The sequence below is a fragment of the Astatotilapia calliptera genome, chromosome 11 (genome assembly GCF_900246225.1).
Source record: "Astatotilapia calliptera chromosome 11, fAstCal1.2, whole genome shotgun sequence".
Lineage (NCBI taxonomy): Eukaryota > Metazoa > Chordata > Actinopteri > Cichliformes > Cichlidae > Astatotilapia > Astatotilapia calliptera.
The window spans coordinates 35,344,605-35,597,560 of NC_039312.1; the positions used below are offsets into that span (position 1 = coordinate 35,344,605).

Genomic DNA, 252,956 nt, shown 5'->3' on the forward strand with positions numbered 1-252,956 from the left:
ACTGCAGTGCCTGAAATGAAACTTCCTCTAATGTCCACTTTAGGCTCTAAAATTGAGTGTGTCCCTACAGATGTTTACAGCCTGCTGATGCTTGAACGTTGTGGCACGCTGTTTTTGATCTTTGGTGCACAAATCTTCCAATCAGGACATGAGCTGCTCTGCAAACTTGTGACTTCCTGTTCTTCCACTCTTCCAGCCTCCAAACGTGGACCTCATTGGTCTTTAAAACAGCTGTGCATCTGTGGTGTAGTCTGTTCGTCGAGACATAGTGCAGCATGTCTATGGAAGGCCAGCAGAACGGCGGTTTCTAATGCTGGCCTGCTGGGTGTTGGGCCTGAGCTGCTTCCTGTGTGTGAATCAATAATGCATTTGAAATGGGAGCAAACACACGTGAATATACAATGCAGGGCATGCACACAAATGCTGCTCTGCTGTTAGCATAGAAATATAGTCCCACGTTTGTTCAGACACATTTTATTTTAAAAACCCCATAGTGAGAACATCCTGCTAGGCTTTCAGGTCGGAGTCAGGATGGAGAGCCCGTTGTTCCTCCGGCTCATTCTAAATGGAGTGGGTGGGGTAGGAGGAGACCCAGGGCAGGAAGTCCTCGCCACTGAAATTTCCGCTCCAGCAGCTGATTAACATGTTAAATATTGAGCTGAATATTTTTCATGTTCTTTAAAAGTCTGTGTTTTATTAAAGATGAGTTTGGGACTGATATTGGAGAGTCGGCTCGAGCGGCTCGTGCGATAACAGCTGTCGGCGTTTTTACTGCCAGGGCACTTTGTTCTCAGACTTTAAAGACTGACTGAGGGGCTCAGAGTTTGCTGCATCACTTCAGCTTAGTTTGAAGGACCATGAATCATTTGGTAAATTGAAGGATGTATTTGAGCCTTTTTTCTCAGTTTGGTCCAAGGACTCGATGAACACAGAGCGTCAGTGTTTGATGAAGGTCAGTGAAGTTAAGCTATGCTCACCCTCCAACGCTGGGGAAGTGCTTTCTTTTTAGCATGTGTACCCTTCAGTATGTTACTGTTACGCCTCTGTCTGGGTGTACAGGAACGTAGCATGAGTTAAAAGAAGAGTGACCCCGCCCTGGTCCCCAAAAACATACCACAGCCGATTTGTCCGGCAGCCTCGCCTCTGTCAGTGCGCCCCAGGGTGGCTGTGGCTGCAATGTAGCTGCCATCACCAGTGTGTGAATGTGTGTGTGAATGGGTGGATGACTGGATGTAGTGTGAAGCGCTTTGGGGTCCTTAGGGACTAGTAAAGCGCTATATAAATACAGGCCACTTATCATTTATATGTGAAAGTGGTTTATTGTGCCTAAACTGAAGCGTGACTCCGGGGTGAACAAAGGCCAAAATAACAAACAATAATAATAATAATAATAAACTTTATTTATAAAGCACACTTAAAAACCAAGGGTATGCCAAGGTGCTTAACAAGTAAAATAGAGTATAGGAGGAGGATAATAGAAATAGGACCAAAGCAAGTACTAAATATGCAAACAGATAACTGTCACTAATACATAGGAAAGCAACAGGTACAGAGCAAACAAGAATTTAAATGAGCATAAAAGTGCATGATATAAAATCATAAAAGAAATATTAACTAGAGGGAAAGGCAAGATTGAATAAGTGGGTTTTTAATCGTGATTAAACCAGCTCAATCAGTCAAGGTTTGCTACCTAAACCCTACGTGACACAAAGAACAAACAAAAGACAAATGCTACCCCTGACTGAATAAACAGGAGGAAATAATACAGCTCACCCTTCGGCTTCAGTGACCATTTACACGTGACTCTAAACTACACACTATATACAGAAGCTCAGCAATCCTCAGGAGCACACACGCGAGTAACGCAGGGTTTGGAGGCCAAGGATGTGTCTGCTGCTGTCAGTTGCTGCCCCGGGACAGCTGCTGGTGACAGATTTTCAAAGCAACCACATGATCAGGGGACCAATCAGCAGCCGTCAGCTTCTCCAATCAGGGACCTGCAGAGACTCTTAAAGACACAGACAGGCAGAACAAAAACAGCCACCAAGACACATGATGGCCATTATGGCCAGGGCCGTAACAGTTACACACATATAAATGAAGGTTTCCTCTGCAGGGCACACCACAGAATTCCAACTTAAAGCTTCCAGGTTTGTCTGGCATGGACTAAACACGCCGCTGACAGCGTTCTTTATCCGTCTGCTCGGTGAACTGGACCTCTCAGCTGGGTCTGTGCTGCTGGGGCCGTTTGGAGCCTTTAAAATCAGTGAAACCTCTGCGTCAGACTTTAGGCACAGCGTAAACAACGGTTCCAGAAACAAAATCTCTCCTTTATCCTTTTTAGTCATACTGTTCTTATGTTACAGGATGTCCATGTGTGGGTCTCATAAAACAGAAACATCTATTTGATGGGTGGATGTGAACGTGTCCCTAAGGCTCACAAAGGTCGCCTGGTGGATGTTACATAGAGATAATTGACCTGAATTTGTGTCACGTAATTTGATTTAGTGCCGAGTCGGTGAAATTATTTGTACTTTAGTGGAAAATTGACTCCATGCTGCGTCTCAGTTCTCCAGTAGACTCTGGATTGCCTCCCTCTGCCTGAGCATGGCAGACTGCATTATCAATATTGCTCATCAGTTTGATTCCTTATCGATTTTCATCAGGTTTCCACTGAAACCACCACTAAGCAGCATAATACAGACATCACATTCATGCACATCAGTTTTATGCTGTGGGTCAAATATTTGCGCGTGTTGGAGTTGTTTCCCCTCTTGGTTGCGATCAGTGTTGCAGTCGTCCCTCGTCGTGTACGCTACCTCATTACTCCCGTGACCACGAACAGGAAGCCTCATCATGTTGTTTGCATACTAAACTTAAATCTTTTTTTTTAGATTGCCAAACTAACAAGTAAATGCTAAATGGACTGACTCTGTTCTACTCTGAGCGCTTCACACAACCTTTACTTTCACGCATTTGCACAAACACTTTCTTCTACGCTGCTTCACACACATTCACACTCTGATGGATGCATCGCAGTAGGATACTTGGCATGCAGACTGGGATCAAATCACCAACCTTCGGTTTAGCAGCCGACCTGCTCCACCACCTGACCTACAGCCACCCAACAAGTCCCACCCCCAAAAAAATCAGCCCTCAAATATCGAAGTATGTCACAGATTTCAGACATTTGCGTCTTTTCACTGGACCAACGTGCTTGTCTTGAAATGTTTCTAAATGTTTAAACTTTATAAATCCAAAATCACAAACTGTAAATACTCAAACCATGAAAATGCTAAAAATGCTGGAGACATTTTGAGATCTCGACCAGATAAAAACCTGGCACCGAAAGGAATGAAATTTGCGTTTGGTTGATTATTTCTTTGTTGTGCTTCTTGGCAGTAAGTCTTATACCTTTGCCATTTGCCCTTAAATGGTTTCATATTTTTCAGGAAAATGCATTTGTGGGTTGGTTGAACTTGTTAAATCTTCTTTGCTGATGCCAAACAGCTTGTTCTCTGGATTACTGCAGGTCCTTACCTTACAATATAAGCGCCTTGCCTTCAAAATCCTGCTCCTCACATACAACGTCTTAAATAATCAGGCCCCATCTTATCTTAATGACCTTGTAGTACCATATCACCCTATTAGAGCACTTTGCTCTCGCTCTGCAGGCCTACTTGTTGTTCCTAGAGTATTTAAAAGTAGAATGGGAGGCAGAGCCTTCAGTTTTCAGGCCCCTCTTCTGTGGAACCAGCTTCCAGTTTGGATTCAGGAGACAGACACTATCTCTACTTTCAAGATTAGGCTTCAAACTTTCCTTTTTGCTAAAGCATATAGTTAGGGCTGGACCAGGTGACCCTGAATCCTCCCTTAGTTATGCTGCAATAGACGTAGACTGCCGGGGGATTCCCATGATGCACTGAGTTTTTCCTTTCCAGTCACCTTTCTCACTCACTATGTGTTAACAGACCTCTCTGCATTGAATCATATCTGTTATTAACCTCTGTCTCTCTTCCACAGCATGTCTTTATCCTGTCTTCCTTCTCTCACCCCAACCAATCACAGCAGATGGCCCCGCCCCTCCCTGAGCCTGATTCTGCTGGAGGTTTCTTCCTGTTAAAAGGGAGTTTTTCCTTCCCACTGTCGCCAAAGTGCTGCTCATAGGGGGTCATATGATTGTTGGGTTTTTCTCTGTATCTATAAAGCACCTTGAGGTGACTTTTGTTGTGGTTTGGCGCTATATAAATAAAATTGAATTGAATTGAATTGAATTGAATTGAATTGAATTGAATTGAATTGAATTGAATTGAATTGAATTGAATTCAATTGAGCCAAACGTTGTTGTGACGGCGCTGTAGACACTGAATTGAATGAGTTCAGATTCTGTGTATGGAAGCTGGATGTTAAATGCTGATTGCTGCAGAATGCTTCCTCCAATGATGACGAGTTTTTCCATTGAGATGCCGCCCCGCACCATCACACTGCCTCCACCCATAATGGTGCAGCAAACACACTAACAGTGCTCTCTGGGCCTTCTCCAAAATTTGACCTTCTGTAGAGAGAATGTGAACTCACTGCTGAACGTAACCTGAACATAAGAACACCTGGGGCACCAGCAGCTGTTTGGCATTGGCACCGTGCTGCTCCACCCACAAATGTGGAACCAGCAGAAATAAACGGTGTAAGATTTATTGCTACAAAGCACAACAAAGAAATAATCAGCTAAACACAAATGTTCTTGTTTTTTCTTAAGCCTCGTGCTCACTAACCTCACAGCATTAATAAATAACCGAGCAGTGACCTTTCACTCATGAAGTCATTATCTTTGATTATTAATGGGTGATTATTTTGGTGACACTGTTATTTATGCACAGCTGGAGGCTAATCGACACGCGTCTGATCTGTGTGTTTTTCTTCTTGTATTACTGATGTTCATCAGATGTCGTTTGTATTGAGAATCTTTAACTCGGGCATGTGTTCCTGTTTAACCTTCTCTCTTTCTGCATCCAAGAAATTATTCAACTCTCTAACTTCTGTTGGAGCTCAGCAGGAAATTAAAGCGACATCATGTCATCGGAACTTTTTTCCTGTTTGCATTCAAACTTTGTGTTGTTGGGTCTGTGGGGAGGAAGGTCTCTGTTACGGCTCTGTGGAGCTCAGCAGGCAGAGAGAAGCTCCAGCCCTGCCAGAGGTTGGGGGTTTAAATCCCACTGGGAGCTGGCGTGGTGTGGAGGCTCAGCTGAACAGCAGATGTTTCTGGTTTTTCCACAGAAAATCTTCCCCGAGCAGAGCAGCATCCAGGAGTTTAAGCTGCACAAACGGCAAACGAGCTGCACGGAACAAAAACCATTTTATGGATGACAGGAATGAGTCTGTATTTTTATTCATTACATGCAGTTTAAACACGAGTGTGTACGCTGCACTCGCCCAGCAGCCTCTACCCTCTGCTCTCAGTAGTTGGATTGGTATCAGTGCCAGGAGGCTCATGTGTTATGTTGCCCCAGTTTAACCCACGTCTGAACCTCAAAATGCATTCTGACAAAATAAGGATTAGAGTTCAGAGGCTGAAACTCTCAGCAAAGGACTCAGTAGCATTGAATGGACAGACATGACGTTCCAGCACGCTGACGGTATCTCTGAAAATCATTTTTGGTGATTTCTAGTTAAAAGAAAGTGTTTAAAAATCGAAAAGAAAAATCCACCCACTTCTGTTGTTACAGTCTGAACTTACTAGAAACAGTAATGGCCGGTAATTGGAGGTTTCAGTGTTGACATTTTTACATAAAACCATGTCCAGGTTCATTAGTGTGAACTACAGCTGCTCGTGTTAATGTTGGTCAACCTGATAACCACGAAAATGGAGCCAAAGTAATACAAAGACTGAAAATTCATCCATCATTATCCATCCATCCATCCATCCATCCATCCATCCATCCATCCATCCATCCATCCATCCATCCATCCATGCATCCATCCATCCATCCATCCATCCATCCATCCATCCATCATTATCCATCCATCCATCCATCCATCCATCCATCCATCCATCCATCCATCCATCCATCCATCCATCCATCCATGCTGTCCCTTAGTCAGGCCTGGGTTGTAGGCCCACAGTCAGCTCACAGAGATATTGAGGTCAGCTCATAGTCAGATGTTTAGATGAGATTAAAGTCACGCTGACCGTGGGTCCGCTGCATGGCTGATGTTCTGTGTGATAATCTAACAGGGTTTGTTTGGAGCGTCAGCCGAAACAAAGAGGCTGAGCTTTGATAAAAAGCTCATCGCTCTGAGCCTGGAAACCTGCGGAGCGACACACACCTGCAGCGTGTTAACTTCCCTCAGCAGGAAGCTTCATCACGCTGGCAGAAATCACATCAGCCTGCTCCTGCTTCATGTTTGCTGCAAACAAAAGAAAAACAGCAGTTCAAACAGGGACCGCCAAACTTCTCATTGAATTATGAGTTCCCTCAGGGCTGTAATCACATCTAACTTTTATCCATTCATTTGTGTGACGCAGTTGGTTCTGCAGTTGTATTTCTATTAACTACCAGCACTGTGAAGTAATTTTAATACATGGGAAAGTTGTGGCCTGCTAGGCTGAGGTGCTGCTTTCTATTTTTAATAAATGAGCCCTGGGGGTGGGCTCTAATTATCGGGAGATTGCACTGCTCAGCCTCACAGGGAGCGCTAATAGCAGGGTGCTGGATTCAGTGTGGATTCTCTGCAATCTTCAGCCTCGTGAGGACGTGGAGCGAGCTTATTGTACGCTCGCTCCACCCTGCAGAGGTCTGGGGCCGGGCGGGGTAAAGACCCACTGGATCAATTTGTACTTTCACAAGAACGCCAGTTTTACTGACTACTCTGCATCTGACACAGCAAAGCGTTTCTTCACTAACAGCCAACCAGGTAACCTGCACAGCCACACAGACGTGCTGCTGTTTCAGTCAGCGGAGCTCAAGTTGGACAGCAAACATCAGCCGTACGTTTCAGCCACGAACAGGCTCCGAGACAGCAGCAGTCTGTGACACTGTTTGCTGACATGACCTGCGCTGTTTCATTTTCTGTGCCCTGGTTTGTGTTTCCAAACCCGTCACTGCAGATGCTTCCTCTCCCTCGCTCTTTGTATAGAAGTGTCTGAGATGACTGATGTTATGAAACAGGCTACGTCAATGAACACTGAATACAATTAGTTTCATTTTTTTATTCCAGCGAAAATGAAACAGCGGCAATAAAACATGTTTAATATAGTTTATTTGTGAGCGACACCAGAAAATCTGTAAATTTCACTGTAAATGAGCCAAAATAATAAAAAGTTGTTATGATGAATCATCAGTGTTCTGACTAAAGTTAAATAATGTTAGCTGAAGGTTCAAAGTCATGATTTTTGTTTGTTTGTTGCAAATATTTCATACAAATTCTACTTTGAAGTGAATTTAAAGATCATTTTACTGCATTTAGCTTTCCTTTGAAAAACTTTCCTTGTGAGGTACCAATAATGTCTTTATGAGCAATAACAAAATAACAGTCATCGTGAAGGTGAAGCGTGAGGAGTCTCTTCTCTCTTTGCAGACGATCGGCTTCTTTTGGTCTCCAGTTCACAACAAGCACATGTGCATTTCTCAGGAGCTGTACAAAAATCAGCCTCTTCAGCAGTCACTTTGACCTGCATCCTGTTGCATGTTCAATGAACCTTCATGAAGATTTAGGCAGGAAAATGAGCAGTAAGCTAACCTTTTGTTCCTTAGAAAGTCCTCAGACAAACACCTTTTAACGGGGTCAAAGGTTCAGGTGTGGATTTACAGGGGACAAGGATGGTTTGTAAAAATCATCCGGTGTTTCTCCACTGTCTTTCCTCCCCAGTTTGGCCTCAAGCCCCAAAGGTCATACTGTACACCTGAACCTTAGTAGACTTCATGAGTTTCTGTGAGTCTGTGGGTGTGATATCTGTGTACAAGCTATTGAAATTCTTCCAGTGTTTTCAGTATTTTGATTTCCAGTGGTATCCACTGTATCTGGTCATTCATACCAGTGTCGACTGTTTCTTTTTTGAGCCCTGTCTCATCGGGGAAATCAGCGCACTGTTGCCACAACCTGACTCTAAAGAAGGTCTAAAGCAGGGGTGTCCAACTCCAGGCCTCGAGGGCTGGTTGTCCTGCAGGCTTTAGATCTCACTCTGGGTCAGCACACCTGAATCAATGATTAGTTCATTACCAGCCTCTGGAGAACTGAGGAGGTCATTTAGCCATTTGAATCAGCTGTGTTGGATCAAGGACACATCTAAAAACCTGCAGGACACCGGCCCTCAAGGCTTGACGCCTGTGGTCTAAAGGATGGAAACACAAATTGAGTTGCCATTGGATGATATACTGATAAGATATAACTTCTCCAGAGAGTTTCTGTGAGAGACGAGCAGGCTGCCAGAGCATCCTGCTTCCTGAGTCTCTGCAGCTCTTCTTCATCAAACGGGATCTGGTCCACCTGAAGACCCCGATCATCTCTTGTGTTCTGAGTCCCTGTGACACCTTCGCCCTCTTACTTCTGTCAGCGGCCCTTTGTCTGCTAAGAAACCTCCAAACCCAGACCCAGATACAGGGACCTGCTGCAGGTGAGTGACTTCACCATCGCAGTGCTAACTTAAAGGCTTCCTGTGTGAAGAGCTTGCATGCTGGCAGGATTCTTGCCTGCACACAGGTGCCTCTGATGCAGAAGTGTCCACCTTTGCTGGTGGACAGGATGTGAACTGGTCACAAACTAGACCAGTGGTTCTTAACCTTGTTGTAGGTACCGAACCCCACCAGTTTCATATGTGCATTCACTGAAGCCCTCTTTAGTGAAAAATAAAATATGATTTTTTTCAAATTCAAGACATAGATATGTTTTTTACTGGTGCACAAAATGAGCCGTGCATGTCACAGCGGAGGCTCTGCCGAACCCCTGAGACCGACTCACCGAACCCCTAGGGTTGAACTAGACCCTTCAATCCGTCCGTGGATGAATACATTTGCATGCACGTGTTTGGGGCTGCAGCGTTCAGATAAGGCTTTTTATTCCTCCTCTCCACCTCGGCCACAGACAGCGTGTTTATCAAAATATGCTTACAGCTGTCCTGAATATCACAACATTTCCTTTTTTCCCAGAAAAACTCTTGACTTTGCAAAAATGTCCACACAAAACCATTACCGACCCCTCAAAGCATTTTTCACTACAAGCCACATTCACACACGCTGCCTCAGTAATGTTGGCCAGCGACACTCCCCGTTTGCCTGCAGTCTTAACAAAAGTCCCCCCCAGATGCTCGGGGGGGGGGGATGCTTTTTAGGTAATTTATGCAGCTTTGATTTCAGTGCAGTGTTCACAGCAGTGTGTTGTTGGGCTGCTTTCTCTCCTCTGCTGTATGAGCTGAGACAGCACAGAAGAGGAGATTGTGTTGACGACAACTCGTTAGCCACCTGTAACCAGGGTAAAACTGAAGATACACAACAAGTGTTTATTCATCGAAAACCTCAGATGCTGCAATTAAACACTTGTAAGTCTGACAGCTGTGAAACAAGCGCTCACAAGGCCATCAGCAGCTCTCCTGGTGATTTACAGCAACAGCAAGTTCATTTCAAAGAAGCAGCCGGAGTAACGACCATTAAAGAACTGTCTGATTTTAATAAGTGAGAAAAGCTGCAGTTAGTGAAAACAGCAGCGCAGACTAGCTGCTCCTCCTGCTTCTCTCAGGTTGCTTTGAGCTCCTGTCAGCAGGTAATCGGCTGTTTTCTTGATGACGTCGACAGCAGCTGCCAGGCTGCCTGACAACACTCATGTTTCTTTCCTCCACAGTCACAGAGCTGGCTGCAGACGCAGGAGACCAACTGCTCTGACTGATGTTTTTCTTTGAGATTCAGCATCTTTATTCAATTTCCTTCTTAAACACCTCAATTACTTACTTTTCCAAACAAAGCAAAAATAAAGAAAGACTTAAAAAAGAAAAAAAATAAGGATAAAACTGCAGTTCCTGTGACGTCCACCAGGAGCTCCAGCAGTGACTCATTCTCCAAACACTCCGATGTCGAAATGTTCAACAGCGGCCATATTTCATGGCTGCCCAGCTTCACTTCAATTAGCCGTTAACTTGTACTTGGATTATCTGACAGATGTGGATTAACTTTACTGTCAAGTCTGTTATTCAGCAGTAATTAGCAGGTATGCTGTTCACCTGCATCCACAGAACTTTCTAAAACCAACAGGAGAGGAATCAAACCTTTTGCATTCAAGCATCAGAACAAAATACAAACCCAATGATTTATTGATGTCTCCAAATTCTTCATTTCCTCTCACATTCTTGGCTGCTCTTATGAAGAAGCAGCAGGAGGATTCATGTCTGAGCTGAAGCTTCAGGGCACAAACTGATGGCCAACGTTACGCTGGACGTTACGGGAAGAGGAAGTCCTGTTCATACAGGATTAAAGCTGCAGGGGGAGGCGGAAGGTAACATGTCACCCAGCTCGTCTGTAATTTACCTCATGAATCCAAGCTTCTTTACCTCGGGTGAAATGAGAAGAATATTTAGCGAGATAAATGTCTCCACAGGAGGGCAGCACCAGGCTGAAGGTGGGGTAGAAATGCAGCACGAGGTGAATTAGTTAGACATCTTTGTATTTCTCAATCATAACTCAGTCAAATCAGGGCAGGAATTAAGTATTTATATTCAGTGTGGCTTCCACCTCCTGAGGAGATGATTATCTCTGATGCACGTCCACACCAAAGCTCCAGAAATCAGAGAGCCGCTGAACAGGAACCCATCAGATATGAACTTATCGTCATGGCTCCAGGGTGATGGGGGACATTTTCAGCCAAACCAACACTTTCTGTTCCCTCTTAATGTGGAAACATGTAAAGGTGGATTCAAATCTTAATTATATGTCGACATATGCGTTCGATCACAGAGACTGTTTTCCTGCAGCATCCAGTAGCGCTTCCAAAAACCGTGTCTCCAGCTGACAGAGGCTCCAAATCCTAAAGCAGGAATGATTTGATAGACCAAAACACAAACCTGTGTGCCTAATATTGTGTCTGTGTCCTGGAGTCTGTGAGGTGGAGCCTCCAGAAAATTCCAGCAATGCTCAGTGAATTGAGATCTAGGAAATCTGGAGGCACCACCCTGAGGTCTTTGTCATGTTTCTCACAGTATTCCTGAACGCTGGGGGGGAGGGAGCGTTGTCCTGCTGAACCAGGGAATACCTCTGCCATGGAGTGTCCAGTCTTTTCATCCAGAGCATCACGCTGCCTACCCTGACCTGCCTTCCTCTAACAGAGCCGAGGAGGCATCACATACCTGACTATACACAGAGTGATGGAGAAAAGACTTGTTTGGACCACTCGTGCTGAAGCTGGCACACCAGGAGCACCGCACACACCTGCTGTTTGCAGTGACACAATCATGACGCTATCACACTGATGCACTTTCAAACATATCCAAGCTGTCGGTTTTAGTCACTGCACCTGAAGGTGGTTGTGAAGTCAGGGCTGATGAGAAGAAGCAACTCTTCATACTGTGTCAGTCTGAATCATACTGGGACAAACCCACCGTGATGCTGGTGTTGGGCTTCACATTTTGAAGCCTCGTCGTTTTTGGCTGTAACCACAGATTGACCGTGTCTGTCTGTTCCTCTGTGTTACCCTGCGACAGGTCCGCTGCCAGGTTAATTAGCTTAGCTGAAGCTAAACAGAAAGATAGCAGCTGTAGCTGCCTGTCAGTGGTCACATCCAGAACTTAAATGAATGTTCTCGAGCACCTTGACTGAATTAGAGTTGTTACAAAGGGAGGAATGACTGGAAAAGGCCGCTGGAGCTTCTGGTAAAATAATAATTCATTAAAAATAATCAATTTAATATCCAGGGAACAGGAAGTAGAGCTGATCCATCAGTACCTACAAATTTTTCGGAGTAATGTAACTTGATGTCCTCTGCAGAGAAATGTTTCAGACCCTGAGCTCTGGCTCGAGGGACCTCGAGGGCAGAAGGAGTAATCACAGAGCTCTGTTCTTCTTCTAAACACCTCCTCTTCCTCCTTGTTTTACGAGGAGCTCCGAGGAAGCCGACAGCCTTTAATTCCCACGCAGAGCAGCTGTTGTGTGTTTGTGGAGAAAGACGTTGTTGCCATGGTGACAAGACAACTCAATCCAAGTGGGATTTTTCATTTCATTAACTCCACCTATGTGACCATCAACCATCCACCTACCAGCTGGATCCAATCAGAGTAGAGAGGCGGGGTTTCATGCAGAGGGGTGGAGCCATGATCGTGTTTAGTCAGATAAGTTGAATGGAAGCAAACAGAATAATGATATTTATTATTTTTGTTTGCTGTCTTTCCTTTTTTTAAACCCAACATCTGTCATTTCATATCCAGCTGTTCGTATTTTGAGCTGCAGGCCTGCAGCTGCTCCGCTAGCTCCGTGTTTGGTCTCACCTGCTCCTGACAGGTATGTTACTCCCAAGCCAAAGTTCACTTTGAGCTGATAAACTACAGGAGACGGAAAAAACAATTTCAAATACGACGTGGAGTCTCCAGACAGGATTTGAATTTAGAGGAGGAGGAGCAGCGAGTTCAGGGAAAAGCAGCAGTTTATCGCTGCTGCTGGGGAGGGGCTGAAAAATGACTCACATGCACTGTGGATTAGATAAAAATCGACCCCTTCACAGATCTACAAATCCTGCAAGAATGAGGCTTAACGTGTGAAGTATGGTGATAACAAGCTGCAGGGAGCAGCGCCCTCCTCCAGGATTACAGCAGAGAGCAGACAAAGCAGTGAGCTGATGAGCAAGAGTTCACTTCAGCTTGTTTTCTCTGTGCTGAACTTTTCCTGCTGTGCAACAAATGAGAGAAAACACGGGATGAAGTCCGTACCAGAGCTCGTCATGCTGCAGGGAGGTGTTCGTGCTCTCTGCACAGCAGCTGCACAGCCTGCACGTTAAACTCTGCTTTTAACTGTTTGAAAGGAAGGAATCCACCTCATCCTCACACTAAGTTTCCACTGTGAACACGCCCTCGCTCTTTCTTTTACCTTTTTCAAATGTTTCTTGCCATCTTAAATGTTCGGTTGTTTTTGTTTAACTGGGCGTTTCTTACAATCTGCACGAACAAAAGCAGATCTGCTTCGTATCGCGCTCTGATCCACGCAGCGACGCTTGCAGCTTCGGGGATGATGTTTCGTCTGCGATAATTGGATTATTCTAAATTAAACTTTCACAGGCGCTTGTGGAGAGATGGAGCTTAAATCTTAGCTGATAACCCAAAACAGTTTTTTAATAGATAAAATTTGAAAAAAGAAACTCAGCAGAGGAAAAGTGTGCAGACAGCTGGAGCCAAAGTTACGTTGGCCTGTAGAAGACTGAAGAGAGGAGAAGAACTAAGCCGATGCTGAAAGGCAGCAGGTTGATTTAGCTGAACGAGCCTCTGATGAGTTCATTTTAATTCTAATGCTATAATAAAACCATCAATATACATTATTTTACTGAAGCCAGTTTCCTGCCCAAAGAAGATCTGCAGGTTAAGAGCTGAGCTGCCTGAGGGAGCAGATCGTTTCTGCTTTTGTGTTTTTATGAGCCTTTAATGAGGAAGTAATGAAATGCAGAACCAATTATCTCGATGCCCCCCCCTCAGTAACGCTGGAAACACGCAGACAGTAAGACAGATTAAAGACGGGACATTAAATTCACTTTACATTGGTGAAGATGACACACCGTCATTTATTTTTCTAGTGATTATTGTTACGCTTTCATCAAGCAGCAGAATCTTCCTCACGAGTCACATTTATTATTTCATGAATCTGCAGCAGCGAATATGTTTTAAAGGAAACACCACCACCCGCATCCATGACAACTAATATCTGTTTTCCCCCAAAATATATATCAACCATAATCTCAGCTGGTATAAAAGAGCTCCTTGCTCTGGTTTACAACAGAACAACAGTCCGCACCGACTCAAAGGTCGAGTCGAGCGGCTGACTCGAGGGTCAATGGCGTCTTTTTCCTGATCGGACAATCAGAAGGAAAGATTACGTTTTAGAGCAGAGATGTGTCCTTGATCCAGCACAGCTGATTTAAAGGCTAAATGACCTCCTCAACATGTGTTGAAGTTCTCCTGCTAATGAACTAATCATGTGATCCAGGTGTGTTGACCAGGGTGAGATCTCAAACCTGCAGGAGACCCTCGAGGCCTGCAGTCCCCCACCTGTGTTGCAGAATAAATCCACACCCGCAGGACGTGAACCTTGGACCTGCAGTGCCCGAGTCTAAACTTTGCATCTTTACTTTATCCCAGCGTCTGACGTGCACATCGACTGCTTCATGTAAAAATGTGAAAAACTATTTTCATGGAGACAAACCAGAAAAAAACTAAGAAATCCTAAATATTCCTAAATCAGTTCAGCTAAAACAGGAACAAGTCTGCTGCCTTGCTCAAAGGAAGTTGGTAACATCTGTGCTTCATTATTGTCCTCCAGTACAAAAGGTTCTGGATCAGATCCTCAAACTAACAGGAGGTGGAGGACTCGCTGTCTCCGCTGCTGGAGTTCTCAGACTGGCTGCGGTTGATGGGCGGGGCTCCGAGGGGCCTCTGGCCCTGCTGGGTCTCCTGGTTTAAAGACAAACAACACAAAAGAGGAAAGTAAGACACACCTAAAGACTTTCAGTCAATCTGGACCTCGACTCGTACGGTTTCAGGATCTGGAGCTTCTGTTTTGACTGAAGACTCGCCTCCAACGTTTCCATCATAGTTCCAACTGAAGAAAACAAGATGATCACGAAACACGATTGGAACAGGACAAAAGCTGTGATGAAATGTTTCAGCAATTTTCTTTGTTTACGTCAATAAACCAAAACCGTTAGTAAACCACGTGGATCAACTAGTCACTGAACGGTAATCTTATGATTTTATTAGAATAATGTTGCAGCTTACAGACGACGAAGAGACTAAATCAACATTAACACTGAACACTACAGTTACCTGTTCTTCATCCCGTACTTCACAATATCAGTATCACAAATTTAAACGTGTCCTGGTTACCTGATGTAACTCCATAACTCCACCCCCTAGTACGCTTCACCAGTGGCTGTGAGGGGTGTTCACCTGTGGTAGTCATGACAATAACCTGACCAATCCCTCACTGCGGCTCAGAGTCTGCAGCACTTTGTGACGGTGAGGCGTGTGGAGGATTGTAGAAGCTCTGCTGTCAGTCTTTAATAAGAGATTTCATAACTGCATGTGTCATTTTTTCCCTCACATGAAATATTTGAACGACAAGTCCTGACAACAGGTACCTGCAGACCCCGCCCTGCATGTCACCTGGAAGCCAAACACCTACTAAGTTTCTTCATGGTGGGTTTTTCCTTTAATTTGAAACGTTTCTATACGTGAGCATTTTTAATGAACCCTGGTCGGTGCTTTTAATCCAGTCTGAAGCATTTCTCCACCTGGTGCTATTAAAAGCAGCGCAGTGACCCTTTCATGCTGCTCCTGCTGGATCCAGTGACTGACAGCAGATTACCGTGATGGGATCCTGGCGTCCTTCCTCACTTCCTGCCTCTCTGTCTGCAGGAGCAGCTCAGGCTCCATCAACAGAAGCACAGCAGAGTGTGGAGGTGATCTAATGGGATTATAATGGCAGGATATCTGCTGCTGCCAGAATCTAGACACACGTGTCTATACTGCCTCACACACAGAAAATGACCAGGCTGAAAACTTTCATAAAAGCAAAGGTGCGACGCCTCAGTCACAGGTAGTCGTTTCAAGTCTCTTTGAAGATTAACGAGCTCAGCGTCTTAACGAGGCTCTTGATTGCCAGGAAGTCTGAGCTGTAACGAGCTCTGAATGCTGACGAGCTGACGCCCTCACAGAGATCATTAAACCGAAAGCGGCCGTGCGTCATGTCCGGACCGGTCCGCGCTACACCAGCTGATATTTGAACACTTTTATTGTTCACATCTCTGGATTTCTTTCACTTCCTTCCTGCTTTCGCGTCTCCTTCACATTTCATAATCAGAAACGATTTGCCTTCAGGGGCTCCGTTTAACAAATATCACGTGCACTGCTTTCAGCTATTATTTTTATTTAAGCACTTTGCAGAGTATCCATCAGATCCTTTTAATGTCTGACTTTCAGCTTCACCTTCCTTTCTGTATCTGTTATCGATGTTGGCAGTCTCCTCCTTTCCCTTCACGCTGAATCGGACGTGTTAAACAAAAGCAAACCTGCTGCTGCTTTAGTTTTCCAGCCAGCACAGATAGACTCTGAGCTGCTGTTCAACAGCTAATGACTGGACAGTAAATCAGGATAATGGGCTCTGGGCTGCTCCGGGCCTTTCGTCCGTTCACTGGATGCTAAATATCCGGGGATTTAATGGCTGTTTATCTCTGCTGATGCTGCATTCTGTTACTTTGCTTCCCTAAAGGGAATAATTAGTCTGGTTAAGCAGGGACCTGACAGGCAGGACGGGGAAACACGCTGAACTCTTTGTACAACTAATGCTGAAGCCACAGTTTTAATGGAAACACCAAAGGAACAGCAAACAGTGATGAAGCACTCGGTGTTTGCCTGTGTTTGTTGTCTCCTGCTTCACAGACAAATCAGAGTCATTAGAATATATTAATTTGACATTTGCTCAGTTATTAAAAAAGTCTGTGTGTTCTGACCCTTAGTTCTGGTTCTAAACGCTTCACTTTGGAATACGAGTGCTTACAGCAACCTGCTGCAGGAACATAGAGTCTTCACAATGACCTTTTTTTCTTTATTTAAGGGCAGACTGCATGGACACAGGAGGTGTGGCATCAGGAGGTGTGGCCTCAGGAGGTGTGGCCTCAGGAGGTGTGGTCTCAGGAGGTGTGGTCTCAGGAGGTGTGGTCTCAGAGGTTTGGCTTCAGGTGGTGTGGCCCCATAGGGGGTGTGGTCTCAGAGGTGTGGCCTCGAGAGGTGTGGCCTCGGGAGGTGTGGCTTCAGGAGGTGTGGCCACGGGGCTGAAAACACCTGAATTCAAAGATAATGAGCTGTGGCCCAAAACGTTTGTCTGTGTAGAGTTTAAGCTCACTGGGTCTGGAGTGTTTTTGTTCTTTGATTCTGATCATTCTGTTATTTTATGGTTTTTCATGGTTTAGTTTGTATTTCTGCTCCTTTACTGTTCTTGTGCCTCCCTTGTGTTACGTCTAGTCGTCCTTGTCTCCATGTTGGTGTATTTCCTGTTCTACTTTGCCGTGTCCTGTGTTAGTCTTTACAGTGTTGCTCTCCCTCCCGTCTCGTCATGTCCGATTAGTTTCGGCTGCGTTCCCCTCCTGTTTCCTGTTTCTGTGTATTTCCCTCTGGATTACTTCTGCTTCGTATCCAAAATAACTTTATTGCCTTTGCTTCTCTTATTGCCCGAAAAAGAATTTTGTTGTCGTGGAAATCATGTCAGCCAGCATTAAAGTCTGGTTACACGACATCCTAGGACTCCTAAAACTGGAGAAGATAAATTCTCCCTCAGAGGCTCATCTGATAGATTTGTTACTCACTGGAAACCATTACTTAAATACTTACCGTAGCTTCCAGCACAAGAAATCTCTTTGTAGTCCATCATACGCCCGTGCACAAACGCTCCAGCTGCTTCCAGCAGTGGCTGTTCCACCTTGTAAGATTACTTCATTTAGGATACTCCAGCATTATCGATTTACTTTGACTGAGGAGCAAATGTCATTAATATCGATATTAATTAGAGTTAATTAATGTTGATTAATGTCAATATGAATTCACAGGAATGAGCCCTTTATTGTTGGTCTTCATTATTTGTTTTGATGTATGGGTTAATGTCACGGCTAGACGGTCCTCACCGGTAGCCTTGCCAATTTTTGTTGTGTTAGTGTGTACTTTGTGGTGTTCTCCTCTCCATCCTGTGCATGTGTGTTTGTATGCTGGAACATGTACTTCTGGAAGCCGTGGCACGGAATGGCAGCTGACCCGGGGGGAGGATCCTGAGCTGGAATCGTCGCACCTGTGCGTAATCGCTTCGCCGGCTGCTACTAATCCGAAGCAGACCTATTTAACGGTGCAGTCGAGTCACAACCAACGCTGGAACGTCGAGCTAAACCGGGTAGCGTAGTCGTGATTAGCATACCTGTTTGTGAAGGAGAGAGAACGTTTTCGTCACCATACGCGTGTTTTTCTCATCTGCCTCCAGGATCCAGGGATCGGAGGAGGAGCGGGCACAAGTCACTGCACTGTCACCACGGGGAGAAGCCACCGTGTCACTGCACTGCCCTTTTTGGATTACAGACTCAAACTGTTGCCTTATTTTTTCACTGTGAATAAATTCACTGTCACTCTGCAAGGAGTCTCGCACCTGAGTCCTTTAACCCAATTCACCGTGACAGTTAATCCATCTTTCTGTAACATAGTCACCTTCAAATTATTGGGGGGTATTCATGCCATCTATGTTATTCATGTTTACTGGATGTTATAAAGAAAGAAGAGACGATCATTTCTGTCTGTACCTTTGTGCTTAGTGTCTGCATTTGATAATAAAACGAACACAACAGCAGTTTAAATATCAGTGCGTCGAATTCAGACGTCACAACATTTAAACCGAGTTTCATTTGCATCTAAGTGACAGACTCCTGTTTAAAAAGCGTCAGAATTTCATTTTTCTTGACTTTATTCACTTTGTGAACGTTGATAAACTCACTTCAGACTCACCTGCAGAAAACTGAATATTTTCTTCTGCTTTCACGTTTGTTTGAGTCCATCTGCTGCTGCTTGATACCAACATTTGTTTCCTGCTGCTGCAATGACTGACATCAGGAAGTGTCCGCAGCCTGCTGGATGATGTCCTGTAACCCACTGAAGTCTGTCAGAACTTGTTTGTGCTGTGAGCAGCCATGTGGTGCAGGATAAACACAGCTGCACACATCTGCATGACGCCCTGAGGGGCGCGGCTGAACGCCCTGTCCCACAGAGCACATGTCGACGGCACTGCAGACCCCATCAAACAGCCCAGCGTCACTGAGATCAGGTTCACATCACACCTCCTGAATCCATGGAAGAGCAACCTTCAGCTCAGGACGCAGAGCCACAGATCTACTAACTGTAAGGTCAGTGCTTTGATGCCTGACTGTAAGATACCGGACCCCGAGTTGGAATAACACATCCATCGGAGTGAGTGTGTGAATGCACGCAGGCATAGAGGAAGGTGCATGAATGTGAACGTGTGAAGAGGAAAGCAGCGGTCTGTTCATCTGTTTGTTTTATGCTGATGATGCGTCTCTGCTGGCTTTGAGTGATGCCCTCCAGCTCACTGTGACGGGACGGCGCCCAGAGTCTGAGACCGGGTGAAGGGCCCGCTCCGGGCGAGGGAGGAGTTACTGCAAAGGGGAGGAGTGAAGTTTTTGCTGTACAGTCCACCCCCACCTATAGCTGCATGCTGTGGGTGGTGTGTGAAAGAATGAGACTGTGGACCAGCCGGACCAGTGACACTGCGCTCTCTGTCGGGTGAACGATCCACGCTTTCATGCAGGATTCTGGTGTTTCTGTGGATTCCACACGTGTCTGTATTTACAGATGAACCAGATGTTCTCCCTCCCTCTGGGTTACTGCTTCATTACTTTGTGTCGTATGACTGTTCAGTAGGAAAAGCTGTAAAACTTCTGAAACTGCAGTTAAAAGTCCAAAATGTGTGCGTGTGTGTGGTGAGCAGCAGATCAAACAAGCTAAGAATGATAAATTATAATTATTATAAATGAGTCTCCAGACCTGTGAGACTCATTTAGACTCTCAGAGACCCAGCAGCACTGAAACAGACAGAACCTGGAGAGGAAACGAAGACGAGCCTCTGATGAAGCCGCAATGAAGCAGCGACTTAAGTTTTCCTATTTACAGATAATGATGAATGGTGTTCAAATTTTAGTCCGTTGGCCGCCTCCTCTTTGCTTTTGACACATGGTTTAAAATAATTGCCTAATTAAGCGTCCGGAGGCGCTGGCTGCCTCTCACACTGTTCAAAGCATCACTCTGGTTCCTCTTTGCTGTCTCTGAATAAGAAAAGATATAGACTACACGTAAACATGCTCAGACTGGCTGTTTCTGTCCTGACTGGGCTTTCCGTGTCTATGGTTCGAGCAAAAATAATCATTTATTTATTAGCTGGAAATAAAAAGCAGATCATCCACAGCTGATGTTGGATCCACTCAGAATTTGTCTTGATTTTTTAAATAGGTTTTTCTTGCTTAATGAGATACAGCAGAAAACGGTTACCTGGTGCATTTCACAGCACATTCAGCCGTACTCATTATGTCTGACAGTTTGGGTGGATTTGTGCTGGTTTTGTACAGTAAGCGTGGGGAAGCTGCAGGCTGTGTCCCTGTTTCGTGACAGCGTTTCATCAGGCAGCAGAAAAGACGGAGCGAGGTTTCATCTGCAGGCGAACTGTGGAGGCTTTGATTTTTTCTGAGGTCAGCGGAGCGAGACGAACAGGTTTCACAGCCGAGGCGAGACGGTGACTGAACCAGGCCAACAGGAACGAGGGGGGAGGAGGACTCGTGATGGAAAGCGCACGCAGACTGTGTGCACGTGTGCACGGCTATCTTATGTGTGCAATAGAAACTCGGTTTCACAGCACAGCAAACGCACAAACTGAGCATGTGCCAGAGACGAGAAGCGTTTATACGAATGAGCTGAAACTCTTCATTTCTTCAGACAAGCCTGAAGTAGATCAGCTGTGTTGAAGACTCCTGATGACCTGCCGATGATCATGATGCCTGCAGCCGTTCGTGTCTGCTGTCCCGTTACTGCACAGCCGTGTCACGTGTCGGACGGACCACCCGCCCAGCTCTGTGTCTGTGCATGGAGTGTTTTTGGTGCTCGGACTCACCACTCAGCTCCTCATCCAGAACCTCCTGCATGTGCTTCATCATGGCCTCAAGCTCACTGACCTGAGGAAGATGATGGATCTTTTAGTCTGATCAGAATGATCAATTCTTTCTATAATTACAAACAAAATCACATAATTATTATTATTACAGAGACAGACAACCAGTCACAGTCACATTCGTACCTGTGGCCAGTTTACAATCACCAGAGAAGCTGACCTGCATGTGTGAACATATCCACACAAAGGGAGTCCTGGATTAAGGTGATGTGATGGTGCTGCCGCTGTGAAACCACGTTACTGTTGCTTTGTTTTTCCATCAGCCATAATTAAACTTTTTGTTTAAATGGTAAATGGCCTGTATTTATATAGAGCTTTACTTGTCCCTGAGGACCCCAAAGCACTTTACATATCCAGTCATCCACACACACATTCACACACACATTCACACACTGGTGATGGCAGCTACATGTAGCCACAGCCACCCTGGGGCGCACTGACAGAGGCGAGGCTGCTGGACACTGGCGCCACCGGGCCCTCTGACCACCACCAGTAGGCAACGGGTGAAGTGTCTTGCCCAAGGACACAACGACCGAGACTGTCCGAGCCGGGGCTCGAACCGGCAACCTTCAGATTACAAGGCGAACGTCCAACTCTTGAGCCACAATTATTCCCGTGTCTGCATTCGGGCTCCACAAACACAGGCCCGCTCGGCCGTGACACATCAGACCACAGGCTTTCCGACTAAAAGTTGAGGAAGAACTTTTGTAAAGTTCTGCTGACACACTGAAAAAGTCTGTTTGTAATACATAAAAAAGACCATAATGCACATTTAAATGGACTCTTCTGCTGTATGTCTGTGGTGTTTCGGGGTTATCGTTCACTCGTTATTCCTGCAAAACAAACAGAGCGAGGGAGCAGAGAGGGGGCGTCTGCGGGAGGCTTATCCACTTTCATTCACGAGCCAATAAAAACGGACTCAGACATTTAAACTGCAGACACACCCTCGTTCAGATTGCTGCTCCAGAGTTAATCGTGCAGCTGGAATTTAAAACAGACTTCACGCAGTGTCGCATCGCTGCGCATTTAAAGGACAATTAGAAGGTTTTTCAACCAGTTCCATTTTCTATTAAGCTAACTGTTATAGCTCTGCTGCCTCGGCTGGACCTGCTTTTGGTCTCAGCAACTTTGATTTGCTTTGTGCTTCAGTGCAGATAAAATCACCTCACACAGGCAGAGTCACATGGACATAAAATAAGGACCAAAGTGCAGTGAGAGACTTGAGAGACGGGAATAAACTGGCAGCGTGGAGTCATCGGAAACAGGAAGTACAGCAACAGTCAAAAAAAGAACGGTGAGGGAGGAGAACAAAGGAAAACTGAGACCACGTCAGGCTGATCGTCAAAGCAGCACAACGAGGAGAGAGGCTGAGTGTGCGGCTGATGAAAGATGCTCTGCTTCAGAAAAGGCTGAAAAGACTCGTCTGCTGCATCTGTGACAAACCTCTCTGCACTTTGGTATCTACAGCTGAGAGACGAGTCATCGTGTAGAAAATTACTGAATGACTGCAGCTTGTTTGGGAGGTACAAGGAGAAAACCTCTGCTCTGTAAACTGAACATGACAGTTTAGGTTTCAACGTTGCATCTGAACATACGAGAGCAAAGCGGAGCTGTTCGGCCATGGTGCACAAACACTTCAAACCAACAGCACGGTGGTGGAGGGGCGAGGATTTGGGCACCATGAACTCCTCTGTATTCTAGTGTCAGACAAGAGGCCGTCTGTCTGCTGAAGCTTGGACTGAACTGGGTCACCACGATGACCCGAGCACAGCAGCAGATCTGCAGCAGAACGGCTGGAAAAGGAAAGAATGGTGCAGTGGTGCAGTCAGAGTGTGGGATGCTGTGGTGGGACCTTCACAGAGCTGTGAATGAATAATCCTGCAAACCTCAGTGAGCTGAAGCAACGCTGTAAAGAAGAGTGGGTCAGAACTCTCCACAGTGATGTGAGAAAGTCCCACAGGAAACTTCGAGTTAGTGCTGCTGCACGAGGTTCAGTCAGTGTATCAGGATCATGTACAAACTAATAATAACATGTTACTGGATCATCTTCACTCTGTAAAGAGAGAAAACAGGTGGATGGATGTAGTTTCAGTTCAGGATCTGATTGGTTGTTTGAATCGGGTTCACTTTGTGGCGTGGCCCCTCCCCGACCGCTCAGGAGGAAGGCGTTTCACTTTGCACCCACCTGCACTGACAGCATTTCTCTGCATCAGTCAACTGCTGCTCCACTAATAATGAATATTATTTTCCATTATCTGTGGCAATAACTCAGCCCTGTCCTCTTCTTCAGTGTTATCGGCTCTCCAGGCAGTAATAACTGAGAAGCGATGGAGCTGTTACTCTTCATCATTCAGGAACATTTATGGGCTTCATTTCTGTTCGGCTGCACGACAGGATCGACCACTGAGGAATGAATTTCCATGAAATAGTCTGAGCCTGATGGAGACGCAAACCTGCACTACAGCTTTTTTAATATTTATCTTGATGCAGCTGCTCACTTAAAAATTTTAAGCTACGACAGCCTCGGTATGAGATAAAGACGGATTCGTTTAAATGATGACTCACGCAAAGAAACTTATTGACTACTTACTAGGTTTCATCAGGGTGACGAGTCTCGCCCCGTCCAAGTGCGATGACACAATCACCTGCTCACAGAAATGACCGGTGGGCCGATCTTTATGGAAGAAAATAAAAATATGGAGCACTTTAACGTTCTGGGTTCCTGCAAGAGACGACTCTGTGACGTGGAGTGTTTCTTCTTCACTCACTGTGTGTTCACAGACCTCTCTGCACTGAATCATATCTGTTATTAACCTCTGTCTCTCTTCCACAGCATGTCTTTATCCTGTCTTCCTTCTCTCACCCCAACCAATCACAGCAGATGGCCCCGCCCCTCCCTGAGCCTGATTCTGCCAGAGGTTTCTTCCTGTTAAAAGGGAGTTTTTCCTTCCCACTGTCGCCAAAGTGCTGCTCATAGGGGCTCATATGATTGTTGGGTTTTTCTCTGTATGTATGATTGTAGGGTCTGACTCACAGTATAAAGCAGCCTGAGGTGACTGTCGTTGTGATTTGGCGCTGTGTAAATAAAGTTGAATTGAAGTTAGAAAGGCTCATTAAAGCAGAATGAAGCTGTAGCTTCAGACTCACAGATGTAACTTAACACTGACATAATTATGGGATAGCTCCACATCTGTGAAGCCTCTGCAGTGATCTCTACAGCAGCAGCATACGCTAGCTTCTTTCTCAGGGAAAGACAAACAGTATATAAAATCAAAACAGATAAAATCTGTTAGAAAATGAAGAAACTACTGTGTTCCCATCTACACAGGAGCACGACAGACAAGCTGCAGCTGAACACATCCGGTCAGAGGATGAATGTATGAGCATTAGTCTTAAATCAGTTAAGCTGTTGTTAGGAAAACGGAAGAATCTGGACTGGTACCTGTAATATCCTGTAAGTATTTAAACTTTTTTATTCGGCGGGTCTTTCACTCATTGACAGAGCGGTTTGACATGCGTCTAAAGCCTGATTCATTCAACAGCGCTCTGGTATTTGTAATAGTGCAGTTCTGATTTGGGCGCCACGGTAAATCTATCAGCTATCAGACGAGATCTCCAGAGACGTGACCCAGCATCGCGTCCTCTCCACAGAAACGCAGCGATCAGAGTCTCAGAGCTTCGTCTCGTGGCCTCTCTGTGTCTCGGCTCCGCTAATTATCCGGCTCCACAATCCGCAGCTTCGCTCCATTTCTCCTCTTCTTCTCCTCTCTGTTTTCTGTCATCACTATCAGCAGTGACAAATAGGTTTAATCTCTCCCAGCCTTCCACTTTCTCTGAAGCTCAACCACAAATTGGCTGCTGGCCTTCACCGCTGGCTCTCTCTGCCTCTAATGGAAGTGAATTGGACTCGGCCGTTTGGTTATAAATTGGTGGTAATCGTCCCGGGATGCAGAGCTGCTGTCTACCGAAAAATGGGATCTGACTCACCCTGTAGCTGTGGGCTCGTGTCAGTGAAAGGGATCCCTGTAGAGGGAACATTTGTGGGACGTTTCCTCTTCCCCTGCATGTCCTACATGCTGCGAGCGATCTCTGCAGGCTCAATCAGACCAAACCTGCATGCAGCTTACAGACTACAGTGACAGAAAATAGCACATCTGCTTTTATACACCTGAAGCTGAACTGACATTGTTAGTGCAGCGGCTCAGGTTGTGATTTCAGGTCCTCCCTAAATTATTACTGCATACAGTCCTGCAATAAGCTATTACTGAACTATTAACTTCATGTACAGTGTCAGCGTTTTGCATTCATTCGTTCATTCGTTCATTCGTTCATTCTCCCTTAAAAAACAAACCTTTATCTCTTTGTGGGAACGTTATTCCCACCACTGCTGGACGGTGGGAATAATGAGCACATAAACAGGGAGAAGGTCCAGCCTCAAGATGACAGAGGTCATTTTTTAAACTCTGAAAACATTCCTCACTCCCAGACAGCCGCCCCTCCCCCATCTGTCCGAGCTTTCTTCCTGCTAAAAGGGAGTTTTTCCTTCCCACTGTTGCTGTTTGCGTCTGATGTTGGGATTTGATGCTATATAAATAAAACTGAATCGAACTGAATTACAGTAAATCATATTTGTATCATAATCAAACCTTAAAAATCCATCCAAAGGCTAAAAATCCTTTATCCAAAGATTTAGATTTAACAAAGATCACACTTAAAAAATAAGAATAAAAATATAGTACAGAGGAGCTGCAGAGGCACCGAAACAACAAAATGCTGCAAAACTATGAAACTACACAAAGAGAAACAAAAAGATCCACAAAGGCTTAAGAGACACAACAAGAAGCAGGAATGACTCCACCAGCAGACGCCAAACGCCTGTTTCAGAGGCCGCACCGAGCCCTGGTACACGGCGGTTGTAATGATCCATCGGTGAGTGGACATTTCTCCTTTGACAGGAACAAACCGAGCACATGAGCTGTTTCTGTTTCCATCATATTCTCTTTGAGTCTTAATCCCTCAGACTCCTCCCTAAATCACCTTCAGCGTCTTTAATTTTCAGGTTATTCTCTCACATTTCTGATTGTGCTGAGAACTTCCAGCTCTGGCGTTAAAAATGCACTTTTTCTCTCAGAGTAACTGAGCTGCTAACAATGTGCATCTTCGTTAGCGGCGGGTCAGGACTCCTTGGCTGCGAGTGTGTCTCTAATTAGAGGTTTTAGGCGGCTTCTCTGGACGCGTGACAATTGTATTATGATCATTTGAGCCGCACGAAAACTCTCGTCACAATGAAAGCCAGCCAGCAGAGACGCCTGAGAGCTGCAGTCAAAGCTCCTCCACCTACACCATCCTCTCTGTGTGTCATGCTAATCCAGGCTAATGCTAACACTGATTAAGGAGCTAAACAAAATCCCATCATGCTTCCTGAACACTGGATAAAGAAGCAGAGTGGAAACAGAGCGAGACTCTCACACGTTCCTCTGTGTTCGTCTCTTCGTGCAGATTTTATGTTCAGCCATGAAAGCACGTTAAAAGCAGCTCACCTGTGGGTCAGACAGGTACAGAGTCTCTGCAGGTGCCGCTGGCTCGTTGTCCTCTGAGCACGAGTCGAACCTGTCCTGGTTGTAATAAACTTCTGCAGCCCGGGGATCCTCAGGGATATCTGCACACACGTACAGCAACAACTTCAAAGCAACTTCAACAACCAACACAGGAGAAGACGAAAGTCAAGCAACCACAAAGACGTGCGGCACGACTGCAAACAGATGAGAGCAAAGACAACAAGACAGCTGACAGACAGCGGAAAATGAGAATAAGCAGACAGAATATGACCAAAGACACTCAAAATGAATTCAATAAGACAAAACAAAGACATGCAAGATGACCATAAAGAGACTTTTGTTTGCAGCATCCTGGTGATCAAAGGGTTAAAGATCCATGACCACGCCCAGTCTGGCTGTGGCGCTTATAATGTTCACAGAGCCGCCATCGTGACTCATTGAGCCAGAAACAGCATGAAGCAGAGGAGCTGGGGCTGAAGGGGGTTGTAAAGCTGCCTGCAGATCACAGAAACCAGGATGTGGAAACTCCTCCCTATTATTGGGTAGAAATGTTCAGTGTTTTACTTTAAGCTTCACATGTAATCGCATTCTTTATCTGCAGTGACACCATGCCGGCCCGTGTGCGCACTTCTATTTAAAACGCACACAGCCGAGGACTAAATGTGCTCATAAAGTGAAGCGAGAGGGAGGAGTTGATGGACAGAATGCTTCCTAACCTCTTTAGTCTTGATGGATTTCATTTGTCTGCTTTACCAGGCGCTGCGTCTGGGTAATTATTCCTGCTAACGAGCTCGGAGAATTGTAAAGATGGAGGATGTTTAATTCATGGTGTCTCTGAGGTCTGACAGAGCCTCTTCCGCCACTATCAGCCAATCACACGACAGGGATTAAGGAGAGGGCAGAGCTCTGGGAGCGTACGTGAGGGGAATCTACCATGAAATAAAAGGTTGAACTAAAAGATGCAGAGAAAAGTCAGGGAGAGGTCAAAGACAGGCCGCCGCCTCTACTGCGATTTCAATAAAAATAAAATGTTCTGAGCTCCCAAATCACCCGACTGTTCAGATTAACAAGTTATTTACAAAACTGGAGTGTTCGGCACCTGGAAAAACCCTGTTACAGCGTATCTGCAAGTTCCTTGATCAGATTTAACCCTTTAAGACCTGCCAGAACCAAGTCCACCAGAGCTTATATTATATTTTTACCTGCTGTGGAGCCATTTTTGGGAGCATTTCAAGTTGCTATACATCAATACAACCATTATAGCCCAAATTTTAATAATATGTCTGCATTAAGTGCATAGTAATTACATAAAATGCAAAAAAGTGCAATAAACTACAAAAAAATTGAAAATAGTTTTTGTTTTTTTAACATATATTTCTAGTTAGAGAAATTTAAGAGGCTTGTCCCTCAAAACTGTAAATACAAAAAAGTTGCACAAAATAGTTTCCACAGGAAATTTATTTTGAGTGTCTTCATAGTTTTATTTTTGAAATACACCAATTTTTATATACTGCAGGAAAAACGAAAATAAATATTATAGTGCAAATTTGCAAAAAAGCAGCATCTGCATCAAAATAAACTATTTCCAGCAGTGCAATATGAGTCCTCAGCATCCCAGAAACGACACAGAAAGTCATAAAGTCAAACATAACTTTTAAAAACACCAGTATAGGCTCATGAGATCCTGGTGGTAAAAAACTACATTTCCGCAAAATGACATCACTTCCGGTTTCGGGCAGGTCATGGCGGACATGCGATAGTTCGCTGATGGATGTAGGAAGTGTTACAAACAGCTGATCGGATCGGCAAAGCGAGTTTCTGGAATATTATGTTTTTGTTGCTGCAAGTGCTTTTATGCAGTTTTTGCAAAGCTACATGTGGAAGGAAACTGTGACCTAGGACAAGCTGATGGCATCAGATGTAAGTACAACTCCTCTGGTTTCATATGCAAAAAAATTTATTGCGCTAGCTCACGTGGTTGCAGAGCTACGGGATTTAAAAATAGTTACGCAAAACAGAGCGTGCTGGTCCGACCGGCTTCAAAGGGTTAAGGCAGTGATTTTACGATCATTTCCTGCAGTGCCTGCAGCACAGTGCGGAGCGGCTTCCTAAACTTTCCTCCCACGGAGGTCGATTAACTTGTGGACAGCGTCACAACACGTGAGCTGGAATGGAAAAGGCGTTCCTAAACTGGATGGTCGTAATTAACTTTTGGTTGTTGCTCCCTTGTCAGGGAGGAAGTTTAGAGTAAGTATCTCAGGTGAGGGGAGGGTGAGCGAGAGGCTGTACAACGGATCGCTGTCTACAGCGAGGATGAGGATGCTGCACTGGTCTGTTGAGATGAAGACGGAGCCAAACGTCAGACCACAAACACGTTCATCTTTTCCTCGACCCTGACGACGCTTCCAGTTCCTGCTGCTCAAAAACATCCCCACAGCATGACGCCACCTCATGTGGATGGAGGATGACATGGTGCTGAGTCAGGTGACCCAGTGTGGAAGTTTGGATTCTTTGATATTTGGGGATTTAGTGCTTTTCTCATCATGTAGTCTCGTGTATTTTCTGGCTCTCTAAGTTCTTCAGTGATTTCTTTGTCTTCATGTTTGTTTCATGTCCCACACTCAGTCGTGGCTCCGTGTCACAGTTGTTACTCTTGTCTCTGCTCCTCGTGTTCTGTCAGCCTGCGTTTCAGTGTCGGCCTCTGCGTTTCCTGTTTTATTTTGATAGTTCCATGTGAGTGTCTTTGGTTTTGCTTCCTCCCCGTCTCGTTGTGTGCCCGCCGTGTTTCCTGTTCCCTCGTTGCTCTCTTGTGTATTTGAGCCCTGTTTGTTGTTGCGTCGTTAATAATCACACACCCTGATTGCTCTGGCTTTCCTCTGCGTTTCCTGAAAACTCTGTTTCGGTTTTGTTTTGCTTCATTGTAATGTTCCCGGGTTCTGTCACAGCACATGAAGCCTTTTTCAGTTCAGCCTTTGGTTTTGGTCCTGATCCTGCCTGCTGCAGCCGTAACATGACGCACTGGCCTGTGATTAGTGCTGCCTGATTGGATTAACCGGTCAGTGTACCTTCCTGACCTTCCTCACCACGAGCTCTGGACAGTGTTACATGATTCTGAGAGTGAATGACAGAACGAGCTTTCAGTCACTGTCCTCCAACCTCAGTCGCTCAAACACAACTCCTCGTCATCACATGAGTCCAGCTCAGGTGGTTCAGGCATCTGATCCGGATCCTGTTTCAGGTGTGTCCTACTGAGAGGACGTCCTGAGGTAGACGTGGGACATGCTGGAGTCAGAGCTCCTCGTGTTCCTGATGAAGACATGGGAGGCAGCGGCGTCAACTAGCGGGTGTCTGTCCTGTGTCTCAGGCTGAAGGACACCTCTAACGATCCACTGAGCACTTCCTCTCCACCACTCTCCTCCTCATGCGTTTAAATGCATCTACTTCACTTTATCAACTCCCATTTTCTCTCCTGTGGTTTATATTTCGTCCCGGTCTCTCGATGCTCCTTCTTTTCTCTTTTCTCTCCCCTGAACCACCGAGCAGTCGGGTAGGAGGCTGCTCCTCCCTGATCCTGGTTGTGCTGGAGGTCTCAGTGGTCCTGTGTGGCTCACGTTCTCTCTGTAATCCCAGTGAGCTAAAACTGAGCTGAATGCTGATGCTTCTGTCAGAAACATGGAGCTCGGAACTTGACACATGTAAACAGAACCAGCATCCCAGTGACGGACAAACGAGACTGGATTTCATTCGAATAAACCATAACATGAGATCAGCTCCGAGTCTTTTACTCGGTTAACATTAAACTGATGGATCAAATTGTTCACTCATTCTTGACTCAGGAGATATTTTACCAGCGGCTCCTCTGTGATATCAAGCTGTCTAGAAACTGATTGGCTGAGCTCCAGCACCATGTGACGCGAGGCTCAGGTGTCGGCTCTGCTGCTGAGACCACAGCGGCTGTGACTCTCCGAGGAGCTGCCGCCTGTCGTGGGTCGTGTCGGAGCTCTCGGACCCTTTAATGAGAAAACGGTTTGAGGAGCGTGAAGCTGGAAAACTAAAATAAGACGATGCCGGTTTGGAAAAGGTGACGTGTGTTATGATGAAAGGCTGGCAGCAAAATGAAGCTTTCAAAGTTCATTACTTAGAAATGGCTCTCTGTGGAGACACTCGCAGTTTAACGTGTTGAACCAGAGCCTGCAAATAAATCAAAAACTAATGATGAGTCACTTTAAGGACGTGACCAGCGGGAGTCTTTCCACTTCCTCCTCGCTGTTTCAGAGCAGTGACCAAGTTCTGCGATGGCGGCTGTGAAACGCAAACACTGGTCTTCTTTTAAAGCCGACTAACACCCTGTTTCACAGCAGCTCCAGCTCCTCCAGCGAGATCATTCCCAGGCAAGGCAAGTTTATTTATACAGCACAATTCAACAGCAAGGTGATTCAAAGTATTTACAGAGACATTAAAAACAAAAACAAATAAAAATCAGGATTTAAAATGGAAAAAAAAGGTAAGTTTTGAAATTTAAGCTTAAAAGTAAAACAGTGTGGATTTGGTGCTTTATTCAAATGCAGCTCGCTCCACAAACTAACTTTCTGTTTTTGTCTCTGAGCATCCGGAGGAGAGAAAATCTCAGGTTTCATTACGACTTCCCGAGCAGTTTGATGCAGTCGAACCTTTATGAACTCAGCATCGAGCCAAACGTCCTGTCGGCGGTTCCTCATCACTCAGCGTCTGTGCTGCTGAAGGACGCCTGAAGTGTAAGATGTGGATCTGATCCCGAACGTCACGCGTTCACCGTCCAATCGAATACAAACTGAAAAGCTGAGAGCTGGAGGAGAGCAGAGCCACCTAGTTTCTGTTCAGAACTATGAAAACATTAAATGAAGTCTGTTTTCTTGATGTGAATCTAAGTGTCTGTGAAATGCCGCGGGGCCACTTCATCCCTGAAAACTCTCCGTGTGGAGAATCGAAATTCCATCTGCTCCCAGGAAGCATGAAAAACCAACGCAGCTGCTTCCGCTCATATAACAGATTTCTGCTTTGTACATAAAGAGCTCTGTTTCTTTATTTGTGAGCTCCCTGCAGGCTCACGTCTCCAGCTGCGAGTTTCTCACCAAACTGATCAAACTCCAACGGCTTCCTCTCATAATCGGTCCTGCTGGATCACGCTCGCGCTCGGGGACTTCACGGAGGTTTCAGGTGTTTCCCAGAGAAACAGGAAGTGCTCCTCAGCTGTTTGCTGATGTTCAGTCAAAGTGTTTTCCAACACAGCCGTAGGAAGGACGCTGTCGAGCTGAAGCTGTTTATTCTCTTTTATCTTCTCCATGTAAACTGGTTTGAACTGCTTCCAAAGATGTCGGCAGGTTACTGGATGATACTGATGTTGAGTCATTTTAAGGCGCTGAGACTTTCACTGTCATCCACGTTTCTGCTTCCTTCTCTTGTGCAAAAACCTGAATAACTCAGATATAACCTCAGCATTCTCCCACAGCTGCCCTCAGCTCTGAACTGTGCTCATAAAAAGTGAAAAATCCAGGAGGGACCGATGATGAAAGCACGATAACAAAGAAATTTCAGACTTTCTTTGTCTCGCCTGAGCTGATTTTTTACAAATGACATTAACTTTAATGAAATTTTCTGGCTGTTGGCCTTCCTTATTACCTCCGAAGGATTTTTAGATAAACGTATGATTAAGCTGCTGAAACGCAGACCCCTCTGGAGAGCTTTTGCTTCACATCAGCTGCAAATTTTATTAGTTCGAGCTCGCTGGCTGCTGGGTTTATTTAGGAAACGTCAGTGACAGAACACGGGAGCAATATGAACCTGAAGACAGATCATAACTGCAAGCTGAGGAAATGTTCTCCAAGCCTGTTAGAAACACTTGAACAGACACAGCCTGCGTAATTTAGCCGTCCAGCGTGAAGCTGAAGTTTCACACAAGCTCCGAGTTCTGAGTTTGATGCGGAGAAAAGAGAACCTGCTTTAAGTCTCAGCCTGAGGTTCCTACTGAAGAAGCCTCCAAGAAAAGACATTTTCTGACCTTATCAACATAAATATATATTATTTAATGGTAGAACAGACATCCCCAAACTCAATAATTCACAGTCTGAATCTGGTCCGTACTTCGGGACCTCTCAGAAAAACCTGCAGAACCATGAAAAGAACCGAAAGTTTCTGATGTTTGTTACAGAAACAAATCTGAAGCTGCTGCAACTCCACAGGAAGCACGTTTCACGTCTGCAGCGCGTTCGTCGTCCAGACTCTTCAGAGGAGATGCATCACCGTGGCAACCGAGAAAACGAGCTCCGGAAAAAGTGTCGAGTGTTGTAATTTAGTTACATTTAGTTACATAACATTTTAATGATATTTCACATGTTAGAACTCAACACGTCCAAGTTCAGACGTTCTCACTCTTTAAGAGCTTTTTAAAAAACTTCACAGATTCATCGGACGACCGCTCGATTCAAGGTTAGTGCCACAGCTGCCCGAAATAAACAATAATCACTGTTTATGTTCATGGTTAATCCACCAGCATGTGCAAGCCTGATGATATTTTTATCACTATAACATAATTATTGTTGTAATCCTTGAATTCAAATGTCCTGTAATACAAAAGGGCAGATAGAAATAATAAAGCACATTATTATTATTATTATTATTATTATTATTATTATATGCTGAATTACACGTATTTCTTTCATCCCTGAACAGAAAAATGAGTTTTGGAGTTTGAAAGTTCATCTTGATTCATTTCCAGCTGCTTTTGTTTGTTGTTTGCAGAATAAAAAACATCATTTTTAGTTTCAAACAAATTTTTTGACAGATTCTAAAACATTTGTGTTCTTGTTTCAATGACTAATACATTTGTTAAGCAGCGAATGTGACCACAGCTTTATTGTTTTTAATCTCTTTGCACTTGTTTTTGGTCTTCTCGCTCGTTTTGTGTTTGTGCTCTTTAAGGTGGTTTTTGTGACGCTCCACCCCTCTGGGAAGCTCCACCCCTTGGGAAGCTCCGGCCCTCTGAGTCTGTGTGCTCTCTGCGTGTACGCGTGGCGATGAACGAGCCGCCATGTCTGTTGTTTTCTCACCGTGCAGTTCTGGTTCTGATTCGTCCTGCTTCGGTTTTGGCGCCGACCCTCCAGCGTTCTGGCGATTCTGGCTGCTGATTGGCTGAGCCTGACTCAACAGAGAAACCCACGAAGCCCGGGTCGAGTATCAGAGGAACAACAAAGTGTTTCTTACATTCAGAACATCCACACTGACTTTTTGGAAATGGCGGCTCCTCAGTTCCCTCCTGCGGGTGTGGACCTCCTCGTACTTCTCCTCAGCCAGTTTCCTGTAGAGGACAGAGGACACGCTGTGAGGGTAACAGTTCCTTCAGAAGGTTTTTCTCTGATCCCCCTCCAGCTCGCCTCCTCGTGCACCTTTAGACCACTTCCTGCCTCTGTTCTGTCTCCCTGACAACCATCTGCACTCTGTCACAATAAAGATGCTTCAGGGACGTGGACACGTGGTTTATGCCGCTCTGCCCAGCTGCTGTTCATGGTGTCCTTATTCTGCCTTGTTTTACACTTTGGTCATGAAATAACCTGCAGAATATATAACAGTATATAACCTGTAGAATAAATATGCATAAATCCTCATGTTGGACGGGTGGAGGGTTGTAGCTCTGCAGCTACAACCCTCCACCCGTCTCCTGACAGCCTCAGCATCTCTCTGTGAGAGCAAACAGGGAACCATAACCTTATTTCAGGGTAGTGCACAAGTTTCCTGGTAATGAAAGGTGGCTTCTGGGGCGCCCGCCACCAATAAAGGAGGTGATAACAGCCTGCTGGATGTGTCCACGGGACAGATAACCACAGATAACCACAGCTGTTTAATGGGCTTGTAAGTGTGTAAACAGGTGTGGAGTCAGCAGCTGCTTCATTAAGAGCGAACAGGGAGGATCGGCAGCGTATTTGTGGATAAATCTCTAAGTTCATGTGAGCCGGACTTGATGAAACACATGTTCAGGTTCTGGTTCCGACATAAAGTCCTGCAGGAACCGCCCGCCTGCTGCCAAACAGCCGCGCCGGCCTGCTGTCGTCCCTGCCCTCCCATGTGATCTCCGTCTGCACGCCATCTGACGAGGATCCGTGTTGGCGGCGCGCTGGCGTCGTTCACAGGCTTCTGAGCACATTCACACTTTATTACGCACGCAGTGACGATAACAAGCGTTTAACGGCCCCCTCGCCGTGACGAAAGTCGATTAGCACGCCGGCTCGGGGGGACGGAAACCAGAATGTGTCAGATCCAATTTGGATAATGTCACTCTGCTCTCACGCCGCCTGATCGAGGTCACGGCTTTGAGTCCTGATGGAGCCGCCTGCTGCTGCCCCTCGTGAAACAGGAAACAGGAGTCTGGATCGGAGTCGTCCTTCCTCCAGATGTAGATTCATCAACGCTGATTAAGCCTTAATGTTCATCGCTGCACACGACCATCAACGCCAGCAACAAACACACGGCTGCAATTTCATTTCTTTGTAATCGTTCTGTGTCCCGGACCGTCGGCAGACAGAAGCAATCTCACGATCCAAGCTGTGCTGTTCCTTTTTATGTGTGTTTGAAGATTACACATTATTTTGTTGCATTTTTAATATGTTAGGTGCATATATGAGTTTATCTGAACGCTCACTCTGTTTGTAAAAGAGTCTTTTTGTGTTTTTGTCCTGCTCATATCTTCTTATGAAAATAATTCATCAGCCTCACATTCAGACCACCGTCGGCTGGAAGTGAAGCTCCACCCAACCTTCTCTATATACCCTACGTGTCAGGTCTATGCATACCAGCGGGACTATAATGGCGTGGAAGGCGGCGCTGCAGAGATAAATAAGCTTCACCTGAGTCTCCCGGCCTCCTCATCAGCAGCCTGCAGTTTGCGGAGTCTCATCCTTTCTCTGGGGGTCATCTTCTCCACCTCTGACCTGTCCCTGAGCGTCTGCAGGTGAACCTTCGTCTGCCTGTACACACACACACACACACACACACACACACACACACACACACACACACACACACACACACACACACACACACACACACCTGTCAGTCACCCAGGGCTGTGCAATCACCGACTATAGGTGCTGGTTCTACCTACTGCCTCAAATATGGAGTTACATGAACTCAGTGATGATGATAATTATCTCAGAGTGATTTCATCTGCAGACAAACGTCAGACAGGTTCGAGTTCTTTAGTTTAAAGTCTCACTTGATCACTTTTGAAGCAATCAGAGCAAAGAGGAAATGTGAAGCTGCCGTCAGTCATGCTGTTAAAGTCTACACGAGTCAGGAGCAAATCAAAGGTTTCTGAGGCTGAAGAGGACGAACACCAAACAGTGGCAGGAGATGCAACCGTCACCGGGAGCGTTGACTGTTCAGGTCAGACTCAGTTTTATTCACACGGCTTTAAATCCCAGGAGCCGTTTAGTGTGCCAGGTTATTGTGTGTTTTATTTCTGGACGTCCCGCCGTCCTCATCTGCTCTGTGCAGCTTTGTAAGGACGACCTGCCGCTACCTCATCATTTAAACGTCGCTACGCTAACTGAAAACTTAACTTAAAGAAAACTGAAATGCTGAGAAACGTGCGGAGCCCCCGCCCTCACAGTTAAATCCCGCCTGTGTGACTACCACTGCGAGGACCCTGAGCCTGAGGACGTGTCAGTCTGTTTGAAGGTTCAGGTTAGACCGCTCGGTGTTCGGCAGAGTCGTTCGTAACGTGAGGTTAAAGAGGAAACGAATGCATTAAGTCAACGAGAGGCCTCACAAAGAGCAGCGCAAACGTGTGGGTGTGTGCGCGTCGCGGGGATGGATTATCTGTCAGCGAGCAGCGTCTCGTCTGTCAGCACACAGAGCAGGAGCCGCGCTCGCTGCTGCTCTAATTATAGCAGCAACACTCTGAGGGGAGGCTAAACACTGTGTGTGTGTGTGTGTGTGTGTGTGTGTGTGTGTGTGTGTGTGTGTGTGTGTGTGTGTGTGTGTGTCTGTGTCTGTGTGTGTCTGTGCGTGTGTGTGTCTGTGCGTGTGTGTGTGTGTGTGTGTCTGTGTGTGTGTGTGTCTGTGTGTGTGTGTGTGTGTGTGTGTGTCTGTGTGTGTGTGTGTCTGTGCGTGTGTGTGTGTGTGTGTGTGTGTGTGTGCGTGTGTGTGTGTGCGTGTGTGTGTGTGCGTGTGTGTGTGTGTGTGCGTGTGTGTGTCTGTGTGTGTGTGTGTGTGTGTGTGTGTGTGTGTGCGTGTGTGTGTGTGTGTGTGTGTGTGTGTGTGTGATAGGGATGAGGCAAAGTTGCATAATGAAGAGGAGCAGGAAAATAATGTTAAGAAGGAGAGGAAGAAGGATAATGAAGGAGATGAAAACGAGGGTGGAGGGGAAAGGAAACAGGAAAAGGAAAAATAGGAGGAGGTGGAGCAGCAGCAGAGGAGGGGAGGGAGGACACAGAGGAGGTGAAGAAAGCAAGAAGAGGAGGAAACACAACCAAGTGGAAAGAAAATGAAAATAAAATAAATAAATAGAAAAAGAAAGAAGAGCAGAAAAAGGAAAGAGGCTGAGAGTTTTATCGCTGGAGCTGCTCGACGTGGAGCTTTTATTATTAACTGGAGATTAACCACGCGCCTTCCGGTTCTCATCTATGTGTGTCCCCAGTTCTACAAGCGGTTCGTTCTCCCTCCACTTTTCAGTTCTTTAACTTCTTCACTTGTATTTATCTCACGGGGAGGCCCCTTCGAGGCCCGCCCCAAACCGCAGCTCAGCTCGTGTCCAAACGCTTACATTCACCTTTATCCACTAAAACGCTGTCAAACCTCAAACGAGGACGTGGGCCCAGCGAGTGAATTTACGATTGAAGTCCTGTGGAAATTAAGTCCACCATCACTGGAACAGAAAGGATAAGTAGCAGCCACATGACCGACTGACGGTCATCAGCGCCTCAGAGGTTTTGGCAGTTTGCAGGTGTGCTCATTATTAAAATGACAACATTTCCTGACAACAAAGAGCTGCGTCTCAGAGTTTACAGGCCTCGCTCCACGTGTAAAGGTTAAAGGTCATGTTATTAGAAAAGAGACTGAACAACGTTCACTCAGCAGTGAACGGCTTGCAAAGCTGCTGCTGGAAAAGCGACTCGGTCTGTGGACGTGGAGATGTTTGTCACTAATGCGCAGCAGCATGTTCGGACAAACGCAAACACCTCAGACCAGCTGTAGTATTCTGGAGTCAGACACGAGGCCGTCGGTCTCACGGCTGACGTCAGCAGGACGATGAAGGAAGAGACAGCTGATGATGACGAAGACTTACATGTGCTTAGCGATGGCTGCAGCATCGCTCTTTCCTCTCTCTGACGAGACGAAGACAAACCTGTCCTTCATTTTCTGCAAAAACAGAGACACAGAGACTCTGCAGAGGCAAATGATTTTAACAGTTCAGCCTGACTGTCCTGGATAATAAAACGAAATTAAATATTGAGCGTCCTCTCTTGCCTGTCTTACAATAGAGAGAGCACCCCAGAGGCTAATATTTCAAAAACGAATCCTAGCACAGTGATGCATTGTGGGTCACTGAGCCAGGGGTTTGCTGAGTGCCTCCAAAAGGAAACAAAACAGGTCACAGATGCAGAAAAGGCAGCCCAGGGTTACCTGTCACATCAGGTACAAGCAAACGCGACAGAGACGCAGGGAGAACGGCTCAAATCACACCCAACACAAACAGAACCAGAGCGAGGTGCTGCTCCTGCTGTCGGTCGCCACAGGAAGAAGCAGATCAGAGGGAGGACACTCAGAACCGCACAGGCTCAGAAAAACTGTCCCACGAGATCACAGGAGATTCACTGAGCTCGGTCAAAGATGTGGTCGGTTTCTGCTGGAGCGCATACTTTCACTTTTATTCCCGCTGTGGTTTAAAAAGCTGCACCCATCAAACCTTTTGAATATTTGTTTCAGTGAGCTGAGTTTCAGATTGTGTTCAGCCTTACTTCACTATAATAACCTCGGGAGCCCGAGCTCGTCACACTCAGCTTGAACAGATCACACGAGGCTGGAGCCCCCGGGGTGTGCGCTGAGTCTGCTGCTCCTCTCTCTGCTGACTGCAGACACACAACAACGACACAACGCCGGGTCTCGTCGGGAGCCAGGGGAATCGCCTGGGACGTCACCGACACACCCAGCACCTCCGCTCACCGTCGTCGGCTCTGCACAGACGCCCGCCGGGAACATGGCGCTCCTACTTCCTGTGTAACCTGAGGAGAGCCAGAGTGGGGACAGCCATCCACACCTCATATTTGGTTTCATATCTTTAATCTAGTTCGTTTAATTTCATTTAGATTCACTCGCGTTACACGCGCTGGGTTGGGTGAAGCGCCGCTGGGATCCCGTCTGCGTCCCGTACATATCGCAGAATTAACAATAAAGCTTTAGTTCGCCCTCCAACGATGCCAACAGCTGTCAGCGTCTGCACTTCCTTTGTGATTTCCCTCGATCGTCCTGCTCTGGTGTCACGCTCTCTGCTCGCTGTGGAGGGGCTTCAGTGGAAGCTTCGTCTTTAAGGCAGCGAGACAAAAGCTCAGAGTGTGAATCATTTTTTAATAAGTAGGTTCAGTGTTGAGTTAAATCTATCAGCGTGTTCTAATTTAATCATTTGTGTGCACAGCACTGTGACTAGCATTATGTGAAATGAAACTCTGGGAAGTGTCAGTTACTCCTCAGATCTTATCCCCGGACATTTGCCCAGACTTCGGAGACATTAAAGCTGGGTCACCTGCTACGGAGCGCTGCAGGAGCTCTTCAGCTGCCATCATGATGCCCCAGAGTGCCACGCTGCAGTATGGAATAACATTAACATAATAATATTTCAGTGGAAACCATGGCAACCCACTCCATGAAAACCATAATGTGTTATCTCTCGCCGAGTTCCCCGAACATCCAAAGAACTGAGCCTCCAGCAAGGGTTATGGGAAACGGGTGATGTTGTTATATAACACGCACGCACGCACGCACGCACGCACACACACACACACACACACACACACACACACACACACACACACACACAGGCTTTCAGCACTTCAGAGGACATTAAACTAATGGGGAAATTATGGTTCAGTGGTGGTCGTGCAGTTTCTGATGACCCGTCTACCTGCAGAGAGCGTCTGTTATCGACGGGGGCGGAGTCAAAACCGTGTGGTGCGGCCGGTGTGTGGCCACAGAAAGCTTTGAAGAGAATGAAAGTGTCCCTGCAGCTGCTGTCGCTGCTCTCATGCTGAAGTTTGTTTAATCTTTGATGGTTTCTCCCAGTGAACTCTGCTGTCACTCACTGTTTCGGCCCACTTCTCAGCCAATCAGCATTCGCCTAACAGGCCGGGTCGTGCATGTCGACCAGCATGCAGCAGTGGTTTTGGAGGACTGCACGGGAGCACGTTTGCTCTGGCTGAAGAGATTTACTGTGAACTTTATTTAGTCTGTGTCTGAGCAGCATCCTGGGCTCATTTGGGACAACCAGACATTTCATCTTTGCAGGAAACTCCCAGCAAACGTGACGTTTCAGCTTCTCTGTGGGTTTGAAAGCTTGTTTCAGGCCTTGGGGGTTCCTCCGACTCACCGCTGAAGCTGCTTTCACCTTTTCATGTCCAAACCTCGGGAGCTACAGACCAACACATTTAAAAATGTTCCTGTTTGACTTGTAAATGTTTATTCCGTTTGATTTCTGCTCAGTAAGATTTATATAGAGCTTTTATTTGTACAGCTTTATTGGATATAACTGATGCTTCTTAGAATTTCACTAATTATTATTATTTTTTAGTTTAATTAAATTTTATCTATTTAGCACCAAAACGCAACAGCAGTCACCTCACGGTGCTTTAAGTTGATAGAGACCCAACAATCACATGACCCCCTATGAACAAGCACTTGGTGACAGTGGGAAGGAAAAACTTCCTTTTAACAGGAAGAAACCTCCAGCAGAACCAGGCTCAGGGAGGGGCGGGGCCATCTGCCAGCTGGGGCTGAGGGGGTGGAGACAGGTGTTGTTAGAATGACACAGTGGGTGGGAGGCTCACGTCTCTGCTCAGATACCTGCAGCTCACCTGGTGCTGAGGAAATGCTTAAATAAAGAATCCAACCTGCATGTTCTCTTCCATGAATGTGCTCTTGAGGATCTCAGCCGCCGTCGGTCTGGATGTTGGTTGTTTCTGCAGCATCCTGGTTCACACAGAGACAAACAGCAGCTGGTTAATGCGAGCTCAGAGTCAGTGACACACTCGGGTAAATTCATAGCACCTGACAGAGGACAATGCTGGGACAGGAGGAGACGGGTGCACTCTCTGTCTCGGTGATGATCTGAGGATCAAAACTTCTTTTACCAAAAGAGACCTGCGGACAGCCTGGTGTTTGCATATTAACGTGAAAGCAGCCTGGGAGACTTCACCGAGCAGCTAGCCTGACGTCCTCCTCACCTCCGCATGACAGAGTTCAGATCTGGAGAGTAGGCGGCGGGCAGCGCTGGCGTGTCTCCCTCCACGATCTTCATCACCACAGACAGGAAGTTTGGACCCCGGAAGGCGTGAGTCAGGCTGCACATCTGGTAGAGGAGGCAGCCCAGAGCCCTGCAGCGCAGAAACATCGGCTGGTTTGGAAATGTGTTCCTGCTGGCTCACAGCGAAGCAAACCTTTCATCACGCTGGGACACGTTTACACCTCACCTGTGTGCGATCAGCCCGGTGCAGACTGACCTCAGGCTCTCTGCTTAGCTTCACTGTATCCTCATGCTACGAACAGGACTTTAACTGCGCTTTCTTCAAAATTACGTGTTCGTTTTTATGCTGATGTGAAACAGTGATGACATTTGTCGAAGTGCACAACACAAGACTGAGCACATGTAACTCAAACAGCGAGGGCACAGACACAGATACCTGCTCATTATTGATTAGCACTGATTAAAAACCAAAAGCTGGGACACAGACAGACTGTTAGGACAATTAACCTCACAGCTGCCCCTTTAAATGAACAGCAGAGGAGCGTTCAGCGGATCAGCTGAGATGAAGCCTACAGACAGCTGTGACTGCCACCTGTGTCACCGCCCACCTGTCAGTCAAAGCAGCCACAAACAGGTTATAACAGTTTCATTGGAGTCAATGGAGATGGACTCAGTTTTGGATGAAGGCCTCAAGTGGTCACTGGAGGAACTGCAGCGTTTGCACGTCAAATATTTTATTTTATGTGCAGAAAATAGGTTTAAATGTTAAACTAATTTCTTCCAGTCAGAGAATGTTGCATGTAATTAAATGTTTGCTTGATGCATAAAGTTAAAAGATTAAAACTAATAAAACAAGTTTTAAAAAGAAACTTTTCCATCTGATTACATTTTATATGATGGATTATGTAGAAAAAGTAGAATTGGGCTGAAAGATCTATCACTTTATCACCTGTTCAGGTTGTAAATCGTTTTAAAAAAGTAACTAAGTAATTAATTACAAGTACTCAGTAAAATAACGGGATTACTTTTTGGGGGAAGTAATTAGTAATTAGTTACTGATTACTTTTTTCAAGTAACTTGATCAACACTGGTTTTCACAGCTGCCAAAGACGTGGAATCTGAACTGCTGCTGTTGGAAACACAGTGATGCAGACAGTGATGGACGTGCCCGGGCCCAGTAAGCCTGAACGTCCTCTCCAACAGCTGAGATGGCTCAACATGTTTTGAGGGCTGATTTAGTGACTTCTCTGATGGTCAACATTTTTCCATCTGCAGCATTCCAGAAACATCCCCAAACTCTGATATGCAGCTAACAAACTCAGCTTATAGCACAATGTCAACAAACATCTTCATATTTTCAAACTTAGATTCTAATTGCTGGTCATCTTGGAAAAATTACATTAAAATTCATATTAAACCTCAGCATTCATGCTCCTCATCGCTGATTAAAACCCTGAGTGCATCAGCAGCACGGTGGTGCATATATATATATATATATGTATATATACACACATACATATATAAACACATATTACAGCAGTGAACTTGAACTCTGGGTCAAAGATTCAAGTTGCAGTTATTTATATTTCCAATCACCCCAGTACCTTTGACAGTGTGTATACAGATGTGTTATATATAAGAGACAAATATTGTTTGTTTAATATGTTGTCATTACTAAATTTGGCTCAATGCTTACATATATGTGTAAAAAGGAAAATGTAGGAGCTGTGATAAGTGTGTCTGATAGAACAAAGAGTAGACTGATATATGAAATATTCCTTTATTGGGTGAGAAAATCAGACCATGTCATAACTGCTGTAAGTCACACAGAATAGACATCAGAGCCTTAAACAAGCTGACTTCTGCTAAATGGGTCAAACTGGGCAGAAAGTCTACAAACACATAACATCCTTATAGAATATGATGTAACACTATAGATCAACTTAGCTCAGAATATATAAAGCATATAAACAGTTACAGCAATATGATGCAACACACACAGCAGCTACTGATCCAAAATACTCAAAGCTTCATAGAACTGAAACAAACATTTATTTTAGCTCCATTCTGCTGCTGATACAGACTTTAGGTTTCTGAACATTAAACTTGTTGCTGCCTTTCATAGTGTGTAACTTGAAGGCCCTGAGTACTCTGAGTACTTTCTCCCACACTGGAAACACTGGGATGATCACATTATTTGAACATTACCTAATAAGACTGATTCAGCACAGACAGTTCTGTTAAACTTTCCTAGCAGTCCTTCACAAACAGGGAACAGTCTGTCTATTCTCTCCATCTGTCAGCTGCTGCTGGCTCTTCCTCCTCCTCTTCCTCACACACTGCTGAGTTTGTCCTGGTGGATCATCAGGGGTGCAAAGCCTCACAGATGATGTGCAGCAGTGGGTCCCTCAGTCTGTCCTCACTCTGGACACTTGCAGTCGTCACACATGGAAATCAAATGTGTGATAAGCTGCAGGATTCAGACACACGTTAAAGTGCGTTTGGCTCGACACCACCGAACAGAGGCAGCAATATAACACAGCTAACATTAACAGGGCAGTGGATCCTGCTTGTGCCGTGATGTTCAGGACTGCAAACCGAGCAGCATCACTGACTTTCAGCTTGTTGTGTTTGTGGATATATGACTGACTTTAATTATCTATAAAATCATCAGATTCTCTGTAAGATTAAGGTCGACTATCGAACGGCGCATATTTAAAGGCTTTAAAACCAAGTTAGTACAAACGTCACTAACGTCACATAACTGTGCCGACATGTGACCAACAGTCATGTTTTAATGTTCTTCATTATTAAACATTCGCACAGAAATAACTGACATCATATTCAGTACTTACTTAAAGTTTACTCTTCGGACGCTCCGCTTCAGCCATCCACCATTTCTTTTGGGCAAAATTATCCACACATGAATTGTGGGATATATTAGGACCACAACGTATACACCAGACCACGCTTCAAATTTGGGGAAATGAACGGCACATCTGGAGTACACTTCAAATTGGGCCAGCCGTCGTCACGTCGCAGTGACTCCAAATGCGCACTACGAAGCGTGCGGTCGTTGGATTGAGACACAGCCATAGATGAGCATGTACTGACCTCAGCAAACACTTTATGTTCTCAGCTGCTAGCTTCAAATCCCACTGAATACAGCATGATGTTAATTTTGCAGTTTGTGGTCGCTGTTAGATTCAAAGTGCATCAAAAAGCAGGATGTGCTTTATGCTGTGGCCACCTTTCAATTCTATTTTATTTTATTTATATAGCTCCAAATCAGTTTTGAGACTATTCGATTGTAAGACAGAGGCGACAATAACACAGAGAGAAGAGAGAAAACACCAACAATCAGATGAGCTGTGCTTCGGAGACAGTGGGAAGGAAAAACGTTGTTTTAATGAGAAGAAACCTCCAACAGAACCAGGCTCAGGGAGGAGCAGCCGTCAGGATTGGAGAGGGGGATGAGCAGTTGTAATGCTCTCCACTTGTCTCAGATGTGTTGACTTTTTTGCATAATATGCACATTATTCTGTCTCTATATTTATTTGCTGTGATTTGCTATTTGTCAAAGTAAGCATTGTGTTGCCGGGTTGGGGCCTGTGAAGTCTGACTCCTTCACAGGGAGGAAGACGGGACAAAGAATGACGACTCACTGAGGTCCTGTGAGAGTGAACTGCTCGCCTCTCAGGCTTCAAAACAACAAGATGGTGAAAATTAAAGAACATTAGAAAGAACATCGAGTGGCTGAAACTACAGTAGAGTTTATTCCACTTATCTTGTGTTCCAGTCGTCATCTTCCTCTTCCAGTTCTTGCTGACCAATCCCAAGGTAAGACAATAATATGTATTCCTACCACCCAGGCGTGTCTGGAAAACCTCCGGCGTATGGCGTGAGGAGACATCCCAGTCAGACTCTCGAACCGCCTCAGCTGTCTGGATCAGACTCAGGGACAGCTTCTTCCCCAAAGCCATCATACTCAACTCAAACTTGTACAAAAGTAATCTGCACTGAAATATCATCAGTTCTCTGCCTGTCTGTCTCTGTGTCAGCACTGTGCTGTCTATTTATATTTATAGTAAGTGTATAGTTAAATTATTGTATAGTTTTTATAATGCGCTATAAGCACGTGTCGACTTTTATAGAGCTGTTTCTGATTGCGTTATACTATGTATAATGACAATAAAGGCTTTCAATTTCAGTTCAATCCACCTGTGCCTCAGCTCATGACCACACACGCACCTCTAAATCATGAACTCTGGGCTCTCGCAGGGATTTTTGTCGGGTTTGTTGAGTGCGCTGTTATTTAGTTGTAAGTCTTTCAGTGTGTGAAGCTCTTTATAAATCAATCATCGCTTCTCTCAGCACAGCGTCACCTTTAAATCTAACGAGTCTCATTCAGCCCCCAACCTGAGTCCAGACAACAGGAGTGAAACGAGCGCGGACGCACGCAGCGCTGACATCAGTCGGAGGTCAGCGGTCGTAATTAGAGAGGAACAGATCACAGCGGATGATGATGAGGAGGTAATTAGCAGCAGAAAGTGACGAAGGTTTCTTCAACAGTCAAATGGTTGAAGCTGAAACCTCCGACATGTTGGAGCTTCACACGACGCCTGCTGTTCTGTAGCTGTGTCAGAATAAACTGGAATATAACCGCGGAGGGGCGTGGTCTCTGACAAGCTGTGTGTGTGTGTGTGTGTGTGTGTGTGTGTGTGTGTTTGTGTGTTTGTGTGTGTGTGTGTGTGTGTGTGTGTGTGTCTGTGTGTTCGTGTGTGTGTGTGTGTGTGTCTGTGTGCTTGTGTGTGTGTGTGTGTGTGTGTGTGTGTGTGTGTGTGTGTGTTCGTGTGTGTGTGTGTGTGTGTCTGTGTGCTTGTGTGTGTGTGTGTGTGTGTGTGTGTGTGTGTGTGTGTGTGTGTGTGTGTGTGTCTGTGTGTTTGTGTGTGTGTGTGTGTGTGTGTGTGTGTGTGTGTGTGTGTGTGTTTCTTTCTGTTTCAGTGGAAGATTAATCTTATAGATCTGCGGTGGGCTTTTTTTGCCATTGAGCTTCTTGCGATGAACAAACATCAGGAGGTTATTGCTCCTGGCTCTCTGAAACAGACCGCCAAAATAAAAGCCTCGCTATACACGGCACAGTGGAACGCTCACTGAAAAAAATAACCTGCTGGATTCACATGACACAAATATGCAGATCGTTCACACTCAACAGAAACATGTTTAGCCACCCTTAATCTTCAGTTTTATAACTGCACAACGTTTCTATGTTACAAGACTTTTATGTTATTCTTTCACATGACGTCTTTACATCCGTCTCATGTCAATATAACACAAAATGTAAGAGTCTGTTTTTATTTTTTTAATTCTAAATGAACAATCTTCACTTACATTATGTTTGATTATTACTAATTAGATGATGACATCATTAGATATCAATTAGCATTAGCTAACTGGGGCCTTACGTGCGCCTTTCATGTTGCTTGGTAACCAGTCAACATTACCAGTAAAAACAAGTTACCTCAGTAAAAGTCTATATGTGCATAGAGGGTCTACTTGCTCTCTCCTGGTGTTTGAGCCTTAACTTTTTATTCACCTTCAAGTGTAGAACTCCACACCGCAGTAACGTTTCCAGAGCCAGGCACAAAACGGCGGACGGTGCAGCCCTTCTTTCGCCTCTGTCAGTGCGTCCCAGGGCGGCTGTGGCTACAATGTAGCTGCCATCACCAGTGTGTGAATGGGTGGATGTGTAAAGCGCTTTGGGGTTCTTAGGGACTAGTAAAGCGCTGTACAAATACCGGCCATTTATCATTTACCATTCTTTTCCTGCAAAGTCTGTTCTTGGGGGCGGAGCTTCCAGAGAAAACACCCCAACTTTATTTTTCTGTCTTCATTTATGTTGGAAGTGACAGCAGAGCTGTACGTTTGAATCTCTCAGCCAGAACATGCTATATCATGTTTAGGTGGAAGCTAGCGAGCTAACTTCCTGCTAACTTCATAGTTACACCTGGTAAAGCAGCAACGCTGATGATTCTATTAAAGATGAAAGGATTTAGTTTCAGTGATGCTGCAGTGTTCGTTTGACTTTGAGGCCTGAAACAGCTGATGACGTCAGACTTAAAGAGCAGATAACATTCTTGTTAATATATAAAAATAATCATCACAACACCAAATTATTAAAAATGATTAACCATATAAAAAAAACTAAATTATGTTTAGAGGAGAGATTTAGTCTATGTTGTACCACACACATTTAAAAAGTTTAAATATTTGGAACTGGAATGAGCTTTTTAACTTCAACAACCTGGCACTGAACACTGAGAAAACCAAACAGGTCATTGTTGGCGTCAGGAGGCACTGACTTAGCCCCCCTTTACATCAACGGGGAGCATGTGGAGAGGGTCCACACCGTCAACAAGGACCAACAACAGCTGCACCTTCTGAGAGTCCTCGGGAAGTACAAGCTGAACTCCAACCTGCTGCTGACCTTCTACCGCTCGTCCATTTAGAGCCTGCTAACTTACTGCATCACAGTATGGCTGCACCAAGGCGGTCAGACCGAGGCTTCAGATCATCGGCTGCCCTCTCCCCTCCTTGATGGACATTTATTCCTCCCGCTGCCTCAGTAGAGCAGCAAACATCAAGGACAAGCTGCTCAGCCTGCTTAACAGTTTCTTCCCAAAGACCACCACCCTGAAGTCACACAGGCACCAGTAACACACTCCCTCACCCCAGTTTTCCCATTTCCCTCCATCAACCACCACTAAGAAAAGAGAGATCGTGGAGACATTTATCTCTGACCTTCTCATTGCCTCGATCACTGATCTCACTGATGCCATTGTCTCCTGAGGTCTGCAGGATCACCTCATTGTCATTTCCCAGCAAACACTGCATCGTTAACGAGACAGTTATCATCAGATCCTGAATTATTTGTGACAAGCAGAGTCAATCCGTAATTAGCAAATAAAAACCCAGACGTGCGATAGTGCATTGATACTGAAACATAAAAACTGAGTAAATTGGTAATAATTGAAAGATAAAGCTTGTGTTTGTTCATGGGGATAATTACAGACAGAAACAGAGCTGATGGTTTGGGCGTCGCTCGTACAGATGGAGCTAATTAAAGAAGAGATCACAGAACGTGAAGCAGGTCCGAGAGGATGAAAAAGAAAGGAGGGAAGGTTTTGCTTCTTTTTCATAACTGTTGCTGTTTGTCCCAAATCTGCTGGCGTCATTGTTAACGTCCAATCACGTCCAATCACTACAACGCTGCTGCTGCAAGCTGCACACGGACTGAACACAGTTTGAGGAGGAAACAAATGCATGTTGGCTTTAATCAGGACCTGATGACAGAACAAAGAGTTTATCAGAGACGTCAGAGTGTGAACGCACGCGTTTAATCAGACGTCGGAGCAGCTGCCGCCGCCGCTGCATACCGCCCTCCTCCATTCATCCCGAAGAGGCCGTCTGATCTGAAGCCTGCAGTTTGTGTCATTAACAGGCTGCCAGGTAAGTGTTTGTTTTCACTTTGTGGTTTTAACAAAGACAAACAGAAATTTCTTCTTTATGATCAAGAACCCAGCGTGCAAGTGCCAAAGCCTGCACTTCCTCCAATGTCCACTTGGTTGGCTTCAAGACTGAGTCGGTCCCCACAGACCCCGAGCAAGTCCAACTCTGGTGAGGATAAAATGTACCTCCCTCTCTAATTTTTAGCGCTCCATCTAGAAAGCGTCTACAGCACAAACAAATTCACCTCCACTTTCAGCGTTAGGGATGGCCCTACGTGCAGCGGCGTGAGCCACATCATTTCCTTTCTGACTTTTCACTGAGCTTCTAAATCCCGCTGTGTCTGAGTAAAGAAACAAAAGAGAAACAAAGCAGTTGGAAAGTATCAGGAGGCTCAAAGCCTGCTGCTGACTTCAAGAAAAAGAAAACAGCTGCTTCCTTCTCTGTGCAGAGATATGCAGATGTGGATAAAGAAGGATGACCTGCTGCACGGGAGCAGAAAAAGTTTCAAAGCAGACAAATTTCTAAATGCGATGTGTAGAAATCTACTATTTATTTATAATGTTTATAGTGTTTACTCACACATAAACATAGACTGTTTCTACGACTTCTGAGAGACAAGCTGGAGCTATCAGGAGTGGACCACCACATGTCCCAGTGGATACTGGACTACCTCACAGGACGCCCACAGTATGTGAGGACACAGGGCTGTCTCTGACACGCTGGTCTGCAGTACGGCGGCCCCACACTGTGCTGGCACCGTTCCTCTTCACCCTCTACACTGCAGACGTCTCCATCAACTCCCCACGCTGCCACCTACAGAAGTTCTCTGACGACTCTGCCATAGTCGCCTCATCACAGGTGAGGACGACTCAGAGTGCAGACAGTGGACTCTGGACTTTGTGGACTGGTGTCAGCAGAACCACCTGCTGATCAACGCCGGGAAAACCAAGGAGCTGGTGGTGGACTTCCGGAGACGCAGACCCACCACACTGACACCGGTGGACATAGTGGACTCTTATAGGTACCTGGGTGCATCCTCGATGCATGAAGGAGCGTTTCTGCAGGTCCTTCCTCCCTGCAGCTGTCAGACTGCACAATCAGAACTGCTCCCAACAAACACAGATGTTTACATCTGTATCTTGCACTATTTTATCAACCGATTCACACTAAACGTGGGTTTGCCTGTTATCTGTATTTAATTTTATTTAATGTAATAACGGTACAGTACTCTGCTTTTGGCAACCATTGTCCTTGATGGAAATATGTAAAAACTGTGTATGTTTCTGTTCTGTGTCTTGTGCACTGTTTGTTACACCCCATCGATTCTACTGATGGGTTGTTGTCGCTAATCTGCCGGGCGGACACACGGCTTTGAACTGGAGAATGGAATCATGTAGGACTTTCAAACTGACAGCACAGGGGCGTCGACCTCAAGGTCAGAGGTCAAGTTTTCTGAAAATGTCTAAGAAACCTGAGGACAAGGTCAGGTAGAACTTTAGAACAGGTACCACAGGTGTGTTTAGCACGAGGCTGAGGGGAAGCACTGGTCACCAGTAAGTTTGTAAAACAGGCAGCAATAAATTTAAATTACGTAGCTGATTGAATAGCGTTAAGTGTGGAACAGAGATTTATATATATATATATTATATTGTGTGTGTGTGTGTGTGTGTGTGTGTGTGTGTGTGTGTGTGTGTGTGTGTGTGTGTGTGTGTGTGTGTGTGTGTGTGTGAGAGAGAGATTGGATCTCCTGTGTTTGAGGAGGAAAATGTAATTTAATCATCCTTCTTATTAACCTCTGTCTCTCTTCCACAGCATGTCTTCATCCTGTCTTCCTTCTCTCACCCCAACCAATCACAGCAGATGGCCCCGCCCCTCCCTGAGCCTGGTTCTGCTGGAGGTTTCTTCCTGTTAAAAGGGAGTTTTTCCTTCCCGCTGTCGCCAAAGTTTGATTGTTGGGGTGCAGGATCTTTATCTTACGATATAAAGCATCTTGAAGTGACTGTTCCTGTGATTTAAATAAAATTCAACTGAAAGCACGAGACAGAGAATAATATTGATGATTTGAGAAACACTGAATCAAAGTCACATCATTAAAATTTGCATAAGAATATTCTTGTAAATATTTTTATGTTTAGTTATTCGAGTTAAAAGTTACACTGACTTTGGTATAAACACAAACTGGTGTTGGTGAGAGAGATCGCTGTGGTTCAGACGGCTGTTTACTCCTCGCCGGAGATTCGTTAGACCAGTTGTTACATCATTTTCACGTTACTCCTTAAAAGGACCACACATGCATTACCACATGATTAACAGTTAGAGGAACAAATTCCACACATCAACACGAATCCCTATCCTAACGAGGACACACGCGATCTTTCTCTTAGTATTTATGTACGAACACAAAGCAAAGACGAAAACCGACCCAGACGCATCAGAGCGCCGCGGTGATTCAGCCGTGGACACACGAACAGGTGCTGACTGCTCGTCGCTGCTTTGTTACCTGCTGCAGCTTTGACAGCACTCTGTGCGTCGGCGCTTTTGCACAGTAACTGTAACAGTAATGTGACGGCTCCGCCGCTCTCCTCCACCAGCACAGACCTGAAATCAGCTGCAGGAAGAAAGCATTCCTGTCCACCCAGTGTGCAGATACCTGAAGAGCCTTTGTAACATGAGTAATTATATAACTGTGACTGTAATGTGATTACTGAATTTACTGCAGTAATGTTACTGAAAACGTTCATGTGATTCATTTAGAGCACTGTCTGTTATTCTCCCTCATTTCCTGTTGTGCACAGTCTGCACCGATCACTCACCGAACACACGTGATTACATGTGATTACATCACACATCACAATAAAAGCATCTTTCGGTCCTGAACTCTAACTGGAAACGTCAGTCCCACGCTGACTCTCCGTCTCATCTTTCACCCTGTCAGGCCACCTCTGCGCTCCACACGTCGACTGAACGCGTGTCTGAGTCGCTGTCCCGCCTGCTGCTGTCAGCTCTTTTTGATTATTTCTCTGCCGTCAAGGATGCAAGCGAGATCAGGCTCATCTCGTCCTCGCTGGATCTTGGCAGAGGCCTCTCTGCATGTTAAACTCAGTCGGCTGCGTCACAGATTCAATTTGAAAGTTGCACAAACATCTGTGGAACAAACGCCTTCTTCAGGGACCGCTTCAGACCGCAGGGACAACAAGCGCACGCCTTTATCCTCCTAAAACTTAAATGTACACCAACTGTGCCGAGCAACCTGGATGACAAAAATATCAGGATTTACAATTTGTGGTGTGATTTACACCAGTGTGTCCTGTTCAGCATCATTTCCTCGTTATACTGCAGCCTGCACCGCGCCTCTCCACTCCTCCTCAGGTACAGAACGTGAAAACTGGATCTGTGGGTAAAATCTGCAGGAAAGTCTCTGACTGCAGCCCGTTCGCTTTCCTTCCTGCAGCAGCAGCAGTTAAATGAATTCCTGCTCTCCACCTGCAGGCGTTCCTCCACCAGCCCTTCCCACGATGCACCTGTACAGCCTCCAGCTCAGAACCAATCACAGCAGAGGGAAATGAAGCTGCACAAAGCTGGTGTGAAATTCCCTTTAACCGAGGTCTGGGCTTTTTATCTGAATCCCTTTCATCTTGTTTCACAATGACAAAGAACATGTTTTGTCTGAAGGAGGCTCAGAGCTTCCACACAGACAGCAGCCTGCAGCCACACTCCTCATCTCAGAGTCGGTCTCAAATCCTTAAAAACTTCAAACTGTCCAAAGATTCTGATCACGCCCGAAGCGGTTTGATCCGACACTAAATACCCGAAACGTCACGAACGACCAAAAACTAAGCTGAGCTTTGCAAATGTGTGGTCAGAAGAAAAGGAGACAAGGTCCAAAGGCAGAACATGAGACACACATCATCCGCCTGATAAAAATAACTATAATAACCAATAACAACTATTTTAATTCTATTTTGAAAATACAAAATTGAGCACCAGTCAAAAAGGAATATTAATACCAACACTGCACACGGGGCCTTTAAAAGGTTACCAGATGTCAGATTTGCAGTCGTAGCCCTGGTGGCTCAGCACCTCTGGGCTCATGTAGTACGGAGTCCCTGTGAAGGTGGTGGCCAGGTCACATGATCCCATCAGCAGGCAGGAAACACCAAAGTCACCTGGAAACATGAGAAGCATCATCCTGATGACTGATCTGCTGTTAAACTGAATCTGAACATCTAAAGAACCTGCAGAAGGTCCGTGAACACCTGGACCTGCACACGCCAAACACATGCTCTGTGTCACGGTGGGCCGATAACGTCACAGGTACATAGATCCCACAGATACTGAACGATCCACAGACCTGCGTGATCCTCACCACGCTTTGCAGAAATCATAAAGAATCAATGAGCTGTCCCACAGGCAGTGAAGGTTTCCGGCACCACGCTTCAGACCCGGTTTCACCCTTTCCTAAGCTTCAGGTTCGGCCTGAATGATTTACCCGCTTCCTTCCAAGTCTTCTGCTTTTTTGTTCTGTCTATAAAGAGCAAAGCTGCATTATTCACCTCCAGCAGCCCTCAAACAGCGACAAAAAGCTCTTCAGAGCTCGACGTGGGAACATCACGCTCTGAGACCACGAAGAGCACCTGAGCCGAGACGTCAGAGGTTTAAATAACTTCTGTAGCAGCAACGGAGCCGCGGAGAGTCAGAGACACTCGGTCGCTCAGCTGTGAAACACACAATGAACATTTAAAGTTGGAGAACGCACTAATCCAATGGAAATGGACCAGAGTGTCCGCTACTGACCCCGACAGCTCCAAAGCAACAGCCAATGAGTGAATGAGCAGATCTGTGGATACAGATCTGGAACTTCTAATTCTACGCTGATGTATTTGAATATCTGATTAACATAAAGCTGATCGTGACACAGTGAGACGACACCTTTGCTGACAGCTACTGGAAACCACTAACTGTGCCGAACGTAACGCCGCTCACATGACTGCACAGTAGATCTGCAGCGTCTCTGTGGCGTCGGTGCTCCGTGTGTGCAGCTGGTAAACTAAACTCTCACAGAGTTCTGGTTCAAAACTGCAGACGGCAGCAGCAGCAACAATCTGCTGAGTTTACACTCCACACACTCAGCGTAAACCCACTTCCTCCCGCGTTACTACCCACTCGTTAGCTGGAAGCACGCTTCTATTTGCGGCCCTGTTTGTTGTTGTTGCTGTTAGTGAGAGGAAGAAGCCCTTTTAGGCAGCAGACAGTTTTGTAATACACGCACAAACGTGAGGAAAGTACCGCAAGCCTTCGCGGCAGCAGCAGCACAAAGAGGACGCTCACCGATGTTAACGAGGTTTCGTTTCAGGAAGATGTTCTTGGCCTTCAGATCTCGGTGGAGGATCCGCCTGCAGAGAGCAGCACAGCGGATAAAATGCAGGTTGCAGACTGAAGCCACTTCAATCTGCAATCATTTGTTCTAATATTAACCAGCTACAAATGTTACTGTTTTTGTGACTTTTTGTTGTCACCTAGAATCTCATTAAACCACAAAAACGTGTTTCTACTTAACTACCGAGTGTCAGCAGATAAAACATGTGGAGCAGATTCGCTTCAGAAACAGGACAAACATATAAAGCCAAAGACGACTTTAGAGGAAATAATAGAAAACTCTGCACCTGTCGTGTATGTAGCGAAGGCCGAGCAGGAGCTGGATGAGCCAATCAACGACCTGGCTTTCAGGAAGGCTCCGCCCAGCTCGTCTCACCTCTCCTATCTTACAGTCCAGATCCCGATCCTGAGGGCACAGCGAGGAGGAAGTGATGCGTCACTCATTGACTGAAGTGCATGTGTCATTACACTTCACTCCACAGTAGCAGCTCCTGAGTGGCTCAGGCTTTCGTCTCAGCTTCTGTGTGAAATGAAGGAAGCTTTGACAGCAGACCAGTTTGGGGACGCCTGCAGCCAGAGAGCTTCACTCCAGCAGCTCATTAACGTGTGGCTGAAGCTCCAGCTACAGGTCGGTACTGCTGTTCGCTCTCAGCCTGGCGTGTTCACGTTCTGTCAGACTGATGCAATTAAAAGGAGCCGCACCAACTGCCAGCAGCAGCTAACTGCAGCCCGTCCGCTGATGTGCCGACGATTATAATCAGATTACTGAGATATTAAAGGAAAGTTCAAACGTGACATTTACGTTGCTGTGATTCCAGCTTTGTTTGCTCAGTTCTGGATTTTATAAGACGATGTGATTTCCGGTTTTTTCTTCGTCAAATCAGATTTTTCTGCTCACTCTATCAGGCTGAAGCAATGCCTCAGAGTCGTCCACAGCTCTGCAGGGGATTGTGGGTAATGGGGTGAACAGAAACAGTAGCTCTTAAGATCTCCAAAGGCGCAGCCTGTTCATGCTTAAGTGTGTTGAATTACACTAAATCCTCACAAAAGGCCTAAATATTGTTCAGTCTGTGTGTTTGTAGAACAGAAAACCAGCCGGTTGGCAGCACAGAAGCACGGGAAGCTTCGTGAACTGTTCTGCAGCAGTGATTCAAATCTTCAGGAGATGCTGAAGGAGGCGGGGGAGGAGGGAGAGAGCTGGGTAATGAGGGGGGAGGATCGCCGTCAGGTGACGTAAACGAGCGGGCGAGGGGGATACTCCGAGTGTGGGAGGCAGAGAAAAACACGAGTGGAGATGAAGGCAGCGTGAGAGTCATTAGTGGAGAGGCTGAGTGTGAAGACGGCACCTGGTGTCATCGAGACAGCAGGCGTGAAAGATGGCGTGGAGGGAGGGGCGGGGGGTTCGGTTTCAGGCTGTTGCTTCATTGTGTCTTTATCAGACAGAGGGGCTCTCCACAGGCCCAACGTTCGCTGATGCAAACCTGCAGATCTGCAGCTTTTGTCACGGTTGCTTCATTCTTACTTCCTCATGTGTTGTGACTGAGGTGAGGATGTTTTTGAAGAGCACGGCGGCCCCGGACAAAGAGAGCACTCGGTTTCACTGCAACGCCAAACAAACCAGACATGCAGGTGTAAGAAACGTAAGACAGGGAGGCATTTTAAACCCGATCAGGAACGAACTCTAACAGCTGCGTCGGGCAGGTTGGCTTAAGGCAGCTTGAACTCTGCGCATTACAGAAGGACAGCGAGTTAGCGCAAACCCATGTTCCCGTGGTAGATGACCGAGAGTTTGAACCCACATCAGGCGTGTCTCCCAAAAACAGGCAGTGTTTCAATCAAGCCTTAAGCTCCAAGGCTGAAAATGGGAACCATGCCGGCAGTGGGGGAGAACAGTCAACCCAAGCATGCTGAAATGCTACCAAAAGAAAAGACTTTACCACCACATGTCTCTCTGGGACTTAAAACGCTCATTCAAACAAGCTGGTGTAGTTAGCTACGTTAGCTACTGTGAGTGATCTACATTCAGCTATAAATAAGAAGCAGAAAAGCAAAGCCTGCAGTTCCTCTAACGTCCACTTGAGGCTCCAACAGTGAGGTTCAAACAGGAGCAAACAAAGACTAGTTTCCTCTGGTCACTGCAACTGTTTTAAATCCTTCACACGTTCGTTTTTTAACACTTGATGGTTGCATTATTGGGGGCGTGGCCTCTTTAACTGGCGGCCGACTGTAACTGCTGAACACTGAAGGTCCAACTGAATTTACTGAGATTATTTTTGTTAAGTGAGGTTTTGGATCAAAGGGATTCAGTCTCTCCCTGTGAGTGCTCCTGGTTCCTGTTACCAGGCAGTACTCTGTGATTATGCAGAAGGCGGCTCTCTCCAGGAAGCTGTGGTAGAAGGTCAGTATCGCCGGGTGGTGCAGCTGAGACAGCAGCTGGGCCTCCTGAGTGGCTCTAACCGTCTCGTCGGGTCGAAGGTCACCCAGAGGAATCTGCTTCAGCACCTTCCTAGATGAGAGACACAGGTCAGAGGGACGTTCTGCAGGTGTGAAGCACCTTTTTACTGATGGCGTTCATGATGTTCACGGCAGGGAGCTTTTAGAAACGTTTCAATGTGAACCAGTGCCTTAAAGTTGAAGGATGCACACAGCGTACTGGGTAAGAACTTTGTGGAGCGATGATATTTCTGCAATAAAGACTGGTGGTCACATCCAGAGGGAGAGACTGCTAATGTCAGCACGAAGCTAAAAACTGGAGCAGCGTGGTCTCAAACCGCTCCCCCTCAGGGAGGTAATCAGCTGCTGCTCACCGAGCAGGCCGTCTCTCCAGCTCTTGTTAAATTGGTGAGCAGGTCAGCAGGCGAAATGGAGGCTCTGGTTTATTAGCTCCCTGCTCTCACCCCCTTGGCTTCACTTTCTGCTGTGAAGACAGCAGAAACGCAGCACGGGGTCAAAGTGGAAATTCCTCAGTTAAAATACGACCTGCTTACTGTGATTATGTGATTTTACTGGCCCGGACACGTGCTGTAGTAACTTTGGTATCTTAAAATACCAGTAAGACGGTTTATTTTCCACTCGAGGCACCGTTCAAAATTCTTTTATCCCATCTTATTTATCGCATATGAGCCCCTCGTTAAACGTCTGGGTGACTGATGATGTCATCACAGGCAGCTGTGGGTTTGCTGTCAAAGCAAAAAGTCCTGGCCTGAAAACTGAAGCCAGCTTAGAAGCACCAACATCCTCCTGTGATGTCAGAAATAAAACAGTTTTGGCCTGTACGGCGAGTTTTCGGCTTCAGAGCAGCTGTATGGCAGCTTCATGTTGTAACTCATCAGTTTAAACGTCATTAAAATGAGGAGTTACAGCATCATGTTGCAACATGGCACAGCGGTGACTGTGTCCATCCTTTCTGTACAGTCTGTGGGGCTGTAGCAGAGCAGTGGCGGTGTACTTTAGTAAAGCTCCACTCTTGTTCTATCATTTCTTGTTTTCATGTTTTGTTTTTGTCATTTTAATTAATGCAGGAATCAGGTCACATTTCCATTTACCTGTCACATTATTTTTTCCTTTCTTCCTTTTTGAATCTTTTCTCCTGAGAAAAGGCAAAAATTTAAATAAAACAAGAGCGAGCTGTTTGTGAAATGTCATCTTGAACCCGCCTGAACCTTTTAGTTCAGGGAACGGGGGCATCGTTGTCTCTGCGCCGCAGCTGCAGACTTTCCGCGGTGAAGGAAAACAGCTGGATGCTGTCGATGCTGACGGCACATCAGTGATGTGGATGAGCAGAGTGTCAGTCATCATCCAACTGACACACACACTCACACTCAGAGACACACACTTCCATGAATCTGTAATCTCAGAGCTTTGATTCATAAAGCAGAACAGAAGGATCAAAGAGACGTGAGCTCTGATTTCATCCTGCACACGACTGAGGCGAAAAGGCTTTGTGCTGCTTTTCAGTCTTTTGTAGTTTTTTGCCTTTTTGTGCTTTTTGTGGGTTTTTTGTTGCTGCTTTGGTTTTTCTGAATGTCGTGTGCGTCAACTTGGATGAGCTTAGAAACCCTCCCGTGCTGTGATACACTTCACTTCAGTACTTAACGTTTACTCAGGATTATTCCACAGAAACTAAAACAGCAAAGTAAACTTCCGTCTGCACTCTGGTGCTCGTCTTTAACAAAGGTGAGAAATGAACCCAACACACCTTTAACCTGAAATATTTTTAATGCCCAGCAGGGGGCGACTGCTACCAAAAGGCTTCTTGTCCTGTAGAGGTGCACGGTCCTCTGTGACCTCACTAACACTGTGCTGATTTGCATCACATCACACTGGATAACACATGACGTCCACCGATTTGATCTGAAACAAAGTCAGGGCGCGTACATGTTGGGATCATCTTCTCTGTCCCACCAGAAAATTATTCAAAAAGTTCACGACTGATTCGAACGTGCAGCTTGTTAGTTTCCTGTAACAGAAATGCAACAAGTGGGTCTTTACTACGAACTTATTTGAATGTGATCACAGCTGTCAGACGCGGAAGTTAAATCCATCCATGCATCCGCTTCTCTTTTTCAGGGTCGCGGGGCCGCTGGAGCCTATCCCAGCTGTCATAGGGCGAGAGGCGGGGTACACCCTGGACAGGTCGCCATGTCGCAGGGCCAACACACAGACAACCATTCGCACTCACATTCACACCTACGGACAATTTAGATTAATCGATTAACCTATCCGCACTAACTGCATGACTTTAGATGGTGGGAGGAAGCCGAACAGAACATGCAAACCCGGCCTGATGGTGGAATTGAACTCACCCACATGGAAAAGATATATATAAATCTTATAAAGTTTGTATCTGTCTTGTGTGAAACTTGTATGAAAAGCATACAAGAGTAAAAATAGATATAAGATCCCTTGAAAAATTATATAATGAAACTTGTATGTTTTGGATACTTACTAAAACAATATATGAAAGTAATGTGAAAGTGGCCACTTTCATGAGTAAATCATATACGTTTTTACTATTTCTTTTCCATATGGGCAGGACCTTCTTGCTGTGCGGCAACAGTGCTCACCACCGTGCCCTAAAACGATCTAGGGGATTTACGGTGGCCCTGAGAGGCCAAACGAACTGCAACTTAAGAAAACACCAGCAATAAGAAAAACGCTGCAAAAGCACACTGGTCCGTCGGCTTATTGTCTCCCCAGAAACACTTCCCTTGTGCATTTGGAAACCTATTTTTTCCTATTTCCGCTTTTGTTTTTTCTGTTTCCTATTTCAGGATATTTGAACGAGATCGTGGATACAAGCGGCAGAAATGAGCTTCCTCCGAAGGGTGGCTGGCCTCTCCCTTAGAGATAGGGTGAGAAGTTCGGCCATCTGGGAGGGACTCAGAGTAGAGCAGCTGCTGCTCCACATCGAAAGGAGCCAGCTGAGGTGGTTCGGGCATCTGACAAGGATGCCCCCTGGGCGCCTCCTGGGTGAGGTGTTCCAGGCATGTCCCACCGGGAGGAGGCCCCGGGGCAGACCCAGGACACGCTGGAGAGATTATATCTCTCGGCTGGCCTGGGAACGCCTTGGTGTTCCCCCGGATAAGCTGGAGGAGGTGGCTGGGGAGAGGGAGGTCTGGGCCTCTTTGCTTAGGCTGCTGCCCCCGCGACCCGGCCTCGGATAAAGCGGATGAAGATGGATGGATATTTGAATCCATTCAGTTTACGCAGACCCACAGGACACTCCCACTGATTTCTGTTAAAGCCGCTGTCTTCAGCTTCATTTTAGAGGGTCACAAATGTGAGCCAACACAGGGGAGAAGCTTCCCGTTCAAAGAACTACCGGCTCAGCGGCGCCGTTACTGCCTTTGATTTCACGTTAAAGCCAAAAGGCTGCTGGGAAATCAAATTCACAGCCTGAATTTATAATTTATGGGCAAAAAAATCTATTTCATTCAGTTCTTTGAGCCCTCACTGTGATGTGCACTGAAAGGGGCTTTTCTTCAGCTGCTCACCAAGCCAGGAGCGCCGACCGTCCGTTGCTATGCAACTACGGAGAAAGGATGTTTGAAGTGCGACGCTCAGATGCTCCTGAGATCGTGTGTTTTTGTTTGGCTGAGAGCAGAGAAACACAAGCTCCGACCCTGAACTGTAAACCAGAATGAGACCAGAGAAGGAAGAAAGGAAGGAAGAAAGGAAGGAAGGAAGGAAGGAAGGAAGGAAGGAAGGATTTCAATCAGAAGTCATAGAGAGATTCGCAGTCACTCAAATGAACTCTGACCCTGACAGTCAGCAGGAGACACACCCACCAGCGAGCTACAGTAACATGAAGATGAAGTAGTTCCTTTTATTCGGACTCCACGATTTCCATCTGGTGACATCAAACATGATGTTTGTAATAAAAGCACCAGAGGAACAAAAACTACACCAAAAGGCTCCCGCTGCATTTGAACTCAGGACCTTCTTTCTGTGAGGCAACATTAAGAACAGAAACATGATGTGAGCAAGGTGAGCAGAGGTTACAGAGGCCGAGGGCGGAGCCAGGTGAGATACACAAGCTTACAGCTCAGGGTTCAACCCCAGAGCTGCTGCTCTACCCTCCTCAGTGGAGAGCGTGATCCTCCTGTGTTTGTACTCAGGGGCCACGACTGAGAGCAGGAAGGCTGCACTGAGGGTCATTAGCACCCCCCAAAAAATCACTGGCTGCCCTCTGACACACCTGGAGGCCATCGCCAGATCCTCCTGTCTCAAGTAAACCAGGGCCATCACAGGTGACCCCGCCCCCCACCTGTTTGACCCACTGCTCTCTGGTCTGCGCCTCAGGTCAGTCAGCTGCCACACCTCCAGACTCACTAACAGCTTCTCCCCCGACCCCTGCCCACCAATCTGAGTGACCCTCATCACTCAGGACGCTCACACAGACTCTATTAACTCTTTGTACTGATTTCAAACACTCCTGCTCCTTTCTCCTGCTTTTTTATTTATTCCTGTCGTCTAATATGTCTATTTCACTCCTGCACAGTTGCTGTTGAGCATAATAAATTGTTGGTATAAGAGAACAAATCGTTTTGATTGACTTTTCAGACATAAATGATTCAAACACGTCGCCAGGTGAAGCTTCCTCTGGCCTGCTGCGACGTTCCACCTGTCCCTCAGGTGATCGTTTTATCTCAATGCATCCTCCAGCGTCTGAGCCTCTCCGAGAGGCCGCCCAGCTGGCTCCTACAACTTCCTGCTGAAGGGAAAGCTTAACAGGAAGTGGATAAATCAGCACAACAGGAAGTAAGATTTTAGAGCCTCAGCAGGCTGGACGAGCACAGGCAGCAGTTTGAGACATTTGAGCACACTGATCAATCACTCAGACAGATTATGAGTTCACAGGACACGAGAGAAATGATGGGAGTATTATCGGGCTGCTCTAAAAGCTCCCTGAAACGTCTTCAGTTGAACCAAAATGCCACAGCAGGCGTTTTTCTTCTCATTGGCTTCCTGTTAACTGCAGATTTTTTCCACATGTAGTCCTGAATAATCAGGATCATAACATTAAAGACCTCACAGTTCCTCATCAACCTAATAAAGGACTTCTTTCTCAGACTGCTGATTTATTTGTGGTTTCGAGAGTTTCTAAAAGTAGAACAGGAGGCAGAGCCTTCGGCTTTGAGGAGCTGCTGCAAAGAAACCGCGACTGGGGGAGATCAAGAATAAGACTCCGAGGACCCGAAGCAGGTGTGTACGAACCTTTGGAGCAGATCTCAGGTGAATTCAGGAAGTTTGTGCTGAACGAACCTGAGCGTGTTCTGTCAGAGACTGAAAACAGAAACTCCAGGTGTGGCAGAGACGATGGAGGTCACACAGCTGCTCCTAAAACCTCAGAGGAGACGAGCTCAGGAGAGTCACTGCTTGCATCATGTTGTCTGTGTGAGAGCGTCACTCTACAGCCAGAAGTACGTGGACACGATTGTATTCTGGGTAAACAGCATTCACACATGACATCCATGCTCCTGTTGGCTGCATTTGAAAAGTTCTTCCCGGCTTTCAGGAGCAGAAGACAAATGAGATTCTTTTTCGATGCTTTAAATAGAGCCGGCCTGTAGCTTAAATGGGTCAGCAGCAAGCTGCTTGAGAAAATCATTTACAAAACAGCTTCCTGATATTAAACACGCACAACAGCATGACATATACAACTCTACGCATCAAACACCAAAAGGGTCCACGCCCCAGAGCCTGGTACGCTTTTCACAAAGGTGTCTGTTATACAGCAGGTGTGCATCCATCCACTCATTCATCCATCTGACCATCCAACCGTCCATCCATCCGTCCATCCATCCATCAGTCCATCCGTCCATCCAACCGTCCATCCATCCATCATCGATCCATCCAACCGTCCATCCATCCGTCAGTCCATCCGTCCATCCGACCATCTGACCATCCAACCGTCCATCCATCCGTCCATCCGACCATCTGACCATCCAACCATCCAACCGTCCATCCATCCATCATCGATCCATCCAACCGTCCATCCATCCGTCAGTCCATCCGTCCATCTGACCATCCAACCATCCATCCATCCGTCCATCCGACCATCTGACCATCCAACCATCCAACCGTCCATCCATCCATCATCGATCCATCCAACCGTCCATCCATCCGTCAGTCCATCCGTCCATCCGTCCATCTGACCATCCAACCATCCAACCGTCCATCCATCCATCATTGATCCATCCAACCGTCCATCCATCCGTCAGTCCATCCGTCCATCTGACCATCCAACCATCCAACCGTCCATCCATCCATCATCGATCCATCCAACCGTCCATCCATCCGTCAGTCCATCCGTCCATCCGACCATCTGACCATCCAACCGTCCATCCATCCATCATCGATCCATCCAACCGTCCATCCATCCGTCAGTCCATCCGTCCATCCGTCCATCTGACCATCCAACCATCCAACCGTCCATCCATCCATCATCGATCCATCCAACCGTCCATCCATCCGTCAGTCCATCCGTCCATCTGACCATCCAACCATCCAACCGTCCATCCATCCATCATCGATCCATCCAACCGTCCATCCATCCATCTTCTTCTGCTTATCCAATTATTTTAGTACCAGTAAAATGTGTGCGTTTTTAACTGTTATGTTCTCCATATTTTACACGTATTCTAATGTTTACTTTCTCAGCAACATTAACCACATCTGCAAAAGCTCCACTTTCTAATTTTCTAGGTTACTGCAGACATTTCCAGACTAAGTACCAAAGGAAAACATCTGCCGACATATGTGAGACTGGTCTGTAATGTCTCATTTAGGGTGATTAAAATCTCCAGCACCTGCTGCACTGAACAGAAATGTTTCACCGCATGTGGTGTTCAGTGTTTCAGCTGACAAACAGATGGGACTTTTGGATTTTACCCAAACTTCACCTCATGCAGTAAATCCACAGTGCAGATATCACTGTGAGATTCCCGGGAATGCCATCCAACAATGAACCACTGCATCCTGTGAGTGTCTACAGATGAAAATGTAAAAACCAGCATCTGAGACACATGAATTTTAAAAGCAAGCATTTTGTAAGAGAGTTTGGAGAATTTGTGTCCCACTTTTAGGTTTTCTGGTTGTTTGGAGGTGTTTCTTCTTCTGTTCTTTGTCTCTGGAGAAAACGCTAAAGATAAAAAAAAAAAAAACGCAGAACGAAGCATCTTTAATCAATCTTTAACTTTCAGTAAGCAGAAAATAATCTTATCCCATGGGACTATTCATTTTTTATGTATTTCATTCCCTTTAAACCTACATACAGTTTTATTCAACAAAAACATGTCCAATAGTTCATCTCTGCTACCAGAAGCTTCCTGTGCATGATTTGCATCTTTGTCCATGAGGCCTTCTTCGGTGGACATTATCTTCTGTGGACATTATCCTGTCAAAATATACATTTTTAGGCAAAGTTTAAATGTAACATCTGATGGTTGCACATTAGGTTTGGGGAGAGAGTTTCTGGATCTTTGCTCCGTCCTCAGAGTGACTTTGTCTGCTTCCTGAAGATGAAAATAAATGTAAAAGATCACTTTTCAGTAGATCCAGCGTTACAGAAGTAGTTTCGATTTTTATGGACGTGTTCTCACAATTTTTTGGTCACACTTTGTACGACCTGCTTTCCACAAGGATCTGTACTCAGATTTCACTGGTGAGGCTTTATGTCCAGCTTTTAACTCATGGTAAAAATTAGAGATGTGCATCCCTCGTTAATTTAAACATGTAGCAATTTTACTTCTACAAGGACTTTGATTTAACTTGTCAACTATTCAGACTAAATATTGAACTGAAATTCACTCTGTTAGCTCACAATAAACTAATAAACTTCTACACGGACTGTAAACCATCATCGGTTTCTCTGATGAATCCTGCTCTCTGCTTTGTTTTCAGTGTACTGACAGCTTCTTTTCAGAGTTTCCTCCATCTTGATAACAACGCTCAGCCGTGACACGTGCTGCACTTCTGTTGCCATGGAAACCGCATCCAAACGGATAGAGGGGTCACGTACCTGGGGCGCTTAGCGTTTTCATTTTGTCCTCTAAAGTCTCATTTTTTCCACCGTAATCGAGCGGAGCGCTCTTCCTCACTCCCGACGTGCGACACACGGTGAAAACCACGAAGGCGCGAGGCCGAGTCCGTCTCTGGCACACGGAGATGTCAGAGATTTATGAGCAAACGCTGACACGTCGATCAGGCCACCCAGTCCAAATTTATCAGAGAGGGAGAGGCGAGAGGGGGGAGGAGGTGAGGAGAGGGGGGTGAGACCTGTCAGATGGTGAAAAGGGCAGAGATGACGACTCTAAACAACGGCTCGCCATCTGCTTTCTGACAACACAAAGACTTCTCACGGTCGGCTTCTTTCTGAATGCGGCGCCGCTTCCTGAGCCAACGCCTCGCAGCCACGCAGCACTCGACGTGCCACATGCACCGCCATTAGAAAAGATGGTTTTCAGTCAGACAGCGCAGGAAGTTCAGCGCAGAGACTAGATTCTTTTTACTGAACTGTTTACTACAACGAAGGGTGAAGCCAGCTTAGAAAAGGAGCAAACGAAGGCTTTTAAAATTATTTTCAGCCGTAATCTTAACCTGACACTGGCTGTGACGTCGCCCACTCATGGAACCTTCTTGAATCCTCGACAGTGTTTTGAGACCAAACATGATGAGAAATATTTTTGTTCATGGTTTTGGTTTTGGTTAGGGATTCAGCCTGTGTTTAATCTCTGCTTCCGTGTCCCACGTTTCATGTCATGTTGTCTCATGTTGCGTGTCTTGAGTCTGAGTTCGGTCTGTGTGTTTCCTGTTTTATTTTGATAGTCCTTGTCCTACATCAGCGTATCTAGTTTTGCCTCCCCTGTCTCGTTGGGTCTGATTAGTCCCCGCTGTGTTCCCACCTGTTCCCCATCCTGCTCGTGTTTTCCTCTGTCTGTCATCGTGTCGTACCCTCACGATGCTGTGTTTGTCCCTCTGTGTTACTAGTTCTCAGTTCCTGGTTTGTTTTCTAGTTTAGCTTTGTATTCGATGTGAGTTTTCCAGCAAGCTGCCGTTTTGAGTTTTTTCCTTCGTCTTGCGTCGTGCACATGGGTCCTCGCCCTGCCTGCCACACAGCACAACCACGACAGATATGACTGAGAAACAAAAATCTTCTTTTTTAATCGTCCCTTTGGCTCCAACTGGACCATAATTTACAAAACAAACACGATTTCATAAAATAAGAGCTGTTATATTCACTGCCACCAGGGGGAGACTCCTCCCAAAAAGAAGAGATAACGCTGCTGCTCGCTTGATCTGTGGCTCTATGATACTATTTATTATGGTCCCCTTAGAGTCAAATGTTACCAGCATCCATCTGGCCCTTCTGGATTCAAAACACTGGTAGCCACTAGAATACTTCACCTCGCCCGTGTCAGCTGTACGCTGACATAAAACACAGACGTAACAGACGGAGGGATGATGGCGAGTCGCACAAGCCTGGCTTCATGGACACTTTGATCTGCACCACACTCAAGTTTGTTGGCGTTCCAAAGAAAAACCTTTCCTGCCTCCTGAGCTCTGAAGCTTTATTTATTTATCACTTAGTTATGAGACTCATACGGAGCCCCGCAGGGGACATGGGAGAAAAAAAAATTAAGACGGACTTTTGCGAGTTTTGCGAGATCTCGCAACAGTTTTAGCCGCATTCTTCGGGCGCCGGCTCGAAGCCGACCGGGAGGTCGAGGCACGATGTGCCGGGAAAGCGGTGTTCCTCCCGGCTGTAGTAGGTCTCGACCTCCCGTTAGCTTCGAGCTAACGGGAGGTCGAAGGCCGAAGAATACGTTTGTTTTGCGAGATCTCGCAAAAGTCCGTCTTAATTTTTTTTTTCTTCCATGTCCCCTGCAGGGCTCCGTAGACTCAATCTTCCCGTTAAACAAACAGAGGATTAATTTATCTTCTTTACGAATCCTCAAAATCCCTCCTCGGTGCTCGCCCTGTCCGAGTAAACCACAGAGCCCTTCATTGTGAGCATGTCCCTGGACAACACCTCCAGCTAAACACCGTGAACCGCTGACAACAGCTGAGGGCAGAAGATGGATTGGGGGCTGCAGCTAGCCTTTATTAGAAGGACTTTCAGGAGATAACAAGGACAAAGAGGAGCATAAGCAGGAGGCGGCGTGGGGGGCGGCACCTGAGATTGAGCAGCACACTCCAGATTGATCCAAAAACAGCTGAGAGCTATGAGCTCAAATGTGTGAGAGTAAACATGCAACAGCACCAAAGGTCTATGGACATCTGAGGGCACAAATATTAACAGCTCCACACTCATCACAGCAATAATTCAATTTTATTCATATAGCACCAAATCACAACAACACTCGCCTCAAAGCTCTTTATGGTGGAAGGTACAGACCCTTTAATAACACAGAGAGAACCCAGTGTTGGTGGTGACGGCGGGAAGGAAAAACTCCCTTCTAACAGGAACGAATCATCTTCATGGGCACGAATGTCGTGGTCATTTTGGCTTTTTAATCATTTTCTTTAATCTGTTCTTTTCCTGGACTGGAATGACTGTACAGCTTACACGATTTTAAAAAGCAGGAATTTGGTACACAAATATGAAATTCGTTTAGATTTCTCTTCTCCACACAGCATCAACATGTACATACAGCCCCACTAACAACAACAACAAGCATAATTGTGTCTGCATACATAAGCACACTGAGCTGGTTTCTCGGCACAGACCTGAGTTTTGAGTGTAGGCCACAAATCTTAATTCAGCCGTATTCAAACACACATCAGAAGAGGTTTTGGAATCAGGCTAACAATACATGGTCCTCCCCGACCTCCACGCTGTTACAACTACACTTAAAAGCCGAATCTGTACCAGGGAACAATCATCTTTAAATGAACCTGACCAATTCGTGTCACGGTCCTGGTCAGTGACAGTGTTTAGTCTTTTGGTTTATGGTTCTGTGTTTCTAGCTCTAGTAGTTCTTTGTTCTGGGATTTTATTTCTTACGTTTTGTTTCTGTGTTCCCTTTGATCGGTGTCAAGTCCATGCCTCTTCCTGTTGTGTTTCCTGTTTTATTTTGATACTTCCTGTCCTGTTTGCAGTGTGTCTGCTTTTGCTTCCCTTGTCTCGTTCGGTCTAAGTTCTCCCAGCTGTGTGCCCCTCCTGTCTCCCGTTCCCTGATTACTCTGGTGTCTATTTAACCCTGTGTTTTGCTCGCCCTCTGTCATGTTGTACCCTCATATCTGTCTGTGTTCTGGCTGCTGGAGACGCCTTGTTATGATTCCAGTCTAGTTAGTTTTCTGTTTGTTTGCCGTCCGGCAAATAAAGCTGAGTTTACGTTGGCCGTCTTGAGTCCTGCACTTGGGTCCTGCCTGCCGCACACAGACCGTGATAATTCTGCTGAGAAGGTGGACAAAACCCCGACAGAAGTCTGGTCAAGGTGCAGCTTCCTAATGAACGTTTAAACAAATATTGGCTGTACGTTCACTCTGACCCCGTTTGCTTCAGAGAAAATCCAAAATAATGAAACATTTATTTTTTAAAAATCAATTCTTGTAAAGATTCCAGCAAAGGAAAATAAATGTTCAAAGAAATCATTAAAAGCGTAAATTTACCATGACATTCATGCCCATTACGAGTGGATGTAAACATGTGACCAGTCTCAGCGTTTGTCCACTTTCTCACAGGAAGTTTCTCTTCCTGAAAAGAAACAATTTTCTAAAAAAGTTTTTCCTGTCACTTTAATGTAAATCTGATTCTAACCTGATCTGATCCAAACCCACAAACAGTCCTTTGAGTCCCAAAGTGACCAGAGATAAAGTCCTTAGAAGGTCTAACACGATGACCCGTCCTCACAAACATGGACATTTGACCACAGACACAAAACGCACTCTGCTGCTGAGTTTTGGCCGTTGGATTCTGGTTTGGAGATGACAGAAAGATGTGCTGGAAGGACAGCATGCTGCATCCCTGTGTGTGTCGCCCACTCGACCATTCATGTGTTCAGTCACTGAGGTGAGGAGTCAGAGACGTGATAAACATGAAGGCGGTGAGGATTTCTCAGGTCCTCGTCCTGCTGTAAAACTGCCTGAGCATGCTGTCATCCTCCCTGGCTGGACTGAAGAGTGCGCGTGTTTGTTTGTACTTGTATCACAGAGTCTGTGGGGACTTAAATCTGTTGGACACATTGTGGGAGCACGTCTCGTTTTGGGGACAAAGAGCGAATCTGTATAAGTGCAGGTGCATCTTGGGATGAAGACTGGGTTTAAGGTTATCCTCCTGATGATGAATGTACACGACTGTAACGTCAACTTGATGATGAAGGCGTGACTGTGTGTGTGTGTGTGTGTGTGTGTGTGTGTGTGTGTGTGTGTGTGTGTGTGTGTGTGTGTGTGTGTGTGTGTGTGTGTGTCAGGGTTGGCGAGGAAGCGACAGAGCGTGACCGATGGAAAACGAGAGGAGTGATGAGATGGAGGTAGACGCAGATAGGACAGAGATAGAAGAGATATGTTATCAGTACTTGTGTCAGGTATTTCCTGTGAGTGTCTCCATCTGAGCTGATTAATAAGGACCTCAGATCTCTACATCAGCACAGCACAAATAATAAGGTGTGATTAGAAGTATTTCAGCATAGTCAGAAAAACTTTACTCTTGATTACATCTCTGAATCCTAAACTTCCTCTAATACTGCAGCTGCAAGCGATCCATGCAGGCTAACACAGCATTCATCCCCCCTGGTCCTCCTGTCCTGGGACACTTCAGGCCAACAGTCGACCCAGTTTTATTTCCACAGCACCAAATCACAACAGTAATCACCTCAGGCTGATTTATATTGTAAGATAAGCAGCCTACAATAATATAGAGAAAACCCCAAAATTCAGACACCCCCTTCTGAGCAAACACTTGGTGACAATGGAAAGGATAAACTCCCTTTCAACAGGAAGAAAGCTCCAGCAGAACCAGACTCGGGGAGGCGTGGCCATCTCAAAAAGGGCGAGGTCTCTTTGACTGACAGATGGATGGAGGGCAGGCAGCTCCTACCTGCCTGCTGGGCTTCTCCTTGTTCTGCAATTGAAAGTATTTAATATAATTGTCCAATGAAATCCCTGCTGTGTGGTTAACTGTACAAACACGTTACCAAAGACGTCCATGCTCCAGCTTTCTGATAGAAATTCTCCCATTTTATTGAGTTAGCACAAGTTTGCAAGTATCTGCACGCACACATGCACAAGGCTGACGGCTAGAAGTCACTAACAAAGTCTGCTAGTATTAGCAAGTTCGTTACTCCGTGCTCTCATCCTTATTTGATCAGTTCTTTCTAATAATAAAACGAGGGAGCCAAATGTTAACAATGTTTGTCACGTGAAAATGACATTTTTGGGCTCCACTCATTATCAACATCATGAAGCAGGAAGTCTTTGGAATGGAAGTTTTTTCTTTGTTAGAGCTCAGAAGAACTGGGTGCTGCCCCTCAGCAGGCTTCCAGTAATTGACCAGTCACAGTAAAGCATATTTTTAGGGAGGGGAGCGAACAACAGGAGCTAAAATGACTTGTTTCGAGATGAATCGTGCACTATAACAAGGATAGGAACTGTTTTAAACGCTCAATCATCCAAAGCTGGTCCATGGATAAGGTACGCTTTAATAACAGATGTTACTCGATTTTGATCATTTCATAAATGAATGTCTGACACGCATAAGTGTGTTTTTTATTAAAGAGTCCGGCCACGTTAAGTGCACATGAAAGAAGAAGACGTCAGATTGACTCTCTGTGAATCAGAGCCGCTTCAGCTCGGACAGAAAGGACAGAGATGCTACGTTCAGCTCATGAAAGGCTCGCAGTCACCAGCTGCTGAATGCATCCCGAGCACAGGTTTGGTGTCTCTTCTTATCTGTGATGTATTTAATTATGCGTTTGTTCAAAGTCGCATTTACGACTGACAGCTCACCGCTGTTGAACTCGCACACAAAGAAAATCTTTGTGATGACGACAAGCAGCTGAAGGAAACCAGTGAGACCAGTTCATGTTCTCACATCTTCTTCTGCTGGAACTATTTCGCAGCCTCAAAGCAACGAGCCGCAGTGCAATCCCACTGAGCTCTGTGTGACGGGAAGGAGGCGGCTCTGTTCGCCGAGCTCGCTCCACACAGACGTGAATGAGTGTACCGTCAGCTGACTCACCGTCTCTGCTAACATCCACAGACAGGTTCCTCGCACAAACAGGAGGAAACAAAGCATGAGAGCAGGAAGAAGAGCTGAAAGCAGCGAAGAAGAGATAAAATCCCAAGGGTGAGGACGACAGCGCAAAACTCATGATGTGCACAATTCTTTTTTGCTCTTTTTTAATAGCCAGTACATAAAACTAAGCTTTGGTGATACAGAGCATACACCTGAGCAGTTTCATGGTCCCTCATGGAAGAACTTTCATCAGCGCCCTTATTTCCCCGCGGTCGCCACAGCAGATTGATCCACGTGTTTGATTTGGCATAGATTTTCCCCCAGATGCTGTTTCTGATGCAATTATCCCAGTTTGGAACCAGCACTAGCCGTACATCAGCTTGTCAAATACCGAGGGTGGGTTTGCATCTTCTCCCAGTCTCAAACCAGGAATCCAGCGTAGGCACTGAACCCTCAGAGAGTCAGGGCCTCTGAGTTCTGCCAGTACGATATAATCAAATTAAAAATGCTCCAAAAGGCTCAAACAGCACAAACAAGGTCCAAAGATCCAGTTCATAATTCTCCAAAAAATAAAACACCTACCTTTTGTTTGACTCTGTCTGTAATCACACAAACGGCTTCATTACGTGAAGCCAACACTGTCAGTAACTAAAGGTGATTTTCAGACCTCCAAATCCTCCACCTTGCACTGCCACTCGAGCCACAGCACAGCGTCTGAAGACAACAGTCTGAGTGAGCTTAGACGAAGTTCAGTTAAAGCTGCTCGGTGGCAGGAGCTGAACAGGTGGGTGATCTCTGATCACTAATCAGCCTGATTGATTTTACTGCTCAAAGACTGTAGCACATCTGCTGAAGGAGCTACAGTGCAAGCATGTACAAGCCAATATCGCCATCTAGTGTCCGTCTGCAGAACTGTTTCTGTCCTGCAGCTTCAGCACTGCTCTGTGTCCTCTGAGCTCGAGTGCGAGGCCTCCATCAGCAAAAGTCCAAACGTTCCAAATATTACCATCAAACATTTACAAATCCACTCAAGAGGAAGCAAACGTTTATAAATAGATCGTAAACACTTTCACAGTTTTTATGTTTTTACTCATTTTTAAATTCATTTTGTTTGTCTTAATGTGCCTTTATCACTAATTTTACTTATTACTCTAAATATGTTCTCTATGTAATCTATTTTCTACACTAAAGCATATATATGTATGTATTTATTGAAACGTGTTAAATAAATGTAATTTTTTTTATCCAACAATCAAATCTAATTGGGATTAAAAAGCAGCAAAAACATCCAGATGCCAACAAGATGATTCAAAGCTACTCACAGCTTCTCTCCATCTGCAGCTTTGGCATCCTGAACCAGAAAAACCGAACCAAAACTTCCTCGGCCCAGATTCTGCAGGATGCTGTATCGCTTAGCGACCAGACCACCGCCTCCGGGGGTCAAAGGTTGGCCGGCTGCCACCTCCTGGAACCGAGGCATCCTGTCAGCTCACCTGTGGAATAAGAAGAGGCGACGGAGAGCTCAGAGTCACTAAAAGCGCAGTTCGACTTCCCCGAATGGGAAAATGATATCCATGTATTACGTCTGTGTGTTCACACTGGCCCTCCACAGTAATTCACTGGTCCAGTGTTCCATGACCAGGACGAAATACGTGTCATGTTCCTTCCACCGCCCGACAATATCCTCAGTCGTAATCAGTAACGCTACAGCCGCAATATACACAGTACAGGTAGAGCACCGCTTTCCCCTCCCGAGTCGCCTGATGGTTATCAGCTGCATCCAAAGTCCCACAGGCTAACCAAGCCTGATAAGACTCCTTCTTTAGCACGATGGTTCCTTTTACCTCTGATGTCCACCATCTTCTGTGGTTAGCACCATGACAGGCACCAACCACCTTGCAGCCCCAGCTCAGTGCAGCAGCTTCAGCAATGGCGGGGCTGAACATGGTGCATTCAAACTCAGTGTTTCCCTTGGAATGCTGTCAACTCTCTGCCAGGGATGGGAGTCTCCCGGACTGTGGGCTCTGCTAGGCATTTCCAGTGTACCCTCAGTATACATTTAGGCACATTGGGTCTATCCAACATCCTCCTTGGCCACCTGATCCAACCCACTGCATCTGGTTGAAACCTCTCAACCTCACGCATAAGCTCACGCTCCTTCCACACCAGACAGGTGACGTTTCATGTCTCGATAGCCGGGCATTGGTCTACCAGGATCTCCACCCTTGGTCGCCACCCAGCACACTGCATGCAACCCCTAAGCCACCTTCTGAGGGTGGTGGGCCTACAGGATTGTGAGCCCAAGTCCTTTCCTGCCTGGCTCCAGGGCGGGACCCCGGCAACCCTATCTCAGACACGTTGAACTGTTTCCTAGGCTTTTCACTCATGAGGGTTTCTGAATAGCTCTTTGTCTGGTCCTTCACCCAGGACCAATTTGTCATTTGACAACATAGCCCCTGGGATTCCTGGGATACACAAAACCCTCCACCATGATAAGGTAGCGATTCACAGAGGGGATCATAGATTAATTTCTAAAGACAGAGTAAAATAAAATCACAGATGTGGTATTTCTTTCATTCTGAAAAGAAGAAGAAACCAAAAAAGTCTAAGAAACAATCAAATCCATCCCAGAGTGAGAGAAGTGAAGCAGAAAACTGTTAAGGCTTTCATCAGAGGAGTTATTTTATTTTGAAAACATTTCAGGAAATTGGTTTTATTTTGAAAATGTGACCGGACCCATAAATGCACACACTCAATCGCTTTGTCCGTTAATGGAACTCGGGTACCAGTATCATGTCTTTTTAAACAACTGTTTTCTCGAGCTTAGAGCATGCGCGGGTGGAGGATACGACAACCGGAAGCTTATCAGCTGTTTGTATCCGCTGCTTTAATCAGCTCGTTTGTTCCCGTAAAACCGACGGCGGAGACGAAAAAAGGAGAAAAAGAGCTAAAAGTGTCCGATAGTGAAGTTCTGAGGATCTCGAGTAGCGGAAAAGCTGCCGCGTCATCTCGCGATATTTGGGTTTTTAAATGAACCATTTAACCAGGTAAATAAACTGGAGCGATGATTTGTTGCTCGTTTGTGTTGTTGTGTTTGCACATCTCTGTTGCTTGTGGGGCTCGCACACAAGAATTTCACTCGCATGTGCTGTGCCAGTGTGCCTGCACATGTGATGTGACAATAAAAGTGATTTGATTTGATTTGTTGTGTTGTTTACCTGCAGCAACTCTGGATGGCGGACTTCCGTGTTTCCATGGAAACTAAAAACAACGAACGCGCAGGCGCACTGACAAATGCAGGGGAGGAGCTTACGTCAGGAGCTCTCACCAGGTGTTCTCACCTTGTTTACTTCCTGCGACCAATCTGCTGCTTCCTCTGTGGTCACATGAAGCTGAGGCGACACAAACTGAATATATTGCATACTGTTACTTCTTGCTGTCAGTAGCATTTAAGCTGACAAAGCAACAAGCTGTGTTGAAAGACCTTCAAACTATACGTCAGTTTTCACATTTTATTTTATTAGAATAAAAAAATATATAAGCGATGCTTTTCTCTGAATTCTATCGATACGTTTGTGCTGCAAGAAATTGTTAAAAAATGAAGCATTTTCTAAGGACAGCATGAAAAACAGTAAAGAAAGAAAAATGCTGCCTCTTTCCTATTGGTTGAAAAATGTACCATGTCGACCAATTGAAAAAAAAACCCCGACAACACGTGGTTGTTTAGGAAGAGAGAGAGAGGGCGGGATTTGTGATGTTTAGTGTGTTGGGAGTGTGTTGTGTGTCAGTGAGGGCACTAATGAATGTGACAAAGGCTGCAGTGCAAACACTGTCTCCAGGTGGAAACAGGAGCAGTGATGCACGTCCTGCTGTCAGGCCTGCAGCTTTGTCCCTGTGCTGTTCTCTGTCTCGTGGCCACAAACTCATTTTCTTCACTGACACCAATGATTCGTGCGGCATCTTATTGTGACACCTGCTTGTTCTCTCCAGTGGCGGTCCTAGCCTGTTTGGCGCCCCGGGCGAACCCCCCCCCCCCCCCCCCCCCCCACACACACACACACACACACACACAAACAGACACATAAAACATATTAAGGATTGTACATTAACATAAAACTGTTGTCGAAATTCACCAGAGAAACACAAACACACACACACATGAAGAGAGAGAGAGTATGCATTGTATGAGAACAGGACAAATCAACAACTGACAATCACTAATTAATATTAAAATCTGTAACATAATGTGTTGTTTGGAGTTTAGTTTGTTACTGTTACTATTTTTACCATTTCTTCTTGGAGCAACTGTAACGCACATCATTTCCTCAGGGATTAATAAAGTATTCTGATTCTGATTGTTTCAGGATGAGCTGCCATCATCCAATCACACATCTGCTTACCTGCATCTTTTGCTCGTTTCTCCTCCTCTTCTTTTCTCTTTTTCTAAACTGAGCACCTGATGGCTTTGAACTTTTCTTGTCCATCTTCCATTGGTTTTAATTTTGCACTCCAGTATGAACACCCATCCCTCAACCCGAGGATCACCACAACATGATCTAACACACCTACACCTTAGTTCACAGATTCACTTTGTCTAAGACGCATTTCTGGGATTTCACACAACCCAGGATTCAAATCATGAATACATAATGGATTTGGATTTACATCATTATGAATGAAATGTGCTCTACTTGGAAGCAGCTGGCCCCTCCCCTTTTGACAGGTTGTGTGTGAGACTTTAAATCATCAAACTATAAATTATAAATTGTCATTGATCCTTTACCCCGAGTCCTAAAGTGTATATTTATTTTCTTACTGTTCTTATGTTTATTGTTTGTTTCCTTGCACTACTGTAGTTGGAGCCTCGTCATCTCGTCTCTATATGCTGGACTGTCTGTAGCGGAGATGACAATAAAGTTTACTTTGACTTCAGCAGCGAGCAGGCGCACCGAGGGCTCTCGCGCTCACTTCAAAGAATTTTGAAAAAACATCGGTGCAAATTATAAGTCTGCATCATGATGTCTGGTGTTTTCATGTTTGTTGTTTTGTTTTTATTTTGTTTTATTTTGTGAGTTGGTTATTAGATGCTGCTCCAGCCACCAGAGAATCCCCTGTCGCCCCGCCCTCTCCTCCCTGTGCCGCAAGCAGCAGGCGCACCTTGCAAACGGAGGGCGCCCTTACTCCCAGCAAATGGGCGTAAGAACACCGATCCCCACTATACATTATATATATATACTATACATTTTACTTTGGGTGTCAGATTCAGATAATTATTTATTAAAAGCTCGACATTTTAAATGAGAATAAGAAAGAAAAGTATGTCTTTGTGCCCCCTTTTCCCTGTTACTGCCCTATCGGCCCCCCTGGCTAAACCATGCTAGACCCGCCCCTGCACAGTTACGTCAGCTGCGTAGAAAAGGATCCTGGTGTAGAAAGTAATATTAAATAAATTCTAACAGCAGCTTATCAAGCTTAAACGTGCTGCTGTTGTTCAGCTGCTGGTTTCCTCTTTCTGGTGCAAAGTGGGCCAAAAACAAACAAGAGAGACGATCAGCTGATCATTGATCATGATTGAAGCAGCAACAGGAGAGGGAGGGGGAGGCAGTCGCTCCGTATATCAGTTAAGCTTAACGTGGGAATGCTTTACAAACATTCAGAGATGAACTTACACACTTGCTTTACTTCTCTCTGCGATAACTTTGTCGGAGATGAAATGCCGGGTTGGTAGCGAGGCTCCAAATCAGGGGCGATTCTAGGATCAGAGCTTTGGGGGTGCTGAGCACCCAGACAGCTGCCCAGCCAGGCAAGATCAACTTTACTCGTCACGATGAGACGTCTTCCCCGTCTCTGTCAGTCCCTGCATCCTTAAATGTCTCCAGTTGTCCAGAGTTGTCTCTGAATGTCTCCTTGGTGCATTTAAACCCCTGTTCCTCCCTGTGCTCATCGTCTGTTATCTTTGTCTCCGCTATCAGTCATCATAATTTTACCATCTCTGTGCAAGTCTGCAAATTTCTTTATTAAATCATAAGATTCTTAAATTCATCAAGTCTCTCTGTGCCTGGGTCCTCGTCACAAAACATGACATCACTGTTTTGCACATTTGAACACAATTTAATCCACATTTGTGAAAGAAAAGAAAAACACTTTTTTGAAAAGTCTGTAACAAAACCATCAAATCTGATAAAGGTTATTTAAATGCTGCTAAAGAAGAATGGATTGGAATAAAAAACATACATATGCTAACCTTAGTTACTGGGAGAATAATGAACGATGCTCACAGTGAGTAAGAAGTAAACAGTATAATACAGATACATAAAAAAACAGAATAAATTTTTACAAATAAATTATTTCAAAATATTAATAAAAACTATAAAAATGGAGGCAACTTTGCTGTGGTAGAATGAATAAAATGTATGAAAACATCTTTACCTGCAGATGCTAATTTTACTCATTTAGTAAAACTAATTTTGTGTTGTAAGAATTATGACTTTCATGCTTTCATGGTGGTGCTTGGGAGAGCTTGACCTTTTATCAGGTGGTCCACACTGTAACAAGTGTGAGAAACACTGATAAGTGTCTGTGTGCTTTTGGAAAACATTTAAAGCTGCTGTACAGAATCTTTGAAACAAGCTTAAAACACTTTTAGAAACAGAGCATCTGCTTCTCTTTACAGCTGCTCGCTCCACCAGGGCTGTTTGGCTCTTTCTGATAGTGAGCACATGTGATGCACGTACTGCGGCAGTCATACAGACAACTGGACGGTCCAAACGTTGGCCGACCTGTTACTGGCTGAGGTTTTAGCAGAGCTGTGGCTGAACCACATAAAAATATATCATTAATGCTTCAGCACCCCCAAAAATGGGCTAAAATCGCCCTAACTCCAAATGCTCAACCAGACCGCCGTCAGGTCTCGCACGCTACAGCCGCTCTATCACGTGACACATACTGCTCCGACGTGCTCCGAGTTACGCCATGTCGCAAGTTTTGTGAGGTACTTTCATTATATTTAATGGATCGGATTACATTTTTTTATTTCTCTCCGATGTCCGATCCAGTAATTTAGGTCAGTATCGGATCGATTCCCATACGTCATGTCGGATCGGTCCATCTCTAAATAAAACTGAACAGATCTAAAGAAGGTGTTCCTGAAATTTGGCTTTATTAGAACAGGACGGATGGATGAGCACAGCCCTCTCAGCACAGGGCTGACAGGACTTATAAACCATAATGTACATCAAATACACAGTGACTTAAAAGAAATCAATAAATACACAAACACTTCAACCGCTGCTTCCTCAGACTGCATGAGTAACAGGAACCACTCACTGTCGGATCTGTGAGCGCTAAAATGACTCTGTTACTAGAGCCATCCAGTCGTTCTCTAAAAGTGAACATTAACTTTCTTCAAAGTGCTTTAAAAGTCCAAACACCCACAGCTACAAACATCTGGCTGGCACTACCCCCTCTAGGTCTCCTGACCACAAGGGGGCAGTATATAACGGTATGCAACAAACATAAATCAACAAAATCACTTAAACAAAAGCTGAATTTGTGTCAAACAGTATTTGCCTGCACATAGAGCTTACATCTTTGTCTGTATATGTCATCGTTTCTGTGGTCAGTAGTAAAGTAACCGAGGTATTTCCCCTTTTTGAAAGAAAAAATGTGTAACCCCTGGACTAAAGAACAGATGCTCCAAGTGGGCGAGGTGCTAATTTTCAGATGGCAGGTCTACATCTAGAATCAAAATGAGCACAAACATCAACAACCAAAGTGAAGCATTAAGACAAAACAGAGCAATGTCACACAGGATCCACACATTTGGGCCACAAAATAGATGTAAATTGACTAAAGTAAGACACAAATCAGACAAAAACAGATGCAGCAGGATCACAAACAGACACATGTTGGCTACATGTTGATGCTAAATGACTAAAATCACACGTGCAACACTTTCTACATATTTGACAACAGAAGAAGAACACAAACAAAGTTGGAATGTATTTTTAATTATTTTAAATTTTTATTTTATGCCAAATTAGATATTTTGCATAATCAAGCACCAAATCACAAAGTCTCCTCCCTGTTTGTACTGTAAGGTCAAAACCCTACAGTACTACAGAGAACCCCAACAATCAAACGATCCCCCTCTGAGCAAGCACGAGGCGACTGTGGGGAAGAAAAACTCCCTTTTAACAGGAAGAAACTTCCAACGGAACCGGGCTCAGAAGGGACGGCCATCCGCTGCGACCGGTTGGGGGGGATGGAAATCAAAAAGGAGACGAGATGGCGTGAACTACAGTTGTTAGAATTTGGATTTGGTGCTAAAATTCTGCTTCAAGATGTTAAAAGAAGCAGGGCGGCGGGGAAAAGCCAGGATGGTCATTTCAATCATCTCTGGCTTCAGTGAACCACCTGAAGGGTTTTCGCAGAGTTTTTCCCAACGCTGAAAAAAACCTGGAAATTTTGGACTTTTTGGGAGGACCGGGGATGACTCCGAGGCGCATTTTTAGATGCTTTGTCAGAACCTCATCAAAAGACGCATCCTTTGCCATCGCAGCCTTTAACACAGTGTCTGGGGAGCCAAACTCCTTGATGAGGCATTTGGTCATTTTCTTGATGAACTTTTTCTTGTCCTTCATTAGACTTGTGACGGACTCTGTGCTGCTGAGTTCAGGCTGCATCAGATCTCTCAGACGCTTGAGGATCGCGTCAGGTTCTTTTGTAGTACATGCTGCACTGGCAAAAAAGTGCTGAGTTTCAGGGTTAGATTTTCTGATGACTCTCATCATGAGGAGAACGGCGAGGTCACTGGAAATTTTCTCAGCATCAGAAGATGACGCTGATACAGACCTCATCTCTGACATGTCAGAGGAATCCTTGGGTGAGCCTGAAACACTGGCAGAGCGTTTTTGTGGGGAAATGCTCCCAGACTTTGGTGTCTGATCAGGTGACTGATCAGGTGAGTGATCAGGTACCAGAAAGCATTTTTCTGGGGTACTGCTCCCAGACTTTGGTGACTGATCAGGTGACTGAAAAGGTACCACAAAGCATCTTTCTGGGGTACTGCTCCCAGACTTTGGTGACTGATCAGGTGTCTGATCAGGTGACTGATCAGGTGACTGAAAAGGTACCACAAAGCATTTTTCTGGGGTAATGCTCCCAGACTTTGGTGTCTGATCAGGTGACTGATCAGGTGACTGAAAAGGTACCAGAGAGCATTTTTCTGGGGTACTGCTCCCAGACTTTGGTGTCTGATCAGGTGACTGATCAGGTGACTGAAAAGGTACCAGAGAGCATTTTTCTGGGGTACTGCTCCCAGACTTTGGTGTTACAGGTGTCGGAACAGATTCTCTTCCACTTCCATCTGAATCTGTGCTGGTTTCCTTTGTTGGGATCTTCGTTCTTTTAATAATGTTCTGGATTTCTTCCACAGCCACAGAAATTTTGTCCTCAATCAGGTGATCTTCGTCTTCGTTCTCCACCCAGAGTAAAAGTTTTTGTACAAACTTTTCTACTGCATCTTCTACGAGCACATAGAGGACTTCAGCAGAAAAGGGAGGCTTGGATCCATGTGCTGGTTGTGGAGTCCTGCAGATGACGGTGTCAGACAGGGATCTACCCATTACAGGTTCGGGGACTTGATACAGTCGATCCGTCATAAGTAGATCAAACATTTTTGCCGTTAACTCCACAGTGAAATCTCTGGTTGCTCCACCAGTTCTAAAGTTTTCCACTGTTTTGTGGATGCTGAAGAGTTTTTCTTCCTTTGTTAATTTCTCATACAACTGATTAACGTCTGATCTAATCGCGTCGAAGTCGACGGGAGAGGAGCGTATGTAACGGAGCAGTGTGTTTCGGCTGGAAACCGTACTGTTATCAGAGGGCACCGTGTCACCTTTGGGGTCCTTGCAAATGTTTTTCAGACAAACAAGAAATTTTCTGTTTGCCTTTATTACTTTTCTCAGGTCTTTTTTCGTTGTTTCAAATTGTTTTCTGGCAAACATGGAAAAGCGCTGTTTGCGTGCTTTGAGCCGGGAGTGAGAGGTGGATTGCAAACATCTGGAGAAGAAGTCTCTCAGCTTGTTGGTAATTAATCCTGCATTAAAGGCAGGACTCCTCTCACAGGGCTCTTCGCTGCTTACATCCATGTCGCCAATGATCTCATTTACGATGTCAGCTGCAACCACTTCTACTGGGGTTGCAGCCCGGAAACTTTGGCTTCCTGCGGCTCGTTTTGTTTCGTCCTTTTCTGTTAGAGTTTCTTCCTCATCTTTATCTGTCATCTCTCCATCTGAGCTCCTTGATGACAGAATCACAGAAATCTCTTTGATTGCTGATTGCACGGACATCTTTGAATCCGTACTTTCTGTACCGGAATCAGAGCCGCTCGACAGCTCACGCGCGTGCCTTTTAAGGCACGAGGCAGCGTGGCAAACCATGCGGTGCAGCTTTTTAATATCACTACATTTGCCGCTGACATAAACGGCGGGGTCTTGCGGGAGATCGGGGCTTTCTCTAACGAGTTTGACCGTTGAGCTGACCTTTTCGGAGATCTCTTCCTCAACCATCCGTGTCAGCTCGTCAGTGCTCTCAGGTCGCTGTTCCAGGACGTTAAGAGCGCCGGCGATGGCAGCTGAGATGGAGTCTCCGAGGGACGGGCTTATTTTCCCCGCACCTAAAGGCTCCGGATCTTCCTTCATCATGCGATCCTGAATAACAGGAAGGGCATTTTTGAGGATTCTGCTAGAGGCGGTCTGAATGATTTCACAAATCATATCAGCGAGCACCGCTCGGACGCCTGAGTCGCATGTGCCACTTTCTATCATGCTCCACTCAGCTCCAGAGAGCCTTTGGAAGCACCTGTTGAAAGGTGGCATAATCTGGTCTGGTGTGACCACGACTGTATTTTCGTTTTCGCTGCGTGTTGACATGGTTGTATCGCACATTAGATTTTCTGGGTTTGAGAGAACAGCTGGATAATTTCCTTGTTGGGAGAACGCCGACTGTTGAACATTTGCAAACAGGTGAGCAGTGATGTTTCTGTGTGAGCGCTCCTATTTAAAGCTTTCCCTGCCTGTGACGTGGCTGTGACGATCAAAGCAGAAGCTGATTCCTTTGATCTGCCAGTGACGCCACACAGAACGCACGAGCGCACGGATAGGAGCCGCGCCCTCACCATATCCCAGGATTCACTGCGAGTCAGCGGTTGAAGAAAAATGGCGGACGGCCGAAGTGAAGCGCAGAAATACCGTCTTCAAAGTGAGCGCGGCGCTTTTGTCCCACTGCAAATATACCGCGGAACAAATGTTAGCATAATGAAAAGTCTTAAAGTCGCATTTAGCGACCCTTCGGCTAAGTTACGTGACGTTAGTGAGGTCGCGTTTAACGCGCTCTTTCTCCGTTAGTTCGTTCAGGTTTCTGCCGAAGCTCCGTCTGTTTGTCGCCGTGAAGCCAAACGTACTTAAACGGTTCAGGAAACACCGAGCAGACGGTTGAGCAAATATGTGGCCCGCGAACTGCGGTGAGGACGCAGACTCAAGCATGCTGTGCTGCAGTTTGTCCTTAAAGAGCTCTCATCCTGTTTAAAGCGCTAACAATGAGACAGACAGTAGATGGAGAAGTCCTCCTGCTGTTTCCGTCAGGCTTATATCAAACAACCCGAGTCTGTCACCTTTGTTATAAAGACCAACACTCTGCAGGATCCTGTTTCTCTCTGATTCAAACACATAAAGTGTGTCTTTGTGACGATAAGAGGAAACGGTGTTTTCATCCTGCAAGTTCACACAGATTTGATAAACTTCTGCTGCTTTTGTTGCTGACTGCTGTGGTTGATTTCCTTCTGCAAGTGTCCAGAGTCAGAAGAGCCTGAGAAGGTGAGAGGAGACGGAGGCTCTCCACCCCTGATGAGACACCAGGACAGATCCAGGACAGTGTGAGGAGGAGGAGCCAGCAGCAGCTGAGAGATGCAGAGGAGAGCAGACAGCTCTCTGTAGTTGAGGGACTGCTAAAAACACTGAAAACACTTTTATATTTGCTTCCTGTATCTGCAGAAGCATCTCCAACACAACCTGTAACAGCTGCATACAGGAACCACTCACTGCTGTTCGTCCTGCAGGATCTGACAGGGAACCAAGGAAAAATAAGGGAACCACAGACAACTTTGATAATGCTTTGATTTATCCAGAATATATGTAGTTCAAATGTTGTTTTCATCAGTGGGATTGTGCTGGTTTCAGTGGGGAAAGTGTGCAGCTCATTTAGACACAAAGTTGTCCCTTCATAAGATAAGATAAGATAACCTTTATTAGTCCCACACGTGGGAAATTTGTAAAGTGTGTCAGTATTTTCTAAAGATGTTTCTGTATCATCTCTCTGCTGTTAGAGCCTCCAAACATCAGCCTGCTTATGCTCTCACATCTGCAACATCTGAAGTAAATTATGCTGCACAGTTTTGTCATCAATAAGAGAAGATTTACTGCATCAGTTTGTCTTCATTTCATCTGAAACACACACGGATCAAATCTCTGACTTTATTTTTGGGATATTGCCCTTAAATGTAACTAAAGCTTTCACACAGGGCTCATAAATGATATGAAATAGAAACAAATACCTTGAATTTTGACTGAAATGTCATATTTGATTCCACCACTGAGCTTTCTTTGTGCAGAATCAGAATGGGTTTTATTTCCAAATGTTGAGCAGCTTTACAACATTAGCAAATTGCTGCTTAGTGCAAAACATACTGTCAGACAACGCTGAAAGAAAGCAAAACTGAAAAGTGCTCAGTAGATATATACATGATAGCAGGTGGTGCTCAGTGCAAGCATGGAGTGATGCAGTGAACAGTGTAGGCTCACTGTGTTCTGTATCTAGTAAATATCAATGATGTCACTCCTGATACGTTTGTACGATCAAACTGAGCATCAGTCTACACATCTGCTTTAAACACAACTGTAAAAAACACGTATCTGACATTATTCCGTCAAACTGTCACAACACGTGTTTTATTTAGGACCATTAACTCTGCTCCGACTGTATCGAGGCCTCGTCCGCAGCCTGTGAACGGTTTGTACGCTGTTTTATTGAGAAGGTCTCCTCCACCAGGGCTCAGATCTTTCTGCTCATGACCTCTCAGTCTCTGCTTCCTGCTCTGCTGTCTTTGAGCCGGTGACTCTGTCCGCTTTAAAGGAGACTGTTGGTCATTTTAAGCCTGCAGGGTCTCCAAACGATGCTGCCCCTCCTCGACTCTTAAAACACGTGTTAACTGCAGTTGGACCTTTGCTTTTTGAGCAAACCACAGTTTGATGTCAGGTGTTGTCCCTAAAGATGTTAAACATGCTGTAGTCAAACCCCTGATTAAAAAACCTGCTCTTGATCCTATGACTCTTGTAAATTACAGGTCTATCTCCAAACTACCTTTTCTTTCCAAATGTCTTGAAAAGAGCTCACAGCCAATGAATGGCCTTCCTGGGAAAGCAAAATGTTTTAGATGTTTTCCAGTCAGATTTTAAACCCTTTCACTGAATCAGCCCTGTTCAAAGTTTTAAGGACATATTTTTAGCTCCTGACGCTCGGGACTGTGTTGTTCTGGTGCTTTTAGATTTGACAGCTGGCTTGATACAGTGCATCACGCCATATTACTCTCTGGTTTGGAGCACTGGGTGGGCACGAGGGGCCCTGGAGTGGTTCAGGTCCTGCTTGGCAGGGTGAACTTTTTCTGCCGTGCTGTCCTCTGTGGTGTGGTGTCCCACAGGGCTCAGTTCTCGGCCCCCTCTTGGTTCTGTACTGAGTTAACTCAGTTGCATTGTATTCCCCTTTTATGCTGATGACTGAACACATACTCCACACAGCCACTACTTCAGTGTCTTGAAATTAAGGCTTGCATGTCTCTTAACTTTTTAAAATTCAATGACAAAAAGACCGAGGTGATGGTTTTTGGTAGCCCCACTGAGACCCCCAATATTTAGATTCCTTTGCCCAGCATGTTAAACCAGCTGTCACAAACCTGGGGGTCAAAGTGACTGTGATCTGACGTTTGGCAGTCAGATTGAGGCAGCTGGCTAAAGCAGGTTTTTCACAGCTATCCACGCCTTTGTTAGCACTCGGCTGCATTACTGTAATGCACTCTATACTGGGGTCAGCGCATCATATATTACTCGTCTACAGAGGAGGCAAAATGCCGCAGCTCGTCTTTTAACTGGCACTCGACAGTTTGAGCACATTTCCCGTTTCAGCTTCACTTCACTGGCTGCCAATACTTTTAGGATTCATTTTAGAATTCTTTTATTTGCTTTTAAAGCTCTCCACGGCCTCGCCCCATCTCATCTCTCTGAGCTGCTACAGCCTCATACACCCACCTGCTCTCTCAGGCCAGCTGATCAGCTGCTCCTGCATGTACCCCGGACAGGGCGTAAACTTAGAGGAGATCGTGCTTTTGCTGTAGCAGCTCCCAAACTGTTTTTAGTTGGTTCTATGTTGTTTTTTAATACAGGGCTGTTTGAAATTTTATTTTTTTTCTTAACATATCTGCTGTACAGCACTTTGGTCCTGTGCTGGCTGTGTTAAAGTACTTTATAAATAAAGTTGGATTGGATAAAGTGTCCAAAGACATCCAGCTTGTGGGGACAGGTTGATTGGATAATCCAAATTGTCACTAGGTGTGAATGAAAGTGAGCACGAATGGTTGTCTGTCCCTGTGTGTTGGCCCTGCGACAGACTGGCGACCTGTCCAGGGTGGACCCCGCCTCTCGCCCTATGACAGCTGGGATAGGCTCCAGCGCCCCCCGCGACCCTGAAAAGGATAAACGGAAGCGAATGGATGGATGGATACAGCGCTGTGGGTTTTCCACAGGGACAACTTTTAGGACTCTTTATCTTTCTAATGTTTGCTAATAATCCACACGGTTCTCTACATGCCGCTAACGCTTTCATGTGTTTTCAAAATGTGCCTCAAACATCAGATTAGCGAAAACTGAAAGCATTTATTTTACACACAGATTTTTCCACCCACAGCAAAATGCTAAACCTCTACACACACTGATGACTGTTTTACACAAAGACGTTACTAAACAGATAAATGCATCATTTTGTTAACTTTAATAATACTTTGTTTCCATTTTTCATGTGTTTGTTCCTCGTGTTCTATGAAACTAGCAGAGACAGAACTGGTGCAATGAGCCTTTAATTCACAACATGCAATAAATCACAACTTGTAGTTTGAACACATTTTAAAAATGTAGAAAAACAACTCGTGTTTGTGATGTCACTCAAACACTGTACACATCTTTTATTGTAATATAATAAAATCACAAGTCCAGCCTGATCGTGGCTCCTCACAGAAGTCAAGTGACCAATCCACACCCACAGAACATTAAGGCACTTTGGAGAAAACACTAAATGAACTACCAGGTGACCGTGTCCACTGGGCTCCTCGCTCTCATGTGTATACATTTATCCTAGTCTCGATCTCAAACATTCGATTCACAGATTCGGGAACTTTAAGAAGCAAACGTCCAATCAGAATTTAACGTTGGAGAAAGAAAACCTTTGAAACAGCTGTTAGGACGGCTGCTCCACGACCTGCTGTTACAGCTTTTCCTGGCGCCGCCCCGTGTGTCATCACAGGAAACAGCAGTGACGGGATTCAGCTCAAACAAAAAGATTTAATATGAGCTGAATAATCGACCAAATGTATGCAGGACTTTAGTCTGTAGTAGAAACACAATCAGTGGCATTAAAAATGAAAGAATAGACCTGAGACTAAAAGTTGCTGTTGAGTAAAATGTTTCCATGTGTGAAGCTTTGTTGGTCTCAAATGAAACAAACAGACTCGAGATTAAAGAAAGTCACGTTTCTCACTCACTATGTGTTCACAGACTCTCTGCATCGAATCATATCTGTTATTAATCTCTGTCTCTCCTCCACAGCATGTCTTCATCCTGTCTTCCTTCTCTCACCAACCAATCACAGTGATTGGCCCCGCCCCTCCCTGAGCCTGGTGCTGCTGTAAATGAATCTGTGGCATGTGTAGAAAACAGGGTCAAGACTTGTACAACTAGAAGACTTCCAAGTCTTGCCCAATTGCATACGAGCTTTGGCTGCTTTCCACTAAACTGGAACATTTGTACAAACAAATCTCACCTGGAGACCGAGTCGTTTCCCTCCGACAGTGAAAAATGTAATGAGCAGTAATGTATTATCAGCGGTCCAGATTCATAGCCAGTCTAATGAATGTTTCTGTCCCCCAGTGGACACGCAGCCATACATCAGGTCACTTTGCATCAGTGAGAATATCATCATCAAGCTGGAGCCAAAATAAATAATGTAAACAGTGTGGTTTGTCTATGGTGGAGCCCGGATCCATCAGAGTACTCGAGGCATGGAAATAACTGTAAACGCTCACAGCAACGCCTTCAAATAGCCTTCAGGAAAACCACATCGCTGTCCCACTCTGACTGACAAACACCTTCGTTTTGGATTCACGCAAAACATCCAGACGGAAAATTAAAGCCCAGCTTTAGGGTAAAAAAAATAAGTCCAAGGAAACAGAAACAAGAAAAGTTTGAATTTTATCCCAAACTGGAAAAACAGCATAGTAAAAGTTCAACCATAGAAATAGTAAATACATACAAAACTCAAATGTAAATCTTTTCACGTGTTGTGATTTAACACGATGATGTAACGGCCTGCTGCAGTAAGCTTATCAGTGCATAAGAAACCAAACTCTTACAAATGAAGCTGGTGCAGACAGGAAACCAAAGAGGCAGCGAGCACAGCAAGTGAGCATGGTGCACCATTACGAACAGCATCACAGCGTGAAATAAAGCTTATGAGACACGTGACGTTAATGGGACGGGAACCCCTCCACACTGTGCGACCCTCAGGGGTTCAGGCCCTGACGTACCGGACTCACTGGGAGCAGGCAGGATGTGATGTCACTGTTGTGAAGTCAGTCCCTGCAGCCTATCAAACAGGACCGTGACTGTATGAGGAACTCGCAGTCTCTACCTGCAGGGTCACATGACTTCATGACCAGCTTCAGATAACGAAGAGCTGAGTGACCGCTCTTATTCAGTGTCTCAGTCAGTGGCACGTTTTACTACTGAAACCCTGTGGGCGGGGCTTGTACCCTGGACAGGTCACCCCACCTACGTCTTTGGACTGTGAGAGGAAACCCAGACAGGGAGAACATGAAGCTCCAACCGCTGCACCGCTAAGCCACCACAACCTAATTATGCTTTTTAAAGTTAGTTTATGAAGTTGTCTGAAGCTGAAAGCATTCGTACAAAAAGCTCACATGCTTTCATCAAGTTCCTACACCAACTAGAACATCCTGACGGTTCCCACAGACCAGTCGAGCAGGAACCCGTTACGATGTCACACAGTGTGTAGAGGCTCCAGGATCAGACACTAACGGGTATTTAAATGTACTACAAAGTACTGTGTAAACCTTCCACAGTTTAACATTCAGTTTGAATCCAATTAGAGGTCAGGCCTTCATTTGGTGCTCTGAGCTACTTCAGAGGAAATTTCAGACACATTCAGTGCACAGTCAGAAGCATCGCACAGTAAGGCAGTAATCTCAGGATTATCGTTACACACCGAATGGTTTTACTCGTTTGTTAACGACAGGTGGCAGAAAAGGGTCTAACTTTGAGCCTTTTTATTCTAAGAATTAAAGCGAAACCAGTTTGGGTTCTATGAAGAACACGCAGCAGAAAAACTGGAAATGTGTTTTTCCTCCAAGACGTTCACAGCAGTTTATCTGCACACCTGTAAACTGGGATTAATCGCTAAAAACAATCAAACAATAAATGGCACTTTGTTATTAAAGACCAATAAGACAAGCAGCAGCTGTCATGTGAACACTGACATGTTAGCATGAACTCCCCTCCTGTCCAATCAGATCGGCAGTGCAGCCGAGAAAAAATGGGCGTGGCATCAACAATAGTCATGCTAGGTCACGCTTGTTAGCTAGTGCTGCTATATTAACCTCTTCATTAACCCTTGTGTCATACTGGGCCCTTTTTGGGTCCCTTTGTGTGTTTGCATGAAAGCCATTATCACTGTGTTGGGTGTAATATAGCCAAACTTGCCAAACGGCTTCGTTTTTGTAAAATATTTAAAATTCCAGTCTGATTTTCTTAAATCAGCCTAACACGGCTGAGCAGCAAAAATACTCACACTGATCACCCTAGGGACCGTTTTGGGCCCATTGACTTCCATTATAAACGCTATTTTTCACGCCAGAAAATTTACGGTCAAAGGGAAAGTCAGGTCTCCAGCTTAGGTTTCGTTTTGGACTACAGGCCTTAGAGTTGTAATTTTTTTATTTGTCCACCGGGTGGCGCCCTTGGTTCACATTTGACCTCTGCTGGAAAACAGCGGGCTGCTTGGACAGACCTGCCGGAAATGACGCCTCATCTCCGGCGTGCAGCAGCGGCTTCGCCCGCTGATCGGGCGGACCATTTTTCGGTCCCTAGGACCATGAGAGGGTGCATTTTTTTTTTAGTCAACAGGAAATGACGTATTTGTTGTCACGTGGTACCGGAAGTGTGCGCTGGAAAAAGGAGTCCGACGCAACATGCCCCGATCATCGTCGCGAGTTAACCCGGGAGAATGCACTCATTTCGGCCTCGACGAGCAGCATTTGCCGCCTGGAGACCATTTTCTGGTTCTGGAAAAAAAAATAAAAGGCGATCGAAATGACTCTTGGTGCCAATCTTTAGTCCATCTAAAGGCCTAATTATAATAATAATCAAATATTACTTCAAATGTTTTTTTTGGGAAAATATTTAGTTTTTTAGTTTTTTTTTTAGTTTTTTTGTAATTTAAAGGGTTAAAACAACGAAAATATAATTAAAACTTTATATGAATATTTCAGGGAGAAGTAGTTTTAAAAGACTGACCAATTTAAAGTGAAAAAAAAAATTAATATTTAATATTTTTATTGCACTTTTTGGGCGTGGTCGATAGTGTGCATTTTATGAAATGCGCTCCTGGAAAAAAAATAAAAGGCGATCGAAATGACTCTTGGTGCCAATCTTTAGTCCATCTAAAGGCCTAATTATAATAACAATCAAATATTACTTCAAATGTTTGTTTTTTTAAATATTGAGTTTTTTTGTTTTTGGGGGCTAAAAAAACAGGGCGCTCATGAAGTAAAACTGGGATTTAAAGGGTTAAAACAACGAAAATATAATTAAAACTTTATGTGAATATTTCAGGCAGAAGTAGTCTTAAAAGACTGACTCATTTAAAGTGGTAAAAAATATTAGTATATAACATTTTTATTGCACTTTTTGGGGCGGGACCTTTTTTGGTCCCCAGGGTGATCAACGTAAGTTTTTTAAAGGATGACACAATTCCATTTAATAAAATGTTAACTATGTATCAGTAATGCACAGTCAACAGAAAACATAAGCATGGTTTAACCATTTTCAACAAACTCTTAATTCTGTCTCTTCAATTTGTTTTAATAATCACTTAGCTGTAAGCTAACGTCTCGGCTAACGTTGGCTACCTGCCACATTTGGCGTCTCTGTCTCGATTCGTAACGATTGTTCACGTTAAAGTTTTTAGGTTCAGAGGTGTGACTTCATTTTCCACGTAAGTTCAACTGAGCGTTGAGTCAATCAGAGATGTTTGCAGAGCTGACAGCCCAGAGGTGCTGCATGCGGTCGGAGCTAGCAGTTAGCGGGAGTGGACGTCACCGTGTGCAGATTAATAAAAGTTTTCTGTCACTGAGTGAAAGCACAGATTAAATAACTATGATCAGAACGAACGGGCTGGGAGAGGTACGCAGAGATTGTGCTTAAACAGTCGGACGATTGTAAAACGGCTAACACGCTGCGCTCAGTGCAGCACATTGAATATTTACAGCATCTTTTCATTGTTAGCTCGTCTGTGCGTTCACTGATGTGGCGTTGCAATGACTTCTTTTGGAAAACACACATTCTCCAAAAATGTAGCTTCCAACATATAATTATAAATCCAAACACTTTTAAATGGATGATGTTTAATATTTACTACAATATGTCTTCGTCTGTCCATAGATACACACTTTTAATCTCTTTGGTTCATTTGAATCCATCTCAGCGCGTCTGAACGAAGTATCATTGATCATTAATCACGTGAATATTTGGATAATCTGAATGAATCCATGTCATTACATTTATTAATCTGCACAGATTTCCACACAGTTCATTTTTAATCCTGATATAATTTATACATCGCTCTCTTTTGGCATCCTCTAAAATAATCACAGATGTGCTTTTTAAATACAAAATTCAGACTGAATTTTAAATTCAAATGGCTAAAAGTTTGGTTCTTTTAAGCACCGAGGACAGCTGAACAAAAAGAGTAATTACAATAATCTGCAGTTCCTGCTGAAACGTCTCTAAACTGTTCAGTTACAGATTGAATCCACGTCAATGACATATTACATGTTCTTCCTCCATAACACAGACGCTGTGCTTTGGCCTTTATTTCTCTTATTGTCAGTAAATCCCACAAGCAGACATCAAACACTGGAGCTTCCCACAGAACACCTCTCGACACACAAAAACATTCAGGTTTATCTCCTGTACATGTGTCTACGGGACACACGGCTCCCAGCTGTGGTCTGATTTAACGCGACACAAACTGAACCGCGTGTTTTCTGATGTATTTGTCGGGTTTTCGAGCATCTCAAGCAGAACAGCTGGAGACGTTTGTCTTTAATGTAAGTGGGCGTGTCCATGAGTCAAACTGGTTCTTATATTTATCTGCAGCTTGTTTTGTAATATAAATGAACAATGACATCATTACTGACCCACATAATCAATGTGAGATTTTTTCAATCATTAAAACTTGCAACCTGTTTACATGCGTGTGGTTTGCACTGTTTACATGCAGCGTCTTCAGCTTCCTTGAATCTTTAAAAATGACCCAGCTGGCTAAAACAAACTGAACCTCCAGCAGGTTAGACTCCGCCCACGGGCTTCCTGACAATCAAAGAAATAACGATTTCTGCCACGTGTCTTTACTCGCCAAAAATGACGATGTTTTGTTCTTTTGCTTTGTTGGCATGCCGACGTTTTACCTGTTTCATTTGTTAGCATGCTGCTGTTTTACAGCCCCTGAGTAAATTTTTAGCATGCTAACAACAACATTAGCATGCAACTCGTGTTTGAGTGATAAAAATATTTCAACACTAATATTTTAAAGTAGAACTGCTGTAATTTTAATGCATCTGTGGTCCAAACTGCTTCTGCAGAGCTCGAGGAAGTTTCAAAGGAGCAGAAGGATGGGCGCTGTAAACCGTGAGGACACGCTCATTTATGGCACACAGCAGTGTGAGGGCGCCATCGCTTTAGAGCCCACGCCTCATTCTTAAGGACAAAGAAAGAAAACAACAGGAATGATGGGAAATATAATAAAGGTGACAATTCCAGGTGACTGTGCTGTCGTTCATGAATGAGGATTACCGATGGTTCAAATGTGACCCAGAGCACCGTTACCATGGAAACGTGACCACAGCGGTCCGATTTAACGAGGAAGTAAAAGAATGACACTGACTGCTGTCCAGCCCAGCCGGTGCTGCGTCGGCGCTCCTCTGCAGTAAGAGTTATGATCACATCGATTTATCCAGGTGGTCGCTTGGCAGAGAAGAACCAGGACACAGCAAACTGCCAACACAGCCATCTGACTCCATCATGACGGGACGCTTTTTACATGGCTGCAGAAAAGCATGATGGGAGAAACATGCGGGGAGAGAGTGTTAGAGTCTCAGGGCAGTGGAAGTAATTGCTGTCATGTGGATCGGCCTCACATCTTTGGATGTGGCTCGAAGAAAACAGTTGGCTCACTGTTTGGAAAAAAAAAAGCACTTTTAACTGATTAGCATCGTTAGCATCGTTAGCATTCCTCAGGGAAACCCTCCTCTTATCACAGGGAACTCAGCTCGAGCAGGGAGGTGCACGCTTGCATTATTTATATGATAACAATGTTTTAAATGTGGTACGCAGCCCCCTTCAGTCCAACTGTGGACAAATATGCACCAGTCAGGTGTAACATAATGACCGTGTGCCTAATGTTGTGTCGGCCCCCCTTTGGCTGCACCCATCGAGGCTGTGCTGTGGGTGGAGCCTCTGCAGATTGGACCGTTTGTGCAGCACCTCGCCCTGATGCTCTGACTGAGGTGGCCCGTGACCCCGTGCCCCCTGCTCCTTCCTTGGAGCCCCGCAGGAGCTGCAGTGTCGCAGCTGCTCTGAGCCAAACTGTCACAAATCCTCACGCTCGTCCGATTTCCTGCCTCTAACATCGACTTTGAGCACAAAACGCTTACTAGTCCCTGAATGCACTGCAATTTAACAACATGCTTCACTTGAAACGTGCTCATAAAAAGCAGATGAGGCCATGAAGGTTTGATTCTGCAGCGCGTTAAAAAGACGACACCCTCGCCCAGCGCTGGAGACGTTTAACCCAAAACCACGTGAGCAGGTAACAGGCTCAGACCAGAAGCAGGTGAAGGACAGCACCTACCAGACTGAGGCCCACAAGCCACGCTGTAAGACGTCCACAAGTTCACGGCCATCAGGAACGTCGCTATGAATCCAAACACCTGTGAACGAACACACAATGCGTTACAAACACCTTTCAAAGTAAAGCTGCTCAAGTCTACTGACGGATCGCACTCAGCTCAGAGAAGTTCAGGCAGGACCAGATTTCTGTTCTCAGGAAAGAACTTAATGTGACGTCCTGCGTGATCAGAGGGAGGACTCGGTCTGCAGGAGCCACACACAGCTGGTCTGCTGCAAAGTGACACAACGCGAGTCTCGCAGTTGTGCGCTTACGTACCGATCCGGCCACCAGCGCTGAAACTCCACCGCTATTCGCCGAGGCGATGATGGAGGCGATGAGGATGAGGATGCATCCCACAGAGTAATGGAAGAACTCCTGAAACAGCAGAGGAACAATAAACATTTCTCAGCATCTGTCAGCACCTCGTGTCCACCACAGAGGAGCTCCGAGCCTTCCTCAGAGCTCCGCTTTAGTGAAGGCTTCAAAGTCGGGTCTGCTTCTGAAACCAGGATGCAAACATTCACTCTGCCGGAGCTTCAAGTCCCGTTTCACTCACACGAGTTTTCATAGATTCATTAATAAATACCGCTGGACAGGAAGTGCTTTTAATTTCCAGCACGTCTCTCATCCTGCAGCCGGATGAGCTCGCTGAGAGTTCAGCACAGGAACCAGACCTGCACCGCAGCTGCTGGACTTTCAAAATAAGAGCAAGGGCCTGACCGCTGCTGAACAGATGTGCGTACAGATGTGCAGAGGATGCTGGGGGTCGGGTGACATGGAGGCAGGTGCTCTGCTGTGGAGCTTTATTAGTACTGCTTACAGCTGAGCAGACTGCATATATGTGCAGCGTCCACATGAAGATCAGCAATCATCTCACAATGTTTAACATTTCTCTGGATTCAACAGAACAGGAAGAGGAAGTCTCGCCATGTGTGGAAGCATAAATCTGAGCCGAGCGACTAACAGCTGCAGGGTGATGTTTCGTCTCAGGCTGAGATCTCCCAGCACGTTTGGTGCTCATGAACCTTTTCAAGGTCACAAAGCTCTCAAAAGGTTAAGGAACAATTTGCAGCAGCTGATTTGTTTCATTTTGATCAAAAGTCTGAGATTTGCTCTGAAAATCACCTCTGCTCACGGCCGACTGGTCAGGAAGGTAAACGAGGGACTGCTGGTGCACTGCAAGCATCCGCACATCAGAAGCTCTCTTCCTTCCTTGAACTCCACAGAGAAGCCAGAGGAACATTTGGGTTCTTCTGGCTTCTCTGCGTTGCATAACAGCAGCTTCCTGTTACGCTACGCTGAGAATCAAACGCTCAAGTCTTCGATGCAGAAGTTTGGCTGAAATGCAGAAGCGAGACCGACACAGACGGATGGAAGCGTCGCTCCTCTTACCGTCAGCGGCCAGTTGATGCAGGGCATCCTCGTCTGCAGCCTGCACAGGTGCATGAGGAAGAAGATGAGGAAGGCTACGAGGAACCACAGCGTCACCACCTCGAAGTACTGGAAGGCCGGCCAGCTGGGCCAGCCGCGAGTGCAGAACACACACAGGAAGGCGATGAGCAGGGAGATCTGGCAAAAGGGAAATTCAGTTTAATATGTGCTTCCTTTGCATTAGAGGCGAGCAGCGGTTTGAGGACGTGCATCACATGTTTTTGCATCTGCTTGTTTAAACAAGCAAAAGAGAAGAAAGCGATGCGCCGCGTTCACGGCCGACGGTTTTCAGAATGAGTTTTTATTTTCACACAATAGATAGATAGATCATTTGGTTCTGGCAGCTTCAGCTCAGGTAAACGCTGTGTGGGGATGTGTGCAGGCTGTGGCTCTGATTGGCTCTGTGGCTCTACACTAACTTTTTGCCACTAAATGTTTTTCTTAGGCGCATCAGCACAAAAGTTAGGCGCACCCAAAGCTTTCAACCACATCGCCTAACGCTGCAGTTTTACATGTGCACTTTTAAAGGGGAAACTGATGTCACAGACAATATTCATTTGCAAATGATTAACTAACAATCTTATGCTTGTCCTTAAAGTGCGTGGCTCTCTTTGGTAATGCTGTAGGCAACGTTAAACGTATTCGTCACATCGGCTCCTCTGACGACCTGCCTGCTGCTGAAAGGCAGCGGGGGGGGGGGGGGGGACACTTGGGCATTTATTGCTCTCATTTACTGTTTGGTGGTTGCTGAAATAGTTTGTGAGCTTTAACCTGAGATTCTGGTGTTTCTGGCAAAATACGTTTATATTTAAAAGTCCATTCAGGACTTAATGACTCGATATCCATATCAGAGAGGTCCCGCCCCTGACTGTCTCTGATTGGTTTAGACCACGATAGGGGCATGATGTGTGTCTGACCACACGGAGACGTTCAGAGTTGCAGAGACCTTTTTTTTCTTTCTAGTTGCACCATTAAAAAACTGGTGGCACTCCAGAGCCCTGCTCTGTTGCCACAGAAACTCTGATATTTAGCTCACATAAGCAGGAGTTGCTCCTGATGTGACGGCACAGCCTGAACCAACCAGGCCAAATGTGGCAGAAAGCTGTAAACATGGTTGTTCTGGGTCAAACAGCTGTTGGGTCTGAGTAATCGTTCAGCAGCCGATTTGTGTTTTTGTTTTAGTTCAAAGAATATTAGAATATTACCAAACCCTCCAGCGTCGTGGTCTCAGAGGAACACGTTTCAGACTGTTGACAGTACACGTGTTGGAGTACACGTGTTGGAGTACACATAGGAAACTGCATACAAACCACCGTGTTCAGAAATAATGAAGGAGGCGAGCTTCACTCCTGCAGGTCTGTTCTGAGACGGCGTTAAATGGTAAATGGCCTGTATTTGTACAGCGCTTTACTAGTCCTAAGGACCCCAAAGCACTTTACACATCCATTCACACACACATTCACACACACTGGTGATGGCAGCTACATTGTAGCCACAGCCACCCTGGGGCGCACTGACAGAGGCGAGGCTGCCGGACACTGGCGCCACCGGGCCCTCTGACCACCACCAGTAGGCAACGGGTGAAGTGTCTTGCCCAAGGACACAACGACCGAGACTGTCGGAGCTGGGGCTCGAACCGGCAACCTTCCGATTACACGACGAACGCCCAACTCTTGAGCCACGATCGCCCTTTAAAGGTTTTACACAGACGGTCAGACTCACCGGACACTTTATTAGGTACACTTGTTCAGCTGCACGCCAACACAAATATCAGCCAATCACATAGCAGTGACTCACTGAGACGACCTGCTGAAGTTCAGAATGATGGAGAAAGGCGACCTGAGTGACTCTGAACATGGTTGTTGGTCTGAGTGTGTCAGAAACCAATTTCTGAGCTGACAGGAAGGCACCAGGACCTCGAATACAGCACGATCTGGCATCCTCGTGTCGGTGTTGTTCCCACATCATCATCATAAATGTTCCAGGTTCAACATTGCGAGTGACCAATCACATTGTTGTGACGTCATACTTTTGCAAGCCAAAATTATTCATTCATTTACGAAATTCCAATGTTGCAAGGACAACATGCATAAATCTTACCGTTTGTTACAGAACAGCATCCTGAAATGCAAAGATTCAAATCGCTGCATCGGAGGACAGAGGCCGTTACGCAGACTTTTTTTTACAGCGCTTTTTTTTACGAAGTCGCAAAAGTGTGACATCACAACAATGTGATTGGTCACTTGCAATGTTAAACCTGGAACAACATTTATGATGATGATGTGGGAACAACACCGACACGAGGGTGTCAGATCATCATGATGAACACTCGTTACGACCATCGCATGCAGAGCATCAATGAACGTGTGGAACATCGAGCAGATGGGCTACGGCAGCAGACGACCACACCAGGTGATCAGAGAAACGCTGCCTGGTCTGATGAGTCTCAGTTTCTGCTGCAACCGTCAATGATGGAGTCAGAGTTTGAGGAAGCAGCATGAAAGTGTGGATCCACTCTGGCCTGTTTCAGCGGTAAGAGCTTCACCGAAACGCCACAGCCTGCCTGAGTGTGGCATCCCTTTTTGACCAGAGTGTACCATCTTCTGATTGGCTGCTTCCAGCAGGATGACGCTCCATGTCACAAAATCATCTCACTGTGATCACATGACCAAAGCCCCTGAGAAATGTTTCCAGCAGCTTGTTGATTCTGAGCCATGAAGAATTAAAACATCTCTGAAGGAAAAACTGGATCCAAATGTTTGGTGCCAGTAAAGTGTACCTAATAAAGTTGCTTGTGAGTGGGTCTAACGGTGCTATTATAATAACACGAGGACACGTAAAACAGCTGGAGAGGTCCCCTGTAAAAGCCTGGGGGTCTGTAGCTGTCTCTGAGCCCCGGGCCCCGTTTTCTGTTCGCCCGTCCCTGTCTGGATGGAAGTTTTTACGAAAATCAATATTTCTCCATCAGGAGCCGATCACTCCGAGCATCACAGGCCGATCAATAACAACAACAGTCGTTTAAATATTTCACAGTTAAAGTTTCTCGTGTCTAAATCTTTAGAAAACCAGGCGCACACAAACCCGGGTAGAACCGGGTAAAGCCCCGGGGTTTGTCCACCGGACTGACTCTTACCAGCTGTCCGATCTTGAGCAGTCCCGGGATGGTCTGGGTGTAGCCCAGGTTCAGGCCGCTCTCCCCGGATGTCCTGGTGGTTGTTGTCGTGGTGATGACGGTGTGAGACATGATGCCGGTAAACAGCACGGTAAATGAAACGTTTAAACGAGTTTAACCGCAGCGGAAAGTCACCGTCGACCGCGCGACACGGCACAGCCCCTGTTTTTATCGCTGACGTCAACGCGCAGCAGATAAACGCGACTGCTTCCGGGATATATTTCATAATAAAAGCACCGACAAAACCCCGTCCTCTCAAAACACTTCAGTGTGTATTCATATATTTTCAGTATAATAACATTAGCATGTTTTTAATTTCATTTGTTTTTTGAGTGTATTTTTCTGAGTGTGTCTGAAATATCAATTTTTATGAGTTCCATAGACTGTATATAAAGATGGACACCACCACTTTGACGTCACCCCCTGGTTTTGGACATTTTAGAGCCTTGTTTTCTTATTAGTGTACATCCACACACACATATGTCTGCTAATCAGTGTTCAATAACATCTTATCACTCTCCTCCTTCACAGGTGAGCCACTCTGACAGAAACTTTGCGTGCACATCATTGAGATTGGGTCATTAACATTTATTTTAAATCACAGTTCGTTCGATTTTCGTGTAAATTCTGGTCATTTCATCATCCTCTGTGAATAAAATGTCGTGTTCTGCTTTTGCGTTTCTTTCATGTGTCAAGCTCAACATACATCACCCGTATATGACTCAACAATCACCAAAGCTTTGGTGTACCCTCAGTGAAATCTTTGAATTTCAGTCACTAAAAACTGGAGCTCCGCCTTCTTGAACACTCTGTTAGTATAGGACCTCACAGCAGATATGTTATTGGCCACATGATGTCATTAAAAATTCTCCAAAATGCTCCAGCGGCACAAACACCGTGCAGAGGTCCAGTTCAGGGACTCCAGCCACACCCTGTGACCATCCAGCTGTTAGTCAATGACTGGCCACGCCCATAAATTTAAGTCTCAAAACTCACAGATAAAAAAATCAATTACTCGGTTACAGTTGTTATGAAGGGGGAATCTGTAGAGACCAAGCAGTTTATATCTTTGCTGTAAAGTTTAACATGGGAGTCTATGGGGACTGACTCTCTGCTGCCCCTGCTGGACATCACAGGAACTGCAGGTTGTGGTGATTTTATCTCATTTATTTATTGTTGCTTGTTTTATAATAAATGAAATTTGATTTATAAAAATAAGTTAAAATGATCAATTAAAATTATATTAAAGCTGAACGTCAAGTTTGATGTTTGAGGTGTTTATTCTAACTCAAACACGGCTCTCGTTTTGTTGGTGAATTTGCTTCTTTTAATTTTCCATCAGATACTTCATGATCCATCATGATTCAGAAAATAATGTGGGGAGATCTCTGATAAGACCATAGTTTGTTGTTAGGATACCTAACAGGAAATTAAACAGATGCTAGAGAGTCAGTAATATCACCGAATCCCATCTTTATTTATGTCATTGTAATATTGTGGTTTCTGTTATTTCCCTTTACATGTGAGAGTCATTTATAAGATAACTTTAATCAGTCTGAGACGGCTGCAGCAGACACACACAATCATGAGTGGTGCCTGATAATGCTGGACTTGATGTTGTTTTCTGACTGAAACATGCTGTGAGTCTGCTTGTGTTTGTTTGGCCTTTATTTTGAAGCAGACATCCTGTGTGTGCAGGTTTTTGGGTGGCTGAGGTGTCAGCGTTGACCTGTGGGCTGAGTGGAGGTGTGGTCTCTGTCAGGAAGCACTGCAGCAGCAGCTTCCAGAGAGGCACGAATGTTCCCGAGCAGCAGGACAACAGAGCTGCTGTCAGGACGTTTCCCTTTAAACTGAACACACGCACACACTCACACTCACGCACACATGCACGCGCACGCGCACGCGCACACACACACTCACGCACACATGCACGCGCACGCACACACACACACACACACTCCTCCATTCAGAGCTCAGCACCATTTTCTCTGTTTTCTGTTTGAATATTTCACGTTTAAGCAGGAAACATGAGATTAAAACCTTCGTTTTAAAGAGTGTGCAGACGTGCAGACCAGCTCACGAGACAACAGTGAGATAAATATAGAGGAGTAAACTACGTCAGTCGTCTGAACACACACAGGGCGGTGATGCTCGCCTGCATCCTGAGGTAACAGAAAACGAGCTGAAGTTCATTAATCACACTCTCTCAGGCTGAGCTGCGAATACGAATTTTTCTGATTTCAACTCGATCTTCGTGGACACACAGAAGGACACGAGGTTTCTGCGCTTCTGCGATGGATGCAGCTCAGGTTCACTACATCAGCTCTGTACATGACCAGAAATGGGAGGAGCTACAGTTGAGCTGTTGTGCTTTAGAAGTACAAAATCAATCATTAAGCACATCACGCTCGCCAGCTTGTTTCTGTGCCGCGTTCACGAGTACAGATCGTGTTCCTGTGCAGGTGATAAATGCTAAACTTCTGTGCACCACAGAGCTGAGAGGTGGTGCCTGTTCCAGTCACCATCCAGAGCTCCCAGTCAAAGGTGAGGGTGGGGGCGTGGATCGACCTCTGAGTCGACAGCTTTGTTTTTACCACCACAGGCCGGTACGGCGTCCACGTCACTACAGAGGCGTCACCAACTCATCATAGAGGAGGCCCCGAGACACTTGAACTCGGATCCAGCTCAGACTGGAAGTACTAACTCTCAATCCCAACACTGCACATGTAGCTGTGAACTCTCAGTGCAAGCTGGACGCCACCCGGAGAAGCCGGGCGAGTCACAGAGATGCTCAGACCACCACAGGGAAGCACCACCCGGCTCCACGAGAACACTTGACAAGCTGCAGCATCACGAGCCGCTGATGCGACAACGTTACTGTGTGACGGCAGAACATCGCAGACAGACGTGAGAATGCTTTTCTATCGCCGGCTCTAACGAGTCCGTTTTTATCTTTCTGTTTAGTCTCAGGCTGGTTTTGTTTCAAGGACTCTGTTTGTGATCAAACGGTGACGTCTCTGTTTCAGAAGGCGGGAGCTGGAGGAGTCTTCGACTAAAATGCTCTCAGAGCATCATTCATAATTCAGACAGCGGCCTCAGAAGCAGTAAACCTGAAGGAGAAGGAGACGCACATCAGCACAGCTGAGCTGCAGACTGAAGATGCTGCTGTGGTCCGGCCTGCTGCGAGGCTGCAGTTGTTTCTGTCACTTTCATGTCCGCAGCAGCTCTTTCTTGAGTCTAATCTGACAGTAATATAAAGTTTTATGTGAGGACTATTGAATTATACTGATGGGAAAAGTCCCACACAGAGGACATGTTGAACACGGCAGGATTAGAGGATGTGTGTTTGCTGCCGACGTGATGTTGGCGTGGCCGCTGACGCTCACTTCCTCTCCCGAGCCTCATATGAGGTTTGCTTTTTGTAAATCCTAATAAGGTGTGTGACATCATACGTGGTACGGGGCGATTCTGTGGATGCTTCAAAGCTACGATATAAAAGCGCTGCTGATGCGAGCCAGCGTGTTTCCGTCTGGTCCAGCGGTCTGTAGGTGAGCAGTGGAAGCTTCTCTGTGTCTGTGGGTGGGCCGTCAGCTCCTCTGCTTCCCTTTCTGTAAATTCAGCGCACGTCACTGCAACAGAAAATGAGAATGCCCTTTCACAGGTGAAGACTTCAGGCGCTGTCTGAGATTACTCCCACGGTGGGGGTTATGTGGGGGGTTGCTGAGAAAAGGATAAACCCCCGTCGCTGTCTCAAGAGTCTTCGTGATACTTTTACCTCTAAAATACGTCATCCTTCTTGCCGCGCTGGTCAAAGTAAGCATTAAGTGACTCACTGACTGATATAGAACAGACAATGACACAATAACCACAGACAGCTTCGACTTCCTGTCTCATGTGAACATGAGCGCAGGGCTGAAGCACAGTAATGTTCACGGAGGCGCTGCTTCGACCGAGGTACGCCTGAGCAGCAACTGCAGCACCGAGCATGAAGTTTCACAAGCTGCAGTCCCTGTGATGGAGCTGCGTCTGCCTCCAGCAGCGTCCTCAGAAACGTTAAGACAGTGGTGTCCAGCTCCAGGCCTCGAGGGCCGGCGTCCTGCAGGTTTTACATCCCACCCTGGGTCAACACACCTGAATCAAATGGTTAGTTCATTAGCAGCATCTGGAGAGCTTCAGGACATGTTGAGGAGGTCATTTAGCCTTTAAATCAGCTGTGTTGGATCGAGGACACGTCTAAAACCTGCAGGACGCCGGCCCTCGAGGCCTGGAGTTGGACACCTGTGCTTTAAGACGTCCAAGTGATCGACGTACGGTCACGCCGCAGCGTCACACAGCCGGAGGGCAGAACTGTTCGTGCTCTGTAGCTCAGGGGTGTCCAACTCCCGGTCTCGAGGGCCGGCGTCCTGCAGGTGTTAGATGCGTCCTTGAATAAATCACAGCTGATTTAAAGGCTAAATTTCCTCCTCAGCATGTCTTAAAGTTCTTCAGAGGCCCAGTAATGAACTCATCATGTGATTCAGGTGTGCTGACCTGTGGGATGCCGGCGTTCGAGGCCTGGAGTTCGACACTAAATGTTAATGGACTGATTCTTATATAGCGCTTTTCTTCTTGGCAACCAGACTGGAGCAGACTGGGATCAAACCATCAACCTTCTGGTTAGTAGATGACCTGCTCCACCACCTGAGCTGCAGCCAGCCTGGAGGCAGTAGAGGCTGCTCTTGTTTTACAACAGTTTGGCTCGTTAGACTGGAGCCACTTTCATGACGGCGTTTGTGCGTTGGAGTCTTTTTCATGTAACTATCTGACCACACGTGGCTCCACAAAACCAGCACAGGCAGAATCCATCTTCATCCAAATGCAGCTGATTTTCCATTTAGGGCGCGTCACACCTGATCCTGTTTGAATGGAAGCTGCGTGCGGCCTTTTCATGAATCTCCATTTGAACGATTACAGAAAGAAGCGATGAGACTGTCGGAGCTTCACCTTAAGTAACACATACGTTTTGTGCTGTGTTTGTGGGTTTTAACACTGACGTGTGCTGTCCTGCTGGCAGCGGGCAGGTGAGCGGTGGGTTTTTGTAAGCTGGTGTTGCTGAAAGCAGCCTGCACGGAAAGCGAGGCCCAGAACAGCCCGTGTGCCCCGACCCGGCTCTGCCAACAACACGTCCTTCATCCTGGGCCTTCGGTGGTTCACGGTCTGCACCGCCATGCGCCACTGCACGAGCTGGAAAATTCAAAGAGACAAACAAGCTGCAAAAACGACAAAAACGTCTTTTCTTCAACTCCGAAAGTGTTTTTTAACACCTTTCATGTTCCCATAGCGACGTAACAACTGTTGCTTCACACTTTCAACCACATCCTGTGGCCACAAGGTGGTTAAACACATACCAACATGAACTGAAACACACACACACTCGTTTTCATGTCTTACTGAGGACGTTTGATTGACATAATGCCTAACCATGAAAATAAACCGAACTGTGACCCTGCAGCTAAAACCACACTTTGAATCTCAAACATGCTTCAGACTCGTGGGGACTTTGTCCCCTCCAGTATAGTGGCACGCCAATTTTCTGTCCGCACAAAGATGTCCAAACAAGTACACACACACACACACACACACACACACACACACACACACACTCACACATGCAGCAGCAGGAAGTGAAGCTCAAAGCTGCAGCATCTTGTGGAGTTCAGGTTGAAAACCAGCCGGGCAGAAACTGACCGGACGATGCTGCGCGTTGGTTTCACATGACGACAGCACACATGTGCCGAGGAATCAAACCCCAACCCAGCCTCACATGAACCACAACATCCGCTCTTGTACCCACAAAGGGTTTTGGCTTTTTATCTTGAAGCTAGTTTAACCTGCTGAAACAAACCAAACTACCAAAATAAAAGCACAGCATCCGTGTCACCCCTGCAGTACCGAACTCCTCTCTCCTGCGTCACTGGATTGTTGGATTGTAGTTATGTCAAGTGGTAACGGCTCTACTTTTTATCTCCTGACCAAACGCTCAGTGTGCTTCTCCCGCTCTGCTTCCTTACTGGATCTCTCTCTGACCTCTGACCTCTGTTTGGAGGAAAGGACCTGCCCCCTCTCCCCTGTCCTCACCTTAGCTGCCTGAAACCAAACCTCAGTGTTCTTGCTCTCAGCGTTGTACTGTACTTATGTGTTGTGGGAGTGTGCACGTGCTCGTGACTCATAACTGCAGAGCAAACCTTCCTCCGCATACAAATAAGGTGACACGAACTTCCTGCAGTTTCATTCCTGCGCTGCTGTAAATAAATCATCTCTGAGTTTTCATTTGACTTCGTTAAAATATTATGAAAAGCTCACATAAAACCAGTAAAATGTGTAAAAAGATCAAACCTGAAACAAAACCAGCTAAATGACCTGTGATACCAACTAAACTGTATAGTAACGATAATGATAATATGTGCTTTGACATGAACCACAGTCACAAATGTGACATGAATTGAAAATAAATGCTGTGAAACCCAAAAGGGTTCACAAAGCTGGCCACATAAGTCTGTGTGGTGTGGGTCGTCGGTCCTCTGTGGGATGAGTTGGAGTCACAGTGGGACTTCCTGCTCTGGGCCTTTGGCTTTGTGCTGTTTCAGTGCTGCTGCAGCTCTGATCAAACACATTATTGTTATTAACACTGACGCTCAGACGCATGACGGAAAACAAAGTGAGAGAGACCTCCGACCGTTTCCACTGAGCGCTCTGAGCCCGGTGTTTAAATCGATCTCTGGCGCCCCCTGCTGGACATTTGTTGGACGCAGACAAACGCCTCCTGGTTCAGAGCTTTAAAGGACATTTAAAGCAGGAAAAAACAGTAAAATACACAAAATGAACGACTCAGATCTGTAATATCAACTTTAATCTTCTCTTTGTTATCAGCAGCTCTAACATGGTTATCAGCCTGCAGCCATGTGAGCATCACACAGGCACACCTGTGCTGTTAGCGGACATTAGCGGAAGTGCAGGCTGTGATCATGTGACCTCGCGAGGATGATCTGTTGATATTGAAAATAGTGTGAATAATAAAGATGTGTGTGAGAATAAGAACAATAAAAACAAAGGAAACGAAGAGGTGAGCACAAACTCAGCATCAAACATTAAAAGCTCTGATGGAAAATAATAAAACAAACTTCTTGTGATTCTTATTTGAACAAAACTTTATTAACGAAAAAACATGAAACCTGATGTTCAGTGTTTCACGTTTTTACACATTTGTCTAACAATGAAAGACCCCCGCTCGATCCCGGGAGGAGACACGAATCTGCCACATCTAACAGGGTTCAGCTGCGAGGCATCAGCTGCGAGGCATCAGCTGCGAGGCATCAGCTGCGAGGCATCAGCTGCGAGGCATCAGCTGCGAGGCATCAGCTGCGAGGCATCAGCTGCGAGGCATCAGCTGCGAGGCATCAGCTGCGAGGCATCAGCTGCGAGGCATCAGCTGCGAGGCATCAGCTGCGAGGCATCAGCTGCGAGGCGAGTAACAGTAGGTTAGCTGAAAGCAGGCGATGGGGAGCAAGAACAGGAGCGGCGTGCGAGTGTTGGGTAGTTTGAGCGGTGGAGCTGGACCAGGTGAAGCGTGAGCGACAATGACGGAGGCTGGAGACAATGTCTGAATTAAAAGCTCCACGTTGCTGAGCAACAGAACAGCTTCGTGATGTTTCCAAGTCTGGACGAACGTCGAGGTGTGACTTTCAAAATTCAGGTTGTTTGGCAAGTCTGACTTTTTCTGCTGTTCCTGAAAATAAACACACATCTGAATCACACTTGATGCTCTTTGTTTATTCATAGTATATGTTTATAAGTTAATCAGAGATGTTTTTAATACCTCGCTCAGTCGTGGATGTTCATTGGAGATTACAAGTCGCCTGAAACAAAGAACAGTTCAGCCGTTAAAGTCTGATCTCAGGTCTGTTTGACACAGCGTCCACACACCAGAATGACCACGGGTTGTGTTTCATCTGAACCACACGGTTAAACCATCTGACGCGTCTAGAGACCAGTTGGCATCTGGTTGCTGGAGATTGCCGGCTGTCACTGGGTGAGAATCGGTTGCAAACAGATTTATGCTTTTTCACCAAAAACCTCCTTGTGATTGCTTCGGTCACTGGCAGGTTGCTGTTGTCGTGTAGTTTGCATGCAGGAAGCTGATTTATCTGAAAATAGCTGCACTAAGTGAAAATTCGAAACAGTACTTTGAAGTATTGTTTCAAAGTAAAAGCTGAACTCTGCAGGAGTCACAATAAGTCTGGGAGCAGCTTGTGTGAATGAAGCTGCTTCTGTCAATGACAAATAAGGTCAGCAGAGATAATAACTTCCTGTTCTCACAGGACTCACAGGATATAGAAATGGCCTCTGAATAAACCTCCTGAAGCTCCTCTTCTCTTCCTGCTGAGACCTGCCGGTGATGATTTTCCACTTCAGGTGCAGAGACGAGAACAGAAAAAAAATCAGGTAAATATAAAAGTTATGAGTTGTTGAAGACAAACAGCAGCAATTACAGAAAGTTTAAGCTAAAGTAGAAAATGAGCAAACACTGAGCAAACTGTGTTTGTTTTTAACCTTTTCTGGAGGAAAACCACAGACTGTATATAAAAGATGGATGTTTCCACTGTGACATCACCCACTGGTTTCTGACTGGTTTTAATCGTCAGCATCAGTCTTTCGGCTTTAACCGTGCTGGTTTTTGGAAACAGAAGTGACCATGTTTGGGCGAGAAGGTGGAGTGTTAGCTTAGGGTAGCTAACTTGATGTCAGGCTGCATGCATTAACTGTGTGGATAGCCACTGATACCTGCTAATTACTGCCAGGGCAGCTTTGCATGATTCACAGTGGAAAATAATCCTCCTTTATCCCATACTGGGCTTTGGTGAAGCCCTTCAGTCGATCTCTCTGACAGCATAAAAGATGGACGTAGCTCCCGAGTATGAAAAGTGTCTGAAACATGGATTCTTTCTAATTGCCACCAGGGGGCGATACATGTATTTGGAAAAAGACTTAAATTCCTAAAGCAGACTACAGGAAAATGACCCTTTGCCTCACCAACTGTGATGAGTTTATGGGCTCAGTCGCTCATACTAAGACAGACGTTGAGTCCTTTAAATTTCTGATCATATGCAGACTAGATTATCCATTTAAATAGTTGTTTTGGCCTCTTTCAGCTTTATTTGATAGACACGGAGAATAAAGGACAGGAAAGCGTGGGCCAGAGTGGGACCTGGGCTGGCTGCTGTCAGCTGTATGGTATGTAGTCGCCCGCTCAACACACTGAGCCAGTAGCGGTTTTAGATACGGGCGACACGGGCGGTTGCCCGGGGTGGCATCGTGGTGGGGGGGGCATCACGGGCATCGGCAAAAAAAAAAAATGCTCGTACTCATGCTGCCCCGACGTCAGTGAAACATCGTTAGTATGTCACTGATATTTTCACTGAAGCAAATATATTAGTAAAACGCTCCCTCAGACTAATGTGACAAAACAACAAATATAATCATGTAATAAAGAATGAATAATAAACATAAAAAAGAAAAGGTGCAAAAATGAAGACCGTTGATAAAGTAATTAACCACATTATTAAAAGGCAGCTTTGTTTCTCGGGCAGAACTCACAGGAGGCGGGTTCGTGCACGGTGACCACTGAGTAAACCATCTGCTGCTCTCGTTCAGCTGGACAGGCTGAGACCCGCTGACCATGATTTTCCACTTCAGATACAAACACAGAGAGCAGAACAGAAGACAGAAGGTTTATTTATATAGCACCAAGTCACAACAACGGATGGCTCAATGAGTTTTATATTGTAAGGTAAAATATTGTACCAATAATACAAACAGGTGCTAGAGCAGCTTTGCATAATTCATAGTCCAAAATAATCCTTCTGTATCTCACACTGGGCCTCAGTCATCCTCCGCGGACGATCCATCGTCCAGTTTGCATTTCTGTTTGAGCGTTCTGATAAAAAACTATGAAACCTTTAATAATCGGTGACTCGTTTGAAGTTTGTGATATTTTATATAGTCACGATTTGACTGGACTTTTACTGCGTTTTGACATCAGGCGGTTAATTTTTTAAATATTTGGGCCTTGAGATTGTGATTTTATAAACTTCTGAATAATTTTTCTAATACATTGTCAGGGGCTGCGTCTGTGTCCCAGCATTTTTTGAGTTATTTTGGTGTTTTGATTGTTTATTATATACAGAGATAATGTTAGCTTATGTTTCATCTCTGTGTTTATGAGTCTTTTCCTTTGTTCTGTGTTCGTCTGTCTTGTCCTCTTTGTTTAACATCTAGTGATTCCTGTGCGCTCGTCTCCTTTATCTGTTCCCGTGTGTCCCTCCTTGTTCCGTGTCTCCACAGTCTGTCGTGAGTTTCATGTCTGTGTCCACGTTGTCGAGCTCGTGTTGCCATGTCCATGTTTCCTGTTTAGTTTTTTTATTTTGAGGCTCTGCCGCTCATGTTCAGTGTGTTTAGTTTTACTTCCCCTGTGGCGTCATGTTTGTCAGCTGTGCTTCTCAGGTGTTTCCACTTCCATCATTACCCTTCTGTGTATTTAAGTCCTCTTTCTTACTCTGCTCAGTGTCAGGTTGTCTGTTTATCTGGTATCGTGTACTTTACGTCTCAGGATTACTTTCGTGCTTCGGTTCATGTTCATTTTCAGTTTTCGCATGCACCTGTTCTCATTCATGTGGGAGCTCTCTTCACTCTCTTCACTCTCTTCGCTCTGATCCTGAGGCTCTCTGGTTGGATACGTCCTCTCCGTGTGGTTTAGTGCACTCTCCGCCCTGCAGGTGAGCTCCTCCTCCTCCAGGTTCGGCACACAGCTGGTCACATGGTACGGGCTGGACTGTGAGGACTTAGTTTATCCCAGTTTAGAGTTTCATTTAGTTTTTTCCCAGCTCGCCTTGCCTTGTTTTCTGTTTGATATCAGCCTTAATAAACAGCTCGCTTTTCTGTTATACTTCGTTTTCTCTCCCGTGTCTGCTTTTGGGTCCACGCCACAACACCCCGGCTGCTCAGCCATGACAGAACATCCTGATTCCAGACTGTTTCCCAATGTTGAAGGCTCAGAATCTACTCAGTGCGTCGCTACGTCTCCAGGATCTACATCTGAAAGTACAGTCTCAAATCTACCTGTGAAAGGCTTGTACTCTCTGTCCCGGGTTAGTAGATGTAATGTTAGTCCAGAACTCTTGTTGCAATTCATACGACTGGAATTTCTGACAAGACGGCTTAACAACTGCATAACAACTCGTGTTGTTGAGCCAGCCATGACCATTTCTGTTGACTCCTTATGTGAGTTAAGTTATAGACTTGTGTACAGTTGGTAATGCTAATGGTGGGACAGAACGAGCCACCCAAGAGACAGAAACTAACCACGGACTGATAAATCATGCTTTCAGGGACGATCATGTTAAAGATGTTTTTTGTGTGGATGAACCGGCTCCTCCGGAGATAAAATCTCTGCCCGGGGCCTCGGAGAGGCTGAGCTGGAGGCTTCAGTAAACTCGGACCCCTGGGAGTAACTGAGCTGGGGCTCTGGAGAGCCGTCCAGCATCCCGCCATGCCGCTGGCTCAACCGCGGCTTCACGTCGTCATCTACAGCCCCACCACCTCTTCAACGTTCTGTAGCTACCCACGCTGCCCTCAGCTCAACGCCTGCAGCTGCCACGCCACTACCTGCTCAACAGGTTATGGTTTCCATTCTGCCATCTGGCCTTGCCACGTCCCAGCCAGAGGTCAACGCTTTGCCAGATACTGCTCATTCTGAGGTCAACGCGTTGTCGGGACTTGTCCAGCATGCCAGGCATCCTCCAAGATCCATCCGGCGCCCACCAAGCCGCCAGAGGATCTTTATTTTGGGTCCACGCCACAACACCCAGCCTCAGCCGTGACATAAAAACTGGCTGATGATGTTTCTAAGTGATGTAAGGTTTCAGCCTGCGGTGTTATGGTCATAACTTAATAACATTTACTTATTTTAATATTTGTGCTGCTTCTCTAATAATACAAACACTGCTTATGAGTTGTGTTTCGTTCCAATCAATGAATGAACTTCAGTCAGTCAGTGCAGAGCAGTTAAAAGGAGCTCCAGACGTCCAGCTACAACTATCAAACATTTCCAAAATAAAAATGCAAGTGAGCAAAACCTGACTCAAAACGTTTTTGAAAAATAAAAATAAATAAATAATAAAATAATATTGAATACTAATAAAAAAATATATGAAAAACATTGAATCAAATTAAATCAAGAGTCAAACAATTTAATTAGTAAATATGTAGCCTGTGTTAGACCTGCGACAGACTGCTCCGGCCCCTCGATCAAGACGAGGATAAGTGGAAGAGGATGGATGAAAAACACTCACAGGAAGTGGAGTCGGGCGTCGCAGCCACTGAATAAAATGCCTGAAATTCTTCTTCATGAGCTGCAGACTGTGAGACCTGCTGTGGATGATCGCGCCCTTCAGACAGAACAAACGTGACAAAGGAGGAAAGAACCGAAATATGAGCCGGAGTATGTGAACCACAGCAGCTGTGCTAAAGTGAAACAGGAGCTCACTCAGGCAGTAAAAGACGATTCCTGCGATCAGGATCAGGAGAGCGATGACAGCACACACGATCAGAGGGATCTTCAGAGAGTCGCTCTCTTCACTCTCTTCACTCTCTTCACTCTGATCCTGAGGCTCTCTGGTTGGATACGTCCTCTCCGTGTGGTTTAGTGCACTCTCCGCCCTGCAGGTGAGCTCCTCCTCCTCCGGGTACGGCACACAGCTGGTCACATGGTACGGGCTGGACTGTGAGGACTCACCCTTGTTCTCTAACATGCGTCTGGAGGCCAACAGCCACACAATCTTAGGCGGTGGGTTACCTTCAGCTTGACACTGCAGCCTCCGGGGGGCGCTGTCTGAGCCACAGGGCATCTCCACCACAGAGAGGTTCAGGATGTGAGGCTCAGCTGGGAACAAGAAGCAGAAAAGTGATCTGATTAAAAATGGTTTTCCATCATGTGACACCTTAAACCAGCCTGGCATGAAACGCTCTCTGCTCCATTCACCCTGTTTGTTCATTGGCTTCCAGCCATGAGCCTGCGGCTACGACCACACGAATGCGTTTTAGTTTGGAAACATCGTTTTCTCTCCATTTGCCCTCCCGTCCACACTGAGACGCGTTTTCCCCGAAGGAATACGAAGCATTTTGAAAGCGATGCTTTCGCGTAGCAGTGTGGACAGCAAAAACGGAGACTTTTGAAAATGATGACGCATGTTAGCCATGTGATGCAGTCATGTGGCCAATTATTAGAACATGCTGTAGGTATTACAGGTACTGCACTGCAGTGGTTTGTATCATATCTATCTAATAGACTCCAGTTTGTGCATGTAAATGGAGAGTCCTCTTCACACACTGAGGTTAATTATGGAGTTCCACAGGGTTCAGTGCTAGGACCAATTCTGTTTACATTATACATGCTTCCCTTAGGCAGCATCATTAGAAGACATAGCATACATTTTCACCCAGCTCTATCTGTCCATGAAGCCAGATAACACACACCAATGAGTTAAACTGCAGGAATGTCTTAAAGACATAAAGACCTGGATGGCCGCTAACTTTCTGCTTCTTAATTCAGATCAAACTGAGGTTATTGTACTCGGCCCTGAAAAGCTTAGAAATATGGTATCTAAACTAGTTCATGCATTTATTACTTCCAGGCTGGACGACTGTAATTCATTATTATCAGGATGTCCTAAAAACTCCCTGAAAAGCCTTCAGCTAATCCAAAATGCTGCAGCAAGAGTCCTGACAGGGACTAGAAAGAGAGAGCAGATTTCTCCTGTTTTGGCTTCCTGTTAAATCCAGAATTCAAAATCCTGCTCCTCACATACAAGGTCTTAAATAATCAGGCCCCATCTTATCTTAATGACCTTGTAGTACCATATCACCCTATTAGAGCGCTTCGCTCTCGCTCTGCAGGCCTACTTGTTGTTCCTAGAGTATTTAAAAGTAGAATGGGAGACAGAGCCTTCAGTTTTCAGGCCCCTCTTCTGTGGAACCAGCTTCCAGTTTGGATTCAGGAGACAGACACTATCTCTACTTTCAAGATTAGGCTTCAAACTTTCCTTTTTGCTAAAGCATATAGTTAGGGCTGGACCAGGTGACCCTGAATCCTCCCTTTGTTATGCTGCAATAGACGTAGGCTGCCGGGGGATTCCCATGATGCATTGAGTTTTTCCTTTCCAGTCACCTTTCTCACTCACTATGTATTAACAGACCTCTCTGCATTGAATCATATCTGTTATTAACCTCTGTCTCTCTTCCACAGCATGTCTTTATCCTGTCTTCCTTCTCTCACCCCAACCAATCACAGCAGATGGCCCCGCCCCTCCCTGAGCCTGGTTCTGCCGGAGGTTTCTTCCTGTTAAAAGGGAGTTTTTCCTTCCCACTGTCGCCAAAGTGCTGCTCATAGGGGGTCATATGATTGTTGGGTTTTTCTCTGTATCTATGAAGCGCCTTGAGGTGACTTTTGTTGTGATTTGGCGCTATATAAATAAAATTGAATTGAATTAAACAAAGATAGTGGAGGGCGTTATACAGCAGTTGCTTTGTTTGACAGCCCTGTTAAAGATTAATATCAGCCTGCACGCGCTCCAGAGAGCTTTTCTTCGAATTCTTTAATTCTCACTCGCTTTTGCAACTTTGTACTTTTGTGTTACTCGCAGCAACAACTCCACCTCATTGTTAGTCCATTTAACACACTCGCTGCTTTTCCTCGACATTTTGCCGCCACGTTTCAGAGAGCGGGAAAGTAAATAAGCGGCAGACAGAAATGAGGCAGGTCGAATCTTCTTGCGTTTCACGCATGCACAAGAATAATTTACAGTCCAGTGTGACTCAAACCTCGGCAGAGTCAGAAGGTCGCTGTGTGGCTATCTTTCATTACAGTCTTTGCACCACAGAAGAAAGTGACTCATACAACTTTGATAACTTTCAGTAAAAGCTGAACTCGACCTTACCTCCAACATAAAGCTCTGTCTTTGCTTCCTTAAAGTTCTTCCACCCGTCGAGCTCCACTCTGCAGAAGTACATGCCGTTATCAGTCAGCTGTACATCCCTGATGAGGAGCGACCCATCCCCCCATCGAGGGTCTCCTTTCAGGGAATGTTTTAAATCGGAAAATGCACAGGGATTGGCTCCATGCACGGAATCATATTTTACTGGACAGTCCAAGAACGGAGGAGTGTTTGATGCTGCGAACTTCCATGTGACCTTGATCATTCCTGAATAATCCCGTGTGGGGGTGAAGAAGCAGCCGAGGACAGCATCTTCCCCTCTGGAGACTCTGACCCCTGGAGAGACGGTCAGCTTCCATCCAGCTGAGACAGAACCTGACAGAACACATCTGGATGGTTATTTTCATGTTTGAACTCACTGCACAGCTCCAACCAGCGACACTGGGACTCTAGCAGACCTCTGAAGATGCTCTGAGACACCAGCAGCAGGTTCTATAAGACCTGCAGAACATCTTCCAGCCTGTTGCGTCTGGACCAGGAGCCCCTCGGCCTTCAGAGACGCTCCTGGTCCAACGAGGACACGTTTATCCATCTGTGGCCTGGTTTGAAAAAGCTCTAACCTCTGTGCTGTGGTGTTCACCACCGACCGCCGTGACTTTCAGTGACGGAAATACAAAGCCGTTCCTCATTAAATTCTTATGTCCTGTGTGTCTGAATGAATGACTTAAAGGAAAATCCAGATCTAAAGTCAGGATATCTCTACTGTGAGTCTTATGATCCTCTCTGGTGCCATCCTGCTTCAACCCAGATTCAAAGTTCTTACCTGAGACGATCGCACTCAGAATGAGGGAGAAACGCTGCGGCCACATCCTCAGACTGACAAAGAAATGAAGCCGTCAAACAACAAATTCAGGAAGTGTCAAATGTGTCATTTCTAAATTGATCATTTCCTGTTAGTTAAAGAGAAGAATAAATATGTGAGCGAGCCCAGGGCCACCTGCAGGGTTTCACACATTTTACTGCCTGTTTTCTTTGTGTTTTCATGTTTGTCAATCAGGACGTTTGCTGGAGTCTGGTGGTCTTCATCAAAGCCTGTCTCTGTGACGAAGCTGCTTTTCACAGTGTGCTTGTCACTGTGATGATTTCTCTGCTCGATTCTTGATTCATTTGAGTCTGTGGTTCCTGTTTTGACTGTCTTCTAGTGAATTATCCTGAATATAGTCGAATACAAAAGAATAGAATAATCCTTTAATTGTCCCACAAGGGAAATTTGGTTATATCAGCAGCAAAAACACACATATACAAACAGAACAGAAAAACATTTTTACATATTTACATCATGGACCATAGTTACCAAAGCAGAGTACTGTACAGGTATTAAAATTAGAATACAGGTGAGTGGCAAAGCCAGGCTGTAGTGTGCAAACAGAGCAGGATACTGAAAGATGTTTAAATAGTTGAGAATATTTAGAATGATTAGAAAGGTGCAGATTGTGTGACCGTACCTGTGCATTAAAAAGTAGACCCTAAACAACCAGAGGAGTCTGTTTAGCGACAGGTTGCTTCTCCCGGAGTAAAGGACCAACACACTTCAAACCTCCTTTGTCCCGGAGTCTGGTGACGTAGGCGCAACGTTCCCTCTAATGTTTCACGTGTCTGAACACACAAACTCCCTGAGCGGACACTCGGACCACTGTGAGCGACAGCAGACGTGCACTGTGGTCACGCCAGCATCGAATCATCCAAGTCACATGTTTTATTAAACTAATCAAATTACAGCATTTATGTTAGACGACTTTTAATTAACTGCTTTAGCCCACTTACAATGAAATTTAAAAAATAAATCTTGTTCATGACCTGTAGCATGTTAACACTATTGGAAGCAAAAATAACTTCAACTCCAATAAAGCTCTGACTGTATTCTGAGTCTGAGTCTGGGAGAGAGTCTGTAACTCTGTCTGCAACATACAGTAAATAATGACCAATGTTGGGCAGTTAATGATACAGTTACTTCTTCAAAGAAGTAACTGAGTTTTTTGCAGCTGTTTACCTGAATATGCAGCCAAGGGTTTTTTTAAATAAACATTTCAAACTATTTACAGAACAATCAGCTGTTCTGTTATTTTTTGATTGGTCCACATGGTACATTTGTCCACCAATAGGAAAGGCTGAGGTTCTTTGGTTTCGTCTTTGCTCGCAGGCTTTCGAGCGTTTTCCTTATAAAACGCCGTTTTTACCGTTTCTTCCTGCAGTAAATATAAACAACGACAGTATTCAGGAAGAAAAACAAACACTGCAGATATTTTATCATAACTCTGGTTTTACGTGGCCGATCAACACAATTTAAAAACTGGTATAAAGTCCTCACTTTGTCCGTCAGTTGTTCCGTCTGTCCTGCTCACATCTCCAATGGTTGGACACGTTGTCATTAACGTGGCTTCACTCCACATCAGCCGCTTTGCTAAAACACCGGTGTCTCACATAAGGACGCTGTCATAGCCTGTCAGCGACGTGGATCAGGTGCGTATATACGAGTGTGAATCGCATCATTGGCTGGACTGTGGGATAAGGTGGCATCGTTCTGATCCCATACAGGAGCAGCCAGTCACTGACTCACACTGCAGAACAGGATTGTTAAAGTTTAAATTTCAAATCAGGTTGGATTTTTTTTGTGCGCAATGCAGATTTTCTGTGCGCAGAGACGTGCCAGTAGTGCATAATTGCGCACGCGCAGCTCAGAGGGAACATTGCGTAGGCGGTCAAGATGGCAGCTTGAATGGGGAAGCTCCATCACAGTGGCAGCTGATTTGCTTTAGATTTAGAACAGTACACAGGAAATATCGCCTCAGGAGAGCGGGAAGCTTGAAGAGTCTTTGTGAAAGCTCATATTGCCGAGTCACAGACAAAAACGTACGCTTCGACAGCAAAATGGCGCTAGCAAGGAACCCTTGGCGAAAGCTAATGATGTACATGTTTGAGAAGGCCCTGGGAGGCCTGGGGGTCCCAGATTTACTGTTTTACCATTATGCTTTCAGTCTGAGACACATGGTTCACTGGCCCTCCCTCCAGAGCGAGCCCCCCCATGGTTTAGTCTGGAGAGTACTTTGTGCTCACCACTCCCTCCGATGCACATTTTAACCACCAAGCTCTGAGCAGATATACAAACCCACCCCTTCTTTCATTCCTGCAGACGGTCTGGAAGAAGGTGGCCTTTTACTGAATTTTAACTCCCACCTTCATACTGAAGCTCTCACGGTCCCTGGGTCTGTGACTCAGTGTTTTGTTTTCTGTATTGCTACTGAGATAGATTTTTGTCATGATTTATCAGTTCTTGGTTTGGGGGTATTTTAGGGTTGAAGTTCTTAGTCTTCTGATTTCGGTGTTCAAGAGCTGGTCGATTTAGAGACCGTTACTCTCTCCAGGGCCTCTCCAGAGGCTGAGGTTCAGCTCTAGGTGACTCTGGACCCTGGAGACGAAGAAGCCAGTGCAACCTGTTTTTCCTGAGAGCTTTACTGGGCTGTCTCAGCAGCCGTCCTCTGCTGGAAGCTATAGTGAGTTCATTTGGCCAGCTGAGGACTTCATCCTGCTGTAACTGCCTGGGCAGAGCCATCTCTACCAGAGGTCTTCGTACCTGCTGGTCCTGTTTCTGCCTCTGCCGGAGGGTCTGAGGGGCCCGTCCAGTTGCCTTCTGTTCCCACTGGGGGTTCAGGAGAACCGCGCCAGCATCACGCCACATCAGCTGGGGGTTCTGGTGAGCCTGGCCAGCATCTCCTCGTGTCTGTTGACGGCTCCGGTGAGTCTGTTCAGCCACCAGCTCCCATGCTGCCATCTGGTCCTGTTCATGCCTCTGTGTTTAAGCCTTGTGTTTGCCTCTGTTAGTTGGTTCGTCTGCGTACCTTCCCCTGTATTTCTGCTGTGTGTCTCTCCATGTTCCAGGTTCCACGTCTCAGGTTTTCAGGTTTCTTGTTGCAGGTTTTTTTGGTCCTTGTATTATTATTTTGTAGCTGTTCCCAGTTTAGGTTTGGTTAGTGCCGTTCCCTGCCATGCTCTGCTTTGGTTTGTATTTTGTTTTCCTTTATTAATAAACTTTGTCGCAGCTACGCTGTCGTCAGTGCTTGCGTTTGGGTCCACATCCTACATCTCCTGACGATCTGCCTCGCAGATCGTGACAGAGGTCTCCATATGACTCAGTCCAACACTCTGCATTAATAAGTCTCCATTTTCCTGGAGACTGTGGGTCTAGAGAGGGATACTTGTTCTTGGAGATCTGTATCAGGGGAGAATTCTCACGTCCTTTAATGACCTTAAACCACAGATTCAGTTTTGGAGGTATTTGCAGCTACAGTATTTATTGCTCAAAACCTTTGGTTCCCCCTCCACACCACCTCCAACTACTGACCATCTCAGCTACATCAAGAAAGTGTTCGGGGGAGGTCGTGAGGTCTCTAATTAAAAATTTGTTCCCAAAATCAGGGGATGCAACAGGCATGAGCTTACTGCAGCCTTTATTTCATGTGTTTTTCCTTTCAATTTAATCAGCAGCAGCACTATGTATCTATTTGTGGACGTCCCCATGCCCACATTTAACCTCCATCCACTCTGCCTCCACTAATGGCCCGGGGTGAACAAGGGTTTGGTGGACCAGAGACTGCATGCAGCCCTTGTCCAATCTTGACACCTTACCAGAATGCTGTATGTCCCTCCTGGACCGGGGGAGGGTCCAGAATATTAAACAAATTAAATCTATATGGTTGACATTTTACTCTAAACTGTAAAACTTTGTAATTTTGGTATTTTCACTGTAGAGGATGTGCAAATATTAAGGGTAACCAACTGTTGCAGTGCTGTAGAGGTCCTACAATAACACAGAAAACTGACAAAACATCAACGATCACGTTTCCCAATGAGCAAGCACTTTGGCGACAGTGGGAAGGAAAAACTTCCTTTTAACAGGAAGAAAACTGCAGAACCAGGGAGGGGCGGGGCCATCGGCCATGACCATGTTACTGACCTGATGCCAGTTAGTCCGGTTAGTTACAAAAATGTTCGTCCAGCTGTTTCACTTTAGTACCACTTACCTTTTTTTAAACGTTTCTGACATCAGTGGGCGTGTTTTTCTTTTAATATGGTAAATGTTCTTAGTTTAAAGATTTGATATGTTTGTTGTCGTTTATAAATGAAGTTCATGAGATTCTAAAAATTAGCGTTCTATTGTTACATTTTACACTGTGCGCCAACCTTTTCAGAACTTGGGTTTCAGAAAAAAACAAACGTTTTCAATTTAAAAACATGTCAGCTGTGAGTGTTATTGTTGTGTTTGGATGTGATTGTAGAAACAAAACAACACGAGTCGAGCTTCACATGTTAAAACAGATTTAATGATTTTTAATTGAGTCATTCGCTGACAAGTTTTACAATAAAACTCACCACACTGGTGAGTTTGTGTCGTCTGACCAATCACAGACTGTGTTTGAATGTTTATTTTTTTCTGTCTTCATTACAAGTTTTCTCCACAACACTGGAAACAAAATCAATCTCTCCTTAAAACACAGCAGAATAAAGGAATGATGTAATGGTTTGTGCAGTAGCTCAGTAAAAACAATGTGACTGAATATCTTAATTGTGCTTATAAATGTCAGGAACTCTGTTGCTGTTTGTGCTGAAGACAAAGCTTAAATGGAAAAGAAGAGAAGACTGGCTTTACAAAGCTTTGACAGGATGCTGCTGTACTTCTGTGGACAGTAAATCATTAAAAGTCTTCAGGCTCTTGGGAAAAACAGCCGGGCCTCGTCTCACTGGGTTGTTCCTGAGAACAGGACAATGTTTTCTGACTGGTGTTTTTCCACACCTGGAGTTCCTCAGATGGCACATGACCCTGAAACGAAATGAAGAGTTCAGCCATTAAAGCCATTATCAGATGACAATATCAATATCATGGTGCTGCAGAGCTGAAAGTGACTTTAATGCCTTTTATACTGTACAGTCATATTTTTGGTTTTCATTGGCGCAGATTCAGATCATTTCTTATTTCGTCAGAATAACGAAGGAGCAAAAATGAGACATGTTTAGCCTGACCAAAATAAAGATATCATCTGTCACAGCATGATTATCAAATGATGCGAGCATCAGGAATGTGGAGGTTCTGCTGTTTCCATTAGTAACAGCTCAGGTGAGGAAGACGAGGCAGGTGTGAAACCAGCTGTTACCTTGCTGTGTTGTTTATGTGTGGACACTCAGAGCACTTTTACAGTATGGTCTCACCTGGTCGCTCTGTCAGCTGTCAGCTCCTCACTCACCTGCTTCCTCGTTGGTTTCTGGAGCTGAAAGAAAAAAAATCTCATCTGAGGTGAAAACAGCTGCTTTGCTCACAGGATTCGTTTCATTTCCAGTCGAAACAGCAGAGAATCCTCACGGATGGACTCGCTGCTACAGGTCCTCTCAGGTCTGTGCATAAAGGTGACCTGCTCTGCTCGTTCCCACATTCACTGTCTAAAATTATCCTTCTTGGTCTCATGCTGGCCCCTCAGCGTTGTTGTTTCACATCAATGAATTCTTTATTGATTTCTTTTCACATCCATGAAAAAGCTGAAACTTTAGAAGCTTTGGGACTCACGGGAAGTGGAGTCGGACATGGCGCCGGCTGAATGAACTGTCTGAGGATTTCCTGCTGCGGAGTCTGAGACCTGCTGCTGACAACTGTTTCCTTCACACACAAACAAGATGACAACAATGACTGAAAGACTCCAGCTGCCTCAAACTAAGCTCTGAACAGGCCACAGGTTGTTTTATGTTGCAATATCTGGAGTGACCACTAAGAGAACCTGGCAGCACTGAGTAGAAACAGGAGCTCACTCAGGCAGTAAAAGACGATTCCTGCGATCAGGATCAGGAGAGTGATGACACCACGCACGATCAGAGAGATCTTCAGAGAGTCGCTCTCTTCACTCTCTTCACTCTCTTCACTCTCTTCACTCTCTTCACTCTGATCCTGAGGCTCTCTGGTTGGATACGTCCTCTCCGTGTGGTTTAGTGCACTCTCCGCCCTGCAGGTGAGCTCCTCCTCCTCCAGGTACGGCACACAGCTGGTCACATGGTACGGGCTGGACTGTGAGGACTCACCCTTGTTCTCTAACATGCGTCTGGAGGCCAACAGCCACATAATCTTAGGCGGCGGGTTACCTTCAGCTTGACACTGCAGCCTCCGGGGGGCGCTGTCTGAGCCACAGGGCATCTCCACCACAGAGAGGTTCAGGATGTGAGGCTCAGCTGGGAACAAGAAGCAGAAAAGTGATCTGATTAAAAATGGTTTTCCATCATGTGACACCTTAAACCAGCCTGGCATGAAACGCTCTCTGCTCCATTCACCCTGTTTGTTCATTGGCTTCCAGCCATGAGCCTGCGGCTACGACCACACGAATGCGTTTTAGTTTGGAAACATCGTTTTCTCTCCATTTGCCCTCCCGTCCACACTGAGACGCGTTTTCCCCGAAGGAATACGAAGCATTTTGAAAACAGTGCTTTCGCGTCGCAGTGTGGACAGCAAAAACGGAGACTTTTGAAAATGATGACGCATGTTAGCCATGTGATGCAGTCATGTGGCCAATTATTAGAACATGCTGTAGGTATTACAGGTACTGCGCTGCAGTGGTTTGTATCATATCTATCTAATAGACTCCAGTTTGTGCATGTAAATGGAGAGTCCTCTTCACACACTGAGGTTAATTATGGAGTTCCACAGGGTTCAGTGCTAGGACCAATTCTGTTTACATTATACATGCTTCCCTTAGGCAGCATCATTAGAAGACATAGCATACATTTACACTGCTATGCAGATGACACCCAGCTCTATCTGTCCATGAAGCCAGATAACACACACCAATGAGTTAAACTGCAGGAATGTCTTAAAGACATAAAGACCTGGATGGCCGCTAACTTTCTGCTTCTTAATTCAGATCAAACTGAGGTTATTGTACTCGGCCCTGAAAAGCTTAGAAATATGGTATCTAAGCAGATTCTTCCTCTGGATGGCATTACCTTGGCCTCCAGTAACACTGTGAGGAACCTTGGAGTCATGTTTGACCAGGACATGTCCTTCAACGCACATATTAAACAAATATGTAAGACTGCGTTCTTCCATTTGTGCAACATCTCTAAAGTTAGAAATATCCTGTCTCAGAGTGACGCTGAAAAACTAGTTCATGCATTTATTACTTCCAGGCTGGACGACTGTAATTCATTATTATCAGGAAGTCCTAAAAACTCCCTGAAAAGCCTTCAGCTAATCCAAAATGCTGCAGCAAGAGTCCTGACAGGGACTAGAAAGAGAGAGCAGATTTCTCCTGTTTTGGCTTCCTGTTAAATCCAGAATTCAAAATCCTGCTCCTCACATACAAGGTCTTAAATAATCAGGCTCCATCTTATCTTAATGACCTTGTAGTACCATATCACCCTATTAGAGCACTTCGCTCTCGCTCTGCAGGCCTACTTGTTGTTCCTAGAGTATTTAAAAGTAGAATGGGAGGCAGAGCCTTCAGTTTTCAGGCCCCTCTTCTGTGGAACCAGCTTCCAGTTTGGATTCAGGAGACAGACACTATCTCTACTTTCAAGATTAGGCTTCAAACTTTCCTTTTTGCTAAAGCATATAGTTAGGGCTGGACCAGGTGACCCTGAATCCTCCCTTAGTGATGCTGCAATAGACATAGGCTGCCGGGGATTCCCATGATGCATTGAGTTTTTCCTTTCCAGTCACCTTTCTCACTCACTATGTGTTAATAGACCTCTCTGCATTGAATCATATCTGTTATTAACCTCTGTCTCTCTTCCACAGCATGTCTTTATCCCGTCTTCCTTCTCTCACCCCAACCAATCACAGCAGATGGCCCCGCCCCTCCCTGAGCCTGGTTCTGCCGGAGGTTTCTTCCTGTTAAAAGGGAGTTTTTCCTTCCCACTGTCGCCAAAGTGCTGCTCATAGGGGGTCATATGATTGTTGGGTTTTTCTCTGTATCTATGAAGCGCCTTGAGGTGACTTTTGTTGTGATTTGGCGCCATATAAATAAAATTGAATTGAATTAAACAAAGATAGTGGAGGGCGTTATACAGCAGTTGTTTTGTTTGACAGCCCTGTTAAAGATTAATATCACCCTGCACACGCTCCAGAGAGCTTTTCTTCGAATTCTTTAATTCTCACTCGCTTTTGCAACTTTGTACTTTTGTGTTACTCGCAGCAACAACTCCACCTCATTGTTAGTCCATTTAACACACTCGCTGCTTTTCCTCGACATTTTGCCGCCACGTTTCAGAGAGCGGGAAAGTAAATAAGCGGCAGACAGAAATGAGGCAGGTCGAATCTTCTTGCGTTTCACGCATGCACAAGAATAATTTACAGTCCAGTGTGACTCAAACCTCGGCAGAGTCAGAAGGTCGCTGTGTGGCTATCTTTCATTACAGTCTTTGCACCACAGAAGAAAGTGACTCATACAACTTTGATAACTTTCAGTAAAAGCTGAACTCGACCTTACCTCCAACATAAAGCTCTGTCTTTGCTTCCTTAAAGTTCTTCCACCCGTCGAGCTCCACTCTGCAGAAGTACATGCCGTTATCAGTCAGCTGTACATCCCTGATGAGGAGCGACCCATCCCCCCATCGAGGGTCTCCTTTCAGGGAATGTTTTAAATCGGAAAATGCACAGGGATTGGCTCCATGCATGGAATCATTTTTTACTGGACAGTCCAAGAACGGAGGAGTGTTTGATGCTATGAACTTCCATGTGACCTTGATCATTCCTGAATAATCCCGTGTGGGGGTGAAGAAGCAGCCGAGGACAGCATCTTCCCCTCTGGAGACTCTGACCCCTGGAGGGACGGTCAGCTTCCATCCAGCTGAGACAGAACCTGACAGAACACATCTGGATGGTTATTTTCATGTTTGAACTCACTGCACAGCTCCAACCAGCGACACTGGGACTCTAGCAGACCTCTGAAGATGCTCTGAGACACCAGCAGCAGGTTCTATAAGACCTGCAGAACATCCTCCAGCCTGCTGCGTCTGGACCAGGAGCCCCTCGGCCTTCAGAGACGCTCCTGGTCCAACGAGGACACGTTTATCCATCTGTGGCCTGGTTTGAAAAAGCTCTAACCTCTGTGCTGTGGTGTTCACCACCGACCGCCGTGACTTTCAGTGACGGAAATACAAAGCCGTTCCTCATTAAATTCTTATGTCCTGTGTGTCTGAATGAATGACTTAAAGGAAAATCCAGATCTAAAGTCAGGATATCTCTACTGTGAGTCTTATGATCCTCTCTGGTGCCATCCTGCTTCAACCCAGATTCAAAGTTCTTACCTGAGACGATCGCACTCAGAATGAGGGAGAAACGCTGCGGCCACATCCTCAGACTGACAAAGAAATGAAGCCGTCAAACAACAAATTCAGGAAGTGTCAAATGTGTCATTTCTAAATTGATCATTTCCTGTTAGTTAAAGAGAAGAATAAATATGTGAGCGAGCCCAGGGCCACCTCAGGGTTTCACACATTTTACTGCCTGTTTTCTTTGTGTTTTCATGTTTGTCAATCAGGACGTTTGCTGGAGTCTGGTGGTCTTCATCAAAGCCTGTCTCTGTGACGAAGCTGCTTTTCACAGTGTGCTTGTCACAGCTGGGGCAGCAGTCGTGTGGTGGAGTTAAATGAGGACCCAAGATGCAGGAAACTGCTAGATGCAGGTGAGCGTTTTATTTACAACGTGTGAAATATACAGAGAAATGAGGGTGTCGAGGACTGCACGAAGACACGAACCTAAACTAGGAAAAACGAATAAACCTGAAACACGAGATGGAACAGAGAAACACGGAGAGATACCAACTAATGCAGAGAAACACAGACGACGCGACGAGGAGCACAGGCAGACACACACCATAAATACACACACCGGTAATCAGGACATGGCCCACAGGAACGAGACGACACAACCTACAAAGTAAAACAGGAAACACACAGACTGTTTTACTACATGACTCGGGGACACGAACAGAGCACAGAGGGAGACACAGGAAGGGCTGATAAAACACTTGAGCACTAAACACAAGAACCAAACCCTAAGAACTAACAGCAAAATTAGAATAAACACAAAACGCTGGGTCGAAATGATCCAGGATCATGACAGTGCTGATGCTCGGGTCTCTGACTCAAACCTGCTTCAGTTTGATTTCTGACATTTAAATAATGAACAATATCAAACATATTTAAGGTTTCTAAATACTCAAACTTTGTTTACTTCACAGCCCTTCAATGGCGTTTCTGTGAGGAGACCCGCTTCAGACACATGTGGCCCCGCCCACACAGCCCCACAGGTCACCCACACCTGCATGTCTGCTACGATGTAATAACAAGGAAACACCACACAGGAGACAGTAAGAAGGTGAAAGCAGCACATGTTTTACGTCTCATATGTGATATAAGGCTGAGAGAAGGACGTCGCCATACTGTATATGAGGCGCTTTTAATTCAACTGGAAAATAAAAGCATGGCATCATTTCAAAAACGCTGATAAGCCGACCATGAACTGAAGCTTGTGTGCGCCTCCCAAACCTGCAGCACAGGCCTTTAAAACAGTCATTAAGAAACGTAGCTGAGCATCAAGCTGAGCATCAAGCTGAGCATCAGGCTGGTGCAGACCTCATGAAGCTGCTCTTGGACAGCTCTCTTCATTCAGCCGCTGTAACATAGCTGGTACTTATGTGTAGCACAGTTGCCTGTGCAGAGTTTGACTTTTGCAGCTGTGAGCGAGAGTCTGTTTTATGGTATTATTTGTTACCCCACTGTGGCCCAGGCCTGGGCCCACTGTGGCCCAGGCATGGGCCCACTGTGGCCCCACACCATGCTGCCCCACATCTGCAAACATTTGGTTTAAACTGAATAACACCAGTGTTGGTCAAGTTACTTGAAAAAAGTAATCAGTAACTAATTACCGATTACTTCCCCAAAAAAGTAATCCCGTTACTTTACTGATTACTTATTTTCAAAAGTAATTAATTACTTAGTTACTTAGTTACTTTTTAAAAACACAATTTACAACCTGAGTAGGTAATAAAGCGATAGATCTTTCAGCCCAATTCTACTTTTTCTGCATAATCCATCATACAAAATGTAATCAAATGGAAAAGTCTCTTTTTAAAACTTGTTTTATTAGTTTTAATCTTTTAACTTTATGCATCAAGCAAACATTTAATTATATGCAACATTCTCTGACTGGAAGAAATTAGTTTAACATTTAAACCTATTTTCTGCACATTCCAGCACATAAAATAAAATATTTTTTGTGTTTGCACTCAGTCTTTCAAATAGATGCAAGTAAAACACAGCAGAAAATAAATAAAGTCAAAGACTCAGCGGTCCTGTTGGATCTATTTTCACCTGTAAAGCAGGAGTGGGGTAGGCGGACGGTTACCCTGGTGCAGGTGTGCCGCGGTCAGTGGAAGAATCCGCGAGTGTCTCTGTGAGTTTCCCATTACGTCGTAGCTACTCGGTGCTTGTTGGAAGTTTAGGGGGTTTTTCGCTGTAAAAAGAAGTTTTCTTCCCACGCACAGCGGACACTAATGTTTTTGTCACTTTTTATGGAATCAAACTCAAAGTAAGGTCAGTACTTCCACGCTTTAAACGCTGCACGCTCATACTCTCTCCTGCACTGGATATATGATCCACTGTTGATCTGCACACAGCTGTTGTCACTAACGTCACACTCGCTTACGTCACTGTCATGAGACACTCGCAGGAAAATCACGGTTTTAGTAACGCAGTAACGCAGCGTTCCTACGGGAAAGTAACGGTAATCTAATTACTGTTTTTGCAATAGTAATCCCTTACTTTACTCGTTACCTGAAAAAAGTAATCAGATTACAGTAACGCTCCCATCTCTGAATAACACTGATAAGATACGAGGGCTGTGATGCATGTAGCGGGCCTCATCCTCAGACTGACTGCACACAGAGAGTAAAACAGGAAGTTCTGAGAAAACAGTCATCTCTAAACTAAGTGTTTCCTGTCACGTAGACGAAGCAGAGAAACAGAGACCACTTCCCAACCAGTTTTACACCTTTTATTTTTACTTATATTTTATGTGTCTTTACAGATTGAATTTAGCTCCACATGTTGATGTGCTGATGGAGCACTCACTGTGTTTGGACTCGAGTGATCCCGATCTGCTCGGCTGCAGTTTAAAATACCTTTGAATGTTTCTGAATCCTCCACATTTTCATTATTTCCAGGTCAACGTGGAAATGTGAGGGTCAGACTGGGACATTAATGGGACTGTTTTAAAATGAAGACGTGTTTCCAACTGTGGAGCAACATTATGGAATCATGAAGTGAAAGCTTGCATGAGGCACATGAACAGTTTCAGTTCATATAAAGAAAACAGCATCACAGTCTGAGTCACATGCTTCCATTTATCAGGTTTTTTTGTTTGTTGTGTTTGTTTTATGATGCGTGCTGATGTGCACAGGAACATTTACGTGCATGCAGAGAGACATTCTGTTAGTACACATATACGCACGAACAGCAGCTTCATGGGATTTAGCTACGTCCAAGTCTGGAAATCATTTTCATTTTATATTCAAACTCTGGACTTTTGCTCGTTTCAAGCTCTGGGACTGCAGTAGCGTAGCTTTGCATCACAAAAGCAGAATAAACACAGAGCAAAACTTAACTTTAAATGTTCTTATCGGAAATTTGTGGTTAAATATACTTTTTTTTTTTTTTGCCTGTCCCGTTTGGCTCTTTTGCATCAGAATTGTTGTCTAAAGGCAAAGAAAGATGCCCAACGGATTTACTTTACCAAATGGACCATCCCAGACGTAATGGTCTATTTGATTCACCTTTTATTGTTTATTTTATTTATTTTCACTTGCTAGATACGGGACAGACTTGACTGGGGAAAAGAAAAAGGAGAAAGAAAGAGGGAAACAAAAACAGCAGGGAAGAGGGACGGGGGAGAATAAGCAGACAAAAAAAAAAAATGCATATATCAATCACCTGGATCACCTGCTGAGAAAGAAAAAAGAAAACAAGCAGAAGAGAACAAGAGTAATAGAATAAACAACATCACAATGATATATGGGAATATGACAGTAAATACTAAATGTTAAACATTATTGTGCAGCACATAAGATCAACAGAACACAGTGTGCTTTGAGGTAGGAGCCAAAAAGGGTGTAGTTTGTGGGTGCGATCACCCGTGTGTACACCTGTGAGCATGGACGCGCTTGTTTTTTTAAAAGGTTCCTTCATGTAATGATCTGCTAGAGGGTGTGGGGGGGCCACAGCCCCGTCCTCCAGGGCATGAAGCAGGTATGGAGGAGATCAAAACTCCAGACATCCAGAGGCCCCCAGAACACAAGAGACCAAGGAAGACCAACAGAGGGGCAGCTGCGCCACTGTCCCAGAAAGAGCTGAGGAGAGTCCCAGATGAGGGCTCACTCAGCAGCCGCGGAGCAGAAGCCAGGGGGAGTTGCAGTGACGCGCCCGTGAGCTCCGCCGGCAGCCAGCTGCGCCTGAGTGACCGAGCCCCAGGCCGAGAGGCCGGGGGCACCCCACCTCCGAAGTGGCCCGAGCAAGCCCCAGACTCCAGGCCCCGATAAGCGGCCGCCAAGGAGTGAGCCGGTGTGTACCTGGACGCCCACCCCCGGACACAAAGAACCTCCAACGCACCGACACCTGAGGGAGTCCGCCACTGGCAGGGGGAGTGGTGGTGGGGGGAGATAGGCCTCCAAACCTTGGAGGGCCTGAGATGTCCCCAGAGAGGTGGCGCCTGACACCCAACCTGACATATAGACACAGACATACAGGCACACACAGACACAAACATCCATTCCCACCCTCATGCTCTCATATGCACTTACTCCACACTCAACCAACGTGGAGACAGACATTGTCACGGCTGCCGAGGCGAGCCGTGTGGAATAAATGAGGATCCAAGCACAGGCAGTCGTAGAGGAGTGAAGGTGATTTATTGAACACAAAAGAATGTGGACAAACAGCAAACGGGGCTCGAACTAAACTAAACTGGGAAACAACTAAACTACAGAGCACAAACCTGAATGAAAACGAGCAGAGGAGGATGACGATGAACAGCAGGGAGAAGACACGGTGGCTACACAGACTGACACTGAGTAATACAGACGAACCGGCAACAGGCAGGAGAACACACAGGGCTTAAATACACACACCAGTAATCAGGGGATGAGAGACAAGAGGGCAACACAGCTGGGAGGAATCTGGGCTGATGGGACAGGGGAAACGTAAACTGATCACACTCACATACGACACGGACCTTCACAATAAGACAGGAAACTCAGATACATGGAACCAGACAAGACATTGAACTAAACAGACAGATTCACAAACAGATGGGGAGACACCATAGACAGACAGGTACAGACGCAGACTTAGAGGCAGATCGAAAATAACACAGAACTTAAACAATCATCATCTAGAAAATGATAACAAACTAAAAGCGCTGGGTCACCGACCCAGGACCATGACAGACATAAAGAGACGCTGTGCACACGATCACACTCCCCAAGCGTACTCTACAAACCGGGTCTAGGTACCCTTGCCCCTGGAGGGGGGAACTGCACCCAGACCCAGGTGGTGTTACCCTTTTCCCTGCGGTGGGGGAAGGCAGACCGCCCCGACTCCACAGCAGCAGGGAGGCCCCGCATGCAGGGGGAGCACACTGCCCCCAGGTGGCAGAAATGTAATCAGTCAACATTTGAGGACTTTAATTTCAAACAAACAATGCTTCTAACCTGCCGACTGTTGACCTCACCCGTCCACTCGTCAGCTTTTCAGCACGTTCTCTTTATCGATTTGATCTAAAATACAAACTGTAATATTTTACTATTAACCGTTTTATCTTTACTTACAATCAGGATGTAGAATCCTGAGGACAGAACACAGGATCCAGTTCAGTACATAAAATATTAAAAATAAAACAGTAGTTAAAATAATCTAAAATTTCACTAAGAAAGGAAAGAAACATAAAATAATACAACATTGTGAGACTGCAGAGTGCAGGGATGACATGCGCACGTTCAGTATGTTACTCGTGTATTTCTTGGAGTATTTCTACACTATTGTACTTGTTCACGAGTACACGGTGTGAATACTTTCATCCAAACGTGTTGAGCTGATTTTATTTCTGCAGCTCAGACCTGAGTTCCTCTTCACGGTTTCAGTCGTGCAAACACAGCAAAGTTCAGATCACATGGAAGCTTGACGGGGTATAAATAGAGAAACGGAAAATCATGAGCGACGTCCTGGGAGGGACTGACTCACACACACTCACACAGACACAGACTCACACACACACACACACACACACACTCACACACACTCACACACACACAGACTCACACACACACACACGCACTCACACACACACACACACACACTCACACACACACACACACACACTCACACACACACACACACACACACACACACACACACACACACACACACACACACACACAGCCGTCCTGTTTCTTTGTCTTATCTGGTCGGATCATGGACGCCCGGCTGCTCTGCAGCACTCTGACCCTGCTGCTGTCCGTCACACGAGGTGAGCTGATTTACGCACGTTGTCTTAATGTGCCAGGATGTGATGTCATTTCTGTGCTTTAATACAGACAGAAGCATCCTCACAGATTCTTTCAGAGAAACGGCAGAACTTTAGAAAAGTGATGAGAAGCTTAAAAATGAGCCAAATGTATAATAAGTGTGCTTTATTTGCCATTTGTGCGTCTGTTGTGTCTCTGAATCACATCAGTGCTTCACAAACCCAAACTTGTATTTGTAATGACCACCAGGGGGCGACTGCTCCGGTTCTAAGAGGTCTGATTACAGGTCTGTGAGTCATCTGACGGTTTTTGTTTTCAGGTCTTAAGTAAAATAATGATGTTAGATTATTGTGACAAAGGAGGTAAAGCACAATGATTCAGTGGTTCAGGTTTAAGGAAAAGCTGCAGGGAGCTTTTGTATCCTTGTTTCCAGACGGTGAGTGGGCGTGGTCACGACTCTGCACACTCATAGCCAGTCGCCATGAATCATTGTGCTGTTGGTCATTTTGCTAACAGCATTACAGAGTTCAGGGACTCCAACAGCTCACTGAGCACTGATACCCTGCTGCAGCTACAGCACCAGCTAGTGGTAGGTGGCTGCATAACAGCTGCACTTAGCCTCTCAGGTGACGTCAGCAAACAATGAAGTTTAAGCTTCTTCTGTGGTTGTCCAGCAACAACAGCAACATTCTGCTACTTATAACAGATTTTTACTTGAACTACTGTTTTTTCCCATCAGCCCTCAGCTCTGCAGAAGACGGCTGGTTTGTGAAGGTTCAGCCGGAGGTACGAGGCATCGAGGGCTACCCGGTGGTGCTGCCGTGCACCTTCGGCCATCCGCAGCACTCCCAGCATTCCTCCCTGCAGGTCGTGTGGCGTCTGGGCCACGGGCAGGGAGCCACCGTCCTGTACCGCTGCACCAGCCGGTCCGGAGCCCCCACCTGTGAGCCGGGGCCGAAGCAGGACCAGCGCTATCGGCTGGAGGGAAACCCGCGGGAGCACGACCTGTCGCTGCGCATCAGTAACACCATCCTGCAGGATAATGGACGCTACTACTGCCGAGTGGAGGTTCAAGGACGAGAACACATCAGCTTCGAGGACAAGATGGGGACCAGACTGAGAGTGGAAGGTACCGCCCAAATCACTCTGCCCTCAGCTGACCCAGAAACAGTCCAGCACTTGTTCTTCAGCTTGGTGTACTGAAGCTTTGTGAAACACAGTCAGCTGATTTTAAGGGTGGATTTTCTATTACAACAGTTAGCTCGCAGCTAGAACCTTTAATCTAGTAGGATTAAGATGCATGAAGGCTTCCACAGCATCTGACTCCTCTTCCTCCTCCTCCAGCTCCTCCAAAGATCCTGGGCCTGTCGGTGGAGGGCACTGAGCAGTCCGGGTACAGAGCGCTGTGTCGGGTCCAGGGCTCCCCGCTGCCGGACGTCCAGTGGCTCGGCCCGGACGACCTGCTGGAGGGCTCTCTGCTCAGGCCGCTGGCTCAGGGCTCCACCGGCCACTACCACACCGTCAGCCAGCTGAGAGACGTGGAGCCAGGCCAACAGTACACCTGCAGCGCCTCCAACCCACTGGGTAAAGAGCAGGCCACCCTGTATGTCCTGCCCCCCCAGCCCCCTCTCTCTCTGGCCGGGGCTTCACCTCCTCTCCTGCTCCTCCTGTCAGTGTCTCTGGGGGCAAAAGTCCTCCTGCTGGTGGGGATGGGGGTGTGGATGGTGCAGGGCGGAGCTCTGCAGGGGCTCAGCTGCTGGAGGAAATGACTGATGCCAGTCATATAATCATGGTAAAAATATATGTAATCATTGAGTTAGAACAGTATGATCTAGAAGCTGATCAAACAGTAAACATAAACATGTCTTCATGCTGATGAGACAAATGCATGCCTCGCTGCTGAGGTCATAAACGTAAAAAGATCTGTGTATGATTCCTGCTTCGAGCTGATTGGGTGAACATGACGCTGAGGAGTCCTCAGCTTCACATCATCACGGATCATAAGCGCCTTACAGATCTGTGCCATGGAGCAAAAATGGGTGTGCCTAAAAAAGTGGCGGCTGAGAGATTTATTTGCTCATCATTAGCCACATTTGATGTGCATTTACTGAAAGTTTCTTTATTTAAGCAATAAAACCCACTAGAATTAAGTAGAATGAGAATTGTTTGCTTTGTTTTTGCTTTGGACGTGGACGCTTCATCTCTTTGCTCTTGAATGCTTTGCTTCTTATATTGATTTTTATTGATTTTTATGCTGATTTTTTCCCTTTTTTCCGTGTGAGCTTACCTGCGATAACTTCTGGACACTTGTAGATCATTAGGACTAGAGTGTTCTTAACAGAAACAGCAACATTTTATGGTTACCTTGTCCTCAGCGCTCCGTGTGTCTGTGGCCTAGACACAGCTGAAGCCTGATTACAGTGTCTGGGCACCGAGCAGCCTCAATAGCCTGGAAAGGTGCTAACCGCTAGGCTAACTAGCAACAAGATGTCTTCCCTCTCCACAGATGACTACCACAGCCTCCTGCAGAAGATTGCAGTACTGGAGACAAAAATTCATCGCTTAGAAGTAAACGTGGAGGTAAATGGACTGTGTGGAAATGAAACAACCTTGCCTTTGATTCAAAACAATGGCGATGAGCAAGCTAGCACACAGCTAAGGAGCACAGATAACATGACCAAGAAAGTAGACTCTGTGCATTATTATAAATCCTCAAGTGATAATCCCCCCTTAGACTGTCTTGGTGCAAAACCAAGACATAAATCATGTCTCCTGGAAGGGGGAGGACGTATCACAGGCAGGGCACAGCGAGCTGAAATCTCTGAAACCGACTGGCCTTCACTTCCTACGAGACAGAGAAGCTCTTCTACCCCTGTATACGAGAGGAAACAGGACTGGACAACCGTGAATAGGAAGGTTAACAACAAACCTTCAAAACAACTGAATGTGAAACTGCAGAACAGATTTGCTCCACTATCAAAGGACCCTGGATCTATATCGGACAACCATCCATCTAAAAGCAGTGAAGTAAGGTCTGAAAATCTGTTGAAAAGTGAAAGGCCACAGGGAAAGCTAAAGGCTAGGCCTGAAACTCTGATTGTGGGTGACTCTGCCGTAAAGGATGTACAAAGGATGTGCGGTAAGAACACTAAAGTCCTCTGCTTTCCTAACGATATGGTCAACAACCTGAAGGAGAGAATTCTTCAAATTGCAGATGAATATCCAACTGTGACAAACATTGTTCTGCATACAGGGTCAAACGATGTGTCCAAACAACAGTCGGAGGTTCTGAAACAGGACTTTACTGGATTATTAAATACTGTAAACTCTCTGAATGCAGCTGTATTCATCAGTGGACCTGTACCGCCGGTCAGAGGAGGAGACGAGAGATTCAGCAGGTTGTTTACACTGAATAAATGGCTTATATCAGCATGTGCTGACCACTCAGTGCATTTTATCGACAACTTTAATATTTTTTGGGAACGCAGGCATCTGTTCAAAGCAAATGGATTTAATTTTAACAAGTCAGGGGTGAAACTGTTCACCTCCAACTTGTTTTATTCCATACGTCATCCATCCGTGCTTGGTGCCAAGGCTGAGATAAACGAGGAGTTATCTCATAAAGAGGAACAAACAGTACTCCAAGAACAGACAAAGCCCAGCAGAAACCTTGAGGAGGAGCTCCATCTGCCCCCACCCGGGAAGAGCCTCAGAAAGGAGAGACATCCATGGCATCTGAGGAAGAGCCTCAGAAAGGAGAGACATCTAAGGCATCTGAGGAAGAGCCTCAGAAAGGAGAGACATCTAAGGCAAGAAGAGGGGTCCCTATTTGCCTCCAACTCTCTCAACAACACCAACGACCAGGACCAGGGACCACGACCTTCCCCAGTCCCCCAAACCCCTGACAGGCCATCACCCTCCTCCCCCTCCCTTTCTCCCTCCTCCCCACACCTGAAATTCACTGAGGAGATGATGGAGCGGGTCAATGCTGGGCTCAGATCTACCCCCCGTCCCAATCCCTTTTTGTCCCCCATAAACCCCCCACCAGAGCGGCCAAAGGTTCGCCATCGAGCCCCACCCTCAACAGAGCAATCGAAGTCATATTGCCCAGCCTCGCCCCCCTTAGTTCCTCTTCATGCCCTGTCTCCGCAGTCTGATGTGTGATGTGTGGAGGGTCCGGGCTGTGAGGATTATGGCAGTGGTGACTTTTCCCAGGAGAAGCTGGGACCCTGTTTACTAGAAGGTTTTAAAATTTCTGTACTTTTAGGTAACAGGAGACATGTGGCCTGGTCAAAACACAGAGAGCTGCACTCTAAAAGATCTTTAAATATAGTAAACATACCTTGTGTGCCACAGACTGCTCCCAAACACGAGGGGACAAGTAATACCTCTAAAACACTTAAGTTGGCTTTATTAAACATTAGATCTCTAGCTGGGAAAACATTTTTAATTAATGATTTAATCACTGAGCACAGCCTTGATTTTATGTTTTTAACTGAAACTTGGTTGGACCAAAGTAACAGTGGAGCTGTTCTCATCGAGACGACCCCTCCTAACTACAGTTTTATCAGTGAGGTCAGGGTGAGCAGGAGAGGAGGAGGGGTTGCTGTCTTATTTAATGAACCATTTCAATGTAAGCAGCTATCTCCTGGAAGTTTTCAGTCTTTTGAATATGTGGCTTTACAGCTGAAGGCCCCATCCAAAGTTGTGTTTCTTAATGTTTACAGGCCTCCCAAATACTGCACAGACTTTTTTAATGACCTCAGTGAACTGCTGTCTGTGATCTGTGTTGATTTTGACTGTGTAATTATTGCTGGGGATTTTAACATTCATGTGGACAACCCTCAGGACAAAGGGACTAAAGACCTGAGTAACACTCTGGGCAACTTTGGGCTGACTCAGCATGTAACAGAGGCCACACATAACAGAGGACACACTCTTGACCTACTGATCTCCAAAGGCCTGAGCATTTCAAAGGTTACTGTGTCTGATGTGGGCCTGTCTGATCATTACTGTGTTTTCTTTGAAAGTAAAATCTCAGCCCACACAAATATATCAACAACAGTGATCACAAAACGGTGTATAACTGAACACAGTAGTGCAATTTTTAACCAGGTCTTCCCATTAACACCTGACCTGCCCAGAGGGTCAGTCAATGAGCTCGTCAATAGCTTCAATGCTAACATGTTAAATGTAATGGACACTATTGCTCCCATTAAGGTGAAGGTTATCTCTGGAAGGAAAAAGTCTCCATGGAGAAACTCCACACTGGTGAAAAATGAAAAAAGAGAGTGTAGGAAAGCTGAGCGCAGATGGAGGAAAAACAAACCTCCAGGTTCATTATGACATTTATAAAGAGAAACTTCACAATTATAATTTACAACTGAGGAGTGCAAGAAGGTCCTACTTCTCTGACATCATCACTAAAAACAGCCATAATGCTCGGGTCTTATTTTCTACAGTTGACAGGCTAACAAACCCTCCTGTGTCTGTGGCAGCTGAACTTCATTCGACCATGGCCTGCAATGACTTTGCCAAATTCTTCACTGAAAAAATCCAAAAAATTAGACAAGCAATTGGTACATCAACAGCAGATCCAGGATATGTACTGTGTCCACCGAAAAACTGTTTAAACACCATGAAACAGTTTCAACCTATTAACAGCAAAGACCTGGAGGACATCTTAGGTCAACTGAACTCCTCCTCCTGCTGTTTAGATGTCCTGCCAACAAGTTTTTTCAAAAAGGTCTCAAAGACTTTAGAGTCAGACATGTTACAGATCGTCAACTTTTCTTTATTATCAGGTGTGTTTCCAGAATCACTAAAAACTGCTGTAATCAAACCTATACTGAAAAAGGACAATCTTGACAAGACACAAATGAACAACTACAGGCCGATCTCAAATCTCCCGTTTTTAAGTAAGATCATTGAAAAAGCAGTTTCTCAACAGCTCAGTTACTTCTTAAAACAGAATAATTGCTACGATGCCTTTGTAAAATTATGATATTATTTTATGCCATGTTATACCCCTAATTAAAGATTGTGAATTATTATGTAGTTTTAGTTTGCATTATTCTCCTGAATTAGAAGAAGCTGATAACTATTGCATTAGTTAAACTGATTTGCATTACATTAAATTGCTGACTTGTTGTGAATGAATGATATTGTTTTATGATGCATTATATTGCTGAGTTATAAGAAATACTGTTCGCAGAAGGTTATTGTCTAATTTGTCTGAGTAGAAGAGAACAGAGTGTGCTGGAGTTTTCTGCCCCATTTCAGCAGGAGCAGATAAACAGGGAGCCAAGGTCGTAGCTTAGGCGCTGTGTGAGAGAGAGCATGTGAATGTTTAGGCTTTTTATGATAAGGTGGAGGCACCAGAGGTTATAAAAGTTTGAGCAATGCTCCACCATTTTGAGATTTTGAGGCTGTCTGCATCAGTGTCCATCTCCCACGTGTGTGATCATTAAATCATCGTTTGACTCAACCCGGCCGGACCAGTGTTGTTATTGTGGTTTTTTCTCTTGTCTCCATCCCCAATATTCTGAACCTTAACACCTTCCAGTCAGGTTTTAGACAGAACCACAGCACTGAAACCTCGCTGACCAAAGTGTTTAATGACATATGTCTGAACACAGACAGTGGAAAAATGTCAGTCCTAGTTTTACTGGATCTCAGTGCAGCATTTGATACAGTTGACCACAACATATTACTCAAACGACTGGAGAACTGGGCAGGTCTTTCAGGAACTGTACTAAACTGGTTCAAAACATACGTAGAAAACAGGAAATACTTTGTATCAATAGGTAACTTCACATCTGAGCAGACAAGTATCACATGTGGAGTTCCCCAAGGTTCCATCTGGGGACCCCTTCTGTTTAACATCTACATGCTCCCACTGGCACAGATTATAAAGAACAACAAAATAAACTATCACAGCTATGCAGATGACACACAAATATATATCACAATGTCACCAGGAGACCGAGGCCCTGTACAGGCTCTTGGTAAATGCATTGAGGAAATCAATGACTGGTTGTGCCACAATTTTCTCCAGCTAAACAAAAACAAACTGAGGTAATAGTCTTTGGCGCCAAAGAAAAACGATTACAGGTCACCAGAGAACTTCAATCTATACATCTAAAAACCACAAACCAGGCGAGAAATTTGGGTGTAGTGATGGATGCAGACCTAAACTTAGAAAAACACATTAAGACAATAACAAAGTCAGCTTACTATCACCTCAAGAATATATCAAGGATAAAAGATCTGATGTCTCAACAGGACCTGGAAAAACTAGTCCATGCATTCATCTTTAGTAGGCTTGATTACTGTAACAGCATCTTTACAGGTCTACCTAAAAAATCAGTCAGACAACTACAGCTCATTCAGAACTCTGCTGCTCGAGTCCTCACTAAGACCAAAAAAGTGGACCACATCAGTCCAGCTCTGAGGTCTTTACACTGGCTGCCTGTCCGTCAGAGGATAGACTTTAAAGTTCTGATGCTGGCCTATAAAGCTCTGAATGGTTTAGGACCAAAATACATCAATGACCTCCTGACCCAGTATGAACCTTCCAGATCCCTCAGGTCATCTGGATCCGGTCTTTTATCAGTTCCCAGAGTCAGAACCAGACACGGAGAAGCTGCATTCAGCTTTTATGCTCCTTATATCTGGAACAAACTCCCAGAAAGCCTCAGATCAGCTGAAACACTCAGTTTATTTAAATCCAGGTTGAAGACTCACCTGTTCTCAGCTGCATTTGAATAAAGCACCAAATCCACACTTTAAGCTTAAATTTCAAAACTTACATTTAACTACTGATTTTATCTACTGTTTTGATTTTATCTGTTTTGATTTTATATACTGTTGTTTGTTTGTTTGTTTGTTAATTAGTTAGTTTATTTGCTTGTTTTAATCAATTTTAAATCATGCTTTTTATTTGTTCTTGTTTCTAATGTCTCTGTAAAGCACTTTGAATCACCTTGTTGTTGAATTGTGCTATACAAATAAACTTGCCTTGCCTTTAATTACCAAATGATTTCAGGTTTTTACAGGAAACTTGAGGAAATAAAGTCTGAAACAACTGATGAATAAAGATGCACATCATCTGCAAACTTAATATTTGTTGAAATTTGCTCATTAATGTTGTTGTTGGACATTAAATCCATTTAACAGTAAAGTTACTGAAGTCTTTAAATTGTTAGCCTGACAATAAAGAACATTTAGAGTTTAAAGGTGTAAAGATGTGAATCGTTTTGGACGTTTCTGTACTGGGAACAAATAAAAGACACCAGCGTCCAGTTTGTCACAGCAAAACAGATTTATTGATGTGTCACTGAGTCCATGATTGACTGAAATAATCATTTTTACAATAAAACTGGTGCATAGATGATTCTGACCAATCAGACTGCAGATTCAACAGTTCAACATGCAAACTCTGCTGACTTCAAACCGGTAAATAATATAAAGCATCAGGATGACGAGGTTACCTGTAAACTTACATTCAGCTCGGTTTAGGACTCCTTAAAGAATAAAATCACACTTGAATTTACATCTTCAGTTATTATAGAAAAGTATTCTACCAGCCGCAGGACGGCGCTGATCGTTTATCCCAGAAACCGTAATCTAAGAGCAAACAGTAAATACGAGTTAGCATCACTCTGCTGAAGCTTCTGCAGAGCCGATTATTACAAACACACGAAGCTCAAACACTTTAAATAGTGACAAATAACAGCTCACTCTCCTCAGATTACAATCAAACAGGAAACCAGTGATGCTGCATACTGGTTCCCAACGATCGTAACATTTCCCAGTCAGATCAGCAGGAACATCCTCTGCAAAGTGAAACTTTCTTAAATGCTTAGTTACACATTTGCTTCGGTTTTCAGGACTAAGATGCTGCTGGTTGCTGTTCAGGTGTCTCACCAAGCAGAGCGTGAGACCCTCAGACTAAACTAGAGTACATGTTTTTCTTCTACAGAGCCATAAAATGTGACTGGCAGCTACAGCATGCTTATACGTGAACAGGATGTGTAGTGAAACTAACGACAGTGCAGAGCTGCAGAGCTCCTGTCCTATATGGGGAAGAGCTCCGGCTCCTTGTAGCAGATATAATGAGCATCCATGCAGCAGTCGTCGTCGCTCCACTCAAAGCCCGTGCCGTTTCCCAGACTCATGATGGTGCACTGGCCTTCCTCCACCCCACCGGGCTCGCCGTCACCCCAGGTGGTGCTGTTGACGCTGTCCCCGTTCACCCAGAACCACTCCCCGTTCAGCGAGCTGCGCCGCATGCCGATCCACACCTCTTGTACAGTGTTGTTAGTTAAAGACCTGTTCTGGTAAAGTTTGCCATAGATCTGTTTCTGGAGGTCGGCGCTTGACAGGCAGAGCAGCTCTAGTTTGCGATCAGCGCAGGCTTTAAAAGATTCACGCCAGTCGCTGGGTTGTTCTTCCAAGTCTAGAACCTCGGGGGTCACGGCGCAGCCCCTGAAATCTGTTCGGGAAGAAGAAGAAGAAGAAAAGGCTGAAATCAGAGGTTTCACAAGACTAAACATTAAAGCAAACGTCCAAGGCGTAAAGTTTAGGGTGCAGTCGTTCACATTTATTGGAAGGAAGCAGCTAAAGAGTCGACGCTTGCTTTTTCCCTGGGCTCCTGTTTGCTCTCATTGGGTTCTTTCTTTAAATCTGTTCTAGTTTGTATTTCAGTTGTTGTTGTTATCGCAGCTCCATCACTGCTCTGTGCGTCTGACGTTTGTGTTTCCATTCTTGAGTCCCATTTTTCCCACTTATATAAATCAAAGTTTAGCTTCAAAGGTAAACATTTCTGGATTCTTTATTTATTTCTGCTTTATTTTGCTGATCATGGCTCACATGTGTGAGCTGCAGCGGCGATCGTGGCTCAAGAGTTGGCAGTTTGGAAGGTTGCCGGTTCGAGCCCGGCTCGGACAGTCTCGGTCGTTGTGTCCTTGAGCAAGACACTTCACCCGTTGCCTACTGGTGGTGGTCAGAGGGCCCGGTGGCGCCAGTGTCCGGCAGCCTCGCCTCTGTCAGTGCGCCCCAGGGTGGCTGTGGCTACAATGTAGCTGCCATCACCAGTGTGTGAATGTGTGTGTGGATGATTGTGTAAAGTGCTTTGGGGTCCTTAGGGACTAGTAAAGCGCTTTACAAATGCAGGCCATTTTCACCATTTATCCTTCTAGTTCAGGCCTCACAACCGTGAGGAACACTCCTGTCCAGACGAAGATCGCCGACAGGCTCCACGGGGAGGGTGGAGTCAGGCTGGCTGTACTGACAGTGCAGCATATTAATGGAAGGTAAACGGGAATGACGCCTGCAGCTCTACAAAACGTGGGAGATCTTCCTGTGGAGTGCACCGAGGCTGGTGTCCAAGCATCAGGAGCCACCTCACGCTCCTACTATCAAAGCACTCCTGAACCCACGACAGCATCAGAGACATCTTATCTGGACTAAAGAGGGAAAGAACGGGACTGTTGCTCTGTCCAAGTTCTCTTGGAAATGAAAGGCAGCATCAGGCTCCCGGACTCTTGACGAGCAGACACTTAGATGCTTGAGTCTGCGGTCGGTGATGATTCGGGGCCGTGTGCCATCTGCTGACGAACTTTAAGGACTTAGCACCCGCCCACAGCTCACCTGACCTGACACCCCAAATCAGTGGGAGAGGCCAAACATCTGACACACCAATCCAAGCTGAAGGCCTGTAAGCAGCTGTGCTTCAGTGAGACCTCAGCAGGACAAGCTGAGCGCTCAGGTGAGCACGCTTCAGAGGCTGGACGTTTCTGTACTGAGAGTCCTGCGACTGATCTCGTCTGATTTTAATGACGTAAGCATCACAATAAAAAGTCTGCATTAAATTACAAACCAAACTTTTTTCATGATCTTTGTTTTTTTAGATGCACGGGTACATATGACGTGTCCTGCACACAGTGGATATTATCACTAACTGTGGAAATCAGCAGCAGTTCCTCACCTGGGCTTGAACTGACGACAGGTGCCTGGTTCCCAAACAAAGTGCTTCCATTGTTCCCGCTAAAGTAGACGGCCATTTTGGAGGAAGTGTGCCAGATGACAGTTTCACCCAAACGCAGAGGAACTTGTATCGAGCTGTAATCAGTCCCCTCCAGTTTCGTCCAGTCTGCACTTGATATGTGGTTATTTCCAACACGAACCCCGTCGGTGACGTTACTGCTGACCACGATCACGGCGTAGTTATTGGAGATCGTGGGGAATGCTGTGACCACAAAGCAGCAGGCAAAGTTTGCTGTTGGGATCAGAGGGAGAAGTAATCCCGGCCGGTAGAGGATGGCTGTGCCGGCTACATCATACGTCGGTGAGCTTGAGGCGTAGGGCGTGACGCTGGTGGAATCGTTCTGTGCCAAAAGTACCATCGTCTCTCCCGCGGAATCCTGGGCCAGAAATGGAGGAACTAAGTACTTCAGCGTCCTGCCTGGGGCTGGCGGCAGAATGGCGTACAGCAGCCCGCAGCTGCAGTTGCGCTGGACGGCGCAGGGGTGGCCAAAGAGGACGGCCACTGGCTTTTCAGCCGTCACGTTTTTAAACCCTGCACTCTCATTCAACCAGATCTGAGCAACCTGGCCTGACTGGAGGGAAACTTCTTGCGTCTTTAATCCTCCGACGTTCACGTTGTTTTGCTGCTGAACACCGTTGACGATGATGATTCTGAACGGGCCTCGCTCCGTCACCGTCTGCACAACTAAGTCCTGATAATTGTTTGTGCCGGGAATTGTGGGTATTGGTGGGATGAGGTACGTTGTGCCGAGTTTGTCTGTAGGTATGACGACAGCAGTCTGCAGACTGTCTTCTTTACGGCTGATGGCTTGAACGGTGATATCTTTGTTGCTGTCAATGGTCAGAGTTTTGTTGGAGATGTTTTGCTTCCCGAGTTCCAGCTTTTCATTCACGGTGAAATTCCAAACATCTCCAGCGTCCAGGACCCGTTGCTCAGACTTGTCGTACTCTTGAACTCGGACTGTTGTCTCGTTTTTCAAAGCAGTGATTATGACCATGTTTGTGGGCGGGCTGGGGTAGTAGCTGGCGATGTTCTCCGGAAACACAACGGTAAAGTTTTGGCCAACGGTGTCGTAAGGCACAGGGCCCGTGGACTCTGGTGAAAGAAAACACAGCAGCTGTTTAATGAGGAAGAAACAGAACCGTCTTTGTCCTTCCTTTCTACCACATTTTCAGGAATTCTGGTGAAAATTATTCCAAATAAAAAGAGAATTCTGGATGATTCAGCAGAAATATTCTGAAAATCAAAAACCCTGCCTGATTTAAATTTGGCTTGATCTATCCCAGCATCCTCCTCTGTCACACCAACCCTCTGCATCACCTCTTTCCTCCTGCCTGCAGCTCCATCTTTATCCTCCACCCTCAAACCACCTCGTCCCTCTGACTCATTTCTGATCCTGTCCTTCCCGCTCATGAACATCGAGCCCGTGTCTTTGTCATCGTGCTACGACGTTTGTGTCCATGCATCACAGCAGGTCTCACTGACTCACAGAATAAACTGTGCAGGTGATCGAGTGGGTAAATGTAAATGGCATCAAGAACATGTAAAAACACGGACAAAAGATCACAGATTGCAGACTGTATATTAAAGATGGCCGTGGCCGGCCTTTGACACCTTTTGGCCATCACCATTTTTGTTTTTAAACCACAGCTGATTATCATATTGAACAGCAGCTAAGCTTGAAAACTTCAGTCAGGTGATCATTTCTATAGCAACAAGCAGACTACAGACTGAACACACCCATCGCCGCCTCAGAGGAAGTGTCCATGCCCCTGAAACAGAGCCCTTCACTTCATTGGCTGGTTTGAGAGCAGGTGGGTGGAGCTTCTGTTTATTTTCATAAAGACCAAAGAGCAGAAAAGCTGAAGGCTAACAGGGATGACGTTACACTGACACCCTGCTTTTAAGCCGTGTTGAAGCTCGAGCGACACGTTTAAGCCGAGCACAGAAACTCAGGTACACTCGATCAGCTGAGCAGGAATAGAAAAGCCCCCCCTCTGTTGTTATGAAGACGCAGCATCTGCAGCCCTTTTCCCCTTTATCTGCCCGGGTTGACTGCTTTTCCTTTGCAACCCACCACGACCGTGTGTACATGCTTGTCGTCATAGAAACATGTCTGCGACGTCATTATTATGTGACACAAACACTACAGCAAAGGTGGAGGTCGAAGCGAACGTAAGACCGCCGCTCGGTCTGTGGCTTTCCTCACACTCGTTGTTTGTTAGCCATTTCCTTCGTTCCCGAGTTTCATAAATGGCGGTTTTGATTTTGGTGAACGAGATGCTACCGACCAGCCAATCGGTGGCGTGCAGTCTGACGATGTCACATTTTAGTGCGTGTTTGGATGGCTTGGAGCCCCGGCTGAGCAGGTGCTGAAATAGTACCGGGTACTATGACCTAATGGGAAACCCTGGAAACCGGGGCAAGTGGATCCGAGGAGGTACTAATGCAGGGGTGGGCAACTCCAGGCCCCGAGGGCCGGTGTCCCTGCAGGTTTTAGATGTGTCCATGAACCAACACAGCTGATTTAAACGGCTAAATTAGCTCCTCAACATGTCTTCAGTTCTCCAGAGGCTGGTAGTGAACTAATCATGTGATTCAGGTGTGTTGACCCAAGGTGAGATCTAAAACCTGCAGGACCCCGGCCCTCGGGGCCTGGGATTGCCCACCCCTGTACTAATGGAAAAGGAGCTTATGTTTCACATCGGGCTGTAAACGTGTTTATTTCTGATGCTCATGTTAACAGTGGCATCTACGCTGAAGCCTCTGGTGGACAGAAGGGGAACTGCAGGTTCACAGTTGGATTATCAGTGTTTCAGATCAAACTGTAAGCATGCAGATTATACTGGAGAATAAAATGATGGGTTCCAACAAGCTGCAGTTTGTTAGTAAAGATGGGTTAATGACAATAATGTCAAGATTAAATGTCAGTAATGAATGTTCGGTTTGAGTTTTGAATTCTTATTATAATTTGGATCCTAAAGCTCTTTTGCAGTGAGCAGGTGGGAGTAGTGATACTCTTCATACAGTCTGTAATATTTCACATGTAGCATCTATGACCCCAAACTGCAGGTGACCCAAAAGAAGCCCAGGTGTGCTGATCGTCGCGTTTACCTGAGCTCCTCGCTCCCAGCAGCAGCAGGAGGACCAAAGGATACATGATGGAGGAAAAACACCAACGTCTCCCTGCGACGTACAAAGACACGTAAAGAAACAAAGGATCACATGAGGTTAATGTCCTGCTGCTGCTTAACTTTGAGTTCAAAATCATCTGAGATATGACGTCACATTTACCTCAGTTTATCATCAAATTACAGAAGTGGCTTTGATATGAAGCTTCTGTCGACACAAAGGAAAAATATCAGGAAACACTGAAAAACTGCAAACACAAACTCAAACACGTTTAATGCTTAAATAATAAATCAGAAAATAGATCACATGCAATAAAGTCAAATATTTTAAAAGTACAAAAACATTTTATCAAAATACAAATGTATGAAAAAGAAAACCGGGCCGAGCTAATGTTCAATCAAATCTGAAGAAGCGTGAAACAACAAACGGCTCTGTGATCGATCGAGCTGCAAACGGGTCAAAATCAGAATTTGTGCCTTTGAGGAGAAACCCGAGTCTTACCTGCCGGTCTGCGGTCAGCGGCTGACTGTGGGGAGTTTTCCACAGTCACCTTCTTTCCTGTCCTTCAGGTATGGAAACGATCATTTGTGAGTCAAACTCGCAGTGATTTGGAAGACATTTGCATGCCATGCACATCAGTGCAGGTGTGGCTGGGGCCTCGCGACTGTGCGAGCTCCTGCAGCTAAAAGCACCAAATCGATCTGTCAGAGCTTCGATTCATCTTTGATCCTGTCGTCACATCTGAAATGTCTCATCTTGTACTTGGTGTGGTCGTTCGGACAGACGGGAGAGAAGCCGTCAGCTGTTAAACCTGGATGATATTTCCTGTGGTCAGAAACGTCCAACCACGAACTGACCTCGGCTTCAGTCGGCGTGCACATTAAACACGTGCTTTCCTCTGATCAGCTGATGACAATAATCAATCAATCAAAATGTATTCATATAGCACATTTTAAAGACCGCAGTACACCAAAGTGCTTTCCAGTAAAATCCTGATACAGATAAAAAAAAATCACAATATAAAATATAAATTACAGATATAAATAAAATAAATAAAATATAAAATAATTACATAATCTAAATGCAGAGCCAGATGTAAATTACCCTAATTAGCCCTGAATGGCAGGTTAAACAAATACGTTTTTAGGCGTGATTTAAAAGACTGAATGGAATCTGATGCACGAACATGAAGAGGAAGAGTATTCCATAACCTGGGTGCAGCAACGGCACGGTCTCCCCTGGTCTTCAGCCGAGACCAGGGCCCTGTTTCAAGAAGCCGGTTTAGTGGAAAAACTGAGTAAGTATACCCTGAGTTAACGAAAACTCTGGGTTTTCGGTTTCACAAAGCGAGTTCAGCTGCAGCCTGAGTGAGTCACTATGACGACACACTCCGTGAAGCTAACCTGCCCCCTAGCAGGTTTACTACAACTAACCCTGACTGTCTCCGCCCCTTTGTCGGAAACCTGACAGTAGGAAGTGTCGGACATGGCGTGCTCCTTCCTTGAAGAGCCAGTAGATCGTGAAGCCCAAATTCTCCGCAGAGCTCTCCGCCGGGAGAGAGTGATCAGAGCGCGTTTGGACATTTTATCATTTCCTGATGATTTCCTGTGTGAACGTTACCGTTTCTCAGCACAATCTATAATTTATTTGAATAACATCCTCAGGCCATATATTACGCATGTGACACATCGCGGACATGCTCTCAGTTCATTGCATATTATTTGTATTGCACTTCGGTTTTTTGCAAACGGGAGCTTTCTGTATAATATTGGTGACGCTGAGCACGTTTCCAAGGCTACCGTCTGTCGGGCAGTCAGGAATGTTACAGTTGCACTGAAACATCTCCTGCACTCGTCTGTGGTGTTCCCCGGTCATAGACCCACAAGATTTATCAAAGAGGGATGCCACAAAATTGCAGGTATCAGGATGACCAAAACGTAATGTATGATGTGGTGATACCTGGACTACTACTTAAATTCTACATTTATTTTCAGGGTTCCCAGGCGTGTATAGATGGCACTCACATTCCAATCATTGCTCCTTCAGTAAATGAAGGAGACTATGTGAACAGGAAGTCTTTCCACAGCATTAATGTACAGGTACATAGTTCCCTGTAGCATTTCAAACTAACAAATTATTTCATTATAGTAATGGATGCTAATTTGTGTTCTCTGCACTGTGAAGATCATATGTGATGCTGCCAACATTATCACAAATGTGGAAGCCAAGCGGCCAGGCTCTGTCCATGACTCACAAATATTCCGTGAATGTACACTGAGCACAAAATTTGGACATGGTGAGTTGAGAATACTTTAAAATATATAAAGACCAATTGCTTCAGGGACATTTGAACTGAAGTGTATCCTTCTGTCTTAGGAGAGTTCACTGGCTACTTGCTTGGTGATAGGGGGTATCCATGTTTACCCTATTTGCTTACCCCTTACCCTGACCCTGAACCGGGCCCACAGCAGCGATATAATCTGGCTAATTGCAGGACAAGAGCCAGAGTTGAAATGACTATCGGAATGCTTAAGGCCCGGTTCCAGTGCCTGCAAAGACTCAGGGTCACCCCAGAAAGGGCATGTGACATTATTGTGGCATGTGTGATTCTTCACAACATTGCCACAATTAGAGGAGAACACTGTCCTTCTGAACCAAACAGCAGCAGTGATCCAAACCATGAACATCCTGACCCTCCCACGGACATACAAGATGGAAGCGCAGTCAGAGACACCATATGTCACAATCATTTCTTTTGACCCATCACCTCAACATGTTGAAAGAAGAATAAACAGATTTTTTGTTCAACTGGCTTTATTGGTCGCCTGTGTTTCCTGTACACAACGTATTAAAAGATGTAAACCTCATAAAGTGTCTCTGTTGCTTCCTCCTCTGTAACAGCTGTCAATGTTTCTTCATTATTTTCCTGTAGTAAAGAAATAGACAACATTGCTGTTCTACTGTAAACTCATATAATCTGTGGAGTATTACTCACAACTGCATGTTGGTCTGGCTCAACAGGAGGCTGCACCAGATGCAGTACACCATCACCATCAACTGATAGAATATGAGGTTTATACAGGTCACTTATAACTTACAAGGGACCAAATGGCAATTAACAAACATACCAATCACCTTACACTTCATTGTCATTATGCTCTCAAAGACAACCAAGACTGAGGGAAGGCAAAATCAGTAGGAAAATAACTTCACTACAAAATAATCCATTATGGTAAAGAGTTTATCAAATGAATGAGCAGCACTGCAAAGGTGACTGTGAAGAAAGGATGTATGCACATCATGTATTATTTTGGATTTACCCCCTATGTAGGCACTTGTGTCTTGTGGGGTTATTGACTCAGAGGATGTCCCCGCAGAGATGCCTTCAGCCACAGGGCGCCCACTGTTTTGGCTGAGGGCCAACTGCTCAGCCTCTGTGAGTGGTGGTGGTGGAGGACCCCCACCTGTTTTTCGGGCCTCTGCTTTTTTCTGTTGGCTATAACGGGTCACATTTGAGCATACAGAGTAAGCAAATATGTACTTGTAATGTGCTCAGATAATTTCAATAAGTGCTTACAGAAAGGAAATTAATGTAGCCTCTAACTGCAATTGATTTACATGGGACAAACAGACCAAGCACTATGGCTCATAATACAATTACACCTTACCTGTTTGGACTATATTTTTATATTTCATTTTTACTTGCTGCCAGGAACGTTTGCGGCCTGTTGGGTTGCACCTGCGCTCACATCACATCACAAAATAAAATGTATGAAATAACAAATAAAATAACATATGATAAAATAACGTGTTAAATGGGTGGAAATCCCTCGATCAATGTTTAAATTAACACTCACGCATTGACTCTGTCGGCTATGTTTTGCCATGCATGCTCTCTTTCTTTTGCAGCTGTGGCTGTGTTACTTTTTTCTGCAAAATTTGCATGTTATCGGCATATGCTGCCATCAGAATTTCGGCCTCAAGCGCTGTAAAATACATTGACCGCGCCTTCTTTCCCTCCGTCTCCATGGTGACTCGCTTAATCTGTGCTCCGCTTATCAGGGCTTTATGTATCCTCGTCCGCGCGCTTCACTTGGGGTTAAAGCAACTCCGCGTTGATTGAACTAATTGTTATCAGCCTTTCTGAAACCGAATATTCCGAGTTGGACAGTTCGGGGTTACTCAACCCTGAGTATCGTTTTTCACTCTGAGTTTTCTAAACCGGCTTCCTGAAACAGGGCCCAGATCTCATCTGCAGTCAGTTTGAAAGTCAAATGAGGCTGAGCTCGCTCTGAGCCGTGTTTTACAGTCAGCGTCCATTTAAATGATCCCTGTAACCTGTTTAAAGGACAGCGCGTCCCGTCTGTGCTGTTTAAATTAGTTTGACTGGAATTAAAACAGGAAAGAGTAAATTCAGAAAACAGAGATCAGCTTCCTCATTTTTTTAAACATCATGTAAAAACACTTTCATCTGGATTTGGTATCACAATTAAAATTATTTTTGTGTGTGTGTCCCGTTTGGATCTTTAGCCATCAGAATTGTTGTCTTAAGGCCAAGAAAGATGCAACTGCAAAGCTCTCTCAAAAACATTTTGAGAGAGCTTTGCAGATTATTTTAAGGTCTACATTAATAAGGGCTATTGGACGATAGCTTGAAGGAAATACAGGGTTGTCCGGAATTCTTTGTAAAAATCTGGACCTGGAGCCTTATTATTGGGCATACTTATCAGGCTTCCTGGAGTTCACCTGGCGTCAGTGGCGAATCCAGTGCCACTGCTTGGGTGTCTAATAACTTTGGAAGAGTTATGTTGTCGAGAAATTGATCAATTTCGTTTTTAGACGGGTTTATTTGTGGTGTATATAAAGTTTCATAGAAATCCCTAAAAATGTTGTTTATTTTTTTAAGATCATATATTGTGTTCCCAGATAAATCTTTAACAGCACATATAGTTGTTTTTTCTTTATTGATTTTTAACTGGTTAGCAAGAAATTGTCCTGATTTGTTACCGTGTTCATAATTTTGCAGGCGAAGTCTTTGTACTAAGAATTTAGTCTTTTTATTAATAATTTCATTTAATTCTAGTTTTGTCTTGCGTATTTTGTTTAATATTTCTTGATCTTGGTGTGACACAAAGGCTTTTTCACAATTAAATTTAAGCTAAAAACAACAACAAAGTATTACATAATGGGATCGTCACTTGTAGTTCACAATTTGTCCACATGGGGGTGCAGTTTCCCCTCATTAAGATTCAACAATTAATGTCCTCATTACTGCCTGCTGGGTTCCTGTTTCTCTCTCTCTCTTACACACACACACACACACACACACACACACACACACACTGTAATCCTCCTTGTTGCCCTGCCTGTTGTGTAACTGTGAGAGCTCTTATCTAACGACTGTCTAACAGCTGCATCACCAAAGACTTCAAAGTCATTGTTGTTAAAAAAATCTCAGGTGTGTTCGAGCTGTGATTATACATCATTACATTATACATCGATGTGTGATAACTCACTTTACCACACATCGACACATCTGTATACATGTAGCACATCAGTATATCTGCTCATCTATATAGCAATATAAACATCTGTATACTCATTTCTACATAATCTGTCATAACTGCTCCCAGCTGTTATCCTAACTGTATCTGTATATAATCTGCTCCTACTGAACTTACTGCTCTTGCAAACTGTATTTTGTTTTCCTGTAGTCATACATGTGTAATGACAATAAAGTTGAATCCTCAAACAGTCACACAGAGAACTCAGACGAATAACTCTCATCATCTCATTCGATATGAAACTCTAAGCAGAGCTCACATTAGTGTCAGACGGAGAACAGCTCACACTGACAGTCGGTAAGCTCGCTCAGCAGCCGCAGAGCAGAAGCCAGGGGGAGTTGCAGTGACGCGCCCGTGAGCTCCGCAGGCAGCCAGCCGTGCCTGAGTGACCGAGCCCCAGGCCGAGGGGCCGGGGGCACCCCACCTCCGAAGTGGCCCGAGCGAGCCCCAGGCTCCAGGCCCCGATAAGCGGCCACCAGGAGAGAGCCGGTGTGTACCTGGACGCCCACCCCCAGACACAAAGAACCACCAACGCACCGACACCTGAGGGAGTCCGCCACTGGCAGGGGAAGTGGTGGTAGGGGGAGATAGGCCTCCAAACCTTGGAGGGCCTGAGGTGTCCCCAGAGAGGTGGCGCCTGACACCCAACCTGACATATAGACACAGACATACAGGCACACACAGACACAAACATCCATTCCCACCCTCATGCTCTCATATGCACTTACTCCACACTCAACCAACATGGAGACAGACATAAAGAGACGCTGTACACACGATCACACTCCCCAAGCGTACTCTACAAACCGGGTCTATGTACCCTTGCCCCTGGAGGGGGAACTGCACCCAGACCCAGGTGGTGTTACCCTTTTCCCTGCGGTGGGGAGAGGCAGACCGCCCCGACTCCGCAGCAGCAGGGAGGCCCCACACTCCAGACCGCAGTCGGACGGCCAACTCCTTCACACGCCCCCGTCCTCTGCTGCCTGTTGTGTGCAGACATGTACCTGTAAATATATGCTGCACAGTGCCCTCTGTAGTATTATTGCAGCTGCTTCGTCTCTTTTTCCTTTGAAGTAACTGGCATCGTGCTTTGTGATTGCTCAGAGTTACAGGTTTCTTACTCTCATCGGCTCATCTTTGTTTTCTGTTTCATTCAGGGTTTCAGTTTTTCTCACGTTGGTTTGTTTCTGCATCCAGGACAAAAACAGAACAGTACATATTCCATCTATCACAGTCACGCGCAGGTAAACCTGCTGTGCGTGCTCTGCAGGTGTGCACACCTGGAACATCTGTCCGTGTCGTCAGACGCACAGATCAGGTCGAAGCAAAGGTGCCGCCGCGACGTGATGTGAAAAACCTGAAGACTTGAGAGTGAAACACGATCCTAATAACTGCTGTTTTTGTGCAGCTGCTGTAGAGTCGTGATTCATATCAGAGACACCATGTGACCTCTGTGGCGACAGCTGGACGCCGCGGGTGATGGCGAGGCCTCCGTTACTGTCTCGCTGCACGTTATAGTTTTATATGTTTACAGTCAGATACAGTTACGACCTTTGAACTTTGTTCTCACAGACCTGCAAATATCAGCCTTAAATCCTGTGTGTGTGTGTGTGTGTGTGTGTGTGTGTGTGTGTGTGTGTGTGTGTGAGTGTGTGTGTGTGTGTGTGTGTGTGTGTGTGTGTGTGTGTGTGTGTCCTCTAATCTGTAATCTGCCTCTAGATTACAGTTTGCAGGAAGTCTTAAATAATGACATCATTGTGTGGCTGTGGCCCCGCCCCCTGCATGATATCACTCAGAGCTGGATGGTCTGTGAGAGCAGCAGCATGGCCGCCTTCGTCTCAGTGAGTAATCTTCATTTTATTCCATCTGTTTTGTGTATTTTGTGTCTTCGATCATCGAGAGCTTTTTCTCTGTTTGTTTTTTTCTTTCTTCATATTTAGAACAAAGAGTCTGATATTTGATCCTGTCACTTTTTAATCAGGAGCTTTTCTTATCTCACTGATTTTCAGCAAATAAAAAAGCAAAGTAAGTAAGTTTAAGTTTTAGTAACATTTCATTTATTAAAAGGAAAATAAATTCAAGCTCTGGAAGTTTTATGTTAGTCGACGCTTTTTGGAGATGATTTTTGTACGTTGCTGAGAAACTTTTAGAAAGTGAAGAAAATGTTTCAGGAACATTTTTTATTTTTATATTTGTTTAAAGTTTTGGGCTTTTTAGAAAAAGAGGAGCTTTTTGAGATGGGACGAGTTTAATCTTTGATCTCAATTAAACTCACCAACATGAAATAGTTTTTACAGAAAGTAATCCAGGTAAAAACAAATCACTGAGACTCAGCAGCAGCTTCCTGGTTGTTTTTCTAACCACATCAGGATAATGTGACGATGCTCCACCTTTAAATGGGTCTGACAGATGCTGCTGCGAGGAAGCAGCCTGTATCTGGTGGCCTCTGTGTGCTGCTGCTGGTAAACGAGGTCTAATTAAAGCAGAAGTAGGTCTGTGGCGGCGGCGGCGGCTCCTGGGAGCCGTCCTGCAGACGGAGCGCTCGATTTAGACCCAGCGTCCTCTGAGATCAGCTGATCCAGTCCGTCCTTCACAAACATGTAGATTAAACTTCCTTCCTTGAAACGCAGCGAGCTGTCCTGCTGCTCAGGGCGTGTGACCAGGGACTATTTTCAGCAGCGGAATAATCCACGTTTGGTACGCGTTGTGTGACCAGTTATCCATCTGAAGGATGTCCTCCTCTCGTTTCAGCTGGTAACATGTCAGCACTGCCCCGTCACCTCCACCCGCCGCGGCCTCATCTACAGAGACTCTCTCTCCGCTCTGTCTAGGAACCTCAGGGCCCCCGGGGGCCCCCGTCAGCCCCCGGGCCCCCGGCCGCAGGGCTTCGGCCTCCAAGGCGGACGCCGCTGCAGGCTCAACAGGTACGGCGCGCACATCTACAGACACAACAAACCAATAAAAACAGATCACCTGATCTAATCGCAGCCGCCGTCCGTCCCCACAGACCTGAGCTCCCAGAATCCACTGCTCTGGCTCGCTCCAAGCAGTCTGGCAGCATGAAGCACCTGGTCCTGGCTCACCTGAGGAGGATGCTGACTCCGAGCCCCGCCCAGCAGCAGAGAGGCCTCCGCCTGCCAGGCTGACCTCTGACCCGCTGCTGGGACGCAGGAGGTGGTCCGGAGTCGCAGTGAGAGCTGCTGGACACCAGAGGGCGACAGAGGTTCAGACTGGGTCTGAGGTGGAGGAGAACTGGTGTGGTTGCCTTTCCCTTTTCCCTCACCTCCACCCAGCACCTGTGGGAGGAGGCCGGACTTACCGAACATCCTCATCCTCCGCAGGGAGGAAGAGCGCAGCAGCTGTCCACAAAGTTCTGAGCAGAAGCTCCTCAGCGTGGTGGGTCTGAGCCCCACGGCACTGTGGGTAATGACTGCAGCTGCTCAAGACACAATTTTCCTGCTGCAAATGAACAAAATGTTAATTATTTGTGTTTCAGAGATTCAGCCGTCGCTGTGATGGCTCAGATCTGTGTGTGTCAAACTGTATTTATTAAACAGACTTTAGACATTCATGTTAAACTTAAGTAAACGAGTTGGATTCAACAGTGTTTCTGTTTCCTGGAGTTACTTTAGGTTCTGTGATCAGTGTTAGATGATTATAGTGTGTAGCTGCAGATCGGAGCAGCTGACTGTCTCGTGTCCTGCAGCAGGAGAATGAACCCACAGCAGCCAAACAGCTGATTGTGTTCAGGCTTCAAAGCTTTATGGTGAGTTTGACACTGAACTGCAGAACCTCTGAAATAAACCCACTTCCTGTTTCTCTGCGTCATTGTTGATTGTTTGCTGGGTAGTGTACAACCGCAGCTCTGAAAAAGTCAGGATGCTGTCAATCAAAGCCAGTGTCGTAAAGTCACATTTGATTCAAATTAGAAAACATTTAAACTGAGGGAAGGATTCGTTACACGAGCTCGTGCTGAGTCTGATGTCAGCGTCACGTCTGTAAAGCAGGACCAGTCTGCGCTCTGACATCGGTCTGTGATGGTCTGTGATGGTCTGTGATGGTCTGTGAGCCGACGACAGCAGCTGTTCCGGTCTGATGGAGGTTTCCAACTGCTCGGCGGGCCCGGCTCTGCTTCGTCCTGTTGTTGTTGCAATGATGCTCCAGATGTTCGCAGCTGGTCAAAGGTCTGGACCGCAGTCTGCAGTTCGGCACGGCCCTGCTCGAACACATCTGGATGTTGCTCTCAAACGTGCTTATACATTTCAGCCTTTCCAGATGTGCCAGCTTCCAGGTCCAGTTCCACAGGCACTGGTTTCTAGTCCCAGTGACTTTTCAGCCTTTGGTTTCCAACATTTTAGAGTTTTGGTTTTCTGGAGTGGATAACGTGGATTTCTGAGACCTGCAGATCATTGCATTCTGTTTTTATTTACATTTGCTACAGCATCCTGACTTTTCCAGAATTGGGATTGTGCACCCACTGGACACTTTATTAGGTACATCTTGCTAGTATCCGCTCTGCTTCCACTCGAGCGTGCTCTGCTGAGATCTGTGGCTGTGGAAGTCGTGTCATGTTTGAGAAACCAGTTTGTGAGGATCTGAGCTTTGTGACACGGAGCGTCACCCTGCTGGAAGCGGGATGGTACACCGTGGGCACATCACTCAGGTAGGCTGTGGAGATGAAACACAGCGTCGCAGCAGCTGCAGCTCGTCGATGCAGGTAAACTCTGACCTGCCGTCTGCCAGGTTTAATAAAAATATTAAACTTATCAGCAAACACTACCGCCCCACCCACCCACATCACCAACCTGAGCCACGGTCTGAGGAACCCTCATCACTCAGGACGCACAGACCAAGTCCTGTTGCACTTCCTCTGCGATGTGTGCCTTTCTACAGTTTTTGGATGCATGCCTCCTGTTTGTTATTTCTAGTTTGAATAAACAATGAGAGGCTGCTAAACTCAGATTAATGTTAACGACTGCACTTCATCGTGTGCACTGATGAATGTTACTCCCGCTGCTTCGTCCGCCTTTCTGAAAATAATCGGAAACACGTCTGAGGCAGTTTAAGGTGGAACTGCTCCAGCTCTCCTTTGGCTTTATGTTCACGATTCGCAGCGTGCGCACCGCTGTGATGTCTTTACAGAGAGGCCGAGGACTGAACAATAAAGAGGACAGAGTTATGTAACTCCCAGCAGGTCAAAGGTCGTTTGAAATATTAATTAGAAAGTTGTGCAGGCTCGGGTCTCCTGCTGACAGCTCACGTTTAATCTGCTCTGCTAATGAAAACCAGAACGAGCGGCGCTGCTTTAAACTGCAGAGCGGCAGGAAATGACCTGAGCCTCATGTAGCATGTAAGCAAGGCCCGGATGACTTTGAATAACTACATCACACGTTCAAGTATTGTAACAATCAATATTAAATACACTATTATAGGCTGGTGTGTCACAGGTACAGTGATTACTTTAACCTGTTTGCTCTCTTCTCTCTGGGTCGTTCTTCCACTTCCTGTGTTGGAGACTCGTGTTAAACATCAAAACAACAGGATGTGTCCTCAGTAAACGTTGTCATGGAAATGAGGCGTTCCTCAGGGTTCTGTTCTGGGACCTCTGAGTTTTGAAAGGGTGCGGTGACCTTTGAACCTTTAAAGGAAACCTGTGCTTTTCTTTAGTCCACACATCACAGGGCAGGTGTAGAAGCCGAGCCGTGCTGTCGGCCTGCAGCCGCCGTGTGCATCACTGCTGTTACTGCCAGCAGCAGCTCAGCCGTCAGAGCAGAAACTTTGTCTTCTCTCGTTGTTATTTCAATAATCAGACTCAATTAAGAGAAATCATGTAGAAGAACGATGGATGAAGGTCTTTCTTGAAGTTTGTTTTTGGCTTTTTACAGTCATATGATTTAAAAACTTCAGATTTTTTATTTCCTCGGGTTTATTATCAGGTTAGAAATAAAAGAAGCTCAGAAGCGACTGAGAAACTTTGAATTTCTCATGATTAAAACTGTAAACACAACATGGTTGTAAAAAACAGTGACAAAAGCTCCTGATATGGACGAGCAACTTATTCAGTGATCCATAGTCGCCCTTTGAGAGGGCGAGATGGCGCCGGCGTGTGTGCCTCGCCGTCACATCCATTTATGCTCTGTGTGTTTCATAGTTTTTGTCACTTTTATTGACCTCATGATTCACAATGACTTGATGATTCGAAGAGTTTCAGTACATCGAGATACGGTTTCATGACTGTTTCTTGTGATAATAATTATTTGCTTCATGAACCCAACACTGCGTCCAGACTTCTCTCACAGGGAGACGCTCGAGTATGAGGGACGTTCTTCGGTGTGTCACGGAGCGCCCAGGCCTCCCGTCTCATCTCCTTTCGTGTCATAATACCAATAAATCCTCTGAGCGCTGACGGCTTCTCAGCTGGACCAGCTCTACCAAAGCGTTCCTCTTTGAGTCCGCAGTGATGTGCAGCATCACGTAAAACCACCTCCGCTGTTGTTTTTCTGAAGGAAAACCCTGAAAAAGCCTGCGATGGTTGCCAGGAGCTGTTTTGTGGCTTTGTGGGAACAACAATGACTTTTCTGTAATGAAATAATCTGTCAGGATTACAGAGGCCGACCGCTCCAGCAGGAGGGAAACGCTGCACAAACACTGATCTGCTAATCACAGATAAGCCGTGAGAAGGCCGGTTTGCTGCGAAACTGTGTCAGGGCCGAATCGTCCAGCGTGATTTAATCTCACGGTAACAATTATTCTTTGTTTTCCATCCACAGCTGAACTCCGTTAGGATCTCTCAGAGTTCCCACAGCAGGAGGAAGACTGCTGCCTTCATGAGCCGTCCTACAGAGTGGGAAAAATGCCTATTTTTACAGACACATACGTGAACGGGGGTCATGTTTATAAGTGTACCCACCCTCAGGTGTTCATACAGGGCACTGGCCCTTTAGCATCAAAGACAGGTTTTTGTAACAGCTGTGGACGGCTCTGTATTTCCTCACACCTCGCTTTCTTCCTGAGAACGACTCAAACTGAGGTCAGAAGACTGAGACTGGAGGACCTCCACTAATGGCTCCACTTGGCCTGGCGCTTGTCTGACAGCCCAGCAGTGTTTTCTGATAATGGGCTACATACAGCTTCCATCAGGTCTGCTGCCTCCAAGCTTCACAGTAGAGAAGGAGCTTTTCTTCACTTTTCTCCAAACGTTTCTGGTTGTGACCATAAATCTCACTGTTTTGTTGCGCAGGTGAAGTTTTATAGGCGCATGTTCCTCTGGTCTCTGATGGCACTCACCACCCCGACAAACTCACTTCATTTTAACTCAGTCGGGCATGAGAGCTCGAGTGCACAGAGCTGGGCGACCTCACCATGACCTCGGTCTGAATCTGCATCTGTGTGAGTTTATCAGGTTAACGTGTGATTCAAACGAGCTGCAGGTCTGAATCCATCAAGTGATGAAGACCCTGCAAAGCTTTGTTGAATTTTCAAGATTCAAAGCGTCTTGAATCTTGAAAGTTCTGTGAAACGTAGAAGCAGGAAATCACCAGTTTGTTTGCACGTTCTACAGATTAATTAAGAGACGCTATTTTGTTTACTCAAACATGTATTTTATATTATTTTACAATTGAATGTTTTTGTGTAGTAATTTTATTTGTCTTCCCTGTCTGAAACATTTTGAATGATTGTGCATGAATATCAGAGCTGACTGTCGTTATGTGGAGCTTGTTCCTGATTACGTGCTCCTCTGTAGATCATGCCCATCAGGTTTATGGGGAACAAAACGACAAAGACACAAGAGCAGAAGACATAAAATTAATTTACACTATAACAAAACCCTCTGATTAATGAATTTGACTTGTTTGTCCTTCTTATTCCAAACCAGATTTTTTTGTTGTTGTTACTGAAAATGTGAAATAACAGAGTACGAGAGCAGACTTTATGCAAACACAGACCTGACGCACAAAAACAGCCTTTGAATGAGACACAGCTGGATGTTGACGTTTTTATGGGAGCTCTTTGGACTTTCCTGATTCCTCTGAAAACATCTTTAAACGCTTCTGTCAGAATCTGCTTTAAACAACATACATGTATACATGCATACATACATACATGCATACATACTGCTGCGTATGCGCAGCAGTGAGCAGCGTTTATAAATATTAATATTGGTTAAATCAGAGTTAGGAAGGAGAAGCATTCTGACCTTTCCCTTGAACGACCACAGCTCAAAAACTCCGCTAACGTGTAATAAAGTATAGGAAATATTAATATTCATCAGCAGAGGTCTGTACGACGAACTGTTATTACATGCTGTTTATTATTTATAATTCTGTTATACTGTCATTGATATCGTGTTTTATATTTAATGGTATTTATCATTTCGGCAGGTCGGAGGTACAGCGGGTGCACAGCGCAGGCTTTCCCTCTGAGACTTTACGATTACCGGTTTAAATGAAGGTAAAACTGCGCGGACTAGTCCGCTTTCTTCGCTGCTTGTTTTTACCGGATTCGTCGGAAAGTTTTCGTTAAAACCAACAAACTGAAGGGAACGCTCACGCTTTGTTACCGGCACGACTCCGCCCACTGCACGCTCCCGCTCGCCGATTGGTGGTAGTAAAACCACCGCCGCCACGTCATTGGAAAGCGGAACTGCCAGTCAAAAAGGGGCGGGACTTACAGCTGGAGTTAATATATTCCAGGCAGACGTAAAGTAGTGGCGGCGGAGAAGCCTTAAGAATAAAGAAGAAGGAGGCGGAGAAGGACCGGGAGCCGGCGGCTACTCTAAACTCGGATGATCCAGCAGCTCGCGGGTGAAAGGAAGAGGAGCCTGCGCTGGAAATGGAGGAAGAGCGCGAACAGATGAGACCGCTCCTCACATCTGTAAGTTCCCCCTGAAGAGTACCTGTTAGCCGGCGGCTAGCGCCTCCTCCGCGGGCTCGGACGGCTCGCAGCCCGCGGAGAAGTTCTGGACCCAACATGGTGTCCACTGTCAGGGAAGCCGCCGGGCCGCCTCACCAGTCCCCGGTTGTCCCCGGGGAGGCCGCTCACCCGGCCGCAGACAAAAGGCTGGCAGCCGACCGCTTTTGTTTTTTAGGGACCACGCTGCTGCCAGGAAGTGAAGTAATGATGCGCGTTGGGCCAAACTGCATTCAAAAATAGGCTAATTATACGCGAACATGCTCCAGGCAGGTCTGTGAAGCCGCTGCAGTAACACAGAAGGGTGAATTTATCTGTGACGAAGTGAGCTTAAATTCGGCGTGCATCACATCCACACACGGGCTTTACTTTCTTTACTCTCCCCCTTCTTCTTCCGGCTTGTCGGTCTCTCTTCCCACCATCTCCAAACCCGAAATGTGCAGTTTTTACTCCTTTAAACAAGATTAAAATGTCCTTCTCGATAATCAAACTTATCCTTTCATGGCGACTGGAGAGTGCATTTAGGAAAGAGGGGCACGTGTCTACTGTGCGTGCGTGCACTGTGTTTGATTGCTGCCGATCGCACCGGGTAAAATTAGCCGTTTTTCCTATAGACTTTGGCGTAGGCTGCCCACCCCATCAGTTATATGTGGATAAAAAACGTTGATTTTAGGAATGAAGCCGTCAGGACCTGTCAGTTCATTCATACCGCGTGAGGCCCGGGCAGGACAGGCTTACCTCCCTCCTGTGGTACAGTCAGCAGGCCACGTGGAGATGAGTGTCTGTGTGTGGCGTGATTCACGTTTCGTTTGGAGGACACTGTAGCGATGCTGCGCCGTGACCGCTCTCTGTGGAGTGGACTTCATAGTGAGGCTGGACTTTCTTGGCTTGGAGCATCCTGCTCAGGAGGGCTGGATGCTGCCCTGCTGTTACCATGGAGACAGAACCTGAAGCAGGGTGTTTAACTGAACACGTCACCGATGGACCCTGCTGTCTGTCTGTGTGGAAAGGATGCTCCAGACTCATCAAGCAGCCAGGCGTCAACTCTCAGCTCGTGCTGTTGTTTCAGGTGTTTAGAGTTTTCTGACAGCTTGCCTCTTCGGGCTCGTCTCATGTTGAATGAGTCTGGTGTGTGACTGGACTGCAGGTGCCACAATGGAGGGTCAGATTTCTTTTATTCTGTTATGAATCCTGCAGCAACTTCGCTGTGCAATATTTCATGCATGTGATGCATTAAAAACACTCACTGCAGGACAAATGGACTTTGTGGTGACTTGTTGTTTGCAGACATGCTGGAGAACACTTTGATGATTCACGTACAAGTTTTTATGTCCTGTTCAGCTGGATAAAACATCTGGGACAGATGGTCTCTCAGAGCTCTGTAGTGTATAAACAGAGTCAGGTTTCATAAACGCTGAGAGGTATGTCATTCAACCCTCACAGCACAGAGCCATTTAAACCATTTACAGCTGAAGAGCGGCTGAGTCCTGTAAGCAAACGGTCCCACTTTTATTTAATTTGTTGTTGTGCATTCAAGTATATTTTTGCTGCCATGTGTGCAGACTGTGCTGCAACTAAAACACTTTCTGTGTAAACGACCATGAATTTTGTCTAAACTCCAAATGCAGGTAGAGTAACGGTTCGATAAACTTGTTTTGTGCGACGAGGCCCATCTGACCAATCAGGGCTGTCGGGGTCAACATCAGCAGGACGTACGTAAGCTGCTCTGTCAGCACATCTAACAGAGCAGGAGAAAGACTTCTTCAGTCGTCACGACGGGTCAGTTTGCTCTGTAGCACCATGTGCACGTCGTTCCAGTGCACGTTCCTGCTCCATGAGAGGATCCAGCTGCTGCAGTGCCTCTTAAACCTTCGGGCTCACCTGCCTGCGACCCAGATCAGCTTTCAGGTCTCATGTGATAAAGCAGCTCAACCCTGCGTGACGTCAGGTTACTCCAGCCCAGTGCTTCGCGGGCCGGCGGTATCCCCGTTTCTAACATGTTTTCAGCCAAGTGTCCACCGACCAGAACACTTTGATCCACTAGGGTTCATCGTGTCGCCGCTCTGAGACGATGCTGTGCTTCACCGAGGAGCTTTAGTCTCGCTGGTAGAGAAGAGTCGGGCAGATATCTCGATGTCTGGCGTGTGACTGAACTGAGCATACGATGTGCTTCACATGTGTACAGCAGCAGGACACCCCGTGCTGTGTTATAATGGGTCTCTGTGGGAGCTGTGGCAGGCTCGCGGTGCACACACAGAGGATTCGTGTCAAACGCACAAGTCGTGTTGTTTCTCCTGAAACTGACTGTGAAAGATATCAAAGCTGCTTGTCAGTCATCAGAAGTCCCGGTGGCGTCTTGGTCACGTTCTGAAGTTTTGTTGAGGTTCTTGCAAAACTGCACGCCAAGTTTGCACCAAATATTCACAAGTGTGAAAAAGCTCTGTGTTGAGTAGCGTGTGCTCCAGTGTTAGCTTCAGGTAACTAATGAACGAGCACCTTTCTCCACTTCCCTCCGCCCTGTCTCGTGGCTCCTGTTCCAGTGCTGGATGTTCGCATCAAACACGGCCAAACTCCCAATAAGAGCTCCGACGTTTCTGCTCCTGGACCCGTGTGACGAAGAAAGAGGCGAGTCCTCTGTAACTGAGTCATACAAAGCTGCAAGAAAAGAAACGGGCCTGAAGATAAAGAGGTCCAGACTAAGAAGCCCTCACCTGCAGAGCGGGAGTCAAACTGAGCTGCAGATTTAAACATGAAACGCTGCGTCACGGCTCATAAAGCCTCTCCTGGTGAACCTACAGGTTTGTACCCTCGACCTCCGGTGTTTGTGCGCGTCTTTGTCTCAGCAGATGTGATTCGTGTTTAATGTGCTGCTGACTTCCTGTCTGTGGAGGCTCCGGGGAAGCCGAGGTGCAACTTCATTGTAATGGGCCTCGGCTGTGAACAATGCGAAGGCCGTGTGGTGGCCGCGGCGCTCCCATGGAGCAGGTTATCGTTGGTGCAGATGGAGGAGGAAGTGAAGGCGTCTGGCTCGGTGATATTCGACTCTTTGATCCAGAGCAGCAGCAGGTCCACACAGGTGGGGCCAGACCTGCGCCTGAGCCAAGCTGCTCCACGTATGAGCCACAGTCGGTGTTCACAGTGGGGCCTGAAAGGCTGAGGCGCTGTGTACGTGTGAACTCCTGGCAGGTCAGATTTCCCTGAGCTGTTTCTTTCCGCGGTGGCGGTGATGGCGTTCAGGTGTCGGCTTGCAGCTTTTGTTGCAGGTGTCCACATAGCTGCGAGAGAAAGGCTGCGCTGTGATTTCTGCCCGTGTTTACCGTCACACAGAGAAAGTTGGTCGTTCACGCGTGAGCGCAGACTCGCTCTGAATCGCCGGCACTCGTCTTACATTTGGGCGGCTGGACGTCGTAGGGAGGCAGCAGGTTAGCGACTGGAGAGAATCACGCTCCAAAGATTTTCCTCCTAACTAGGTCATGGTGCACCTGAGGGACTCGTGCTGACATCAGCAGACTCGTCCTCGGGAGGCTCCACGCTCTCCGGTGGGCAGTTAGAGCGAAACCCGGCAGGAAACTCCGTCTGCAGGGAGTTTCCTGTATTACTATAGATGCACTGATGCAGACTGACTCACTTCAATTTTATGCTGCGTGGAGAAGAAGCCCTCAAAGGAAAGAGGAAAGTCTGCGACGTGGAGGTGGGTGTAGGCCTCGCTCACACAGGCGCACAGACCGTACGGGGAGTGTTGGTTGGAGGTTGTTGGAGGTGAAGTCGCTGCAGACGGGGTGCTGCTGATGCAGCTGTGGTGCCACACAGACTGTAAATCCTCCGTGCTTTAATAGAAATGTGGCGCCAGCGTGTCAGTGCCGCGTTATCGGCCACATAAACGTGTCTTTCCAGGAGGCTGAAGAAAGTCTCATGTTTGCTTTAGATTATTTCCATCTTGTGAAATAAGAAATACAAATTTGTGCCGATTAGATAAACCGCCAGAGACTAACGCTTTTACTCTTGATCTACGAAACGTTTGGAGGTTTGGTTTTGTGGAGGAAACGTGGTGCTCACAGCGTGGAATATAATCCAGAGTATTCAGGTTGTGACCGATAACCTTTGATGATATCAGGTGATGCATCTCAGTCTGAGCTGGTTGGTGTGAAATAAATTCTGGTGACTTTACTGGACAGGTGTGATAATTAATGAAGAGGATGAAGAGTAGTAACTGATGATGAACATGAAAGAGGGACGGAGGATCAGGGAGCAGCAGTGTGGAGGGTGGTGCACAAAGTGTGTGACGACAGCGGTGAGGTGTGGAGTAGGAGTGACGGACGAGGGCTGGGATTTGGTGACAGACAGGACTCTCTGTGGATGAGGACGCTGGGAGAGTAGAGAGCAGGTGGAGCAGAAGCCCGGAGAGGTGGAGGTCTGCTCCGGAGAGAACGGGGATGAAAGTCAGAAGCAGTCATTCGTGTGTGAATGAGAGGGAGGCGGGTGGAGAGGTGTAGCTGGTGGAGGTCGACCATCCGAACCTCTGCTCCTGCCTGTTCTTCGTCGCTCGTCTCCACAGCGCCCCCTGCTGTGTCCTTTATTTCTACGCCTTTACTCCCCGCGGAGCCGTCTGTCTTTAAAGAGAGAAGTCTGATTTCACAGAAATTGCTGGAACTCATTTCCAGATGTGAAGCGTGTAGAGAGAGGCATCCTGGGTAATTAAGTGGCGTTCGGGGCTCAGGTGGTGGTGCGTCGCCCCCTAATTACAGTCCTGATGGTTCAGTGGCAGCTCTGATTGGAGGAACGGCGTCCGTGTGGCCTCGAGCCGGGTCGTGTAGGAGGAAGCTGCTGCTGATTTGCCTCCACGTGGGCGTGTTTTCCTGCTCGCATTTCTGATCGTTTCACTGTGAGACGCGCTGCCTCCTCAGGCCGGGAGCGAGGGTGAGTTTAAAGCTTTGGAGATGTGGGAGCAGCAGATGTGTCGCATTTCATTCCTCAACACGTTCAGCTGTAACTACACCAGCTAAAACAACTAAAACATGATGCTACCTCTTTACTTCTTTGCTAAACAATTCTGGAATTTGTACATGCATGTATCTTAACCCTTTAAGACCGACCATAGAACCAAGTCCACCAGAGTTTATGTTATATTTTTACATGCTGTGGAGACATTTTTGGAGCATTTCAAGTTGCTATACATCAATACAACCATTACAGCCTAAATTTTAATAATATGTCTTCATTAAGTGCATAGTAATTACATAAAATGCAAAAAAGTGCAATAAACTACAAAAATATTGAAAATCGTTTTTTTAACATATATTTCTAGTTACAGAAATTTTAGAGGCTTGTCCCTCAAAACTGTAAATACAAAAAAGTTGCACAAACTAGTTTCCCACCACAGGAAATTTATTTTACGTGTCTTCATAGTTTTATTTTTGAAATACACCAATTTTTATACACTGCAGGAAAAACGAAAATAAATATTATAGTGCAAATTTGCAAAAATAACAGCATATGCATCAAAATAAACTATTTCCAGCAGTGCAATATGAGTCCTCAGCATCCCAGAAATGACACAGAAAGTCATAAAGTCAAACATAACTTTTAAAAACACCAGTATAGGCTCATAAGGCCACGATGGTAAAAAACTACATTTCTGCAAAATGACATCACTTCCGGTTTCGGGCAGGTCATGGCGGACATGCGATAGTTCGCTGATGGATGTAGGAAGTGTTACAAACAGCTGATCAGATCACAAAGCGTGTTTCTGGAATATTATGTTTTTGTTGCTGCAAGTGCTTTGATGCAGTTTTTGCAAAGCTACATGTGGAAGGAAACTGTGACCGAGGACAAGCTGATGGCATCAGATGTAAGTACAACTCCTCCGGTTTCATATGCAAAACAAATGATTGCGCTAGCTCACGTGGTTGCAGAGCTACCGGGATTTAAAAATAGTTACGCAAAACGGAGCGTGCTGGTCCGACCGGCTTTAAAGGGTTAAATATAGTTTCCCCGGTGTTTAACAGCGGTGCATGGATCAGCTGCCTCACCTGCTCCTCTCATGAGCTCCGCCTATCAGCAAGGTTATTATCGTTAACAAAAACTAACGAAATAACGAAAACTAGAAGTGAAAAAACATTTTCGTTAACGGAAATAAAAATAAAAACAAAAAAGGAAAACTAACTAAAACTGTAATGAGTGCTCACAAAACTAACTAAAATTAACTGAATTTATAGCAAAAATGTGTTTAGTTTCATTGATGTGTGCGTGTCCTACAATAGTCGAGGGTGAAAATGAAGTTTAGTTTCCAGATTTTTTTCTTGCTGTGTCTCATTGTGCCAGCAGGTGGCAGCACGTTAGTCGAGTCGTCTGTGTTGCTGCTCCGCCCACGCGCAGAATCATGTCAGGAAAAGTCGGGAGAAAGCGCCAGAGTCCAATTTGGGATTACTTTGAATATGACTGTGTTTTGGATAAAGCAAGTGTCTTGTAGTGGAAAGAGACAAATTATGAGGGACATTTCTAAAGGGAAAAAATCCCACAAACCTTAAAGTGCACTTGAAAAGCTCACACCAGAAGGCTAACCTAGCTTACCATGAGAAGGTAAGCTAAACTAGCAAACAACTGGTAAAAACTAATTAAAACTGATATAAAATTGAAAATCTGAAGTCAAAACTAAATAAAAATAAAAACTAGAGAAAATTGCAAAACTATTAAAACCCTGCCTATCAGTTCTCCACCCTTGTCATGTTCTAGCTAGAGCGCCCCCTGCAGCTCACAGGAAACTCAAACTGAACACTGCGCTGCAGCAGCCTGGCTGTAAGGACTGAAACAAGAGAATCCACCCCGGAGACTAAACTGACTTAAAAACCAAAGGTCAAAACGAAAGAGAGAAATAAACTATAATCACTATAACAGGAAGGCAGCGACTGAACCTTCAAAATAAGAGTGAGCGGCGTTTTCCAGACATCAGGTGATCACACCGTTGTCTTAGATGGTCGAAGGAGATGAAAACGATGCATCATGATGTCATAAAGCGATTCAACAATCGTATTTATCTGCACAAACCCACCAGCAGGGGGCAGCGTCTGGCTGAGCTCAGTGAGCTGTGAAGCTGCGATCTGCTGTCCTGACTCTGAGGAGGCGTTTGCAGGAACGATCCCAGCTGGGAACTCGTTATTCTCATTATTCCCACATCACGGTCGAGCGTCACGTTCGTCTGTTTCTTTCTGACTTCCTGTTATAGAAGCCACATTGAAACAGAAGAATGGAGGTCCAGCCTTGGCCATCCCTCACAGGCAGACACACATGCCGCCATAACACAATCATGTCACATTTCCGCACTGCGGGGGCCACTCCTCCTCCTCGGACTCACTGAGGCTTTGTTCTGCCATGGCGCCTGATGGTGTCTGAAAGTTAACAGAGCGAACCGCTGCGTGCTGACGTCAGCAGTCGCGTGCTGACGTCAGCAGTCGCGTGCTGACGTCAGCAGTCGCGTGCAACGATGCATCGGTGGCCACAAGTTTGAATGTGAATGGGAAGCATTTGATCTTTGGGGAACAAAGCCTTGTATTCAGGATCGTCTCCGCATCCTGGTAACTGAATACCTGCTGTTGCACCAAACAACAAGGTTCAAACCATCATTTTAGCCTTCACAAATCTGTGCGAGCTCTTCACTCAGGACGTTTTATCAGTTGCAGGCTTGGCGTGAGGAACGCCAGCATCATCAGTTTTACCCTCTTAAAGCCCCCCTCATTAAAAACAAGGTCAAATACGTATTAAGGCTTGTAGTTTGTATTGTTAGGGGCGTGGCCTTTTTGACTGACAGGTGGATGCTGACACAGGTGGCTGTAGCTGCTAGCTGGCTGCTTGGCTTCACTTCGGCTAACTTTGGACTGCACCTGTGGACCAGGTTTGTGCTGTTGGAGCCTTTATTGACCTAATGTGACCAATGAAATGGCTGCTATGAGGTCGCTGTGCTAACACGCTTCAGTTCTGGTGAAATTCTACTTGATTTATTTTTACTGAGCTCTAATCGGCCGTTATCTTGTCTGTGGATGCTAATTAGCATTAGCTGATAGCTTGCCCCTCCCCCCTCTGTTTCCAAATATGGCACTTCTGGCAATAATGCTAAACTCTGGGCTTCCTAATGTGAGTGATGTCATGCTGCTGCTTTCTGATTGGCCCTCTCAAGTACTTTGATCTGAACGGAGTACTTCCCTTTCAGAGTACTTTCTGTCTAAATCAGCCTCCTTTGGCAGCCACACACACACACACACACACACACACACACACACACACACACACACACACACACACTGGGTGAGCCCAGACCACGGTCAATAATAGACTCACTAGCTGTGAAATTAGCCAATCAGAAAGCTGCGGTGGGGCATCAGCACACAGTTTAAACACAAGGTACACTGTGTGTGTGTGTGTGTGTGTGTGTGGTGTGAATTTTCCCACAGTTGCTGATGTGTTTAGTAAATGCTGCTGCAGTCCAGATGTTTTTCCTCCCTGCTGGTTCTCCTAATATGGCAGCATCAGCACAGACTCTCTCTGGTCTCAGGGGAGGTGTGTGTGTGTGTGTGTGTGTGTGTGTGTGTCTCATTATATTTTCATTGCAAAGATTTCCAAAAACATTCTTCCTCCCTGTTGCACTTCCTCTTTCTTTCTCTCTTTGCTGGAATCATAGCTGAAGCCTGCAGCAGGTTGTGGAGCTTGAGCTTCAAACTTAAATGTTTTCATGCATAAAAGAACATTCGCTCCATGTTCCCTTCTTTCATACTTTTGCCGTATTATTTTTCATCCTGCTGCTTGGTTAATGACGGGTTCTTAGCAGCCAGGAAGCGGCGGCTGGCCGTTATCAGCTGTAGAAACCAAAACTGATACAAGAACATTAAATGTCATGATCTCCAATATAAAGATACAATAAGACATAATAAAATAAACAGGTATTTTTTTAACGTAAGTAAATAATGATTCAATAAAATCAGCAGAAAGCCTGTTTAAATAAAAGCGCTTAAACCTGCTCTTTGTGACGGCGCCTCAGGTGGACGTCAGAGGAACTGCAGCTCCGATTGAACAAAGTCCCAGTTTAAGACCCCAAAAAGTCATGGTCCCAGTTTGAAGGACAAATATCTGCCACCGTTCTTCATGTGGGTGTTTGTAGCACGTACATGTATGTGTATTTCCACATGCTGCTCAGCGCCGCTGCTGTGGGGCCTTAAGGGCAGATTTGAACCACCTGACCTGCTCTGTTCCTTTGTGCCAGCGCAGCTCGTCTCTCCTTAAGTAATCCGAGTCCCATGGGACCGTTTGCCGTTCCTCCTGTTGTCTTCCGACCTTTGACCTCGCTCTACGGTTGCTTTTTAATCTCGGTGATGCAGGAAGCCGATTCTCCTGACCTGGGAGTCCCTGTGGGAGAGTCGGGGTGGGTAAATTCGATTTGCTCGCAGGGAGAATCGGCAGCGCTGGAAAGAGTAAATGAAGCCGTCTCGTGTTTCTCAGCATGGACAGCGTCCCGTTTCACCACCGGGACGGCATTCAGCCTGGAGTTTTGCATCTGAAAACAATAAATGGAGCGATACTGCGTACGTGCCTCTGAGGCCACACCAGTTCTTTTCCACTCAGCTCAGGAATTCTAATGAGAACCGAGAACAAGCTGCTGCATGAACACATCAACACATGACCAAGGAGCTTTTACATTTCCTCCACAATGCACTCATCTGGCCTCTGACAACCACAAGTGGCCGACTCGGCCACGTGACCAGAGCAGAGAAACTCCACATGTGAAATGGAAACAGACTTTCCTGACTTCCTCACTTCTCGGCCTTAAACGCAGTGACCAGCTTCCCTGCTGCCGTGCTCCTCTCAGCAGCTCACGCTCGTCTTTTAAGGTCAGTAAAGGATCGTCAGCTGACCCCACGGCTCGTCTCGCCACAGAGGGTTTCCTCCCATGCATGTCGTCTCTGCCCTACAGGCAGCTGCTTTTAGTTTGAGAGGAACTCATTTGAAAAGCTTCCTCACACAGACAGTGGACTGGTGGAGCCCAAAAACTGGGACGACAGAGGGAGAAATGCTGGACCGAACGAGACTCTGAGCATTAGGCTGAGACAGTAAATCAGAGTTTTGTCAGAAACACCACACCCTGCACTTCCCCCAGCATCCAGCAGGGGCTCCAGCGGGCTCAGGCCCCACGTTAAACATGTGTACAGCCTGATACCAACTGTTGGGTCTCTGTGGATCAGCTGTCCCCAACCCCCGGGTCATGGTCCGGGCCGTGAGAGTTGAGACTCGGTCGTGAAATTTTATGGTTTTCAGGGTTTTAATCGTGTGCTCGGTCTCCCTGGGTCTCTCCCGTGTTGTAGTTGTGCGTCTTATTTTGAAAGAAATATTTATGTGTTGCCATAGCGACCTGAGAGCATTAAGGGGCTGAGCGGAGGACGCTGCTAATAAAGTTACACAATCACACAGCAAATTTGCGTTTATTATTATATTTACAAAACCCCACAGTGTTTGTCTCGGTTGTTGTATTTATCCGCCACACCGGAAAGGCCGCAATGCTGTGGACGATTCCCAGCTTGTCCCTGTATTTTCTAACTCGCCTGCTTAAAGGCTTAAAGTTTGCATTGTGACTGGCAGCAGCCAACAGCCTGCACTGTGGACTTTGTGACAAACTGCCTAAACTAACAAGAACTAGTTTCAACTTGCACCTCTTTATATAATTGAATAAATGGGGATGTATATGTGTTTATCTTTTCAGTAACGATGTATTGAATTGAATAGGTTTGTTATTTGTGCAGCTTCACAGCAGTGACCTGAGGCGGTTGTTTCAACTATGAGGAGTTTGTAACATAACGACTTGTCATGTAAATTCATTAAATAAACAAATCATAAATACATAAGGAAATAAATGCGCTAGACAATAAAATAATATGGAAATAAAAAATGGGAAGTGGCAACTTTAAAGAAGTAAAACGTAATTACAGGCGTCAGTAAGCGTACAGCAGTAAGTACAGGAGGTGAATCATTAGAGGCGTAATCATCTTATTTGGTTCATTTCATGTTGATTTGAACATCTGTGACTATAAAGGAGTCTCGTGTGTGTGACCTCTGACCTGGAAGGTAAACACTGCGGGTACGGACGTGTCGGGGTGGAAAACGGGGCGGCTGAGGCCGGTTTCAGGTCAGCAGTTTCAGTTTGCTCTCGCTCTGTTTGCCTTTTTTTCCTGCTCAGAAATGTGGATGACGCCTCTGTCAGCAGATGCCCCGCCTCCTTTTTTTCAGTGTTTTTTTTTTTTTTTCTTGCTGTGTTTGCAGACTTCCAGGCTGGCTGCTCGCTCAGTGAAGCAACAGCTCTGCTATAAATACTTGAATCGTATCCGAGGCTCTGCTGGCAGCTCGCTGTCTGGATTCACTTACTGTCCCGGGGACACTCGCACATCCACGCTGTGTTCGAGCTGCAGACGTACAGACCTGGTGGATTTGATTTTCACAGCTCTGTGGGACACTTCCACCACAGTTTTTCTCTCGTGTGGCAGGATTTCTTTGACCCTGAGGAGTCTGTGTTTTTGGACTGAGCAGCTATGGGAGACTTCTGGGGAGACATTGCCAGTCAGAGGGTGGCCCGGGCCATGTCTCTGGTATGTATCTGCTTATAGAAGCAGTTTCTGTTTCACGTCATCAGATTGAAAAGTGGGTTTCTGATGTTGATAGTCGGGCAGCTTCTCCTTTGGTCGGCTGTTCGTGGTTGTGACTGAGCTCTGAGCAAAGGTGACGAGCGTTAGTGGTTTCCATGTGTCTGTTGGTCGCGCAGCGTTGAAGGAAATGAGTTTAACAGGAAAAGAGCTGAAAGCGTGTGTGCAACAGCGACAACACAAATGGCAACATCCTGCCTCTGCACACACGCAGTGTCGATCGTAGCCCAGACTCCGCTCTGATGTTTAGAGTCCACCGGCCGCTGCATCGGCGACCGGCCGACTGCTCTGCATCTAAACGCAGCCACAGGTGCACCTCGAGAGCGGCGGGTGTCTGCTGCGTTGCAACATCTGGCCACATCTGTTTTGCACGGTATACGCTCACAGGTACCGGCTCACCTTCAGCTCGAGCCGTCGGTGGACAGGATCCATCCTCAGGAAGCAGATCTCTCCTGATCTCGCCCTCGTCTGGTGACGTGGGCGTCTCTCGCCGTGTAGCTGAGCTACAGAACAGAAGAAAAGCTGCGTAAGCGCCGGCTCTCGTAATGTTTCCCCGTCTTTGTGTGAGGCGCACAAGTGCAGTCAGACTGCAATGATGGACCCAGCTGAGGTTACCACATGTCGGTTTGTAACTCTGACCCCTCGTGGCTGCTGCGCACGTGAAGCCCCACACAGAAGTGACGCAGTCAAAGGTAAGAGGTCATGCTCGTGGGGAATGACGCGCTGGATGTTTCGTACTGCCTCGCTCTCTAAAGCTGAAAGCCGATCTTGAAGTGTGAGCGATGTTCTCGATCCTTCGGGGACGATTTATATTTTTACAAGCCTTGAAGTGAAAGTTTGTGTATTGGCTCCGCTCCGGTGTCCAGGATCCAGAGTTCATCTCTGAGGTCAGAAGGTCAGACCTGGCCGTCTCCTCCAGGTCTCTGCAGTGCTGATTTCCACCGAGGGCCGGGCGATCGAGTTTAGTTTGAGTCTGGACGCTGCAGCTGGAAGCGGCGGCTTTGTTTTCAGTGTGTGTGCTCGGTGAGGAAAGAAGGGAGCCTCGTCTTTTCCTTCCTTTAAGTTTAGTGTAAATTAGTAGAAAGTCCTTTCACTCTTACACACAGGACAGTTTATTAGGTACAGCGGTTGAACTGTTCTTTAACGCAAATTTCTAATTGGCCAATCACAAGGCAGCACAAGCCGACCTGCTGAAGTTCAAAGTGATAAAGGTGACTTGAAGCTCTCCTGGTCTGAATCTTTGTGCTGTGATGTTCGGATGTTGTACATCACCACGGTAACTGAACCGGCTCTTATACAACACTTGTACGTACAACCACAGCATCAGTGGTGCAGGCCGGTGGCGTGGTGGGTCGCGGTGAGCCCCACGATACAAACGGAGCATCATTTAAACTTGCGGACCAGCGTCTTCTGATTGGCTGCTTCCAGTAGGATAACACACAACTTCACCAAACTCTGATCAGGCCAGCTGATGGATGTTGCAACAGCTGTGCGATGATGTCATATCGACGTGGACCAGTCTCTGAGGAGCACGAGTATAGTGTAACTAATAATGTGGCCGGCGAGTGTATATTTGTCAGCTGAGGTCAACTTTGCAGCCGAGCCTGTAAATGAACACACCTGACACCCCCCCCCCTCGGTTCACTTCCCAGAAGCAGCTCTGAGAGTTTCGTAGCTTCTCAGATGTTGTGAAAGAGAAGAAGAGTCCACGTGTGTGCGCTTCCTGTGGGCCGATGTGGCATTGGCAGCGTGCGCTAACAGTGTTTGTAATGACAGGAAAAAGGAACCTGTGTGTGTGTGTGTGTGTGTGTGTGCGCGCACACACACACCCTGCTGAACCGGATGGATCTGTCGCTCTGCTCTCAGGCACTTGCAGCTTATTTGGACCGAGAGCTGCAGGCGTGTACGCTTTCACCACATCAGGCTTGGGAGGCTCCTCCTCCTCGTATGTTTGGGTCTGTCAGCGCCTCAGATCTGTTCCTGCGGGGCGTCCAGCTCTTACTATAAATAAACACAAACATTTTACTGACGTCTAAGTTCATCCCTGTGATGTAGAGGTATCAGCATGACATCTAAGAAAGCCTGCTGATGATTTTTATGGCTGAATGTTTTTGGCAACGTCCTGCTCCAGCAGGCAGGATCGGTGCGCCCCTGACAGCACTGCCGCGTCCCTGACAGCGCTGCCGCGTCCCTGACAGCGCTGCCGCGCCCCTGACAGCGCTGCCGCGTCGTATCCACTGACAGCAGAGCTCCGACGTAACCACTAAAGTAACCAAATTGTTGTTTTCCCGGGAAATTTAAAGTAACAATGTAACTAAACAGCTAACCCTTGAGCAGTAACCATAGTAACACTGGTCCTGACATGAGATGTCACACCTGCGACGACGTTGGTCTTCCTGTTATCAGTAACTCGTCCTCTGTTTCTCAGCCCAAAGTGACGACACCTGGCTCTTACTCTCAGACATGTTCGGGCTTGTTGTGTTTCTGAATGTCGATGTGTGTTGTTGCTATAGCTGCAACGATATCATGAGCATCATATGCTGTACGATCATATCTGTACAGTAATGGCACGGCTGTGATGGAGCACTCTTAGGGATCTGAAGCGTTCGCTCCGAGTTTAAACGATAAACCGTTGGAGAGCGGCCATCTTTGTTGTCACTTGCCGGCCTCACAGTGACAGCAGGTCAGTGAGAGGCAGGACGTTAGCATCCACCCATCAGAGCAAACACATGAGAGACTGCAGCTGACGTAAATGGGCAGAGGTCAGCTGACTCGCTACCTCGCACCTGCTGGCTCGTCCTGTCTGTAGAAACTCTCGGGGCCTCTCACCAGCTCAGCTTCATCTTCTTCATCTTCCTTCTTTTTTTTCATGACTCAGCTGTGTCTCCACGCACACACAAATGCAGGCACATGAGAGACAAACGATCTTCAACTTTATTCTAGGAGTCTGCAGCGTGCCCAGACCTGTCTGTGAAACTACAGAGGCGCAGCTTCGCTGTTCTCAGACGTGATGAGGAGGGGCGGGGCTAACTGTCAAACCGTGTGATCGTTCGCTAGTGACGTTTAATCACTGACAGAACTCGGCGGTGTTTTGAAGCGTCTGCGGTCTGAGTGTCTCTGGGTCGGTTCATTAAACAGAGGAAGGTCTCTGTGTCGATGAGTGATGTAACAGATCCACAGTGATGCGGGCGTGCATCGACCCGCCGTGGTGAGGACTCTGCCGGGTCGTGAGCTGTGGGGAAGGTCACCTGCAGGGTTTCCTTCGGTCTCCTGGCTCGCTCTGCGAGCACGTGCTCGCTTCAGAGATTCTTCATCATTATTGGGATGAACAAGCTGAACTGAAGGGCGAGTTTAAGCTTTCTGCCAAAGGCAGCGTGAGACAGAAGTGCGAGCTTTGCAGCAGGAATGATTGTTGGGAGGCCAAAATGAGCCCAACCTCACACAGACGGCTCAGCGGAGCTCGTATACCTGAGATCAGCTCGGGGTGAGTGTCAGGAGCTCCGACGTGCAGACGGAGAGATGCTGCTGAGCGGGAACGTTTTCCAAAGAGGTCGAACTCAAGCAGCTGCCGCTTTTATGCGTGTGTGTGTGCGTGCGTGCGTGTGCGTGCGTGTGTGCGCGCGTGTGTGTGTGTGTGCGCGTGTGTGTGATGTGCTGCTCTGCAAACAGACAGCTGGTTGTTAAAAAGCAGCCAGTGTGGAGCTGCACTTCCTGTTTGACACACCAACATCAAACTTGTGTGTGTGTCTCTCTCTCGGGGCGGTTGACATAGGTCATTATGGTTAGTGGAGCACACTCAGTTTAGCGTATGCGGGTACGCGTCCTCTTCTTTCCTGGTTTTTTTTGTTTTGTGTTTGTCTCCATCTCACCCTACTGATGTCCAGCTGTTGCTCCACTTCCTGTTGTACAGTTAGTCACGCATTCCCATCAGCTGTGGGCGGAGCCAGACTCCTTGGCTGACAATAACTTCCTGCCCGTTCACTGTGACATTGTTTGGTGATTGATTTGAGTGGCGAGGCGTAATCTGCAGCCGATTTTGGTGGAGGCGTGTCGGTGTTTAAAGCTGCAGACGCTGTGATTGCGATGACTCTGCCGGCCTCCCGGTGCCAACTAACACGCCGTGACCTCAGCAGCCGTCCTCACGTCACTCGCGGTCTGTCTCCAAAGCCTCGCCGTTGTTTTGAGGCAGACGCGACCGTGTTTACACAGAGTTGGAAAATGAGTTTGATAAACACTCGTTTAAACCCACTCTCAGGTCACCTGTGGGTCTGTGTGTGTTCTGCAGGGGAACGATGAGGAGGCCGTGCTGGACCAGGGCAAGACCAGCTCCACCCTTTACACCAACTTTGAGAAAGAGGAACTGGAGAGTGAGTTTATACACCGACACACACAAAGGTGCCTCAGTGTGTGTTTACAGTCAAACACACAGTAACAAAATGACTCAGCCCGCATTTACACACACACACACACACACACACACACACACACACACACACACACACACACACACACACACACACACACACACACACACACACAGCCTGAGGCTCGAGAAAATGATGATTTAAAATATTTCAGAAAGAATTATGTCAAACTTGGAAACAGCCGTAAACAGTCTGCAGTGTGTCGACGTCATTTCTGCAGAAAAAGTGGAAATGAAATCTCGTGACGTGTACACGCCAAACATGGAGTGTGACTCACGTGACCTCAGCTCTTATTGTGAGGTGGCGTGTTCAGAAAGAGGAACTAAGGCACGTACGAACCCCCGTGTGGTGCTTGTGCTGCAGCTCCTGTCATTTTCAGCTAAGTCGTTAACCCTTTGAAGCCCAGCTTCTCTGTATGTTTGTACCTGCCGTAGTGCCATCAGTGCAACCGTTATATCCCAGAGTTTCATCATGTGTGTGCATGAAGTCCACAGAAGCTACGTGAACTGCAAAACGGTGCAATTAACTACAGAAACTGTTTTTTTACAGATATTTCAGAGGTGAATCCCTCAAAACTGTAAATGCAAAACGTTGCATGAAATAGTTTCAAACCGCAGGAAATGGATTTTGTCTTCTTAGTTTCATTTTTGAGATGCAGCAATTTTTATAAACTGCAGGAAAAAACAAAAATAATTATTTTTGTGCACAATTTGCCAAAAACGGCATCAAATCAAACGATTTCCAACAACCGTGCAGTTTGAGTCCCGAGCCTCCCGGAAACCTCTGAAAGGCCCTGCAGGGAAACACGAATAGTGAGGTCACGGTAATTACAAGAAGCATCTTTAACTCAAACGGAGCTTCAGTTCACATCTCGTTAGACGCTGTAGGTTGTTTCCATGTTATTACTAGTTTATTACAGTCCTGTTTTAAACAAACAACTGAGTGAGAGGTCGACACGCAGCCAGAGAAAATCCGATGAACGTTACTGAGGTAAGGAGAAACGGAGCGTGCAGTGCGAGCTGTGCAGCACGCCTCCCGTGTTAGCAGCGCCTTCAGTGTTTCCCTCACGTGTTTGTTTCCAGCGTTCTGTTATCACTGGAGGTGTAGAACAAACTCATGTGACCCCTCTGCTTCTCTCCGTCAGGTCACAGGGCGGTGTACGTTGGCGTGCACGTTCCGCTGGGCCGCCAGAGCCGGAGAAGACACCGTCACCGCGGACATCGACATCACAGGAAGCGCAGAGAGCGCTCGGATCGGGAGGACGGGCGAGAGTCGCCGTCATACGGTCAGGTTTGAACGAGGATAAACAAACACGGGCCAGCTGTAGGACGGCGGCGTGCTGAAGCGTTTGTGTCCCCGCAGACACGCCGTCTCAGAGGGTCCAGTTCATCCTCGGCACCGAGGACGACGACGAGGAGCACATCCCCCACGACCTGTTCACCGAGCTGGATGAGCTCGCCTTCAAAGACGGAGACATGCAGGAGTGGAAGGAGACGGCCAGGCAGGGCGCTTATGCTCTTTCTCTGCTTTGCGTTCAGACGTTAATCTTTCCAATAACGCTGCAGAGCTGTGAGGAGCGATCCTCCCGCCGTGCAGGGGCGAGGCCTGGTTTGTTCAGCGTTTCTGACTCGGGTTAAAGAGGTTTCCTCTCTAATCCAGACTCTGCAGAGCGCTGTGAGGACGAGGAAGACGAGCCTCACTGGATTTGAGAGGAAACCGATGAAGGCGGGCCGAGTCGTGTGGTTTGGAAACCTTCAGATTAACTTATTTACTCAGCAGAGCAAAGTGGATCAGCCCACATTAGTGTAGCATTATAGCATTAGCACGAATCAGATGCCTGGCGTTCTTCAAATGTCAACACTCGGCTGTGTGTGTGTTTGTTCAGGTGGCTGAAGTTTGAGGAGGACGTTGAGGACGGCGGCGAGCGCTGGAGCAAACCCTACGTGGCGACGCTGTCACTGCACAGCCTGTTCGAGCTGCGCTCCTGCATCCTGAACGGCACCGTGCTGCTCGACATGAGAGCCGGCTCCATCGAGGAGATCGCAGGTCAGAGCGCCGTCGGGAACTCGTCCCATCACTCGATACGCTGCTCCAAAAACGACCTTTGTGTTTAAATCTAGAGGAGGTCGGAACGTGCTAAAACCACACTTGAGCTCTAAATCTAGTTTGGATCAGCTGCTGGAGACGAAGAGCGCCACGATGAAAGCGCAGCTCTCTGGTTTCCTCCTGCTGGTATAAGCTGCCCCTCAGCAGGCTTCCAGGCATCAGCCAATCTCTAGAAAGTTGGTATTCAGGGCGAGTTCTGACGTCTTGTTTCAGAGAGAAGAGGAAGTGAAAGGCTGCTGCGAAGGCGTTTGATAAATGATTCTGCTGCACGCCTTTCATTTCCTCCTCAGAACATAAACCTGCAGTGCGTTTGTGTCCATCAGCTGACCTCTTGTCCTCCTTCCTCGCAGACATGGTGATTGACAGCATGCTGGCGTCCGGTCAGCTGGAGGAGGGCGCGCAGGAGAAGGTGAGGGAGGCCATGCTGAGGCGCCACCACCATCAGAATGAGAAGAAGCTGAGCAACCGCATCCCGCTGGTCCGATCCTTTGCCGACATAGGCAAGAAATACTCGGAGCCAAACTTACTGGAACGCAACGGTGAGACCGCAGCGCTCTTGTCATCCTCGCACCTGCAGGTCAGGAGACGAGCTGCAGGAGGCCAGTTCAGGTTGACCCCTCCTGACCTCTGGCACTGCTCGGGCTCTGCAGGGTTTAGTTCTGCACTGTTTAAAAACCGGGGGGGTCTAAATGACCTCAGCGGGTCGGCGGCACGCTGCAAACCAGCGTGGCGGTAGGTTTACGAGTTCTTTACTAAGTAATGCACTGTTTTCTTTCATAGTTCATAGTTCTTTGTCTCTGTTGTCGGGCAGAATGTAGAGTCTGTCCGTCCTGATTGGTCGAGGTAAAGGGGTGACAAGACGACGGGTCTCGTATTGCTGCATGGTGCCGTTGCCGTGGTTTTTGAGTGATTGTGATGAGTGATGGCTCCGGTTGGTTTCTCACCTGCCCGTACCTGAGCTGCTGTGACCTCACCCTGTTTATTATTGACCGGGACTCCCTGACCTAGCCGGACCCGCTGACTCGCTGAGCTAATAACCAGCTAACAGCATGAGCGAAGTCGGCGTTTTCATATCCGCACTCCTGGATCCTGTTTGTGAGAGAGGAATGTTTTAATGCTGCTCGGGCCGAACGCCGTCTGCAGGCGCTGAGCCGTCTGACGTGCGTGTGACCTACGTGACCGATCAGCTGCAGCTTTTACCGTTTGCTCGTTCGTTCAGGAGCTTTTCTTCAGATTGACTCTTTCCTACAGTTTATAAAGCTGAAGACATCAGAGCAGAGCTCAGGGTCAGACTTTGACTGCAGCTGTAATCAGCTTCACGAGGTCATCGCCTCCAGCACGACGCTCCCGGCTCGGTGTGTTTCCTCTGCTCTCCACCACAGTGGACTGAGTGGGCTGATGCCCAGTTACAGCAGCTCTTCCTGCATGTGATGGAGTAAACATTCAGTAATTGGCGTGTTCACTGCAGACGGGTAGTTAGAGCGAGGGTGGCCCTCCTGCTGCCTTTACCTGAACAAAGACTGTAACTAAAAGACAGAAAGTGTTTGCTTCTTAAACTTTTCAAACAGGCTGAAAGCGCCAGGTTCATCCTAGCTTGGTGACTGTCCCTCGGGTCCGGAGGCAGCCGGACGACTTCTGTGTCCAACTGACACGATGGGAGGGTGAGGCAGCGACGCCCAAATGTCCTACCGCCTACAAAGTGACCACCCCTGTACAGGTGCGATACCTGAGACGCCCTCAGATGGAGGCGAAACATCGTCCAGAACCCAGAAGTCGTCCGGCTGCCCTCCGCTTGAGCACTTCGGACGACCGGGACAACCGAGAACCGGCACAGACCGCTCTGCATGAAGCTGCTGTGGCTCGTTCAGGACTAGCAGGACTTGGTTCTAATAAAACGCGCCCTGAGGTTTTGCTGCTGTGTAAATCAAACTGAATTGAATTGGTCCCGGACCGATCCAGATGTCTTGGATTTGATGGTAGGCGTAAAGAAAAGGCGGAGCTTCGTGACTGGTGGAGGAAGGTTTAGCTTTAGAAGGCCGATGTTGGTGTGACGTGCGTCCTAACTCACTGATCCATGCACGCTGGCTTGGTGTTTCCTTCTTCATCATCATGATCTTTCTCCTCCTCTTCCTCCTCAGGGGAGGGTCTGTCCTCCTCTCGTCTCTCTCTCCTCCGTCGTTGCTCCATGGGCTCCTTCGACCTCTCCACCCTACCCCCCTCTGCGAGGACCCCAGGCCCGTTCGGGCACCTCCTCCCCGGCTCCGCCTCCTCGTCACAGACCGACCTCTCTCTGTATCGTTACGGCCGTCACCTCTCCGAACCCAGCCAGCCTCACGGACTCGCCCTTCCCGTCCCCGGTGGCTCTCCACGCCGCTCCTCTGCTCCCGTGGGGCTCCCCAAGGTGGTGGTGCACCCCCCAGAAGAGGAGGAGGAGGAGGTGTTCCACCTGGGAGATGAAGACGACGTGGTTCCCCAAACAGGCAAATACGGCACGGCTTTCCTCCGGCCGTTTCCACGCTCTGACACTGAAGCATGCCCGCTAACGTGCTGATGAAGCTGGAGGCGGATGATTGGACGAATGTTGGCAGACTGGCAGCTTATTTGGGGGCGGGGTTATTTTGCATGTTTTTGGTTTATTTTGCTGCCGTCCGTCTGTTGGAGACTGAGCTGCGTGAATGTTGGACCTGCAGTGTCGTACAGCCGCCTGTCCGAGCCTGGGTTTGTGTTCACATCCAGTCTCGTTCGAGTTTTTCTGTTAACAAACTTTTTTAACAGGTGAAGGTTGAACGGCAGCGTCCTCTGGATCCTCGGTCTCCTTTAGCCTCTGCTGGAGTTAACAAACCGGCCTCTGGTCACACGTGAAGCGCCTCAGATGTTGTTTTCAGCCAATCAGAAAGGAATCAGGCGGCTGCCTGTCATTAGCAGGCTGTTAGCTGTTAGCTGCAGCGACTTAGAGTCTGCATGTTTGTTTCCTGTTTGTTTCCCTCGCTCTGACAGGCGGCTCGGGTCCGATCTGAGTCCATTTCCCTCCTTTATGAAACATTAAAGATCTGGAAATCAGGACGTCTGAACTTTTGTGGTCTTACTACACAAAAAAACAAAACCCACCAAAAACTACATGTTTCCTTGTATTGTAAACTTGTTCACCGTCTGTGTCGCCGTCAGAAGCGCGGTCAAATGAAAGTTTATTGCTATAGCACATCTTAGAAGACCATCGATCAGCAGCTCGATCTTAGTGCTCTCCTGGCGTTGTACGAGTGGAGGAGATCAGTTAGGTAGCTAGGCGCCAGGTTATTTCAAATTTTAAAAGTGTGCAAGAGAAATTAAAATCAATCCCGTATTTAACGGGGAGCCAGTGTAAGCTAGCTGGGACTGCAGTGATGTGATCGTACCTTCTGATGCCGGTTCAGAGGCGCGCAGCAGCATTTTGAAGCGACTGCTGAAGGAGAGAGTGGGAGGCCAGTCCAGAAGTGCTGAGAGCGGGGAAAAGTCTTTCAGTGGGACGTGGCGCTTTGCTTTGGCACTTTGGTGTAGCTGATGCTAGGGCTGCTCAGTTAATCGAATTTTAATCTCATTACGATCTGGGCTTTCAACGATTATTAAAGATGACTGAGCCGATTATTAGCCCCTCCCTCGTGCTTTACTCTCGCGCTGCTCCGTGTGGCAAATCGAGCGCACCTCTCTGCGTTTCGAACACGCGTCACAACAATTAAGAGGGAAGCTCAGCAGAAGTTATTTGGAGAGGAGAGTGACGGCCGCTGGTTGAAAAGAGGTAAAAACCTTCAGTGGTGTGGAAACATTACAGGTTCAGTCAGACGTGGATCAAGTGGACACAGTGTGTAAACTTTGCTACGGTGTAGCTGCACCACAGAGCAACACTGCAAAGTTCACGAAACACAGATGTTTATATTTTTCATTTATTTTTATATTGCAAACATTTGCACTATTTTATATTATTTTTTAAAAGTCATTATTCAACACATTGTTATTAAATAAATATTGTCAAATAATCGAGATCTCAATGTCAGTGATGATCATTTTTGCCATAATCGAGCCGCCCTACTGATAGAAACTAGTGCTTCTCTAATTTGAGGGAGCTATCCAAACATACTCCAGTGTTCCTGACAGTGCGAGAGGGCCGGCTGGCCCAGAGGGCTGTCGCCTCTAAAGCTGTCATTTCTGTTTTATTTTCATTTGGGGTGCGAACATTATGCCACAGCCAGGCTTTAACGTCCCGCAGACAGTCAACACAGGCTGGAGGGGGCAGAGGCATGCAGGTCCAGGGGCAAGTGGATGATTTATTAAAATGCATCCCAGCAGGTCGGCTTGTTTTCTCTGCTGCGTCGCGGTGTTTCTGCGGCAGAGAACTCTGGACGCTCGAGTGACTCCCGGCACTTCCTGTTCATTAATGATCCGTGAAAGAATCAAAACTCGCTGACGCTCGATCACCTGACCACCGACTCATCACTCTGTTCAGGTGCTGAAGCGTGAAAAGCTGACGTGAAGCTGATTTGTGCTGACCGCGTTCGTGGAGCCGAGACTCTGCTGCGCGGCGCTCTGTGACCACAGGCGTGCTGCGCACCGACTAACAATGATGTAACCGAGGAAACCGCGTCACTGCCCGCACCGCGCTCGGCTTCAGCGTGAGCGAGCAGGAATCGCATTCTGAGACTGAACTCCGCGGGTCAGGAGGCGGTGATGTCACGTGTGTCAGTAACACGGCTGTGTGTTTGCAGACAGCTGCTGCAGATGTTGCGTGTGACTCTGTGGTCTTTGTGGCTCTGCAGGTCTGCTGGCGTCGCCTCAGTCGGCCCCTGGAAACCTCGACGACAACAAAAACGCCGAGAGTCGCGGCAACGGCGGCAGCGGCAGCCGGGAGAACAGCACGGTGGACTTCAGCAAGGTAAACGCGGGGCTCCGCCTCACACGCAGGTTGGGTGGTTTATAGGTCGGCTGCTGCTCCCTGCAGCTTTCCAATGTTTGGAGCTTCAGGGAGGTGAGAGATGCTTTAATGATGAGAGGTCAGAGCTGCACCACTGTGACCTCTGACCCCTGCCAGCTACATGAAGCCTCACACATCAGCTGGTGTTCAGATGGGACTGAAACATCCCTGAGCTGTGGGCTGGTGGGTGTAGGAGGCTCCACCCTGACGCTGCTCCGCCTATCAGACGCACTGCGACAGATGCACTAATGTTTAAAACTAATAAATGTCAGAAGCACCGAGATGGATGAAACGTTCAGTCTGTGAGTCTCTGACCCAATCAGAGATGTTTACCTTCAGACGGTGAGCGTCTTCAGAGGTCCGGCCCTTTAAGTGCACAGAGCTGCACAGGAAATGACCACATGAAACTTCTGAAGGGTTAAAAACACGTTTTTAGCTCCGACACCCGGAAATCTGAGGCTGGCGCTACGTCAGAACTAAATGCAGGTTACACGGTGGCCTCGCAGCTCAGGGCAGGTTCCCACAGTAACCTGCCAATGTGGCGGAGTCTAAACTGACTGTCACCGAGCCTCCACTCCTCGAGTCGTAGGCATAACCTGCAGAATTAAAGCTGTGATGGTCCCGAGTGACCTCATGGACGGGTCGCTTTAATTCAGTGGTTTATGTTTGACTTTCACACATGAAAGAGAAGCTGTGGGTGGAGGAACCTGCCACCTGCTTCCTCCACGCCGCGAACGAACACAACGACATCGTCGCAGATTAACGTGCACAGTAATGCGCTGAAAGGCAGCACGAAGCGTTCCTGCACAGTAGAACATCCGTTTGCTTTTGCAAAGTGTTGGAGACGAAAGTGTAAATCGAATGCAGATTTGATCAACTCTGCGCAGATCTGAATCAAGTAGATCAGACTCTGCGTTGGGATCAGCCTGATGTCCGATCCAAGCATCGGATCGTTGCGTCCGTGGTTCAGCAGGTCATCGGGTATCTGCTTACATTAAGGATGAAATCAGGAGACTTGGTCCGTCACAGCAGAAAATCCACAACACAGAGATGAATTCCACTTCCTGCTTCAGTCTGTGACGCTATTGGACGATGGAGCTCAAACTCCAAAGACTTTGGTCTTAAAACCATCCAGTGAGCATCCAGCTGTGCAGCCACACCTGCCTCCAGGTGCAAACAGAACCTGAGCTTTCGGTCACGTGACGGCGAGTCCCCGAACGAGCCAATCAGAAGCTGTGTTGTGTTTCCCAGCAGGACTGCGACTGCGTTTGTTTGCTGCCAGCGGCCAGCAGGAAGCCCGCAGTAAGTCGCATGTCAGTCGCCGGCCCTCGGCCAATCAGTGTAGCCTGTGCTGTGACTCATCGTGGTGGTGCTCTGTGATTGGCTGTCTGTGGCGTTCTGTGACCATCAGCTGTTTTAGTGTTGGATGGAAAAATGTTTTTATTGATTTATTCAATTGAACTTTATTTACACAGGAACTCAGATCCATGACAAACTCATGGATCTATTCACTCCTCCATCTGCCCCTCCTCCTCCTCCTCCACCCTCCTCCTCCATCTGCCCCTCCTCCTCCTCCTCCTCCTCCATCTGCCCCTCCTCCTCCTCCACCCTCCTCCTCCTCCAGGCTCACTGCAGGTCTCATCTCACAGTTAAACGTGTAAAAGCAGTTTTCATGTTTCAGTCGTTGATGTGAAACTTTGAGCTTTTTTTTTTCCACATCTTTGCTTCACCTCATGATGTTTCCCGTGGAGGTCAAAGGTGAAGTCTGTGCATTCAGCTGCTTCCTGTCTGTCAGGTGTAAAAATGAGCTGCAGGCAGCTGATCCACTGCTGTGGCTCAGGCAGCCTGCAGCGAGGATCACAGAGGTCCTAGACCAGGAAGTGAAACCAACGAGGAACTACAAAATAAAACGAACACTGTGTGTGTGTGTGTGTGTGTGTGTGTGTGTCTGTCTCAGGTGGACATGAACTTCATGAAGAAGATTCCTCACGGAGCCGAGGCCTCCAACGTCCTGGTGGGTGAAGTGGACTTCCTGGAGCGGCCCATCATCGCCTTCGTCCGGCTCTGCCCCGCCGTGCTGCTGACCGGCCTCACCGAAGTCCCGGTGCCCACCAGGTAAGCCGCGACCGAGCCGCCCTCGGCACGCCGTTCCGTGCGTTTCCTCTGCTGACAGACTTCCTGTCCCTGCAGGTTTCTCTTCCTGCTGCTCGGTCCGTTTGGAAAAGGTCCGCAGTACCACGAGATCGGGCGCTCCATCGCCACACTGATGACAGACGAGGTGAGCGACGCTTTCACACACAGACATTACAGGAATAGATGTAAGGATGGCGTCTGAAGCCCAGAGTGAGCCTGTGTGTGTGTTTGGGGTTAAACTACGCCCAGACTGGCAGCAGACTCAGGCAGGAAGTCTCCATGGTCACCCGGTTTGGTCGCCTCCTCGCGTCCTGATAGTTTAAAGGTGAACGGCTCAGTGACGGCGCGTGTCTGTAGAAGCAGCGAGGTCAGCTGGAGCACGCTGATCATCACACGCTTGTTTGCACTGAGCGTGCAGCGTGACGGAGAGCTGCAGGTCTGCAGCTGATGATGGTGTTTAGAGGCCGTGTGGGACGATGAAGGCTCACCGCGCTGCGTTTCAGCCGGCTGTGTTTACCTGTTGTGTGTCTGTGGTTGCTGCTGACGTTGTTCCCGCCTCTGCAGACACAGACGTGTCAGTGTGACGGCGTGCTCGTGAAAAAGCTTCAGGAGGCGTAATCTCGTTTGAAGCGCAGACAAAAAGTTGTTGACGTGTGGCGGCTCTGCTGCAGGTTTTCCACGACGTGGCGTACAAGGCGAGGGACCGCAACGACCTGCTGTCGGGGATCGACGAGTTCCTGGATCAGGTCACCGTGCTGCCGCCGGGAGAATGGGACCCCAGCATCCGCATCGAGCCCCCGAAGAGCGTCCCGTCTCAGGTAAAAGATCCGAACCCGCCACGCCAGCTCTGATCTCTCAGAAGTGACGTCCCCGCCCCCGTCTGTCTCCGCAGGAGAAGAGAAAGATAGCGTCCTTCCCCAATGGCTCCGCCCACAGCTCTGAGATGGGCAAGGAGGCGGAGCATCACGCGGGACCAGAGCTGCAGAGGACGGGGAGGTGAGTGAAGCTCAGCAATATTAATAAATACTGCGAGGAGATTTTCAAATTAAAACAGGAAACGTGTTGAACGTGGGATTATTCCGCTGCCGAGTCCTGGCTCGCTGTGTGTTGGGAATGACGGGGAATCCCTCGTGTGTCCCACAGGATTTTTGGCGGTTTGGTGAACGACGTTCGGAGGAAGGCGCCGTTCTACTGGAGCGACATCAGAGACGCCGTGAGCCTGCAGTGCCTGGCCTCCATCCTCTTCCTGTACTGCGCCTGCATGTCGCCCGTCATCACCTTCGGAGGTCTGCTCGGGGAGGCCACCAAAGGGAGCATAGTAAGAACCCCTGTGTGAGCTCATCCTGGGCCCTGATTGGTGCATCCGGGTGTTACTCCCCTCTCTCTCTCTCTCTGATAGAGTGCCATTGAGTCGCTGTTTGGCGCGTCTCTGACGGGCGTGGCCTACTCTCTGTTCGCCGGGCAGCCTCTCACCATCCTGGGCAGCACGGGCCCGGTTCTGGTCTTTGAGAAGATCCTCTTCAAGTTCTGCAGGTGAGTCGTGACCCAAGAGCGGCCAGACAGGTTTGCATGAAAGCTTTGCTCCCATTGGCTGTTCAGGTTGTGATGACATCACAGCGGGCTGCTGAGCAGAGAGAAAAAATGCGTTTGCGTTTGTTTTTAAGGTTTTTCGTGTTTTATTTCCGTCCTTGTGCCTTTGGGTTTGTCTCCTCTGTGTTTGCAACGCTGCGGCTCCCCCTGCAGGCGCATCCAGTGCTGTGCACGGAGCTGCGAGCTGGCAGCGGGTCACTCGCTTAATCTCAGCGTCACAGATTAACGTGATCTGAGGGATTTTTGGAGCAGCTGTGGGAACGTTGTGCTTCGGTGCTCTCAGCTGTTTCATGTTGTTGTATAATTTTTTTGGTGGATTAAAAAAAGCTTTTTGTGATGCACAAAGATGTTTTGTAACAGTTGCATAAAAGCCTCGTTTTTTTTAACCTGCTCCATTTTCATCTGGATTACATCATCCATGTTTGTCACGGAGAGCAGAGAAGCTGTTTAAAGGTGAGCCAGAACAGGAAGCGTTTAAACTGCAGCAGTCACAAACCGTCTGTTAATCGAGCTTCACCTCAGTGTTTCAGTCTGAAACCTTCCTGCTTCGTGGCGAGATTGAAAAAGCTGATCCGGAGGATAAACAAAGCAACGACGTCTCTGCCGTCTTTAGAAGTCTCTATGGCTTCAGGAGGAAGTGACGTGTCGCGGAGCCGCTGTAGGGTTTGGGATCACGTGTCGATGCTATAGGGCGTTTGTCGGGGTCACGTAGAGGTCAGGAGAGCTTCAAACAAAGCGGCGCTCAGGAGGTGTGACATCAGTTATTGCAGGGATGTCTGCTGGGTTAGAGAGAGCGAGCCTAGAGAAGTGCCCTCGGCTGACCTTTGACCTCCTTTCCTTCCCATCCTCAGTCAGTACCATCTGTCCTACCTGCACCTGAGGACCAGCATCGGACTCTGGACCGCCTTCCTGTGCCTGCTGCTGGTCGCCACGGACGCCAGCTCTCTGGTCTGCTACATCACCCGCTTCACAGAGGAGGCCTTCGCCGCGCTCATCTGCATCATCTTCATCTACGAGGCGCTGGAGAAGCTGGTCCGCCTCGGGGAGCTCTACCCCATCAACATGCACAACCAGCTGGACAACCTGACCTTCTACAGGTGAGGCGACTGTCCGACGTCACCGTGGTCGTTTCAGCTGGAATCTGCTCGGGGCCAGAATCCCGGGCCGGTGCTCCCACGGTTGGAGCTAAGAGGGTGAAGTGGTCATTTAGCTCCGAGTTGACGTGAGCGCTGCTGCTCTGTTTCAGATGTCAGTGTGCTCCACCCGCCAACGCCTCGGCCGAAGTCCTGGGTGTGTGGAGCAAAAAGAACGTGACCCCAGAAAACATCCCCTGGGATCAGCTGAGCTCGAAGGTAAGAAATAAACTTTGTTTTCTGTCTGACGCTGCCGTCAGCAGCGCCTTTCAGTCAGAACAAACGAGCAGCAGCCTCTGCTGGTCATCAGAGGAACTGCGGCTGACGCTTCCCTCTCCCCACAGACGTGCAAGGCACTCATGGGGGAGCTGGTCGGCCCGGCGTGCAGCCACAGCGGTCCCTACGTCCCCGACGTCCTCTTCTGGTCCATCATCCTCTTCTTCACCACCTTCTTCCTCTCCTCCTTCCTCAAGCAGTTCAAGACTAAGAGCTACTTCCCCACCAAGGTCAGTGACACCCTGAGAGAGGAGCCGATGGAGTGCTCGCAGACTCGGTCCTCTTTAATGTTTCTCACGTGTGATGAAGATAAAGGATTTATTGGATCCACAGGAAAACATCACCACTCGGTTTAATATTTGTGCAGAGCTGGAGGTCTGAGACGTCGCGCTTTACCGTTCGATAAGAAAATATCGATGCTGTTTCCCGCCCGCAGGTTCGATCGACCATCAGCGACTTCGCCGTCTTCCTCACCATCATGATCATGGTGCTGGTGGATTATCTGGTGGGAGTTCCTTCACCCAAACTCAACGTGCCCGACCGCTTCAAGGTAACGCTCGCCTCTCAGCATGCGCAGGTCCAAACGGCCTGCGGGGGCGCCATTTGCCCTTTATTCCAGTAATAATGTAATCCAGCTTCAGTGATGGATGTTGGGGGGAGGTTTAGACTGAGCGAGGGCCCTCGGCAGCTCGCTGTGATAACAGGTCAGAGGTCGTTCACTGGGTTCGGTTCTCATTTAGGTCTCAACTTTGGATTCGTTCTTCATCTTTCACAGTTCGGATCATTTGAAAACATTAAGTGGTAACATGTAACATATTTAATGATACAAAAAGTGTAAAATCATCAAGCGTGTGGGCGCCGTCGGCTCACACCTGCTGACACGATGCTCACTCAGAGGTTACCGTAGAAACGGTCTCGCGCTGCTTTCAGCCCACGTCTGAAAATCGGGGGTGGCTGATTTCCCCGCTGGGCCCGAACCCGTGGTGGACGCTGCTGGCCGCCGCCGTCCCCGCGCTGCTCTGCACCATCCTCATCTTCATGGACCAGCAGATCACCGCCGTCATCATCAACAGGAAGGAAAACAAGCTGAAGGTCAGAACTGACGTGAAGCCGCGTGCCGTCGTCCCCGCGGGGTGACGACCTTTACCTCACTGTGTGTGTTTGTGTGTGTGCGGGCTGCAGAAAGGGTGTGGCTATCATCTGGACCTGCTGGTGGTGGCGGTGATGCTGGGCGTGTGCTCCATCATGGGCCTGCCGTGGTTCGTGGCGGCGACGGTGCTCTCAATCTCCCACGTCAACAGCCTGAAGCTGGAGTCGGAGTGCGCGGCGCCCGGCGAGCAGCCCAAGTTCCTCGGCATCAGAGAGCAGCGCGTGACCGGCTTCATGATCTTCTTCCTGATGGGCTGCTCCGTGTTCATGACCTCCGTCCTGAAGGTGAGTCGTCAGACGGTGCGTGCTGCGTTCACGCCTCGCTCCCTCGCTCCCTTCACAGATCGCTTCTTTGCTTTTACAGTTCATCCCGATGCCCGTCCTGTACGGCGTGTTCCTCTACATGGGCGTGTCCTCGCTCAAAGGCATCCAGGTACGTCTCTGCGTCCGAGCGTCCGTCCGGCCGATGGCGGCGTTAAAGCTGGTCTGACCTCTCGTGCGTCTGTCTGTCCCACAGCTCTTTGACCGCATCAAACTGTTCGGCATGCCGGCCAAACACCAGCCCGACCTGATCTACCTGCGCTACGTGCCGCTGTGGAAGGTGCACGTCTTCACCGTGGTGCAGCTGTCCTGCCTCATCGCGCTGTGGGCCATCAAAGCCTCGCCCGCCGCCGTCATTTTCCCCATGATGGTGAGACGCACTGAGAGACACTGCATCTCCTTGTTTCCTTGGTAACGCGGGGACTCACCTCCTGCTGCGTTCTGCAGGTTCTCGCTCTGGTTTTCATCCGGAAGCTTCTGGATTTCTGCTTCACCAAGAGAGAGCTGAGCTGGCTGGACGACCTGATCCCTGAGAGCAAGAAGAAGAAGGAGGACGACAAGAAGAAGGAGAAGGAGGTGAAGGGCGCTGGTGTGTGCACGTGACCCTGCTTCTGTGTCCTCATTGGCTCAACCGTGTGTGTGTGTGTGTGTGTCCAGGACGCTCGGCGGATGCTGGAGGAGGTGGAGGAGGAGCTGCCGTACGACAGAGGAGAAGTCCTCAATTTCCCCATCAAAAACCTGAAAAAGCGGTGGGTCTGAACTCAGGCACGCTGACGGCTGCGCGCACTCTGCAGCAGAGGCTAACGTGTGTGTGTTTGACTCAGCAGCGACCCGTCAGAGGTGAACATCTCTGATGAAATGGCCAAAAGCGGCATCTGGAAGTCTGTTTCCAAAAACTCCGACAGCAGCAAAGCTCTGAGGCGCACCTTCAGGTACGCCTGCCTCACCACCAGCGACATCACCTGCGATGCTCTGTGATTGGCTCTCTCTGCACTGTGTTTATGTCCTTAAGTGATGACGTATGAACCCTGCTTCTGCGTTTAATAAGGCTGTTGTGTTTTTAACATGTTTGAATGTTTTGTATGTATTTAATCTGAACAAGCCCCTAAAAACAGTGATCACTGTCGGCCTCTCTCGCTTTATTATCGCTCTTCATTTTAAAGCTCAGATTTGAAACCTCACGATGTAACTCCAGCCCAGCAGCAGTACATTAATGACTAACCTCGTATTGTGGATGGATTATCTCAGTTGTTCTCCTGACTGAAGTTTGGTCCGTTTACAGCATCCTGCCATGCGATTGCATTTGTCTCTAACCATGAGGAACCTTCACGTTAACTTTTATCAAGTGGAAAAAAGTTAACGTTCATCCTCCAGCTTCACTGTGTTTATGCTAACATAGCTGTGTCGCTAGCAATCACGTAGCATATCGTTATATAGCAGCTAGCCCAACTTCAGTAACCCTACAAACGTCACTGCTGTTTAGTTTTCTGTCTTCATTTATGCTGGAAGTGACAGCAGAGCTGTACGTTTGGATTGTTTCAGAAATCTCTCAGTCAGAACAAAGTTTTGCTATATCATGTTTAGGTGGAAGCTAGCGACCTAACTTCCTGTTAACTTGTAACTCCTTTAAATTTAATAAATCCTGTTTTCATGGATGTTAAACGTAATTGTTACACCTGGTAAAGCAGCAACGCTGATCATTTTAGTAAAGATGAAAGAATTTAGACAGTTTTTAGCTCTGTGTTGTTTGACTCTGGACCCGGACACGACTGATGACGTCAGACATAAACAGCAGTCCTGTAACCATTAAAAGTGAGCGCTGGCAGGCGTGTCTGTGCTGTGGAGGGCTGGACGATGTGGAGTAAGAAAAAAAATGCAATTGTGATGTTTTCAGGCTGGATGTTTTAGACACGATAAACACGGCTTATTCATGTCCCTGCTCTCTGTTTCCATGAAGATGATTTTTTTTTCCACGTAGACAAAGATTTCTGTTTTCCACTTTTTGTTAATTTTCACGTTCAGGGTCTTTATGTCAGATTATTTTTAGTTTTCATTATAAACTTCAAACACATGAAAACGAGTCGCTGACAGCTCGGTCAGAACAGCGGAGACGAGCTTCCTCCCAGAGCCACAAACCAAACCTCAGAGACGTCACTCCACCTGCTGCTGCCACACCTGTGCTGTGAGCACAATCAGATCTCAGAACAGCCCCAAACTACAGGAAGTGGAAGTAATTTAACGTGTCTGTAAGACGTGTCTGACTCTGGTGCCAGTAAAGTTTCTGTTCTCTTTCAGCCACGACAAGCTGCCGAGCGTCCGGATAAACGTGGAGAACGAGGACGGGCAAAGAGTCGTGAACGCCGAGACGTCGCTATGATCCACCGCCCGGGGCAGGAGGGTGAGGCGGGGGCGCTGCAGCTCCTCCGCGTGCTCTGAGGGAGGCGAAAGGTCGCGGGGGGACCAATCGGGCTTCACCTGAGCGTGCCGTACTTCTGACTCTGCGTTGTCTCGGACGAGGCGAACGTTTTATTTTCTCATCGTTTTAAGGTGAAACATGAGACTCCACTTCTGGAAACGGCTTCCTCAGGTTTCTTCTGCTGCCGTTTTTGTGTTTTTAACTCGGGCGGCCTGTGATTGGCTGCCGAAGCGTCAAACTGAAAAAGAAAGGAGGAAAAAAAACAGCCGCCTGAGTCTCCGGACGGATGTCGTCAGAAATTTTAATTTCATGGTTTGAACTTTTGTTTCAGTGTTCGTGAAACGGGCGAAGCGCCGACACGTTTTAATTTAACCCATCATGCTGATTTAGGGTGTGTGCGTGTGTGCGTGTGCGCGTGTGTGCGTGCGTGTGTGTGCGTGTGTGTGTGTGCGCGTGTGTGCGCGTGTGTGCGTGCGCGCGCGTGTGCGTGCGCGCGTGTGTGTGTGTGCGTGCGCGCGTGTGTGCGTGCGTGTGTGTGTGCGTGCGCGCGTGTGCGTGTGCGCGTGCGTGTGCGTGCGCGGTCTCTGTACAGCACCTGGTTGCCTACAGCAGAAAAATGAATGACGTCACAGCTGCTGTTGTCGTAGTTTCTTTGTAAAGTTTAATAAATCAGTTTGGTGGCGACGATCACAGCGAGTCACGTGACCTCTCTAGTCGTCTCCATCATTTCAGGAGTCGCTGCTGATCTCTGATGGATTTATTTCAACAATTTGACAATAAAGAGATTTGATGCAAAAGCTGCATTTCCTTCCACATCCACCAGAGGCTCCCGCAGTCCTCACAGTATCAGACACAACCTGATAAAATGTCCAACCAGCGTTCAGTCTGACCGAACGGAAACGCCTCCGAGAGGAACATCAGGTGAAACACATGTTAAAAAGGAAACAGAAAATAAGCCTTTAAAAATGTTCACGTTGTTCATGTTTATTGGAGAAGCAAACGTTACAACATTCAGAGTGAAAGTAAATGAGGAAACCGCTGACTCCAGCTGTAGGTCAAACTGATCCTGGACCAGTTACAGCACGGCGAACATGGACAGCAGCATGGCCAGCAGCAGAACCACGGACAGCCGAGCTCCCTGCGATCCAGCTGGAAAGGAAAGGAGCGTCGTGGTTAACGTGCACGTCACATGATCTGCACTCAGAGCTGAAAGCTAAGCTAGGCTAGTTTTTACCTGGTCTTATTAAACTCTCACTTATGATATGAAATAATTCTTTGATTGGACTGGAGACGCCTTCAAAAGCTGGCTGTAGGTTCAGCATCTTGTATCAGTGGTGATGAGCAGTGGGCGGAGCCAGAGTTTTTAATGTGAATGCCTGACGACCAATGGCACCAAATGATACGGACTTACGACAGGTCTGTAAGCAATGTACAGAATTCTACCTTTTTATAGATGAAATGATTTATTTCATCTTCAAAAGTTGTGAGGTGGCGAGTTGATCTGCGAGAACGTGAACTGACCCTGAACTCAAGCCAGACTTAAAAGACGAGTCTACCTGAACCTTGGATAACAGACCGCTACTCTAGAAGAGCGTCAGACGAGGGCAACGCACCTGTGGTAAAAGAGCCTTGCGGCGTTGTGAGCGAAGGCTTGGCCGTGGTGGTGGGGAGCAGCATGTCCTCGGTCACGCTCAGGGACCCGTTGTGCGGCGCTGGTTGGATCTGCAGCAGTTTGCACATCAGAGGGTAGATGTGGATGCTGTCGAACGGCTCGGACAGGTAGCTCCTCTTGAAGCTCGGGCCGAAGGCCCTGAAGATGGTCTTCATGTCCATCTCGGTGTTATGGAAGCCGTGGTCACCTTTATTCACGTAGACGATGAATCTCTGGTGTGAAACGATATGAAGTCGATATACGTTCTCTAGATTTGTTGAATTTTGCTCTTGGTTCTTGGAGGTAAAACGTTGGGGTACTTACAGAGTTCAGGTTGAATCCCAGATCTGCGATGATCACGATGGGAGGCAGACGCTCACTTTTGGCGAGATGGAAGCTTTCTGGAATCTCGTTTTTCTTGTACACCGTGATATTGGGCACGTTGGAGAGGGCGTCAAAAACTTCCTGCTCCTTACCCGGACGTGGCGTCAGGATGCCAAACCCACCGTAGTCGAGAATTTCAAATTTAGCGACCTCGAATAAATTCAGGTATTTGTTGAGGATGACCTCGTCTACCTGCGGCTTCTTCTTTACTGTGGTCATGCCGTGGTCAGAGGTGATGATGACATTCAGCCCGTCGGTCAGGTTGTGGCGATCGATAGCGTCCTTCAAGTAGCCGATGGTGCGGTCGATCTGACGGATGATCTCTTTCCGGTCCGGCGTGTCCGGCCCTTTGGCGTGGCCCACGTTGTCTGGCTCGCCGTAGTACAGCGTCACCAGGTGGAAGTCCTCCTCGGAGAACCAGCTCATCACCGTGTCGATCTTCTGACGCCACTCGGTCTCATTGTCGTCGGGGTGGCCGGACTCCTCCAGTAGCACTCGATTGACCCCTTGGCCACTGTAGTTGGCTCCGCCTCCGGGGAAGGAGAAGGAAGCTGTTTTCAGACCCTGAAATTAGAATAGTTGAACAGAATGGTAAGCACCACATCGCACTCCTGCTCTGTGATCATGTTATGGCTGCAAACAGCCCAGAAGTGTTGGAAGTAGAGCAGGGCGATATGGCCAAAAATATTTATCACGATATTATATTTGAAAATTTGCGATAACGATATAACCGACGATATAATTGATGCGAGACAAAATACAACTCCACAACATTACTAGCGCAAAAAGACAACCTTCCATTTATTTTCACTTAAACAAGAAGCTGGTTTTTATGTACATTAAAGCTTTATAAAAATGTAACAGTGCAAATGCAAATTCCTTGCTGAAAGTTTAACCAAAAGGCATTTCCAGTAGAAATGGGCTGACATATCCTGAGCATAACCATGTATAATATCCACTGAAGTTAAAAAGAGGTGCTTTGCAACATTAAACTGCAGTGTGCAGTACGTATTTTTCGGTGCACGGGATTATAAGGCACATTAAGCGAAACAAAGCAGTCAGATAAATCAAACTTTATTAAACTCATTCTTCTTGCTTCCTCCACTTCTGTACCTTTGATTCATTAATGTTGAATTCTCTGGCAGCTGCTCTATTCCCATGTTGCTGCAGTATATTAATGACTAACCTCGTATTGTGGATGGATTATCTCAGTTGTTCTCCTGACTGAAGATTGGTCCGTTTACAGCATCCTGCCATGCGATTGCATTTGTTTCTAACCATGAAGAACCTTCACGTTAACTTTTATAAGTGGAAAAGTGTTAGTGTTCGTCCTCCAGCTTCACTGTTTATGTTATGCTAACATAGCTGTGTCGCTAGCGATCACGTAGCACATCATTATATAGCAGCTAGCCCAACTTCAGTAACCCTACAAACGTCACTGCTGTTTAGTTTCCTGTCTTCATTTATGTTGGAAGTGATAGCAGAGCTGTACGTTTGATTTTTTTCAGAAATCTCTCCGTCAGAACATGCTATATCATGCTTAGGTAACTAGCGAAACTAGCGAGCTAACTTCCGCTAGCTTCCTGCTAACTTCTAACTCCGTTAAATGTAATAACTTTTGTTTTCATGGATGCCTGGAAGTTAAACTTTATAGTTACACCTGGTAAAGCAGCAATGCTGATCGTTTTATTAAAGATGAAAGAATTTAGACAGTTTTTAACTCTCAGTGATGCTGCAGTGTTGTTTGACCTGAAGCATACGGAGTTTAGGACCCAGATTACTCCCAGATTTAAGAGCATCTTAGTCCGACAAATACGACAATAACAACGGCCGCTTGCATGTTCTGCAAAAAAATGTGCTTTGTTGTGTATCTGACAGACAAACACCAAACCAGTTCCACATCACTGAAGTTGCACCATTTTTACAAACCAGTTCTGGTTCATCTGTTTCACTCAACAATCGGCCATGTGCGTATGAAAACAAAGGCGCTGCGCATGCGCGTTTTACTCCCATTCTATCGCGATATTTCATTTTCCTATCGTTGCCTAACATTATACCGGTATTACCGTGAACGGTATAATATGGCCCAGCCCTAGTTGGAAGCACTCTCGCGTTCACAGGAAGCAGCCAGATTTCATCCAGCTTGGTTTCCTGTTTTTTTTATCAGTGATGTTCCTGAAGAATCCAACTTTTCCTCGAATTAGACAAACATAGAAATCGCACCTTTAGATGTGGTCTACTTTCTACATCTGGTGCTCTCCTGCGTGTTTGGTAAAATAACCACAGTGTCCTCCTGTGTCAGTGCAGCTCATCCTTCACCCCGACTCACCTGGTTCTGAGCGGTGATCCACAGCGGCAGAGCTCCGTTGTCCCACCACTCCGATCTTTTCAGCGTCTCTTTGTGAGGAACTTTCAGGTTCGTCTCTTGGTTGAACATCAAGTTATGGACGACTTCATGATCCTCCACCCATCGGCCTAACGAACACACAGGAAGGTTTTAGCACATTTCACTGCACCGCTCTGGAAACTGAAAGCAGACAGAAAGTAAGATCCTTTATTTGAGAGGGACTATCAGAGGTCGGATATTAGTGATCTTTTTATTTAGGAGTTGGAGACGATGTGAAACGCCGACAGAAGCTGAGCCAGATTTTAGGTTGTGCATGGCCTTCGCTTTCTTTCCCCACAGGTAAGGAGGTAAATAATCTACAGATTGTCTGGAGGGATTTGCACACATCTGTGTTTTACTCTATGTGCAACTTCTGAGACATAAATGCATGAGGTCACAGGCTTGAATCCTGGACAAGCAGCAAAGCAAGCAGAGATGTTTGTGCTGCACAGCCGATCTACACTGTGCAGGCTGAATCAGCAGGTATCACCAACTAAACCAATAAGGAAGCTTTTATTGGCTGAAAGGCCACGAGGGAGATGCATTAGCGAATGTTCCTCCCATCATCACAGGCTGTCCTCCAGGCACAGCTAACAGACCAGACCGTGGGATGGGCGTCACACACAGTCTGCAAAAGGTTCAAGTTGAATGTCAGAAAGTGTGGCGGCGTCAGCAGCTGGTTAACATCATCGTCGCGTGTCCGTGACCCTCGGCTCAGATTAAACCTGTCCCCGGAGCAGCAGTCGCTGGACTCTGGTCTCAGACGGGTTTATTTCCCAGCAGCACCGTCACAGCTTATCTCTCTGGCTTCCTTAACTACATGGACCTAATCTGAGGTCACTGATTTGATGCATTATAAATCAAACTGCTCACATACATGACAGCTAACCCGTCTGATAGTGCCTGTGAAAGCAGTTTTTAAATCATGTATTTATTACAGATTAAAGCTGCACTCAGAGGCGTATTATCAGCAGCACGTACTGATACATCAGCAGTAAACTGACATGTTATGGAGGAGCGTGTCTGCTCCAACTTGCTGATCCTGATGATCACAGTCCAGCTGAGGCCGGTTATCAGCCCGACTCTACTGTGTGTGGCTCCTATCCAGCTGTTTTTAGCACCACGTCTGCACAACCTGTTCTTTGCTGCTCCGGTCTCGTTGTTTTAATGTCTTGGTCACAGAAATTAATTAATATTTTCAAAAAGCCTTAAAATAGTTGTAAAGCAGCTAAAGCAGACGGCTCTCGCAGTTTGTAAATTATAACATTTAAGATATTGATTTTTTTTCTGGAACATCTCTCCCAGATTTTTCCGAATCAGAGAGACTTTATTAATCCCAGGGGGAAACTGAGTTTTCATACCTACAAACATCCAGCATAGGGCTGGGTATCGTCACTGATTTCTAGAATCGATTCAATTCCGATTCACAAGGTCCCGAATCAATTCGATCCACGATTCGATTTGAATCTGGGAAATTTTGACAGTCAGAAATATTATAATTCAGATCGGCACATTTACATATTTCTGTATCAATAAAAAGGAAGCTGACACTTTCGAGACTTTATCAAAGGTGTGAGCGTCACAGCAGAGGCCTTTGTGTCAAAGTAGCTGAAGATAAAACAGAAAAACATGAAGGAGATTTTCCTGTTCTGGGATTTTATAAAAATATTCTGCAGTAGATCAAAAACGAAAGAAAACCATTAATCAACACATGATTGTAATCTGAAGTTACAGCGGTTTTATTAGAGACACAGCGTTTTGCATTTTGAATAATTTTAAAAAGTTTAAATTTGTTCAGTATTGAACAGCAGAAATGAGGTTTTCTTTTCAGAAGAATGTAAAAGGGAAAAAACAGCGGCCGACAGCCTGTAAACACCAGTAGACTGGTGCGTAACAAGCAAGCGAATAATGCAGAAAACAGAGAGAGAGAGGGAGAGAGAGAGAGAGAGAGAGGGAGGGAGAGAGAGAGCTGTGCATCGCGGTGGAAGCAAAACAGTGAAAGAGTGAATCATGACGATGTTCATGTGAAGCGTAGTTTGGATCTTCTTTTGCTGCTGGTTCGGTCAATATTGTTTGGAGAGACATCAAACTAACAGCTTTAGAATCAGCTCATAAAGGACGTGAACACAAAGCGCCGACAGATCAGAGTCAGCGAGCTGTCGGCTTCCAGCCCCGACCGTGAGAAAGTCACATCTCACTGATTCTGATCCGCGGGTCGCGCTGTGTGTTTACGTCTTTGTGTTCCTGCTCTCATTTACTGTTTTAGCTGTTTGGTGGTTGTTGAAATTTTGTGAGGTTTCACCAGAGATTCTGGCCTTTCAGGAAAAATAAATTTATATTAAAAAATCGATTCAGGATTTTAATGAATCGATTTTAATCGATGAATCGATTATCAAAACCCAGCCCTAATCCAGCACTCATGTAAAGTGCAGAAACAGATATTAGTAGATAAAGACAGAGGTATAAATACAAAAGGACACAAATATATTTCCGTTCATGTTGATCAGACAGATTTCAGCTGCATCATGAGACTCCGTTCGAGTTTTGTTGCTCCTGTACAAACTGGAACTGGCAGGTTTGAGTCTCTCACTCTTATCCTCACTGACCTGCACTGGCTTCCTATCAAATACCGTATTGATTTTAAAATACTATTGCTTACCTTTAAAGTTACACACCACATTGCTCCCAGCTATCTTGTTGAACTTCTCAGCCTGTACACTCCTAGTAGAGCACTGAGATCTCTTGGGGGAACCAAGGGCACGGTTGGAGACCAGAGGTGATCGTGCTGTTGCCACAGCTGCAGCCAAACTCTGGAATGACCTTCCTACTGCTATTCGTGAGTCTGAATCAGTCCAATCTTTGAAATCGCGATTGAAAACCTTTTTATTCAACCCAGCCTTCCCTAGTTAGTGTCTGTATCCTGCAAATGTTCTTTATGTAGTTTTAATCATTTAAATTTCATTTTGTTGTTGAATAGTCGAGTTGTTTGTATTTTCTTTTACATATTTTCACTGCGCTGTGGCTGATTAGTGCTCTCCACCTGTTGGTGTATTTATTCCCTGTAAATGTTGCCTTTCTATAAATGATTGTGTTACTGTAAAGCACGTTGGTGTACTGCTGGTTTTAAATGTGCTATACAAAGTTGTACTGTATTGTCTTGTACAAATATTAAGTACTTTCAGGTATTTAATATTTGTACTTGTACAGTGTGTGTACTTTCCAGCGCATGCAGTATTCCTAATGCAGTACTGGCTGTGACCGCTGCAACTTTGAAACTAAATTGATATTAAAATGAAGTTGTCATGGTTACCGGTGATGGTGGTGAAGTGGGACGGCGAGGTCATGGTCAGCATCGGAGGGGTGATGTATTTGGCCTTGACCCCGTCCGCAGCCAGCTGGTCCAGGTTCGGCGTGTCCACGTCCTGGTCGTAGTCCCACCTGAAGCCGTCGAAGGAGATCAGCAGCAGCTTGTTACTCGTCATCGCCGCCTTGCTCAGAGGCTTGGCGGCAGCGCAGACGACCGCCGTCAGAACCAGGAGCAGCTGCGGCCTCATCTTCATCTTCACTCCGACTGACTGCAGCTCGGAGCGAGGCTGTAGCTGCTTTACCTGTCCTGCACACCTGTGGACCACCTGGTTAATGTGTAACCGTGTCTGATAGAGATCAGCTGACATGTGTGAAGCACGAAACCTTGGAGCCTCAGCCACTTATCAGGACTTGAGCTGACCTTCTTGAATCGGCTCTGGCTGAAAACCCCATTGCAGAGTAATTACAGAGTCTGAAACCAAAGTGCGCCACCTGTACTCCTGAACTGATAACAGAGCCAAATGCAATAAAAACAGAATAATACACAATGATAAGCAGGAAAAAACACATTTAAATAAGTGTTTAAATAAAGTGTTGGTGACGATGACGTTTATTACAAACTGTAGAATACAATGAAAACGTACAGAGAAGCTGCGAGGAGATGAGTCGTGATTTCTGACAGGAGAGCGGCACGAGTGAAAAGGAAGGTTTAAAGACCGAGGTGAGGCCTGCTGTGAAGGTCTGAGCATGTGCGGAGGAGGGAGGAGAAGAGGAGCTCAGGAGGTTCATGGATGGACGGCAGGAGGAAGAAGAAGAAATCAGGAGAAACGCGAAGTGACCCCGTCCGCTGGTCCTGGGGCGCCTCTGTCAGTGCGCCCCAGGGCAGCTGTGGCTACAATGTAGCTGCCATTGCCAGTGTGTGACTGTGTGTGTGAATGGGTGGATGTAGTGTAAAGCGCTTTGGGGTCCTTAGGGACCGAGTAAAGCGCTATACAAATGCAGGCCATATTTCGTCCTGCAGGGGGCAGTAATGCGCCAGTGGAGGCCGCACTGACAGCGGAAGGATTTCCGGGTTGTTGAGAGGTCGTGGTGCTCGTGCCGCGACGTCCTTGATAGATTTCACTGGAATGCCGTCAATACTTTGACCGGTCAGAGTTCCGATTCCTTCCGCCGGCGCGGAGGCTGTTTGTCCGGGACTCTCAGCAGGTGTGCGTGGAGCGAGCAAACTTCCGGTAACCCCTGTGTGTGTGCGCGTGTGTCCTGAAGCTAGCCGATGTTAAGCGTTAGCCACGCTGTCTACGTATAAACATCAGCGCGTGCACAGGTGTGCTCCTTCCACAGGAGTTTAGTGCAGGGGTGGGCAACTCCAGGCCCCGAGGGCCGGTGTCCTGCAGGTTTTAGATCGCACCCTGGGTCAACACACCTGAACCACATGATTAGGAGAACCTCTGGAGAACTGCAGGAGCTAATTTAGCCTTTAAATCAGCTGTGTTGGTTCAAGGACACCGGCCCCGAGCCTGGAGTTGCCCACCCCAGGTTTAGTGGAACAACTGCACGCGTTCAGTTCTCGTGAGTTTAACAGACGTTAAACGCTGACGCGTGCACGAGGACCCACCGAGAGCTGCTGCGTGCTCGCGCGTAAAAACAAAGGTTTAATCTGCAGTAATTCTAGAGAAGCCACGGAAAGCTCGTGTCCTGCTGCCAAGACGAACCTTTTAGTTTCTTTTCAGCTTCTTTGTAATCAGATGAATTCATGTTTCATATCGAGCAGGTTAGATTATGGTAACACGTCACTGGCTCCCAGTCCTGCACAGTCACCTTTTAAAATGGTTTCCATCAGCTCAAAGCTCTCAGCGGCTTGTTCTCCGAGTACGCCACCAGAACCCGGACACACCTGTCGGCCACCAGCTGCTGGTCTTTGTGCCCAGATCAGATCTCAGAGCTGAGGATGCTTCTAGTTACTGTGGTGCTGTTCTTGGCACACACTTCCTGCTGACCTGAGGCCAGTTAGAGAAACTGTTGTAGCTGTGACCAACCAACACCACCTGTACTGAAACGAGATGGCTGTAAACATGCTGTTAAAAACTTTATAAAGCACTATTTCTTAAATCCAGCTTCACACACAGTCAGTTCTAGAGAGCAGGGCTCCATGATGCAAATGAGCCTTTATACACAACGTGTTTCACGTGCAGTCTAACAGCTGCAGAGCTGCAGTTTTATGTTTTTGTACTGTTACAGGTGCTGACGTGTAATAACAGCCAAACTGACCTCGCAGGGAGGAAGTAAAGTTTCACAGCCGATGAGCGAGTCCAGCTGTCAGTGAGCTGTTTGATTTATAACACGAGACACAAGCCGAGCTTTGCGCCGACGCTCGTCTGACGGACAAAGACGAGGACCGCTCTGTTTCCTGAATAAATGCCAGAGTCCTGTGACGAGTCGTCCCAAACGCGTCGCAGACGTTTGATTTTAAAGTGCTGATGAAAAGTTTGGGCGGAGCTGACGTTAAAAGATGCAACCCGCTGAGGGGTCAGGTGACCCAGCCCAAAATACCAACCTGAAATAATGTTTCAGTATAGTATAATAGTTTAATAGTGTTTGATGTGGGCGTGTCAGCTGATGGTTGACGGTCTCCTGACAGATGTTCTCGTCTGATGTTTCAGGAATGGCGTCTCTGTGGAGTCTGAGACCGGCACTGACGTCGCTGATTCAAGGTGTGTGTCAGACATCAGGTGAACAAGCGCCGACTTTATTTCAGTGTTTAACCATAAACCCCTCCCTCTGCAGCGTCCCAGCACGCCTCTGCATGGACCGCCCCCCTCCTTTCCAGGACCATGGCCACGCTCAACCAGATGCATCGCCAAGGGAAGCCCAAAGTCCCTCCCAAAGCCGTTGGAGCCACGTTTGGCCGCCCCCAGCTGAAGGCGGTCATCCTGAAGACGATGATCCGAAAGCCCAAGAAGCCCAACTCCGCCAACAGGAAGTGCGCCCGCGTGCGGCTGTCCAACGGGAAGGAGGCGGTGGTGTTCATTCCCGGGGAGGGGCACAACCTGCAGGAGCACAACGTGGTGCTTGTGCAGGGGGGTCGGACACAGGACTTGCCCGGGGTCAAACTCACCGTGGTGCGGGGCAAATATGACTGCGCTCACGTGGTGAAGAAGAAGCAGTAGACTGACTGTGGGGGGAGGGGTGCAAGGTGTGTGTGGTGACCTCCTGCCAGCGGCGGCGACGGTCCTGAGCTTCACTCAGCTCCATGTTTGTGATGATCTGCTGTCAGTGTCCAGAATTAAAGACACTTCCTGTTCATCCTAAAAAAACCCCACACTGTTGTTGTTGTCGTCACTTCAGTTTGAGTTGGTGTTTGTTTACAGGACGTGTCGAGGTCACATTTCAGAGGGAAGTCCCTAAAAAACAGGCAGCGCCGCCTTTCACAGAGGCAGCCTCGCCGCCGTGTTGCATATTTGATGAAGAGATGAATAAGCTCAAATATTCAGTTTGCCTTCATGTGGGAGGAAGAATAAAATAAAGGCCTTGGCTTGACCTGTGTGATAACCTGTCCATGAGTTCCAGGTGAGTAACCTCCAGGTTGTTGCAGTCTCACCCGCAGAGTTCACAGGTGACTGTGAAGCTGCTGCAGATGTTGGTGAGGCTGAGGTGAAGTATGATGACGTAGATGGAAACATCTGGCTCCTTTTGTGTCACCTCAAGTGTGCGTGAGCGCACGCGGACGCCCGCCTCTCGCTGCAGTGTTGTTGAAGTTCACCTTCCGGCCAGCGGCGGCAGCACTGTTGGGTTCAGTTGGGACTCACCTGCTGTCTGGCTCTTCATTTTTTTAAAAACATTCTCCGGTTTTCAGTTCTCCTGGAGTCGGTGTGAGTGCTGCTGACAGACAGGTGAGAGCTCCATCCGTACACCTGCAGGTTAGCTCGCCAAAGGCGGCTGTGAAGCCTTTAAACCGGCGCTCCGCCTCCATCACAGCTAATTAGCGTTAGCATGCGCTAGCCGCACTCACAGCTAAGCATCAGCCGCTCTGCTGTCAGGGATGCTCCTGTAACACCGTCGGGTTTAGATCCTTTTTCGGGCGTTTCTTTGCCCATTCTGTACGGACGAGTGTGTTTGAAGCTCCGGGCTTCTCTCTGAACGCTTTACGTTAACATAGCGGGCTAGCTCCTAGGCTAGCTGATGGGCTAGCTGGCTGTCCGTTTGATGCTCCGAGTTAAAGCACCAAAAACCATCAGCGTGAGCTCCGAGCTGCTGTCTGTGTGATCAGGAAGCTCCGAACACACACTTTAATGCTCACCGTGCGGTAAAGGAAGAAGAAACAGACAGTGAGAGCAGACAAAGACACACAGCGCTGTGCAAAAGTCTTGAGCCACCTCTCATTTCTTTATGTTCTGTGATGAAAACGTGAAATATGTGCAAACACTGAACCACTCGGGCAGCTTCCTCCAGCAGCTCTCCAGCCTGCTGCTTTGGATGTTTCTGCCGGTTGTTCTGTTCCCTGTCAGGATGATCCCACACTGCTTCAGGGGTCCGGGCTCTGGGGAGGCCCATCCATGACTTATGGTGTTCCACAGTGACGGTCCCACACCTGGGGCTCAGGTGGGGCACAGAACAAGAGAAGAGGGCAATTTCTAATTTATTTGGAGCACAAACAAAATTAATTGAACATTTAAAAATAAAACGTACAAATGGATTTCAAACATACTGTTCATGTGGACAATACACATTTGAACAAAGTTTACTTTTTGTATGAAAGATATTTTTGTTGGTTTGTATTTATTTTGTTATAAAGTGACTTTTTAATAGCATGAAGCTTAAAGGTACATTCACATTTTCTGTTCAGTCTCTTTCGTCCTGTAGCGCTGGCACAGTGTCCTGTAACGTTATAATAACAGTGTTCTTACAAACGCACCGATGTGTTTCTTTATCTCAGCTCCCTGTGACCAACAGAGCGCAGCATGCGGTACCCGCGGAGTCGAGCTCGGCTTCCCGTGTCGTTTTGCCGTCGACTGTGCGGCAGCATCACGTTGCTCACGACTGTTCAGTACTTAATCCCACAATTGATCTGAGTCTAAAACTGCCTGTGGCGATCCACTGCATGTGTTTCTATCCAGATGTGCTTTCACTGCGTTGGCAGGTGCTGCCAATCAGATGTTTCTAGATGTTCCTGCATGGTGGATCAAACTCTGATGATCATACTTGATCAGTTTGATCAAAGCTCTCCAACGCTGGCTGACATGCAGCTGAAACCAGGACAGAGCCTCCACCATGTCTCACAGATGGCTGCAGACTCACTTTTGGACCTCCTGACCACCTCGCACATACTGACCATGATTTGAACAGATAAAGGTTAAATTCTCCTTGTTTCCCTTCTGTTGGAGAAGTGGCCCCCAGTAGGGTAGCGGTCTGTGGGGAGGAGGCGTCCAGTGATACGTGGAGAGGTCCGGAGGATGATGAAGTTAAGTTGAGTGATGCTGTGTGCAAATGGAGAGGAGGCGGGGCTGCGGTGTATCGATCTAGCTGATTCAAAGCGACCGATTAGTGAAACATCCGTCAGCGTGGAGCGCCGAGGCTTCTTTTCAGGTCACGAGGACAGAGGAATGAGAGAAGACTCCTGATGATGGTGAGCCACGCTGGCTCATCGGTGTGTCATCAGGACAGAGTGGTGTCGCAGACGCTGACAAACGTTTAAGGTTGATTAATGTTTGCTTCTGTCTCAGTGTGAGGATTCACTCCAGCCGGGCGACGGCGGCTTCATGCGGCTCATCTCAGAGGAAACCAACCAGGCTTCAGGTACGTCTGCACACTAACACTCTGTGGTGCTTTCATTGTGAGCAGGAAGCTTGTGAACAATTGTTTATTGGTCGGAGCGAATGTGGTTCAGGGACCGGAAGGTCGCTGGTTCAATCCCCAGCTCTCTCTGTCCTGGTCCTTGTGTCCTTGGGCAAGACTCTTCACCTACCGCCTACTGGTGTTGGCCAGTAGGGGCCGGTAGGTGCGATATGGCAGCCTCTGTCAGTCTGCCCCAGGGCAGCTGTGGCTGCAGCTGTAGCTGCCTCCACCAGTGTGTGAATGTGAGAGTGAGTGAGCAGTGGAATTGTAAAGCGCTTTGAGGGTCTCGAAAAGCGCTTTATAAATGCAATTATTATTATTATTATTATTTCAGAAGCCTGAAGGAGACGCATCAACACTGAGGAGGAGGAGAGCATGAGGAGATGAATGGAGTGAAGGAGGAGCCTGAGGAAACAGGAGAGGACTGTCAGCAGCTCCCTGCTCAAGGTTAGGGACCCTCGTTGGGTTATTTTAGTGTCAGAGCGGAGTTACGGGGGGAGCGCTGATATCAGGCCAAGGCTGGATCCAACAGCTCTGCAGGTATCAGCAACAGGCTGCAGGAGGAGCGTCTGCCCAGCGTCCTCCTCTACCGCTGCTCTTCTGATTGGTTTTCACGTGATACATATTGAAAGTTGAAATCCTTTAAAACGTGATTTCTCTTTCTCCCCTTCTTTCCCCCAGTCAAGTCTGTCCCGCATTCAGTAAGTGAAAATAAAATAAACAATAAAAGGTGAATCAAATGGACCATTACGGCAAGGCTGGGATGGTCAGTTTGGTAAAGTAAATCCGTTGGGCATCTTTCTTCGCCTTTAGACAACAATTCTGATGCAAAAGAGCCAAACGGGACAGGCAAAAAAAAAGAAAATAGGAAACAAAATTGAGCTACTACTTTTCTATAGCAAATAGAAAAATATGCAAGACATTGTGTCCACCTGACTAGTCTATGTTCATTTAATGGGGATTTGAAATACTAAGTTGATCCCACAAAACTTTAAAATATATCTTTATACATTTTTTTATTCCTCCCAGTTTGCAGATTATGCAACCCCACTGTGTGCCCTTCAACTGCCACAGCAATGTCAGTGTCATTACTGTAAAAGGACATTTTAAAAGCATGTGTCATATTCTTCTGATACATTCTTTCTAGGGTGTGCATAATATTACACGGCTCTTTGCGAGTACAATTACATGGCACTGCCTGGGACTGCGCCATATGAAATGAGAATGATTATGGCCAGTCTGAGTGGTTATGTTGGGGAAAGAACAGCGGGACTGTAACCTTCAGCACTAGGCATTGCTTATCTCTTCTACACACTGGGGAAAATGTGCTAATATAATTACTTTATAAGTATAAAGTATCCATGCTAAGATAATCCCAGTGGTCTCATCACTGTCCTCACCCATTACTATCTTCACATTTCATTCAACAGTCAAAGGTTAGATTTTAAAAATAAACACTCCAACATCAAAAAATAAATAAATAAAAATAATAAAATAAAACGTGATTTTAATGATCATTTATGTGTTTGTGTCCTGCAGGGGCGGGGCTCGATCCAGGTGTGCAGAGTCTCTCTGTACCAGATGAACCGGCTTCAGACAGCGCTCACCGGTCAAAGCGCCGCCACCGGTGCTCGGTATGCGGCCGGGAGTTTTCGCGTCCCTCCCGCCTGGTCGATCACATGACCGCCCACACGGGCGAGAAGCCGTACAGCTGCTCGCTGTGCAGCAAACGCTTCACAAAGAAGATAAACGTGGCGGTCCACCAGCGGGTTCACACCGGAGAGAAGCCGTATTCCTGCCCCGACTGCGGTGTCAGCTACGCCCAGCTCAGCTGCCTGCGGCGTCACCGGCTCGGCCACGCCGCAGAGAAACCCCACTGCTGCTCGGTGTGCGGGAGAGGATTCGTCCAGCGGCGCCACCTCGTCCAGCACGAGCGCACTCACACTGGAGAAAGGCCGTTCCTCTGCTCGCTGTGCCCCAAGAGCTTCGCCTCCAGGACGGGGCTCGTCGACCACCAGAAAACCCACACGGGACAGAACCTGTACTCCTGCTCCGTCTGCGAGAAGGTTTTCTCCACGGCGTCGTCCTTCAGGGATCACGTGAGGCTGCACACGGGGCAGCAGCCGCACCCCTGCTCGCTGTGCGGCAAGAGCTTCAACAGGCCGGGTCTGCTGAGGAAACACCTGCAGAAGCACGCCGAGCAGATCCAGGTGGTCAAAGTCGAAGGTGTCGACGGAGAGGTGAGTGTTACACAGGTGTGGTCACATGACTGCTGGAAGAGTGTGAAAGGAGGGATTGGTCTGTGTGAACAGTTTCCTTAGAAGTGTCACATTTTCCTTTTGTGTCGTGACTTAAAGTAGGCGAGAGGCTCGCTGTGATTGGCTGTTTCTGGCTCACGCGCCGCTCCTCGCAGTTTCTGTCTGTCATAAGCAATAAAATCAGGTTCAAGCTCAACGAACTGAAGCTTAAATTCACTTAGTTTCACTTAGTGTCACGCTTTGCCCTGACCTCCTCCAACTTCACACTGAAATCCTGGGAAAAGAGGCGGGAATTCATTTGGACCAGTCAAGCAGAATTCAGGACTCGGACGGATAACAGGAGAAACACCAAGTCCGAAGTTCTGTTTGGAGGTGGAGCTCACAGCGATCCAATTCAGTTTTAAAGCTCCAAAGGTTCTTTATATTGTACAGTAGACCCTACAACAATACATACAGAGAAAACCCAACAGTCATATGACCCCCTATGAGCAGCACTTTGGTGACAGTGGGAAGGAAAAACTCCCTTTTAACAGGAAGAAACCTCGGACAGAATCAGGCTCAGGGAGGGGCGGGGCCATCTGCTGTGATTGGTTGGGGAGAGAGAAGGAAGACTGACGTTCTCTGAGGAAACATCAGACAATTCCCAGTGAAGTCGAACAGTAACGTGTCCCCCCACAGCTGGAGAACCAGATGTTGAACACCAGGTGTTAACCTGACAGCAGAGCGCTGGGACAGGGTCCCCTCTGCTCTCCTGGTTCCTCTCAGGGATCATTTTGTCTCTTCAACTCCAGGTCGGACTCATTATCGTAGTCGACGCCCTTCTGACCCCCGAGTCTGCGATTCGATTCTCAGGTCTTTATTTTAAGACACAACGTGTCGCCACAGAGGGCGAGATATCGGGTGTCTCGTCTGCACTCAGACAGACATTATCAGCATTACCTCTGTTTATTCTCTGCTTTCTCTTCCCGAGCCTGGTTCTGTCTTCCTCCTTGTAAAGATGTAAAGCTGCTGCTGTGAGTTGGTTTGAGCTAAAAGTTGAAGCTTCAGGTTGTTCTCCGTCTGTCTGAAACTCAGGGGGAGATGAATCTTCACTGCTTCCTGTGTCAGAAGGACTTCTTGTCAGTGGAGAAGCTGCTGCAGCACCGGCAGCTCCACCAGAGGGCGCAGCAGTTCACCTGTGGCGTCTGCGGCCGAGAGTTCGGCCGAGCGTCGCGGCTGAAGGAGCACATGCGCTCTCACACCGGAGAGAGGCCGTACCAGTGCGACGTCTGCATGAAGCGCTTCTCTGTGCTCAGAGTGCTGAGGAAGCATCAGGAGATCCACGGCAGGGAAGAGTGCAGCACCGCCGCCGCTGACGACCAATCACAGCCTTCAGACCAGCCGGTGAGCAGTCAGCCTCGACTTCAGAAACATGCAGAAATTGGAAATAAGTGCAGAATGTAAGAGGATTATTTGACGTCCTCAATGGAGGACGTGTTTGAAATGTAGGAGCCGCAGGTTAGCTTCATAATCTGCTCACAGCTGATGCAGGTAAACTGACCTCAGATCTGCGCTCTGTTCCAGAAAACGGGTGAATCGCTCAGCGGGATGAAAGTGGAGAACGGGAACGCAGACTCGGCGACCGGTGAGAAACTCCAGCTCCTCGTTTCAGACGGGTCGGCCCGTTCGCGCTGCGGCAAAGCAGCTTTTCATTTCATGCCACACGTTATGTTCTCCACAGTTTAGCTGTCCGTCCTTTTAGTCTGTGAGAATCCACGGAGGCTTTTTCTCCTGAATGACTCCAGAGTGTAAACGTTATCCCTGAACATCCGTCACATCTCAGCTAACACCTTTCCTCGGCGCCGGTGTGCTGCTGTTGGATGTTGGCGTGCTCCTGCGTGTCCTACAGCAGATTAGCTGGCGAGGACTCGGGCGTTAGGCAGTGTGGTGAGATCGAGACTGAGCTGTGTGAGTGAATTTAGTGCGGCATGAACTGAGTGATGTTTGGAGAGAGCAGTGAGGTCTGAACAGCTGTGGAGGACGTTTGCAGAGGGTTGTCAGGTCCGGTGATTGTGAATAATTCTGCATCAGGGACCAAAATAAGAAAAAGGATGTGACATTTAAAGTGACTGAGCTTATTGTTGTGTTTTAGAAAGTGGAACAAGTTCCTCTCACACTGGTCAGCGTCACTCGGGTGGGCTGTGGCAGTGGGTAAATCTGTGTGGGTGGGAACAGGCTGAAGGAACCGTGGAGCTCAGGTTTACACTGAAGCGAGCTTTAACGATACGGCACCAGGTGACATGAACAGCTGAGTTACGCACGTCCTTCACTCCCTCTTCCTGTTCGTCCTCAGACGGGAGCACCGATACTCCGAAGGAAAGCTCCTCCCACAGCTGCCTCAGCTGTGGGAGGAGCTTCCCGGGGATGTCGGCTCTCTTGGAGCACGCCAAGGTCCACGACTCGGAGAAGCCGCACCGCTGCCCGGTATGCGCGAAGATCCTCAGCAGCGCGGCCACCCTGCGAGTGCACAGGAAGACCCACATGGCCGACAAGCCGCACGCCTGCAGCATCTGCCCCCGGAGCTTCCTGAAGCCCTGCCTGCTGCGCCAGCACATGAGGACCCACATCAGGGACGGGCTCATCGCCGACCCCGCCGACAAGGTGACGCCCAGACTTCAAACCTCTTTCATCTGAGCGTGCGTTTGACTGAAGGCGGGAGATAGAAACTGCACTCAGATCAGATTTTGTGCATCTTTCAGGTGTTCTGGTTCGACATGAAGATCGAGGGCGGGAAGGTGGAGCTGGGGATGAAGAAGAAGGAGGAGGTGGATGAAGGCGTGAATGAGCAGGTAAGAAAACAGCTGGTCTCAGGTGAACCTGTGTGCAGGTCTGAGGTGCAGAACGAGGTCAGCACAGAACGCAGCAGCTGTAAATGAAAGGCCTCACCGACAGACGCTCCGGTCCTCTGTGTGAACCCGCGTGCTCGCCATTCACATCACGTCACACTGATTTTAAATTACTTCCATTTATCTGGAGACATAATCACGCTAACATTTAACTGTAGTTTGATTTCCTCCTGTCTTTGTCTACTTCTACAGACCTCCGTAGATGTTTTCACCGGAGTTGAGCCCTCTGTTAACAAACCCCGCCCCACTGAGGGGCGGGGCAACAGCGAGGAGCATAAAGAGCCAGACGTGAGCGGGCTGATAAACTCTGATGGTGAGGAAGAGGACTGGAGGCCAGCGCGCGGCAGTGAGTCTTCATCTTTAACTAATTAGTTATTGATTGTTCCCGACTGGCTCTGTGAGGGCAGCGGCAGTTTGGTTTTTTTCTAAATGATGATTGGATGGCTGCATGTTTGACCCTGAAACGCTGACTGCCCTCATAAAGCCTGCAGGCACTCTCCTCAGCAGCAGTCGGTGTTCCTCTGAGTTCTCTCTGATGTCTCTGACAGACCCTGACGGGCCCACAGACCCTGACGGGCCCACAGACCCTGACGGATCCACAGACCCTGACGGGCCCACAGTTCCTGATGTACCTTTACACCCTGATGGATCCTTAGATCGCGATGGGCCCACAAGTCCTCGCGGACCCTTGAATCCACAGGCCGACAGTGGGGCTGATGGGAAATCACGGCACTGCTGCCCCGTCTGCGGGCGCGACTGTTTCAAAGCGTCGGCGCTGCAGAAGCACCTGCGGATCCACTCGGGCGAGCGTCCCTTTCAGTGCCCCACCTGCAGGAAGAGCTTCATCCAGCACGTGCACATGACAGAGCACCAGAGGATCCACACGGGAGAGAGACCCTACACCTGCAGCATCTGCAGCAAGAGCTTCACCTTCTCCAGCGCGCTGCGCCGGCACCAGCGTCTGCACACCGACGCCCGGCCGTATCAGTGCCCCATCTGTCCCAAGACCTTCAAGCAGCGCAGCTCGCTCAAAGAGCACCAGCTGACGCACTCGGGCGTCCGCTACCAGTGCCCGCTGTGCAGCAAGAGCTTCAGCCGCGCCCTCGAGCTCACCTACCATGTGGACGTGCACTCGGAGGCTCGGCCGTACTTCTGCGACATCTGCCAGAAGAACCTGAGCGGAGCCCGAGTCTTCAGGAAGCACATGAAGAAGCACGAGCTGCAGCCAGCCGGGCTGAGGGAGGCCGGGACCTCCTCGACCAATGAGAGTCTCTGAAAGCGGTGAGAGAGGGAGGCCCGTGCTGGGAAAACCAGTGTGGACAAAAGTCAGCGAGTAACCAGTGAAACCAGTGTGAGTTCAGCCTCAGATATTAGAAGGACTTCAGAGGACGCGCTCAGTTAAATCTGTGTTAAAGGAAAGGTTCTGAGATGCTGTTAGCCCCGCCTCAGCTCACTTCCTGTTGCAGCTGTCATTACATTCCTGTCGTGGACGCAGTGAAGAAACAGGAAGAAGCATGAGCCTTCAGCCTGTATGCTAAGCTAGGCTAACAGCATCCCAAGTAACAGAACGAATCTCTGCCTCCAAACGAGCCACCGGTCCATGATCCGGCCGGCTGATTGGACCACACTGACCCTTTAACCAAAGTGCTTTTGGTGCCTGAACCACAGACGCGTGTCCGGATGTGACCCCTGAACTTTGCCGACAGCTTCTCATTTGGAGGTCACGTGTTTCAAACGAGAGGCGTGGTCACGAAGGGTTTTTCAAACTTTTAGTGCTCGTTGAATATTTGGTGCTACACATCAGCAGCCCTGGTTCTGATTTCATTTCTATAGAGGTAAAACAGCTGATACACGAAGGTCAAAGGTCAGCTACACAGAGGCCTTCGTGCTGTTGTAGAGTCTGAACTAAAAAACTGTCCCTGGACCAGTTTGTACACTTTTAAAGTCACCACGTCTTTAAAGCCTCTGAGCTCACCTGAACCTGAACCTGAGTTTGTTTCCGGAGCTCGAGCAGCTGCGTGTTCCTGCAGAACCACAGATTCCTCCACTACAACCAGGAAACACTAAAAGACGAGTGCTGAACGCTCCAACACTTCATCGCATCCTGAGGAAAGATCTGTGGAATTATGTCAACAACAGAAATATTCCCGTCACACGACTGATATTTTTCTACCAGCAGGTGGCAGTACGCCTCTATGAACTCTATGAAGTTTTATATCTACACTCACTGCCCACTTTATTAGGTACAGCTGCTGAGTTTACAGAGTACAGATCTCTGGAAGAAACTGCTCGGGTGGTGCCCCAGATCAGAGGAGAATGACCAAACTTATATAACTTATTATAACAAAGGTATGCAGAAGAGCGCCTCTGAGCACATCACACCCTGAAGCAGATGAGCTACAGAATATCTGCCACAACATCCAGGATCTCTCTGTCGGGAGGGCGTGATGGTTTCTTGGCACGTCCGTGACAAGTTCACCGTCCTCCAAACGCCTCCACAGTCACCACATGTCATGGATGCGGTCCACAGCTCTGCAGTAAGTCTGTGATGGTGTCACGTCAACACGGAGAGTCTCTGAGGAATGCTTCCAGAACCTCGTCGATGCTGGGAAGAAGAAACAGGGTCCAGTCCTGTACTGGCAAGGTGTAGCTAATAAAGTGGCTGCTGGGTATGATTTATCTTCTCTTGTTACAGCAGCTCAAGTTAAATACAACAACGTGTAACAGGGAGCTTAAATGAGTGGGATTATGTGGCGATCGTGGCTCAAGAGTTGGGAGTTCGCCTTGTAATCGGAAGGTTGCCGGTTCAAGCCCCGGCTCGGACAGACTCGGTCGTTGTGTCCTTGGGCGAGACACTTCAGCCGTTGCCTACTGGTGGTGGTCAGAGGGCCCGGTGGCGCCAGTGTCCGGCAGCCTCACCTCTGTCAGTGCGCCCCAGGGTGGCTGTGGCTACAATGTAGCTGCCATCACCAGTGTGTGGATGTGTGGATGATTGTGTATAGTGTAAAGCGCTTTGGGGTCCTTACGGACTAGTAAAGCGTCATACAAATACAGGCCATTTACCATTATGTCCATGAATGAAACTGAAATCTCCGCCAGGTGAGAATACCTGTGAGAGTTTCTACGTCACGTCCAACAAACCTTTCACTTCCCCATGAGGGATTTTCCCACGAGTTGTAGATATTTCCTGTGTTTAAATGTTTCCATGTTCAGTCTGTGGGAAGCAGACAGGAATCTGAGGTGTCCCAGCATGGAGAGAGTTTATAATCTGAAACATTAAACTGAGACCTTCACAAACTGTTCGTGCATTTTATTATTTACATATCAAATGCATTTATGGGGTAAACGACCGCCGTCTCTGGGCTGTTCGGTGGTGTGCAGAGCACCACCTCTGATTCTTAGCTACATCTTCGCTCACCCCAACCGGCTGCAGCAGATGGCCCCGCCCCTCCCTGAGCCTGGTTCTGCTGGAGGTTTCTTCCTGTTAAAAAGGAGTTTTTCCTTCCCACTGTCGCCAAAGTGCTGCTCACAGGGGGTCATATGATTGTTGGTGGTTGTTTCTGCTGATGCAGAGTTTTCACTCTACAGTACGAAGCACCTGGGAAGGAAAAACTCCCTTTGAACAGGAAGAAACCGCCCAGCCTCAGGGAGGGGCGGGGCCATCTGCTGCGACCGGTTGGGGTGGGTTTAATGTGTAAGCACACTGTTTTTTTTTTCTTTTTGGCATGCCGTTTTGGACTGTGGGGGTCCATCAGAGAGAGCTTCACCAGATTGGGCATTTGCCAAGAGGCCTGGTACCACTGGATGGCACCGGAATTAAACGATTCTGTAGCAAAGCAGTAGGAGGCCAGGATTGCTCCAAAGCACCAAAACAGGACAGCTCAGCGTGAAGAAGCCGCTCTCAGCTCTTTAAACGCTCCGACGCGTGAAAGCGCCGCCGAACGATTCTAGGACGAGGCGTGGTCTGTTCCACTCCTGATGTGTTTTGGTCATCTAGTGATGTCACGAACATAGATCATTCATGGCAGTGAGACACAAACAAACAAATACCACTGAAGCTCTTCCAGAGTAAAAGCTCTGCTGATCCTGCTGACTCGGCTCCTGTTCATCAGGCGCTGGCTCGTGTCTGTTGCTGTGAGCTTGGAAGAAGCCAAACACCTGCTCACAGAGCCTCACTGACGCCTCCAGGTGTCAGACACCTGCAGCACGGCCTTCAGGCTGCTCGCGTCAACACATCTGGAGATGTTCTGCATATTTTTAGTTCACTGGGTTTTTCCTGAAGTCATATTTATTTAGTTCTCTCTTAATTATGTCCCCCATCTATTTACTTACCATGTTAATTTCACTTCCTGTGTCTCTTCCTCACGTCACCACAGCTTGTGGAGGCCTGGTTACTGCCTGTTACTACAGTTCACAGTGCAGGAGCTAACAGCAGCTAACGTGGTTAACTCGACACGGTGCTGCATCTACTTTTAATTTCTTTTTATTGTTTCTAGCTTCACCTTTTCTTCAACTTCTTCCACAATAATTTTTTTCTACAAGCTGGAACAGCAACTAGGGGAGGGGCCTGTGTCATTAAGGACTCTGATTGGATATTCCAGGCCAACCCTGTGGGCTGGTAATTGGGCCTGCAGCCCGGCTCATCGGCCCAAAAGTGCGCTGGCCCAGGGGGAAGATGCTGTGTGTCCCAGATCAATTTTGTTTTTATAATTATTATTGAAGACATTGTTGAACATCTTTGAAAAGGGGGCAGCTCACAGTACAGAAGCACATGTGGCACGTCTTGATTTTATTTTTGTACATATTAAAAATGATAAGCAACATCTTTGCAGGAGGTCTCCTCTCTCCAGGAGCTCACTGCTGGTGGGGGAGAGGTGTAGGAGAGGTGGAGAATGAGCTCAACCTGGGTGTTTATTGTCTTGTGTAGTCTGAGAGATGATTGGATGATGGGTCGGGTGCAGTTTTCTCTGCAATGGGGTCGGGTGGGGCTGCCCGGGGTTATGTGGGGCTGGGCGGTGCCGCTGCCGGGTGCCCCAGATGGGCTCCGGATGGGCCTGGGCCCCCTGGCCTTGGTGGACTCCAGGGAGCGGGGGTGCCTACTGGGGTCAGCGGGGCAGCTGGCCCAGGGGAGGGGCCACTTCCCCTTCCTTTCTTCCCTCCCCATCCTCAGGTGCCTCCCTCTTCCCGCTCCACCACACCCACACACATGCAGGGCTTGGGGTGCAGGTGTGTCACTAGGGTGGGGCACTCCCCCTCTGTCCCCTTCTGGACGCCTGTGCCTCAATTTTATTCCGCAACCTAGACATCCACATTACTCACGCTCTCACATAACACCTACATATAGGGTCTTGGGGCTGGGCACGCTACACGGCATCCAGAGGATGGTCTGTGTATTCAAACCCACCTCTGGCGCCGGTGCCCACCTCTCAATTTGAAACACGTATAGACACTGAGGGTTTGGGGAGGAGCCATGCTGCTCTCTGGCAGGAAGCACCGTGACCAACGTTCCCTGTAATGTTTCACGTGTCTGAACACACAAAACTCCCTGAGCGGACACTCGGACCACTGTGAGCGACAGCAGACGTGCACTGTGGTCACGCCAGCATCGAATCATCCAAGTTACATGTTTATTAAAATAATCAAATTACAGCATTAAAGGCTGGGGGGAGGTTTGTCTTTGTTCACAGGCTTTCGAGCGTTTTCCTTATCAAACGCAGTTTTTACCGTTTCTTCCCGCAGTAAATATAAACAACGACAGTATTCAGGAAGAAAACCAAACATTGCAGATATTTTATCATAACTCTGGTTTTACGTGGCCGATCAACACAATTTACAAACTGGTATAAAGTCCTCACTTTGTCCGTCAGTTGTTCCGTCTGTCCTGCTCACATCTCCAATGGTTGTACACGTTGTCATTAACGTGGCTTCACTCCACATCTATGGAACGCCAGGACTGCCATAATGAATTAATTAAATACACCATTAAATAATTAATTAAATGTGGCAATAATTAATTAAATGTGTCAATAATTAATTAAAATGTGAAATACATAAATAATTAATTAAATATGTCAATAATTAATTAATTAAATGTGTCAATAATTAATTAAAACGTGAAATACATAAATAATTAATTAAATGTGTCAATAATTAATTAATTAGTGTGAATGCTTGAAAAGCATTCACAGTATTGTTATTCGAATCTTTATTCTATTTTATTCTGTATTCCGTACGTTTTTTGTACTCCTACTCCTTCAAAACCGTTCAACTTAGAAAAACCATTCAAACACCATTAGATTCCTCTTCTTTTGGACATGACTGCTTCTATTTTTCTCATTTTTAACATTTATATTTTTAATTTTATTCAACTTTATTCAACAAAAATTTCCCAAAATTTCCCATGTATTTCAATGGGGAGACCCTTCAAATCCTCATTCGACTTACTCATTTTTAAACTCTTACTACTTCCACATACATTGACATAGAGCCACCATTCAAACTTTAAAACGAAGACAAGACATTCAACTATTCAACTTGTATTTATCTTTTCAATATCTATTATACTTTTTCTTCAGTTCCAGTTTAAGTTTCATGATGTTTTTTCACCCGTTTCAGAGTTTATAATGGGTGTGTATGGGACGGAATGTTGGGGCTAGAGTGAGGCAGCTCAACTGCTAGAGTGAGAGGAGCAAAAAAATTAATCTTAAAATCTTTTTTAAAACTGCTGCTGTGTCCGCAGCGTTTGCTCTACAGGTATGATTTTACCCTCAAAACGTAGCCATCGCTGTCCTCTTTCATCCAATGTGTTTACTATTGTCCTAGGTGTTATGGTTCTTTCGTAAATGTCACCAATGCACAGCCTCCTCCCTCCAACTCTTCCATAGACTCTAATGTTAAAATGGCTCAGAAGGTTCGTTTGAAAATCAGAAGAGCATGGTGTCTTTCCACTGTCACCACGTCCATATAATAAGCTCCACAGGCATGAAAACTGAGAATTCAGTAGACTAGACATGGCTGTCGCTCACGGTGAAAGAATTTTGTCAATACGACTTTTACTTTTCATTTGGGAACGATTTGTTTCGGCCTGACTTTTCTGTTCATTTTAAGCAGCAAAAGTGAGGCGCATGTCTGTGTACGTGTGTATGGAGCCATTGGGTGCGGTCACTATAGCAACCAGGCTCACACCTGCCTGCTTAACGAGCTCTGCCTGCCACTGTACCAAGATTCATCTTAAACACTTCTCTTTCAACTGCTGCTGTGTCCACAGTGTTACAGCCATCATTTTACCCTCAAATTGTCGCCATTATTGTTCTCTTTCCAACACCGTATCTTTCAAAGCTCAGGCATTTAAACTTTTTAAACTGTGTGGATCAAAGTGGAGGGATCACATTTGAGTCATTCAGTGATTCAAAGAATATGACCTTTTAATATTCATTCAGATGTTTTCTGACTCTAAATGTTCTTTTCTCATTTCTTAGGTTTTTCTAATTTACAATTAAAACATTTTCAGCTTTTTTCCAACTTCTTCTTCTGTGTAACCTTCAGCTTTTAGCAGTTCAGCACTTTTGTTTTCAGGTTAAATTCGGGTTTTTTTTTTTATCTCATTCAAGATTTTTAACTTAAATTCAGTAATTAATTCATTTCAGTGCATACATTCAGATTCAAGCATTCACACTGCAGTTTCTTCAGAAAATGCACTTTCTAGTTACATATATCATAACTATTTATTTAATTAATTAATTCCAATTTTAATTAATTATTGCCACATTTAATTAATTATTTAATGGTGTATTTAATTAATTCATTATGGCAGTCCTGGCGTTCCATACACATCAGCCGCTTTGCTAAAACACCGGTGTCGTACATAAGGACGCTGTCATAGCCTGTCAGCGATGTTGATTGGCTGCGTATATACGAATGTGAATCGCATCATTGGCTGGACTTTGGGATAAGGTGGCATCGTTCTGATCCCATACGGGAGCAGCCAGTCACTGACTAACACTGCAGAACAGGATTGTTAAAGTTTAAGTTTCAATTCAGGTTGGATTTTTTGTGCGCAGAGACGTGCCAGCAGTGCGCAATTGCGCACGCGCGCAGCTTAGAGGGAGCATTGACCATGCGCTCCTGTGTTTTAAATGCACTTTAGAACAGCACGCAGCAACACTACATATCAGTGTCTTCACTCACCCCTGTTCTCTGTTAACCGTCGGGGCTGGGAGGAGGTGCTGGCCGTCAGATTGGGGTCTGGGATGCGGGGCCTACCTGCTAATGGAGATAAGGGGGCGGTCTGCTTGTCTCCACTTCAGGGAAAAGGGTTACATCTCCTGGGTCTAGGTACGGTTTGCCCCTTTGTGGCGAGAGTACCTGGACCTGGGATGTAGAGAAAGTTTGGGGAGTGTCTGTCTCCATGTCAGGTGAGCGCCGAGGATCTGTTTATGTGTATATGGGGGTGGGAATGCATGTTTGTGTCTGCGTGCGCCTGTTCGTCTATATGTCAGGTTGGGTCTTAGACTCCACCTCTCTGGGAACATCTCAGGCTCTCCGAGGTATGGAGGCTTATCTCCCCTCACCACTCTCCCTGAATAAAATAAATACATAATTATAATAAAGGTCAATCAAATGGACCAACATGGCACGGCCATGATGATCCGCTTGGCATCTTTCTTCAGGGAATAGTTCTGATGGCTAACGATCCAAACGGGACAGGGAAAAAGATCAGCAGTTCCCTCAGGAGTCCTGAGCTAATACATAAAGTATAAGTAACTGAAAATACTGAACATATCACACAAGTACTGGAGTAGAAGTACTCACAGCTGCTGCGTCTTCATTTAATTATTTATTCAATTTAATAAAAGCGAAGCTGCGGCGTCGTCAGGCAGGTGGGTATTCCCCTCACGGGCAGGGGGCGTGGTCAGAGCCCCGGGGGCGGGGTCAGCGGATACCGTGCCATCCCGCAGGATAAAAGCTGGTCCCGACAGCCTACGGGAGGCTCAGCTGACCGCTCCAGGACCAGGCACGATCACGTGACCTTCTCACCTTCAGCTTGATTATCTGAAATGCTCAGAGAGTTTCTGATGTCTTCAGACGAGATGATTATGACCAACCACACAGCAGCAAACACCACCGGAGCCGAGGACTGGACGCAGGTGAGCTCATCGCGATCAGCACCTCCTGTGCTCTCAGAATCACTGCGCACATTCAAGCACTTTAACGAGCTCAGCAGCTTTACATGCGGCTGGATAAACGGTGTGACGTGGAAATAAACTCGAACTATGTGTTATTGTGGGATCTACAACAATACAATAACAATAAACAACAACAGTCGTGATTTGGTGCTGCATGAATAAAGATAAGCTGTTTTCCATACTTAGATTATATTGATGTAGACGCGTGATGCCGCAACTCGTTCTGTGCCTTAAAGGGACAGTACACCGCGCTGCTACTCTGTGTGAACAGACCATCCAAGTGTGATTTACTCTGAGCCACGTCCAGGATGTGTTCGGCTTGTTTTCTGTGGTGAGTCTCGGTTTGTTCCGTCTGCACTCGGAGACTCCGTCAGTTCAACATCTGCCAAAAGTCCAGTAAAACAATCAGCTCGTACTTTTGTGCTGCTGCACTAAATCGAGCATCTCTCACTGAAGGAAGTGAAATAAATTCACAAATTTCACTTCCAATAAAAGCTTTGAAGTGCTCGCGCTCACCGCTGAACAATAATAACCTGATGGTTTAATGCAGAAGCAGAGAAAGCAGTCATCATAAACACACACTGGGTTCCTCTCACTCTTCATTTGGTGCACAACTCATTAGAGACAGACTCAGTGATGAGAAACAGGGTCGCTGTATGAAGAGTTCCATTAAGTAATGATGAGTCATATTTATATGTATTTATTCTCTTGTACATAATCATGGATTTGTTTATTTTAAAATGTCTATTGATCTTGATCATAATTAAATATATATTATATGTATTATATTTATATAAAGTAAATATAAACATTTACTTAAAACATTTTATTCATATTTATACTTTGATGTATTCTCACAGACTGTATTCAAAAGATGGGTGATTCTTAAAACAGGAAGTTAGCATTTTCTCGTGCACAGGGTCTATTCCCCGAGTTATGTGACGCGTCCATCGGAGTGTGAGAGCGTCAGATAAAATGACTTTCGTGAATGTTGAAAGCTGTCACCTGCTAACTGCTGCTCACTAACGTCCAGATAAATCTGCGAATTACACTTAGCAGTGAGGTTACCACGGTAACCTCACTGCTGCAGCCTCTGCTGGACGTCAGAGGAACTGCAGTTTGTGATGTTTGGACTGTGTTTAGTTTTATTCTGTGTAGGAGGAGGCCGCGGTCAGCGGGCACTTTGAGGGTTGTGCGCACTCGCCGTTATCTTGTTGGTCTTTTTGTGTGTTGAAAACTGAATTTCAACCCTCATCGGTGTAAGACGGTTAAACTGACATCTTAAAAAGAAGTAATAATGAGACTACAACGGTTTCCTTTTTCTCCTCTCGGAGTGAATTTCTGAACTTCCTCTGGGGTTTTTTGTGTTTCCCCCAGTTTGTTTGTCTCTATTTTTAACACTTTCACTCCCACATCTGCAGCTGATGTTAACTGACCTCACCGAGAGACGAACACTCACTGCAGCATCGATTAAAGCACAATCGCTTTAAGAGTCACGCAGCTCTAAGAGCTCGAATAAGTAACAAAAGAGCGTTTGATGTTTGTGCTTCATCGTGAAGAAATGTGAAGTTTGCAGTGTGTGCGCGTGTGCAGACACCTCAGTGTGTGTCTGTGTGTGTCAGCCTGCTGACCGCCTGCCTGTTTCCCTGCAGGTGTACGTCGTGGTCAGTTGGATCCAGCTCGTCATGGCTGTGCTCAGGTCAGTGTCTTCATCCTCCACAGGCACAGCTGGAAAGTAAAGAAAAGCCATTCATGAGTAATTTAGAGCTTATTTGACTTCAGTCAAGTTCAGCAGCAGTAACTGTCGTCATTACTGTTTTTATCAGGAGTAAAACTGGAAACATGACTGGGAAAGTCAAGATACTCTAACTACATTTTAGTGACACATACATTTGACCTTTTGATATGTAACGTAGGCAAACTGAGTAGGTGACCCACAGAGCTACTGTCTAAAACCTGAACACCTACACGCTGTTTTTTACTGTAAAACTCTGAAATCCTGCATTTTTAATAATCCGAGTCGTCGTCTCGGCCGGACTGTTGGACGTTCCTGTACAGAGGCTTGTTTGTAATGGGCTGCGTCAGAGCACATTAGGCTTTTATTGCTGGTTCATTTACCCAGTGTGGGACCAGTGGGAAAGACCTGAGGGGTCAGAGGTCACAGCGCTCAGACAATAGAGGCAGGCGCAGTTCCAATCAGCTGTTTTTCTTTCACGCCATCTTTATTAAACACCGAGCTCTTCCAGTGAGGTTCCACTCATCATGTGTGTTTGTGTTTGCAGCATTCTGGGTTCAGGCTCCATCATCTGCTGCCTGATGTTACGGGGACTCAGCCGGAAGCCCGAGGTCAGCCGCTTCTCTGTTCTCTGACGCTTTGCACAAACTGTGTGAGATAAACTGTGGTCTGAACTTTAAAGTTAAAATAATTAAGAGGAAGTGCTTATAAAAGCTGGACGTGGCCGCTGTGAAATCACCCTTTGTGTTATCGAGTTCTCTTTTCCAAACCTCAGCCCGAGCCGCTGATTTGAAACTAGGCGTGATGAGAGGGGGCTGAACGCTGACACTGTGCCTATTGTTCAACGCTGCAACGAGGTCAGATTTCCCCGGCGCAGAGGCATCACTTTAGGACACTCAGATGTAAAGATGTACTGTCATTCACATGTTTACATTCAGTTCTGCTTTCTAACCTTCATGTGGATAAGAATGAAAACATTACGTAACCGCTGGGTGCACTCATCGTTTTATACAGAAGAGTCTCTAAGTAGGACAAAGACACCCGATCAGCCACAAAGAAGCCCCGCCCTTCTCGAGTCCTAATGAGGTTCATAAAACCGCCGTCGTGTTTATTGAGTGAGACGCGAAACCCACCAGAAAGGTCTTTAGGTGAACAGGAGACTCGTTTTCTCCTAAGCTTCTGTCCAATCAGATTTGCCTCTACAACCAGGAGTCGCCCCCTGCTGGTCATCTACATTAGCCTCGCTCCGTCCTCCGTCCAGCTTTTAAAATCCTTTCTCAGCACGCTGTAATCCCTGTGTGTGTGTGTGTGTGTGTGTGTGTGTGTGTGTGTGTGTGTGTGTGTGTGTGTGTGTGTGTGTGCGCAGCTGCAGCCTCTGATGCTGCTCAGCGTCGCAGACCTGCTGCTCGCCGTGTGCTGGCTGATCGGCTCCATCCTGTTCTTTAAAGACTGCACAAGCCGGAGCACGCACTGTTACTACCTGCACATCGTGGAACAGGTGAAACAACACTACACTGGACTGCTGTGGTTATACTGTAAGACAAGGTGACCCACGGAGTACAATCAAACTGAAAGTCCCGAGGGTCCCGAGGGTTTGTGTGTGTGCGGACCCCAGGCCAACTTTATTGATAAAGCTACTAAAATAAAATAAACAGAGACCGATCGCTGGCACGAACTCCGATCTGACGGAGCAGCAGCTCTGACAACACGACGCCACACACGATTTTCCAGATGGGTTAGGTGATTCCAGCGCGGTGGTCAGACCACACTGGTAACACTTCCACCTTCATCACGTGACCCCAACATGTTCAAAACCAAGCTCCGCCTTTGTTCTCTTTACTTTGTTTCAGGGGAAAGTTTTCAGAGTGAAGCGTGGAGCTGCCGAGGGATTTCCATATTCTCAAAGCAAAGTGTTTCCTGAGAAGTCAGCCAAAGTCGACCTCACACACAACTGAAATAGCATGTTCCAAGAACCAAAAAAACAAGAACTTTCACACAATAAAGTCAAATGTTTAACACGTGGAGCACATTTACAGCTAAAAGCAGTCATCAGATTATATCCATAGTTATCAGAAAAGAGTTTTTTAACCACACAAGAGTAAGTTTACCAAGAGGATTTGTGCTAAAGGGCAAATCACCGAAAAAAGGAAGTGGCAGGAGAAAGGTCGGGGCAGCAATCGTGATGAAAAATTGAAAGAGAAACAAAAATAAATTCAATCAGCTCCAAGGAAACAAAACTAAAGAGAAACTGGGAGAGCTGCAGAGCTGAGCTGCGTCTCGTCCGGATCGTAACCTGCTGAGCTTCTCTCCTCTAAATGTTTCATCATCAGTGACTCATCCAGCTCGTTCAGTCCCGTTTACATCAAATAAAACTGGGTGCGGTTTTACCTCTGTTTCTATGACAACCAATCCAGCACCTGAGGACGAGCGGGTAAATGACAGCTGTGTCCCAAAACGTCGGCTGCATCCTCCGGAGGCCGCGTTTGAAGGCCGATCACGTCACAGCCAGGCGACGAAGGCTGTCCCAATTCGTCGACTCCTTCAAATGCGTCCTTCATTTCCCCGAATTTGAAGGATGGGTCGGGTGTGTCCTTCGTGGCACACCATATCCCAGAATTCATAGCGCGGCCCAGCCAAATTTCAGCTGCCAACAATGGCGGCTGCTGCTAAGTTTTAAAATTACTCTTATTAATCTTTCTGGGTCACAAAATAAACTTTTAGCATATTTCCAGGCGAGAAAGTAGCTGTGTAAACTTCAAATATCTGCTCGGTTTATCAAGACATCGCATATTTGCAAAAGTGCGCCGACGTTTTCGGAGACGTCTGTTACCCACCAGCTCGATAGCAAGCCGGGGGGTTCAATGGTCACTCCAGCCGGCGAGAGCAGCGGACTCCCGGCTTCATCGTTTTCAGACCCCCGCTCTGTCGCTACTCAGGTTAAACATGATATTGAAGTCACTCGGAGAACTTTCCTTTTTTCTGTGTTTTATTTGTTCCGGAGTAAATCGTTTGGCTGAGATCAAAGTTATTAGATTATTAGATTAAATAAAACTTTATTAATCCATCGGGTTGGTTCCTCCGGGATTTTCACACAGCTGAATAAACGTCAAACAGAAAACTGATTAAACAGAAGTGTGAGACAGTCGAGAGTTTACTCCAGTGTCCTGTTATATTTTAGATAGCAAGGAGCAGACGTGGAGTTTATTAAACTCCACCCACACAGCGCTGACGCAGATCTGAAGGCTAGACCGTCCCATTTCACCGTCTCGCACTTCCGGCCTTCTCGGTCTTCGAAGGACCCGGCCCACGTAGACCGCGAAGGCCGGGTCCTCCGAAGGATGCGGCCGACGTTTTGGGACACAGCTGATGTCTCTGTTGCCAAATATCTATCGAGTGAGCTATTCTGGCCCAGATGACCAGGTCCAGATCCTGAACTGGGTCATTCTGGGATGAAATGGAGCAGCAGAACCAGGACAGAACACAGCCTGGAAGCAGAAAAACATTCCTGACCCACATCTCCCACTCAGAGCAACAACCCCGGGTCAGCTGCCCCTTTTGGCTCTCGCGCTCTATTAAAGTCTGAAAAGGGGGCGGGGTGTCAGGTGACCTGTTTAGAAAATCAGCGCAGCGAACGTGAGCGAGGATTTGGCTCATCACAAACTCTGTTTCAGGTTTTCTACATGGCCTCCTTCTTCTACACCCTCTACTACATTTGGAACCTCTACAAAGGAATCAAGGAGAAGTACTGCAGCTGCATGGATGGATACTCTGTACAGGTACAGACACATCTGTCCAGCTGCCAGGGCAGCAAAACACACACAACAGGTAGTAAACAAAGCTTTCAGGGTTTTGTTTGCAGCTCATAAAGCTTTAGAATAACACAAAGGGCAAACCTGACAGGGTCAAACTCTGCGCGGCCCACAGCTCCCAGACGCTCGGTAAAAGTAGAATGGTGGGGAAACCTAAGAGGATAAAAAGATGCTCCAGTGTCCTGACGGGGCACAGACCTCCCCATGTTTGGTCCTGATGCTTCAAAATAGTTTTGATCTGGTACCTGATCACGTCGGTGCAGCATGAACAGCTTTGTTTGTCTCAGTAAACATGAGGCTTTAAAATGATTTTAAAGGGCCTTGAAAAGCTTATGCACACATCCAGACTGGACGACTGTAACTGCTCTACTCGGGCCTCCAACACTCTTCTCTTTACCAGCTTCAGTTAATTCAAAATGCAGCTGCGCGTCTCTTAACAGCTACGAGAATCTACGAACGCATCACTCCAATTTTAGCCAAACTACATTGGCTCCCTGTTAAATATCGCATAGATTTTAAAATTCTTTTGTTCGCTTTTAAAATTCTGAATAATTTAGCGCCCAGCTCTCTCGCTGAACACTTAGATCGGCCAATCACAGGCTCCCAGCACAACCTAGGTCTCGGTGACCGGGCCGTTGCAACCGTGGCACCCAGACTCTGGAATAACCTCCCTGTTCATGTTCGTACCGCCGAGTCGATCCAGTCTTTTAAATCACGTCCTGAAACGTATCTTTGTACTGTGGCTGTTGGTTCTAACGAGTTGGCTGTTCTAGCTTGTTGTTGTCGCCTGTCTCATGCTTTTACTGTGAAGCACTGTGGTCAACACTGTTGTTTTAACATGTGCTCTATAAATACATTCTGATGTGATATTTTGCATCCTTGTGCAGGTTTCCAACCGAGTGAGCACGGCGGGTAAAATCGTTGCTCTGGTTTCATGGTGAGTGAGCACCAAAGCCTCACTCTGTGGATGCATGCAAACACACACACGGTGGTACTGATAACAGTGTGTCCTGCTCTGTGTGTCTGCAGTCTGCTTCCTGTGCTGCTGATGCTGCCGGTAATCATAGAGGGGAACATCAGCCACTGTCAGGCCAACCTTACCGAACCCTACAGGTGAGGCCAGAACACAAAGTGTTCACGCCGCGAGCAAATCCACCGATTGCTTCCACGCAGAAGCTCAGTGGGCTTTTTTCCACATCCAACCAGGTGTCTGATGATGCACACCGGAGCGCTGTTCCTGATGTCGGATGAGCAGCCGATGAGCCGAAGCTGCCTGTACCTGCACACCTACCACATCACCGTCTTCCTCATCACCGTGCTCGTCACCCTCCTCAGCATCACGGTGAGTTCACGCTCGTCGCACAGACGCGTCTTATTCTACGAACATCACGTGGAGGTGACCTCCCCTCTCCCCCCCCGCAGGTCCTCGTGGTCAAAGCGCGCTGTATTTACAGGCGCATCGTGACCTCTAACGGTTACCTGGGCAGCGAGCAGCGGGCCTCGTTCAGCGTGATGGACCGGAGGATGGTCCTGTACCCGCTGGTCTTCGTCTTCTGCTGGGGTCCAGGTTTGTTCGGCGCGGACTCTGATTGGTTCTTGTTGGCGACAGACGCAGTCAGCGAGGTTTCAGCGTGTCTTTGTTTGTCGTGTTGTTTCCTCAGCGGTGATCCTGGCGTTTCTGCGAGTGGCAGATCCCGCGGCGTGCCAGGGCAAAGCCGGGGTGGTGCTGTACATCCTGCAGGTGAGTCGGTACCAGAGAAACACGACGGCGTTTACGCTCTGAGCTCGTTCAGCCTGTTTTTGGTGGCGTGTCGTCTTTTCCTGTTGAACAGTTTGTTTGATTTGGATCTTTTGACAGCAGTCGAACATTTTGTGGTTGAATTTGTGTGTCGGGCTCATTTTGTGGTCTTTGAATGTTCTCTTTGTGTAACTATGTCTCATTAAGCTTCCTTTTTGTGCCGTCTCGACTGCTTCACTGGTCTTTTGTTGCTTTCTGTGCGAGTCATCACGTAGGATATCTCAGGCTCATCGTTGTGGTTCTTTTTGTCGTAGTCACACGCCTCTCTCAGGTTGTTTCACGTGTCTTTCGTGCAGTGACCCGAGCGTGTCTTGTGTCCTCAGGCGTTAACCTCGGCCTCTCAGGGCTTCTTTAACTGTCTGGTCTACGGATGGATTCGCGTGTACCTGCGGCGAGCCCGCAGGACGTTTTCGTCTCGAGACGCGGACACTCAGACGCCTCTGCTGCGAGCGCAGAAGAGGAGAGGCTACCAGACCCTGCAGACGCTCGCCTGAGACACACTGAGACCGAGGGCGTGTCTCTGCCAGCTGCCTCGAGAGGAGAGTCTGAACTTTCGCTTTCCTCGAGGGGGGAAACACTTTGTTTCTGCATCAAACTTCCACCTATGATCCTGAACCACTGAGGCGAGAAAAAAGGGAAGAAGCAGGAGGGGGGGGGGGCTTTACACCGAGAGGAAGAGCGACGCCGAAAACAGGATTTGAAAGAGACGCGACATCGTCACCTGTGAGCTCCGTCGCACGGACGGGCCTCACAGGGGTTTGTTCAGGCAGGTCACATGACCCCTGCTGGTCACCGGCGCACAGTGAAAATGAAGACGCGTTTCTTTGGACGTTTGTATGTTTTATGAAATGTGCAAATGACAGAAAATTATTCCTTGTGTTTAAAAAAACAGATTTAATCTCTGAGACTTTTTGTAAATATGCTCCTTTAATCACATCTGAATTTGTTTTCCTTTTATTTCTGTTGACTGCATTAAAATAGAGATTTCTACAGAACGCAGTCGTCGTTTCCTTCCTGTCATTTGCGGCTCCATTTCCACTCTTAGACTCCAGATCCTTTTCCTTACTCTTCTTAGATCAGCTCATCTGTCTGACACCAGCTCTCTTTAGACCCTCCCTTCCCCTGTGGTGGGTCTGCGCCTCCACAGGCCCCACTGGTTTAGAAACTTATTCTCAACAACAACACAATCAGCGATCGATCGATTTTACTTGCTAGCAAGGGAAGGCTGGTTGGAACAGGCTCTTGGAGCTCAACGCTCCTCACCCGACTCAACCCAACTTCTTCAGAGAGGAGCCTTCCTCACAGCTGTTTACTGAAAACAGTTACACAACAGTAAACACAAGCACCTCCCCTCACAAACCCCCCTATGGTTCTAAAAGATAAGGCTGTGTGTGTGTGTGTGTGTGTGTGTGTGTGTGTGTGTGTGTGTGTGTGTGTGTGTGTGTGTCATGGTTGTGCGTTTGTGTGACCTGCTGATCACAGAAGGACCATAAAAGCAGGAAGCTTACCACACAGGAAACAGATCTGCCTAAGAAAGCCTCCCCCAGCACCAGAGTAGCTGGGGGAGGTGGTCAGGATCAAAGGAATGTCTTTGATCATATAGTTTAAACTAAGACTTACAAATTTAAGAAACACAATGACAACAATTAACAACTTGACTCCAACACCCTGCCTGCTTTCTTTTGATTGGGAAGCTTGTGGAAGCCTGCTGAGGGGCTACGTGTGCTCTGTGGGTGCTCAGTGCCTGTAGAACAGGGGTGTCGAGGGCCGGTGTCCTGCAGGTTTTAATATCACCCTGGGCCAACACACCCGATTCACACGATTAGTTCATTAGCAGGCCTCTGGAGCACTTCAGGACATGTTGAGGAGCTCGTTTAGCCGTTAAATCAGCTGTGATGGATCAAGGACTCGTCTAACAGCTGCAGGACTCCGGCCCTGAGGCTGAGTTGGACGCCTGTGCTGTAGAAGATGACTGTGTCAGGAAATCTGTGACAGTAGGAAAAACACTTGAAGCGTTTGGCTTACAGAGATAGTTTGCTGCCTCAGTGTTTTTATCATAGAATGAAACATTTTTAATATTTATTTGAAAGAAATAAGGAATATGTCTCCTCTAACGCCTGTAAGGAAAAGAAAATTCAAAGGTTTTCTGAATTTGAAAAGTGGACATCTGTTCCACGTGGAGGTTCAACGAGCAGCATCAGCTGGGCTCACAGGACCAGAGCGTTTTACATTCATGACAGTCTTCTGATCTTTCCTGGAGGCAAAGATGAACGAACATATAATTATGTGTATGTAGGACAGCGTGCTGTGTTTAGAGACGCTCCATTGGAGTCATAGACGAGCAGCTCTGTCGAGTCTGATGTGCAGGACTCCTGCGTCTGCACACGGTAAGGATGTAAGGATGCATCCTCGGCGTGTGTGTGTTTGCACGAGCGGAGATTCCTCAGATGTGTGACGTCAGAGGCTTTCTGCGCCTGCTGACCAACCGAGGCCGTCGCACCACACGACCATCGCTTCTTTCACACCGGAGCCTGACCTCACTCATTATGGGATGTCCCGTTCAGAGGGATCCCTGCCAATTCCCATCGTCTGCTGCGGGCGTTTCACGGCAATCTGCACAATAATCAGTTTGCTCTTCAGGCCGACGTCAGCGTCTCTGAAGTGTTGGCGTCCGTGACGTGACTGCAGAAGAATCTGAGCCCCGTGGGAGAGTTTGCAGAGCTTCACTTCACGAAGAACTAAAGAGGCTTCAAAAGGTCTCCGGGTGAATGTTTACCGCCACGTTCACACCGACACACAGGAAGTGTTTGATTTGAAATGTTGGTTTGCTCTCGTGACATTAATGAGCTCGTTTGGATTTACGTCATGAATGATTCAAAGCCTGTGAACACGAATACAGTGCAGAGACAACAGAGTCAGAATACTAAAAGACTGAACGGAAACACGTGCACACACAGACGGAAACTGGTTTAGCATTAATGTTTTATTTATGACACTGATGTGTTGTTACGCAGTGATTGGGACGTATGTTGCTCTAAGGCAGCAGTAGGCAACTGCAGGCCTCGAGTGCCGCGTCCTGCAGGTGTTAGATGTGTCCTTGATCCATCACAGCTGATTTAAAGGGCGAAATGACTCCTCAGCATTTCCTGAAGTTCTCCAGAGGCCTGCTAATGAGCTAATCATGTGATTCAGGTGTGTTGACCCAGGGTGCGATCTAAAACCTGCAGGACACCGGCCCTTGGGGCCTGGAGTTGCCCACCGCTGCTCTGAGGAGTTTATCATAATGGGCATGTCTGAACTTAGAAACAAACACCAGGGGGCGCTGCAGGCTGTGTGTAGTCTTCGTTAAAACTGCACAGATTTAATGTATCAGGATCTTTACCAGGTAGTAAACTGAGAACAGCACATGACATCTTACACCGTGTGGTCGTTCAGATGCAGATTCAGTGAAGTTTGAGTTCATGAAGCGGACTGTGTGAACGCTGGAACAACAACATCCACCTGTGACGCTGTCTGGGAGCTTTCACCTGTATCATGAAGAAATCAGGTTTACTGCAGCATCATTGTAATAGAAGCTACGTGGCAGTTGAAGAGGGCGTTGTAGGTTTGTCCTCCACGTTTCACAAAAGCAGCAACTTTCTTCCTCCCGTTAAACTGTCTGCTCAGGTGAAACACGGGCTGCAGGGAACGCACACTTTAGTGCTTCATTCTGCCTCCATACTGCTCATCATTCACTGAAACACACATTTTACTCCACAGAGGAAATATCTTTATGTTCAGCAACTCATCACTCTTTCAAAAATGTCTGGCTCAAAGCTTCAGTTCAAACTCTGACTTACCTTCCAGGCTGAGCTCATGTGCCGAGCGCTGGTCACCACCGTGTCAGAGGAGATGCCGTAGTCCTGACCTTTGTGGATCAGCCACTGAGCTCCATCAGCGAGCGTCACTCTGAGGGAAGAGAAAACGTAACGAGTCTGACGCTGCGCTCATCAAACATCTGAGAGTCCCAGATTCGAGCTGTCAAAGCGCATCTGTGAACTCAAGGAAGCAAAGGAACGAATCTGAGGATGTAGGAAGTGCAGCGGAGCCTGGACAGAGTAAGAAATGCGACAGTTGGACGCAATCTGAGCCTTTTCAAAGAATAGCAAAGAGTTGTGATGTCAAAGCTTCGGCCAGGCCGTGGTTTGTCTTTGTTTTGTAGCAAAGGTTAAAAACGTTTCTAGCCTGGAAACATAAAAACCAGTCTGGGCTCAGGTATGATGACCCATCACTGCAGCCATCAGCAGGAGCTGCTGCAAAGTGGAACTGAAGAAAACTGAAGGAATCTCAGGCAGCGTCTTTTTCTGCGGCGACGGTGGATTCCAGATGGACATCAGCAGTAGTGAAAGCAGCAGGTTTTTAAATAAATACGGTGAGCGTGTAGCCTGCCCTGACGCCGGTGTGGCTGAGCGGTCCAAACGTGGACTGGATCCAAGCGGTCGGACCATCCATTCAGCTTTGTACACTGGAGAGTTGTAGAGATCTGTGAGCTGCTGACCCGACAGGTCGTAGTTGCTGTATCCTCCTGTCAAAAGGAAACGCTGTTAGTTTGATGTAATCTGTGTTCTGTACAACCAGCCACGCAGCTGCTTTTAAACCTCACCACAACATTAAAACTTTTTACCAGACGAGGAGTCCACGGTCAGGGCCGTCAGAGTCAGCGCACAGAGGAGCACTTTGAAGGAACCCATCGTGGACATTTGTCCCGTCACAGCTCAGAGAGACGTTTGATAGTCCTGACAGACTCCCTGCTTGGACTCAGTTATCTCTGCTGTTTGTCTCTTGGCAGATGAGCCGGAGTTTCCACGCTGCTGCTCGTAAACAGGTTTCATCACATCAGCAGAAAGAGCTCAACCTGCACGTATGAAAGGATTTACTGACATGGATTTCTAGACTGTAACTAAAATATGCTGAAATTTTATGACACATTTAGGACAAAATTTGTACCTTTTTATATTTAAATCTAAATGTTACGGGGAACTAAATATTTAGCTAATATGCAAATTTACTGGTCAAAGAAAATATCAAAATAAAAGCTTTACAAAAACCTCCTGTGGTGGACTGACGGGCACGTCTCAGCAACACGAGCTGCTTCACTGCTCGCCGCTTTGTGCAGTAGTGCCCCCTCAGCAGCCTCCACTTCTGGAGCTCCATAAATATTTGTATAGAGACTTATTTTCTAATGGACATTAGCACAGTGACATGAAACCAGTCAGATGTAGCTGAAGTGCAGCCTTTCAGCTTTAATTCAGTGGGTTGGACAAACGGATTAAAAATGGGAGAAACTGGAGTACTGTTAGCACAATCCCTTTGTTTTAGAGGCTCTAAAGAATTTGGACAAATGAAGTAACTGAAAATAAAATGATTGTTTCTATTACTTTATTCCAAACCCTTTGCTGGCACTGACAGCCTGAATGCTGGTTTCCTGCTGTTTAATGCTCTGCCACAGCTTTACTGCACCAACCTGCAGCTGATGTTTGTTTGTGGCCTTTCTGTCCAAAGTTCAGAGTGAAATGCTGAGCGGGGTTAGGATCAGGTGACGGACTTGGACATTGAAGAAAATTCAACTCCTGAGGTGCTTCGGTGGATGTTGTGAGTCATTGTCCATCTGTATGTCTTTCTTGAAACTGTCGAATTCGTCCTTCATTTCTTGTGTGATGTCTTTCTTAAACGTGGCAAACTCAGTTTTAAACTCGGCTTTAAGTGAGTGAATTTCCTTAATGATGTCCTGGAAGTCTGCGTGAGGGTGGCTAGCTGCATCTCCTTCCATCTGCTCGCCTTGCACGCTGTTCTCGGACATGTCTGCGCTGCCTCCTCTTGCCAGCTCCGCTTGTTTCACAAAGTCCTTAATGTTTCCTTGTCTTTTTGACCTTCTTCCACCTTCCATGGCATTTATTACACGGTTTAGCGGTGGAAATATTCGAATTCTGGTTTTCTTTCGAGTTTTGACCGGGAGCTGCAAGCTTATGCTGCCATCTTCCTTACGTCCCCCTGGTGGTCTCCCAAATTTTTTAAAATTTTCATTGTAAGTGGGCTAAAGCAGTTAATTAAAAGTAGTCTAACATAAATGCTGTAATTTGATTAGTTTAATAAAACATGTAACTTGGATGATTCGATGCTGGCATGACCACAGTGCACGTCTGCTGTCGCTCACAGTGGTCCAAGGACCGCTCAGGGAGTTTGTGTGTTCAGACACGTGAAACATTAGAGGGAACGTTGGTCACTGCAGCTCAGATAAAATAATTATTGTGGGTGATTTTAACATCCATGTAGATGCTAAGAATGACAGCCTCAACACGGCATTTAATCTGTTATTAGACTGTAAAAGAACCCACCCACCACTTTAATCACACTCTAGATCTTGTTTTAACACGTGGCATAGAAACTGAACATTTAACAGTGTTTCCTGAAAACCCTCTGCTGTCTGATCGTTTTCATGGATGTTAAAATCACCCACAATAATTATTCTACCTGAGCTGAGCACTAAATCAGAGAAAAAGTCTGAGAAATCCGACAGGAACTCTTTTGAAGACCCAGCTGAATAAGAATCAGAAGGAGGAGTTGAGAGGCCATGCCTTATTTCCTGCTCAACTGGTTACCTGTCACAGGTATGAGTGTCGCAGTCCTGGGTCGGTGACCGAATGTTTTCTGGTATGTATTATTAGTAGTAGTCAATTTCATTATGATGTCATTGTTAGTCTGTATTCAGTCAGTCTGCATCTCTGTGTACTTCCTGTTTTACTTTGTTAGTCTCCCGTCTGTTTTGCTCTTCCCTGTTTTGTCTGTGCCAGCCGTGTTCCCAGGTGTTTCCTCTTTGCCCTGTTCTCCACTTGTATTTAGTGTCTGCTTCTTCCTATGCTCTTCGTCACATTGTGCCCTCTTTGTGCTGCGTCTCCTCCCTTCGTGGCCCAAGTATTCTTAGTTTCTAGGTGCCTGTTCCCCAGTTCTGCATTTGAAGTTTTGGTTTGTTTTTGTCACGTCTATTGTAATGAGGAGTTTCCCTCGAAATAAAGCTGCGTCCTAAGTTAACTCTCTGTTCTGCATTGTGGGTCCTTTGTCTTTCCTGCACACAGCACGCTGCCTCTGAGCTGCTTCACTTTCACTTTGCTTGAACTGCCTCCCTCTCCTGCGTTGCTGGTAGGTCCTTCATTCCCTCACACTGCAGGTCATTACATCACACAGGTGTAAACAGGTTTTCTATTTGCAGGTTGTATCCGTACAGGTCGCCTCCTTCCTGAACCTGACAGTCAGGTCACCCTTTCACTTTGGCGTGTTCGTGCTTCTCAGGAATGTTAGGCCTGGATTGGTGCTCAGACTCTCCTCCTGCTGCTGATCAGCCTTTTTGTTGTTACTGTGACCTGTTACTTTAGACGTGTTTTGGCTTTAGTAATGCTGCTAAGTGTTTGCAGAGATGCAGATGAAGAACGTGGATTTTATTGAATTATTATGAAGCACGGGTGGATCTAGAGACATTTTCTTAGGCTGGCATGGAAATGAAATGGGGTGGGGGGGGTCAAATCAAAGCCTTTTTAAACACATATGTTACATATGGTTACAATGGTTCACATGCACTGAATCTGCACGTTTGTGTAACTGAATTATTTTCTTTAGCCCACATAATGAAACACCTCAGTTACACGTGTGAGTTTGAATGTTAAGTACTGTGTAGCCTGTATAATAAATAAATATGTAGCCCGGTAAAGCTACACAACATGGGGCGGTTCATTTACAAACACAAGTCTAACTGAAGCTTCACACTTTGTTAGAAAAATCTGATTGTTGCTTAAATTTACACAAAATGTCAGAAATCTGCACCGTCATGAACAAAAAGCTCATTTTTCATGATTTGTTGGGTTCACCCTCTGGGGAGCACGACATAACCGCACACTTTTCACTACTTTGTGTTTCACCCTTACATCTTTTGTTACCTCGCCTTGTTTGGTATCATTCAGCTGTAGTAACACAACTGATCTGAAATCACACAAAAACATCAAATCCTAGTCGTAGTTATATTCGCTTTACTGTAAAAACCACAAATATGTTTAGTGAATAATTTTACTAAAGTTGAAATGCAAATATAAACTGTCACATTTTAAAAACTATTTATCTAAAAGTCAGTGCGTCCGGCGCGTCTTAGTACAAACATTTAAAACTACTGAAACTACAATGAGAGAACAAGCAGGTGTCACAATAAGATGCCGCACGAATCATTGGTGTCAGTGAAGAAAATGAGTTTGTGGCCACGAGACAGAGAACAGCACAGGGACAAAGCTGCAGGCCTGACAGCAGGACGTGCATCACTGCTCCTGTTTCCACCTGGAGACAGTGTTTGCACTGCAGCCTTTGTCACATTCACAAAAAACCCAGAACTCTCCTCTTCGTGACGTCGTCTATCATACCACAGCAGAGAGTGAGAGGGGGAGTCAGATCGTGCGGGCACAGCAGCGGGTTGGACGAAGAGTTCCTCACCTCGCACGAAGAAACACTGTGTGAACTAACAGACGGACAAAATAACCAAACAACTTATTTTTGGGGGGCAGGGATAGCTCAGTAGGTAAAGTGGTCGCCCCATGATCGGAAGGTCGGCGGTTCGAATCCACTTAACGGCTACCCTGAGGTACCCCTGAGCAAGGTACCGTCCCTACACACTGCTCCCCGGGCGCCTGCTTAGTGGGCTGCCCACTGCTTCACTGAGTGAATGGGTCAAATGCAGAGAAAAACAAGTAATTTCCCCATGGGGATCAATAAAGTATCCATTATTATTATTATTATTATTATTCATTAGTGCCCTCACTGACACACAACACACACACAACACGCTGACTACACACTCCATGCTAAACATCTCAAAACTCTCTCACTCGCTGCCATCACTCCCAAAACTTCGTCCTAAACAACTAAATCTCACGTGTTGCCTTTTTTCTTTCTTTACTCTTTGTGTGACAATAGTATTCAGGAAAAAGCAAAGCTTTTGTATATATTTCATCCTAACTCTGGGTTTAGTCACCTGTCATTAAAATGTAAAAATAGGAAGTCCGAACGTTCAACACAAGAAGGAATAGAGACTCAGCGCGGCTGCAGCTTGTTGCTATGTCAGCTGAAATCAGTCATGTGATTCGCAGCGCACTGAGAGTTAATAACACTCACCTTCAGTCCATTTCCACAGTGTCATAACCAACCAGCTGTGTGAAATCCACGGTGTTGTTCAAAAAGTGCTCTGGAACAATAATAGGCATCGGTTGCTACTGACAACAAGAAATATAGCGGCTCCACGCTGTGGGCTGAACCATTTGTTAATGGTAGAGGCGGGGGGAGTGGGGGTAACACTGTGCAATATATTCAGCTTTAGAGTTTATATTCAGTCTTAACTGTAGCTCGGCTCAAAGTGTTAATGCGAGTTGGGAGTTCATCTTGTAATCGGAAGGTTGCCGGTTCGAGCCCCGGCTCGGACGGTCTCTGTCGTTGTGTCCTTGGGCAAGACACTTCACCCGTTGCCTACTGGTGGTGGTCAGAGGGCCCGGTGGCGCCAGTGTCCGGCAGCCTCGCCTCTGTCAGTGCGCCCCAGGGTGGCTGTGGCTACAATGTAGCTGCCATCACCAGTGTGTGAATGTGTGTGTGAATGGATGTGTAAAGTGCTTTGGGGTCCTTAGGGACGAGTAAAGCGCTATATAAATACAGGCCATTTACCATTTAATGCTGTCTTATATACATATACATCACTGTCATATGCTAAACTAGGGTGGCAAGAGATCATTTCACTGTGAGTCCATCAGACACCTTTGCTGTAGTTTGATGTTTACTCTCTGCTTCCTTTATAGTGATCTACTCTGCAGAGGATTTGATGTCCAACCAACCATACACCACGGAGATGTCCTACTATGAATATGAATATAATGTCAGTGACTACCTAGATTATGATTATGATGGATTTTGTGTTTTTCACAACAACCCGAATGTGGTGAAGGTGATCGGCGCGTACATCCACTCCATCTTCTGCATCCTGGGCCTCGTGGGGAACAGCATGGTCATTGTCACCTACGCCTTCTACAAGAGGATCTACTGCATGACTGACATCTACCTGATCAACGTGGCCATCGCCGACCTGCTGTTTGTGCTGGCGCTACCATTCATTGTCTACAACGAGCTGTGGTCGTGGCCGATGGGGCAGGTGGCCTGCAAGCTGCTGCGCGGCTCCTACAGCGTGAACCTGTACAGCGGCATGCTGCTGTTCGCCTGCATCAGCACCGACCGCTACATCGCCATCGCCCAGGCTCGGCGCAGGCGCTGGCTGTCATACAGGTCCATCATCTGCGCCATCATCTGGATCTTCACTATACTCGTGTCCATCCCCACCTTCTACTTCTATCAGTGGTACGAGCCGTCACACATGAATCACATCATATTCGACGATGATAACCAAACTGGTTTCCAGAGGACTCCTGCGTACGTCTGTGAGCTCAAGTTTGAAGGCCCAGCCATGGCGGTGAGGGTGGACGTCCCCATCACTCAGATCAGCGTGGGTTTCTTCCTGCCACTCTTCATCACGATCTTCTGCTTCAGTGGCATCATCATCACCCTGCTTAAGACCAAGAATCTCCAGCACCACAGAGAGGTGTGGGAGATGCTGGTGGTTGTGGCCGTGTTCATCATCTGCCACCTGCCCTACAACATAGTGCTGCTGTACAACACGGTCACCGTGTTTCAGGAGTACTCGTGTGATGAGGCGGACATGCTGGAGATGGCCCTGACAGCGTCGCAGACCATTGCTTACTTGCACTGCTGCCTGAACCCGATGCTGTACGCCTTGGTGGGGCTGAACTTCAGGAACCAGTTCAGGAGGATCTTCAGGGACCTTTGGTGTCTCGGAAAGGCCCCACGCCGCTTCTCCAGAGTCACCTCTGACTTCTACATGTCCTCCACTCTGCGCTCGATGGATGGGTCCAGCAACAGTGGCGCTTCTTTCACTATGTGAAGACATCCGTGGGTTGATCTCTGAAGATCCAGGTCTCTAACACCGAACGCGATTCACGTCTGTCGCACCGACGAGATTCCTCAAGATAAAGAGATCTAACGCCGAGCTGCACCTCTTATTCTGATTCATTATTTTGATCGTGAAATATCCAAACTCCTGCATTTTCTTTCTTTTGTCATTATTTTGTGAGTGATGACTGTCAGTGTTTTGTCACCTGAAACGGCGGCTGAACGTGCAGAACCGCGAAAACACGTCTGATTTGAACTCGTCTGATCTCTCCTTCATGGAGGCCTCCTCGTGTACCTTCGACCTTTTTCAGCACTGCTGCTGTTTTAAGGGACGCCCTGGCGCCGTGCGCAGCTCTGCTGACGGTGTGACTCTGGGCGGTGAATCACTGTGTTTCATGCATGTTTTAGCTGACCTGGAGGTCAGAGTGCGTCTCTTCACCAATGTTCACGTTCTTATAATAAAAATGCACTAAAATGTTGGTCAAACAAGAAAAATATTCAATACTCAATTACCCAGTTTATTTTTCCAAGGACAGTTTTTGCTGCTCTTAACTGATTCAAGCAGTCGTTTTGTTTTTGCACAGCCCAGCAGAAGTCTGTGCAAAAATATATGCAGAAAAGAGTCTCACATGTGTGTGACAGTAACGCACTCGAAATACTTTGGTATTGTTGCCTGTGTGTGTGTGTGTGTGTGTGTGTGTGTGTGTGTGTGTATTAAACAAATAAATAAATTCCCCACTCGCCCCTGCGGGCGGTTTATCCTTAGAGCTCGGGTCCTCTACCAGAGGCCTGGGAGCTTGAGGGTCCTGCGCAGTATCTCAGCTGTTCCCAGGACTGCGCTCTTCTGGACAGAGATCTCCGATGTTGTTCCGGGGATCTGCTGGAGCCACTCGCCTAGCCTGGGAGTCACCGCACCTAGTGCTCCGATCACCACGGAGACCACCGTTACCTTCACCCTCCACGTCTTCTCCAGCTCTTGGTATTTCTCGAGCTTTCCTTTCAGTCCAGCTTTGTCCAGCCACTGGTAGGATTTCTGGATATCAGCCACCTCCTCTATCTGCCGGTGGTACATACCGTGCAGGGGCCTGTCCTTCCATGATGGTTCCTCGTCTCCCTCCTCTTTCTTGGGTTTCTGCTGCCTGAGGTATTCACTGAGCACTCGGTCGGTTGGGGCCATCTTTGTGATGTATTCGTGGATGTTTGTTGTCTCATCCTGGACTGTGGTGCTGACACTCACCAGTCCCCGGCCCCCTTCCTTCCGCTTAGCGTACAGCCTCATGTAAGCTTACATATATGTATATATGTAAGCTTACCACTACCAGCTCCACCACCATTATCAAGTTTGCTGACGACACCGTCGTGGTGGGCCTGATCTCTGATAACAACGAGACGGCCTACCTGAAGGAGATTAGGAATCTGGAGAACTGGTGCCAGAGGAACAACCTCCTTCTAAACGTCAGTAAGACAAAGGAGCTGATAGTGGACTTCAGCACTAAGCAGGAGAGGAACTACCAGACCCCCGTCATCAACGAGTGCCCAGTGGAGAGAGTGGACAGCTTCAAATACCTCGGAGTTCACATCACGCAGGACCTGTCATGGTCCTGTCACATCAACACCGTGGTGAAAAAGGCCCGACAGCGTCTCTACCACCTCAGACGCTTGAGAGACTTCCAACTGCCCTCCAAGGTGCTCAGGAACTTTTACTCGTGCACCATAGAGAGCATCCTGGCGGGAAACATCTTAACCTGGTTCGGGAACAGCACCATGCAGGACAGACGAGCTCTACAGAGGGTTGTGCGGTCAGCTGAGCGCACCATCCGCTCCGAGCTCCCTGACCTGCACTCAATCTACAGCAGGCGGTGCTGGACCAAGGCCAGGAAGATCGTGAAGGACCTCAGCCATCCCAACAACAGACTGTTCTGTCTGCTGAGGTCAGGAAAGCGATTCCGCTCCCTGAAGACCAACACAGAGAGACTGAGGAGGAGCTTCTTCCCGCAGGCGATACGGTCTCTCAATCACACCACCACACAGTACTGACCCACACATACAGTTCTTACACACACACTGGACTTTCTGGACTTTGGTTTTGCACAACACTGGTCACTATATTCTTCATTTCCAGTTAATACTTGTACAGCTGCTGTTATTGTGTATATATTTATTTATATTTAGATTTCTTCATACATTCTTATATAGTTCTATATTGTGTATTTTGTTGTACAGTTATTTTATTTTCAACTTTAATTTATATATTTATCTTATTCTTCCCAGTTAAATTTACCCTTCATTCTAATTTGTGTTGTACAGTTATTTCATTTTTAACCTTAATTTATATTTTATTCCTTCCTAGTTAAATTTACCCTTTTTAATTTTTCATATTTATTTCCTATCTTATTCATAGCCTTTTCCTTTTTTGTTCTCTTTAGGTCACGAGCAGTTGTCCAAGCATTTCACTACATATCGTACTGTGTATGACTGTGTACGTGACAAATAAAATTTGAATTTGAATTTGAATTTATATACAGGGAGTGCAGAATTATTAGGCAAGTTGTATTTTTGAGGAATAATTTTATTATTGAACAACAACCATGTTCTCAATGAACCCAAAAAACTCATTAATATCAAAGCTGAATGTTTTTGGAAGTAGTTTTTAGTTTGTTTTTAGTTTTAGCTATTTTAGGGGGATATCTGTGTGTGCAGGTGACTATTACTGTGCATAATTGTTAGGCAACTTAACAAAAAACAAATATATACCCATTTCAATGATTTATTTTTACCAGTGAAACCAATATAACATCTCCACATTCACAAATAGACATTTCTGACATTCAAAAACAAAACAAAAACAAATCAGCGACCAATATAGCCACCTTTCTTTGCAAGGACACTCAAAAGCCTGCCATCCATGGATTCTGTCAGTGTTTTGATCTGTTCACCATCAACATTGCGTGCAGCAGCAACCACAGCCTCCCAGACACTGTTCAGAGAGGTGTACTGTTTTCCCTCCTTGTAAATCTCACATTTGATGATGGACCACAGGTTCTCAATGGGGTTCAGATCAGGTGAACAAGGAGGCCATGTCATTAGTTTTCTTCTTTTATACCCTTTCTTGCAGCCACGCTGTGGAGTACTTGGACGCGTGTGATGGAGCATTGTCCTGCATGAACATCATGTTTTTCTTGAAGGATGCAGACTTCTTCCTGTACCACTGCTTGAAGAAGGTGTCTTCCAGAAACTGGCAGTAGGACTGGGAGTTGAGCTTGACTCCATCCTCAACCCGAAAAGGCCCCACAAGCTCATCTTTGATGATACCAGCCCAAACCAGTACTCCACCTCCACCTTGCTGGCGTCTGAGTGGGACTGGAGCTCTCTGCCCTTTACCAATCCAGCCACGGGCCCATCCATCTGGCCCATCAAGACTCACTCTCATTTCATCAGTCCATAAAACCTTAGAAAAACCAGTCTTGAGATATTTCTTGGCCCAGTCTTGACGTTTCAGCTTGTGTGTCTTGTTCAGTGGTGGTCGTCTTTCAGCCTTTCTTACCTTGGCCATGTCTCTGAGTATTGCACACCTTGTGCTTTTGGGCACTCCAGTGATGTTGCAGCTCTGAAATATGGCCAAACTGGTGCCAAGTGGCATCTTAGCAGCTGCATGCTTGACTTTTCTCAGTTCATGGGCAGTTATTTTGTGCCTTGGTTTTTCCACAAGCTTCTTGCGACCCTGTCGACTATTTTGAATGAAACGCTTGATTGTTCGATGATCACGCTTCAGAAGCTTTGCGATTTTGAGACTGCTGCATCCCTCTGCAAGATATCTCACTATTTTTGACTTTTCTGAGCCTGTCAAGTCCTTCTTTTGACCCATTTTGCCAAAGGAAAGGACGTTGCCTAATAATTATGCACACCTGATATAGGGTGTTGATGTCATTAGACCACACCCCTTCTCATTACAGAGACGCACATCACCTAATATGCTTAATTGGTAGTAGGCTTTTGAGCCTATACAGCTTGGAGTGAGACAACATGCATGAAGAGGATGATGTGGACAAAATACTCATTTGCCTAATAATTCTGCACTCCCTGTATATACACACATATACATACATGTCTACCAGTCTGTGGTGCAGAGGGGGGGGGGGGGGGGGTTGGCAGCATCAGTGCCAAAGATGTCAGCATGTAACAGGATCAGCAAACTGGTTCATGAGACTGGAACCATCACTGGCCAGAATCTGGAGGTATTTGAGTGATGAGGGACATTAGAGTCACTGATCCCATCATGGACCGCCCATCTTACTCACGCCACTCCACAGTACCGAGGCAGCAGAGCTCCTTCTCCCTCAGACTGATTCAAACCGTGTGTACATGGACACATACAAACCAAACCAGGCCATAAAGAATGCTTGAGTCCCTTGAGACCTTCTCTATCAAACTGCGGTCCTTATTGCGACAGGTGCTGCTGTTTCTCAGAGGCGATTTGAACTATTTGCTAGATTTATGCTTTCCCAGTCTTTTCCCATCCGGGGTCATATTACCCAGGGCCGGGTTGCGGGGGCAACAACCTAAGCAGAGACCTCCCTCTCCTAGCCACCTCCTCTAGCTTTTCCGGGGGAACACTGAGGTGTTCCCAGGCCAGCCGAGAGACATAGACTCTGGAGCGTGTCCCGGGTCCCCTCCCGGTGGGACATGCCACCTCAGCTGGCTCCGTCTGATGCAGAGATGTAGCGCTCTACGCCCCATCTCCCCGTTATCAGTTCAATCAAAAAATCCTCACAGATGTTGAGCTGCATACAGATACAGACAGAAGAACTCGATCATGTGTTTCTCAGTGAGTTTGATGTTTTCAGGCCAAACTAGTTTCTCTGCTGGAAAACAAACTGATGTTGAACAGCCCCACTGAAGCTCTGCTGTGTTAGTGGGAATGCAGCAGCTCAGCGAAGCTGCTCTCACAGACACAGCAGCAGAATCATCTTAGACATCAGTTTACAGCACAAACAGGCTCTTACTCTTTGCCTGAGGGTCCAGGATCAGTACTGAAGCCTGGAGGAGGATTTTTGGACCGATCGCTCTTCATAGACAGACGGCTGGATCCTGGAGACTCTGCTGTGTCCTCGTCTTCCTCCAAACCGCTCATGTTCAGTCTGTCTGACAGAGAAACCAACAACACTGACTGTGAGTGCAGAACAAGAGTCAGACAAACAAGTCTGTACAAGACTCGCGCCCAAGACTGGGAAACAAAGAAGTGTGACGGTCAGAGGATAATGAATCCAGAGACAGTCCAGCATTGAGCTGATCCTTCCATATTTCCCCTCCAGCTCACAGAGGGACAGCTGACTCAGAGACTTTGACCACAGAAGAAAAAGAAAATGGGACTAACGCTGTGTTTCTACTTCCTGCTCTGTTGACTGTGGAAATACTTTCAGTTCATGACTCTGGCAGAGGAATCCACGTGGTCACATGACAGGATGTGCACATTGATAATGTACTTCAGAGAGGTGGGCCTAAGTTTGTGTCTGGGCATATCTTTGTAATCAAATACAGACAGTGCTGTTCATGCAATGTTATTCATGTGAGACCAACGTTGAGTTTGTGCTGCAGGAGGACATGGATGCACAGTGAAGTGAAGGAACCTGCACACGAGCACCCCATTCTGTCATCAACAACATTTTTCCATACACTGTCATTTGGATCAATAGTTCGTCCCATAGAAACTTTCACAGGATGACAGATAATCATCTCACCTGATGGCAACAAGTTAAGATCTGACCCGATCCCTCAGAACACTCCCTCATCGTATGATGTGTCCACTGAGCTCAGCTGATAAATGTCTTCATCGATAGTTCTGCATTTGAACTTTAGATACCGAGCACAGACACCAGGGGGCGTCCAATCAAAACACTCAAGCCCTGCAAAGCCTGAGCCATGAAATAACTGCCAGGAAATTAAATGAAATCTTAAAAATGTCATTTGTAAATAAAGAAGTATTAGTTTTAATGTGAGAATGTCCCTCCCACTTTGCTTCATGTCTGTGTTCAGTTACCTGTCCCCAGGTGAGGGGCGCACCCTACTATCAGCAACAGGGGGCGGAGTCCACTACAAGCCTCCCTGCAGGTGTTAATGATGTTTTTTCCTGAAGGGGTAAAATAACTTGAAACATCTGCCAAACTAAAACTCGAGGAGTTTCAGTCCACAAGAATCGCTGTGATTCTCTTACCTCTGCAGAGAGGAAGATGACTCGGAGACTCTGAGGATAGAAGGAGGATGAACACTCACCTGGTTTTCCTCCTCCTCTATCACGGAGTCTGAATACTTCCTGTTTCTCCCTCACCTGTACAGAATGGCTCCTCCCCTCTGTAGTTCCAGGTAAACATGTGGTAAAACACAGGATGTGTGTAACACAGACCTAAGGGTGCTATCTTTATCTTTAAATTGCTTACTGATGGAGTTTTCTAATAGCTTTGATGAAGCCGGGGGTCCCTGAGCCCAAATAATGATTTAATAATCATCAACCCCAATCCGTTTGACACTGAAAGGTTTTATTAGTTTATGATTTTATGAAACCTCCATCCTCTGAACAGGCTCTCAGTCACACACAGACATGTGTAAAAACTGATATAATTTCATCTTCTTGTTTTCAGTAGTCACTGTGTGAACAGCATTTCCCATAAGCCCACAGACATCCAGGGTTACAGCTGTCAGTGTAATGTGAAGAGAGGAAGTGGTGGTGTCTCTGTTCCACAGCAGGGACCTTAGTTCCCAAAGACATGCAGACTGTCATCTTTCCTCGTGTCAGAGACGCCTTTAAGGAAGGAGATCCGTAGACATTATTGTGTATATGAATGTGTGCAGACGTTTGTCTAAAGCTTACAGTCAGTGGGGTGTTTGTTGTGAAGTCTGGAGCCTCCAAGTGGAAGAAAAGACACATCACAGTCTGTGTGAGGGTGGCCTTTATTATCAGGAGAGAAACTTTGAATCATGTTTACTGGTTCATCATTCGACGGGATCCCAGGTGGCAGTTATCAGAGAGTAAGTTGTAGTTGGGTCCTCCAGCACTCACGAAGTCTGAAACTGTCTTTGAACCCTGGAATTCTCTAGAACTGACAGGCTGCAGACAAAAACGAGACAGAAGGTCAGAAAGAATCAAAAGTAAATGTTTGGATTAAAACTCTCACTGAAAGTTTCACGTCAACACAAATTCCAAGAAGAATCAGCGTGCAGGAAATAAAGTGTCTGTTTGTAATCGGGAGTCTGCAGGATCTCGTTTTGGGTTGTTTTTGCCAAACATCTCCTTTTCACTTTGGTCTGGTTCCAATGGTTTCTGTTGGCCACCAGTATACACACCAGCAACGAGCTGAAGGTATTTACTTTTTTTGTCTGTTTTTCCTGACTGTTTGTGGACTTGTTGAACACAATAGAGCCACGTTTCAGAGTTTATGATTAGACTGTAATTAAATGGACATGCTGGTTGTATGTTTGAAGTTTACCCTCCAGGCCGAGCTCATGTGTCGAGCATCAGTCACGACCGTCTGAGAGGATAATCCGAATCCGCCTCCTTTATGGATCAGCCACTGAGAGCCATCATCTAGCGTCACCCTACAAAAGAACGAGAGGTTTGAAGATGCTGCTCTTTGATTTTCACGTTGACGGCTGTCAGAACAATGTTTGTTATTCCAGCACATGTGACGTGTCGACCTCAGTTGGTCTAACACATCTGCTTGCTTTCTGCACAATGAAATCACAACAGCACAGTGATCAGAACGATGCATTTAAGGGTTTCAGCTGTTTGTACAAACTGGAATATGCATTAAAAAAGCTCCACTGTTGTCTTAATGGAACAGTATGATGTTTGTGCCGCCATCCAAAGAAAACATCTGGAGCTTTATTGAATACAAAAATACGACAAACACAAACAAGCAAGCACAGGAAACTGTGACTCTACAGTAACAGTCTCCTCAGTTCCCACACTTACAGTGCCAAACGGCACAGAGGGAACATTTTTGTTTGTTATGTTTCAGAATTAAAGTCAAACTAACTAAAGATCTTCAAAAGCATTGAGATTATTGGTTTCAACTTCTGTTTGTTTGTGGAAATGTTTCTGTGTTCAGTGTGGACCGACCGAACCCCGGAGTGGCTGAGTGGTCCCAGTATAACTGACGTCCCCTCCAGCGGCCTCTTCATCCTCTCAGCCGTCATCACCGGCGAGTTGTAGAGACGGGTCAGGTCCTGACCGGACAGGTCGTAGTTGTAGTTGCTGTACCCGGCTGACAGAAGGAAACGGGAGGTTTATTGAAACTATGCTCTACAAACATCACGCAGCACCACTGCGAGCGGCTTTAAGCCACACGGCGCTTAAACAAATGAAATACTCACGGCCGGACGAGGCGTCCACAGTCAGAGCCAGCAGGGTCAGCGCAGAGAGCAGCGCTTTGAGGGAAGCCATCGCGGGTTTGTCTCAGTCACAGAAGTGCAGCTGAAGTTTTATAGTCCTGACAGCGTGACGGTCTCCCCTCTGCGCTCGTGTTTGTCTCTTGGCAGACGAGCTGGGATTTCCACACTGCTGATGGCAAACAGCAGTTTTCATCATCAGCAGGTCATCGCAGCACTCTGCAGAGAATCAGTTTTCTGTGAGCTGCAGTTCCTCCTTGATGGGCCTCAGACATCCAAAGGGCATGAGCGATTACTGGGCTAATCATTTATTTATGTTCCTGTTTTATTCATTGATTTACTGTCTGAAGTCCACCTCAGCTGCAGGTTATAAACACCATGAACATTTTTCCTTTTGTGAGGAGCTCCTGAATCTTCCTCAGTCATAAGGAGCCCAGGCCTTCACTGCCAGAGGAACTCGGGCTGTTCCCACAGAGTCATCCCCTCCGTGTCCATGTCAGCCCGACAGTTAGAGCAGCTTTGAAGTCTGAAAGGACTCGGGCTGGATCAATGAGCTGCGAGCTTTTGGGGTGTGAACGAGATGTCTGTGAAGGTTCTCAGTCATCCAGGTCATCGTAGTCAAAGGAGCTTGCAAAGAAAAGCGTATGGACTTCTTTGAGTTGCTTGAAGACGTTTCACCTCTCATCCGAGAAGCTTCTTCAGTTCTAAGGTCAAATGGTGGAGAGTCCCAGATATAAACCTAGTGGGAGTTTCCCCCCACAGAGGGACAAAGGACCCCCTGATGATCCTCTAATCGCCTGAGCCAAGGTGGGAAACTGGGTGTGGGTCCCAATCAGCCAGAGTTTCGGGTGAGCTCATTGTGAAACCTGGCCCCACCTTATTATGTGAATTCCTGAGGTCAGATGGTCCAGGATGTGAGTGGGCGTTAAGGCGTCTGGGGAGGATCTCAAAACTGGATTATAGATGGCAGAGAGTTGGTGTCGTAAACCCCGCCTCTGTTCAAAGATGGTCGCTCACAGTGGACATAGATGCTTCTTTCACTCCTCTTTCAAACCATCTGTCCTCTCTGTCCAAAATGTGAACATTGGCATCCTCGAAAGAGTGACCTTTGACCTTTAGATGCAGATGAACTGCTGAGTCTTGTCCTGTGGAGGTGGCTCTTCTGTGTTGTGCCATACGCTTGTGAAGTGGCTGTTTGGTCTCTCCAATGTAGAGGTCTGGGCATTCCTCGCTGCACTGTACAGCAAACACCACATTGTTCAGTCTGTGTTTTGGCGTTTTGTCTTTCGGGTGAACCAGTTTGTGTCTGAGCGTGTTGCTGGGTCTGAAATGCACCGGGATGTCTCCAAGCACGACACAGCACACAACACAGAAGAGCCACCTCCACAGGACAAGACTCAGCAGTTCATCTGCATCTTAAGGATAAAGGACACTCTTTCGAGGATGCCAACGTTCACATTTTGGACAGAGAGGACAGATGGTTTGAAAGAGGAGTGAAAGAAGCATCTATGTCCACTGTGAGCGACCATCTTTGAACAGAGGCGGTGGTTTACGACACCAACTCTCTGCCATCTATAATCCAGTTTTGAGATCCTTCCCAGACGCCTTAACGCCCACTCACATCCTGGGCCATCTGACCTCAGGAAATCACATGATAAGGTGGAGCCAGGTTTCACAATGAACACACCCGAAACTCTGGCTGATTGGGACCCACACCCAGTTTCACACCTTGGCTCATGTGATTAGAGGATCATCAGGGGGTCCTTTTGTCCCTCTGTGGGGGGAAACTCCCACTAGGTTTATATCTGGGACTCTCCACCATTTGACCTTAGAACTGAAGAAGCTTCTCGGATGAGAGGTGAAACGTCTTCAAGCAACTTAAAGAAGTCCAGACGCTTTTCTTTGCAAGCTCCTTTGACTACGATGTGAACGAGAGTTTGTAAGTGAATTTCGATGCACTCGTTTGGGTAAAACTGCTTCTACAGTCACCTGCAGTGTAGCTAAACTCTCCTCACCAGCTTAGCTGCAGCCGTCCCGTCCAAAGCTCAATGTTCGTGCTGGATGGCGTAACTTCAAAATTTCCTGAGCTGCCAAAAAGCAAACAAACAACCTCCACAAAGCTTCTGTCCCAAATAATTATCCCTAATTTTCTGCTCACAGGTTTAAACAGGAGTCAGTAGGTTATAAGAGCTTCAGAGTAAAGCAGTGTGTATGGGGCTGATGTGCACGCTGCACGAAGATCAGAAACAATGCAAACCCAGCTCACAGGGAAAGGAATCGTTTTTCTACGAACGATTGTTGCAGGGAACCCACTGTCCTGTCTGGCAGTGTGGAAATCAGAATTGTTGTCTGAAGGCCAAACAAAATGCTCAACACGTACATTTTCCCAAGTGGACCATGATGGCATTTACTATAATGGATAATAGATTTAATCTGTTGATATTCAAAGATCTGTTCTTGTTAACCCCATGATGTCCAACTAATCTGTGCAACGGCATAAAGTCTGTTCCTTTGAATATATGTTCCAAGGATTTAATTCCTTTAAAACTCCATTCTGGGAAGTTGTTCATATTATTGTTCCTTAGTGTGTCAGGACTGTTCCAGATGTTTGTATGTTTGCATGTGATCAATGAAGACCCAGTGATTTTTAGAAACTCCCAGCATACTGTCAGAGAGGAGCTGATGTTGATGCTTTTAAAGCAAACATGTCATTTTATGTTTCAATGAGTAGTACGTCCGAAATGCCTGTTCTGTCTCTAGACAGGGATCATCTACGGGGGCATCTTTTAACATTCCTCAGATGTATCGTAGCCTGTTGGCTAAGAAGTCTCCCGTTGAAATAAGTTGACATAACATAAAACTTAAAACTGAACACTGCGGTTTTCGTCCTAGTCATGGAACATTTGGAGAAGGCGTTCGACTGTGTCCCTCGGAGTATCCTGTGGGAGGTGCTTCAGGAGTATGTGGTGTCTGGCCTGTAGCTTCGGGAACATTTGATCCTTATGCAGCCGTTGCAGGAGCTTGGTCTGCATAGTTGGCAGTGTGTCAGACTCATTTCTGGTGGGTGTTGGACTCCACCAGGGCTGCCCTTTGTCACAGATTCTGTTAAGAATTTTTATGGAGAGAATTTCTAGGTGTAGCCAAGTGGTGGAAGGTTTCCACTTGGGTGGTCTCAGGATCTCAGATGCCAGCTTCAGTTTGGATTCAGGAGACAGACACTATCTCTACTTTCAAGATTAGGCTTCAAACTTTCCTTTTTGCTAAAGCATATAGTTAGGGCTGGACCAGGTGACCCTGAATCCTCCCTTAGTTATGCTGCAATAGACGCAGGCTGCCGGGGGATTCCCATGATGCATTGAGTTTTTCCTTTCCAGTCACCTTTCTCACTCACTATGTTTTAACAGACCTCTCTGCATTGAATCATATCTGTTATTAACCTCTGTCTCTCTTCCACAGCATGTCTTTATCCTGTCTTCCTTCTCTCTCCCCAACCAATCACAGCAGATGGCCCCGCCCCTCCCTGAGCCTGGTTCTGCTGGAGGTTTCTTCCTGTTAAAAGGGAGTTTTTCCTTCCCACTGTCGCCAAAGTGCTGCTCATAGGGGGTCATATGATTGTTGGGTTTTTCTCTGTATCTATGAAGCGCCTTGAGGCGACTTTTGTTGTGATTTGGCGCTATATAAATAAAATTGAATTGAATTTTTTGGAGATGATGTGGTTCTGTTTGTGGTTCTGTTTGTGGTTCTGTTTGTGGTTCTGTTCAGGTGATGACCTTCGGCTTGCACTGGAGTGGTTCACAGCCAAGTGTGAAGGGGTGGGAATGAGAATCAGCACCTCTAAATCTGTGGCCATGGTCCTCAGCTCGAAAAGGGTGGAGTGCTCTTGGTAGTGACCGAAAGAACAAGATCACGGATACAAGATGTGGAAATGAGCTTCCTCCAAAGGGTGGCTGGCCTCTTCCTTAGAGATAGGGGGAGGAGTTCAGCCATTCGGGAGGGGCTCAGAGTAGAGCCGCTGCTGCTCCACATCGAAAGGGTCCAGATACAGATTCAGTGTTCATCAATGGATCCACCCCGTTCCACTCCCTCTGCCCTGCCTCCACCTCTCTGGTGGTGGGTGCATCCTACAGAGGTGGTGTGAATCTGCTGGGACCTGCTCCTGTTAGCAGCGATGTGATCACGCTGTGATTGTCCCTGTTAAACACCAGATCGCTGGCAAACAAAACTTTTATCTTAAATGACTTTTCATGTTGTCAGAACTCGAATTTATATTCCTGACAGAATCTCGGCTTCGACCTGGTGAGTCTTCTTGTTTCTCAGAACTCCTTCCTCCCGATTGGTCACTTCTCATCTCTCTGGTAAAGGTGGAGGTCTAGCTTCAATATTTAAAAATGAATTTCACTGTTGGGAACTTTCACCTGTTTTCTACCCCAGCTGTGACTGAACTCCCTCAGAGCTGCACTGTGGTGGATCATCCATTGAAATGCTTTAAGGATATTAATCTTGATTTTGCTGACTTGCTGGGGAGTCTTATAATAACAATAATAACAATAAACTTTATTTATAAAGCACACTTAGAAACCAAGGGTATGCCAAGGTGCTTAACAAGTAAGATAGAGAATAGGAGGAGGATAATAGAAATAGGACCAAAGCAAGTACTAAGTATGCAAGCAGGTAGCTGTCAGGGACACACAGGAAAGCAACAGGTACAGAGCAAGCAAGAATTTAAATGAGCATAAAAGTGCATGCTATAAAGTCATAAAAGAAATATTAACTAGAGGGAAAGGCAAGATTGAATAAGTGGGTTTTTAGTCGTGATTTGAACAGTGCAATGGAATCAGATGCGCGGAGGTCGAGAGGAAGGTTATTCCACAGTACCGGGGCAGCCGGAGCAAACGCACGGTCACCCCGGGACTTCAGCCGAGATCTGGGCTGGGTCAGAAGTAGTTGAGTGGCAGATCTGAGTGTTCTAGCAGGAGTATGTGGCTTAAGAAGTTCACTAAGATAACTTGGTGCTAATTTATTAATAGTTTTGAATGTAAGGAGTAATATTCTGAATTGAATACGGTACTTTATGGGCAGCCAATGCAGGCTAGCTAGGACAGGGGTAATATGGCAAAGTTTCCTGGTACCAGTCAAGAGGCGGGCTGCTGCATTTTGGACTGTTTGCAGTCTAAGAAGAAGAGAAGAGGGAAGACCGTAGTACAAAGAGTTACAATGATCCAGGATATGACCATGTTTTAATTGTTGGTGATTTAAAAGGCCTTCCTCGCCCTTATCGACACTCAGTGGGTGAGCGAGCCAACTCATGGAAAAGGTCACACACTCGATCTGGTGCTGTCAAACGGCCTGAATGTTTGAAATCAAAGACTGTGGGATCATTTCCCTATGATGTTTAATATGATGTTGTGTAATCCGGAGTTGAACAGCGAGTCAGTTAAATGCATTGACCGCTGTTCACTTTTCCTTTCATTATCTCTGCTCTTTACGATGCCAGCCTACCCATTAAAGAGCTAATCTGTAACCCTAACGTACTCTAGGATGAGGGACTCTGCTGCTCCACTCAGGACTAAACGCAGTAAATCATCAACCTTGGCTGAAATAACCCACCTACACTCTCAGTCGTCACACAGAGAGAAAGTAGAAGAAGGACAAACTCCAGGTGTCTTCGGGCATCCTACACGACTACTTATCAAAATATCAGGTCACTTTTAAAGCTGCAAAATCTGCTTTTCTGTCCAACGTCCTTTCTACCAACACTCACAAGCCCCGAGTTCTCTTTAATATTGGTAATTAACCCTGGTGCCACTGTTCCTACAGAGGCTTCCTCTGCACTTTGTGATAACTTTGCAATACTTCAGTGTTAGACCTAGATCCACCTTCTAAGTGCTCTACTGTTTTTCAGCAGTTTGAGTCTGGGACTTTCATTGTCTTACAGGAAGTAATCAATGAATTGATATGGGCTCAAATTGTGATCATAAATATTTTGTACTTGTAAATCAGGATTTGTATGTGTAAAAAGAATTTGTGTGGACTTAGCCAAAAAAATCTGTGTGAAACTCTGCACTCAAGTTTCAAGTTACAAGTACGAATTTTCCTTTCATCTGATTGGCCAATGTCATGTCAATCACAAATTTAACTATCCAATCAGAGAACAGGTGGATTTGGCTATTGGAGGGGTGTTTCATGGAGCTTCAGGTCTTTGAAGGGAATAAATGCCCTTTTACATGCCAGCCCAGCGTTTTCTTTCATCACCACGAAGGAAAACAGTCTGTGGTCGTCCGAGTTTGGTGATTTTTGTGTCACAGGTCTGCGTGTTTAATACAGGGACCTCCACAGCCTTTTCAACAGCGCTGCGAACCTCAAGGGGGCAGTGTTGTGGAAATGACAGTCTTCACTAGTGGGGATACTTACAAAGCTTTCTTCATTATGAATTAGCATACATGTTTTTATTGAACATTTGAAGAACCAGCAAAAAGAACCAGAAACTCTTGTAGAGGACATAAAGTCAGAGATAGAAACGACAAGGAGCAGGTGCATCTAGTGCAGGTAGAGCTGCTGCACACAGAGCCCAGCAGCCAGCAACAAATCCTGGATCCTTGGCTTTTAGTTAGCAGTTAGCATTAGCAGCACATGCTGCGTCTGATGTGAAAGGACTTTTATGCTGCGCACTGTGACTCACAGCCATGGTCCCGAGTCAGCCCTGACTTTGTGTTAAACTAATCCTAAAGTAATAATGTATTTCTAACCACTGATATACCACAACTTTATCCTTTCAACAGCTGCTGAAAGTTAGGGGACCTAGCTGCTATCGGATATTTATATAGAGATCCTCCAGCTTCAAACTGTATCACCCTTCAAGGACCTGCAGTTCAAAAAAGCCAAACCCATCTGTTCTCTGATTGGATAGTTAAATTTATGATTGACATGACATTGGCCAATCAGACGAAAGGAAGAAAAATAGGGTCAAAATTCGTACTTGTAACTTGAAACTTGAGTGCAGAGTTTCACACACAAGTCCTGATTTACAAGTACAAAATATTTATGACCACAATTTGAGCCCATAAATTAAGACCTTCCAATTCCCCTCACGATGTCCTCCCTTCCCACCTTTTCAAGGAAGCTCTTCATGTTACTGGGGCTAGTATTTTACTTTTAATTAATGCTTCCTTGTCATTAGGTTGTGTACCAGCTGCTTTCAAACATGCTGTTGTGCAAACCAAAAAAAAACAAAAATCTGGATCCAAATGTTCTTTCTAATTACAGGCCAAGTTTGGAAACTCCTAAATTTTGGAAGAGGTTGTTTTCAGGCACTTTGTGACATTTCTGAAGAGTTCCAGTCTGGTTTTAAATCTCGTCACAGTGCTGAGACGGCACCTTTACGAGTTTGTATTGACCTTCTTTTTACTGTTGGCTCAGGTTGTTCTGCTGTTTTAGTCCTTTCAGATTTGACTGAGCCTTTGACACAGTTGATGATGACATTCATTTATTGTGACTTGAACACGTTGTTGGTCTTGAGTCACAGTTTTATGATGGTTTAAATCATACCTGTCAGAGCAGTCTTTTTCTGTTGCTATTAGAGAACACTCCTCCTCCTAGTGTGGTGTACCACCTCCTGCTTGTCATCATTCCCAGACTGCAAGGAATTTCAGAGTGTTTTTAAATCGCTCTTAGAAATTAGATAAGAAAGTGTCCACAGGTGAGAAGATCTGTTTTTATCAGCTACCTGAAATTGCCAAGACGAAGCCTCATCTTTCTCTTAAAGGTTTAGAAAAACATATTCATGCCTTCATCACCTCTGCAGCTCTCTTTATTTGAGCGTTGAACACTTAGTCCGAAATGCAGCTGCTTGTCTTTTAACAGCTGTTAGAAGTCATGATCACATCACTCCAGTTTCATATGAAGTGGCTGCATTATTAGCTTATTACCTGTTAGCTAACGGTGCCACGAGAGAAAATGAGCGACATCAAGAAAAGAAGCAAAATCTGGAACCGTTTCAATTTCATTAACAGCAGGCAGAGTGTAGAGTCTGCAAGAAAAGGATATCATAGAGAGCCACAAACAACCTGCGCAGGCACCTGAGAGCTGTCCACCCATCAGTGCAAGGGGAAGATAAAACACAGTCAGTTGAGTGTGATATCAATGAAGGTGCCAG

General features: G+C 46.6%; 11 protein-coding genes, 2 long non-coding RNA genes and 1 pseudogene across 23 annotated transcripts; 8 read left to right on the forward strand and 6 right to left on the reverse strand.

Moving 5' to 3' along the window:
* Nucleotides 1-20,233: 20,233 nt before the first annotated feature.
* On the reverse strand, nt 20,234-71,951 carry nek11 (NIMA-related kinase 11). The gene is made up of 12 exons (XM_026185278.1): nt 71,871-71,951; nt 54,155-54,273; nt 53,820-53,884; nt 52,531-52,657; nt 40,963-41,112; nt 40,787-40,846; nt 40,630-40,708; nt 37,815-37,888; nt 35,374-35,493; nt 33,583-33,830; nt 26,480-26,598; nt 20,234-20,943 (listed from the first exon to the last, which is right to left on the reverse strand). The coding sequence occupies exons 4-10, from the start codon at nt 52,629-52,631 to the stop codon at nt 33,710-33,712; spliced, it is 705 nt and encodes a 234-aa protein (XP_026041063.1). The 5' UTR covers nt 52,632-52,657; nt 53,820-53,884; nt 54,155-54,273; nt 71,871-71,951; the 3' UTR covers nt 20,234-20,943; nt 26,480-26,598; nt 33,583-33,709.
* Nucleotides 71,952-81,705: 9,754 nt separating this feature from the next.
* Nucleotides 81,706-83,243, forward strand: LOC113032663 (uncharacterized). The gene is made up of 2 exons (XR_003273917.1): nt 81,706-81,810; nt 82,398-83,243. It is a non-coding gene; the product is annotated as an uncharacterized LOC113032663 (long non-coding RNA).
* Nucleotides 83,244-90,991: 7,748 nt separating this feature from the next.
* On the reverse strand, nt 90,992-97,905 carry cmtm7 (CKLF-like MARVEL transmembrane domain containing 7). Of its 2 annotated transcripts, XR_003273885.1 has the most exons (6): nt 97,679-97,905; nt 94,507-94,683; nt 93,391-93,489; nt 93,076-93,154; nt 92,019-92,269; nt 90,992-91,922 (listed from the first exon to the last, which is right to left on the reverse strand). XR_003273885.1 is itself a non-coding variant. In XM_026185436.1 (5 exons), exons 1-5 carry the CDS (start codon nt 97,787-97,789, stop codon nt 92,262-92,264), a joined length of 474 nt encoding a protein of 157 aa, XP_026041221.1. In that variant the 5' UTR covers nt 97,790-97,905; the 3' UTR covers nt 90,992-92,261. The 2 variants fall into 2 exon arrangements, 1 of the variants encoding a protein (XP_026041221.1); XM_026185436.1 differs by having other exon boundaries at nt 90,992-92,269.
* Nucleotides 97,906-105,388: 7,483 nt separating this feature from the next.
* Nucleotides 105,389-108,903, forward strand: LOC113031361 (uncharacterized). The gene is made up of 4 exons (XR_003273721.1): nt 105,389-105,449; nt 105,669-105,785; nt 106,075-106,198; nt 108,758-108,903. It is a non-coding gene; the product is annotated as an uncharacterized LOC113031361 (long non-coding RNA).
* LOC113031359 (sialic acid-binding Ig-like lectin 15) lies at nt 105,420-113,612 on the reverse strand. Of its 2 annotated transcripts, XM_026183368.1 has the most exons (8): nt 113,567-113,612; nt 112,747-113,118; nt 110,298-110,693; nt 110,104-110,199; nt 107,351-107,443; nt 106,082-106,162; nt 105,573-105,612; nt 105,444-105,482 (listed from the first exon to the last, which is right to left on the reverse strand). In XM_026183368.1, the coding sequence occupies exons 1-7, from the start codon at nt 113,610-113,612 to the stop codon at nt 105,602-105,604; spliced, it is 1,095 nt and encodes a 364-aa protein (XP_026039153.1). In that variant the 3' UTR covers nt 105,444-105,482; nt 105,573-105,601. The 2 variants fall into 2 exon arrangements, with proteins under 2 accessions (XP_026039152.1, XP_026039153.1); XM_026183367.1 differs by having other exon boundaries at nt 105,420-105,482; nt 110,104-110,693.
* Nucleotides 113,613-118,099: 4,487 nt separating this feature from the next.
* Nucleotides 118,100-123,127, reverse strand: LOC113032307 (sialic acid-binding Ig-like lectin 15). The gene is made up of 6 exons (XM_026185149.1): nt 123,082-123,127; nt 122,262-122,633; nt 119,596-120,009; nt 119,357-119,446; nt 119,005-119,063; nt 118,100-118,618 (listed from the first exon to the last, which is right to left on the reverse strand). The coding sequence occupies exons 1-5, from the start codon at nt 123,125-123,127 to the stop codon at nt 119,032-119,034; spliced, it is 954 nt and encodes a 317-aa protein (XP_026040934.1). The 3' UTR covers nt 118,100-118,618; nt 119,005-119,031.
* A 6,100-nt stretch (nt 123,128-129,227) lies between these two features.
* LOC113032736 (sialic acid-binding Ig-like lectin 15) lies at nt 129,228-131,509 on the forward strand. Its single transcript, XM_026185807.1, has 3 exons — nt 129,228-129,355; nt 130,093-130,482; nt 130,698-131,509. The coding sequence occupies exons 1-3, from the start codon at nt 129,301-129,303 to the stop codon at nt 131,120-131,122; spliced, it is 870 nt and encodes a 289-aa protein (XP_026041592.1). The 5' UTR covers nt 129,228-129,300; the 3' UTR covers nt 131,123-131,509.
* A 6,143-nt stretch (nt 131,510-137,652) lies between these two features.
* Nucleotides 137,653-144,745, reverse strand: LOC113032734 (IgGFc-binding protein). Its single transcript, XM_026185806.1, has 6 exons — nt 144,722-144,745; nt 144,037-144,441; nt 143,698-143,742; nt 143,518-143,589; nt 140,344-141,498; nt 137,653-138,849 (listed from the first exon to the last, which is right to left on the reverse strand). Exons 4-6 carry the CDS (start codon nt 143,561-143,563, stop codon nt 138,431-138,433), a joined length of 1,620 nt encoding a protein of 539 aa, XP_026041591.1. The 5' UTR covers nt 143,564-143,589; nt 143,698-143,742; nt 144,037-144,441; nt 144,722-144,745; the 3' UTR covers nt 137,653-138,430.
* Nucleotides 144,746-169,302: 24,557 nt separating this feature from the next.
* Nucleotides 169,303-190,614, forward strand: LOC113032733 (sodium bicarbonate cotransporter 3-like). Of its 4 annotated transcripts, XM_026185802.1 has the most exons (27): nt 169,303-169,630; nt 173,970-174,051; nt 175,253-175,393; nt 175,471-175,609; nt 175,994-176,154; nt 176,565-176,753; nt 178,353-178,694; nt 181,002-181,117; nt 182,411-182,458; nt 183,114-183,271; nt 183,347-183,434; nt 183,961-184,107; nt 184,182-184,285; nt 184,433-184,607; nt 184,689-184,822; nt 185,731-185,976; nt 186,126-186,231; nt 186,357-186,518; nt 186,725-186,838; nt 187,219-187,380; nt 187,471-187,722; nt 187,802-187,870; nt 187,955-188,128; nt 188,206-188,334; nt 188,416-188,507; nt 188,583-188,690; nt 190,054-190,614. In XM_026185802.1, exons 1-27 carry the CDS (start codon nt 169,574-169,576, stop codon nt 190,133-190,135), a joined length of 3,777 nt encoding a protein of 1,258 aa, XP_026041587.1. In that variant the 5' UTR covers nt 169,303-169,573; the 3' UTR covers nt 190,136-190,614. The 4 variants fall into 4 exon arrangements, with proteins under 4 accessions (XP_026041587.1, XP_026041588.1, XP_026041589.1 ...); XM_026185803.1 differs by lacking the exon at nt 178,353-178,694 and having other exon boundaries at nt 169,307-169,630; nt 182,408-182,458; nt 188,586-188,690; XM_026185804.1 differs by lacking the exon at nt 178,353-178,694 and having other exon boundaries at nt 169,307-169,630.
* A 524-nt stretch (nt 190,615-191,138) lies between these two features.
* LOC113031819 (ectonucleotide pyrophosphatase/phosphodiesterase family member 7) lies at nt 191,139-200,217 on the reverse strand. Its single transcript, XM_026184260.1, has 6 exons — nt 199,720-200,217; nt 197,906-198,216; nt 194,539-194,684; nt 192,150-192,773; nt 191,788-192,058; nt 191,139-191,323 (listed from the first exon to the last, which is right to left on the reverse strand). The coding sequence occupies exons 2-6, from the start codon at nt 198,153-198,155 to the stop codon at nt 191,250-191,252; spliced, it is 1,365 nt and encodes a 454-aa protein (XP_026040045.1). The 5' UTR covers nt 198,156-198,216; nt 199,720-200,217; the 3' UTR covers nt 191,139-191,249.
* mrps12 (mitochondrial ribosomal protein S12) lies at nt 198,930-201,218 on the forward strand. 3 transcript variants are annotated; one of them, XM_026184262.1, is made up of 3 exons: nt 198,930-199,133; nt 200,562-200,612; nt 200,686-201,218. In XM_026184262.1, exons 2-3 carry the CDS (start codon nt 200,564-200,566, stop codon nt 201,066-201,068), a joined length of 432 nt encoding a protein of 143 aa, XP_026040047.1. In that variant the 5' UTR covers nt 198,930-199,133; nt 200,562-200,563; the 3' UTR covers nt 201,069-201,218. The 3 variants fall into 3 exon arrangements, with proteins under 3 accessions (XP_026040047.1, XP_026040048.1, XP_026040046.1); XM_026184263.1 differs by having other exon boundaries at nt 198,930-199,107; XM_026184261.1 differs by lacking the exon at nt 198,930-199,133 and adding an exon at nt 199,882-200,432.
* A 72-nt stretch (nt 201,219-201,290) lies between these two features.
* On the forward strand, nt 201,291-211,676 carry LOC113031818 (zinc finger protein 850-like). 4 transcript variants are annotated; one of them, XM_026184257.1, is made up of 11 exons: nt 201,482-201,791; nt 203,283-203,524; nt 203,622-203,694; nt 204,068-204,180; nt 205,273-205,973; nt 207,066-207,374; nt 207,555-207,615; nt 208,324-208,631; nt 208,730-208,819; nt 209,069-209,222; nt 209,425-211,676. In XM_026184257.1, exons 4-11 carry the CDS (start codon nt 204,117-204,119, stop codon nt 210,150-210,152), a joined length of 2,415 nt encoding a protein of 804 aa, XP_026040042.1. In that variant the 5' UTR covers nt 201,482-201,791; nt 203,283-203,524; nt 203,622-203,694; nt 204,068-204,116; the 3' UTR covers nt 210,153-211,676. The 4 variants fall into 4 exon arrangements, with proteins under 4 accessions (XP_026040044.1, XP_026040042.1, XP_026040043.1 ...); XM_026184258.1 differs by having other exon boundaries at nt 203,286-203,524; XM_026184259.1 differs by lacking the exons at nt 201,482-201,791; nt 203,283-203,524 and adding an exon at nt 201,291-201,468.
* Nucleotides 211,677-217,494: 5,818 nt separating this feature from the next.
* On the forward strand, nt 217,495-226,402 carry tmem116 (transmembrane protein 116). The gene is made up of 11 exons (XM_026185794.1): nt 217,495-218,022; nt 219,714-219,760; nt 220,344-220,407; nt 221,163-221,294; nt 223,468-223,572; nt 224,493-224,542; nt 224,635-224,718; nt 224,812-224,947; nt 225,028-225,172; nt 225,267-225,346; nt 225,727-226,402. The coding sequence occupies exons 1-11, from the start codon at nt 217,933-217,935 to the stop codon at nt 225,895-225,897; spliced, it is 1,104 nt and encodes a 367-aa protein (XP_026041579.1). The 5' UTR covers nt 217,495-217,932; the 3' UTR covers nt 225,898-226,402.
* Nucleotides 226,403-230,962: 4,560 nt separating this feature from the next.
* On the forward strand, nt 230,963-236,917 carry LOC113032144 (C-C chemokine receptor type 6-like; annotated as a pseudogene).
* Nucleotides 236,918-252,956: the final 16,039 nt, after the last annotated feature.

Excerpts from the sequence above, each read along its gene's own strand:
- LOC113032734 (XM_026185806.1), bottom strand. The coding sequence starts at position 143,563 with ATGTATCCTTTGGTCCTCCTGCTGCTGCTGGGAGCGAGGAGCTCAG. Across the intron at positions 141,499-143,517 it reads GCTGGGAGCGAGGAGCTCAG|AGTCCACGGGCCCTGTGCCT; the intron begins GTAAACGCGACG and ends TTCTTTCACCAG. Across the intron at positions 138,850-140,343 it reads TGTCGTCAGTTCAAGCCCAG|ATTTCAGGGGCTGCGCCGTG; the intron begins GTGAGGAACTGC and ends CTTCCCGAACAG.
- LOC113031819 (XM_026184260.1), bottom strand. The coding sequence starts at position 198,155 with ATGAAGATGAGGCCGCAGCTGCTCCTGGTTCTGACGGCGGTCGTCTGC. Across the intron at positions 192,774-194,538 it reads GGATCACCGCTCAGAACCAG|GGTCTGAAAACAGCTTCCTT; the intron begins GTGAGTCGGGGT and ends TTCTAATTTCAG. Across the intron at positions 192,059-192,149 it reads TGGGATTCAACCTGAACTCT|AGATTCATCGTCTACGTGAA; the intron begins GTAAGTACCCCA and ends GTTTCACACCAG.
- cmtm7 (XM_026185436.1), bottom strand. The coding sequence starts at position 97,789 with ATGTCTCACACCGTCATCACCACGACAACAACCACCAGGACATCCGGG. Across the intron at positions 94,684-97,678 it reads TGCTCAAGATCGGACAGCTG|ATCTCCCTGCTCATCGCCTT; the intron begins GTAAGAGTCAGT and ends CCCTTTTGCCAG. Across the intron at positions 93,490-94,506 it reads GCATCAACTGGCCGCTGACG|GAGTTCTTCCATTACTCTGT; the intron begins GTAAGAGGAGCG and ends CTGCTGTTTCAG.
- nek11 (XM_026185278.1), bottom strand. The coding sequence starts at position 52,631 with ATGGGATCATGTGACCTGGCCACCACCTTCACAGGGACTCCGTACTAC. Across the intron at positions 41,113-52,530 it reads GACTGCAAATCTGACATCTG|GGCTCTGGGCTGCCTCCTCT; the intron begins GTAACCTTTTAA and ends TCTGCGCTGCAG. Across the intron at positions 40,847-40,962 it reads CTGAACTCTGTCATGCGGAG|ATCATCACCGAGACAGAGAG; the intron begins GTGAGGAGGACG and ends TTTGATCCTCAG.
- mrps12 (XM_026184261.1), top strand. The coding sequence starts at position 200,411 with ATGCAACCCGCTGAGGGGTCAG. Across the intron at positions 200,433-200,561 it reads GCAACCCGCTGAGGGGTCAG|GAATGGCGTCTCTGTGGAGT; the intron begins GTGACCCAGCCC and ends CTGATGTTTCAG. Across the intron at positions 200,613-200,685 it reads ACTGACGTCGCTGATTCAAG|CGTCCCAGCACGCCTCTGCA; the intron begins GTGTGTGTCAGA and ends CTCCCTCTGCAG.
- LOC113032733 (XM_026185802.1), top strand. The coding sequence starts at position 169,574 with ATGGGAGACTTCTGGGGAGACATTGCCAGTCAGAGGGTGGCCCGGGCC. Across the intron at positions 184,286-184,432 it reads GAGCTGCAGAGGACGGGGAG|GATTTTTGGCGGTTTGGTGA; the intron begins GTGAGTGAAGCT and ends TGTGTCCCACAG. Across the intron at positions 187,381-187,470 it reads GGAAGGAAAACAAGCTGAAG|AAAGGGTGTGGCTATCATCT; the intron begins GTCAGAACTGAC and ends TGCGGGCTGCAG.
- LOC113032307 (XM_026185149.1), bottom strand. The coding sequence starts at position 123,127 with ATGTGGCCGCAGCGTTTCTCCCTCATTCTGAGTGCGATCGTCTCAG. Across the intron at positions 122,634-123,081 it reads TCTGAGTGCGATCGTCTCAG|GTTCTGTCTCAGCTGGATGG; the intron begins GTAAGAACTTTG and ends GTGTTCTGTCAG. Across the intron at positions 120,010-122,261 it reads GACAGAGCTTTATGTTGGAG|CTGAGCCTCACATCCTGAAC; the intron begins GTAAGGTCGAGT and ends TCTTGTTCCCAG.
- LOC113031359 (XM_026183367.1), bottom strand. The coding sequence starts at position 113,612 with ATGTGGCCGCAGCGTTTCTCCCTCATTCTGAGTGCGATCGTCTCAG. Across the intron at positions 110,694-112,746 it reads GACAGAGCTTTATGTTGGAG|CTGAGCCTCACATCCTGAAC; the intron begins GTAAGGTCGAGT and ends TCTTGTTCCCAG. Across the intron at positions 105,613-106,081 it reads AGAGGCCATTTCTATATCCT|GCGACTTGTAATCTCCAATG; the intron begins GTGAGTCCTGTG and ends TCTTTGTTTCAG.
- tmem116 (XM_026185794.1), top strand. The coding sequence starts at position 217,933 with ATGCTCAGAGAGTTTCTGATGTCTTCAGACGAGATGATTATGACCAAC. Across the intron at positions 218,023-219,713 it reads GAGCCGAGGACTGGACGCAG|GTGTACGTCGTGGTCAGTTG; the intron begins GTGAGCTCATCG and ends GTTTCCCTGCAG. Across the intron at positions 219,761-220,343 it reads CTCGTCATGGCTGTGCTCAG|CATTCTGGGTTCAGGCTCCA; the intron begins GTCAGTGTCTTC and ends TTGTGTTTGCAG.
- LOC113032736 (XM_026185807.1), top strand. The coding sequence starts at position 129,301 with ATGGACGCCCGGCTGCTCTGCAGCACTCTGACCCTGCTGCTGTCCGTC. Across the intron at positions 129,356-130,092 it reads GCTGCTGTCCGTCACACGAG|CCCTCAGCTCTGCAGAAGAC; the intron begins GTGAGCTGATTT and ends TTTTCCCATCAG. Across the intron at positions 130,483-130,697 it reads GACCAGACTGAGAGTGGAAG|CTCCTCCAAAGATCCTGGGC; the intron begins GTACCGCCCAAA and ends CTCCTCCTCCAG.
- LOC113031818 (XM_026184259.1), top strand. The coding sequence starts at position 204,117 with ATGAATGGAGTGAAGGAGGAGCCTGAGGAAACAGGAGAGGACTGTCAG. Across the intron at positions 204,181-205,272 it reads TCAGCAGCTCCCTGCTCAAG|GGGCGGGGCTCGATCCAGGT; the intron begins GTTAGGGACCCT and ends TGTGTCCTGCAG. Across the intron at positions 209,223-209,424 it reads CTGGAGGCCAGCGCGCGGCA|ACCCTGACGGGCCCACAGAC; the intron begins GTGAGTCTTCAT and ends TGTCTCTGACAG.